This window comes from Lissotriton helveticus, chromosome 12, assembly GCF_964261635.1.
Source record: "Lissotriton helveticus chromosome 12, aLisHel1.1, whole genome shotgun sequence".
Lineage (NCBI taxonomy): Eukaryota > Metazoa > Chordata > Amphibia > Caudata > Salamandridae > Lissotriton > Lissotriton helveticus.
Genome location: NC_136073.1, coordinates 167,105,243 through 167,349,035, shown reverse-complemented (window position 1 = coordinate 167,349,035; position 243,793 = coordinate 167,105,243). Strand labels below are relative to the sequence as shown.

The following is a 243,793-nucleotide window of genomic DNA, read 5'->3' as shown; positions in this document are numbered from 1 at the left end:
ACTGACTCTGCTAAACACAGACCACTGGGATATATGCAATAAATCCAGATCTCACCTCTTAAAATATATGCAACAGGAAAGACAAATCCTCTCAGCTCAGGCACAAATCAGTGAGTCCGAACAAGAGAAAGGGCCCGGTCTGGCCTCCTCCAGGTTCAACGGGCGCAGATGCGCCAGCTCTTGGCCCAATCCCATACCCGGGCACATCCCAGGCGCGTCCTGCACTGTCGGACACACTAATCGCTCAAGAGAGCTAGTTCAACAAGAGTCCCTCCTCCTGGCTGCAAGTTCCTTGGTGGCGGCTGGGGGACGCGGAACCACCCAAGCAGCAACAACACAGCAAAAAACAACACCATGATTAATACGTTTTTAACTGGAAATTGGGATAATCATGGAAACTATTTTTATTTGGAGATCTGTGTTTGAGAAACATGGCAGCTGCATGTTTTCCCATGAACCTCACAACAATTAGGCCCCTAACTCAATGTACTGCCTGTATTAGAATTTATTCCGCATTTGTAATCAGGGTCTAGATGTTTCATTGGGAGAATTGGTAAAGGCAAATCCTCATAAACAAAGCTAAAGATATTTTCTTCCAAACAGTCAATGCTTACAAAGATTGGAAATAAAACAAAAGGTTGGTCTTTGAAACATCATTTTAATTTGTTTCATGGAATGTTTTCAAGCTTTGAGAGTGAATGTGCTCCAATGAAAATGAGGATGAAGCTTGTCCTAAATTTGTTTTTGAAAACCATTGGTAAAATGTTAGAAATCCAGACACATGTGCCAGCATTAAACATTCACACAGCTCCTGCATTCGCCGACTCACCTCTCCTTACAGCGACATAGAACCAACACATACATGCATGCCCATCAATTACCAAGATCTTAATATAAAACTAGAACTATTGGTTTAGGAAAACCTTGTTTCAATTGAACTCCGGGATGTGTATTTTGCTACTTTCGTTGTAAACAGCTGCATGGAGGAACCATAAATAAAAAAGTGAAGCAGGGCTGGAGGTGTGAGCAGGGCTGGATATGTAAGCAGGGCTGGAGATGTAAGCAGGGCTGGAGATGTAAGCATGGCATCAGAATGCGGGCTAATTGAGTAATGTTGGATGTATCCCCTTTTCATTTACTGAAATTCATAACATGGAGGTGTCAGAGCACGCAAACAAAGTCTGCCATGGATTTACCTGGAGAAAATCGAGAATGCAGAAGCCCGCAGGGTGCAGCATTACTGCAATTTGTTATTTCTGCAATTACTCCCATGTTTGCTCGAATCGCGATTTTCAGGGCAAGTGGAACGAGGGCCAAAGTGCCGTGCATGAGGGAGGCTGACGCCGCACACAACCACAGCGCAGCCACAAAAATGTCACACACATGTATACGAAAGCTTGGCAGCCGCCAGTCATTACACGTTGTCTTGGAAACGGGGTAGGGTAAATGTGTACGCAGATCATCTGTCAAAGCAGTTCAACCAGTCCTGCCCTCGTCCTGCCCTGGAGACCTGCTGCACAAAACCTTCTCTGAAGGTATGACCTGGTGCCTTAGGTTTCGATTCTCTGCTTCAGGGACAGGGCGCTGCCACTCACGTGATGAAAGACCGTCTCAACAGTTCCCGACGTAGCGTGTTCGTAAGAGAACCCCTGGTCTCGTCAGCGTCAGACCTCTGTGCCAGGGCAGCCGCAGAAGGCTGACGCAAACCTTACCAAGCACAGAACTCACGCTGCTCTGAAAGAAAGGCTGCTTTTGGAGAGGTAGGTGCAAGTATACTCAATGCGAGTTTCTTGTTTGCCTGACCCCTATCGTAGATTTCTATTGACTTGACATTGTGGTATGGTGATGTGGGAAGTAGCTCCTTACTGCACGTGCACCCAGCGCAGATCCTCAAACAGCTGAAGCAGAGTTACTATTCCTAGCTCCACATGTATGTACCTTGAAGATACATGTACAGCATACATACATATGTATGACGTTAGGTATAGAAAATCAAGACTTATTTAATTGTTACTCTTTTTTTTAAATATATGTTGCCGTCGATTTTGTGTCCCATCGATATTCTGGAGTCGATATTCTGGAGTGCACATCTTCCAATCTGTGTAGCACACCTTCCAGGGCAGCGTTAATGGAACTTGATTATAATGGCACTTCTCTGACCAAGAACACACCACAACAATTACCAATACTGATGAACATTCCGTCAGACGTTCATTCAAAGATCACATGACCTAATCACTATGAACTGAAAAGATATATTTTAGTTCTGTACAGATTTTTCAACCAATCACGTTAACAACCAATACCTCTGGCTACTATCTGACTTGGTTGTGTTTTGATTTTTTTCAGATGTAATGACCAAATGGTGACCCCACTATGCTCACTTTAGTTATTTCAACAGAACAAAGGTGAATGATTTGTGAGCAAAAAGTGGTGTTGTATCAACCTGATCACCTATTTGGCCAATGAAAAAGCTGTTGACATGTTTCAAACCCTCTAAAATGTCTTTGACGTGTTCTCCTTAGGACACAGAACACATGTAGAGCTGAGAATTAAAAAAAGACAAGAAAACTATAATTTAGAAACTAATCTCTGTTCTCATGCATTCTCACTACACTCATACAAAGAACACAAAAGCCACTTCTTTTACCTCTGTCTTTTATGGGAGCTTCATTATCCTTGCTTATAAGTCCACTGTTCACAGTACAGGGACCGTTGCCGCACAGGGCACCACTATAAACCAACAAAATGTCAAGAAAAGCATGTGAGGCTGGTAAGCCATGTCACGTCTAGTGAGAACAAGCATTGGCAATGCCAATTGGTCTCGCAATATTAATGAGTTTAGTTGTGTAGTTGCTATTATAAATATATTAATATACTGTGTTTAGTATGAGATGAATAAGTTAGCAGTGTAGCAATGACTTCAGAAGTAGCAAAATAGTAATGCAGCAGTTTTAGTAGTAAAGCAGTTACAGAAGGAGCAATAGAGTAGTGATAGCAGTTAACATTAGAGCATTGCTAGTAGTGTCAGCAGAACAGCAGTATGAGCAAAGTTAGTATGATAGCAGTGTCAGCAGATTGAGCAGTTTAACAATAACAGTAATATAAGGAGAACAAATACAATTTCACCAGGAGAATAGTAATAGGAGTATGATTACAGAAGTAAAAGTGGAACAGTATTGTGAGCAGCATTATTAGAGTATAACTGCACTAACATGAGAACAATAATAAAAGCGTTAGGAGAGCCAATAGTCCTGGCTTGTTGTAGGTGTAATGTGACTTGTTGTAGCATATATGTGGATTTTATGACAGAAGCAGCAAAATACCAGTAGTGTGGCACACTATGCTAAGCACAGATGTTTAGCTTACGTATTTTAAGCAACGCCCTTTATGAGATTGGCCATGCCCCTTTGAGAGACCTCCCTCCCCCCCCCAGTTTCTTCATCTTACTAGTTAGAAGTGGGCAGAGCATCTGAGCAGGAGGGAAAAGTGCACAACACAAAAACGCAGTAAAAGACAGTGGGTTACCCAGGAGTCGTAGATTATAATTGATGTTAGATTGGACCTGAATTCAGATGGATTGATGGAACAATTGATTTAATTCCTGTTCATTTGAAACGTTCTGTATAAATAATTTTTTTAATATTGAACTGTACCCTTTTTCAAAAAATACATAAAAATAATTAATTTTGCATAAAAACAATTTCCCGTGTAGCATTTTTTCATTTTGATTCATTTCTTTGTCTTCAACTGTGAGACTAAAACAATAGCAAACAGATACCAATTGGGTTGGATAGACTGGGGTGCCGCTCACGGTGTATCACGGTGTGTTTCTTGCCAACTGAGGACTTTGTTTCCCTGAGGACTTCGTGGGACTCTTGCCTGTTGTGTAGCGGATAAGTGTGGGCTGCGAAGGGGGAGAGCAATTTAGACTCTGACAGCCGCCGAGGGACTGCGAGGTCCAGCAGGCTCTGAGTCACGCAGCTGCTGCCTCTTCCCTCGGCGTCCCCGCCCCCCCCCGCCCGGACACTAGAAATACTTTTCGCGGCCCCCGCTCCGCGGGAGCCGCTCACGGTGTATCACGGTGTGTTTCTTGCCAACTGAGGACTTTGTTTCCCTGAGGACTTCGTGGGACTCTTGCCTGTTGTGTAGCGGATAAGTGTGGCCTGCGAAGGGGGAGAGCAATTTAGACTCTGACAGCCGCCGAGGGACTGCGAGGTCCAGCAGGCTCTGAGTCACGCAGCTGCTGCCTCTTCCCTTGGCATCCCCGCCCCCCCGCCTGTAGTGCTAAAATCGTGCTCCCAGTCCCGCGCCGCGGAACGCGCCGCGGGACACAGCCCGGGGCTAAGCCCGGGCAAAGGGCGGGCCCTCTGAGGCCCTCGTAGGCCAGTGTAGGCTGGGCTGGGCCTACTCTCTTTCGCCTGCTTTGTACTGGATCTGTGGTCATTGACACAGGCGATGGACATGACATCGCCGGCTGTGGAGGGAATCACTGGGAAGGTGGTGGGAGCCAGAAATGGAACTTTGGACAACTATTTCTCTAGGGCATTGGGTGATGGGGATAAGGAAACCTCCCTGGCTGAGCGTAGGGCTGAGCGTCGTCGCTCTATCGAGAACATGAAAAATAGGCCCCTTACTGACACCACTCATCATCTTGTCGCCCAGGAGGGAGGTTCATCAAACATTAGTGAGGACTTATTATCTCAGGATGGCGTCCCTCTTTTATTGCGGGATTGTATTCCCAACGCCTGTTTGCCTCCCAGCCAGGACTCGAGTGCCCCCCCCTCCCCAGTCTCAGTTGTACGGCTGTTGATCTAACCACCCAGACCCCAACTGCAGTAAAGCTAAGGAAAACGAAGCCGAAGCAAGTAGTAGTGGTAGAGATGCATGGCCCACCTCCAAATAAGAGAAGAAGGAAGTTGAGGGGAGGGCTGGGTAAAACCAAAATCCCCCACTCCGATTTCGGGAAAGCTTCAAAGCCCCCTCCCTTCCCTGATAGGGCAATAGTGGAGGTGCCAGAAGTTCCATCTGTCAGGGGTACCAACATCACAGACCATGACAATGTTCCGGGGGATACACAACCGATTGCATTATCCCCCATTACTTCGTTAGGGAACCTGGAATTTTTACTTAGGTCATTGCTCCTGCCCATCAGTGAGAGCATAAAGAAAGTGGAGGTTAGACTCACCAACTTGGAGACTGCCATAAGTAGTATTATCCTAGGTAGACTCTCTGAGCCTAATTCTCCCTCTAATCCTCTTCCTAACTCTCAAACCCTTGCAACTAACCTAGGACCTCCCTTAGTGATTACTACTGCCCCCCCCACACAACCTCTTATGGTCAACCCTGCCCCGATACAAAATAGTAAACCTATTATTCCACCGTTGCAACCAGTAGGTCCAGTTCACCCTACGACCGCTTCCAATGGGGCTAGATCCAATGACTATATAGCTCCCCCACACCCTGAAAAGCCTGCCCTTAGACCACGTAGACCCGACCTGCCCCCCGAGGCCAATCGCTTCATGGTAGTTATGGCTGGGGTTCCCGCCCTTGAGGTGGGCGAAGGTGAGAACTTTCACTCACTTAAAAGTAAAGTCATTAAGTGGCTGAATTGGAATAGACCTCTCCCGGCCCATCTTAATAATGAAATTATCATGGTGAGAAGGGTACCTTGGCTGGGTAAAACCAGAAAATCTATAACTGGGGATTGTATCACGGTGAGCTTTCGAGACCCTAGGACAGTTCTACACATATGTGCCGGGTTTAATAGATCTCTTGATTCCACCATTCAGACATTGCCAGTGTCTTTCTTCTTCCCCCCTTCCCATATGCACCATGACCAAGTCCTAGGTAATTGGACGAGGGTTGAGCGGAGGGGTAAATTTTGTGGGTATGAAGCAAGACTGTTTTTTCTGCCCCCGGAGACCCCCTTCTGTGATTATAACCGATTCAACTGTCTTAACGGGCTGGATGGTGTTGATTGACTGCCTCCAGCCCTAGTTCCCACCCCCCCCCCCATTAGTGGTAATGGTCTAGATGTAACACCGGGTACCAGCTCTTCTTCCATTCCCCCACCTGTAATGCCTCCTACCGTTGTCCCGGTGTACTTACCTTCCCAGGGAATAGAAACCAACGATAATAATGTAGTTGCAGATATGGGCCAATGTCTAGTAGCCGTAACCCCTTCCATCTCTACACTGGTGCACATACACTCTCATGGAGCTCATTCACCCGTCCCTGCCCATTTTCCTGCTACGATGGTTCCCCCAGTTGCTAACAAGCCCCCAATCTCCAATGTACCTGAGACCATTGAACCATCCCCCTGTTTCCCTGGTTTTAAATTTGCCAGCTGGAATATTGCAGGTTGGAGTCGGCAAATGTCGTCCTTGGGCTGGAGCGAAATCCTTTCTGATTTTGATGTTTTATGTCTACAAGAGACCTGGGTAACCACTGATATCAATCTCGATGGATTTGTGTCATATAACAACCCGGCACAAAGGTCCAATATGGGCAGGGCCAAAGGGGGGCTAGTAATTCTACTTTCAGTGAATCTTCCTGTTTGTATGAAATTACACCAGCCTGTGGGTCACCATTCACAAATTTTAATTCTGGAACATGTAAGGGGCCATGTAACTATGTTGATTAACCACTACAACAATTTGTTTGATGCTTCTAATACTACTGTGGTGGATGAGTTGGGTTTAGTCGTGAGTAACATTCGTAAGGGCATTCATAAATCTTTCGATATCATCTGGGGAGGGGATTTTAATATTCGTACCTGTCCCCATTCATTTACCAGAATCTGCGGATATGATGGGGATAACGGGGAAAACGAGGCACATTTTATTCACTCACCCTATGGTGATTCTCTTAATTCTTTTATGTTAAATATGGACCTTATGATTCACCCTCCGGCTGCAGATGCTGATGGTAACCCTGTCCCAACCTTTGTCGGTTCGAATTCGGCCTCCGTTATCGATCATTTATTGGTTTCTACACATTTTGTCCCTTTTTGTACGGTTCCCATTGTTGCCGACCTTGGAAGTAGTGATCATAATGCTATTACTTTGTCGATCTCTGTTTGGGGGCTACCAGTTAACACTCAACGCTTGATAATTGAAGATGTAACCCCCTATAGGTAGAATGGTATCCGTATTAAGTGGTGTATGGGTAACTCCGAGAAGCTGCAGCTTAAAATCATAGAAGCAGGGTTTGCTGCAATATATAAATGTTTGGACCCAGAGGCATCCCCTGAGTGCATTATAGTTGATTTTGTGGAGTTAGGCACAATTATAAAAAGATGTCTTACCATTACCAAAGGCCAAATTAAGAAGGAAAATGTTGGTTGGTTTGATAGTATGTGCACTAAATCTCTCCGGGAACTCAAGCAGGCACTCACTAAACAACCTAGAGACAGAGAGGCTATTATATCCCTTAGAATGACATACAAAACTCATCTTAAACGCAGGAAACAGGAGCTAAGGGAACAAGCCTGGGATGCTCTTAACAAAGCAGCTATATTGCACGATAGTAGGCTCTTCTGGACCACGGTTAATAGTCCCTTTCTTGTAAAAGAAGACTTCCCTATATTGTCAGCCCAGGTTAGTGAAGCGAACTGGGTTGCACACTTTTCAGAAATTTTTAACCCGACTAGGGAGGATTGCGCCAGTTTTCCCCCCCCCATGTTCGAAACGAAGTTATCCCTGGACATTACTCTACAAGAAGTGGAAACTGCTATTAGTCAGAGTAAAGGAGGAAAGGCACCGGGACCTGATGGGGTCCCGGTTGACCTGTATAAATCCAACCCAACACTTTGGAGCCCACTCCTAACACAGGTGTTTAATGCCTCAGTCATGGAGAGTACACCACCTACCTGGAGTGATTCCATAATCCTACCCATCTACAAGAAGGGAGATAGAGGAGAGGCCAAGAACTACCGCCCTATCTCCCTTCTGGATTCCTCCCTTAAAATTATGAGTAGGGTTCTCCTGATGCGTTTAGAGGAATGGGCGGAGGAAAATAAAATTCTGGCCGAGTCCCAATACGGTTTCCGTAAAGGCCTTGGGACAACAGAGCAGTGTATCAATCTCGATCTCCTCATCAGAAAGTACACGAAAGCGAAACAGGGCTCTCTATTTCTCTGTTTCGCTGATCTCTCGAGTGCCTTTGATTTAGTGGACCATACTTTGTTATGGCCCACTTTATTGGATATGGGAGCCCCCCCAGCAATTATATACTTCCTGGCCAGACTCTACAATAACTTATCGGCTCAGATCCGTTATGGCCAGGAAGGTGAATGCACTGGAAAAATTAGGGTTAACACAGGCATAAGACAAGGCTGTGTGCTGGCCCCTCTGCTTTTTTTCCTTTTTATAAATTCTATGGGGTCGAATTGAAGAGGGTACAGGCTGACTCACCGCAGGTTGGTGGTTATCCTGTGCCAGTCCTGCTATATGCCGACGATACGGTTTTACTCTCGCGTACTCCAAACGGGCTCCAAAATTTAATGAACTATTTTTATGACTTCATTAAGGGGAGAACACTGAAAATTAACAATTCCAAGACTTACATTATGGCCTGTGGCAAACGGATGAAACTTTCCAAGCCGTTTCATTTTAATAATCACAAAATTGAGGTGGTGGACAGATTCTGTTACCTTGGAGTAACATTCAATAACAGAGGGACTTGGGCACCTGAGATTTTAAACGTGAATGCTAGAATGGGCAAAAGCTCCTCTGGAGTATTCCGCTTTGCATCTAAGCTAGGTAGTCGCCGCATACCAGACATGTTAAATATCTATAGGCATAGATGTGTATCCATTGCTCTATATGGTTCTGGTATATGGGGCTATTGTAACCACAGGGAACTGCAAGTCACTGAGAACCGGTTCCTCAAAAGACTCCTTTGTTTACCCTCCTCGGCATCTAATGAACTCTGCCATAGCGAGGTGGGCATGAACCATCTTACAGACCTAATGGGAATGAGACCTTTAATGGTCTGGAGGTCAATCTGGGTTAAAGATGAGACTGATTTTACCAGGCGGATTATTTTAGATTGTCTCCTTTTGGACAACGCCCACAAGATTCCCTGGTTAAATTATGTTTCATCTTCCTTTAGTAAAATCTTTAACCTCGACATTGTTAATGACCCCCATAGTGCTGTTACTGTACCAAAAAAGGAACTTAAAAATGTCTTTATAGAGACCAAATCTAACTCCCGCAGGGCTAAATGCAGCCTCATGTTCACTCATGTATTTTATTATTCTAATATGTTGGAAGACAGGGGCATGCCTATGTACCTTAAATCTATTACCAAGCAATCGCACCAGTTTGTTCTCACGAGGCAGAGACTTGGTATTGTACATAACCTAGTGGCTTTTCCAGTGATGAAAATTCATAGCCAATCTCCCTGCCCCTGTGATGGCCTAACTAGGCAAAGCACTTTGCACTTTATGCTTATTTGCCCTCTTTATATGCACCTTTGTCGTTACTATCTCAGACCTGTTTTTAAGAAATATTCTGTGTATACTAGAGCCCAAGCATTGAAACTGTTATTTGCACTTGATGCCATGGATATCTGCTTTTTTACTGCTACTTTTTTACTTAAAGCTGTTTCACATAGGAAAAGCCTGGTGTTTTAATCCCTTTAATCCCATTATTGATGAGTTGTTTTTTCTTTTTCTACTGAAATGTCTGTAGCCTGTGTTTTATATATTGTATGCTTTTGTGATTGTTTTTAATAATCGAATAAAGCCTATTGACTGACTGACTATTAGAGGTGAATAATACATATGTCTATAATCTGTGATTAATTCTTATAAAACAAAATCCCTTGCTGGCACACTTTTCATTATCAACACAAAAACGCAGCACAGAAGTGGGCAGAACGGGGCACCACAGAACAATGCAAAATAGAGCAGGGCAGCACAGAACAGTGTACAATAGAACAGGGCAGCACATAACTGAACAGAACATTGCAAAATAGAACAGGGAAGAACATAACAGTGTACATCAGAACAGGGCAGAACGGAACTGGGCAAAATGGAACAGGGCAGAACGGAACAGGGAAGCACAGTCAAGACCAGCAGAGAGCAGAGGGGAATAGAACAATGAACAAACGGCAAAGCTAGCATTGGGAACAGAAAGGAGGAGACGCGGTGCTCGAAGAAAGAAATGAAAATTGAAAAGGGAAAAGTGAAGGACAGAGACGGGACAACAAAAAAGAGAGAGGAAGTGAAGGGGCATGGGGGAAGGCATTGTATGCCATAGAAAGGCAGAAGAGACTGGGTGGTGAAAGGGAAGGGCACGTTCTAAAGAGAGGGGCACAAAGGGGGCTCTGGAAGAGAATGGAAGAGGAGGGAAGTGAGCGTGGCTCTGTGGCCTTAGGGAGCCCTGGTCTGATAAGGCCATGTACGTTTTTGTGGCCCATTGTGTACATGCCCCCAGGTGGCTCCTGATCTCTGGAAGCAATGGCAGTCAACGGTGGCCTCCGGTTGTGTGGCCTTCGTGTGTTTTTTTCTCACAAGAACAGAACAGTCTCTGAGCCCCATGGCTACGTGTGGGAGGGGGCCCCAGTCCTCACAATGACACGGCAAAGTTGGTGGTTGCAGAGAGAGTGCACACCCAATGCCATCTTCGCCTGGCAGAGCAGGACCACAGCTCACTTGCTCATGATATTAAGACACGCCGAGGCTTCTGAGAAGAAGGTCACACATTACAAAATCCTTGACAGACATCAGAAAGCGGCGAAATGGCAAAGACATTACAGAATGACTTACGAAATAATTCCTGCTGAAATGAGACACTCTTCCATAAAATAACAGAAAAGTACTGTATCCCAGTAATACAAGCATTGGCATAGCCAATAGGTCTCGCTTTTGGGAACTTATAAGTATTTAGTTATGCAGCACAATATCCTTGGTGCAACAACATCAACTGTTGCATGGCTAAACAGTTATAAGGTCCCAAAGGCAAGACCTATTGGGTATGGGAGCAAATATAGGGGTACCCCTGAAATATGTTCCTAAATCAGGGGAAATTACACTAGTGTAAATAAGAGCATTTAGGAACAGGATAAATACAGTGGACCTAAACAAATTATTAACTCACGAATACCCAAGGTACATGTGATCAGCAACAAATGAAGACGATGGTTTCATAGGGATATCATAGGGTTATCTTTTTTATTAGAAATTTATTTTTAAATATATATCAAATATAATAAATACACAATAATACAAAAAGTGAATTCACAACATTTTTGTAATGTAACATATCAATGAATCTCAGATCAGACAATCGCTGGTCACAGTACAGTACAAAGATGATGGAGCATAATAAATCAAGGCATGGCTGGGGAATATGTTCCTACATGCTTTTCGGCTGTGTGCCTTCATCAGGAAGCCATGTTTTCAAAAACAGAGATGTGACCTAAAAAGTGAAATGAAATATAATCAAATGCATGTACTGGCACTTCGTGTCACACATTTTGATACTTTGCGGTCCTACACATTATACACAGAAATATATTGAAATGCTAACTGAGAATAAAAACATTTGTCGCAAGTCTTTTTGGTAGACATCTAAAAAAGAAGGCAAATGTTGCCATGGAATAAATGTGGAGCCATCACCTTATAGTATGTTAAGCTAAAACCAAGCAGAGTAGAAATCACACCCTTGAGAATGGACAAAGAAGGTATGGATATTAACAGAACTCAAGAGGAGAGGGGAAAGAAAGAGGTATAAACGATCCCAAATCACATTCAGAGATGAAACCCAAGGTAGTATGGAATGTCTCTAATACCTCGAATAATGTCCCATAGAATGAAGCAGACGTAGACCTGGTCGGTGTTTGATTGAATAATAAAAAAAGAGTTCTAAAAAATGAAGAAAAAAAAAGAGGGTAGAAGGATGTCACAAAGATGGAAATGAAAAGGTACGTGTAAGATTTGACCAGGGTATTGACTGGGTAGGAAATATACAAACTATATTTAAATAAGTACATAGTCCGCGCCTATGTGGACCACTATGATAAGGATTAAACGACATATGGGGGAGAAAGGGGGAGATAGATGGAGCCTCTCAATACCTATATGTATAGGCGGTGAGTCAGGGCGAGATATACAAAGTCCAGTGACAGGGTCCCGGAGTTCTCTAAATGTAGGGAGATAAACGGGACCACATGTCAAACCCTAAAGTCGGGCCTTCCATGTAATGGAAAATAGTGAAGTATACAATATAGGACTCTCCAAGATAAGTTCTTACCGCCAAGTCTGCCAAAGTATCTGCGAAGGTAGTTAAAAACGGTTTGAAGGGTCCAGGCTCTTTATACGATGTGGCTGCTCTGGGGTGTCTGCAACAAGATGTTTATACGAGTGATGCAGCTCGGAGACTAAGATACCATAAAGATAATTCAGTAAGGGAGAGCTTTAAATCTTCACTCCTAAGGGATGCCATTTACCTGAGTGACTCGTGTAAAGGATGGAGTCGTATCTAGCCAAGATAGGTACTGCGGGGCAGTCACTTGATCTGGTAGTCAGAGATACGGGCTGGAAAGTTAAAAAATAATGGAGGTTGTGAAAGGTACAGCGGTCGGAATAGGAGTATGAAAAAGTATAAACATGGGTCGTGGCCAGCCGTGGCGAGGGAAGTCTTACCTTAGGGTTTACTCATTGTATCGAAAATGTCACATCGGGGCCAGGATATGGTGTCCAAACGGTCATCTACTCGGCAACCCTCTGCTCAATTGCAGGAAAGCTTCCGGTGGGCAGGTACTAGGGTGGGGTGTTTATGTAGATCTAAAAGTTACCGCCCACTAGTTTGGCGCCTTCCCAGGTGCATAGAGTCTCTGGTGCTCATGCCGAGTGGAAGTGCAGCAGAAGCATAAAGATGGAAAGAGGACTAGGTGTGAATTCGCGAAGGGTGCCATGTTGGAGTATTAAAATGTGGGAATGGAATCTAGTATGGTAAAATAGAAATAGAGACAGGATGGTGTGTCCTACTGGAAAGTGCTAAAGCTTACTGAATGCGTCCGATGCATGATAAACATGGAACCATATGCATGTATTAGGGAATTCTACTACAGGGCAAGGGGAGCTATGAAAGTGACAAATATAAATAAAAATAATAACGGGAAATTAAAATAAAGCCTAAAGTGGTAGGTGGATGGACTACAGAACAGAGCTGAACAGATCATGTCCTATCCACCAATTATGTGGAGAAGAATCTAGAAACACTAAAACAGTTTAGCCTGGATTATGCTTGATAACCTAGTCCCAGGGTATCTCACTGTTCATACCGTCAAGGTATGTATTGAGAGTGAATATCCAAAAAACTTCTCTGCATTTCCTTATGTTGCAACTCTGTGGACTAGTGTTAATACAGATTTTTTCTATAATGAGCCAACGTATCTCGTCTGAGGTATGATGTTGGTCCATATAGTGCTGTACCAGGGGTGCCTGAGTCTTACCTGTCCGGATCGCTGATCTGTGTTCTGATAATCTGGTAGCCATGGTACGGAAAGTTTCTCCCACGTACCCTTGATTACACGGGCATAAGAGAAGATATACAATATTTGTGGTTTTAAAATTCATCAAACTTGATAACGGAATTTTGATGTTGTTGAAACAAAATTCTTGTGTTTCAATGGCAAATTGGCATGCTGTGCAGGATAGGCATTTGAAATTACCCGTAGGGAATTTCGAGCCTGTAATAGATGTTTGACCTGTGGTTGAGGTTTGGGTGTATGGACTGATCACATTTGTCATGCGGGATTGCATGACTAAGGGCCATATGTATCAAGGCCAAATGGGTTCGCAAATGCCGAAATACGCAGAATTTCGGCGTTTGCGAACTCATTTTCACAAAAATGGTATGTATGAAAGAATTTGGGTGCAAAATAAGGAATCGCAAAATTTGCCATTCCTTACTCTGCGATTGCATTTAAGGAAACGCAGATTTTGCGATTCCTTAAATGCAATGTATTAAGCAAAAAAAAAATTCCAAAATGCCCTTAAGGAATCGCAAATTACCACCAACTTCTAGTTGGTGGTAAGTTGCGATTTCCTTGAAAAATGCACATTTCACCATTTTTCAAAGTGCCATGTGACGCACATACATGCCCGTAGGGCATGTATGGGCACCACATGTGCACCCATACTTATTTCAGGGGTGCAACAGGGTGTCCTTTGGACACCCCTGCACCCTTGAAATTATTCTCAATTTGCGATTAGCAAATTGAGAATCGCAAATTGTGAATAAATTCCCATTCCTTCCTATGGGCCAGGAGGCCCATAGAAATGAATGGGAACGTATTCCTTAATTGAATTTGCAATTAGGGAATATCAAGAAATCGCTAAATAATTGCATTTTTCTTGATACATACCATTTTGCGATTCTGAAATAGCGATTTCTTAAAAATCGCTATTACAGAATCGCAAAATGGTTCCTTAATACATATAGCCCTAGATCTTCTGGATTTTTGCTCTTCCTGTAAGCAAAAAGTGGCTTAGGGAGATGGGTTTCTTTGGTTTTCACAGCTTTCAATATATGCCAATTCGTGTTGAAGGCATGATGAATCTTCTCATTGAGAGTGGAATGTCTGGTGACAAACACTAACCTAGAATTGGGTTCCTTTATGCGGGGAGTGAGAAGGTGTTGTCTGTCAAAATAGCGTGCTCGTTTATAGGAGTCACGTACCAATCTCTTGCGGTAGCCACGTACTAGAAATGTAATCTTCATTTCAGTGGCCCTGATGTCATAGTCTGCAACATTGGTGCAGTTCCTGCGAAGTCGCAGAAGGGGGTCCCCTGTGGACTCCTTACCATTTGCGAGTGGTTTACCATGGTAAACTGAGAGTGTTTCATGGCCGCAAATGCGCTCGTAAAACAATAGTACATTGCATTGAGACTGGCTATTAGAAAGGGATGTCCCTTCCTAATTGTGAGAGTTGCAAACGCTATTTCACAAGTCAGTGACTCGCAAAATAGCATTTGTACATGCCAGGACCTTTTCTTGCAGTTATAAACGGCCCGATCTCCCATTTGTGACCGCAAAGACGTTTGTACATCTGGCCCTTAGAAACAGCATTTTGAGTCACCAAAATTTGCATTCTGCTAAAAGAAAGTTTAATGCTGTAGTAATTACAGTTTAGGTGTTATACTTATTATAAATAATACATGTGCTTCTTAATCTAGATGTTCTACACCACAACACGGTCCAGCAGTAAGCCATGACTGTTCAACCTCACTAATCCCTGAAAGTCAGGGCCTTGTAGTAACCTCTTTCATCAATAAGTCGACATCCAAGACGTTGTGTTGAGGATTTATTTATCTCGTAGTACAGAAGATAAAAGTGCATGCAGCAGATCAAGCAGGTAACAGTGTAATGAATACATGACATTCCTACAAAGTTCAGAACACTACACGAGATTCTATTACATAGTACAATTCTAATAAACATTAAAGAAACATACCATCACCACACATCCCCCTTCTTTATAACACATAAGAAAACAATTAATTAAATATTTACAAACGCACAAAATCATCAAATTTACTAGGAGTGCGAATAGGTCTTCCAAACAGCTTGACTTAGTAAGTCCAGTATTGCGTATCACTTCTGCAGAAGGAACATTGGAAACTTCATCTGCAGGAATTTCATGAACAAGTGTGGAGTCAAATGAAGAGCTAACTGGAACAGAACTAGAATCACCAATTGTGTTCGTATCAAGACTCACAGCTTCTGAAGAACTAATCCCAGGCAAGGCTGCACACCTAGAGGACTCTGCAACATCCTGCACATCCCCTTCCTTAAAATCTGAAAAAACATTTAACCACCAATAATCTCTACAACTATCCTCAAAGTCTTTTGAAATAAAACCAGTCTTAGCTAGAGCAATACGACCCATGTGGTGTATGCTACCATCCTCAAATTGAACAGTATTCTTCATAACTTTAGTGATAAGCTTGGGATCCGAAAATCTAGGTTCCAATTTCCCTGATTTCTTCCCGAACTTAACTCTGGCCCACTGTCCAACTCTTACAGAAACTTCTCTAGTACCATGTTTGCTATCAAAGAACTCCTTATTTTTCCTTTGAGAGATACTAATGGAATGCCTAACTTGATCCACGTCCCAATCATACCTCTTGCTTCTGCCCATCCAGCCTGGATTAATTTTGCAGTGGGGAAATCTTCCACGCATTAAACCAAAAGGACTCTCACCAACAGTATCATGAATAGTTATCCTGTAAGACCAGATAAGTTTAAGTTCAGCCTCAAAATTCTTATTAGCTCTCTTTGCCAATTGCAACATTCCTTTAATAACTCTGTTCACCCTTTCAACAACAGAATTACCCCTAGGATGGTACAGTGCTGTAAATTCCTGTTCAATTCCGATATTGCCCAGAAATATTCTCATAAGCTCAGACTTGAATTGAACACCATTATCCGTTAGGATTGGAGCTGGAAAACCTTCCCTTAAGAAACACCTTTCCAGAAAACCAATTACTGCTTTAGTGTCCACTGTACGAACTATTTCAACTTCTAACCATCTTGAAAAAAGATCAACCAATACCAAAATGTACTTAAAAGAACCATCCTGCCAACAGACAGGTCCAAGAATATCCAACGCAACACACTCCCAAGGTAAATTCGGACATCCTAGAGAAGACAAAGGAGGATTTAGAGTCTTTTGGGTTTTGTCTGCATTTTCACAACTAAAACATTCACAAACTTTCCTTTCTATATCTACATCAATCTTTGGCCACCAGTACAAGACTTTTATATTCCTTTTTGTACGAGTGATTCCTGGATGCCCCTCATGGCCTATATCAATGATCTTGTTTCTTATGCCCGAAGGAGGTACAATTCTTCCTCCCCTGCAAACAAAATCCATCTCTACACTCAATTCATCTCGCGCCTCCCAAAATGGCCTCAATTTTGGATCAACCTTTGCTTCGTTTGACCACCCATTAGCCATTTTGTCCTTGACTGCATGCAAAATTGTATCATCTTGGTATTCCTTCTGCCAAACTTGTTTAGAAAGGCCAGGAACGTCATCAAACACACCAGCTACACAGTAATCTTTCCATGGATCATTGTCTATTTCTTTAAGCGGTAAAGAAAATCTGCTTAGAAAATCCGCTATGACATTTTTTGCACCAGGAACATATTGTACATCATACACATAATCCTGTAACCTCATTGACAATCTAGCTATTCTAGCAGAAGCTCAGGAAAGACCTTCAGTGGTGAGAAGTTTTGTCAATGGTTTATGATCGGACCTTAGTAAGAATTTCTTTCCCCACACAAATTTTCTATAGTGCTCCATGGCCCATACACATGCTAATGCCTCTCGTTCTATGACCAAATACTTTTCTTTAGCAGGAGATAATGAACGAGAGGCAAAAGCTATAATTACTTCATTGCCGGCACTGGACACTTGTGTAAGGACACCTCCAATACCAGTGGCACTTGCATCAGTGGTTATGATGGATGAAGCGTGAGGATAAAAACCCTGTAACGTTGGTGCTTGTGCAATATCCCTTTTTATGTTTTCAAACGCTCGTTGACAAGCATCACTCCATTCAAACGTTACCTTATTTTTCATCAAAAGGCGCATTTCATACGTCTTTTGGGAAAAATTATTAAGAAATTTTGCATAAAATTCTGCTAAGCCCAAAAAGGATCGCAGATCATCCTTCAATTTGGGTGCAGCTGCCTTGAGAATGGCCTCGACCAACTCCGTCTTGGGTTTAATACCAAAAGTACCAATCTCATGTCCCAAATATGTGAGAGACCTCTCTGAGAACTTACACTTAGTTCTTTCTGCCACTAACCCCTTGCTTCTGAGAATTTCTAAAACTTCTCTAAGGATAGTGTCATGATGTGTCTTGTCTCTCCCCATGATCAAAATATCGTCCTGAAAAAAAACGACTTCAGGAATATGACTGAATAAATTAGACATCATCCGCTGAAACACCGCAGCAGCTGATGCTAACCCAAAAGGCATTCGCTTAAACCTATAACAGCCAAAAGGTGTACAGAAAGATGTAAGATGCCTACTGTTCTTATCCAGAACCACCTGATGATAAGCGGCTGATAAGTCAAGCACGGAGAACCATTTTGCGTTCCGTGTTAAGGAGAGCATTTCATCAATCCTAGGGAGAGGAAACTGGTCTACCAAAATGTTATTATTCAAATACCTCAAATCAACACACAAGCGGGCCTTGCCATTGGATTTTCGGGCTACGACCAATGGAGAAACCCACTCAGCCGCTTCAACAGGTTCAGTAACTTTATTAGCTAACATTTTATCCAATTCTCCCTTTACCTCATCTCGTATTATAAAAGGTATATTCCTAGCTTTATGAATTTTCGGAATTGCTCCTTCTTTTAAATGAATCTGATGAGTAAAACCTTTCAGTTTTCCCATATGATTTGAAAATACTTCAGGAAATTCTTTAAGTACCCACTTCTTTGTATCCTCCGATTCGCAGGAAATTAAAACCTGCTCCTTACTGTTGGGATTAAGAATGATATCTAAAAGTTTCTGGTCCTTCCACCCTAAGACAGATGGACCAACTCTTGCCACATACAGTTTTCCAATTGCTTTTCTCTCTTTAAAACGAAAGATCAAAGTTCTAAAACCCTAGAAATCAATGTCATTCCCAGTGTAGCTTTCAGCGGAAACGTCATTGGTCTCTAACCAAGGTCCAATTTTGTCAACAAACTGATCCCTTCAAACATCTTGTGAGATAATTGTGTACGGGGACCCAGAATCCGCAGCCATTTGGATGACAATACCTCCCACTGAGATCAAACACAACGGTTTAGAAGAGGAAGAACCTGTAATGTTCACTACTAAATCCTTCCTTTTTATAAGGTTAACATGTGACTCATTCTCCGATGAAGATGAATTGTTATCGCTATCTTCTTGCACACAAGCTATCTTGCTTTTTGGTTTTTGTTTAGTCTTGCGATTACAAACTCTTGAAAAATGACCTACCAAACCGCATTCCAAACACTTTGCAGCTTTGGCAGGACATCTCTCATAAGTGGCAGAATGTGCATAACTGCCACACCTGTAACACACAACATTACTAAACGTTTTCTGTTCCCTGCCTTCATACTTTTTCTTTTCAAAATTATTAGGTTTGTTTTTTTCAAATTTTTTCTGATTGGTGTAAAAGTTTTTCTTTTCCACAATTTTCCCAACCATCTCCTCCGAAACCTTTTTATCCTGTGAAAGAGTAACTTTGGCACAACGTTCTGAAAGTTCAGCCTTTTTCACCAAAGCAATAATATCTTTTAGACAACTTTCACCCTCCACCCATAATTTCTCTTGGAGAGTTCTATTTTTAGAATACATCACTATTTGGTCTCGAATTAAATCATCATGCAACTGTGCAAATTTACATTTTGCAGCTAATTTCTTCAAACTAGAGACATATTCTTCTATAGACCCATGTTTCTGTTGCTTCCTATGGAAAAAAGAATGTCTGGTAACAGCAATACAAACTACAGGAGAGAAATGATCATCGAGATCTACAATCGCTGCCTTAAAAATATCTAAATCTCCCTCAGCGCTCTGATGTTTATGCATTTCATTAAAAATACGTAGGCCTTCAGGTCCTAAAGAGTACAACAACATTCTTTTTTTTCTTTCAGGAGTGAAAACGCCATTGACATCTTCCAAATTCGCTATATAATTTAAAAAATACTCCTTCCAGTCTAACCATGACACAACTGGTTCTCCAGGGATTGATAAAAACTCTTTTGGAGAATTAATCTGTAAATAAGACAGATGAGTGTCTCTATTTGGATTGGCGTCTCCTGTTGGATTGGATCTTGAGGGAGTAGACTCAATTGACATGTTGAGGATAGAGAATGTCAAGAAATATATGCTGAAATGCTGAAAATAATAATAACTGTCTTCAAGAACACAAAAAGAAAATAAAAGAATGAGCTTCAAGAACAGATCTCTCGCTGCATGCACTTGAAAACACTACACTTCATGTAAAATGCGCCATAAATATGCTTCCTGTCCAATGCGCATGAAATTTAAGTCAAAATAAGCGATAAATACCGAAAAGCTGACCGCTGAAAACGCTCTTCGTTTCTGTGATCGCGTTGTCAAAGCAACCACAAGATGGCGATAGAGAGCATGGTGACGTTTACAAACGTCGATGAGAGGTTGTCAGAGTCACGTAGGCGCGCCTTTCGTTCAGTTTCCTGTGGCGCCGCTGCTGCGTGATTCGAAAATGGTGACAGCGAGGCACTCGTGCATTCGGTGAGCGTTGAATTGCTATTTGAAACCAAACACGCTGATAAAATGAAATGCCCGGTGTAGATTTGAAAGGAAACCTCAGCCGTTCGTCTCTCTCTGCCGTTCGTCTTTCTCTGCCCTTCGTCTCTCAAAATCCTTTCAGCATGCGGTCGTATTTAAGTTGAACAACAGCCACATCCATAAAAATGTACACGCGAGGGTAACAGTCTTCAGTTGAGTCTTCAAACTACAACATTCATTTACGCTGAATGTTGGAGTCACAACGTTGCCATTTTTCCACATACGAGCTTGCAGAGCACCAAACACTGTCCAGACACAATCCTTAGTGTGAGGTACTTACGATTTTCAGTAGAATCGAAGAGAGTTTAAAAATGAAATTCGTAAAATCGTAGTGGTACTGGGAGTTAACGTTGTGTGCCCATCTCGTTGCCAAATCTGTAGTGACCTCTTTCATCAATAAGTCGACATCCAAGAAGTTGTGTTGAGGATTTATTTATCTCGTAGTACAGAAGATAAAAGTGCATGCAGCAGATCAAGCAGGTAACAGTGTAATGAATACATGACATTCCTACAAAGTTCAGAACACTACACGAGATTCTATTACATAGTACAATTCTAATAAATATTAAAGAAACATACCATCACCACAGGCCTAGAAAAAAAGAGGCACCTGGTAATTTAGTCAACTCGCAATAGTACCCAGTCCCTGTGTTTGAAAGAACAATGTCAATGTTTGTCACAAGGATTATTTGAGTTCCCATGTGTATCATAGGCCCTGGAAAGTAGGTCAGGTGGATTTTTTGTTTTGAGTTACATTCGACAAGGTGCGCTTTACAAAATACATGTTATGTTACTTTCAAACTGAATAGCAAAGCCAACTCACAAACCTTTTTGCAGGATAAGGTCCATGTTATACTTTCAACTGCCTTTGACCTGAAAGTTATCCGATTTTGGCATGGCTCCCCAGTCTCACCAACTTTAATTGTGAACAGGCCCTAAATTCAATTGAATTTCATCTGTATTTCGGTCATCCTCCAGCCAATTCATCAATTATCCCACTGAAAAATCCTTTTGCACAAACAGTTTCTTTTCAACTAGAGTCTGGGGGAATATTCGTCCTCCATGAGGTAAAAAGACCTCAAATGTAACTGGCCGATTTGCTACCCTGAATGAATCCATATGCTCAAAGGCTTGAGGATTCCTGCTGTATTTGGGGAAGGAGAGTGTAAATCTTTCTTCGACCTCCCTAGGTATGTTATATTATATCTTTTAGGCCACATAAAGTTAGCAAGAATGCAGCTGCCATAGTCATAGTTGTTGCCTATTTATCTTATGCAACTAACAACCATTGGCAAAGCCAATAGTCCTGGTTTGTTGAAGGTGTAATGGTACTTATTGTATTAGATATCTGGATGCAATGACAGACGCATCAAAATACTAGTCGGGCGGAACACTATGCTATGCCAAGATTTCTAGCTTGGGTGTTTATAAGCCACGCCCTTAATTACATTGGCCACGCCCCTTTGGGAGACCCCCCTCCCCATCCCACTTAAAGCCCTGGCTGCAGGGACCTGCATTACAGACCTGTTTTATCCCAGTACTACACGTCCCAGCATGCTTTTCGTTGTCAGGTATCAAGCCATGGCTGGGTAATAGCGCTCTCAATAACGCGACCCCCATCTGGCAGTTGCCAAATCCATATAATTTAATTGAGCATACATGAGGGTACAGCAAGCTTATTAAAAGTTGAGTGGTATTGTCTTAATTAAAAAAAATATAGAAAAAATCTTAAGGCTATCTGTACAGAGAAATAAGAAAAGATAAACCAGATGTCACAGACAGAACCATATGTATGTAGTATAATTTGTAGAGCTTCTAGTAGCTGATATGTCAGACAGCAAACGCAGAGGAAGGGTTATGAAAATGGAATAGAAAGTTAGGAGAGAGCAGAGAGCGTTATTCCTAAAGATTGACTTCTAATTAAATAAAATGTTACCACAACAGAAGGATTAGAAGATCATAAGAAAGCAAATGGCCTTGGAGGAGGGAGCAAGTCGGATTTGTAGGACTGCTGACATCCACCAAAATACACCTAGTTGTCTGCCTACGAGGCTGTCCAGATGAGTCCCTGGTCAAAGACGACACGTCCTACTGACAGATGTGGGCGAAGGTTTATGGTGTGCAATAGTTCACAGTTTGTTCTTCATTTTTCTATTATTTTTATGTTGTCTATTAAACATTACCTTAGAAATATGTTGCTGCTAAATACCTATACAGTGACTGAATAACGCTCAGACATTCTGTCTCACTGTGTAAAGTAATGTGGATACTAAACTCTTACTATAGGACCAAAAATATAAAAAAAAATCTACTACCAGATACTACACTTCATCAAGACCATGAGACCAATGGAAGCTGCAAATTAAAAGAGGACTCGCAGACCAGAAATTCAGCTGAGTGTACAGGCTATAAAGTAAAGTACGAGTACAAACCAGTTTCCCTACAGATAAAAAAACATAGAACACGATTAACTGGCTTTGTCAATGTTGACAGGCATTTTGTACAGCAGCGTAACTGCACTGCACCTGGCTAAAAGTTTTTTAAAAAACATAAGTGCTGCGACATGGTCAATGTTGTCCTCTTTTTTTATAGTGCTTTTTTTCTTACTTTCAAAAATGCTTCACAGCAGCCACACATTTCTACAACGTGGCAAAGAAAAGATTGACAAAGCCAAATAGTCCTATTATTTGGTTTTACAATGTTTTTTAAGCCACGTTGTACGGTTGTGTGCAGTATGGTTGAAAGTAATACAAAATGGCTTCTGTGCGGCCTTCGTTGAAGGTATCATAGCACTTTTATTATTTTATACTTTCAGCCTTGCTGCACTATGTATGATTTTGTACAGCATGCCTAAAAACATTGGAGCTGAGAAACCAGGTTCGGGGGTCCGCTCAACATCCTGTGATTCTGGGCAAATCACATAGGGCCATATGTATCAAGCACTAATGCGTTTGCATACTTGCCAACGCATTAGTGCAAAATGGTATGTATCAAAGAAATCTGCGTGCAAAATAAGGAATCGCAAAATTTGGGATTGCTTATTATGCGATTGCATTTAAGGAATCGCAAATTTTGCGATTCCTTACATGCAATGTATGAAGCATAAAAAAATGCAAGTTGGCCTTAAGGAATCGCAAATTACCACCAACTTCAAGTTGGTGGTAATATGCAAATTCTTTGAAAAATTCACTTTTTTGCATTTTTCAAAGTGCAAGTGAGGCACATACATGCCCTTAGGACATGTATGTGCGCCACATGTGCACCCATGCTGATTTCAGGGGTGCAACGGGGTGTCCTTTGGACACCCCTGCACCCTTGAAATTATTCTCAATTTGCGATTCTCAAATTGCGAATCGCAAATAGAGAATAACTTCCCATTCATTCCTATGGGCCTCCTGGCCCATAGAAATGAATTGGAAAGTATTTCTTAATTGCGATTCACAATTTGCTAATCGCAATTAAGGAATACTAAGAATTCACCCAAAAATTGCGATTTTGTACATACATCCCTATTTGTGATTCTCAAATAGCGATTTCTAAAAAATGGCTATCTGAGAATCGCAAATCAGGTTGATGATACATATGACCCTAAATCTCCCCTTGCCTACCAAAAAACGAATGTGACAGAGTGTAACGTAACTGGTGCTCGTGTGAAGCGCTACAATACCCTCAGGTAGATATATAGCTGCTAAAAAAAGTGTCTAGTAATGATTGAAAGATAACAGGAGTGCATAGGCTTGCTTCTGATTTTATCCAAAGTGAAAGTGTCATTAAGGTTGATGGGCTATATTCTGTGACAAAATGTGAAAGTTCTGTTTTTTTAATGTGTGCATTTTTTTTAAATACAGACCCCTTTAAGTTTCTCACGATTTTGAGCACTTGCTCTTCTGTTAAACGATTTAATGCCTATCGCCCGGCTCGTGCTGCCTAAGTATGCTGACTTATAATAAAAAAATACAACGAAGATCTCTACATTAACTTGGGTGAAGATTAAATCCCACTGCCGTCAGGCCCCCAGAGGCCATCTCTCACTCACCCTGCTACGTGCACAACGATGCAGCTCTTCCCCTTGGCATGAACCCGCTTCACGGTGGCAGCTGCTCTCTGGAGGGCGTCCGGTCGCGCAGTTTCCAGCTGCCTTTTGTGTGTCGGAGCGTTGCCTCCAAGCTTCACTATAAAAAGGGGGCATAACCAAAACAAGAGGTTAAAGCAGACATTTGGCGCGCATTCGTGCGTATGATATATAGCATCGCACGCATGCGAGAATGACAGTTCAGGCAAAATAGAGTTCGCATAAAGCCAGCCAATCAGAGGGAAAAAAAGCATTTACAAATGCAATAGGACTCGTATTTATGCGAGTCCTATTGCATTGTAAATAAAACCATGGGCTCCAAGAAAGCAGGAACAGGAGTGGGTGGACGGGTTGTGGTGGGCAGAGAAGTGAGGGACTGCAGGAGGGAAGGGGGGGAGGCAGGGGAACAAAACAGATTTAAAAGTAAAGGGGCTGATAGCTATGGAAGGAGAACTATGACGACATGGACGTCAGGAGGTGGGATTAAGCTGAGGAAAACGAATCAGATTGCAGCATTTAGGAATTCAGCCAATCAAGAAGATAGGCAGAAAGTGGGTGGAGCTTTCCCCACTATACTGTATACAGCTTCTCTCTGACGAGCAGCGCATGCGCTGCGTAGTCCGAGACCTAAAAAAGTGTCTTTGATATTGTTAGAAAGCTTACTATTATAGGGAAATTGAGACTCCTGACTCCTCTCTCTTCGCTATGGAAATGATCATCAAATTTTGCTGATCTGTAAAAGGAACCAAAAAGAAAAGGGGCTTTTTGTAATTAATCAGCATGTTGCTTATGTGGGAACTCTGAATAAAACCTTCTTTAGGAGCCAACTATTTATCAATCAAGGCTCGTATCTTAGAACTTCAGATATTTATCGTTCAAGCGAGACTGCTTTGAATAGTGGCGATGGACAGTGCGTGAATGGTGATACTATGTATTTCATTGCCTTACTGGAAACGTGCTGATCCCTGTATATACTTTGTTTCTAGAAACGGTTTCATGTGATGTCCTGCAATGCCTAGGGATTTCCCAATTAAACCAGTGGATACTGGGCACGGAAAGATGCAAAAGCACCACGTAGCTCTGACTTGGTTATTCTTGTAGCATCAAATGATTCAAAGTGCATTGTCTTCCTAGATGACACATGTGACTTGTGCACTTCTTATAGTATGCGCACAAGGTGACATTCCCTCCTCCCAAATTCCGTCACCTTACCGCCCGCTACCCCCAAGAACTCTCAGAATTCAGGGTATGTTGTCCACGGCGTAGCCTTTTATTTACATCAAACCAAGTAATTTACCACAGACCATTACCAAAGAGATGTATCCTTCTTGGATATAAAATATTTATTCACAGCATCACACTTTAGCTGTATCAACATGTCAACGGCAGTAAGGAAATTAGGTATGACATTACACTTTCATTTTAACTCGGCCATTCACTAGAACAATTTGGCCGTCCATTTGAACTTTACACTTTAACTTTTTAACTCGGCCGTACACTAGAACTTGGCTGTACATTTGAACTTGGCCGACTTGATCCCCTGTGGCCAGGCTGTGGTCCGAGAAGACAAAAAGAACAAAAAACCCCAGGGCACAGTCTTAAATACTCACTAAGTTTAGTTTCTGCTAAGTTTCATTTCACCGTGCCTCACGATGACATCACCTCGGCCAGCCAACCCTTTCTTTGTCCAGGTGCCCCAGAGGAGGCTCAGCCCTGTGGTGCTAGTAAGGGCGCCCCTCCCCTAGTCGCGGGGGGTGCCTGTTCATTCTTTAAGTACATTGGTCCTGCGGGCTTATGTACAAGCCCCTTGCGCCTCCAGTGTGTCTGTTTTTCCCACAAAATGTAGTTTTGCACCGGTGACGCAAGGGGCTTGTAAATAAGCCCCTGAGTGTTTAGCAGAGTGGGAGATCTGACATATAGTAGCTGAGTTTTTGCTCCACCAAATGCAGATCCTCCACTGCAGCAAGTGTCACAGGTCTGTCCTAGTTAGGACGGCACTTCACCACTGATTGCTTCTGTCTGGACTGACATGCACTGTATTCCAGACCCAGGGAAATGCTCGGAAAGCACAAGGAACATTTGTTTACTTTTTCACATAGAGGGAAACCCCTGCTTAAGGTTTTTTTTAGTGTAGAACATAAAAGTATGATGAGCAGGCTGCCTTGCTATGGTGACCCACCTGGTTGCTTTTGATGCTAAAACTGCTAAACTGATGTTGATGGGAGCACTTTCAGCAAAAATGCTACTTAAAACTGGCAGAACACTAAAAATAGGGTGTATATAATACTTCCTCTATTGATCTGCTCGTTGTATATCACCCCCTATATTTAACATAGGACTCAACTGATAAACTAGGCGACCTCACCTCTCATTCCTTGATCAACTGCATTTATTTAACTTTTTTATGTAGATATGCTATAGTTGTGTTTCTAGTAGCAAGAGACCTCAAGCTGTGGTATAAAGACTCAAAAATGACATTGATTATCAATGCCATGCAATGTTTTCCAGCAATAGAACTTTCATAATTAATTTAAAATCCTAGTCATACCAAAGAACACATATTAGGTGTAAAATATCATTGGTTGAGGAGCTTCCCATTTTTAACCCTCTGATTTTCCCGTGTTCCCAATATTTGGTCCCTTGTTTTAAAGCACCATTGATACCAAAAACACACATATTTATTGAAATTAGATCTTGGCAGAATATTGATGTTGAATAGGTATTCCTGGGACCGCATTACACAAAGTTCCCTTAGGGTGCAATGGGCGTGTGTGCACGCTTTGTGCGCCCCCAGAACACACATCTTTGGTATTACAGAAGGGGCTGCAGATGCTTGTGTGGTTCTTTCTGAAATATTGATAGCGCTGGTGGTCATGTAGCGCCATAGCTATCTCAAGAGGGTATTCCCTCATTTGGGGAGGGAACCTCTGTGCCTCTGTTCTCGCGCCATATTATAGATGCAGGTACAATGGCAAAGAAGCTGTCAGGAGGTGCACTGAAGATGCATCACAAAAAGGTGTTGCACTGTTAGTGAGCCCCTTATTTTAGCTCTCTAGAGGGGAGTAGTGGGTCCCATGGTTCCCTCAGACATCCCCTTGCAGGCTGGTGCAGTCACTCACTGCACTTGCCTGCAAGGTCATCTATCTCCTCTCTTGAACCTGCAGGTTGGTTGCAGCCTGCCCTGAGAAACATGGAGCAGCTTTTAAGCAGCTGCTGCAACTTTATCTTGCATGCACTGCCCCCATGGCAGGCGCGCATTCATGGCATTTATGGCATTCACGAGGTCAGTACATTCTGCATAATATGGCACATTTTCCGTGGTTGCGCATAGTACACCTTTTTGTAAAGGTGCGCAGTGGTGCAAACAGGAAAAGTGTGCCCTGTGCATAACATGTCCTGTAGTATTTAATTAAACAGTAGAGAAGGGCCTAAGAAGAAATATAAACCCACCAGAGGCGTAAACATATTTATAACTTCCTAAAAAAGCTTTGGGGTTATATTCCCCTCTCAGGAGATTGGAAACAAGCCCATACATACCTCTTGTTGTCCTCTAAAAAGTATGAAACTATAAAATTAAAATGTTCCAGTTGCAGAATTGTAGCTTGAAAGCAAAAGCAAACTGGCAAAGGCAGGCCAGATAGTGTATGATAGTACTCAACATTGCAATATTTGCATATTTTACAAAAAGATGTTAAGTGCTCCCAATCTGTAATAAACGTCTTCAACTACAATCAATATTACAGCATTTCCATAAATGTTATGCTTCCTAAGGAATTTTGCGAACTCTTGACACTGGATTTACAGATTGGAATCTATCAGTCAATCAATCAGGTTTCTTATGAAGAGCGACTACTTACAATTAAGGGTGTCAAGGTGCTGAGTGAGGGGGGGGGGGTTTGGAATTTGCAGTTCAGTCAAAGAGCCAGGTCTTGAGGTCCTTCCTGAATTGGGGCAGCAATGGTGATTACCTGTGGTGCAGATGCAAGGAGCTTCAGGTCTTCGCTGCAAGGTAGGAGAAGGATCTTCCTCCAGCCTTGGTCTTGCGGATCCATGGATGGAGGTGAAGCCATATAGGCAGAGTGGAGATGTCTGGTTGGAGTGTAGAAGGAGAGGTGGTGGTTGAGGTATGAAGATCCGACATTGTGGAGGGCTTTGTAGGCGTGAGTGAGGAGCTTGTAGGTAATTCTGTTGTTGATAGGTAGCCAGTGAAGGTCTCTCAGGTGGCCAGTCATGTGGATGCGGCGTGGGATGTTCAGGATGAGTCCGGCTGATGCGTTCCGGATGTTCTGCAGTTTCTTTAGGAGTTTCTGGGTGGTGCCGGTGAAGAGTGCGTTGTCATAGTCGAGTCTGCTGCTAATGAGCGTATGGGTGACCGTTTTGCTGCACACAGTGGGAATCCACTTGAAGATCTTATGAAGCAGGCAGAGTGTGTGGAAGCAGGAGGATGAAACTACGTTGATTTGGCGGTTCATTGAGAGCAAGGAGTCCAGGATGATCTTGAGGTATCGTGGCGGCGTCATGAAGCGAGGCGTTGAGCAGTGCAGCACCCACAGATCATGGTGCAAGCAGCGGCTCTGTGGCAGCGTCAGCAGGCATTGTCAGTGAGACCAGGATTGTGGTGCAGCATTGTGGCGGTGCCCTCTGTTGTGCCTTCAGGTCACGAGGTTGGCAGCGGCATCGTAGACGGCGTCGGGTTGCTTTTTCTTCTGTTTCAGCACAAAACACATGGTCCCCAGCGCTGATGGCAGAAGAACTTCAAGTCTTTGCTTTTCCTGAGACTTCTTGAACAGGGGGCAAGCTCTACTTCAAGCCCTTGGAGATACTCAAAGAAAGAAATTGCAGAAAGTACAGTCCCGTACTTTCACTGCTCAAGAAAGAAGCAGCCACTGCAGACCAACACAGCAAGACACTCAGCAAGGTGGTAGTTCCTCCTCACAGCTTCTCCAGCTCTTCTTCGTGGCAGTCTTCTTGGTCCAAAAGAGTTCTAAAGTTCTGGGGTCTGGGCCCCAATATTTATACCACCAAATCCTTTGTTCTCCGAAGGCAAAGAGTGTCTGTACCTAGCCCAAACCAGTTCTGTCCTCACTGGTGCAGCTTCCTGGCAGGGGGTGGAGACGGCATTGTGCAAGGCAGACAGGGCCTATCCAGGTGCAAGGGAAATCTCCTCCCACCACTCTAAATGCAGACCGGGCTTATTCAGGTGCTAGTGACAACTCAGCCCTGACTCATCAAACTTTCTGGAGCCACTGCTCCTCCCCAGCCCCTGTCATTCCAAATAGAGACAGTCAATCCACAACCCCAGCAGAGGCACACAGGATGGCTAAGCAAGAAAATACCTACTTTCTAAAAGTGGCATTTTCAAACACAGAATTTAAAGATCACCTTTACTAAAAAATACATCTTTAGATTCTGAGTTCAGGCATACTAAACTTTATTTTCTTATCTGGTCCCAATGGTAAGTTATATTTATAAGATGTTATAAATTAACTCCCAGATGGACTTTCAATAGTGTAAAACGGAATGCACTGTAATTCACTACCAGGACAAGTCACACACATTAGTGCATGTCCTACCTTTCACATACACTGCACCCTGCCCACATGGGTACCGTGGCCTACCTTACGGGTGACTCACATGTAATAAAAGGGAAGGTTAGGGATTGGCAAATGGGTGCACTTGCCAAGTTAATATGGCAGTTACAAACTGCATGCAGACTCTGCAGTGGCAGGTCTGAGTTATCTTTTCAGGGCTGTTCATGTGGGTGGCACAATCAGTGTTGCAGGCCCATTAGTAGCATTTGATTTACAGGCCCGGGTGCACTTAGTGCACTTTACTAGGCACTGATTAGTAAATCAAATATGTCAGACATGTAAACACCAATCCACAGCACAACGTACCCAGAGAGCATATGCACTTTAGCACTGATCAGCAGTGGTAAATTGTCCATAGTCCTAAAACCAACAACAGCAGGTCAGGAAAAAGTTGAAGGAAGAAGCAAAACGTTTAGGGATAAGCCTGCAAAAATGGCCATTTCCAACAGTGGGTTAATGGATAATTAGGAGGATACCCTGGTGCACTTTGAACACAATCAGAATTGTAATGCTCTTAATAGTCTTTTGGTGAAATTTAACCTTGTAATGATGAATCATGTGTTGGATCCATAAGGTTGCCTTGCCTCGACCTCTAGGGGAGTTGATGGGGAATCTATAATTGACTATATTATAGTATCAGTGGCATTAGGTATTTGGACAGATGACATTGACGTTCTATTTACGGGCTTTCGTGATCATTCCACACTGTCCTGAAGCCTGAAGTTGTAGGGGGTAATTAAATCTTGGACGAGGGTCAGATTCAAACTGGTATCAGCAAGGAAAAATGGTTTTACCATCAGATGGGGCAAGTTGGACCAAGTGAACTTTCTTCCAGGTATTCTTAATCGTAACCAGTTAGATGTTTTTGTATGCCTGGACCTGAAAGTAGTCCCATTGCAGGTTATCCCGGCCTCCCTTGGTATTAAGACTAACATAAAGCAAACTCTGTCACATGAATTCCATCCCACAAAGTCACATTCCCGGGGATGGTTTCATTCATCTTGTACAAAAGCCCAGGCTGCCTTAAATCTATCCTTGCGCACTGACCCGAAAGACAGGGAACTTGTTAGAAAATCACGTGTACTATATAAAGAGGCTCAAGCAATCAGGAAAATGGAGCTGAAGGAGAGGGCTTGGGAGACTCGTCGGACAGCTAGCATAGCTAAGGATAGCTCTGGTTTTGGAAGGGGCTAAACGCTGCCTATTTCAGGGAACCTATTGACCCCTTTTAACTCTGCCAAAGCGCATTGGATCGCGCCTAACTTGCCTGGATCTTGCGTGGTCTCTTCAAACTTCCCTGACATCTCACAGCACCCGCTCCGCGGGTGCCGCTGCACCAGACCAACGCGAAGAGGAACAGCCCGGGAGACCTGGGAGACACTTTTTCGGCGTCGGCGGAGGGCTGCAGGGCTGCGAGCGTGACAGGGACTCCAATTCCCAGGAGTCCCTGACAGACCGTGGTCAACTTCCGGTCCGCTCTCCCTGCCGGCTCGCCCCCCGCCCTCTAAACCTTCTTATATCTAGGGCTACTTCTCCCGCAGCGCGGGACGCAGCCCGGGACAAGACCGGGCTAAGAGCGGGCCGTTTGAGGCCGTTCGAGGACATTGAGGACTGGCCTGGCCCACCCCCCTGGTCCGTGTCATCTAACTTGTCCTTCTTTTAGTAGTAAGTACATTGTGGGTATTGAAATCTAAATATATCATGAATACACGGGGGAGTCGCAGTAAAACTGCAATGGGGCTGAGTAAGCCAAGTGGGACATTGGATGATTTCCTCGTAAAGACTAACCTAGCGATTGATGCTGAAATTACCAAACTGCAGAACAGGGTGTCACTTGAGCTCGATGCAGCACGTAGGCTTTCTCAGACCTTTGCTAATTCCAAAAAATCTTCCCTAGGGAAAATGGCGTCTGCTGTATCCCCACAACATGCTCCTTGCCCTCACCCACTGATAATTCACGCCGATGTTCACTCTGTTCCCCTACCTCTCTCCCTTCCGTTAGAGCCCGCATCCACTTTTTCCACTGTATCCCCTAAAACCCTTGAGGGAATAGTGCCCACTGGACCAGGAACGGCTACGATTCTGCTGGACAGTCCTAACCCCGTCGACCTTTTTGCCCCTGTAGTAACATTTAAAACCAAAGGTGGCCCAATTCTAACAAAGAAAAACAGTGCTAGATCTGCCTATGCCCGTAAAAGATCTGCCTATGCCCGCAAAAAAGCAAAAATTGCAAGGCTCCAGTTCTTTAACAATAGGCGAACACTACCAGTTACGGGGGAGACCATACAAGCGTCAAATTTGGATAATAATCCAAAAGGGGGGGACAGGGTACATAGCGACCTCAACGTGGTCCTTGACCTCACTCAAGGGTCTTCCCCCACCCATGGTGAGAAATCCATAGAGGGAGGGCAAAGTGAGATAGGGAAGGGCAGTAATAAGGGGGATGATGAGGAAGGTTTCCTTAAGATAGTCTGGGCCACACTAAAACAATTATTGTCACCTCTGGAACTCAGACTGTCACGCATCGAGAACAATCTACTCGAGATGGATAAGACCCTAGTCTCCCTGGCCACCCTTAGCCTAAAACAACTGGAATCAAGTTATCCTGATATTGCTGAAGGTTCTGCCCAGGATGATGACGATGGTATCCAACCGGCCCCAGTATCTAATGTTAGTTCCCTTGACCCTCAAACAATGCCCCCGGTCTTGCCCCTACCCTTACCCCCACCAAAACCGACCCCAATACCTAAACCCCGGTCTAAGTCAAACGTTCCCTTTCCACTAATACCAAAGCTCCCAATACCAGTGCTAAAAGGCCCCGATAATCAGACCTTATCCAAACCTATCACTAAGGCTGCTCATAAGCCTAATAAGACTAACATCCCCCCTACTGAGCTCATAGCCAACCAGTACCATTGTCGCCAGAACTTTCGCGGGGGTTATATTGATCTCCCTCCTGATGCCGGCCCTTACGTTGCCATATTGGCTGGTGTACCACCACTCGATCCGCATTCTGTGGAGACCCACTGGTCCCTAAAGAATAAGGTGATTCACTGGCTCAACACCAATAGACAGCTCCCCAATCCTGGCAAGACAGGGGTTTTAATGGTTAGGAGAGTGCCATGGGTGGGTCGTACCCATAAATCTATCCCCGGAGACTGCATAGTGGTTTCATTTGCAGACCCCCACACAGCCCAATACATCACTAGATGGGAATCTCAGGTTTCTAACCATTCTATTGTCACCAGACCCCTAACCTTCTTCTATCCTCCAAAACAGATTGTTGAGCCATCTGGGGCCTGGTCAACAGTCCACAACCCTAGATGGAAAGGATATGGGGACGGTTGGCAACCCACTAATAACTGGTGGGAAGGAGTCCCCACTAGGAACAGGTTTGAGTGCCTTGACCAGGTGGATTGACTGGGAATTGGTGCCGCTCCAACCCTCACCAACGCCCAAAACCCCTCAACAGAGAGTGTTTCGAGCGAAAACCTAAAGCACACACCCCAAGTTTCAAGCGATATGGGGATAGATTTAAATCCACCTAAACAGCACGTTCCCCCTGCACAGGCCAGACGACAGGTAGACCTTACATGTTCGCAAAACCTAAAAGGCACAATGGGGAATGGAGGGCATCAGCCACATCCACAGGAAACTGGAAACCCAACGCACTCTCTCCTTTCCTGGAATGTAGCAGGCCTAGGTAGTAAGATCACCCACAAACCTTGGCTGGAGATTATGCAGAAGTATGGCATTATATGCCTACAAGAAACATGGCTTATAGAGGAAGCACACATGCTGGGCTACCGAACCTTTCATTCTCCAGCGGTGCCATCAGCCCAGGGGCGCAATAAGGGGGGCTTGTGCACCTACATCTCGAACACAGGGGATGTTAAAGTTTGTAATTTCAAATCCAATCAGTACTTCCAAATTACACTATTTAAATGGGGCACTTCGCAAAAGGTGATTCTTGTGAATTTCTACAATAATTTGCCAATTAACGAAGTGGAATCAAATTTGAACATTATGATCCACCACATTCATAAATTGAGAGATCAAGGTTCGGGGGATCACATTATACTGTGGGTGGGTGATTTTAATTGTACCGTCTGTCCGTCTTCTGAGTTAGGTTTGTGCGGCCTATCAGATTTAGGGGAGGACGGTCCCTTACACTTCTCCCACTCCAATATGGGGTCTTTTCTTAACAATGTTATATTCACCTTTGACCTCAACTTTATCAACCAGGTATGTTCCCCCCCGGTTCCCTTTGCCCCAACGTATAATGGAAGAGGCTGTGGATCTACAATTGACTTTGCACTTATATCATCTACTCACCCTGACTTCATAACCTATTGGGAAATGGGGGAGGAGCCTATGAGTGACCATTATCCCATTACTTTTGGGGTAAATCTCATGGAAAGGAAGGAAAAGGAACCTAGTGGGGCCCCAAACCCATTTGAGATTACTTTAACTAAGACCAATGGGTATGTAATTAAATGGGAGAAAATGAATCCAACATCCTTCTTTCAAAATCTTATATGCTCTTGTTCCACGGACATATTTGCCTGCTTACAGGAAGACACCAACCCAGAGAGCATTATGGCCGCTTTCTCCAACATCCAGCGCCACATAAAAAGCGCCCTGACTAGGAACTGTAAACCCAATGGGAGGCACACCCGAGGGTGGTTTGATTCCAGATGCACTTCCGCGCTGAAAAATTTAAAGAAAGCTTTGTCCGCTGACCCGAAAGATAGGGTTCAAATTCGCCAAGCGAGACATGATTATAAGCTGGCAATTAATCAACGGAGGGCGACCTTGAAGCAGGAGGCCTGGGAAGCTCTGGGGGATGCCGCCAGGGCTAAGGATAGCAATGCCTTCTGGAAAGTCATAAGATCTGTTTATAACTCAAAAGACAGAGATAACTCTGTAGAGGTGGCCATATCGGCTGAGCTCTGGGTAGAACATTATGGTAACCTTTATTCAAACAGTATACAGAGTAATCCCCCGAAACCTTGGAAGGTGACCTCCCTCATAGACAGTATAAACCAGGATAACCAGCTCACTGTCTTCCCAGCATCTTCTTATCCGATTGAACTAGTATTCACCACATTAGAAGTGGAAGATGCCCTCAGAGAAAGTCCATTAGGCAAAGCCCCGGGCCCTGATCACACCCCAGTGGATGTCTATAAATCAGAACTGGACTTCTGGGTTCCCTTGTTAACCAACGTATTAAATATGGGAAATAAATGTGGCTTTATTACCACTTGGTCGGACGCGATCGTAGTTCCCATATTTAAAAAAGGGAATAGGGACGACCCGGCTTGTTACCGTCCCATATCTTTATTGGACGGGCTCATGAAAGTAGCTGGAAGGATAGTCCTTAAGAGGATTCAACATTGGGAAGAAGAGAAGAAGGTTATCTCGGAGTTCCAATATGGGTTCCGAAAGGGGCTAGGGACACTGGAGCAATGTCTAAACTTGTCCCTGTTAGTCTCCAAATATACGCAGGCCAAAAAAGGGGACCTTTTTGTTACCTTTGTCGACCTCAGCTCCGCATTTGATTGTGTGGATCACGCGCTGCTTTGGTCGACACTGGAAGACATTGGGGTGGACCCAACTATCCTCACATTCATCAAAGAACTATATAGAGATGCAGGGGCCAGAGTAAGATTTGGGACCCAGGGGCAATGCTCACAAAAATTTGCCATAAACAGAGGGGTAAGGCAAGGCTGCATACTTGCGCCCTTGCTTTTCACATTGTACATAAATTCTATCGCTGAGAGCTTAATAACCCTATCAAGCGATTTCCCGGCTGTAAATGGTAGGCCTGTACCCATCCTTTTATATGCCGATGACGCGGCTATCATGTCCAGGACCAAAGTAGGTCTGCAGAAAGCAGTAAATGAATTTTCATCCTACATGGGTAAAAGAAGTTTAAAGGTGAACATATCTAAAACTTTCTCCATGTCCTGCTCCCAAAAGATCAACAGACCACCATGCTCAATATACTTAGATCAGCAAAAGATTGCCATTACAGACTCTTTTTGCTATTTGGGCATCGTGTTTGACAGGAGGGGAAGGTGGAAACACGCAGTGTCAGCTAGGAAACTCGCCTTTTCCCGTGCCATAGGTGCATTAAAAACCTTCGCTGCCAACATCGGGGGTAAACCCACACGAGAAATGCTACAGATCTATCTGGCAAAGTGTATAGCAACAGCCACATATGGTGCAGGTATCTGGGGTTTCGAGAATGTGTCCTCACTGCAAACATGTGAGAACCTTTTTATTTGCTACTTATTAGGTGTGTCCAAAACCACGTCGACTTTTATGACTCATATTGAGTCCGGCGTTAAATACCTCAGTGACATCGTAAAAATATCACCCTGTTTGCTTTGGCATAAGATCTGGACCACAGAAGAATGCAAATTGAACAGAAAACTCATTAAAGACTGTATGGCTCTGGACGGGGCAGCAAAAGTCAAGTGGTTGCGATACGTCCAAATGATGTTTTCTAACATTGGACACCCTGAATTCTACGACGAACCAGAGTCTACACGAACCTTGACCAGATCTGCCCTTAAAAAATTATTATTCATACACTTAGAGAGCGCAAGATGGGACATCGAGAAACTCAAAGGTACTATCTTGAGCTATCAGCAAATTACTCCCACTGAGGGTCTGCAACTCTACCTAGGGATCGAAAAAGCACCCTATGCTCGCATGCTTTTAACTAGGCTGCGTCTAGGGATCTTTTTCCGCTTGGTTACCTTGCCAAAACTGAATGATTGGGCCTTATTGAAATTAATATGTCCATGTGATGACCACTCAACACAGAGTAATATACACATCATGTTCTTTTGCAAACTGTATACCACCCCGAGGAAATCATTCCTTTTACCCTTACTTAAACGTTGGGGGATAAGAACATGTAAACCCGCATATTCAAAACTATTGCTCCTAGAAGAGGTCGACGTTATTTTTGCTGTTTCTCGCTTTTTAATGGTAGTGATGAAACTTAGAAATACAATGGGTTAACTAACAAGTCTCAACACTGACCGACTAGAGTAAAATGAGGTCGCTTGTTAACTTTACTGAAGTAGATTGTAACCCTCAAAGAAATGTTTTATCTATCTCTGAAACTTTGTACATGTGAATATTCTGCTTACTTTGTTTGCATAAATTGTATTTGCACGCTTTTATGATCTCTTGAAAACCTATTTCTGTCACTTTGTTCACGTGAATATTCATTTAAATTGTCTGTATAAATTGTACTTGTACGCTTTTATGATTTCTTGAAATCGAATAAAGTTATTTGATTTGATTTGATTTGACCCCTTTGCAGATGTACAGATTTAAGGTGGATAGAACACTTTTTGATTATATACTCAATTGGCACTGCGTCATTTGAAGCTGGTGACACCAATGATCAAGGTGCACTTGCTAACCCTTTGGTTTTTGATTTAGCAGAGTTGCAGAGGGCCTTGGATGAATGTAATAACGATAAGGCTTCTGGCCCTGATGGGGTAACAGTTGATGTTTTGTTGACTGTTAGACTTGGCATCTTTTGGCGTGTTTCCCCTGAGTTTTTGCTTTCTGACCTTCCGGTTTTTACTCTGTTTTTGCTAGCATAGCGTTTCTGCGCACTTTTCGCCCTGCTGATCAGTGGTAAAGTGCAAGTGCTCCTGTAGCAAAGTGTGTTATGGATTGGTGTTTTCATAATTGGACATTTGATTTATGTGTCAGTCCCTAGTAAAGTGCACAGTGGGTGCCGGGGCCTGTGACTCAATGCTACCCGTGGGCCCGCAGCACTGATTGTGCCACCCATGTACGTAGCCCGGAAATAGGTACCTCAGACCTGCCATTGCCGAGTCTGCGCACAGTTGTAACTGCCATGCCGATTTGGCCCGTGCACACTTGGGCCAGTCACAAAACCTTCCCTTTTCTTACATGTCAGGCGCCCCTATGGTAGGCCCAAGGGTACCTCTGTAGGCAAGGGGCAGTGTATGTGAAAGGCAGGACATGCCCTGGTGTGTGCGGCATGTCCTGATAGGGAATTACAGCCAATTTCGTTCTTCACTATTGCAAGGCTACCTATTCCCCGTAGGATGGGTCGGGCAGTTTGTTTATAACATCTTATAAACACAATCAGCCCGGGAAAGGAGGTTAGGAAATGAAGTTTAGTATGGCTGAACTCAGAATCTAAAGATGCAGGTTTTAGTAAATGTGATTTTTACATTCTGATTTTGAAAATACCACTTTTAAAAAATTGGTATTTTCTTGCTCAGTCATTCTGTGTGCCTCTGCTGGAATGTGGATTGCCTGTCTGGGTTTTGGATGACCGAAGGCTGGGGAGCGGGAGTGGCTCCAGATAATCTAGGTAGGTCAGGAAAGGGCGGAATAGATCTGGGCTGCGATGGGGGAGTGCCTCTGACAATGCCATCGCCACCTCCTGCAAGGAAATCACACCAGCGAAGGCAGAACTGTCTCTGGCCAGGCACAGACACCCTCTGCCTGGAAGATCAAAGGATTTTTGTATACAAATACTGGAGCCCAGACCCCTGAACTTTAGGACTCATCTGGATCAAGAATACTGGAACGACTGCTTTACTGGGTGGTTTGCTGGGCTGACCTACAGTGGCTGCTTTTGTCTGGAGCAGTGAAAGGCCTGGACTGGACTTTCTGTGTCTTAACTTGTGAGTCTCTCCTAGGGCTTGAGTTAGAGCTTGGCCTTGTTCATGAAGTCTCAGGAACAGCGAAGACTTCAAGCTCTTCTACCTGTAGCGCTGGGGACTGTGTGTTCTGTGCTGCAAACAGAAGGAAATCAACTTGACTACGTCTACGACGACCCTGCTGACTCCGTGTCCTGACGGCACCGCAGAGGGCACTGCCACAATGTCACACGGTGACCCTGGTCTCACCGACAATGCCTGCTGATGCTGCCACCTAGCCGCTGCTCGCACCGCGACCTGTGGGCACCACACTCCGCACTGGCTCGCTTCACGCGGAAGCCTTGGCACTGCCAAGAGCACCGCTACAATACCACACCCCGACTCTGGTCTCACCAACCATGCCTGCTGATGCCATCAGCGAGCCGCTGCTCGCACCGCGACATGTGGGCACCGCACTCCTCACCACCTTGCTTCACCACGACGCCGTGCCCTTCCTGAAGATGCCACTTCCCGCTGAAATTAAAGCCCCGGCTTACACCGTGGTTCGAGGGCCCTGCTCGTAATGTTACATGACACACAGTCCTCAGCCCACACCACAACCTTGGCCTGCCGGTGCCGGTACCATTGACTCACGCTCGTTAGCCGACGACAGCACTTCAGCGTCAACGATGCTGCTTGCACTGTGTTCTGCCGGCACCGTGACGAGCACCACCTTCATCTAGCACCGCGGCCCTGGTCTCATGACGACGCCCTCTGATGCCGCCACCGAGCCGCTGCTCGCACCGCGACCTGGGGGCACCGCACTTCGCACCGCAGCTCCAGACGCCTGCCGACGTCAGCGCTCCAACAGAAAGGAGCCCGACCTGTAGCGCGAGTGACTTCAGGGTCCCCTGTGCCCTATATTTCTGACAGGTATAGTTTGCGGGTCTTTTCGATACTGTAGCTGTCCCGCAACCCCGCGACCAGCCAGAACTGTGTGGATTTGTTGTTCACTATGCCAAGATAGCCCCAGAAGGAGCTATCAATCTCAAGGAACTATTTCTAAAGCTATTTTGACAACTGTTGAATGTTGTTGAATTTGTTGAATTTGTTGAATTAGTGTTTTTGTCTTGTCTTAAAGTATATACAAATATTGGTTATTTTTCTAAAACTGGTGTGGTGTCCTTTTGTAGTGTTAGGCTATATTACTGTCAGTTATGTGCAAATGCTTTACAGACTGCCTCTATGATAAGCCTGACTGCTCGTGCCAAGCTACCAAGGGGGTTAGCAAGGTTTATTTTAGGAGTGTAACTCCCTTACCCTGACTAGGAAGAAGGGTGCCTACTTGAACAAAGGTGCAAGCCCTTGCCAACTTGAGACCTCAATTTCTAACATTGACTGTCAGGCTTTATGGACTCCAATGCTTGTCAATATATATAATGCTGTCCCTAGGGTTGGTCTATTGACTACGTGGCAAAAATCTATCATTGTTTCCAATTTATAAAAGGGGAGATGAGTCACCCCCAAAAAATTACGGACCCATTTCACTACTTGACTCCAGGTAATGGGTTGTATTTTGCTGCACAAACTTGAGGGCTGGGCTGGGCTGTGGCTAACAATATTCTGACAGTCATTCACTACGGCTTTACGAAGAGGTTGGGCACCATTGACCATGTGATCTAAATATAAGGCAAATATGCCATTTCCAAGAAAGGCTCTATCTTCTTGGCATATATGGACCTAACTGCTTCGCTTGATTGTGTTTCACATTCAAAGCTCTGGGCTTTTATATCTGAGATGGGAAGAGAGGACGCCATTATTATTTTTATCACACAGTTGTATTTGGAGGCGAGTGTCTGTGTGCGCTATGGCTGGGAGGGTGAATGCACAAACCTGTTTAAGATCAAATAGGGGTTAGGCAAGGAGTATTCTTACCCCCTTCATCTTCCCCCTGTATACTAACAGAGTTGAAGCAGCCCTTGTGGGGAGAGCTAGAGATATCCCATACACAGGTATGCATCCCCTCTCAATACTCCTCGATGGCGTGCTCGTGGCGAGGACAGAACAAGCACTGCGTGGCCTAATAGAGGATTATACCATCTTTATGAAGGAGCAAAACTTACAGGTCTATGAAAATAAAACCTTTACCCTGACCTGAGGTAGAAGACCAAAGAAGCAAACGGTCTTTAGTACCAACTAGCGCATGGTGGGTGTCACTAAGAGCTTCTCTTACCTGAGCATTATCTTAGATGTCAAATATTCCTGGAAGCCAATGGTGTCTAACAGAGTGGCTATGTTAGTAAAGACAATCTTGGCTCTGCTAAGTTTCAGTAAAAAACGAAGCCTAAAACTAGTGCATGAGCTGTTGACCATTAATGCAGGAAAATCTGTGGCAATAGCTACTTATGGGGCAGCTATATGGGGCTTGGTGGGCACTCATGAGACACAGTGCGTTGAGGATGCATTCATAAACAAGCATCTGCAATGCAAAAGGTCCCGCATTTAAGCGAGTTTAAGCTATTGGCATTGTAAATGAAAATGCATTTGATATATATTTAAAAAATCAGAACATAAATGAAAGGCAGCCGCGGCCGGTAGTAGGTGTAACTGCAGGGCGGTGACGTGGGGAGGGAGAGGGGCAGGGTGGGGGGTAGTAATGTATGGATTATGGACTTTAACAGGTAAGTAAACATATAAATAAATAAAACAAATTTTGTTGTGTGCACTGCATCACCAAATGTGATGCAGTGCGCGCAACGAAATTTGTTTTATTTATTTATATGTTTACTTACCTGTTAAAGTCCGTTATCCATACAATACTACCCCCCACCCTGCCCCTCCCCTTCCCCACATCACTGCCCTGCAGTTACACCTACTACAGGCCGTGGCTGATGAAAGGCATTGTCATTTACAATGCCAATAGCTCAAACTCGCGTAAATGCGAGACCTATTCCATTGCAAATGCTTGCTGTTTTTGTGTTCCGACATAAACAGCCTGCTGAAATACCCAGTAAGTACTAGTCCCACTTTTACGACAATACAATGAAAGCATCTGAGGGGCATAATCACGAGGAGCTATTGCGGAATTAATGGCACTTTTTCGCAGCCAAAGTCGTGATAAATGTACCTCCCCATTCACAAGCTGGTGTAAACAGCCCACAGCACCAGTTTACCCGCGATAGCAGCCGCAAAAAACATCGCCACAGACGACCCCCGCAACTATCGCTAATGAGATGCAGAGTATGCGTTCCCGTGCAAAAAGCTGCTATAACCTCACATCACAACATTCACAACGACCAGACTGTACCGCAAAAAGAACACAAAACTGCCGATAAGGCACATTAGCAGCAGCAAATTTACACCTGCTCTGACCTGGTGTAAAGTCAGACCACAGCCTGCACCACAAAAGAGAGCACAGCCCGGAGCCACACCTGAAGACAAACAGATGCCATGGAGCAACTGAACATGCAGCACAGACATCCAAGAGGTTCACAACACCCACCGATACTACACCCAGGACCTCCCCTCCCTGGCACCCCCAACCAAAGACATGCCACATCAGCTACATCTAAACATGTATGAAATATTACGCCTGATGTTGCACAATCACAACTGGTGACATGCATGTGTCGTCCCATATATTAACCGGGGACTTGGACTAGCTTTCTGGTCCTACCTCTCTCTCTTGATTACGCATCGTCCCAGAAATGAGCATCACACATTCACTTTCGAAGCAACCAATGAAACTTTATTGAAATTAAAACTGAAATGAAATGAAGACAAATGGCGGCTCTCCTCGGAACAATCCGTAGATCTCAGCCTGCAAGACAAAAAACATGATGAATAGGGGTGTCCTGCACACATCAAAGGACAGAGAGAGCGAAGGAGAGAAAAAGAAGTAGAGAGGAGGAGAGAGAGAGAGAGAAGAAGAGAGGGGAAGAGATAGAGAAGAAGCGAGGGAGAGAGAGAGAGAGTGCCACCCCTGCGCACCCCGGCCACACTGCTCACCTGCTGCCACCGGTGTGTCTCCAACCACTTGCCGGTATGTATAGCAGTACACCAGGTCACACATCAGAGTCAGAGCCATCATCTGAAACAGAGTTCCAGATACATGACTGGCACAGCACACAAACTTGCACAAGACAACATCGCCTGCCTATGCACACCCAGGCAGAGGCACCCCAGCCCCTCCAGCCACCCATCGGAGCATTCCTGCTCATGCACACCCAGGCCTCACTGCTAACCTTCCGCTACCGGCGTGTTGACAGGATGTCCCACCACGTGCCGCTGCAAGCCACAAGCCATGGCCCCGCGGACATGGCACACTCCACACCATGCAGCCACGATGCGCAGTCCACCAGGTCTCAAATCTGGAGCTGGGTCTTGATTACTTTATGGCACAGGACATACCAGAGCACCCAGCACCATTGCAGGCTGCACACCCCTGGCCCAATGGGTGCCATTAACTCTGTGATCCCGGAAGCGAGGCCACCTGGCGGTAGGCCCGCGCTGCCCGCTGGCTCGGACTACACTAAAGTACAGCAGGGCACACAAATCCTGAGCAGTCCTGACCGCCGAGACGGGGCATCATCGCAGGCTGCACACCCGCTCAGCAGCATAAGGTGCTAATGACTCATTGCACCCAAAGTCACTGTCCCGTGGCAGGGAGCCTGTGCTGGCCGCAATGCACCGCGTGCCACAAACACTGTTCAACCCCAATCAGCGTACCGTGGCGTGGTGCTTGTGCAGTCCGCAATGCACTGTGTACCACAAACCCTGTTCAACCCCAGTCAGCGCCACGTGGTGCTAGGCTGGTGCCGGCCTCAAGGCCTCAGGTCCGTCATCCAGTCACCTCCGGCAGAGAGGTATGTGACGTTGTCTGCCCCTTATAATTGTGGGGTCACATGGCCTGTGATGCCTGTGCTGGACGGGTGTGGTGTGCGTGCAAACCTGCCCTCAGGGAGTGGCTGTGACATGCTGACAACTAGACTAGTGACCTTAACGCCACCAGCGAGAAAGCCTGCGACGGGTAGCAATGAGGCCCCCCCTCGGAGAGTTAGCGGAGTGGTCTGGCCTGCTGTATGCCGGAACAGCGCAGGGCTTGCAAAAATGACTTGTGGGCACTGGGCGTGGTTCAGTTCATGTCCGTACGGGAAAGTGGCTGATGCGTGTCCCTGTTGTGGTGTCCATGGGACCCATTACACAAATTGCTATGTAGCACCCTCTGACTGGCATCCCACAGGATCAGCATCATTGATGCAAGGGGAATCACTGTCCCTACATTCACCCACACATATATACATGAATGATGAAAGACATGACACAGCAGTGCGTCACTGGATGTTTATTGCACATCCAGAGCAGTTCTACAGCTGAAGCGGTATAGGGCAATGCTGAGCACACTACACAATATGGGCCCATGGAGAGCCAGCCAGAGTCCATCCGGGGATGACAAGTACTGCGGAAAAGGAAGGATACAGTCCTCTGTCTGGTCGCTGTGTCATTGGTCATAAAACATGATGTGGCAGTCCATGTTGTTGTCCAAGGTGATTGCATCGGAGTGTATCTGGGGTCAGTGGAAGATCATGAGGCCATGTGCGGGACCATGCAGAAACAGGCCAGGTGACGGAAATGAATGCTACTGAGTCCTTCTGATCACATGCCCATCCACGTCCTCGTCCTCGGATGAGTGCTCTGCCCCACCTGTGGGTGCTGCTGTACCGGCTGAGGCACTGTGTGCCACTGACACATCAGGGGCCGGAGAAGGATTGTCGGCTGCACTGTGTCCCAATGACACATCAGGTGCCGGAGTGGATGGGCCTGCCGCACTGGGAGGCACTGACACACCAGGGGGCAGAGATGTGGATGGTGTGGGGCCAGCAGCATTCTTCATCGCCATGCCTTGTGGCAGCAATGCCATGATGAGGATCTGCTGGGCATGGTAGATCCCAGCTACATTGCGCTGATGTGCAGCGGTGGCTGCCATCCTTTCCGCCTCCATCCGCATCATGTCCTCCATGGCTCATTGGAGACTGTGGAGCGGGCTGTGGGTGTCCATTAGGGACTGGAGCTGGTTCCTGATGGGACCTAGACACCCTTGGATGGCGTCCAGTTTGGTTGCCATGAGGCCGAACCCCACCGCACCTGCTCAGGTGTCTCCCTCTGGCCCGCCAGCACACGGCATTGGAAGGCCATGTGTTGTTCCGAGGGGTCTTGGAAGAGTGCCAGTGCTGTGGGTGCCTCCTGCTGGGTTCTTTGGGTAGTGGGAGGGGTCTCCTCGATGCAGCTGAGTTGCCCTGATCCTGGAGGTGAGTGGCGGTTGAGGTCAATGATGTCTTAGAGGGCTTGGATGTCAATGCTGGGGTTGTCCTCCTCGTCATCAGTGAAGAGTGGCTGGGACTGCTCTGCAGGAGGTGTTAACGGTGCCCCTGCAATGTGAAGGTGAGATGGTATATTACAATGTGTCCACATGTATGTAGCCGCATGGTACATGTTGACATTCAGACAGCATGGCATTGGACATTGTGACAGTCTGTAGATTTGGGCGAAGACCCAGAATCATTGTGGGTGTGCACTGTGCTCTGTTTGATTGTGCATGTGTGCCATTGTGCCCATCTCCACCCGTCCCCCCTGTACCTGGTGGTGACTCACCCTGTTGCGGTTGTGTTGTGTCCTGTCGAGCTGTGTTCGATCCCCGGACTCCGGCCACAGTCTCCACACTGATGACTATCGACACCCGCTCCTATATGACATCTAGCACGAGCTGTCGCGCTGGGCCCCCACCACCAGTCTGCGTTGCTGCCTTCTGGTTGGCAGAGAGTTTCTCCTTGGTCCTCTGCTTAATGTCATTCCATCGCCTCTTGACCTCGTCCATTGTCCTCTTGTGCTCTTGTGCTCTCCGACGGCATTCACCTTTTCCACGATGTCCCGCCATATTCCATTTTTGGTGCCCAATGACATGTTGGAAGTGATGAACAGTTGTTGATGGTGTTCCATCACCTCTGTTACTATGATCCTGTTTGCCTGCGGACTGAACTTTGTCTTCCTCTTCTTCTTGTCCTTGCTCTTCCCTGTCCCTGAGGTCCCAGGCTGGTCGTCCGGGGTGCTTTTGGGGTTTCGCTCGTCCTCTGCGCCTGCTCCGGCTGCCTCCATGGTGCTTGAGTGTTAGTCAGTTTGTGTTTTTCTTCTTTTTTTACTTTTATGGTTTCCCGCCTGCCAGGTGTGTGTTGCAGGCCTGGCGCTGCTTATCGCTGATTTCCTCATCGCGCTTTGACCCATTGCAGGTTTTTTTGGTGTTGTGGTGTGTGTTTTTATCTCCATCGAGGTGGTTGTATCGCGGACATTGTCCACTGACTATCGCATGCTATTGCCTTGTTGTGAATTCCACTTTGTCACGGGTTATTTTCCCGCGATAGGCTGTGATGTTAAACGTTGCGTTACATTACTCTTGCAATAGTTATCACAGGTTCTTGTGAATATACCCCTGAGTTTGTTATGGCAAACACGCCATTCATCAGTCCCATCCTCTCAATACCATCAGGACATGAAGTTTTAAAATATATATATATATATATATATATATATATATATATATATATATATATATATATATATATATATATATATATAATATATGTTGATTTGAAATCAGACAACAGACATGTTTAGCAGGCAAGTATACGCTCAATGAACCTGGCGGCACTGCAGGTTAATAATGCTACTGTATGTGTGGTTGTTGAAAAAAGAGGCTTAACAGCACGAGGCTGCACAATGGGCTGTTTACCAGTGTAACAAATCAAGCTGCCACGGGTCAGACCCCACCCTGGCACCGACCCCTTCAGCTGAGGGTACTTAGGGGGGCTGAGGACGCGGGACCGGTATCTGGAGTGATAGCACTTCTGTTTATTGAAGTTCCACTAAACCCTGAATGGATTTCACTGCTGTCTATGGTGATAGCCTGTAACACCTGTAGGAATAGCTTTGTTAACCACGGTGGGTGCTTGTAACAGTAGAATGGGTAGCTCTGTTAGCTAGGCTGAGAGCCTTTAACATCTCGATGGATATCTGTGTTACCTGTGGTGAAAGTCTGTAAAAAGAGAAAGGATAACTCTGCTAGCTGTGGTGAAAGTGTGTAACATCCGGAGCGATAGCTCTGTTATCTGTGGTAAAAGTTTAAGCAGAGAAAGGATAGCTCTGCTAGGTATGTCGAGAGACTGTGACGTCCAGAGGAATACCTCTGTTATCTATGGTGAGAGCCTGTAAGAGCAGAAAGCATTGCCCTGCTAACGACACAGAGCCTGTAGGAGCTGGCAGGATTTTACTGTCCTAAGATCTGGAGAGCTAGCACTGTTGCCTACGGTGAGATAGCCTGTAAGAGCAGAAAGGATAGCGCTGTTAGTGATGGTGAAAGCCTGTAAGAGTCAGTGCGCCATGACTGCTGCATGATCTGGCGGGATAGCATTTGTTCTCAAAGCGAGCAAGTCTGTAAGAGCAAAAACGCTAGCTATGCTGTATGTAGTGAGATCCTGGAAGGACTGGAGGTAATTCACAGTTATTTCAAGAGCCTGTAAGATCAGGATGGATAGCACGGTTTTATTTAGGTATAGCCTGTAAGAGCAGAAAAGAGGGATCTACTAATGTAAAGAGCCTGTAAGCCCCGATGGGTTGAGGTTGTTGGCTGTGATGAGACCCTGGGAACTCTGGGGGCACACCAATGCTATTAACTGCGAGAGCCCATGAGATCTAGAGAGATGAAGTGCTAAGTAGGATCTGAAGGGACATCACTGCTGTTCACGGAGAGAGCCTGTAAGATCTGCAGTTATGGGGCTGCTATATGTGATCAGAGCCTGTTGATCTGGATGGATAGCAGTGTTATTTTTGAGAGCTTGTACGACCCGGGGAGGTTTCCCAGGCCAAAACCTGTGTGACCGGAAGTGACAGCCTTGATGTCTGTAGGGAGCCTGTCCAATGATGCGGGATAGCTATGCTGTCCAAGGGCGGGCCCCACAGCAGTCTGTTGCCGAGTGGAGGAGGTACTGGGGTGTTACAGCAAGCCTTTCAGCTCTTCCTTCACCCCAGCGCCATGAGGCCAGCCTGCGTTGGCTCAGCTGGTGTGTGCAGCACCAGGGAGGGCGCTGTGGGCTCGGGCATGTCTGTGCCCGTGCTGGCAGGATCCCCAGGGTGGTACGGCCAACATATTAACTGTGGTGTAACAGTGTGCAGGATAAGTGTTAGCATGGAAAATACACCGGGGGCGTTCTGTGCTGTGTGCCATGAACGATCTGGCTGAGCCCCCAGGTGCTTTACATTTGAGAGGAGTGGAAATCACAGTCCAGGCCTTCAAAAGGTATTTAGACGTAATTCAGCAGTGTCTGGAGATGAACAGAGACAAGAGGGTCAGAGACTGTGTTATTGTGATCCTACTCCATCAAACGATGTGCTCCGAATTGAAGTATAAATAAATAAATAAATAAACAAACAAAGAGCGCGGTGTCCCTGAAGCAGGTGCTGAGCTCTGAATTAAAGTAAAAATAAATAAATAAATAAAGGGAGCGCGGTGTCCAGGCTCAGCATGAACATACAAATAAAAAAAGCAGCCACCATAGTCAATAAACTAAATAGTGCTTGCCACTAAGACCTGGCCCAGAGGAGTCGGAAGAGAGGAGGCATTTATTACTCGACACAGATGTAGTGGGAACTGCCTCTGGGCACACGCCACTGTCCGGTTTCAACGCTGGATGTGGTTTCCTGCTGTTAATGAAATGGTAGGAACTCGAGCAACGGGCGGGTGAGGAAAGGGACAAAGAAAGACACATTACGGCACAATCCTATGAAAAAATGAAGAGTGCATCTCTGGGAAGTTTGGTTTGGGAAGGGGGAAGGGAAGGGAGGAGCGGGTAGGCTTTGCATTGAGGAGCCAGTAAACAAGTTACCGGCACACCCTCCTACATCATGGCAAACAAAGATGGCGTTGGCCTGTCCAGATGGGCCGTCGGCCTGTCCAGATGGGCCGTCCGAAACATGGACTGGGTGGTAACAAAGAAGCCCAATTCCCAATCAAATGCCAGCGTTTACCTTAAATGAAGACGCCAGCCAATGGAAAAGAGGGGCGGGGCTTCAAGTCCCCTTCTGAAATTGTATCGATTACAAGAAGCCCTCGCATAGCGTGCAGCGCTTTGCCCTGCAACGTCAGGCGAGACCTAAAACGCTTTTAGCAGTCCCACTCAGCTGCTCTAATGCTGTGTGCCATGATGAGTTAGGAACCCCCTACATCATTGACAAAATTAGGTTAGTCCTGCTGTTGCTAGGGCATTCAATTTGGACAAGGGAAGCTGCAACGCTAAATAAATAGGTACTTGAGGATTGCCTAAAACTACATTCAGCTCTCAATATATCTTGGATTTCATATGAAAAACTGATTTTGGAGGAGATATGGCTCCCAAATCTATTTACCTCACCCAAGTTGTGCTTGTCATGTTGTTTGTCCGCCAGTGAAGAGCGGAGGTGGACTGAATTGCACCACGCTCTTCAACACAAATTGCCTACATTGAGGACATTTGGTGTAGGTGAAGTTGTTGACACCCTTGAAACATGCACAGGCTGAGTAACACATTCTATGTGGATGTGTCAATTATAGTGAATTTTCCATGAAGAAATTCGGCCTGATATATAATTTCTAATGAAATATTGCGGTTTTCATCACATTTTATGAGGATGGGCATTTTCAGATTTGGTATCTCAAACTGTGGTACAGGTTCAAATGAAGTCCTTTAGTGAACAGTGTGATTTTATGCTATTTTATGGGGTCTCGATTGTATTGTAACATTTGCTTTCGCCTTTGCCTGTAGTTTTATGCTGTAAAAGCATAGCAAAATAACGTTTAATGACTGACTGACTCATCCTTCCATTCACCCACTCACCCATCCACAATATCACAAAAACTAACCAGCAATGAATCTTTAGCCATAAGGCAGTGCTATTGGCTTTGCTACTGCTTGATGCTAAATGAGGCGCGCTCATACTACCATCATGCTGTTTGGAATTTTTTGTCCTGTTTACCGATTATTGCAGAATAGAAAAAAGCAAACAAGATAGACAGGCCTTTCACTGAGTCCCTCTCCACTGCTTTAGTCCATTTGACCTCTGCACAGTTTAGCTGCTTTATTTCACATGTTGCAATGCTATATGCACATGTCATTTTGTCTTGAAATATTTGTAACCACTGATTATAATGTGTGTCCTTTGTATCTATTCCAAATGTATTCACACACTGGAGCACTGCGTCCCCCTTATGTTTAGTGTTGTCACAGTATCTGCATATAAATTTAGGACTATTACTAAAAATAATTTCTAAAACCCTTTTGAGCTATTTGTGATCATTAATGTATGCTTTTTACAAATATTAGTATTCTTTTTTTGTGTGTAAAATACTATCACAGTTGGTACTTACCATTTGGAATTTTTAAATATCACATTGAGTGTTGGCTAACCCAGACATGTGAAGATAGGGGTCACTTTTTCAGAAAAGAGTCCCACGCTGGAGTTTGTTGTTCATATAATAATAACAGACCCTGGCCCCAGTGAGCATAGAAAGGGTTGTTCTTGTGATAAGATATATCTATGCCATGGGACATGACAGACGCCGTGCTGCGCTGCTCATTGTACTCTTGCCTTTGTTCCCAGACAGTTTCCAATGCACCCTACCCTTTGAGCCTGAAGCTATCTACACTTTGAATTGCTCATGTATTCCCAGAATCCCACCAAGGATTCTCCGAAGACGGCCGAAGTGAAGGGGATACACGATCCCAAGGGGATACCAGATATTACACAACAACGGCACGGACCGAGTATCTGTGTAGACATTCCCTCTGAGTGCTCTGCTATCGCACGCTGGCCTGAGCCCCCCCCCCCCCTTACAGATAATAGAAACCTGCATTCTTAAAATGTTTGTGTTTACTGTGAACCAACGCAGTACGTATGTTTACTCAAAAATTAAACTACCGGTAACTGACCAGTGACGATACTGGAACTCACAAGAAGAAGGGTCGGCGAGCACAGTAAGTAATGGAGGGGGTACAACTGATATACCTGCGCAGCCTGGCTGAATGTGGGCTGCGAAGCACGAAATACCAGTGAGTACAAATAATGTAGAAGTAGATAGCTGTGCCGTCAGCCACGTGCGCTGACTTCACCCTTTATTAAATACTCCCTGGTCCGCGCCCGGCCCAGGGAGGTGCATGCAAACATTGTATTGTAGAGGCTGGGTGGCTCACCACAGAAATTTAGTGGAATATTGTTTTTTGACTGCAGAGTGCACAAGACAGCGGATCGGCCTAGTGTAGTCATATTTCACTGCAGGTACTGTTGTTAAACTTGCTGCCTCTCCTGTGCTTATAGTCAAGCTTTCTTTTCGGGGAATTACTCTGGATGTCAAGTTGCGCTTGTGAAAAAGCAGACCACGGTGACTACTTTATTTATTTTATTTTAATATTTTTAGGACACACATTATTTATGCTGTGTTTTTAATCTGCGATGCCTTATTTCTGTCTGCTTCATATGTGCTGTTTCTCTTACATGCTGTTGATTCTTTTCTTGGGAACCTTTCCTTACATGATTTGTATTTCTGCACATTCCATTTTATTCCTCTATTGCTTCTATGCTCTATTTTCAGAAAGGATTTTCTCCTATGATGTTATGCAAGGGGATATGTACTGCACTCATTATTACTCCTCCTTTTTACTGCACCTTAGCAGGGTATCCTTATGCTTTGTGCCGTGTGCTCTGCTACACCAGTTCCACTCAGCTAGTCCTGGGGAAGGGCCACAATTTCTGCATTTTACATTGTGCTGCATGCTTTATTTCACAGGTTCCACCGCAGCTAGTGCTGGGGGAAGTACTACATTTCTTAAGTATATTTGTTTCACATTGTGCCGTGTGATTTATTTCACATGTTCCACCCCAGCTAGTGCTGGGGGAAGTACTGCATTTTTTTGAGTATATGTGCTGTGCGGTCTTCCTCTACACATTTCACTCCAATTTTGGGACTAGTCTACTTTTTCTGCATTTTCTATGTGTACGTTGTGCTGTGTGGGTCTCTCCTACACCTTCCACCCCAGCTCCTGTTTGGGGTAGTTATGCAGTTATTGTATTGTACCGTGTGGTTTTCTTCCACACTTTCCACCCTTACCTGTCTTGGGGGAAGTTTTCTGGTGTAGCTTGTCTCTCATTTTCCTTTCTTTTCCTATTTCTGTGAGCTCTACACCACGTTATTTGCTGTGTTTCTGAAGACCTTTTCCCCATGCTTCTTTTCCTGTGTAGGGCAGCCATTCTTTCCACGTTCCTTCTAAGGCTGTCTTCCACTTTTTCTCTTTTCTCTTTACTTCTTTGGTTGTTTCACTTCTTCAATTTCTTACTAGCACCCGGTACTTTCCTCGTGTTTGCCTGGCTGGCTTACATGATCCTAGTACTTGGTTTCTATTTGGTCTGTGGTATGGGTGTATATGTGTTTTGCTTCTGGTGGAAAGGAAGATGGTCAATTAGTTGCTTGTACTTGTCTTTCCTGTCTCTTCCTGTCCATTTTACTTCTTCTGCTTGCTTTTTCCATCTTTAATTACCATGCCATTTTACAGTTTTCTATCCTTTCATTTTCTTGCTGCCTTTTTAATCTTCCATCCTTTCAGTTGTAAAGGAGGGAGATATGTAGTATCCTGCTTCTCAGCCAGAATGAATGCTTGATAGACTATTGGTGTTTAGAATGTTTGCGTGCGTGAATCAGTTGGTGGATGGGCTGAGCAGCAGGGAGATTGCTCCTGGTGGGGGTCATGCTTTCCCTCTTACTTAAGGATTACTCATTCTACTATGTATCCTGCTACTCAATAAAGCTACATAGAAAATCCACCTGGCTTTGAGCGTCCTTCAAGATACTACACTCATCCTTCCATTCACCCATTCAACCATCCACAATATCACAAAAACTAACCAGCAATGACCCTTCAGCCATAAGGCAGCGCTATTGGCTTTGCTACTGCTTGATGTTAAATGTGGCGAGCCCAAACTACCATCATGGTGTCTGGAATTTTTTGTGCTGCTTACCGATGATTTCAGAATAGAAAAAAGCAAACAAGATAGACATGCCTTTCAGTGAGGCCCTCTCCACTGCTTTTTTCCATTTCACCTCTGCTCAGTTTAGCTGCTTTTCCAGTGTTTCCGCATCAGGCAGTTTGAAAAGAATTCAGAACATTCAACTGATTGAACGACAGCGGAGCCGGTCTTCTTTTCAAATGTTGAATAATTTATTTCAAATTTTCAAACAAGCAATGGTAAAGCCAATAGGTCTGGAGTTGGTCACCAGATTTTTGCCTTTGGCAATTCTTGTTTTTATTTGTCATGGTTTTTACAAACCTTTATTGCTGGGGTAGCTACTGAGCCCTCATCAATCTATTAAAAAAAACCTTGGTTATAGACGAAAGTATTTCTTTGGTCTCAAATAAGCTCACATTAATTTAGTAGTCCTTATATTGAAGGGAACTACTGTGTGTACGAATGTGGTCCTTGTCAAAGGACAGCATGTTGTAACTCGCAGTAAAGTGAGCCAATCCTTTCTAAAGGATGTATGCTTTAGTGGGTAGAATGACATAACAGATAAATGGATGGATAGATGCATAGATAGATAGATAGATAGATAGAAAGATTGATAGATAAAGAGACAGACAGACAGACAGACAGACAGATAGATAGATAGATAGATAGATAGATAGATAGATAGATAGATAGATAGATAGATAGATAGATAGATAGATAGATAGATAGATAGATAGATAGATAGATAGATAGATAGATAGATAGATAGAATGATAAGCACCAAATACAAGAGCACTGAAGGCAAACTAGAGCACCACACAAGAAGGACATAGTGGTTAAGTTTTACAAGCATAACTGTAGTACTCAATTAAAATGCATATGAGCATGACATATATTAGTGCAGTTATAAATGCACTTAATTGTGTGCATTCTAAAAAGAGAATAACTTAAAGAAATTGTTTCAAATGCACAGATGGTATACTGCGAAAATAGCAGCTGTCTAATAAACAAAGGTCAATCATAGATACATGTTCAATTGCAACAGCAGGATACAGGAACTGATTAAGCTGGAATGTGTCCTTTGCTCTCATTAAAACCAATATAAAGAGTTGGGTAGAGAGTGTTCCCCATCACATTAAACTCTAAACACAATTGCAACACTAAAGTAATAGTAAAGTAAAAAGAAAACACTGGATCTGAAGGGAACTACCTTGCGTACATATATGCGTCTTGTGAAAGAGAAAAATGCATTAAATCAAAGTTAAGTTAACCAGTGCCTGAAGTGGGTTGCCTCCGCCCACTATGCTGTAGTGTGCAGAAGCAAACTGCAAATGACAGACCAACAGATGAAGAGAGATAGCTGAAAGCCCCTTTAAGTAAGTATATTATACATATAAATATAGTAAAATCAAAAGGTATTGGCCAATGCTGGACCTAAAAACAGCCCCGAAAAGTTGTTGAATATAACATGACATTAGTTGCAGCACCAATGTGGTTATTCACTGGTTTATGAATTTGCAAAGTCTTAGTACTAGCAATTTTTTTAAATGTGTTTCATCCTCACATTCTTCACACAGTGAATTGAAGAAGGCTGCTGTTACAGCTGAAACACGTCTCTCTGTGTTGCCGGGTCGTGTTTGGATATATATATATATATATATATATATATATATATATATATATATATATATATATATATATATAAACAGTTTCAGCAGCCTTCTGATGCCTGCTGCTGAACACAGAGCAACGGGCAGACAACCATTGCTTGGTACCAGCCCCTCATCCACGGTTCCTGAAACAGTGCAGGCAGAGTATCACCCCGCACTCCTCTCAACTACCTTATCCCATGGAAAATGGTCCAATTCCCTACTTCTCGGTCCACATACCTGGATCTGTTTCCCAAGTCTAATGGCATTACAAAACTTTAATTTCATGGGGCCCACCTGCAAGGTATGCAGATGGGCTCCCTGAGTAACAGTTATCCCTTTCTTATAGTGTCATCTAGGCAGAAAATGTTTTAGCCCCTCATTGTGAGTGGCCTTAGAATTCCAATTTGTCTGCAGACTTGAGGTTGCACTCAAATTGGTACTACATGTACCATATATGTGTAGGATTACCACATGTGTAATTACCTTGGATTTTCTGGTCACTCATTTTGTAGCTCAGAAATGGAGCAATTAATCCCTAAAAAATATTCTAGACTTATAGAGGTCTGTGTCGAAAAATGTATGGAGTGAGGTCTGGGTTTCCCATTCCACAATGGCCACCACAGAATACTAAAGTAATTCTGCATTCCAACAATAAAGGTACCCATGGTATTGGTAATGCCAGCATGTGCACCGTGGGTATTAGTGCTCATTGAGGTGAATAATGTTTATGGTATTAATCTGGGATTTCAGCCTGTATGGTACACTGATCTCTACAACAGATGTGTTGACCCACTGAGCAACATTATTAGAATGAAAGATTCACTTTTGCATCATGATAAAATGCTTAGGATTCATTAGGTCGAGCACTTGCCATGTCAGGTGATCTGTTGTATGTACTTTGTTGGGTTTGACTCCTCCTACCACTTTGGATTGGCTGTTGTCTGTGTCATTCAAAAATGATAGCCTGTAAATGGCTAATGGCTGGTGCATGTCCCAACTTTTTTCACAATTTAGCTCCCATTGAGTATTGCCTCGGGAACGAGCAGGCATGTGCACGCTGCTTGTTCAATTAACATTACACTTGTCTCCCTGTGCCGTATCTGCCTGCCCCCACCACTCCTCCATGTCTCCCTGTGCAGTCTTTGCCCGCCCCACCACTCCTCTGAGATCGCTGCTTTTTTTTGGTCTAATTTAAGTTAGTAAAATTTAGCTGGGCAGGGGGAGATTAAATGATTTGCCCAGATTCACCAAATGCTGGGCTAACACGGACCCCCCGCTCCCGAGCCAGCCATTCTGATTGCTTTTAACCAACACGACCAACGCATATAATCGCCAGCAAAAACTAGCAGGATGGGGCGGTACGCTGGTTTAAAGGATAGTGGCACGTGCCCCTGCTTGTGAGTACATCTTTAAAAAATATATATTTATGTGATTTTACGATAGAAATGTGGGAATAAATGTTTTTTCTTCCATAGTGTGGTCACTGTGTACATTTGCCTACTGTTGCAAAGTCATCCTGTGCCCTGGGCACCCCCCAACTTTTTGATGACTAATGATGGTGGTAACTGATTTTGACTGACCCTGGGCTTTGCCTAACCAGGCACAAGGCCAGTGCTAAGCTGAAAGGAACACATTAGAATTCAGTTAAAACACCCAACATACACTAGGGTACACTATGGTATGGTGGGGTACCCATGTAATTGGTATGACATACCCCATCAGCCCCTAATATATAATAGGGCAGGGGATTGAAACTTCCTAGAAGTCCCAAGTACCCTGGGGCATGGCAGTTTGGAGGCCAGCAGCTGTTTCTGCGCTTGCATGTGTGCACTGCTGTAGCCTGAGGTCAGTTTAAAAACAGCCCTGGGTGCCTTTGGTAGGGGCATCTAAAGAAGGAGAACCCACAATGTTTTGGCATATTAGGGACCTCCAGGGTCTCTTCTAGCTATCCCAAGGGTGGGGGGTCAGTTATCTGTAAGGTACACCCTTATAAAATGAGTTTTTATATGCCTGGGTAAAGTGGAATTTCACATTTTACTCCCCACATTGTGGTAAAGTGCTGCTCAAATTCGACTTTGATGCTAGGAGCACTGGGTAAGGAGGATCTGCAATATTTCTGCAGATTTAGAACCCCTAAAGTCTCCCCTAGTTGTACAGGCGGTGGGAGTCCTGTGAAATTAGATAAAGACTTATAAAATATGTTTTTATACGCCCTTGTGCTAGAAAACTGGCTCAAGTCATTTTCCCCATTGCAAATCCCTTGGCCCATAGGTTAACATGGTAGGAAGTTATTGATTAATAACTATTGATAGGAGAGGACTAGCCTGGCCATTCAAAGACTTCCCGGAATGGTAGCAGTAAATCCAACAATATCATATTGTTGAATTTCTCCTAAAGTGTACATACAAGAAGTTATAAGACTTTCTTGTTTGTAAGTCCAAATTCAGCCTTCCAGTGGTCTGACCTGATTGGTCAGAGTTAAGTGGATTAGCCAGGCTGCTTTGAAGAGGTGATAAAGAGCCCCTGGAGTTACCAACTCTGCTGGGAGGGCAGTGTGCTGGTCCATAGGAATGCCAGGCCAGGGGGTGGAGTTGTAAACCATGCTCTTCAAAGGCAGAGGTGAGGCCCGCGTGTCAGTTACACTTGTGCACTCTTGACCCAGAGTCAGGGCTAGGCTTAAGGAACCTTCAATATGCAGATGGTAGGGGGATAGTCTATGGAAATAAGCCATCCCAGGGAGTGTGTTTAGCCAGCTCTTACCTCCTTGCTGGAAACTCAGCTATTATGGATTTGGAAGATATGATGCCCTCTGGGACAAAATAATGCCACACTCTACAGGATGCAGTCATAACTAGGAGGAGTTACCCTGCTCTTATTGGTCAGAAGTGACCTGCTGCTAGACCCAGAGAATTTTGAATAATTATCTGAGAGGGTGCAGAGCCTTCCAGATCTGGTGCTTGAAACTTACTGAAGCAAGAAGTGCCCTGCTGAGAAGATTTTGCTGTGCAAGGAACTCTAAGACCTGACCTCTGAAGACTGCACCCTCTGAAACTACAGCCCTTTGGATTCTCTTGTTAGAAAAGAACGAAAGAGTGGTCTCCCTGAAAGCTACAGGTTAACAGAGCTCAACTGGAACATCACCAACTAAATCTACACCTTGCAGACCGATCAGTGGATCGAAGGGGTTAGAAGGGTTTTGTACCAGTGGTTTGTGGGAGCTGAAGTCCTCAATTTTCAAGAACCATCTTGGAGCTTCCAGACCCTTGGAGTGAGCAAACTTAAAATATTTTCTAAGTCCGCTCCAGGGAAGTTTACCTGGACCTCATCACAAGTCAAGCCGGCGAACGCTCACCGAATCCGGACTGGCTTGGAGCTTCAAGGTGCCTCAAGAGAAAAAGCTCCAAAAAAGTTTCTAAGTGTGAAGGTAGAAACTGAGACCGGACCTGCTGGGGGCTGTAGCCGCTCAGGGCTCCATTGCGCCCGGCCTGAAACTTTGACTTTGCCCCGGTCTATCGCGAGCAGGTATCACAATATGGTGCTATAATTTTCTAAGTGCTATATTTGATTAAATCTTTAAAAATTCGTATCTCCGGTTCCCTACATTGGATTTTTGTCGCATTGGTGTCATTTTAAAGATAAAAATATTTCCTATTTTAATAAATTGGTGTTGGATTTTTATTATGTGTTGTGTCTTAATTATTTACTGAAAATGTGTTTTTAAATGCTTTACATACCTGTCTTTGAAGTTAAGCCTGTCTGTGTGCATCCACATTATGAAGGGTTGAGCATAGGAATAATTTTCTAAGACCTATGTTGAGTCCTACCATGTGATAGTGACCTTATTTCCAGTGGCAGACCTACATTTGCCCCTACCAATAACCCACTTTCCAACACCTACTTTTGGACGTTTTTCCATGGTTTGTTGCCCTTCTTTTTGTGTAGAGGATTAGATGCTCAGACTCAATATGCTGCGCCTGTTGCCGCCTGTGCATGGTCTGCCGGCGGGGTTGCTCCACAGTTCCTGCATGCACACTGATAGAGACCCTGGCTGCCCTGTGGCTACAGAGCGAACACTGCAGGGTGTCAGCAAAAGTATAGGACCATTCTAAGAGATCCACTCGAGAACTGCTTGTTTTACAAGTGTTTACTGTTTGATGTTTGGTCTGAGTATCCAGGGAAAATAAAAACCTCTTATCAGTGTGAGGTAGTTATGATGTGTGACCCCTTATGTGCAGAACAAAAAACTGCAAGGTCGAAAGCTTCACTCTGCCCTAAATAGGGCCGGCCTGACTGAACATTCAGGGACACCTGCTGATGTTGCAGATGGGTGAAAACAGTGATTGTAGATTCCGTGAGACGTAAGCCCACATTTTATCAGAAATAATAACGAAAGGTGATCCTTCAAGGAGGTATTTTGGGAGCTGGAGGGTTTACGACAACGTGGCAGAGGGGCCGAAATTCGCTTCCCACTGTTTTTGAAAAGCAGCAGTCTTGTCCCAAAATGCAAGGGGTTTTATTTTACCCTAAAAAATATTGGCGGGTGATTGGCAGCAGGAGATAACATGGCCACGGGTCAGAACAGGTTACAGCTGCTAACGTAACCCGTCCCAGTATCTAAAGCTGAGTAAGATGGTGAAGGGCGACTTTATTTACATGAAGCCTAAAATAAGAGCAAATATTCATGTAATGACGTTAACCGTGTGGGAAGTTGCAGGGTCGGTGGGCTCACAACCTGGAATTTGTGTTTTTTCCAAGTTCGGGAGCTTCGTAAAGTGGGAAGCAAACAAAGTTTTTAACACAAAAATTAGGAGCAGCTTTGGTGTGGCGTAGCAGCAAGAAACGAGCCACTCAAAAGCACTAGGGGAAGGGCACTGTTGGCTGCCATATGCCTTGCCTCTTGCTCTGAGCACCCGAGCACCCACAAAGATTTTCTCTTGCCTCAACATCCATCAAGGGGAGAGGTGTGGCGCCGCGGCGACTGACGCTGGAATCTGGGGATCAGGGTTCGATCCCCGTCGCTGGCGGCAGATTAGCCCAGCACCATGTGACTCTGGGCAATAGCTTGCTTAATCTTCCCGACGGCCCCCAGCACCTAGAGACCCTTATGGGTGATTGTTCTTGCTTTACAAATGTGGATTATTATTATCATTGCCCGCAATACTCTTCCCCACACCCAACATTTAGTTCAAGCACCCTGTATCCCCGGCCACATTCTCCCCTCTGCCAGCCTCCCTGGCACTTCTCATTAGTGATAGCAGGCGAGTGAAAGTTGAATCCCCTTATTTTTTGCTCCTGGATATCCTGCTCAACCTTACCATATTAAATTCTTAATATTGAAGGTCTTGGCTAACAAAGATGGCCCCTATGAGTAAACACATTATACATTAAAAGGTCTTGGCTAATGCCAGACCTAATTATAACTATAGCATAAACATAATTTTACTAACGTCAAAAGATCTTTGCTAATGCCGTACCTGAAAACGAATTGCCTGCGTCTTCATGACCAATAGTTACAGACTTTCACCCAGTCCTTTGCTCCATTGGTCTTTTGATGTGTCATTCATATTTTAATTACACCCACTAAAACATAGGGCCAACTTCAGCCATTGGCTAAATTCATTGCAAGTGACGGCTCATTCACAAGGAGCATATTCTTTTTTTGTTATGAAATTGGGTGTGGGTTCAAGCAATTAATAAATGCCATCTATAACCATTGAAAAAAATCAGTCAAAAGAACACTTGGCAGCATACAGGGTTAGGCCAGTGGTTCCCAAACTTTTGATTCCTGAGGACCCCCATGAGGACCCCCATTGAGTCACCACTGGAAGCCGGGGACCTCCAAGCAATTTGTATGATTTAAATTTCAAACATTAAAACAGTAATTCGAAAATAAATAAACACACATGTGCACAAAAACAAATATTCAAATTACTAAGGATTTTAGGGGCATTTTTACAAGCCCCTATCGCCATGGCAATGTCAATTCTTGTGACGATTCCGTTGCGATATGGGCTTTGCCTAATTTACAAGGCATAGTTAAGCCACTTAAAGTGGCTTAAGACTGCCTTGTAAATTCGGGCCCTTTTCACGCAATGCTTAGTGTGAAAGTGGTGGGCAGTGGGTGTTGCGGTGGGCTTTCCACAGCAACACCCATTGATTTTGATGCTGCCCCCTATTTACAAGAGCAGCGTAAATAGGAGGCAGCGCCAAAATTAAGACCATGGAAAACCAGGTCTTAACATGGCTAAACAAGGAGAAATGCTTTATTTCTCCTCATTTTTGCTTTTTCCATGTGTACCGCCTTGTGCAGCACACATGGAAAAAGCAAAACGCGTTGGATTGTTTATGTTCAGGAAGGTGACCCTTCCTGTACATAAACAATCTTTTTTAAAAAATTGCATTTTGTAACTTCAATGTGTGCTGCTTTAAGCAGCAAACATAGAAGTGACAAAACTGCATTTCAAGATTGTTTATGTGCATCCTGTACATAAACAATGTTCCCCTGTATGCAGAAAAAACATAAGATTCTCACTTGTACCATGCAGTTTGCAAGCAGCTCTTTGATGAAAGTTTACAGGTCACTGTGCTAGATTACAGTTGTCACTTATGAACTGCACAGTAACAAAATAATTTCTTTCTGTGACAAAAGCAGTAACCCACTCACCTATGTACATAAAATACAGTTTTTTTAAAATGCATGGTACACGTTCTTTGCAGTGGGAATATTAACCCTCTGTGCTACATTAGATAACTCAAAGCTTTCACTGGACAAAACTCTCATCTCTCTCCAGCAGGTACAATAATCACTGGTATTATCTTGACACGTTTACTGTTGCTTGAAAACTGCTAATTATAGAAGGAACTTTGCAGTGCTTTTAAAACAGCTGCCTCTGGACCCCTTGGGAATGTGTCATGGACCCCTTGGGGTCCGCGGACCACAGTTTGGGAAACACTGCTCTAGACAGTACTTCTAGCTGCTGTTCTGGTTCCAGTGGTGATTCCTCATTACTAGTCCTCTAGTCAGTGCTGCTAGCTGCTTCTCATGTTCTGTTGGTAATTCCTTATTCTAAGTCCTCTACACAGTGCTGCTACCTGCTTCTCGGGTCAGAGTAGTAATTCCTAATTCTATGACCTCTAGGCAGTGCTGTTGTTTCTCTGTACATCCACTACACTTCAAAACAAAAAAACACATAGGTAAAATACATTATCATTTACAACTCCAAAAGCTCTAACTCTAAAAAATGTGGGACCTATTGCATTGTAAATGCATCTACATGCTTTAAGTCAGAAAAGAGGTAGTTTGCAGGAGCTCATTGATAGTGTGTCAGAACGGAGACAGCAGAATGAAGATCTCAGTGCATACCTCCATCCAGACTACAGATTCATGATGCATTCTGGGAGATATGTGTGTGTTGCATTGCTAGTGATTGAAGCAAGTCGGGATAGAGGGGTGTTGTAGGAGTTTTGTTAGGTGGGTGAAATAGGACTGGAAATCTCTGAAGAAAACATTGTAAGAGATTTGTGGTAGACTCAATAATGAGCTACAATTGCATGAATGACAGTGCCACAATGCCACACATATGACAGAAAGTGAGCTATATATAAGCCCCAAACATAACATTCTGCAAGCCAAGAAATAGCTGCTTTGTGAAAGGTCTTATGTTTGTCATTACTGGCATGCAATATAAAACTTACAATATGCTTGGTAAGGGGACATTTGTAGAAGATGACTGATTGTCAGGACAGAGATGCAGAATGAGAGCAGTCTGGCATGTCTCTGAGCTGGAATAATTTGCTTGACACGAGCTAAATCGTAGGGCGATTGCCAGAGCTGTGGGAGTGGTGGAGGGGGGGGGGGGGGGGGGCTACTGGGATAGATGTGCAAAGTCCAAATCAGGACTCAGATACTTTGTGGCGGCAGCTAACTGGATCTCTCAGTTTTGAGACAGAGATCAAAATAGCGATGCATTGTGAGAACTCTGTTGATCACTGGGTGTTTGGATAGTTGGCAGTAGTGGCAGTAGTCAGAGATCTGCAGATGTCTCAGTATTCGGATATTAGTGCAGAAGTGGAACAGTTCAGGCTAGACTGTTCCTACAGGAGCAGTATCAAGACAGATTTGCATATGGCTGGGTTTGAACAGAAGTGGCATGGTGGTTAAAAGAACAAAGGGTTGGAATGCTGCCCAAACGATTTCCAGTGGTTGGAGTGATTGCAAGCATTCCTCCCATCAGCCGTGACTAGCATAACTCGCGGGTGGGGTGGCGGTGGGGATGTGGCTGCACCTGCAGCATGCACTTGTCTGCCCCGCAAGTGCATGTACGCCCATGCAGTGCGCAGTGCCTGCATTACTGTGGGTAAGTGCATGTCCAGTGAGGCAAGTGCCTTTAGCTGGCACATTTGTAGCAAGAGCAGGGCACAGTGGCAACGTGTGGCTCATCAGTGTCTCTGCATCCATCCCGGGGTCTGCCCGTGCCTCAATGCCCACAGAGGTAGGCATGGGTTGGGCCTGGGTTGTGACAGTGGTTAGACAGAAAAGCAGGTGCTTCATCAGCTTAAGGCATGCATCGCACTGTAGAATTAATATTTTTATCACTAGTGAAAGAATAATGGTTGTTTTACAACCACTGAGCTGTTTCTAGGACCTACAGTTGTTATTCCTCAACTCAAACTGTATTTGGTCTAAAACACACATGAAGGATGCAACAAATTATTTCCCTTCCCAGGATGACATAAAAATGCTCTATTTCCTAAAGAACATACTGAAGGTTGAAATGTTTAGAACTACTACTTCAAATGAGCGATTTAGTCATAATTTAGCACCTTTGGAATTTATCGAATCGCTACATCACTCTGGAGCAGTGGGTGACACTCAGGGGCATTGCTGTCGCTAATGCAGCAGGCGCAGTGGTACCCAGAGCCTTTAAGGGGCACATTGAACCCCGATAATTCCTGTGTTTACTACCCCATCATCGTACAAATAGGCCATTTTCTAGGTCTCGGCTTGGCAGGGCATGCGCTGCATGCACTGTCTCTGTGAGACCTGAAGTAATCTCTATGTGTTGGCAAGAGGCCGGTAGTTTCTCCTGCCGCTTGCCATTTGCTGAATGTTGCTATAGCTTTTGTTAGCTTACTTTTGACTGGCTGTTGGTGTCAAACTGACTTCTGTGTAGTCCGGAAGCAGCGGCCACCAACTACAGTTTGAGTCCGCACTGTTCGCACTCCTTCTTTGTCTTGCGCATATCTGCCTGATGTAAATATGCCAGCGGTGCATGCGCAAGGAGCTGGTGTGCGCGAGTGACGATTTCAAGAAACAGCTGCATTCCTTGTCTAATCCACATCACCGCCCAATCTTCATTACAGACACCAGCTACTTCTGTCACGGGTCTTCCTCCTTCTCCCATTAGGCGGCTGCACCCTCCAGGCAGCAACAACAGCCTGCCACCGGCACTGATGTGTTCCCAGTTTCTCCACATTGGGTGAATGTATGTAATAATGCTCATGCTGCTTTCCCCTTCCGCCTGTCACAGTTTGTCATTTGGCCGGGTATAGCTTGCTTAAACTTGCCCATCCCACCCGCTGCTTTTCATTACTGTTTTATTTTTTGTAACTTGTTCTATTTCTGGCGCTCCGTTTCGCACTCAGTTAGCCAACAGCATTCGTCCCTCCCACCTCCTCACATGTCACTGGATGTCCCCCCCCATACACCCCTTCATGTTTTCTAAATTCCTTGAGCAGACGTTCCTTCTTTTACTAGGAGTATTTGCAGTCAAAAGTTACTGTTCCGGTTTGCACTTCCCTTTCAGGGTAGAATAGTTGGTATGCCCCTCCCACACTACATCCAGGTGCCCTGCCCGCACTCCGCTTGTCTTCACTGTGTTTACAGTGGCGGAGGGGGCAGCGGCACATGCCAAGGAGCGATAGTAGAAGCAGCAGCAGCATTGACTCCTGCAGGTACTCCTTTGTGCTTTTTAGCGCTTCCCCTCCCCTGGAGTCCCCAGGCACGAGGGATCCCCCAGCCAGTAAAAGCATCACACAAAACAGCGCATTTGATGGTGGCCTTCATACCCCTTATAACAACAAAGAATAGCGGTGGGTCAAAAGAACATAAAATGACTAACTATGCAACTGACAACATGTGCAACTCGGCAACATTTAGTGACATGACTTCACTAAAGTCAGTAGGGTACTTCATTTGTGTTTGAAGAAAATACCCATTAGTAGTCGACCTGTACCGCCCTTTTCATCATGTGGGTTCCTTCATACCACGAAGGAAGGTTGTTTGCACCAATACTTAAAGTATTAGACTGGAGAGGAGCCCAATGATATGTAACCGATTTGTATAGGCGGTAGGAGACAACTGTTAAGCAGTGCATGAGAGATATGTGATAGGTGAAAAAAGTAAACAAGTGCTATTTAAGATTAAAATTAGATAGACAGGAGGAAAAGGTATTTTTAATCAAGACCTCGCTGCTTCTAAATCAATAAAAAAGTAGTGCGATTCTAGTAGTTTTAACTAATAGCTACTATTAAATTCTAAACTGGTCGACATGTTTCTGCAGATTTAAAGGACCCCAGTGGTATCCCCGAAACGGCCCAGAGGGACGCCCGGAGTACCGACGGTGAGAGCAGTGCTTCAACTACCTGCGCCGTAGCCAGGTGAGGTGGGGCTTTTCTCTCCTGCTCAAATTGCTGGGAGAATGATTCTTTCAAAATACCCAGGTGATAAATTTTCATTATAATTTCTACACCCCTTTACTTTGTTTTTAAGCAGTAGCGTCACCGGTCCTGAAGAAAGCAGTGGATACCACTGGGGTCCTTTAAATCTGCAGAAACATGTCGACCAGTTTAGAATTTAATGGTAGCTATTAGTTAAAACTACTAGAATCGCACTACTTTTTTTTTGATTTAGAAGCAGCGAGGTCTTGATTAAAAATACCTTTTCCTCCTGTCTATCTAATTTTAATCTTAAATAGCACTTGTTCACTTTTTTCACCTATCACATATCTCTCATGCACTGCTTAACAGTTGTCTCCTACCGCCTATACAAATCGGTTACATATCATTGGGCTCCTCTCCAGTCTAATACTTTAAGCATTGGTGCAAACAACCTTCCTTCGTGGTATGAAGGAACCCACATGATGAAAAGGGCGGTACAGGTCGACTACTGATGGGTATTTTCTTCAAACACAAATGAAGTACCCTACTGACTTTAGTGAAGTCATGTCACTAAATGTTGCCGAGTTGCACATGTTGTCAGTTGCATAGTTAGTCATTTTCTGTTCTTTTGACCCACCGCTATTCTTTGTTGTTAAAAAGTGTATTATTAGGGGGCTATAGCTGTGTGTGGGCGGTAAATATTCCCTTGGACCCTCCAATCCCTGTTGTGTTCATGGCCTTCAGACCCCTTCCTCCATGGTAGCAACTGCTGTGTGGCGCAGCCCCCAGCAGGCAGACGGCCCTTTTCCCATCCTCTGACAGAAACTTCTCTCCACCCATGTCTAAGTTTGCAAAGGCCAGTTGCGGTGCAGGGTGCCTTCACCTCCTCCTCATTCATCAGACTGGTTATTTTTTCATGTTAATGGTGGCAGGGAGCCCATTACAGTTCCTGATATGCACAAAAAGATGAACAAGCATTTGCAATGCAATAGGTCTAGCCTTACTGAAAGTTTGAGCTGTTGGTGTTGCATTATTCTTTGCAACAGCAAATAGCACAAGCTCAGCCCTCTACTGGAACATCAGACGTGAACAGCAGAAATATGCTCTTCCCCCTCCAGGCCACAAGGCATTATGTACAGATGAGAACTGGTCAGCCGCTCGGTCGAATTAGTCCTGAGTCAGATGTCTATTAAGCAGGTGTAATTCACGTAATTTCAGGAATCTTATACACTTGTTACGGGAAATTATGACATATTGCACAATTTCGCCATGGAGGCAACACAAATATAGCACAGGAGCAACATCAATGGCCAGAATGCAAGTGGCAGTCATTCACACTATTTGTGTTTCTAGCACACATTTTGTGTTTCTCGGAAAAATTAGTCCTCGTAATTGCAGGATATTTTCAGAAAATTCTGCATAATTTCACACACCTCTACTTCTGATTCTAATGCACCGTGAATCTAGCACTGTTTGCATCGCGCCTCCTAATTGCCCCCCCTACCACCACTCGCTCTCCTATTAATCATTACATTTGCTGTAGAAACCATGGGTGCCTTTCAAACAACAGAAATAAACTTGCGTTAAAAAGCTCTTAGCATCGGGAGGGAATGAAGGGACCCGTGAGCCATCCCCCATTTCTAATCTTCTGCCGACCCCTGAGCACATCACACTAAACCAGCTATTTCCGCAACGAGGGGGGATTTATTCCATAGAAGGACAAACTCCAGCGTTAATCTATGCAGTGCTTGGGCTGGAGAGCAGCCAGCAGACAAACATGGGTTGCCCACTACAACCAGTGGCGGCAAAGAAGACAAGTGAGCCCAACCCTCCCTAAACCAGTGGTGCGCACCACAGAGGAGCGGGGGTGAGGGAGCCTGTTGTTTGTGCCACGCGCTGATGCCAATGCCAGACGGGAAAAGCAAAACCACACGCACAAGCGTGTGGGTAGCTTTCTGAAGCCCGTACAAGAGGTGTCGCGCTGCGCAACAGTGCTGCGGACTGCAACGCAGGTGCGAGACCTAAAAATGCATGCATTTTAAAGTCTTATACGCATTTAAGTAACATGCTGTGTAGTGTTGGATGGCCTCTAGCTCTAAGAAATAACAAAGGGGCGCCTCCCGCCTCTACCTCAGCCACGATACCTCGAATTCCTTTTAATGTGCATTTGGTCACAATCCTGCCTCCCAGCCAAGGGAGACAGATGCGCTGTGTGCTCTGCCTGCTGGGCCAGGGCTCACCCATGGCTCCCAAGCAGGAATTTAAGATATCATGGGTGAAAACAAAGTGCCAAGTATCCTCAGCGCTTCACAATGGGGGCTCTGATTGTGCCATTTCTTTAAAATCAGAGCGCTCCCTGCTCAGCAGCTGTTGCTATTCATTTAACATGACCTCGGGAGAGAAGACCACAGTTAAGGTAGATCTTGTGAAAAGTCACCTTTTTTGTCTACGTTTCTGCACCCGCTAAAAGGTCCACAAAGAGATATAGGTAAACTATTTTTATAAAGTATCCAATATGGTTTTGCTCTTACATTAAATGTGAGGTAGGTAGGAATGTAGAGAATTATTCTGAAACATGTTAAGGGTACTTCCAGATGTGCGTTTGTCACTGACGGCTTTAGTGATTCTTTGTTTATCAGTATAATATGCAGTACATTTAACCTCATCGCTGCTGCCGACGGCCAACGGCCGACGCGTGCACTACCTTTGGAGTGCTGCGCATGTCTGTTGGCCGTTGCGGCCCCGCCCGCGCAATAGAACGTTCCGCACTAGCGCGGAACGTTCGGCGCAGTTAAGGAGTTAATTGCTAGTTCTTATTGTCATCTAGCGCATCTAGCCCCTGCTGAAGTGCTTATCAAGAGCGCATGCATCTCTGCCCGTTGTTCTGGGTGTGTTAATCTAAAACATGCTCTAATTGTAATCCATGGGCTCTCCGCTAGTAGATCGTCAGAAGTGGGACTTGTCACTGTGTGAGAGTAAATGTGTAAAAAATATTTGTGGTAACATCAGGCAGACAGGCTGTGCGGTGCACGGATGACACATATTTTTCTGGTTCTTGCAGTAATCGCTCTGGTTTAGACAAGACTTTATATGAGCCAGTGGCTACAGATGGGACCTGATGGTTAATTTGAGCCGGTGGCTGCTGGGGTCCACCAGCTCTCGATTTTTTAGACCGGCTCTTATTTTCATTCAACAGATGCTGGAGAGGGAAAACATGGCGGAAAGAGTTCGAGAAAGACGAAAAACCGTCACAAAAATGGACAGGTTTTATGGAGCGCGCTTCAGCAGCATAGCTCTGTATATCTGGGGCTTTCTGCTAAGAATTGTAAACCTATTTCTGTCAGGGTGCAGACTGCCTTTCAGTATGAGGTTGCTGTGATTTTTTAAAATAACTAACTTATTTTTGTGTGTTGTGTGGATCCGTGTTAACACACCCCTCCCTGCTTCAGTACCAAGTCTGCAGAGCAACTTTGATGTCAGTGTGCTTGCCATCGACCAATTCCATGTCTTGATGACTATATCCAGGCATGGGTTTTCATGTAACACTAAGCATTCTGGTATTTGTAGTGCCCTAATGAAACTGCTCCCAAAGGTGCTTGATGCCGGAACACCAGAACGGTATCAGACAGCATCATACCATGGCAGGTGTTCAACTTTACAATTGTTTTCCCTTTAGTTTACAATTTAATTGACCACCTACTTAAGGATTTCAACAAGTGTTTACCTGACCTTGCCAAACTGTTATTGTTGCCTTAATAGTAGCCAAGTTGATCAGAAAATCAAGGCCTAAAAATAGCAAATTAAGACTCCCTCCCCCCACCTTTGATGTAGATGTGATCCGCAAAATTCCATCCCAGATAGGTCAGCAGTGGCAATGGTAATGCCTGTGATGTATGTTGTGAGCAGAGGCACAATGTAAGTGAGACACTTAACAACTGTCAGGCCAGACCTATAACTACAGAATCCATGGTCTATGCCAGTGGTGCTCCTAGGAGGGTAGTAGGGTTCCTGAGCCCCCATTCGGACAGTCGTGCATGGGTGACTTTAGGAATAATTGCAGTGCTTAACCTCGAAGTGCATGCGCTCAGACGTTAGTTTAGGTGCCCACCTGGTGCTGTCGAATGGCAGGGAGGATTAATACCAGGGCTGCCTAGTCTACATTCCACTTATACCTCTTTCTTCTACCCCCACATACTACATGTCTCCTTATCTCACCCTTGCGATCCTTGCTTTCTTATTCACATTTTTTTAATACCTTTTTCCTTCAAATTGGGTCAGACTTTGATTAAAAAAAACTAGTACAGCCAAAACCAGTAGGCCTTGCCTTTATGAAAAGTGCCAAGCAATTGCATTTGCCCTGGTGTTTTTTTTAAGTAGAAACCTTTCAAGATACTGGAGGAAGAGTATATCTAAATGTATTTCATAATAGTACATTGAATTCCTAGCTTTATAAATTAGATGGCTTAAGTTTCCAGATAGTTTCAATCTGAAAACTGGCAGGATTTAAATAATTCTTTTCAGTTATAAGGAAAACACTTGCCAAGGCATGATTATTTTACACAGGGCTTGGCATTTGGTCCACTGCAGTAGATTACAGCAGAGGCTCTTACACTGACTTTCATGGAGCCCCGATTATTTATTAGTAAAATCCAGGGGCCAACACTGACTCATTGCAGGAAGCAGGGGACCCTGGCTTAAGCATTTTCAATGATTATAAACTCCAAACAAATAGATCCTGGTGGACCTGTTCTGAGATTGGGGAATCTCTGCTTCGTAATGCAAAACATAAAGCTGTGTTTGAGTTGGTAAAATGTGGCGCTCTCTAGTACATTAATGTGCTCTGAAAGTGGCTACGACTTGCTTCATCTATACAGGTTGTTGTAACAACCCATTTGTGGTAGTCCTGGTCCAGGAGGGCTGACTTGGGTTCATGCCATCACTTTACAGTCCATAAATCCTCATGAGGGTGACCTCTCACCAATAGACTTGCCTCAGATTTGGTAGATGGAGATTGAGTATTTGTGGAGGTTGTGATAAAGTATTGCGGAAATAGATTTTTAGGACAGATGTCTAAACAAGGATTGATTACACCGTGTTGAAGGCCACAATAACAAGCATTTGCAATGAAATTGGTCTCGCATGTGCGAGAGTTTGAGCTATTGGCATTATAAATGTCAATACCTTTTATTTATGTGTTTTGAAAACCTGCTAACGGTGTATAAACATGCATTTTGTACTTGCTTACAAGATTCAAAGCTGGCAGTAACTGCGCCTCTTTTACTGCCAGTCTTGAGAATGGACTATAAGTACAAAGTGTGTGTTTACGCTCCACTTGCAGGTTTTCAAAACACATAAATAAAAGGCATTGTCATTTATAATGCCAATAGCTCAACATCTTGCAAATGTGAGACCTATTGCATTGCAAATGTTTATCTTACTTGTACCAGAGCCCCTGGCATCCTTGCTGTGCTACTGGTGGCACTATAGCACAGGCTCTGGTTTGAATGGACTCCAGTTTGCTGTGGTACTCCATCAGCAAATGTTATTTAAAAATAAAAGACAGAAGCCTCATGTACTTGATACCTCCATCTAGACAACTATGCAAGTCACCTCAAGACATAGAGGGTATTGAGCCCCTTTAATTTTCGGGCCCCTGTCCATATTTTTAAGGTGAAGTGAAGGTGTGTGGTGAATGAAAATGATTGCCTTTCAAACTCAAACTTTGTGTGTGCCATTTTAATGTTTTATTGTGCTTATGCGTGCCATTCTGGTGCCGTTTTTGTGCACCAAGGCCCAGAGGCCTGAGGGGCCCACTGGCCCCTGATAAATGTTGTATTTTATAATGCAAACAGCATCCAAAGTGCCCATTTCCTTTGTTAGGGCACACTGGCAATGGTACTTATTTGTGACACTTTGTGTGAATCTGTATCACCAGTAAAACCAAGAAGTGAAACCCATATATAGAGATAAATATAAGAAAGTATCCCCTTTTTAGAATTCCTTGAGAAATATCCTTAAAACAGCTGCCTCGCTTCCTAAGTGTTTATGGAAGGCCACAAACCTATTTCTCCTTTCTTACATGATCTTACTAGAAACAACTTTGACATCATGATATTAAACAGGCATTTCCAAACAATTCTAAATCGGGGCTATCATTTTATCATGGGAGTGGCACCCACATTTACTTACATTATGTACATTCACTTTAATTTTCTACATTTTGATAGCATGCATATTTAAGGAATGTTATAAATGTTGACAAGGAAGCAGCAGACTGGAGGTCCTCCAGGCCCTGATCTTGGAATTGATCCCCTACCTCACATTTACACACTCTTTTTTTAGGTTTCACCCTGGCCGTTGCAACTGCGTAGCAGTTGCTCCGCCCAGGGCGAAATCTTATGTCCTAGATATGGGGCTTTGGTCCCGCCTCTGTCTCCCATTGGCTAGCTCCATAAATGGAGGCTAGCCATTGGGAGACAGAGGCTGTCAATCATGCTTTACCCGTGAATACGCGATTTGGGGGCGTTTCTGGGTCTTTTTTTAAGCCCCGACCCTTGTTGCCGTGTGTCCCGGGCCACGCTGTGATTGGCTGCCAGCCCGGGACACCCCCGTGACGTCATTCCCCGGGCCGCGCTGTGATTGGCTGCCGGCCCGGGACCTGACTTGTTTTCTTAAATGTGTTGTTAGAGCTTTATTTAAAAAGCAGAAGTGATAACAAATTAAAGTTGAGACTTTGAAAGGTGCCATGATGCGCCTGAACAACAAATAAACCTATTCATTTTCTCTGAAAGACCTGAAAAATGCGGGGCCTGATCCTAAGATGGACGCAAACTGTGCACATTATTTGTTTGAACTACGCCTGCTGTAGATTGTCCTCCTTCCGTTTCCACAAAGTTGAAAGGTCAACACAACGTAGGTGCATCAACACCCGGCACGAGAGGAGTCTCCACTTCAACGCTATCATGGGCTCCTCCAAGAAGCACCGCAAGGATGGCGAAGAACGACACCGTGAACACAAGAAACATAAACACCGGGACAAGGAGCGCGGGGACCGTAAGCGTTCCCGGGAGCGAGGTGGCCGCGACCGAAAGACTAGCCGAGGGGCTTCTGCTGCCGTTGAGGGGGGCCCGCCAGTGTCCGCTGTCACTGCCCTCGTGAGCGCCAGTCGGAGGTTAAAGAAGGAAAAGCCTGACCCCGGATACGAGCAGCAACAGCAGGGTGAGAATGATTAGGTGTCTCAGCCTTAATGGGTGTGGAATGTATCTTCCTTACACGTATTTAGCGAGGTCGTTTTGGCTGATGTTCGCCCTGGGAGAAGGTTGCAGGAGCAGCACTAGAGCCATTCGAAACGACCGAAATTCCATGTGTGTATGAATAGCTGGCACTGAATCCTTTATAAGTTGCTTTACAGTTGGTGTTAAGCGGTACCGGTTATGTGTATTCGAAGCGACGTTCAGCTAGTTGCTAATAAGTCATTGCGAGTTTAAATACCACGTACACTTTCTCATTGAACTTGTAGCATGCGAGATGATAATAAGCATGTAATGAGGTGTGTATCGCGTCCAGTCTGCATCTGAGCTTTCAAGTGAATGCGTCTGTTTTCGTGATTGTATATCAGGTGCGCTTGACGAACACTGAAGTGAATCTTTGAGGGTCTGTACAATATGTTACTGACTTACGAGTGTGTTGAGGTGTACGGCAACCATATACAAAGCCTCTGAAATGGTATAGTCTGCGAAAGGTTGGCACATTCCCTGCGTGAGTACGGACGATATCCAGCTCTTTATGTAATCAGTGTTTGTAGAGCGCACATCTCACCCAAGAGGGTATCCAGACGGTAGAAAGAAGGGACTGTGTCGGGTTTAACAGGTGCCTAATGGAAATCATATTCTGTACACCTTAAAACTCCTCCGCCCCTTGTGCCTGTCATCCTGCCCCTACCCACAACTGTATTCATCCTCATGCCTCTTAATAGTGTCATTCGTTTTTCTAGCCTGCGTTGTTGATTTATTATTTTTGCACATGTATTCCTTTGCTGTTCCATTTATACTAGCTGATTCTTGAAAAGCGCGATAATACCCTATGGTTCACTAGAGGTACATAGACATTATAAGTAAATAAACCTGATATACATTGCATCTCGCCTTCAGCGTGGTGGAGGTCAGCCGCTGAGGGCTTTATTACTACATTCAGCAAGATATTTTTGAAGTCTGAGTAGGTGTATAATACCAGTTAATTGAATCTGAACGTGTGAAGGCGTTGTAGCCCGTGTACAGCCTTGTACTTACAGGTCTTTTCAGTATGTAATTTGTACTTGTGGTATTTGTCCTTCTAAAGATCTCATTTGTTATTGATAAGCCTGGCCCTGAACCGTTGTGGTTTACACAAATCAAATAATTAGTAACAAGCCTTCATTTTGTTCCTTTAACCATGGGCATCTCTATATTGAAACTGCTAGCATTAGTGCATGCATACTGCGGAAATGCTAACTAAATCGTCAAGTTTTAATTTTGTATTTCACAAACAGTCAGCTAGTTGTTTCTGAGCACATAATGAAAGGGTGGGCATTGTCCGCCATTGATTGAAATGGTTGTTATCCTTCAGTGGCAGTAGTGTAGCATATTCACAATATCTTTAGGCAGTTTAGGTCACAAAGCGGCGAGTGGCCTTCATGGAGGGTGTTTGACCTTATTAGAGAGGAGATTGTATGTGAATGCTTTTTTTGGAAGAGAATGGGTTTGAGTTTATTATTTTGCACCTATTCAGTCTTGGTCAGTGGAAGGTGGATTGAGAAGAAGGGGACCCCTACTTAGCACAGTAAACCTGCTAGCTAGTAGGGAGAATTACACTGTGTGTGGCATTTACGAGAGATTAAGCTATTGGCATTGTAAATGACAATGCAATTTATTTATCCGTTTTCAAAACCAACACATAAATGACAATTTTGTCATTTACAATGCCAATAGCTCTAACTTTCGCAAAGGCGAAACCGTTGCATTGTAAATGCTTGTTTAAGTTTGAGTTTATTGAAAACCAGAGAAAAAAAGAAATACAATATAATGGTAACATAATAAAAATCAATTGATATAATATCAAAGAGTAGAAAAAGGATCCAATGGAGATACTAGTGACAATAAACAAATTATGAGTATAGGAAAGGTATAGGGAGAAAGGGGGGTAGGGGAGGGGAGAAGGGATACCTAAGTTATGGTAGGAAAATTGAAATAAGAAAATATTGCACTTAAACACTGTATGCAGAATAAATATGCAATACATAAACAGTACAATGACATTAGATCATCAAAAACTGTAAAAGACAACAAGGTGTAATCATGGTGGCTTCCGAACATCGTCGGATGTATTGACAACATTCGCAGAGGAAACATGCTGAGAAGCAAAACAAGAGATGTATGTGGTAAGGGGAAGCCATTAAAAATCTCCTTTAATTGCAAGTGAGATGGGGGTAACATAGTTAGTATCAAGTCCGTGATGGAAACACACAGCATTCTACCAAGCTTTAACTGTTACTTTATCGGCTTGTTTCCAATTTGAAGTGATTAAGTGGAAGGCGATAGCTATGAAAAGATCTATCAATTGAAAAGAGGATGGTGACTGAGGCCAATGAGGAGAAAGGGAACCCAAGAAAAGGTTATATAAGGAAAAGGGTATATTGACTTTAAAAACCTTATTTATTTGTGACCAGACAGAGTGCCAGAATTGAGAAATAGGAGGGCAATCGAATAAAAGTGTTTCAAATTAGCGGAGGGGGACGGACAGGACCAGCAGGTAGATGGGGTAGTAGAGGAAAAGGAAGCCAATTTCGCAGGAGAGAGCAGGAGACGCTGATAAATAAAATAAAGGGTTTGAGTGGTGCTAGTGGGTCGTAATGTTTTGTGCATTTTAAGCCATAACCTGTCCCAGAAGGAGGTCGACCAGCATTGTAGAAGATCCTGTTCCCATGCCAATTCGGTCTTTGTTTTCTGCCGTTCAATATTGGATGGTAAACACTTTCAGATAGAAGATGCTGAACGGGAGGAATCGAATAGGGGGAAAAGTGTAGAACAAGATGAAGGAAGATTCGAAATAGGAGGGAGAAGAAGGAGATATTGGCTAAGAGAGGGAAGTAAATGATTATATTGAGTTTTAAAGGCATTAGGGAGATAGAATTGGGATTGGAGTGCGGCAAAGGTTAAAGGGGATTGATTCTCCAGGAGTTGGTAATTCCAGACCAGACCTTTGGAACACCAAGATTTCCAATAAAGGGGAAGATTGCTAATTCGTAAAGATTTATTATGCCAGATGGGATGTTGAGATAACGAAATTATAGAAGGATAGGAAGATGGTAAGAGAGGAGATAAGAGTTTACAAGTATGAGCAATGACAGAAGGTCGTGAAGAAGAAAAACTTTGGGTAAAAGCAAGGATTTGGGAAAAGTCAAAAGGAGATACGAGAAGTTTTTTTATGGTTAGCCACACCGGAGCATATGTAGATGAAGTGGGGGAAAGCCAGCGAGAAGCTTGTTTAAGGGAAAAAGCATAATGACGTAATGATAAGATTGAAAATTAGGGAAATTAAGACCACCATGAAGTTAATCCTTCTTTAGCATGCGCTACGTTTATTATTCCAAAGAAATTTCACTAAGAGTGAGTCAAGTTTCTTAAGATAAAATCCAGGAATATGCACAGGAATCATAGAGAGGGAATAAATAACTAAAGGAGTGTGCATCATCTTATTTGAGTCTAGTGTACCCCACGAAGAAAGGAAAAGGGGATGCCACCCGTTAATGGAGTTATTGAAAGTTTTAGTGATAGAAGTAAAATTCAGTTTTAAAGTTTCCAAAATACTTGAGGAAAACCATAGGCCTAAATATTTTATCTACAAGGTATGAGTTTCTTTCCCCTGCTGCTATTCCGCTCACACTGACTCGCTTACCTGCACCTTAAAATTTTTAACAGGGGCGTGCTTTGCTCCTTTTTCATGCCACACATTTGAGCTCTTTAATTTTAAAGAAAATATATTTTATGTAAATACCAGTTGTCTGGTGTGTTTCACTCCTGCTTTGTGCCCCACGTTCCGCTACCGGTGCATTCTTTGCTCTGGGGCGGTAGCCTAGTGGCCTCAGGGGATTACTGTTTAGTGGCGCTGACACTAGGAGGACGACATTTTGGAAGTCAGCGCTTTAGTGGTCAGGCACACGGGGGCATTTAAATGGACGCTGCACGGACGCGCAACGGGCATGCCTAAGGCAAGCCCGTCTGCGCCCGTCAGCGTCCGAAGGCGCCCAGCGCCAGCCATGCTGGCCGCCCCAATGGGGGCACTTTGTTAAAGAGGTGCTACTCGGGGGAAACGCTCCGCGACCTGATGGCTACTGTGAACTGCCTGCCCCATAGTTGGGATGTTGCACAGGTGCCGCTTTCGCCCTGTACAGTGTGTGGCTATGTGCTGAACCCTTCCATGTCGCCTACTGCGGCTAGCCGGCCTGCACGTCAGGCAAAAGATCTTTCCAACCGGGCTGCTCTGATTAATGTAAGGTCTCTCAAAAAACATCATGTGGACATTTTTGATCTTCTTACAGACCATGCCTTGGACTTGCTGTTCCTGACTGAGACCTGGCTTGATGTCTCTTCTGACCCGATTGTTTCCCTAGCCATTCCTGCGGGCTATACGATTTTTAGAGTAGACCGCTTGGAAGGGAGAGGGGGTGGGGTTGCTGTGGTTTTCAGGAACACTTGGGATCTCCGTGTGGGAGAATCCACAGCCTGGAATAGCTGCGAAGTTCTTGATTTTAATATCTGTTTCTCATCCCACTATACCTTGGGAGTCTCCCTTATCTATAGACCCCCGGGCCCAGCAGGCTCTCTCCTTCAGAGTTGTGGGGATGCCATCGCTACAAGAGCCGTTAGATTCTCCCACTATATGGTTTTGGGCGACCTTAACATCCACTTGGATCAAGTTGATATCAAGGAGGCTATCAACTTCCTGGACATCTTAGATCTTGCACAACCTGTGCAGCATGTTAAGGGACCCACACATCAGGCTGGTCACTTATTGGACCCTATTTGCACTAATTTTTCGATTTCTCTTCACGTTCCTAGCCCGGTGTCGTGGTCGGACCACTTTATCTCTTACTTTTCCTGGTTGGTTGTGAAGGAAGAAATGCCGACACTGCCCCCTCATAGGGCAGCCTTTGGTAACATTGACCCTCAGGATTTCATTCAGGCCCTTGATCAGTTTAGGCCCATTCTATCTGGAGATCTTGAGGAGAGCCTGCTTGGATTTTCGAATTGGGTGTCTCGGGCAGTGGTATCTGTGTCCTCTTCGCGGACATGCAGGCCAAGCAGAGATTCTCCCTCCAAGCCCTGGTTTAACGCCAACTTGAAAAGTCTTAAGCATGATTGCAAGGTACTGGAAAGGACCTGGCGTAGATGCAACTATTGCCCCATGGCCAAACTAAACCTAAGAGCCATGCAAAAAACATACTACAAAGCAATAGTTGCTGCCAAAGGACAATTCTATGCGGCACGCATCGAGTCTGCGGGGAGTAATTCCAAAGAGATTTTTTCTATTGCTCAGAGCTCTACCTCTCCATCTGCACAATCCAGAGTGCTGGCTCCTTCATCAGCCTGGTGTAATATCCTTGCTGGTGCTTTCAGGAACAAAATTCAGTCAATCCTGGCGTCCTTCTCTTCTGGAATAATCTCTAAAGCTGCCTCTTGTATCGATCCCCTGGTTGTCTCCTCCTGCAAGCTGTCTGATTTTCGACCAGTTGCGCCGTTGGAAACTTTGAAACTTCTTACTAGTCTCAAGTCTGGTTCACTGTTAGACCCTTGTCCGGCTAGGCTTCTGGCGGCAGCTGCATCTGGTGTCTATGTTGAGGTGAACGCAATTGTTAATAGATCCTTCCAGACAGCTGCTGTCCCACCGCCCTGGAAGCAGGCTAAAATTCTGCCCTTATTGAAAAAACTCTCTCTGGACCATAGTAACCCCGTAAACTACCGTCCCATCTCTCTTCTCCCAGCCATCGCCAAAGTCTGTGAGAAAATTATTAATAAACAATTATCAGACTTTGTAGAGATTGAGGCATTATTACACCCTGCACGGTCTGGATTTCGATCCTCTCATAGCACTGAAACTGTACTAGTCGAGGTGTCAGAAACCAATTCGGAGATGCCTGGACGCTGGCGGAAGAGCAGCTCTTGTTCTATTAGATCTCTCCGCAGCGTTCGACACTGTGCCGCATGACCTTCTCCTGGCTCGGCTTGCGGGGATTGGAGTCTCCGGCACAGTGTGGGCATGGATTAGGTCCTTCTTGGAAAGCCGTATCGAGCAGATTTGGCTTCCACCGTGTTCCTCCCCTCCTCAACCAGTCACAACTGGGGTTCCACAGGGCTCCGTTCTTAGCCCTCTCCTCTTCAATATCTATATCACACCTCTGATATATTTGGCTGAGGAGTTAGGGGCTAAGGATATGGCCTATGCCGATGACACTCAGTTGCTTTTTACCTGGGATAAGATCTCGCTCTCTGTCTCAACGGCTCAGCACTGTCTAGCTGCAGTTTTCAGCTGGCTGGTGGATGCTCAGCTGAAATGCAACGAACAAAAGTCAGAGGTTCTGCTCTTTGGCAAATTTCCATTCAATTTTTGCCAACTCCTGTGGCCTCCAGACTCATTGCCGCCATCCTCCACGGGTCAGCCTGCTAAAGATTTGGGGGTGTGGTTCGATGAGTCCCTTTCTTTCTCAACACACATTAACAAACTGACTGGTTGCTGCTTTGGTCTTTTAAAACCCTTAGGAGTTTCTTCCAACTGCTCCCGCAAGCAGCGAAAGAGACGGTAGTCTGCGCCTTGATTTTGTCTTGTCTGGATTATGCGAACGCTCTTTACATTGGCATCCCGGCCTATTTGTTAATGCGACTCCAGGTCGTGCAGAATACAGCAGCTAGACTGCTGTTAGGCATCTCGTCTAGGATCAGTGTCCAACATTATTTGCATTCTCTTCACTGGCTCCCTGTGGCGAACAGAGTCAAGTTTAAAGTTCTGGTTTTGGCCCACCACGCCCTCCATAAGCTTGGCCCTTTATACTTGCAGAGACGCTTCTCCTTTCACCATCCCGCACGTGCTCTCAGTCCCTTCGCCTGGCCCGAGTTCCTCATTTCAAGCTTCAGCGGCTTGGAGGTAGCTCCTTTACTGTGAAGGCCAGCTCGGCCTGGAACGCACTCCCCCTTGAACTTCGTTCCATCCAGGACACAGCACTGTTCAAACGGAAACTGAAGACCCACCTGTTTGTTTAATTTGGCCTCTCTGTCTTTCCTCCTTTTTGGTCCCTTCTTTCTTCTCTCACCTGTAGCTCTGCGGCCGGACACTCATGAGTAGCTGTGCGCGTTATAAATTTTAATAACATAACATAACATAACATAGAAGGTTGCCAGGAGAAGCCTGTATGAAGGAAAGAGTTTTTAAGACATAAAACATTAAGAGGTAAGACTTCACATTTATCTCGATTAAGGCGGTAACCAGATAAATGAGAGAAAATATCAACCTGGTGTAAGAAAGGAGGGAGAGAGATATCCGGGTTAGAACAGTATAAAAGAATGTCATCTGCCTAGACAGACACTTTAATTTGTTGAGGACCAAGTTGAAAACCAGAGACTTGAGTGTCCTGCCTAATTTTTGTGAGAAAAGCCTCCAGTGCTACTATAAACAATAAGGGTGAAAGAGGATATCCCTGTCGGACCCCTCTAAAAAGAGGGAACTATGGCGAGATCTTACTGTTTACAAAGATAGAGGCTTTAGGGCCAGAGTACAATAGGGAGACCAAAGAAATCAGTTTGGGGAAGAAACCAATCCATTTTAATGCAAAAAACATAAAGTCCCAACCACTACTATCAAATGCCTTCTCGGCATCCAGAGCTATAGCAGCAAGGGTTAGTCTAGAGAAGAAACCTTACTGAAGACGTTGAAAAAGGCTCATGAGTTATCGGAGGAGAGCTGTCCTTTAACAAAGCCTGATTGTTCTGGTCCAATAAGGTCCGGGAGGATGGGGTCAATTTGTAATGCTAAGAGTTTCGCAAAAATCTTATAATCTGTATTAACTAAGGAGAAGGTGCGGTAATTTTTGCACTGGGACGGATCTTTGTTTTATTTTAGGATTAAGCAGATCAAAGCTTCTTGAAAAGTACCTTGCGAAGAACCAAGAAAGATAAAGAAATTAAACAAAAGGAGAAGATGTGGAAGGAGAAGTTTAGAGAAATGTGCGTAAAATTCAACCGTGAACCCATCAGGTCCAGGGGCTAATACCTCAGCATAATACGGAAATAGCATGGGTAATTTCAGGTAAAGAAATATCAGTTTCCAAGGAAGCAAAGTCAATGTCTTGAGAAGGCGGAGGGGTAAGAGATTGAAAATAGGAAGATAAATCTGCGTGGGTAGGTGAAGATTCAGGAGAATATTAATGTTTATAAAAAGAAATTAATTTAAAATGTCCTCATCCTTAAAAAGTGGAGAACCATTAGAGCATTGTATCAATTAGATTTTAGTTTTATCTCGCCTTATTTTTAAATAATTAGCTAAGAGCTTTCCCATCTTTATTTTTACCCCCGTAGTAGGGAGAGCTGCTTTTCAAAAGGAAGGAGGGGGCAGCTTCTGTAGATAAGCGATTAAAGGTAAGTTTGGCCATAAGAAGGTTATGTAGGGAAGACTCATTAGATGAGTGGTAATAAGCATATTCTAATTGTTTAATTTTCGTGAGGAGGTGGGTACTTTGTTTCTGAAGATCCTTTTTCTTTCTGGAAACATAATTGATTATAAAACCCCCCACTGTGGCCTTAAAGGAATCCCAAAACAGTGCAGGAGAGGAGTCTGGAGTCGTATTAAGAACAAAACATTCAGAGACAAAAGAACTGAATTGGCTGGAAAAATCAGGGTCTGCAAGTAGAGAATTATTAAAACGCCATCGACCAGCACCTGGGACAAAGGGCAGTAAGTCAAAATCAACCCAAATTGGATCGTGATCTGATATTAGAATGGAACCTATCTCAGATTGGATAACGTGTTGGGTTAAAGATTTACTTAAAAATAAATAATCTATACAAGACTGGGAATGATGTGAGGGTGAGCAAGAACTGTATTCTCTAAGGTCAGGATTGCATAATCTCCAAATATCGACTAAAGATTTGCAGCGTATGGTGGAAGTAAATTGTGAATGCATTTTCGTGTTGACATACTTAACTGAGGAGTGTCTATCTAATAAAGGTTTCAGTCACCACCAAAAATAATATAATCATCATTTAATGTAAGCAATTTATCAGAAATTGAGGTCCAAAATGATTTACCCACAGAGACTGGACCATAAACATTAAAAATAACCAACAGTACCTTATCAATAAATAATCTAATAATGACCCAACGACCCTTGGAATCTGATTCTTGGTTTGCAACATTAACATGACATTTTTGTGACAGAGAATCAATATACCATTTTTCTTACCGAGGGCCGGGGAAGAAAAAACATTGCCTACCCAATATTTTTTAAGCTTAGAAGCTTCAGCATCAGACAAATGGGTTTCTTGAAGAAGAGCAATGTCAGTTTGTAACCTAGCTAAATGGGTTAACACCCATTGTCTCCTAATCGGGGTACCTAACCCTTTAGCATTCCAAGTTGTAACTCTGAATGTAACCAAAAAGGAAAACGGAGATTAACAAGAAGCAAACAGTGTCTAATTCAATCTCAAATTTGAAAAGTAAGGGGGAGAGGAAAGCAGCAAGGAGTAGGAAAGAAAGAAAAGGAAGAAATAGGATACAGGTGTAGGGAATCAGAGAGGAAATGAGGAGAAAGCAAAGATCAAAGAGACAGTACAAGTCATACAATAATGCATAAAGAGAGAAATAATAAAACAAGTGATGACTAAAACACAAACCTATAACACAGAACGATAAAGGGGGGTGGTGACAGCGGGAAGGTAGCGACAGAACGAGCAGGACTCCAACAAGCTCCAGATGAATTAGGGGAATAACAACACAAGGGAGAGACTACATAGGAGTATGTGACAAAAATAAAGACAAATTGTACCTGCAAAGGAAGAAAAAATATTAAGGCAAAATGAAAAGGAGATAGAGCAACAACAAGAAAAAATAGTACAGGAAACAGTAAATGAGAGAGATGAGAATCAAACAAATAGGATACAATCAAATAGAATCATCAAGGAAAACAAATCAAGTGAAACGAGAAGTGTCCATGGCCATAGCTCCCTATTGATGAAAACATTCTTGCAAGGCATTCGGGTAGTCGAAAGACATAGTCTTATCTTAATAAGTGACCTTGAAAATACAGGGATAAATTAAACCAAATCAGGCATTCGGGAATGCAGTTGAGGTTGAAGGTCTAGAAATTGTTTACGAAGATCGGCTGTACTTTTAGCCACATCTTGAGAAAAATAAAGTCTGCGACCCTCCCCCAAAATTTGTTTTTTTAGATTTGACGACAGATAAAACTTGCGTAAGATCAGTGTATTGTAAGTAGAACATAATAACCCCACAGTGCTTTGTTGAAACTTTCGGACCTAGTCTGTGAGCTCTCTAGATATTAAGAGAAGAAATAGGAGACATATCCAAACTTTTTGGCACAAAAGTCTGTTAAAAAGTAGTAGGGTTAGAGCCTTCTATATTTTCAGGAAGTCCGTAAATCCTTAAGTTGTTTCGGTGATTTCGGTTTTCCAACTTCTCGGGTTGTTTCTTGAGCATAGAGATTACAGCTTCCAGCGCAGATATACAAGACCAAGAGGTTTGGAACGAGTCAGTCTTTTGTTCAATCACGAGCATACGTGACTCCAATGAAGACCATTTTTCATCCACATGTTGTAGAGTTTTTTGTGTGTCCTCGATGAAAGGTTTCAAAGCACGGATTTCCTCGAGAATAAGATTCATTGCGGGGGAGTAAGAACTCACAGGAGAAGGAGGATCCTTTTTCGTCCGCTTAGTGGAGACCGCAGGAAGTTTACTGGCAATATGTGACTTTGGAATAGCTCCTGTTGGAAGATCAGGTTTATGAGGAGAGGAGTTTTCCATATCGTTGAGGGCGGAGTCAGAGTCTGAGCGCATAAAGGCTTTCAAAGATTTTGAGGAGGCGCTCAGTTTAAGGTTTTTCAATCTTCCCATGGGATAGCTTTGCAAAAGTCAGAGAAGGACAGTACAGAACTTCAAATATCCTCAGTGGAATGTTATATGACAGAGGAAGAAAAACCAAAGCGTAGAGAAAAAAAATATGCCACAGTGCGGCACGTAACTTCCACAACACTGAGTGACTAACGGAAATTCGGAAGGATACGTGCCAGTTATAGGATGAGTGATGAAAAGTTTAATGCAGTGGAGTTCCAAGAAACAATAAGTGGGAGTAAAGTTTATGAGAGAGCCATGACAACTCAGGAAGAGTACACGATGATAGGCCATTCAAGGCTAGTCAGATAAAGGAGAGCCACCCAAAAGCTTTAAAATTGAAAAGAGTGGTAGAAAAGCCCATAAAAGAAGGAGAAACATGTTAAAAATGTGTAAATTATTTAAGGACTGGGAGGGTCACAAAATGATGTCCAGATACATTGATGAGACCGCAAGGATGTAATGGCAGTCAAAGGAATGTGAAGAGTTAAGTTAAACACAGGTGAGGTGTAAAAATTGCAGGCTCAGGGAAAGCGCAGCATAAAAAATTGAAAATAAGGAATACCGGGTGCTTGCAGAGCGAACACAGCTTAGGACCGCAGGGTGAATGAAATGGCGGCCGTTGTGAGAAAAACGGCTGCAGTAGAATTAAGCGCCCAAATGAATGTTATACGTTGAGAAAAATGGGCGAAAGTGTGGGGCGGTAGTTGCAGGGCGCTCACAGACCTATATTAGAGGTGAAATGAAGGTCTCTGCCTGTCTGAATACCGTAGTTCCTGAAGGTCAGAAGCGAGGCCTCAGGATCACGCCGCCATCTTGGGTGGCACCGAAACCACGCCCCCCACATTTACACACTCTTAATCACCCTTTGTTGTGCAGAGCACTCCTTTGCTAGTTAGCCAGCTACGGTTGTGCTTGAGAAATATGCAAATCAGAAATACATATAAATATAAATACTGTGCTGTAGATTATCAATAATGTTTGAATGTTATCTCTTCCCTTTAGCTCAGGCTGCAGCTGTACGTCTCCCATTGCAGTCTTATTACTGCACATCATGAAGACACAACTATGAAAGTACTAGACTTTGCATTTACACATATTTCCAAGTATGAGGGTTTTATTAGATTAATTGACCTATGTCAGGAATACAGGTCGCATGCTGCATGCTACAGAGGGATCATCATGGAAAGTGTATACCCTGTATTAGATTTTACAACCTGTATTAGATCCCCACCTGTGCCATAAAGAAAAGTACAACATTTTGTCAACTATTACTTGCATGCTTGGAGCCGTAACAAACCCAGGTGAGCAACTAGCAGGTACCACACAACCAATTTTAAGACTCTTCTAGAGATGCCCTAGGTATTTTGGGGCAGACTTGTCCCAGCAGGGGAAAGACATAGGGACCTTGTGCCCACTGGTGAACCAAGGATGCACTTTGACTGCTTCTACTTAGAAATCTGACGTGGAGCTCCTCTGATTCTTGAAGCCTGGTGGCCTTTTTAAACTTTGCCATGTATGTCCCTCTTGTTACCCTATCTTTTTCTGAGATTGATATTTATGAGCAGTCTGTCACTCCAATGGGACTGTGATCTGGTACCCCAAAGCAGAAATAACTCGGGTATTACAAGTCATGTAGAAAAATCAAGACCTTCTCTGGGCAGAGGCTGTGGTTTGTGTATACCTTTACACAGGCACATTATTCTAAGGTAACTAGCTATGTACCAATAACTACAATTAATGAATGCAACTTGATAATGTGATCTACCATTTCTCTGGTCTTTCACATAGGTAGCAGATGTTAAATATTATTACTCAATGTAATCTTACTCATTGTAACGATCCCATAAGAATGAAAGTCTGAGAGGAGCCACTAATATTCAAAACTGTGACTTTCAACTTGCTTGACACCGATCTCTACAATAGATGCATTTTTCCCCAGATCTATCATATCCAGCCCTGATTATGTGTATGCATGTGTATTCTAACAGTTGGTGTTTTCCCTAATCATGCTACCATAGACATGTGATACAAATATACCACCTTGGAGTGGGTAGTGTGTTGTTGTTATTTTATTAACTCTTTTTCTTTATTTGAATGTTAACACGTCATGACAAGCGCATTATACAAAAATATAAACAGAAGAAAAAAAAACACAGAAAGAGCGATAATACAGAGACTTATCCATAATAAACAAACAAGATATGTACTTATAAATTAGTTGTAAGGTCTGAAGGGCAAAACAGCAACAGCAAAACAGAAATGATGGGACAAAAATCTATACCGCCACACAGACTACATTTAGTCCAGCACCTTTATATCCTTCATCCCTTAGACCACTCCTTGAACGGGGCCCATGTTCTAGTGGCAATCTCCCACCTCATTTTCCCCGTTAAAAGATAAACAGAAGACTCCAAATTATACATTGCCAACATCATGGCTCTCCAATAAAAGAATGTATGGGCTTCCGGACTTAACCATTGAGACATGATGCACAATCGAATCATTGCCATCGCTGCAAACAGGAAGGCGGCAGTGTGCCTAGATCTTTCACCGATCCCAATATCACCAGCTCTGGGGAAATTACAACCAGAATTTTCAGCACTGTATTTATAAAATACTCCACTTCCAGGAGGAATTCTCCCAGATTTGGACACAGATAAAACATATGTATAGCATCAGCCGCTCGAAGCCCACAGCTACTGAGGTTCCGTGACGATTTGAACCCGTGTTTTTAACATTGTCGCAAATACATAATTTTGGTATCAGTGAACCGCAAATGATCCATCTAGTATATCCTGGTGTTTTCGCTATGCTACGAGCAAGAGCACTCCTGTTACAAACACATTTCTGTTCTACCCCTGGCATCCATCTTAGAACACGGAAGCCATTTTGTATTCTTTGCCCTCACATAGTCAATGAACACACAATAACCTCTTTCAATTAAGGACACGTAGGCTTTAGCAGGCAATTCACCTTGCTAGTGACACGTGCACCTTAGGCAAGCAACGCTGTGGCAGCATGACTCAGCAAGAGCTGCCTCCCCAGCCTGAGGCCAGTCCTGCTATACTGGTTCTCGTGTCCGTTGGCCTGATCATGATTAGGCGGCCGAAGCTGGTAGCCTTGCCCATTTACGACCCACAAACATCTCTTATCCTACTGTTCTATCTTCTGCACCTGGCTCTGCTCCTTTCCTTCTGGGCCTTTATTAGGGGAGGTAACGAAATTTACGATGAGGCGGTCCGGGTCTTGAATGAGAAATTGACATGGGATTATGATGGAATAGTGGGAACCCCTCGTTCGTAATGTTTTGACATCAGATATTGTTGACGATTCCTGTGCAACGCCAAATATTTATTGTTTAAGATACAAAGGTTTTTGAATGTGCTAACATGTAAAGAATTTGCCTGAAGCCCAATATTCAGTATATAAGGAGCAACCCTCTTTGTACAAATTGAACAGGCTCCTAGATACTGCCCATGTGTAGTTTCTGTGACTTCTGTGTCCCTGCAGTAATAAACCTTTGGTCTTTGACGCCACCATCGAGAAGCCCGTGTTTCTGTTTGTTTGTGCACCGAGGCAGGTAGAACTCCGGGGTCTTCGGGTGTTATCCCTGACACCTCTGGACGGAACCAAAAAGTCCAGAACTCCAATTGGCGCCCAACGTGGGGCGACGTCATTCGGTACCGGTCCAAAAGCCTGAAGAGTTCGAGAAGCTTCGTGTGAAGATTCCAGAGGGAGGCGCCCCACTTCATCGATCCCGGCATATCGCAAAAGTGGCCCGACGTTCTCTTCCACGAGGGTTCCCGTTCGGATGGCTACAGTGGTCCGTTGCTTTGACCGTCGCCCTGTCTTGGACCCGAGGTGCAGTCCTTAGTACGGCGAGACGTGACGGGTTTCTCCTTGGTGACGTCTTCAGTGCCTCAGTTAAGTATTAAGTGGTTGCTAGTTGGTTACTTCGTAAGGGTTGCTCCTGTTTGGATAATCCTTTTAGTTTTTGGTTTGGTTTGGTTTCGTAAGATTATCACTGGTTGTTCTGGTTAAGATAATCATTTGGTTTAGTTTGGGTATCGATACATTTGTTCGCTTTGGTAGGCCTAAGTTCTTGGTTCGAGTGCGCACCTTTTGTTTGTGGTTTGTCTGTTCTGTGTTCCGGATTATAAAATGGTAAGTCGGAAAAATTGTATGTTGTCTTGTTTTAGTTGCAACAGTGATTCCCAGTTGGAGGACTCGTGTTCGGTTCCTCCGATTGGAACTCCCCTTTATGATCTATATTGCAAATTTGGTGTGGGCCCTATCTCTTATAACGAGGTATGGATCCACTATACAGAGAAAGATGGTGTCCTTAGTTGGCCACTGCATGGTAGTTTTGAACCCCAAGTTCTTGATAATTTAGAAACGAAATTGTTCAAGAAGAAAGCCCGGCCGGCAATGTTTGATTCTTTCCGTTATTGGCGAAAAGAATCTAAACAGAGAGAAATTAAAAAGTTGAAGAAAGAACAGAAAGAGCAAGAGTTGACTTTAGAACAGTCTGCTAAGCAGCTGCAACTCAACGAATCTGAGAAAGCGATGGAGGTGGCCAATAGAGAGCGTAATTTAGCGATAGACAAGTGCTATCCTGTTTTGCCATCGAGTACAGCTAAGATAGTAGAGGACCCTGAAAAGGATCCCCTGTTGTCTTACTTGTTACGATCACCCCCACCGTATGCACAGGGTGCTACGGCTCCACCTATACCAAATGTTCAATTACCGGTTGCTGGACAACCTGGTGTTCCAGCTCCTCTGAATCAAGTTCCTGTACCTCCTGTGGTCAATATTAATGTTCCTTCGACACCCCCTCTTCCAGGGTTGCCGGCTTCTTTACCTATACCTGTATCGCTCACACCTGCTAGTTCACAGGCTATTTTGCCCGCTACTCCTACTGTTCCTGTTCTATCTGTTCCAACTGCTACTCTATTTACTGCTTCTGCTAATATTATGACTCCACTTTCTGTTCGTCGGAGAATCACTGATTCTGTCTCTAATATTCTATCTCCCTTCTATAAAACTCTGATTAAGACTCCTACCTCTGACTCTGTGCAGAGACGTAGTCAGCTTCCCAGTACTGAAGAGCGAGGAATATTAGATTCCACTGCTCTTAGATGGGTTTCGAAAGTTGGAAGATATAATGTACAAGATGTATTAGATACATTTATGCAATGGAACGAACCGACACAACGATATGTGTTCGATGAAATGTGCTTCCTTCTACGTGAGGAATTGGAAGAGGATGACTCTGAATCAAATAGGGAAGAATTAATTAATGTTCAGAAAGAGTTTGCTGCAGGTATGATAGTTGGTCAAAATATAAAAGAAGCGATGGAACTGATTTTAAGTTATAGGAATGACCCATCCCTTCGTTCACCGAGGGAGTTAGAGAAACGTAGTACGAAACAAAATCGTCAATACCCAATGAGGGAGGTTCCACCAGTTTGGCGTGAAGCTGTGCAAGCTAATGTAAACCTTGGTATTGCAGCCGCTCCAGCCCAATTCCAGAGAGTATGGATACATATTCCATGGAAGCGAGCTGAAGTATTAGCAGTGAAACAGGCCTTGCCAGATCCGCGTAAAAATCCTGCAGGATACTACAAAGAGTTGGCTCAGACAGTTGACGCTTGTGTATTGAATCTAGCTGACATAGATCTGCTATTTGGTAATGTAGTACCGCAACCAATTTGGGCTAAGATTCGTAAAGAGAATCATCCAGTTGCCCTAGGTGGTGATTGGGCAGCTATAATTGCAGCGGATGGTCAACAAATAGGTGGTTCTAAACCTGAACCCTTAATTGCTAATTTGCCTGGTAGAATAATCGATTTAATGAAAACCCTAATGCCTGCATTACGCGTTGACTGGGACAAATTGTCCGCATGCAAACAGAAGAAAGACGAAAGCGTCTCCGACTTTTTCACAAGATTCGAGGAGACTTTCGTGGATCAAAGTGGTCAGGATATGAGCACAGAAGGAGGCCAGAGATTATTTGTTGATAAATTTGTGCACAATCTGTTGCCAGAACTTAGTGGTAAATTAAAGAATTCTGAAAGTGCGTGGGCTGTCTCTACGACTGCGCAAATACTTGCGACTGCCCAGTACTATGAAAATAGGGATAAAGAGGAGAAAGAAAAATCAGATAAAAAGACGAAAGATTTAAAAACTAAAGTTCTTTTACAGCAAGCATATCCGCCTCGCACGAATCAGACTCATACACAGCAAGGGTCATATCAAAGGACGGAGTATAATTCTCAGAGGCCACAGTACCAATGGAATCAGTGTGCTTATTGCAAAATGGAAGGCTATTATAAGACTGAGTGTCCAGTCTTAGCGCAAAATAATGCTGCGACAGCTCAGAGAGGTCGTGGTAGCTCTATACAAAACTCTAGAGGTCGAGGACGAGGTGCTATGCCTCCACAGACAAGTGATCGCCCTTCTAATCATTTCGATCAGCGAAATGGACAATCTGCCCAACAAAATAGGTCTCAACAGTATCATGTTGAAGACTACTATGAAGCTAGTGAGGAAGTTCAGCCAAGAGAGTACTAGGACAGCCATGGACAAAGAGAGGGAGTAGTATCAGTTCCAGTAGATCAGAGTGGGCCTTATGTCGCAGTAGCAACATCAGGTATAGTCGAACCGTTTCTGTTGGATACTGGTGCAGCAAAAAGTTCTATCATACATGCGAAACTCCCTGGCGCACCTTTGTCTGGCTCAACAAACGTTTCAGTAGGTTTTTCAGGCGCCCCTGTTCACAACCCTGTTTCTGGTCCTTTGTCTATTTCTGTTGGACCCCGCCACTTGAAAGCACCCCTGATTTTGACGACAGGTTGTAATGAAAATCTGCTTGGTTTAGACTTGTTAAAACGCCTATATGCGACATTGTACTGTTCTCCAGAAGGAGTACAGCTTACGTTGGGTAAAAGAATCACCTCTCCAATGTACTTGTCGATGGATGCGCTTCCACCAGAGCTGCGTTCTCTCCCTGATACTCTTTGGGCGACTGGTCCTAATGATGTAGGTCTTTTAGAAATTCCACCATATGTAGTAACTTTGAAAGCGAATGTAAAACTTCCACGAATTCCACAATACAGAATCTCTAGTGAAGGTGAACGCGCACTTTTATTAATTGTGCAAGATCTGATTGAGAAAGACGTTGTAGAAGAAACTAGAGGTAATGTCTGTAATAGTCCTGTACTGCCTATTTTGAAACGAACTGACCCAACAAAACCTCCAGTATATAGGTTTGTAATTGATCTTAGAGAGGTTAATAAAATTGTGATTCCACAGTTTCCTGTGGTTCCAGACATTACTGCATTGTTAACGTTGATTCCTGCTACAGCAACATGGTTTTCGGTTATCGACTTGAAAAATGCCTTTTTCAGCATTCCGATAGCCGAGGAAAGCAGAGATATCTTCGGTTTCTCTCTAGGAGGACGAAGCTTCAGGTTTAAACGTGCTCCACAAGGTTATTGTGAAAGCCCGTCCATTTATAGTCAGGCATTAAAAAGCCAGTTAGACTCCTTTGTACTTCCTCCTGGTTCTGCTTTAGTACAATATGTCGATGATCTTCTAGTGGCTGCCGATGACAAGGAAACTTGCAAAACAGCTACAATTTCTTTATTGCATCATTTGTCAAATTTGAATCACAAGGTGTCACCTTCAAAAATGCAATACTGTTGCCAAGAAGTGACCTACCTAGGTCATCTCTTGTCAAAGGAGGGAAGGAAGTTGACCCCAGAGAGAATAAAAGCAATTACACAGATGAATGTTCTTAGCACGCAGAGAGAAGTACGTGCCTTTTTAGGTATTACCTCATATTGTAGGCAATGGATCCCAAATTTTTCTCTTTTGGCAAAACCGTTGGTAGCTTTGACTGGGAAAAATGTTCCGAGTCCAGTGCCATGGTCTGCCGAATGTCAGGAGAGTTTTTCTGAGTTACGAAATGCACTGTGTTCAGCTCCTGTATTGGGTACACCCGATTACAGTAAGCCATTTATGCTCTATGTCCATGAGAGAGAAGGTTGTGCGTTGAGTGTTTTGACACAGAAATTTGGTGATAAACAACGCCCTTGTGCGTATTTTTCATCAACATTAGATCCGGTAGCTAGAGCGTTGCCTAGTTGCTTGAGAGCTACAGCCGCAGCTGCAGCCTCCATTCGACAATCTGCTGGTTTGGTAATGAACAACATGCTAGTGGTTATGGTTCCTCATGCTGTGGATACACTCATGAACCGAACCAAGACGCAGCACCTTACCAGTGCTAGATTATCAGGTTACGAACTGACATTGCTAGCGAGTCATATTCAGATCAAAAGATGCAATGTATTGAATCCAGCAACATTGTTGCCGACTAGTCAAGAGTCGAGTGATTCCGAACCACACGACTGTTGTTTCAGAACTGAGGAAGAAACAAAAGGACGAATTGATTTAAAAGACACTCCGTTACCAGATCCAGATGGCACGTTGTATGTTGATGGGTCTTGCTTCAAATTGGAGAATGGTGATGTGACTGCTGCCTATGCAGTAACGACTTTGAGTACGATTGTGGAGACTGCAAGAGTGAGTCAGAATTCTGCCCAGGCTGCAGAATTGATCGCGCTAACAAGAACGTGCGTTTTAGCTAAGGGAAAGAGAGTGAATGTGTTCACAGATAGCCAGTACGCGTTCGGCGTAGCCCATAGTTTTGGCCGTTTGTGGAAAGAGAGAGGTTTCATTACGTCCCATGGGACTAAGATTCAACATGGTCAGCTAGTTAATGACTTGTTGGAATCTCTAACCTTGCCGACTGAAGTTGCGATTGTGAAATGCAGTGCTCATAAAGCAATCACGGATGATGTTGGTCGTGGGAATGCTTTTGCTGATGAGACTGCAAAACAGACAGCTAGAAATATGATGAGTAGAATGTATGTTGCAACGTCTGCAAGATGGATTTCTGAGTCTGGAATGTGTGAGGACACAGTGGAAAGCGTGAAAGAAATTCAGAAAGAGGCGACTGAGGAGGAAAAGCTTGCATGGAAAGAGAGCACGGGTAAATTGGACCCGAGTGGGTGTTGGATTGACTTGTCGGAACAACAGCGTTGGATGTTGCCTGATGCGTATGTGCTTGCAGTAGTAACGATGGCACATGGAGCAGCGCACATCAGTTCTAAAGGGATTTGTAAGATGTTGGCTCCAGTTTGGAAGAATGATGGGATTAGTAAGTGTGCAGAGAGAGTGGTGAGAAATTGTATGGTATGCTTGATGCATAATCCTGGCAAGGGAATCCCCACACCTGCAGGTCACTTCGCTCCTCCTTCCTGCCCCTTTGAAGTGATTCAGTTAGACTTCATTCATATGGATCGTTGCAACAATCTAAAGTACGTCCTAGTGGTAGTTTGCGCGTTCTCCAGATGGATCGAAGCATACCCACTGAAGGACAATACTGCTTTGTCCACTGCCAAAATCCTTCTTAAAGAATACTTCCCCAGATTCGGAATGCCACGGATTGTATGGTCAGATAATGGAAGTGAGTTCGTAGGGAAAGTTATGCAGAGTGTGTGTGCCGGCCTAGGGATTAGACAAAAGTTTCACAGTGCGAATCATCCCCAGTCCGCGGGTTTAGTTGAGGGTTACAATGGCACCCTTAAACTGAAACTTTCTAAGATACAAGCGTCCACGGGTTTGCCCTGGCCAGATGCACTGCCTTTGGCTTTGTTATCAACAAGAGCAACTGTACATTCTAGAGTAGGGCTTAGTCCATATGAAATAATTTTTGGTCTTCCTGCAAATGTTTGGGGGGTACCTAGACCGAAAGAATTTAAGCAGCTGGAATACCCAATGTTAATTGATTACCTTTTCGACTTGACTGCTAAATTGAGCCTTATTCACCAACAGGTTTTCGATGCATTGCCAAAGCCACCGGAGAGTCCAGGTCATCAGCTGAAACCTGGGGATCAAGTAGTCATTAGAAATTTTGCAAGAACGAAAAATCTTCAGCCCAGATTCGTTGGCCCCTTCCAAGTCTTATTGGCGACGAGAACTGCTATTTGTGTGGCCGGACGGAAGAATTGGATCCACACGACACACGTCAAACGTGTGCCTCTGCCACTTCCTTACGACAACTGGGTAAAGAAAGGAATCAGTGCCTCTGAAGCAGAACAAATACCCAGTTTCATCCCTTTCAGTGATGCAGAACTGATCACTGATACATCAAACTCTGGCTCTCCTCCTGAAACTGCTCTTTTGAACCCTGAACATTTGCCATCTGCACCAAAAGAACATTTGCCATCTGCAAACGTGAACATTGCAACGTCGGCTGAAAATACATTGTTTCCAGATCAGACAGCTCCTGCAAAACTGAGATACAACTTGCGATCTCGCAATATGGACAAATAAAGCAGGAAACTGCCTATTTTCACATTTGAATTTTTGATACATTGCCTCCAGCCAGGAAGTTTGCTATTATTTTGTTGTTTTAAATTTTGCCTTGCCGTCTGGGTAGCCGTAGGGTCGTGGCTGTGTGCTTAGTTGAATCTGCGGGGGTCAGACACAAGGTCGATCTTTCTGTTAGTTCTGGGAACTCCCAGGGCTGATAGAGGCATTTTCATCTACGTACACATCATCAGTGGTCACGAACGGATTGTAGAAGATGGAGCTTCCTGAGCTGCAACGAAAAAATGTAATTTATGTTCGCAGAAATAGACTGTACCGAATACTTCACAGCAAATGCTTTCTAATGCAATGTGCAGTTACGTTTTTAATTGTTTTAATAACGTTGGCGGGTGGAATCATCTTTGGTGTGCATTTAATTTTTATGCCGGTAACTACAGTACCTCCCCTTGATCCTACTACTTCTACGGTTTCTTCTATGCATTCTTTTCACTCGTTTCCTGAACACGAACAAGCTCGACGCTCAGAATTTATTAACAACACATTTGTACAGCTCTTGCATCAACACCAACTGGTAGTTAATACTACAGACTGCTGGGTGTGTGGCTTGATACCTCACACTATGGATAAAGGCATTCCCTATCTAGTCTTGCCTTTTAGCTATAATGGATCATTTCAGGCCTTTCAGACCATTTTTTCCTATGCCCTTGAGACCTATCCTTCGCGTCCACCACGGTCCACTAAATACAACTCAGCCAACAAAGCTTTAGTCCAGGGAATTATTGACATGATTAGAGACGTCAATAATACTCCATCTTACCCTAGAGATGAATTACGGGTGTATTTGAGTTGGAACTCTACAGAGTATCGCCTTAGTTTGGGAGAAAGCAAGCGTAAAAGCTCCACTTCAGTCTGGGTCGTGCCTCACCGAGGTCAGGTCTGTGTGCAAGGAAATGGGAGAAATCTAAGAGCTCAGCTAGGGAGGAGTGAGTGCGTTGAGACTTACGTATTTCCGTCTAACTCCTCCCCTGCCTTCCTTACTGCTAGGGGTACTTACTTCATCTGTCAAGACAGAGCGTATACATGGCTGCCTGCTGACTTCTCAGGTTCATGTTATATTGCTCGATTGTTACCTCCGACATACACTGCTTCTTCAGATTATCACAAGACCAGAGTAGCAAGAGGTGTCTTCAGCAAGGAAGATACCGCTGGTCAGGAAGCTGGAGACTTCTTCAAAGGTTTCCTTCCGTTTTGGGGGCCTATGGCCAATAGTAGAAATCTACGTCAACTAACACGGGTAGTTGAATCTACTATTACAGAAACTGCTGGTGCCCTTAGTAACTTAACAGCTGAGCTTTAGGCGGATCGTCTCATGACGTTGCAGAACCGTATGGTTCTAGACGTAATACTTGCAGATCGAGGTGGGGTATGCAGAATGATCCAATCGAGCTGCTGTGTTTTTATTCCCAATAATGCTCCAACCGTCTATGAAGCGATCTCTAAGCTACACAAGATTTCCGACTCTATACACGTAGACAAGGGAAACTGGTCCTTCATGGAGTGGTTTTGGACTCTGGTATCAGCGTGGGGATGGAAGGTTCTGATGGTCATTGGTGTCATCCTAGTATTTCTGTTCTCGTGCTGCCTTATTATCCAATGTGGTCCCGCTTTGTGTAGTCTCTGTGCTGCAACCTGTTTCAGAAAACCACCTACATTTAGGGAGAAGGTACGAGACAAGATGATGATGCAACAACATGTCACTGACCTAATGAGCATAGAGTTAGATTCTGACATAGACTGAGTAATTGCCTATGTAAGGGCAAAAGGAGGGTCTGAGGTTCCGTGACGATTTGAACCCGTGTTTTTAACATTGTCGCAAATACATAATTTTGGTATCAGTGAACCGCAAATGATCCATCTAGTATATCCTGGTGTTTTCGCTATGCTACGAGCAAGAGCACTCCTGTTACAAACACATTTCTGTTCTACCCCTGGCATCCATCTTAGAACACGGAAGCCATTTTGTATTCTTTGCCCTCACATAGTCAATGAACACGCAATAACCTCTTTCAATTAAGGACACGTAGGCTTTAGCAGGCAATTCACCTTGCTAGTGACACGTGCACCTTAGGCAAGCAACGCTGTGGCAGCATGACTCAGCAAGAGCTGCCTCCCCAGCCTGAGGCCAGTCCTGCTATACTGGTTCTCGTGTCCGTTGGCCTGATCATGATTAGGCGGCCGAAGCTGGTAGCCTTGCCCATTTACGACCCACAAACATCTCTTATCCTACTGTTCTATCTTCTGCACCTGGCTCTGCTCCTTTCCTTCTGGGCCTTTATTAGGGGGAGGTAACGAAATTTACGATGAGGCGGTCCGGGTCTTGAATGAGAAATTGACATGGGATTATGATGGAATAGTGGGAACCCCTCGTTCGTAATGTTTTGACATCAGATATTGTTGACGATTCCTGTGCAACGCCAAATATTTATTGTTTAAGATACAAAGGTTTTTGAATGTGCTAACATGTAAAGAATTTGCCTGAAGCCCAATATTCAGTATATAAGGAGCAACCCTCTTTGTACAAATTGAACAGGCTCCTAGATACTGCCCATGTGTAGTTTCTGTGACTTCTGTGTCCCTGCAGTAATAAACCTTTGGTCTTTGACGCCACCATCGAGAAGCCCGTGTTTCTGTTTGTTTGTGCACCGAGGCAGGTAGAACTCCGGGGTCTTCGGGTGTTATCCCTGACACCTCTGGACGGAACCAAAAAGTCCAGAACTCCAATACCACAGCTTTCACCCTTCCACCCCCCACCCACTTTGCGATCTTTCCCGGTGTATAGTATAAATCAAACATTGCCATATAGATTTGAGTCCATAGGCTGCCAGAAACTAAGACATGACTTGCCAATTCTAATGCAGACCTAATATCACCGCCCGTCTTACCAAATTTTCCCTCCCACTTAGTATTCTGCATGTTGATATCATCCGGGAAGTCGAATATGAGAGGTTGATACACTATACCTATTCTTGCTCTCCTTCGAGCTAATTCAACTATGATAACTTTTTGAAACATTGTGGGAGTCTCATTTTGATATTTAACGATGAAACTTCTGATCTGAAGATATTTTTAAAAATCATGAGTATTTAAATGGAACTTCTCCCTTAAAAAAGAAAAGGAAGCCATTTGCCCATCGGAGCCCAGGTCACCAATATCCTTCAGGCCCAGCAGCTGCCATCTAAAAATGACCTGATCTTGAAAAATAGATGGCAAGATTCTAGCAGCCGTGAAGAGCGTGTAAGTATTAATATTTGAAATTGCCCATTTTTTGGCGAATTTTCCGCCAGATCGAGAACACAGCCCTAATTACTTTACACCTTGTTTTTTTTAAGTAGCTTGGTACATGTATGCGCATTAGGATACCCTTAGCAGCCTCTCCCAAACCTATTTCATAAATAGTCAGTCTATTAGCTAACGGAACCTCAGCCCTATCTCCTACCAGCAGTACTCCAAAATGTTGCAGCATTGCTGACCAATAATTCAATAGAATATTGGGACCGCCCAACCCCCACGGTCTCTAGGGAGAGACATCCATTTAGCCACCCTAGGAGATCGACGATATCCCCAGAGAAATCTAAAACAAATCCTCTCATACCTACCCAAACACACTTGCGAAAACTCTAATGGAATTGTTCTAAACAAATACAAAAATGTTGGGAGGACCAGCATTTTAGGTACGTTGCAGCGGCCATACAGCGAAAGATGCAGATGATCTCATCTTTCTAGCTTGGTATTTATAGATTCAACCACTGGCAGAATGTTCAAATCAGGGAAATTGGCAACTGAGGCGGTGATTTTAACCCCCAAATATATTGCTTCCGTGGCGACAGGAACATCAGTGGGACACATAAAAGCTGAGTGTAAGATCTGAGTTTTATCAACATTCAGCTTATAGCCTGATGGTAAGCCAAATTGCTCTGCAAGAGTCTTTAAAGCTGCAAAGGCCAGAACAACATCCCTGGTTAAAACCACAATGTCGTCCGCATAGGCCAGCGTCTTATACTCTGTACCATTGACCCTAATCTGCAGGATATTTTGATCCCCTTCAATTTTGCTAAGAAAAGGGTCACTGTACAGAGCAAGGAGCAAAGGCGAACATGGACAGGCTTGCCTGGTACCCCTGCCGATATTAAAAGACCCTGTCTCCTGCCCTGAAATGCGGATTGTTGCAGCTGGAGAGATATACAATGCTTGTAATGCCTGTATAAATTCAGTACTAAATCCCTTCCAGCGAAGCACTGCCCACAGAAACCCCCAGGAGACTCTGTCGAATGCCTTCTTGGCGTCCAACAGGATCACCCAAGGGCCGACCCCGTGGCCTGCGCCCATACCAACAGGGCATTGACCCGCCTAACATGGTCGGCCGTATCCCTTCCGGGAATAAACTCATGCTGCTGTATGGACACTAGTGGGGTAATGACTTCCACAAGTCTGGAGGCTAAAATTTTGGAGTATATTTTGCTATCTGTATTGATTAATGAAATAGGCTGATAAGATGAGGGGTTTAACTGAGGGGGTTAATTTCTTAAAAAGAACTATCGTAGTTTGTTTCCAAGATTCAGGTATAACACCCCTCTCTGCCGCCCTAAAGACTGATAGAACATCCTGTCGGAATTCTTGAGAAAAAGCCATATAAAACTCTAACGGGACAGCATCCGGGCCGGCGGCCTTTCCTTTAGCCAAGGATTTTATGTCCAACTCAAACTCCTCCCAAGTGATTGGAGCAGAAAGAGCCTAATTCTGATCTATTGTAATTTTAGGAGTATCAATATCCTGCAAAAAACCCTCCGCCAAAGACTCACTATATAGTCTAGTCCTCTCTTCCTTATACAGCAGAGTATAAAACTTTCCGAAAACATCCATGACCCCCTCCTGCATGTCCTGAATATGACCTTGCTGATCTTGAACTAAAGCAATTCTATTTGCCATATTTCTGTGCTGCAGCCATTTAGCGAGGACTCTGCCCAAGTTTTCCCCAAGTTCATACATCCTCATACGATATTGAACATATTTTGCAGCCAAGTCTTCCCCAAAACATTCTAATAATTTAGACTTAATTATAGCCACCACCTGTTGACTCTGATCAGTATTGTGGCAATCTTTGATATCTTGCGTTAGCTCCATCTCTGCTACCCGTAATTCCTTAACGCGCCCCTTGATCTGCTCCTCTACAATCTTCCAACGATAGGCTTCAAAACTCTTAGTCTCCCCCACACTGCGACTTTGAATGTGTCCCACACTATACAATCAGAAGTGGTCTTTCTATTAATACTTAAAAATTCCGCTATCCATTTAGTCATGTGATCTCGATAGGATTGGTCCAACAATAATTTTCTTTTGAATGTCCACAATCTAGGAACTCTATCCAGGCGCCCCCAAGGAAATTCCACTAACAGTGAATTATGGTCAGATATAATTCTTGGGGGAACTTCGACAGAGGCCTCCCCTACCAACTGATCAGACATAAAAAGATAGTCCAAACTGACCATTTTTTTATGGGGGGCAGAGTAGTGCGTACAACCATTGTCATCTTTTTAATGCCTGTACCAGACGTCGACAAGTCTGTGCTCAGAGACTAAAGTCTGAAGAGCCTTAAATACTCTAGTTTTCCTACCCAAAAACTTTTAATCACTTAAAAGATTGAAGTTACCTGCCAAATGGATATTCAAGTCCCCACACACAACCATTGGATGCGGCCACACTGCTAATTCAACTTTTAGACATTTCATAACTTCTGGATCATCCACGTTTGAGCCATATATCATACAAATAGAAATAGGTCTATCTGCCTACTCTATCCTCTATCCTCTATCCTCTTTCACTCTTTTACAGCTCCCGACTCCACGCCTTAGCAATATGGCCACACCTCTAATCGTAGACGTCTGTCTTGTACAGGCTACTAAATCAAAACCAGGGAATGTCAAACCCTCCCGCTTCCCCCATGGTATATGTGTTTTTTGTAAACACAGAAGATCCACTTGCATGGTTTGCACAATTTTGGATAGCAACACCAGCTTTTTCCCATCATTTAGGCCACAAATATTCCATGTACTTATACGCAGCCTACCCCGCCCCATTTAAACAAAACATAGAACCTGATCTCAACTCAACAAGAAATACTACTAAAAAAAATGCCATTTTTACTCACACACTCTGGCATACCACAACTACTATTATTGCAATTGCCATGACTCCATTTGAAATCCAAAACCTTGCTAACCCCCACACCTCCCCTTCAGCCCAAACCTACCCCCTCCGCTGACCCTACCCCAACCCCTGACCCCTCCCACACTCCACCCCCCTTGTGAGGCAACAGGACCTGGGTCCTTGTGATGGGTTAAGCTGGCTTCCCCCGCTCTCCCCTGATTCCTTCCACCCATTTTTACAATCAAAAGGGGATCTGAGCCAATACAATACCAAAAACCCTTTTAATTAGCTCGACCCCCACCTTAATACCTGAAAAAAGTCTGATAACAACTGTAAAGGTGAGACACAAATGCTGGAATTCATCTAAATAGAATTCAAAAAACTACTTAGCCTGTGTTTCGGATAGAAAAAATCTTGTCTGGCCCTGAAAAATTATTTTCAGCTTTGAGGGGTACAGCAAAAAGGCTCGCGCCCCTTAGCTTGGAATGCAACTATTAGCTGGCGGAGCTGCCACCTCCGTTCATCTGTTGCCGGACAAAACTCTGGTCTAACAAAAAAATCACAATCTTTCCCTACTCTCTTCTTGTCTGGTCTTGCTAGATCATAAACTCCCTCCCTAGCCAAAAAATTATTTAAACAAATTAATATTGCCCAAGGCTTATCCTGAGCTGAGCCAGACTTCTGCCTTTGCTTAAAAGGAAAACGATGTGCTCGTTGGACCTCCGACTGCCAGTCCCACTGATTTAAGTCTGGAAATGCTTCCGAAAAGAGTTCCACAATGAACTGTCTAGTGTCCGAACCTTCTCTACATTCCGGAATTCCTAGGAATTCTTACATTTTTCCTCCTGGCCCTGTTTTCGAGACCTGTCAATTTCCAGGGCATGTCCTCCCTTTATGCTTTAATTGAATCCGTAAGGCCTTTCTGAATGGCCAAATCATCCTACAACGTAGAGATCCTTTCTTCAGGCTCTACGATTATAGCAGTGATATCCGAGCATGTTTTTGCCACTATTCGAATTGAATTCTGCATCATACGACATGCACCCTGTGTACGAGCACTCTCCTGATGTGTCTCTTCACGGTGCGCCATGATAATCTGATAGATAGTTGAGAGCGTTATTTCTGCAGGAGGTCCCTGAGCAGCATGTGTAGCACTAGCTCCGTCAGCAGCAGTGCTCACAAATGATCCAGGCTGTGTAGAAATGGAGTAATCTCATATAATCGATCCCATTAACCCTGAGGTCTTGTTTGACAAGAGACCCCCCTGGTCTTTTTGTTTCAAAGATTTGCGAACAGTACCCGCTCCGCGGGGTGAAACTTCATCTTGTTGTGCTTCACTAGACCGCCAGTCGGCGAGGTCACTGTGGTCATCTGTCCATTCCTTGTCCGGGCCTTCATCCTCTGATGACCCTGTATGGTCTGATATAGAATAGAATTTGTCTGCTCCTTCGGGCTCCTTTCCACAGTCATTACCGTCAACGAGATCCTTTGAGCTGCTGTTCTTACGGCTCAGAGTTTTTACTAAGCGATTCAAGATTTTGTTGAACACAGGTGGCATGGCTGCAGAGCGCAGGACTACAGTTCCCATAATTCCATTGCCCGGGAGATGTACCATAGGTTGGAGTTCTCTTTTGCCTTCAGGATCAGCTTCAATAGCGCTTCCACTGCCCCCAACAAACATCGTACTACTGTTAGAACAATGCACCGGTAAGCTAGCCTCAGCCTGCTTGAGAAGCAGCGACCCATTTCGCTCGGGGACGGAAACAGACAGACTCTCATTATGTGCACCAGGAGTAGAAACTATGCCGGCCACTTTCGAGTCCGCGCAACTTGACGTTTTACAAGCAGCACCCTGCTCCCGCGTACTCACGCCCCCTCTCACGGGGGTTTCCACTTTCTTTATACTCCCCGCTTGTACCTTAAAAAGTGAGGGCAGCGTCTGCTTCCCTTTGCCTGTTCCAGCGACGACCTATTGAGTGTTCCCAGCAGCTCCTGCCACCATCTTATCTGCTCCACGGGTTACTTGCATCTCCTTTACCCCGTTGGTACTTTTAACGGGACTAACTGTTTAAATCGCTTTTCCTTCCAGCTTCAGCTCACTCTATCACAGCGGCAACCTTGAATGGGAGGAATTGTCCAGGAGAGCTCACAATGCCAGCTCACACAGCCGAGTGACCGGCCGCCATCTTGCCTCAGCTCACACAGCCGCAGTGGGTAGTGTGTTGAATATGAATTTGTGAAAGTCTAATAGATGTTGTAAAATTACATGAGGCAGTAACTTTAGAGAATGGTACAATGTATTATTGCCAGTATCACTGTAAACTTTCCATAAATAGGAAATTGCAACTGATGAGGAGTTCCATGATTAGATAGGGGCGTGTACCTCAGAAAGACTAGCAATAGCTTCAATATGTACTTTTTCTCTTTGCACAGCATTCTATTGTATAAAATACTCTTACACTGCAAGGTAACTCCATGCAGCTGAGGTAGCACTTGTGGTTTTTGCTCCCAACTCGATGGTTCTGATCTTCTCAACCTCTGAAGGATGTGAGGCAGAGGGATTCACTGGAATTCAAACCTGTAACTGCTGGTGGGGCACAGATTTTTTCGCAGGCTCCTAAACTTGATGAGCTATCTTGTTAACAATGCATAGGCTTCAGGTCCTCACCCTCCTCTTATTCACTTTGTCATGCAGACTGTGCCTCAAAACTCTATGAAGGCCCAAGCTTTATTTTCTATGATGACACCTACATATAAGCAACCAATGTCATACTCTGCACCAAAATAATAGTCACCATGCCTTACAGTCCCTGGTATTCACTCCCACTATATTATATCTGTATCCACATGTTGCACTTCCTTGGTCCCAGGGTCATTTTGGCTTCATTTGCATTTTCTATGTATTGCTTTACTTTCTCACTGCTGTAAGAGTTAAATATCTATATTTTCCCCCTGACATGGAACTCTTGGATATCTGACCAGCTTTCACTCCAGCTACGAGAATTAAGCTTCATTTCCTGAAATGTCAAAAGGAATTGATGTTTCTTAGTCTATGCTTTAAGATGCTCAAATTAAAGTTTGAACTGCCTGCAAAAAATACCTTCTAATAACAAATCCACTTTTTGTTTTCATGAAATCTGCCAGTTTTTGCTTCTTTCATGTATCACTTCCACCTTGCAGTATGGTGTGACCCAGACCTCTTCCCAGGCCTGCTTACCTGGAGCCATTTCCGAACTTTTCTCAGGTTCTCTAGACACTCATGAAGTCAAGATGGTCTCTGGAGGCCACTGGGACACATTCAGGCAGTGAATGGCAGCATATACAGAACTGGTGGAGTAGAAAGTGTCTCAATGTAAAAACTGAGAAGAGTGATATCATGATCATGGGAGATATGGTTTATGTGAGCTCACATTCTATCCATCCTTTATGTGCAAATGCCAATGCCATGGACTTCGACTAGAAGGCAGGTGACCCATTGTGACCCCTACCCCTTTGCTCATGACCCCTGGATCCCAGCCTTTCACATTTGTCAGGCCAAGCATGAAACAGGTTCAGGTTAGAATTATCTTGTCTTAAAAGTACATTAAGATGGCTTTAAAAGGGTTGTGATGGGCTCACTTCCGTATGAAGTACACTTACATCCAGATTTGGAACAGGGCACAACATCAGCTTCACATCCTGGGTTCTGCTTCAATGCAACTGGGTGCCTGCAAATGAAGTGGCAAGGCCTCATGCCGAGCTCCACTTTCCTCTTATTGGATGGGCTTATTCTGATCTAGCAGCTAGTTTGCTGCTAAGTTTCATGCAGTCTAGATGATTATTTAATAGAAGTTCAAATACCTTTCACCGCTAACAGGAAACAAAACTCTGCGGGGCATATTTACAAGCCCCTTGCGCCACTTTTGTGTCACTTTTCCGCAATGTTAAAAGTGACGCAAAAGTGGCGCAAGGGGCTTGTAAATCTGCCCCTGCATATTAGCAGAACCGAAATAGCTGCTACTCGCGGCCGCGGCTATTATTTCCTCTCAGGACATGTGAACTGTTGGCCTCTTTATCCTGCTAGTTAAGCAACTATTTACTGCACAGTCAGTGCATTCTTCTTTTTAGGAAGCTAAGTAGTGGCCTCATAATAATAGCCATGTCTGTCAGCCTCTTAAATTCCAGCCATCAAAGTTCTACATAACCATCCAGTCTCTTCTCATAAGACATTCTGTGTCGGCAAGAGAGGCAGTACCTTCAAAATCCTGAGTAACATATGCCCTCTTTCTCTTGACACACTAAACATGCCAATGGGGATACTAATGAGCAACACAAATGCACTACTGGTGATGTGCACTTTTTCCATAGAAGAAATTAACTATAGAAAACCTGGGAGGGTGTGATAGCTCTACAGCTAGGGAAGTATTTATATTATGTCATGGAAAGGAAGGTTGCATTGAGTAGCACTGTGTCCTATATTTTAAGACTGAGAATTACTTACATGGTTATCTCAGTTTCTAAAACAATGACAAAGTGAAAGTGTGCTGAATATTATAGGCCCATCATTATGGGCCTATAATCTCATCATTATGGGCCAATGATCTGCTCCTTATATAAGTTATTTGATATTGATTTTGGCTGATTTCAACTTGGTCAGCATGTTTTCCATTGTTATATTCATAGGTTCTCAATCCTGTAACTGAAGCTGTTGATAAAATTAGGTATGTAGCAGCTCATTTAATAGGATTTGAAAAGAGTATGTTTGTTTATAGAGTACTTCTTGTGTTTCTGTACAGGTTTTCCAGCCCGTCTGTGTGATGTAAATAACCAAAGGTCAGACATATCACTTCCTGTGATGACACCAAGCCAAAGGCTAAGAAGTGTCACTTCCTGTGATGTCACATGATCCAAAGGTCACATGTTGTCACTTCCTGTGATATCACAAGATTCAAGGTCTTATGATGTTGATAGAGATCGCAAGTCACCCGGCCAACAATTTTCACCATACACGTACCAGGCCCATAATTTTTCCAATTTATCATATACATTAATCGGGTGACCTAACAACTCTACTACCAGCAACCCTGGTTCCTTCTTACTTATTTCTATTGTACCCGACTTACCAATCCACCGTTACGGGTACCTATGATCCACAATGGATCAGGGAGCTAGCTGTGAAAGAAAGGCAGGCAAAATACAAAACCCAACTTATTTCTATTTTGCATTAAATGATCACAGACAACTGGGAAGTTTTAAAAGTTTATCTAGGAATCAGATTCGGAAATCATCAAGTTTACAGTTAAAAGGCAGTCAATAATTAAAATAACGAAAAGAACATAACCATAGAGGAACAGTGTCAGGGCAACCATCTATAAGAAAGTTATAACAATGCGATCTACTAAATGGATTTTAGAAATTTGGATCACGAACTAGACATTTACTGTTTGGGAAAAATACTGCAAGGTATGGATTGGAAAACCTATACATCTATAGGAGGGGAAATATGGAACACGCTATAGTTCTAGCATCATTACGTAAAATGAGAATTCAGGAAAATTTATATACCACAGTTATGTTTCATAAACAGTATGGAGAGAATGTGTTCTAAAAGGTAGGGAAACATAGGAACATGCTAAGGAAAATATATTGTACGACTTTTTTATAGTAGGTTGCGGAAAGCATGGAAAATTTACATATGCAAAGAAATGTCTTTATTAAAGCAAAGACAGAAAAATAGAAGATGCAGTGAAGAGTTTTCGCACTATATTTACCTAGAAAGGTGTGCAGACCAACCCTGGCCACGGATCAGTCAAGGACAGGAAATACCCCAAGGAAGGACAGTCATCTATGGGACAGCAGGTGCAGATTGGACACCCCAGGACAGGACAGGAAAACCAGATTAGGATCAGGACAGGACCACCAAGGCACGACCAGCACCCGCAGTTTGGAAGCAACGCCTGCGCTCCACCCTCTCTGCAGCTATCAGTCAGAACCCCGATTGGGTTAGCGAACTTCCCAGCAAAGTGCTCCGCCAGCACTTAAGTAAAACCTTAGAGTCTATGGTCAAATTCGGACAGAGTGCTCCACAGCGCTCTGTATTCAGTCACCTATTGAGTGCGTTGGGTCAGTGACAGGTCAGCTATTCAGACAAGTCGGACAAATTCTCTAGCTAAACCTAGGCTAGTTATACTGTTTTCGGGTCAGTGTACCACCCCCCAAATGTTGCAAGTGTCAGAATCCCCAATTTTGATTGGTCCCCAAGTAGGAAAGGTCAACACACCAATCAGAACAAACTTCTACCAGCTCGTATTTGCATTTATGGAACCGCCTAGCAGATTTGGGGTTCCCATGACCTATTCTACAGAATACAATAGCAGAGTATACAATTGTTGCAAATGCAGTACAAATTCTGTTTCTCCGGCTGGGTGAAGGTGCATCTTCCCAGGCACGTCTTGGCAGGGACCTTCAGTTGGCATCTTGTCAATGCCACAGCTAGAGTTTTGGGCATGCGCAGACTATCCTCTTAATATGGAGTCTTGAGCCGTGCATCAGACCCTCAATACCGCGGTACATGAAAAGTAAGCGAAAACAAATTAAAACATAGAAATAAATGATTTTACTACATATCATGAGTAGCCACCTTATATTTCTTACCATAAAAAATCTATGCTATTATGAATTAGTGCAACAAACAATAACACGAGAGCCTCTGCGCAAGCTTCACCATGTGAGTTTTCAGACAGCCATTTTAGAGGCTAATACGCATGCGCACATTTTCCCACCAGAACTGCAACTACGTCACGTCAAGTGATTGTGACTAACGCATGCGCAGTAGAGAATTCCCAAGCGGTGGCCATATTAAGACAAGGGTTATTCGTATTAGTAAACACATAGGCCAGCATCACTAAGATACATGCATATCCAAAATAAAGGAAATTAGTAAAACATACAGTTGTATTACAGGATTATAAGTTATTCGAGGTTCATGATTTAAGCAAGTCGCGTAATATGCGAAAACTTGCTTCATCAATCCCCTCTTTGATGATATTTACTATCATCACAAACTAATGGAACCAGATGCCAACTTTTCTCACACTTTGTGCATTTCTATTTCTTCCAACATCCTATTCAATTTCTCTTTCACATCTTTGTTAGGGTGAGAATTTTTCACCCTTTTGTAAATCTGATTATTCAAGTCTTCTAATTCAAGTTCATCCACACTCCGTTTCACACCTCTTTTATTCACAGCGTATTTCTTTGTGTGTTTGCGGCATTTGCAACAGACAAATATGAAAAAGATGATGAAACCTATCACTCCAATTGGCATCAGTACCTTAAACAATAAACCTTTACCTAAATTAGCAAACCAATGACCTATAGCGGAGAGACCATCAGTAAGTCTCTTCCAGGCACTATCAACCTCCAGTGGTTTGAGTTCCTTTTCCAAATTAGTAATGTTCTTTACGTACTTTTTGATTTGTACACTTTTGTCCGGTATGTAAGTGCAACAATGTTGCGCTTTCAACATCCGGCAGACTCCGCCCTCTTTTGCTAATAAGGTATCAAGCGCAAGTCTGTTCTGCAAAACCATTGATCTGATCGCAACCATTTCAGTATTGACCAGCAGGAATCCATGAGCTGTGTCAGTAGACAACACATCCACTATTGTGAATAATTTGCAAATTCTGTGTGTGTTCAGAACCACTCCCACTCCAGGTATCAGTGCACTGAAAATACTACCCATTATTTCACCTACGCTTTCTCTTTTACTACGCACTAAGCCATTAGTGTTTTCATTGCTTCCAGCAATTTCCTTCACATGGTATATTTTCGGGAAGACAATGCCAAAGTAGCAACTTCCATACCAGTGATCCGGCAATTTGAAATAAGCCTTGTTTCCACATATATAATACATTCCGGGAAACACAGGTTCTGACCCATTTTTGAAACCCCATCCTCCAATTACCTTGTAATTGTGCTCACATTGACTGGAACCAATGAAAATGTTATTATAATAACTAGTCTTCTCGCGGTGAAGACAGAGTTTCCCTTTCCTTTCGAAATCCAGCAACAAAGCAGGACCACTCCCACCATTTGAGGTGCTTTCCATGTTTTCAGCCCATTTAGGAGTTTTCTGTCTTTTATCATTTGCCTTTCTTTGGAAACTCTCTCTTCTTTTCTCTGTCATATTTAAAAACATTTTTTCTTGTTCATGTAATGAACAGGTCAAGTTATCTCTGTGTGCTTCATTTAAGTCTATGGTACCTATAGTCAGAAAGTATTCTCCCAAATAACGTGTAACGTCACTTTTAGTATGTACAGAATTCAGATTTCCACGTATGGGAAGTTCAGAAAATATCACGTCTGAGTTAGAGTAATAGTACTGTAACGGTCCTCTTTTGTAAAATAAACTAGCTAAAATGCTACAGGAAATTCCATAGGTCAAAGGTAGGTGATGATAAGTCACGCCTTCAGCTACAGAAGTAAGTAGCTTCATGCAGACATAGCAGTCTTCTATTTCCATAGTTTCTACATAGTGCACTAAAAGATTAGCGAAAACATTTAACTGTGTCTGGTTTTTAACTCCATGATAATGTAGTCCTTCCTCATCTGATGCTTCTAAGTCTCGTTTTGTTTGTCTGAGTGCTTTTTCACGTCTTTCTACACTTCGTGTTGTCAGTTCTTTAGTGTCAGTGGTCACAGTCTGAGTAGGGTCAATTTTAGTATTTTTGCTCACCATATAAGGAATGAAAACTGTTAGTCCTACCCAAATTATCAATACTATAGCTATGCTACATATACATACTCTGCAGCATGTTTTGCAACAACTGCGTCTAGGCCTTCCATTCACATTTGAATCAGACATTTTCGTTCAGAAGAAGATTTCTCAACCCCTCTTTGTAACTTTGCACAGGTAGCTTACCCTGCACAACTTCAGGTTAGTTCGTCTTCCTCGGCAGAATAATCAGCTGTCTGTTCCTCGTCACTTTCGTCAGTAATATCAAGATCTTCAAATTCTTCCAACACTAAATATGTCCATTCAGGATCTTGGTATTTTTCGTTCAGTCTTTTTATTCGATCACTCCTTCTTTGTGAACTTTCTCCAACTTGCTCTGCAATACGAGGACTTTTCCTTCTTTCTGCAAGTTTTTCCTCTACTGTTTTTATTCTCAGTCTCAGTCTCTTAATATATCTTGGTTCAATATGTTTCTTTTTCTTGAGTCTTTTAGTTGGCACTGTGATTTGGCTTTCTTCTAATGCTCTTTTATTTTCGTTTGTTTGTGGCACTTCTGATTCTTCCCTTCCTGTCTGACTAGTTCCAGGTCTAGTCTCTATTTCTTCTGCCTGGTTACTATGCTGGCCTTGTTCAGGTGTATCCTGATTTTGACTTTCACGCGTCTCTGTCTCTGTGTCCTGAACACGTTCTTCTAGATCTATCTGATCTTGTTCAAGCACTTCGATCCCTTGATTTTCTTCTGCTTGAACCTTTTCACTAATTCTTGTCTGTCCCTTTTCAATTACAGGAGTCTGTGGAGGTGTGTCGATCACTTGTTCTGTCCCTGTCTGACCTTCCTCCTCCTCAGACTTGACGTGAATCTCAATAATCTGAGGATCTTCGCCTGTGCCTATCTCTTCCTCTCTATCCCACTCTCTATCTGCATAGGTTTGACTTCTTGTTCTGATTGGGTCATTAGTCAGGTCGATTATGGGTATCCAATCATCTTGACTGGTGCTCGGTTGCTCATCATCAGCTACTTCAGGACCAACTTCTGCAGACCCCTCAGCTGGACAACCTTCAGCGTCAGTTTTCTCGTCTGGAATCACCTTCTGTGTATGGCTGGCATGGATCCACTTTGGAACGCCGGCACACTTCACCGCTGTCGTGGTCACCAGTATTATTTGGCGCTGTTTTCCCCACCTCGGTGCAAGGCAACTCGAACGAGTATGTTTCTTGAGTCTAACCCAGTCGCCAGGAACCAATTTGTGGACTGGAATCAAGTACCAAATCATCAGAAATGTTTAGCAGTTTATGTCCTGGTACCCATGCTTGTCTCATCACTCTTCCCATCAGGATCTCATGAGGGCTCAGGCCTGTTTTCCGATCTGGAATACTTCTAAGTCCCATCAGAGCAAGAGGTAAAGCATTTATCCAGTTCATGCCCGTAGAGTCACACATTTTCCCTAACCTTGATTTTATAGTGCCATTTATTTGCTCCACTACTCCAGAAGCCTCTGGACGATATGCACAGTGTAGCACCTGTGTGAGCTTGAATGCTTTACAGAGTTGCTCAATTATCTCATTCTGAAAATGTCCGCCTATATCTGATTCAATAGTGACTGGAACCCCTAACCTAGGTATTAATTCTCGTAGTAACAATTTAGCTACAGTTATGGCATCACTCTTTTTAGCAGGGTAGGCCTCCACCCATTTTGAAAACAGGCAGACAATGACAAGGACATATCTCATTCCCTCACAGCGAGGCATGGTGATGAAATCAATCTGTATTCTTACAAAGGGACCTCCTGATTTTCCAATTTTTCCCAATTCGACTACAGTCCTTTTCCCAGCGTTAAACTCCTGACATGTTAAGCACCTCTGGCAGAGTGACTCTGCTACCTTCCTGAACTTCGGATTATACCATGTTTGTTGGAAAACCAGAACCATGGCATCCCTACCAGTGTGTGAATTTCCATGTATCAGTCTGGCCATAGAAGCAAGCAGATGTCTAGGCAACACAGGCATACCATTTGGGCCCACAATGACACCATCCTCACTTCTCGGTCGACAACCAAGTTTCTTCCATTTTTCTTTCTCTTTTTCTGGCACCGCATGCTGCCAATCTCTCAACTCTTCCCAGGTAGGCACCTCTTCAAACACCATAAGTTGGCAGCTGTTTCCAGGTCCCCCCAGTCTAACATTTACAGACATGCGATTTCTGGCACAATGTTTGGCCACTTCATCAGCAAAGTTATTTCCCAAAGTTACATGGTCAATGCCAGATTTATGAGCAGCGCATTTGACCACTGCCAATTCTTTTGGTAATTGGATTGCTTACAGTAAATCTTGTACAACTTTCCCATTTCCGATGGGAGTACCTGAAGAAGTCAGAAACTCCCTCTGTACCCACAATTGGCCGAAGTCATGCACAACTCCGTAACAGTACTGACTGTCAGTATATACTGTTATTCTTTTGTTTTTCCCAATTTTACAGGCTCTTATCAATGCAATCAATTCGGCTACTTGTGCAGACTTTACTCCATATAAACAGGAAGCTTCTTTAATGGCGTCTATAGTGACTACAGCATAAGCAGCGCTTAGGCCTACAAGTTCGTGTCTCATACATGAGCCATCCACGAACAGCTCCTCATCTTCTACAGGCAAAGGTACTTCTTTAATGTCTGGGCGAGGTTTAGTACTGAATTCTGTCAGATCTATGCAGTCATGTTCATCCTCTCCCTCGGCTTCCATAATCATTGAGTCAGGGAGAAGGGTAGCTGGGTTCAGGATATTACACCGAGTAATAACCACATTTGCAGCACCCACGAGAATCCTCTCGTATTTAGTCTGCCGACTAGGGGTGAGATACTGGGTCTTAGTTCGGGTCAGTAAAATTACAACTGCATGTGGAACATACACAGTTACAGGATGTCCCATGACAATAGATTCACTCTGTTCTAGACTCGTGCAAGTTGCAGCTACTGCTTTCAGACATCCGGGTAATCCAGCAGCCACTGGATCCAAAGTGGCAGAAAAATAGGCCACTGGACGTCTAGTCAGACCATGCTCCTGTGTTAAGACTGACAGTGCACAATTATCTCGTGTGTCACAAAATAGTGCAAATTCTTTAGAATAGTCAGGCATCCCTAAAGCAGGTGCTGTACACAGACATTCTCGTAATTTAGTGAAGGCTGTCATGCCCTCATCATCCCATTCCACTGGGTCCTTTACTCCTTTCTTTGTCATTTTTATCAAAGGTTTTGCCAGGACTGCAAATCCCACAATCCATTGCCTGCAGTAACCTACCACTCCAAGGAACATTCTGATTTCTTTCTGAGTACGTGGTAACTGCATGTTCCGAATTATTCTGACTCTCTCAGAAGTGACTTTTCTGATGCCTTTTTCTATCTGGTGCCCCAGATATTTTACGGATTTTGTACAAAACTGCAATTTGTCAGGGGACACTTTATGTCCTTTTTCACCTAGGTGATTCAGTAAAGCAATGGTGTCAACAACACAATCTCTATGACTTTTAGATGCCACCAAAAGGTCATCTTTATATTGCACCAAAACAGAATTTCCAGGTAACACTAAAGATTCAAGGCACTTTTTCAAAATCTGATTAAAAATAGAGGGACTCTCGGTGTACCCTTGGGGGACCCTATTCCAAACGTACACGTGACTGTCGAAAGCAAATGAGAAAAGAAATTTGCTATCTGGATGCAATGGGATCGAAAAGAATGCATGACATAGGTCTATCACGGTAAACCACTCAGCATCCCAGGGAATCTGGTATAGGATCACTGCTGGGTTTGGAACAATAGGACAACAAGGAACCACTATCTTGTTTACCTTTCTCAGGTCCTGCACTACCCTGTACTTGCCACTAGGTTTCTTGATTCCAATTATGGGTGAGTTACATGGGCTACTCCTCACTTCTTGTATGATGTTCGCTTCTAGCAGTCTTTAACTCCTGCTCTCACTTCTGCACTCATTTTGTATGGCTTGGTATTAGGATAAACTGCATTTTCTTTCATGGCTATTTGTATTGGGTCTACATTTGCCATTAATCCTACATCCTTTCCTGTAAAGTCCCATACTTCTGGTTTCACTGTCTTTTGGAGTTCTTCAGGTAAGTCCTGTATAGTCATTTGTTTAATTTCTGAGTCTGGTCTAATTAACATTAATTTGTATATGCCATCCTCGTCTGGGGTTTGAATTTCAACGCCTTTTGGTGTGCAAAAGATGGTGCAGTTCATTTTGCACAACAAATCACGTCCCAGTAAATTTACTGGACTGGTATCACAAACTACAAATCTATGCATTTCTTTGAAATTCCCTATTGTGATCTCCATGGGCTCGGTAACTGGGGTACTAATCAATTGATTAGATACACCCACTACTTGGATTGCTTCTCCCGAGAGGGGTAGGTTCGGAACGTCCGCTGTTCTCACAGTAGAACGGTTGGCACCAGTGTCCAATAGAAAGGTGACATCATTTCCATCAACCTTTCCTTCAATGTATGGCCCTGACTGGTCTACCGGCAAGGAGGTGCCAAGAACACACTCCTTGTCCTCCCCTCTCAGGTTTCCGTCAGTATTGGTCGTCACAGAAAAAGGTATCATTCAACAAAAACTGCGAAGTTGCTGCATTTCTATTCTCATCGCCTCCCCAGATCTCTATGTCATCACCCTGTGGTGATTTTCCCTTATAATTTGGTTTTGGCGCTCGGGGCAATTGACTTGCCTTTACCTGATGCTGAGTCTTTCTTGCTTTTTCATTCTGCGTCTGTGGAGTTAAATCAGGGGTTTGGGTATTATCATGCTGTAAATATGGACACTCGTCTCTCCAGTGCCCGATTTCTCCGCACTGGTGGCAGGGAAATTTCCTTTTAGCTTCTTCTCTGCTCATTTTTACCTTGGGCTTCCCTCCACCCCCAGAGCCTTGATTTTGGGTATTCTTATTCATCTTATTCAACTGCTTTTCCTGTTGTTCTGCTAGCTTCACTTGTGCCCACATGACCTTTTTCCTGAGTGCCTTTTTCTTATCTGCCATCTCGTCCTCACAGTACTTTGCATACCGTAGGACCTCATCCATTTTCTTAGACTGCCAACAAATCTTATTGTCTTTGATCCACTGGCAAATTTCGGGTCTTAAACCGTTTACAAACCTGTAAATGAAGTGGGTCATGTCCTTCATCTCGATGTTATCTATTCCACTGTAAGTTTTGAACACCTGCAACAGTCTCTCATAAAAGGAGTGCACAGACTCATCCCTTTCCTGCGTGGTTCTATCTATTTTGGTCCAATCAGTTTCCTTTGCAGGCACCTTCATTTTCAGATGTAACATGACCTGGTCATATTTTTTCATTACCTCATCAGAGGGAGCACCTGTTACAGGGTCCCTATCATACTCCTTGTTGGGCCAACCAATGGCAACCTTGCATTCGGTCCATAAATCCACAGGAACCACAATGTCGAAAAACCCATCCAGGTCTTTCCACAAGCACTTTTGCACCTTTACAAACCTTTCTACCTGCCTGTACCAGTCCACAGGCTTTTCTCGTAATTTTGGAAAGTCATTGGTAAAGGACACAATATCCTGTCTGGACCATGGAACGTGCACGTATTTTCCACCTGGCACTTCACGCATAGGGTATAACTGCTCAGGTTTGTCAGCTTCTTTTAGAACGAACTCGGAAGTCGTCTGTTTAGATCTGGCCTCATCTTTCTTCTTTGCCCATCTGGCTTTCCACTTTTCTACGTCTCCCCATTTTTGCAATACTGTCAATAATTCTTTAACCTGTGCCTTTTTCCCTGACACATTCATATTTTCCAGATCTTTGTCTGAAAAATCAGCTCTATAGGGTTTCTGCAGAGGCTTTGATTTTGAAATATCGATTCCCATACTAGCTGCAGTGTCTGTTAATTTTTCATGGAGCACTCTGGTGTTTCGGGTAAAACTCTTGCCGATAAACAGCAACTCTTCTTCAGAATAGGTATTTAATCCGTCTAAACCTACATTTCCTGCCATTAGCTCTTCCATTTCTATTCTAAGCTTGAAAATATCTAAAGTTTCGACTGAGGAGTTTGTTTCTCTAACTCTCTTTCAATTTCTTCAGGAGTCACCAATGTGACACTCTTGGTACCCGAAGTCGATTCCATTTGAATCTCCCTCGTGTTAAAAGGATTATGTCTTTTCTGTAACCTTTTCCCTGCACCCCTAATGGGCAGATCCATTAGCGAGACCTCGGACTCGTATTCACTGGTCTGGTCATCCACAATTAAGGGTAAGTCCAAGGGGTCGCTCACTACTTATCCTACCAGCGTGTAGCCCCAAAGCGTTGTGGTCCTTGAAGTCAGCATCAGCGAGTGCGCCTCTGCCTGGGTCTTGAGGAAAAAATCAGTCGCGTTGGCCATCCCTGGACACGTGTTTCGAGGTTGTTGCCTCTCGTCAGCAGGGAGTAGGAATGTATATAGGGGTGCTGCGTAGGCTGCCAAAAATATCTTCAGGTCTGGTACCGCTCGTGGCACGTAGGAGCGTAACCCGGGCTCGTCAGCCCCACCGGCTCAAGGGAGCCTGAATGTAAAAGTAAGTCCAAGGGGTCGCTCACTACTTATCCTACCAGCGTGTAGCCCCAAAGCGTTGTGGTCCTTGAAGTCAGCATCAGCGAGTGCGCCTCTGCCTGGGTCTTGAGGAAAAAATCAGTCGCGTTGGCCATCCCTGGACACGTGTTTCGAGGTTGTTGCCTCTCGTCAGCAGGGAGTAGGAATGTATATAGGGGTGCTGCGTAGGCTGCCAAAAATATCTTCAGGTCTGGTACCGCTCGTGGCACGTAGGAGCGTAACCCGGGCTCGTCAGCCCCACCGGCTCAAGGGAGCCTGAATGTAAAAGTAAGTCCAAGGGGTCGCTCACTACTTATCCTACCAGCGTGTAGCCCCAAAGCGTTGTGGTCCTTGAAGTCAGCATCAGCGAGTGCGCCTCTGCCTGGGTCTTGAGGAAAAAATCAGTCGCGTTGGCCATCCCTGGACACGTGTTTCGAGGTTGTTGCCTCTCGTCAGCAGGGAGTAGGAATGTATATAGGGGTGCTGCGTAGGCTGCCAAAAATATCTTCAGGTCTGGTACCGCTCGTGGCACGTAGGAGCGTAACCCGGGCTCGTCAGCCCCACCGGCTCAAGGGAGCCTGAATGTAAAAGTAAGTCCAAGGGGTCGCTCACTACTTATCCTAACAGCGTGTAGCCCCAAAGCGTTGTGGTCCTTGAAGTCAGCATCAGCGAGTGCGCCTCTGCCTGGGTCTTTAGGAAAAAATCAGTTGCGTTGGCCATCCCTGGACACGTGTTTCGAGGTTGTTACCTCTCTGATGCTGACTTCAAGGACCACAACGCTTTGGGGCTACACGCTGGTAGGATAAGTAGTGAGCGACCCCTTGGACTTACTTTTAAATTCAGGCTCCCTTGAGCCGGTGGGGCTGACGAGCCCGGGTTACGCTCCTACGTGCCACGAGCGGTACCAGACCTGAAGATATTTTTGGCAGCCTACGCAGCACCCCTATATACATTCCTACTCCCTGCTGACGAGAGGCAACAACCTCGAAACACGTATCCAGGGATGGCCAACGCGACTGATTTTTTCCTCAAGACCCAGGCAGAGGCGCACTCGCTGATGCTGACTTCAAGGACCACAACGCTTTGGGGCTACACGCTGGTAGGATAAGTAGTGAGCGACCCCTTGGACTTACTTTTACATTCAGGCTCCCTTGAGCCGGTGGGGCTGACGAGCCCGGGTTACGCTCCTACGTGCCACGAGCGGTACCAGACCTGAAGATATTTTTGGCAGCCTACGCAGCACCCCTATATACATTCCTACTCCCTGCTGACGAGAGGCAACAACCTCGAAACACGTGTCCAGGGATGGCCAACGCGACTGATTTTTTCCTCAAGACCCAGGCAGAGGTGCACTCGCTGATGCTGACTTCAAGGACTACAACGCTTTGGGGCTACACGCTGGTAGGATAAGTAGTAAGCGACCCCTTGGACTTACATCCACAATTAGGGCTCCGGTCTTGGCTGTGCTACAACTGGAGTAATAACTGGAGTCTTCGGACTTCCCTGTCTCTCCCCATACAGCGGAACCACTGGTCCAATAGTTACCGGGATTGTCAAGGCTTCAGGACTTGTATTTAACTGGGAAATCTTCTGAATTATCTCGGCTCTCTGTTTAGCTAGAGCCTCTCGTTCCCTGTCCTCCAGTATCCTGTCTAATGAATTGTCATGTAATACATGCGGGGTCAAAGTTGGGGCATAACTCAGGGTAGTGGGATGTGTCTCACTTGGTCCTTCACCGTAATTAGGTTTTGGGAACAGACTTCCTGTGCCTAGGGATCTTGGTACTTCCTCAGACGGGGGTCTTGAGAACGGAATTCCTGACGTGGAAGGCCTTGCCTCACCCTCGAAGGGAGGACTAGAGCAGAAGTCTCTTTCTCTTGAATATCTTGACTCCCCACAAAATGGTGCTCTTTGACAGCTATCTCTAGCACCTAGAGGTCCCAAACCCTCATTATACGGAGGTATTTGATGACTCTCTCCTACACTTACTGATCTGGCCTCTTCCTGGGGAGGAGGTCTCCATGAATTATCCCCTTCACTAGAGGGTCGGTGTCCTTCATTATAAGGAGGCGGACTTCTCATAAACATGTCATCTAATAATTCATCATCCGACTCCCCCATGGGCACCCAATGTTTGCATTTTTCTGTTCTCTTCTCTCCTGCAGGAGGACCACCCATTGGCATCATGGGAAATAGCCCTTCTACAATCATATTCTGTCTCCATTGTTTCATCTTTTTATCACAGGTCTCTTGTTTTAACTTTGGATAACATTTTGTTAACCCTTTATCCATTCTGTGCTTGTCTCGCTCAAAAGCTTCGATCTCCCATTCCTCTAAAGCTTCGTACTGCGTTAATCTAGGTCTGGGATGTAAGTCATTCATTCGGGTTCTCAAATTAAATAGAATTCTGCCATTGAATGTACCCTCTAACGGAAAAGCGAAAATTCCGTCATCCTTGGTGTATTCCGCCCAGTTTTCCAACCATACACACGAGTGGTACCCTTTATCAAACATCATGAAAGATGCGGGAGTATTAGGTGGCGGAATGACAACACCTTCTCTGGTTTTAATCGGCTTGTCCTTTTTGAAATAATTCTTCACCTTATTTACAAGGGATATTTTTCTCTTATTTCGTACATAATGTCGGTTTTATGCCCTTTCCACTGATCGTTCTCAAACCCTAAATATCGTGGATCAGGTCTAGTGTGTGGTCTATACGAGTGCCACATACGATTTCTGCTAGTGACTCTGTTTACAAATTACTTCCAATCCAAGTGCGTTTTTTATTTTCGTGCAACCAATGAAGTGCACGGTTTCAAATAATCTCGACCAATGGGTGCGCGGCCTTTCGCGAGACAGATTCTCACGCTTCGGCACTCTCCCCTCCTTTACAATTCCAGCTCCGCTACACACCCGCTGCGTCTACCAATCCCAGTGCGGCACAAAGTGACGTCAGAGCAGCTCCGCAACTGACTCCCTCCCTCACAAGGTAGCGGAAACTTAATTTCTCTCTAAAAGTGCAAGTGCTTTGTTATTTTACAAACGAATACACATTCGCCACAGTACCCAAGTGTCTAGACAGCAAAGCTTTGTTTCACTGCAAGTAAACTACTTCCATTTTACTTTTCACTCACTACGGATAGATCTCTTCCGCTTACCCTTCACGCAAGCATTAGGGAACCTGTTACTTCTTTTGACTTATCCACTTCTTTCCGGGATATATACTAAGTCTAAAGTTTCACTAGCGAACCCTTTTGCTATCACCCAAGCTCCGACAAACCTGCTGCTCCTTCCGGTGTGATCCTTACTAGGTTATCTCACAATAGAAGTTTTGCCAGCGTTCTCGTCGCTATCATTTATTCAAACATACATTCAGAAAACCCTAGTTAGTGCTTCCAGTTCTGCCTAACCTGCACTAACCTTCCTTGGGCCAGTGACCTCAACTGCGAAGTGGATTCTCTTCACCACTCGCTATTCAATTCCCCGGGGATTCCCAACAAACATATAAACACTTTACTAACGAGTGGGTTAATACATGTATCAGTATAATAATAAGAAAAACAATTTAAAACATTTCATAATTTTTCAAAGCAAACATTTCACGTGAGTGATCAATTCACACAATCTGATTACCCTCGTAGTAGCAAAAAAACTATTATCATAAAATGTTAGCAGCATCCAACTTATCTAGCTAAACTAGTCCTACCTAACTTTAACTAGTCCCTAACCATACCTCTGCTACCAGAAAATTACTGATAGAGATCGCAGGTCACCCGGCCAACAATTTTCACTATACACGTACCAGGCCCATAATTTTTCCAATTTATCATATACATTAATCGGGTGACCTAACAACTCTACTACCAGCAACCCTGGTTCCTTCTTACTTATTTCTATTGTACCCGACTTACCAATCCACCGTTACGGGTACCTATGATCCACAATGGATCAGGGAGCTAGCTGTGAAAGAAAGGCAGGCAAAATACAAAAGCCAACTTATTTCTATTTTGCATTAAATGATCACAGACAACTGGGAAGTTTTAAAAGTTTATCTAGGAATCAGATTCGGAAATCATCAAGTTTACAGTTAAAAGGCAGTCAATAATTAAAATAACGAAAAGAACATAACCATAGAGGAACAGTGTCAGGGCAACCATTTATGAGTCTATAAGAAAGTTATAACAATGCGATCTACTAAATGGATTTTAGAAATTTGGATCACGAACTAGACATTTACTGTTTGGGAAAAATACTGCAAGGTATGGATTGGAAAACCTATACATCTATAGGAGGGGAAATATGGAACACGCTATAGTTCTAGCATCATTACGTAAAATGAGATTTCAGGAAAATGTATATACCACAGTTATGTTTCATAAACAGTATGGAGAGAATGTGTTCTAAAAGGTAGGGAAACATAGGAACATGCTAAGGAAAATATATTGTACGACTTTTTTATAATAGGTTGCGGGAAGCATGGAAAATTTACATATGCAAAGAAATGTCTTTATTAAAGCAAAGACAGAAAAATAGAAGATGCAGTGATGAGTTTTCGCTATATATTTACCTAGAAAGGTGTGCAGACCAACCCTGGCCACGGATCAGTCAAGGACAGGAAATACCCCAAGGAAGGACAGTTATCTATGGGACAGCAGGTACAGATTGGACACCCCAGGACAGGACAGGAAAACCAGATTAGGATCAGGACAGGACCACCAAGGCACGACCAGCACCCGCAGTTTGGAAGCAACACCTGCGCTCCACCCTCTCTGCAGCTATCAGTCAGAACCCCGATTGGGTTAGCGAACTCCCCAACAAAGTGCTCTGCCAGCACTTAAGGTTTAGTAAAACCTTAGAGTCTATGGTCAAATTCGGACAGAGTGCTCCGCAGCGCTCTGTATTCAGTCACCTATTGAGTGCGTTGGGTCAGTGACAGGTCAGCTATTCAGACAAGTCGGAAAAATTCTCTAGCTAAACCTAGGCTAGTTATACTGTTTTCGGGTCAGTGTACCACCCCCCAAATGTTGCAAGTGTCAGAATCCCCAATTTCGATTGGTCCCCAAGTAGGAAAGGTCAACACACCAATCAGAACAAACTTCTACCAGCTCGTATTTGCATTTATGGAACCGCCTAGCAGATTTGGGGTTCCCATGACCTATTCTACAGAATACAATAGCAGAGTATACAATTGTTGCAAATGCAGTACAAATTCTGTTTCTCCGGCTGGGTGAAGGTGCATCTTCCCAGGCACGTCTTGGCAGGGACCTTCAGTTGGCATCTTGTCAATGCCACAGCTAGAGTTTTGGGCATGCGCAGACTATCCTCTTAATATGGAGTCTTGAGCCGTGCATCAGACCCTCAATACCGCGGTACATGAAAAGTAAGCGAAAACAAATTAAAACATAGAAATAAATGATTTTACTACATATCATGAGTAGCCACCTTATATTTCTTACCATAAAAATATTCTATGCTATTATGAATTAGTGCAACAAACAATAACACAAGAGCATCTGCGCAAGCTTCACCATGTGAGTTTTCAGACAGCCATTTTAGAGGCTAATACGCATGCGCACAATTTCCCACCAGAACTGCAACTACGTCACGTCACGTGAGTGTGACTAACGCATGCGCAGTAGAGAATTCCCAAGCGGCGGCCATATTAAGACAAGGGTTATTCGTATTAGTAAACACATAGGCAAGCATCACTAAGATACATGCATATCCAAAATAAAGGAAATTAGTAAAACATACAGTTGTATTACAGGATTATAAGTTATTCGAGATTCATGATTTAAGCAAGTCGCGTAATATGCGAAAACTTGCTTCATCAATGTCACTTCCTGTGACTTTGTTGGGGGTTAAAAGCGCATTTAATGTCACTTCTGTTACCCCAGGCATTTTGGTGAATCGACGTTCATGGCTACCAGGTTGATCCTGGATGGTACACTGAAACTCTGAATGGCTCATTAACCCATTAATGGTTCCTTTGATCCCAGAATCTGTCAGTTTAATAACTGGTAATTCTATAGCTAGTACATGCCGATAAGTGCTGACCTCCTAGTCTGTGTGCATTTTTCCAATAACGTACAATCCGGGCTCACTTGGTAGCTTTAGTGACTAAATAATCTTGAACTGATTGCATGTTCAATAGACTGAACAATCAGATGTCTGTCCTACCAATGTTAAAGGTACTTTTTTGTGCCTATCATAGTGAGCACAGGTAGCAGGGAATCAGGATTCCATTCCAGAGAGTGGGCCTGAGAAATGACTATTGTGTCCTGCAATGGCTTAATGCACTCAAATTAGGCACCCTCATACTGGTGATATTTTGCAAATCTCATGTAGCTGATTGGAGGCAGATATGCCTAGCGATTAGAGCTGCCTTAATTTATACTGGGAACCAGGTTCAATGTCTGCCCTTGGCTCCACATGCTATTATCCTGAGCAAATTTAATTTCCCTGTGCCTTAATATCAATGTGTGAGATGTGAATCTCTTATATATAAGGTTTGCAAACATCACTCTGAGCAGTACATGTTTTAGAAGGCCACATTCACTATTGCAAAATGTGGCAAATAAGATACATGGTTATGTACTAGTAGCCACCTGCTATGTAGGTGATATGTTGTGATTGCTGTTCATGGACATTACAGCCTGTTTGATTTTTGGAGATGCTTGGATCCAGGTGTACACCACCTCTATTGTTTCTATTCAGGTGTACTTCACTTGGTTTGTGTCTCTATGTAGGTAGGTATAGAGATGCTCATATTTGAAGTAGTGCATAATTATTTACATTTGAGAATCTCATATTCCATGTGTTGCCAAGTAGCAATGTCAGCATGGTGTGGTTTTTGCCCACGCTGGAATCTCCTTGGTATACAGACCTGGCACTATCTCCATTCAGGTGTACGGTGTCTTGTTTGTAATGAAGTGCCTTGTACTCGATATTGGCAAACATCATATTCCATGTAGCACAAACATATAGCATTGGTTGCACATGGGATTCATCAATGATTGGCTCAGAGTATGGTTACAGAATCTGATGTTTGTCTCCATGTATAGTTTGGGCTCCTGTGTAATGAATTCCCTTGCAGATATATGTTCACAAACATTATACTTCATTTTGCACATCTTTGTAACATTGACAGTGCACTGGTTTTCCTACTCCACGCTCCATGTAGATATATAATGCATAGTGTGTGTCTCATTGTGTGTGATGTTGTGATCTAAGCTCAATTTTAGAGACTCTTCGATTTAATGTAGTGCTAATATTTAATGCTATTGGTGTGTTGTCTTTGCCATTACTGACATTGGGTGAGTTTTAGTTTACCTGTTAGCCACCACTAAAGTCTGAAATCATTAAGAACATCACTATTTGCATATGGAAGAACTAGGCAAAAGCTTTATTTTTTTACATAGTATTACCCATTTTTCAGAAACTTTTATGGATATCTGTAACACCGGTGCATAAGCATGGACATGGTCACTTGGGGGTCGATTCCGATTCGGGAAAAACCGCTCAGAAAAGACGTTCGGAGCGTTTTTCCCGTACGAATCGTACCCTGCAACGTCCCGAGTACGTATGTCGAAGTACGATTCGTACCAGGAGCCGGACTCCGTACAAATCGTACAGAGACCGTACGACTCGAAAACCCGTACGAGTCTCCGTCTGAACCCGCTGTACGCGACATCCGTATGGTTCGTGGCTGGTTTTTCCAAGCCAGCAAGTACGATTCGTGTCGGGTACGCACCGTACGACCCTTTTTCTACGGGAGCTGAAAACAGCCGTAAAAGCAGAGTTTGCCTCGAAACAGGTACGGAGCGGCCCCCCCGGGTACGGTGCGTATACCCCATGATCGCAGGGGTACGGTGCGTACTCCCCATGATCGCAGGGGTCAGGTGCGTACACCCCATGATCGCAGGGGTATGCACCGTACCCCGCGATCATGGGGTGTACGCACCATACCCCATGTTCGCTGGGTGTACAGTGCGTATACCCTGTGATTGCAGGGGTACACACCGTACCCCGCGATCATGGGGTTTACACACCATACCCCATGTTCGCTGGGTGCACGGTGCGTACACCCTGCGATTGCAGGGGTACACACCGTACACCCAGCATACATGGGGTACGGTGCGTACCCCCCATGATCGCATTGGTACGCACCGTACCCCATGTACACTGGGTGTACGGTGCGTACCCCTGCGATCATGGGGGGTACGCTCCGTACCCCATGTATGCTCGGTGTACGGTGCATACTCCTGCGATCATGGGGGGTACGCACCGTATGGTGTGTATGTGATTGTGCGCTTTTCCGTATGAATCGCCCTTACCTGACGTGGACAGTACGGATCGCGTCCTGATACCCCGATCCAGATCGTACTCGTCGGGTCATACGGCATGTGTACGAGTCATACGGAGGGGGCTCCGGATACGAATCGTACGGACGTTTTTTTTACCGGATCGGAATCGACCTCTAGGTGTGGCTAACAGGCGAACTAAAACCCACCCTAGAAATTCAGCCTACCTCCTTTCACCTCTAAACCTAAGTACATTATCTGCAGCATTACCCAAGGAACATCCCTCTCTCCCACCCTCTGCAACATGTACTTGGTCCCCCTGGCCAGCAATATCAGATCGCACAGACTCAACATCATCGCCTTCTCTGATGTCACCCAGCTCATCCTCTCGATGTCACAAGACCCCTCCATCATCAGAGAATACTTCTACCATTCCACCAACTGGATGAAGCACAACTGTCTCAAGCTTAACACAGACAATCCCACAATCCTCATCTTCAGGACTAACAATTTTCCATGGAATGACGCATGGTGGCCCACTGAGCTTGGCCCATCCCCTGCCCCAACAGACCAGGCCCTCAACCTTAGAATCATTGTGGACAGCAAGCCTTCCATTAAAAAAATTGGTAAACGCAGTCTCATCCGCCTGCTTAGACTCATATGCATGCTCCACAAGATCTTCAGGTGAACCCAGTCAACAACAGAAAGACCATCATGCAGTCCCTTGTGACCAGCAGGCTGGAGATTACAGACGAAAAACTCTGCAGCCAGACTCATCCTTGTCCTCCTCAGACAAACCTACATTTATTTATTTATTTATTTATTTATTATTTATTAATACAATTTGTAGAGCGCATACGTATGCCCATAGGCGTCTTGGCGCTGAATTACAACATAGGATCACTGAGTGGTAGCAGCATAAGGCAAAGGGTCCTTACTGGTTAAACAACCATGTCTTCACCTGTTTCCTAAACTGGAGAAGAGATTGGACCGATCTGATTGTCGGCGGAAGAGAGTTCCAGAGTCTGGCTGCAGACACCGTGAAACGCCGGTCGCCCCAGGTAACCGTTCTGGTGCGAGGTACTGCCAATTGATGTAGTTGCATTGATCTCAATAGTCTTGAAGGACAATAGATTGAGAGCTGCTCTTGCAGAAACTTTGGACCTTGATTGTGAATCGCTTTGAAAGTTAAACACAGTGCCTTAAATTTAATACGGTTTCTAAATGTTAGCCAGTGATAGCTCTTAATTGTGTGACTGACTGATTTAAATTTAGGGGTCCTGGATAGTAGTCTAGCAGCGGCGTTTTGGATCATTTGAAGCTTGGAGATCACTCGGGATTGTGCATTGGTAAATAGGCCGTTACAGTAGTCCAGGGAGGACAGCACAAGTGTGCTCACCACAGTTTTTCCGGCGCTATCAGAAAGAAATGGGATTATTTTCTTTATCAGTCTGAGTTTATGATGCGCATTTGCTACTGTCTGATTGGCATGTGCTTCGAAGTTAAGCTTCTCATCGAAGATTATACCCAGGTTTCTGACGTTCGCTGATGGAATTGGTAAAGCTCCCAAGGACGAAGGCCACCACGCTGGAGACCATTGTGGGGTGATTTTGCCAAAAATGACCACCTCCGTCTTTTTGGAGTTCAACCGCAAGCAGTTAGCGTGCATCCAGTCTTTGATTGCCGTCATACCTTCTTGAAACAGTGCCGCTACCTGTTCCCCATCATTATTGATAGCGAGCACCAGCTGGGTGTCATCAGCATAGGAGGTAAGGCTCATGTGGTAGGATTTAATCACTCTCGCCAAGTCCAACACGTAGATATTAAACAGTGTTGGACTTAGCGAGGATCCCTGGGGGACTCCACAAGGTAAGGCAAGTTCCTGTGATTTGAAAGATCCCAACGTAACTGCCTGAGTTCTACTGGAGAGAAACGAGGTAAGCAGGTCCCTAGCGCTGGATCGGATGCCCAGATTTCCGACACGGTCAATCAGGATGGAATGATTGACCGTGTCGAAGGCCGCCGATAGGTCCAGCATTATAAGGACAGCTGTCCCTCCATGGTCTCTGATGGTTCTGATATCATCTGCCGCTTTGATGAGAGCTGTCTCCGTACCATGGAGCTTTCGAAACCCGAATTGCGTGTCATCCAGTAGTTTGTTTTGCTCCAGACATCACACAACACCTTAAGAAGCTCTACTGGCTCCCTTTCTAGAAGAAATGCTAGTTCAAGATGTTGACTCACAGATGCCAAGCAGTGCATTAGTAAAGGACCAGCTTACATCATCAAATGCTTAACCTTCCACCATCCAACCAGTCACCTACAACCCACCTCCCTCTTCCTCATAGACACCGCCTGGACCCACCGAAGCAACAGCAGCAGTCGTATCTCACACCTGGTGGCCAAAGCTTGGAATGACCTTCCTGACCTGGCTGTTTGAATGAACAGATCACTACAAAGCTAGCAGCAAAGCCAGAGCCCTGAGACCATCACAGGCGATTTGCCACTCTTTGCAAATATTTGATTGCTTAAGAAGATTTGAGATTCCCTCCCTTACACCAGTGTTGCCTTTCACCAACCAGAACCAAACTGAACATGCGTAAAGGAAGGTTGTACTGTGTAGGCCAGTTCCAATGAGTGTGTTGCAATTGGTCATGAGGTGGTAAAGGTATGCAAGGTGAAAAAATGGGATTTACTATGGAGTAAGGTGTCTGCTCTAAATTCACAGATGTAACTGAGCCGCTGCAGTTTATATGGAGAGAAAGAACACATTTTGTTTGGGGTTTTGAATTTTCGGGGTTATGTAGAGGAAATTTCATGCAGAAGTGCAAGGATGGTCACAGAGAAATACAAAGAAGATGTGTGCTATGAGGTATATTGGAGAACAGTGCATTTGAGCAATGTTCTAGGATAAGATAAGGTAGAGGCATTACATTTGAGAATACGTGCAGGCTGGAGTAAAGGCAGTGAGAAATGATAAAGGACGATCAATGTGATAATAATTTACAGTAGTTGTGGACACAGGTAGGTTGGGATAAGAAAAAGGTTATAGAAGTTGTAAATGTGATCAAATATGTCAGGTGGCCCTAAAGGCTGACAGAGGATTTGAACAGGGATATTATTGGATGAAATAAGAGATTTCAGTAAATTTGGGCAGATGTTTAGGTAAGGCTACAGGGATGATTAGAAATTTGAGCAGGATTATAATATGAGAGACAAGATGATGGGGAATTTGACGTAAGAAGTACAGTGGAACGACGGGAACTACACCAAACCCACACATTCCTGATCAGTAAATTAATTCATAATCCTCCCTCCTTCTCTGTCCCCCAGAATTGTATATTTCAACAGTTGATAGTGACAACAGTGTTGGGAACAATTTGTACCAATGGAGCTGTGTAAGGCATGAATTGTGCATCATTGATGTGTATGATGATATCTATCTAGTTGCAGATTGCATTTTTTGTTGATTATATTTCAATAGAGATCATTAATACATCTTTGCCTTTATTTTAGATGGCCGAAAGAGAATTTTCTTTGTCTGATGCCCTCACACAGGACTTCCTGACTTGCAAAATCTGTTTGCAGAAGTTCCAGAAGCCTAAAATCTTACCCTGCTTACACACTTACTGTGAATCATGCTTAGAAAAAATGATTGTGGATAACCGCCTGAGATGTCCTGAGTGCCGAGAAGAAACCGAGGTATGTCAAGGGTCTGGAAGTCTCAAGACAAATTTTTTCATCAATGGCCTACTGGATCTGGTCCATTCTAGTTCAGAGAGTGATCTGACATGTATATTGTGCCCCCTCATCAAGAGCAATATAAACCAAAATGCTACCTCCCGTTGCTTGGACTGCTCAGATAATATGTGCCACACTTGTGCTAGTGGGCATAGGTGCTCCAGACTGACCCATGACCATCAAATTGTTGATATCCACGATTACTTGGCTGGCAAGTATGATGTTGAGATCAGAAAGCGTCATGCAGTGAAATGCCAAATTCACAAGGGTGAACACTTACGCTTCCAGTGCAAATCCTGTTGTAGTGTCATCTGCAGAGAATGTCGACTTGATGAGCACTTCAACCATGAGTGCCTGTCCCTCTCAGAAGCTGTAGAAATCCACAAGCCTGTCATCCAGGAACTTCTGAAAGGAGTGGAAGGAAACTTGCAGCTCATTTCCAAAGTAAAGACAGCTATGGAGGAGAATTTACAGAAACTCAAGGCACAGGATACCTCTATTAGGCAAATAGTTCAAGAAACTACTTCCAAGGTGATCACACATTTGCTTTGCCATCAACAAGATATTCAGAAGAAGCTTGATGACTTTGTGAAGGAACATGAAAAGGTCTCAGATCATCTGAGGTCAGATCTAGATTTGCAAGATATGGTGGCTAGGAGCACCATGACATTTGCTGAGAAGGTTTTCAGTCTAGGGAATGAGATAGAGATTCTGTCATTAGAGAAGATGATCACAGAAAGGCTTCAACAGCTGCAGAACTTCAGATGGAGAGCAGTGCAAGAGGCATCTGCCGGACTGGTCATCTCTGGAGACCTGCACAGCTCAGGCAAATTGTTCCAGCTTTCACTTATCAGCAGTCAGCAATCTACACATGAAATGGGCATGGTTCCTTGCAGCCAACCTGCAACTCAAAGAGGACAAATAGATTCCATTAGCATTTCACCAACACCCAGTTGTCTTATGCCAAAGCCACGATTTTTATCCAGCTTTAGAGCTAAGGTATATAGTGATAAGAAAAGACCCAGGGTAACAGGAATATGCTTCTCTGGTCCACAAGAAATTCTTGTGGCAGATGAAGAAAATAAAAACTTGAAGAGGTTTTCTCTGCAGGGGGAGTTGAAGGGCAAGCTCTCATTGTCAAACAACAAGGCTCCTTGCGGAATCGCTACCTTAGGGAAATATGTAGTCTACTCTGCAGCCTCTAACCTTTGCCTGGTAAATGATGATGGTGGGATAGTCTGGCAAAAAGTTCTACCAGACACCCAAGCCACCCATGCCATTACGGCAGTGGGCACAAAGCAAGTGGCTGTCAGCATTTCAGGATATGTAGAAGTGTACAATCTAGATGGAGAGCATGTGAATAGGATTGTGCCTCAAGATGAGTATGATAGGAAATTTGTGTTTCTCACATGCAACCGGAAGGGACACTTTGTTGCCTCTGATTGGTTTAGAAGAAATGTAATAGTGTTCAATGAAAGTGGCAAGATTATAAGCACTTGTGATGAGAAGGGGTTAGAGGGTCGCCAACCAGGTGCTGTCTCTGTGGATGAGGATGGAAACATCTATGTTACGATTCACGAGACAAGTAAAGTCATTATGTACTCCCCAAATGGCAAATTTCAGGGAGAGTTCCTCAGCACTGTTAATGGAATAGAGAGACCTCGGGTCACTGCTATTCTTGACAAAACATATTTTGCTGTTGCTTTAAATAGTGGTACCATTCACATCTTCAGATTCTAGCATCTATTTTTGGTGTAAATAGGAACTGCTTATGATATAATACAGATGTTTTGTTTCCTTAATTCTGGGTGAAATCTTGATTGGATTTTTGTACTATCACTATCGTTAACCTTACAGACTTGCAGGCGATGAACAGTGTAATGATGAATATAATTGCACAAGGCCCAATAATTCACTCAGGGACAAATCACAACATAGTGCCGTGTTGTCTATTGTGACTGTGCATTAAGTGAGCTGGGCTGTGTCTGGAGAAAATGTCAGATGTCCTTTGAGATGCAACTCTTTGGTCCTTTATTCCCATTATATATTGAGCATCTTGCACTTACACAGTGTTCCTCTCATATTGAAGTATGTTTATATGAATTCATGTTTCATGGTGTAAGAATAGTAGCATCAGAATTTGAGGCCGAGGTGTACTCATTCATACAGCGTACTGACAATACTTTTGTCTCATATTTTATATTAAGGTAGGAGAGCTATATATAATAAGTAAATATCAATGTAATACCAATCCAATCCAAAAATTCTTTATTTCGGCCATATAGACCATAAAAGATACAGTACAAAACAACACATACACTAAAATACACATTTTTTTAAAATACATATTATAAAAATCCACTAGCCCGGCGGGGAAATAGTTAAAACACTACAAGTTCAAGAGGCTTCAACAGTTTTTTTCTTTCTGATCAACCATATAGCCATAAGAAATTTGGAAACAGCGAACACAATGTGGCCCAGAGTACTGGTTTTCAGGATCCTGTATGCCTGTGCATACTCTCTGAACCCTAGGTTCTTGCATAGTGGCGCTATCCAACGTTTCCTAGGCCTTTGGTAAACGGGGCACACAAACAAAATGTGAAGATCGTCTTCCAAGTGGATGTTACAGCAAGGACAAGTTTTATCGTCCGCATTGGACCACTTGCATGTAAAAGAGTTGATGGGTAGTGTGCCAAGCCTCCATTGGACAAACAGTTTCCTCGCCAGGATAGGGAAGATAAAATCCATAAAAGGTTCAAAAGCATATGAATTTTTGATTTCTAAAAATCGCAAAGTAAGGGTGCCACTGTTTTGAGCGTCCATCAAATGTGCAAGGGACCTATCCTTAAAAATTTTTGACAGGGCTTTGCGCGAGATTGCTTGGCATCCTCGCGCTGGGTCCTCCCAAAGGTCACGGAGATTCATGGCAATCAGTTCGTTTTTCACAGAGGCAAGCCAGGGGATTTTGCCACTGCAGTTGAAGCTCATGACATGGGTAAGATCCTCCCTATAATGATGAAGTTCGTTCGTAGACCAGAGCCTGTGCCAGAACTTCACTGGCTTTGACACAAGCTCCTCTGCAATAGGGGGGAGGCCCAGGTTCATTCTCAAGGGCAGAAGTGGTGTTGCACGTGGGAGAGCCAATAGGCGCCTTAGAAAACTGTTTTCAACTGTTGATAAGTCCTTCACCGCTTTGTGCCCCCACAGTTCACTGCCATAGATGGCCGCTGCCTTGGCCTGGGACCTGTAAGTTTCAAGGGCCGGACTTATAGGCTTGAAGGAAGAAGTATTGGCCACCTTCAAAATTGCACCCGACAGTTGGGACAGTTTAACCCTTGATCGTACTATCTGGCGGTCCCAAGATAAGTTTTCCTGCAATGTTACCCCCAGATATATGAAGGTAGACACCCTCTCGAGGCTAACAGTCCCCAGGGTGGGATTAGGCCTGGTTTTAATGGGTGGATTAAAAATCATAAACTTAGTCTTCTCTGTGTTCACCTCCAACCCGTGCTGACAACAGAAAAGTCAAAATCCATCCAGGATCCTCTGAATCCCCATGGGAGATTTGGAAAGGAGGAGGGTGTCATCGGCAAACATAATTGCCGGTACCCTCCTTCCTGCCAAACATGGGGCGTCGTTGTTCTTGACATTTTCCAGGTGGGAGATGACATGATTGATGTATAAACAGAACAGGGTTGGTGCCAAGACACAACCCTGCCTCACCCCTCGACGGACGGGGAACCTGGATGATAAATTGCCATCTTTCCCACACCTGACCTGCGCATAGTTGTTCTCATGCAGCCTGACTAAGATGTTAAGTAGCTGGGAAGGAACTCCTAGCTTTTCCAGCACCTCCCACAGTTTCCTGCGCGGGACTAGGTCAAAGGCTGACCTCAGATCCACGAAGACCATGTACAATCTTCCCCCCTCGATCTTCACCGTCTTCCAATAAAGGAGGACGAGGCGGAAGATCTGGTCCATGGTCGACGTGTTCTTCCTGAAGCCAGCCTGCAAGGGACTCAAGATGTCATTATCCTCTACCCAGTCTAATAGATGGTTCAAAATAAGACGCGCAAAAAGCTTTTGGGGGACATCTATAAGGCTAATTGGCCTATAGTTTGCCGGATTCAGAGGGGACCCTTTCTTGTGGATCGGCACTATTTCGGCCCCTGACCAGGAGGGAGGAACCGCCATACCTCCTAATATAGCATTAAAAAGAATAAGAAGGTACGGGCCCCAGATGTCGGGATAGTGTCTAAACAAATCACCGGGTAGCTTGTCCAGCCCCGGTGCCTTCCCCAGCGCCAGGCGCTCCAGTGCTGTCTTCACCTCACCTAAGGAAAATTCCAGGGCCGTATCTGGAGGACAAGGGAACTCCGCCGCCATCCCTTCGGGCCATAGAGTGGTTTCATGGTACAATGCTCCGAAGTGAGCCTCCCAGATAGAGGGGGCGATATTGGATTCTACTGCGGATGTAACCTCCCCTGTTCCGTTGTTGACCAAGGCCCAGAATTTCCTAGAGTCTTTGCATTTCAGGGCTTCAATCAGTTCATGCCAGTGGTTCCAGTCCCACTCTGCCCTAGCGCTAGCTAATGCTGACTTATACTCCCTCCTAAGGGTTGCAACCCTCTCCTTATCACTACCTTCTTTAATGGCGGAAAGTAGGTCAGATTTAATTTTCCTACAAGTAGAGGTGTACCAAGTCGCAGTACGAGTGACTTTCCTTCTTAAGGGCACCACCGGGTTAAAAACATCTGCAAGGTCCCTGACCAAAGCCTGATGGATGCCAGAAAGTCTCTCATTATAATCAGAAGGTCTGGGTTGGCTGATGAGAGCGTCCACCTCCTGAAACATGGGGAGTGCTATACCATATAGCTTGTTGATAGCGTTTTCATTATTAACCAACTTCCCCCATTTCACCCGACGCCTACTTGTAGTGAGGAGTATATCCCCCTGGTCACCTCCGGCGTCAGTAGTTGGCGGCCCTGCTGCAGGGGCTGGGTGCTGAATCTCCAGCAAGAGGGAATTGTGGTCACTGTCTGTTCTCGGTACCACTTTAAAGTCTTGAACTTTAGACCACAGGGATATATCAATGAAAATATAGTCCAACCTAGACTCATGCCCCTTTCTATTGAATGTACACACCGATGGAGTATCGGAGGGGGTGCGCCCATTGCACGCCCTCAGTGCAAAGTTCAGAGTGAGGGAGGTAAGTTGTATTGCCAACGGAGACCAAGCTTTGGGGTGAGGTGAGGAGGAGGGTGGAACTCCCCAATGATCATCCTCGGCTGTGAAGGGACCCTCCATTAGACCCTCCAATGGTTCAAAGTGGCAATTGAAGTCCCCTCCCATCACTATTTTCAGGTCAGCTGGTAGTTGACCTAGAAAGGATGAGAGTTCGACTAGGGTAGAAGATTCATTGCCCACAGCAACTGGTCGTGAATAAACATTTACAATGGCCCAGGTCCTTTTACCGGGCCAACTAAGGAGCACACACTGAATGTCCTGAGAGAGAGTGTCCATACTTTCCACCTGACACCCAATGTGGCTCGCCACCCAGATTGCTAGGCCGCCCGAAGGTCTCCCCCTACCATTCCACTTTGCCGGGATTTCAGAAATATCATACCCCCTCATAGACTGCGGTTCCCTTGCCCACGTCTCCTGAAGGAGGAGGATATCACTTTTGTTGACCAGGGTTTCCCACTCCGGAGTGCCCACCTTATTCATAATGCCTGCCACATTCCACGAAAGAATACTCAACCCTGAGCCTTGGGGTTGCAAGTCTACTTCACTTGGTGCGGGCAAGATGTCGTGTATATGCTTTGCCGGAGCACCCAACCCGGCTATGGTGGGCGACGGGGTGGGTAGTACAGCAAGCTCCTCCAATTGCAGTGTAAGAGCAGTGCATGTGTCTGATGGTTCCTCAACTTGCGCTTGGATACCTCCCTGAAAGGTCCCCCCCTCATTGAAAGAAACCTGGATCTTTGTGTCAATTGCGGGATGAGGTATACCTTCCCCCCTGACTGGGACCCCAAGGGGAGATTTTGCAGAGTGTTTTGGTATGTCTCCCTGTTGTGGTCAATCTACTTGGTCCAGGCAGGAAAATCTGTTCTGATGAACGAAGTTGCCAAGAGCGGGAATTGTGTTGTGCTTGGGTCTGTACCGTGAACCATCAATTGCAAAGCCCACTCTAGTCCAGCTCTGTTCCCTCCCCATAGCTAAGTTAGACACATTTGGATAAAAATCTGAGAGGGACACTAGATCTATATTGGACTTATCCGGCCTTACCAGCCAGTTGCAGATGTAAGGGGCAACCAGTGGGCTTTTAAAACTGATTATAATACAGTCCCCAGCCCTATTCTTGGGGGTGACTCCAATCCATGGGATCCTTCTGACCATCAGGACATCTCCTTTGATGTTAGGGGGGAGGGGCCTGTTAATATTGAGCCAGCTAATTACCTTATTGCGAAGTGAGTCCTGTGGCTCTCTAGTATCACCGGTGAGCTCAGGAACTCCCACCATAATCGCTGTATAGGGCACTGCCTCAGGGGGCAGGTTGACCGCCCTGCGCCTGGTATTAGGACTAGTAGAGTGACCAGTGTGTACATTAGTGTCACACCCCACACTCCTTGGTTGGGGTGGTGCCGGTTGCTTAGATCTTCTAGGTGCAGGGACAGGGGGCCTGCGGGTTTGTGAAGGGGGGAGTAGGGGGACATGACTGTCTGTAGTACTGTGTTGTGCCCCAGTCTGGGCCTGTGTACATGTTTCAACAGTGGGAGGTCCGTTCCCCACAGGTTCTCGGGGAGCCAGCTGTACGCTTGGGCCCAACCCCCCAGTAGAAGTGTTTTGCATGTGTGCATTTTCTATAGCTATAAGTCTCGCGTCTATAGAGTCCAATTTTACAGATAGCGGTTCCAATAAGTTCTTAAGGATGACCGTAAGTGAACTAATTAGAGCATCTGTGAGGTTAGGTGGGGGTCCGCCAAATATAAATGGCCCTGTGCACCCTGGTACAGCTGTAACATAAGGTGAACCTAATTGACCAGACCCGATACCCAGGGCAATGCTATCAGGAGATTCCGAAATATCCGTGCTGGCATCCAGTGTTGGAGTGGTTATGTCCACTTTAGCCCTTTTTGCCCCTATTATCTCTCTTGACCTTTTCCTTTTCGGCGGGTGAGCCATTCCATTACCTACAGGATCCGTTAACACTATGGCTTGACCCCCCTCCAATGACTCGGTCATTTCCACACAATTCGCATAAGGAGTGGTTTCCACTACCCCGGAGGGACGCAAGGACTGACTGTCCCTTGATAGGGTTGTCGGGGTCCTAAGTTGTTGGAGCACTGACTCAATTGTCTCATCAATGCTGTTCAAGAGTGATAAATGGGTATTATGGAGGGGTATTGGAGTACTGACATCAATTGAAGAAGAATCCGAAAGGCCCAGAGACACATTTTCAGTGTTCACCTCAGGCAGAGTGTCTGGCACTGTGTGACCTTTCTTGGCCGCAGCACTGGCCTTGGGAAAGAAATTTTCAAGTGTATTAGAGAACTGCTGGGCAGACTTACTCCTGGATCCTCTGGAAGCCATAGGGAAGGTGCGATCAGGAAGAGCAGGCTTAATAAGGCAAGGGCAAAGATTTGGGACAGGCCAGACGTCAGAGGGGGGGGCCCGGTCCGGTCTCTCCCGGCCTCTAACGGCCTACAACGGCCCGCTCTTTGCCCGGTCTTCGCCCCGGGGATCGCCCCGCGCGCGTCCCGCGATGCGCGTAACCAAGGGCTCTAATGAATGGCAGGGGGGCGTGGCACTGGGAGGGGGCGCGGCGCGGGCGGGAAGAGGAACCAGCTGGCGGTGTTCAGCAGGAATGCTGGTCCTCGCAGTCCCGCTCGCCGTGCCTCTCACCTCCACTGCGGCCAGCCTCCGGTATCGCTGTCTGTCCGCCCAGGGCTCCACGAAGGTAGGGGCTGAGGGAGCTACTCCTGTAGCGTGCAAGGCTTTCCCACAAAAAAACTGTCTCGAGCGGCTCCCGCGGAGCGGGGGCCGCGAGAGGTGAAGTGCAATCAGGCGGGGGGCGGGGCACTGGGAGGGGGCGCGGCGCGGGCGGGAAGAGGAACCAGCTGGCGGTGTTCAGCAGGAATGCTGGTCCTCGCAGTCCCGCTCGCCGTGCCTCTCACCTCCACTGCGGCCAGCCTCCGGTATCGCTGTCTGTCCGCCCAGGGCTCCACGAAGGTAGGGGCTGCGGGAGCTACTCCTGTAGCGTGCAAGGCTTTCCCACAAAGAAACTGTCTCGAGCGGCTCCCGCGGAGCGGGGGCCGCGAGAGGTGAAGTGCAATCAGGCGGGGGGCGTGGCACTGGGAGGGGGCGCGGCGCGGGCGGGAAGAGGAACCAGCTGGCGGTGTTCAGCAGGAATGCTGGTCCTCGCAGTCCCGCTCGCCGTGCCTCTCACCTCCACTGCGGCCAGCCTCCGGTATCGCTGTCTGTCCGCCCAGGGCTCCACGAAGGTAGGGGCTGAGGGAGCTACTCCTGTAGCGTGCAAGGCTTTCCCACAAAGAAACTGTCTTGAGCTATATATAATAAGTAAATATCAATGTAATACCTATGCAGTGTATACACAAAACATAGAAACAATGTTTAAAAAAAGTACGGGTTAATCAGGAAATCTAAACATATCATTATTATATTATAAATTGCAATTATGTGAAAAAGCACATGTTTCATGATAAAGGTCAGGGTTATAGGTCATGCGTTAAAGGTCATTCAGACCTGAAACAATAAAAAATATTAGTCAGCACATGACAAGTTCCAATAAGGGCTGTAAAGGCCCATATGATGTGTGTCACTGTAAAGGTGGCCAATGGCAACATGACCATTGGTCTAAGTCCAATGTCCAACTTTCCCTGGTTGATGTTTCATGGAGGTAAAGAACTTCACATACTGAGATACAAAACAGCACAGCAGAATATATGATTTGTATTGTTCGGGAAACATGACCCTCGGTCAAAAACATCACTGTTATTCACACTACCCATCTATAATTCTTTACACTTAATGAATGTATTCAAGATCTTTCATCTGTTCGATCGTTGTCAGAGCTTTGTGCCACTGACAACATCTATTGTGTAAGAACAGTATTAAATCAACTTTAAACACTGTGAGTCTTATTGCATTAAAAATTGTGATAGTGGAAAAGAAAGTACACTGATAAAAGAAGGGTTTCTTTAGAAAGTTTTGTCATATTCCACTGATGTGCGGGGTTCTTAAAATGTGGGGATTTTAATCTGAGGGGTTGGAGAGCAGTGATGGTAAGCTAGTTGAGGTGTTAACTTGAACTTAAATAAAGACTTCTTCAAATAGCCTTTGTAAGATTTAAAGTGTACTTTCTTACACTGGCGACGAGCGGAAGAATCTTTTGACCTCAACAGCTATGAGCATTCCTCCTAATTTCTTTTTTTTTTATGTCAATATGTTTTCTTAATGGAGCAGACATTGGAGCGGACATTTGCAATGCGACTTATTGTTCATACTTACAGGTCAGTTCAACCAAGGGCTGAATTGGTGTTTTTGGGTGGTGTCTGTAGCAGGAAGTTTAGGAAGGGGCTTGCCAAGCTCCAGAATCTCCATGCACACGGGAGCCCCACTACCTGCTGGCAGACATGAGGGGCTTGTTCACTTGACTAAATAGTGGCCCAACAAGCATTGCCTCATGCACCTGCCATTACTCACCAAGAGCCACACAGTCACTCGCCTTTCTTCCCCAGTGCGAGCAGCACATACACATGATTTTCTTACTCAGCACGAGCTGCTGAATCCTAAAAGGATGTCACTTGCCTGGTGTCATTAAATTATGCTACCATGACGGCTCCCATCTATGGGGCACATCACGATCGCGGTTTTCCCGCATCCTCCGGGCCGGCGGAAGCCACCGCCGGCCCGGAGGATGCGGGAAAACCGCTGGGGAGGCACAAAAGACCCACCGCCAAATTAGGATGGCGGTGGGTCTCAAAATAGGTCCGCAGCTTTTCTACCGCGGTCGCCTTCCGACCACGGCGGAAAAGCTCTAACATGGCTGGCGGTGTCTATCAGACACCGCCAGCCATATTAGGATGGCGGAAAACAGATGCCTTTCCGCGGCGGATTCTCCGCTGTGGAAAGGCATACGGTGATTTCTTTGGGGGCCCCCGGGGTGATTGGGGGGGTGCACATGGGGGGTACCTATGGTGCTCCCTTGCATTTGCGCGCACGAAGCGGCAGGCACCGCACGGTGCCTGCCGCTTTGTGCGTGCAAATGCTAAGCATGCATATTTAACCATGCGGCGGGTGCTGCTTCAAGCAGCACTCGCCGCAATGTTAAATATTGAGGATGTGACCGCCAGGCTGGCGGTCACATCCTAATTTCACTGGAGGGACCGCCGCTGCCCCTACGGACAGTCCCTCCTCCTCTAGGGTGGCGGACGGACGCAGGTCCGTCCGCCATCCTAATGAGCCCCTTTGTTTGGATTTGTAATTACAAGGAGTGTGTGCATCTTGGGGTGGGCACACTTGTTCTATTTTTGGAACCGCTGTCTTTCTCTTGGATTCAGCATTGGGTACATCAGGCAGAACTTGGCGGCCATCTCTTACTCTAACACTTTTGCATCTAACTTTCACTACACTAATCATTTTGTCTGCCTTGTTAGTGAAGCCTTGTAATTTGACTAGCAAACAGCCAACGTTAAATGGGAAGTTTAACAATTTTCTTTATTGTTTTCTGAGCTTTGCTTATTTTCTATTTTGATTCAGATATTGAATCAAATACCAGCATAAGTATTTGGAGTCAAGTATCACATCTGTTACCAGGGACAAGTTTAAATTTTTTTTTATTTTTGTTTCTTTTTAAATGTATTCATTTAAGTGCTTTAATCCCTGCTTATTGATTCTTGTGTGTAGGTTATCATGTTTAGTATTAAGAAGCATAATGTCAATGTTCCTCCTTTTTTTTCTTCTCCTGATGAACTAGTACTTAACTGGTCAAAATGGGAAAAAAAGATTCAACCATTATGCCAGAGTATGGGACATGTCATTAAGGGCAGAGCGCAAGACCTCTCTTCTAATGCATTACTTAGGGACTGATGGACAAGAAGTATATGAACACCTACTGGATGTAGGTGTTTCTGAAGTTGAAGTTTCAGGCTTAAATTAATTTGCGAAATATGCATTAACAAATTAGATTTGCATTAACCTCCTAAGATTGGAACTGTGTGAGAGAGGTATAATTTAGGTAACAGAATGCAAATACTTAACAAGTCAGTTCAGGAGTACATAACTTCTTTGCAAAAGTTAGCATCAACATGTAATTTTTCTGATCAATTGTAGAACGTTTAAGAGATCAATGTATGTTAGGCTGTGTTATTAAGAAAGGCAGAGAGGCTTTGTGGCAAAAAGAGAGTTCCTCACTGAATGAAGTTTTAATCATCACTGAAACTCTTGCACATTCTATGGCATGTGTTGACACAATAAACAAGCATTAGAAATGCAATCGGGCTCGGATTTATTTGAGTTTGAGCTAATGGCATTGTAAATGGTAATGTATTTTCGCTAAGTGTTATGGAGTGTGTTAATGTGGTGTGTAGTGGAATTATGTGTGTTAGATTGTAATTGTAGCAATAATGGCATGCTGTGTTTTTACATGAATATGTTTAAAACTAAAGTGTACCATACTGAGATTGCTACAATACTTAATTGTGGATGTGTAACAATCGATGCATGTACTGATGGCCGTGACTACCTGTAGAAATTGTGCACTGATGGCTGGTGGTGTGTGTGCTTGGTAAAGTACTGCACTGCCAGCTGGAGGTGTGTGTGCCTTGTGGAAGGGTGCACTGACGGCTGGTTGGTGTGTAGTTAGTAAAAGCGTGCACAGATGGCTGATGGTGTGTGTGTTTGGTGAAAGGGTGCACTGTTGGTTGCTGGTGAGTGCGCCTTGTTAAAGGATGCACTGACGGCTGGTGTTGTACACCTGGTGGTGTTTGTTGTTTGTGAAACTGTGCATTGATGGCTGATGGTGTTTGGCCCTGGTGATAGCGTGCACTGACGGCTGGTGGTGTGTTGTTGTGTATGTGGTTGTGTGTGTAGTGGTGAGTGTGTGATGGTGAGTCTGTGGGGGTGAGTGTGTGGTAGTGAGTGTGTTACACCAATGAGACGCACTGGTGCCACTGCACCTGCTGCACAATGGTAGGTACGCCACACTGGTGGTACTACACCTGCTGCACAATCATAGCTAAGTAACACTGATAACACCTCACCTGCTCCACGAATGGTAACTACGCCACACACTGGTGCCACTGCACCTGCTGCACAATCATAGCTAAGCAAAACTACCAGTGCACCAGCTCCACCAATGGTAGCTACCACTCACCGGTACCACTGCACATGCTGCACCAATGACACCTACGCCAAACTGGTGCCACTGCACCTGCTGCACAAGCATAGATAAGTAACACTGATAACACTACACCTGCTACGCAACGCCATCTACCACACACTGGTGCCACTGCACCTGCTGCACAATTATAGCTAAGGAACACTACCACTGCAACTCCTCCACCTATGGTAGCTACTACACACTGGTACAACTGCACCTGATGCAGCAATGGTACGTACGCCACACTGGTGCTACTGCACCTACTGCAGCAATGGTACCTACACCACGCTGGTGCCACTGCACCTGCTGAACAATGGTACCTACACCACACTGTTGCACCTGCTACACCACGCTGGTGCCACTGCACCTGCTGAACAATGGTATCTACACCACACTGTTGCACCTGCTACGCCACACTGGTGCCACTGCACCTGCTGCACTAATGATAGGTATAGCACACTGGTGCCACTGCACCTGCTCCACTAATAATAACTATACCACACTAGTGCCACTGCACCTGATGCACAATGGTAGCTACGCTACACTGGTGCCACTGCACCTGCTCCAGTAATGATAGCTATACCACACTGGTGGCAGTGCTGGTACTACTCTACCTGCTCCACCAAAAATACTTACACCACACTGGTGCCACTGCACCTGCAGCACAATGGTAGCTATGCCACAGTGGTGCCACTGCACCTCCTGCACAAGGGTAGCTATACCACACTGGTGCAATAGCACCTGCTGCACAATTGTAGCTATGCCACACTGGTGCCACTGCACGTGCTGCACAATGATAGCTACGTTACACTGGTATGGTACTCTTGCTCTGTTGCTGCTGCTGCCTTGGCACAGTACCTGCTGTGAGTGTGTGAGGGAAGCTTGCACCACTGCTGCTTGTGATTTCCTTCTTGTGAGTGTGATAACCTTGCATCTCTGCTGCCTGTGGTCTCCTTGTGAGTGTAAGAAGCTTGCACAGCTGCTGCCTGTGATGTCCTTCTTGTGAGTGTGAGAAGCTTGCAGAGCTGCTGCCTGTGAGTATGAGAAGATTGCATTGTGCATCTCTGTGCTGTGCCTGTTCTTTGTAAGGGACTCTTGCTCTGTTGCTGCTGCTGCCTTGCCACAGTACCTGCTGTGAGTATGTAAGGGAAGCTTGCACCACTGCTGCTTGTGATGTCCTTCTTGCGAGTGTGAGAAGCTTGCACCTCTGCAGCCTGTGGTCTCCTTGTGAGTGTAAGAAGCTTGCACAGCTGCTGCCTGTGATGTCCTTCTTGTGAGGTCTCGCAGTTGTGAGAGTTTGAGCTATTGGCATTTCAAATGCCAGTGACTGGTGGTGGTGGTAGTGGTAGTACTGGTGCCTGTAGTACTGGTAGTACTGGTGGTGGTGGTGGTGGTACTGGTAGTGGTAGTACTGGTGGTGGTGGTGGTACTGGTAGTACTGGTGGTGGTAGTACTGGTGATGGTGGTACTGGTGGTGGTGGTAGTGGTACTGGTAGTACTGGTAGTGGTAGTACTGGTAGTGGTGGTGCTGGTGCTGGTGGTACTGGTAGTACTGGTGGTGGTGGTGGTGGTGGTAGTGGTAGTCCTGGTGGCTGTAGTAGTGGTAGTACTGGTGGCTGTAGTAGTGATAGTACTGCTGGTTGTAGTACTGGTAGTACTGACGGTGCTAGTACTGGTAGTACTGGTGGTGGTGGTACTGGTAGTGGTAGTACTGGTGGTGGTGGTACTGGTAGTGGTAGTACTGGTGGTGGTGTTACTGGTAGTACTGGTGGTGGTGGTACTGGTAGTGGTAGTAGTGGTAGTACTGGAGGTGGTGGTACTGGTAATGGTAGTACTGGTGGTGGTAGTACTGGTGGTGGTAGTACTGGTAGTGGTGGTACTGGTAGTGGTAGTACTGGTGGTGGTGGTACTGGTAGTGGTAGTACTGGTGGTGGTACCGGTAGTGGTAGTGCTAGTGGGGGTGGTACTGCTGGCCGAAGTACTGGTAGTGGTAGTACTGGTGGTGGTGGTACTGGTGGTGGTAGTACTGGTGGTGGTAGTGGTAATGGTAGTGGTAGTACTGGTAGTGGTAGTACTGGTGGTCGTGGTACTGGTAGTACTGGTGGTGGTGGTAGTGGTAGTATTGGTGGCTGTAGTACTGGTAGTACTGGTGGTGGTGGTGGTACTGGTAGTGGTAGTACTGGTGGTGGTGGTGGTACTGGTAGTACTGGTGGTGGTAGTACTGGTGGTGGTGGTACTGGTGGTGGTGGTAGTGGTAGTGGTAGTACTGGTGGTGGTGGTACTGGTAGTGGTAGTACTGGAGGTGGTGGTACTGGTAGTGGTAGTACTGGTGGTGGTAGTACTGGTGGTGGTAGTACTGGTAGTGGAGGTACTGGTGGTGGTACTGGTAGTGGTAATACTGGTGGTGGTGGTACTGGTAGTGGTAGTACTGGTGGTGGTACCAGTAGTGGTAGTGCTAGTGGTGGTGGTACTGCTGGCCGTAGTACTGGTAGTGGTAGTACTGGTGGTGGGGGTACTGGTGGTGGTAGTACTGGTGGTGGTAGTGGTACTGGTAGTGGTAGTACTGGTGGTCATGGTACTGGTAGTACTGGTGGTGTTTGTATTGGTAGTACTAGTGGTGGTGGTACTGGTAGTACTGGTGGTGGTATTAGTACTGTTGGTGGTGGTAGTGGTAGTACTGGTGGCTGTAGTAGTGGTAGTACTGGTGGCTGTAGTAGTGGTAGTACTGGTGGTGGTAGTACTGGTAGTACTGATGGTGGTAGTGCTGGTAGTACTGGTGGTGGTGGTGGTACTGGTAGTGGTAGTACTGGTGGTGGTGGTACTGGTAGTACTGGTGGTGGTGGTGGTGGTGGTAGTGGTAGTCCTGGTGGCTGTAGTAGTGGTAGTACTGGTGGCTGTAGTAGTGGTAGTACTGCTGGTTGTAGTACTGGTAGTACTGATGGTGCTAGTACTGGTAGTACTGGTGGTGGTGGTACTGGTAGTGATAGCACTGGTGGTGGTGGTACTGGTAGTGGTAGTACTAGTGGTGGTGTAACTGGTAGTACTGGTGGTGGTGGTACTGGTAGTGGTAGTAGTGGTAGTACTGGAGGTGATGGTACTGGTAGTGGTAGTACTGGTAGTGGTAGTACTGGTGGTGGTGGTACTGGTAGTGGTAGTACTGGTGGTGGTACCGGTAGTGGTAGTTCTACTGGTGGTGGTACTGCTGCCCGAAGTACTGGTAGTGGTAGTACTGGTGGTGGTAGTACTGGTAGCGGTGGTGCTGGTGGTGGTGGTACTGGAAGTACTGGTGGTGGTGGTGGTGGTGGTAGTGGTAGTACTGGTGGCTGTAGTAGTGGTAGTACTGGTGGCTGTAGTAGTGGTAGTACTGCTGGTTGTAGTACTGGTAGTACTGATGGTGCTAGTACTGGTAGTACTGGTGGTGGTGGTACTGGTAGTGGTAGTACTGGTGGAGGTGGTACTGGTAGTGGTAGTACTGGTGGTGGTGTTACTGGTAGTACTGGTGGTGGTGGTACTGGTAGTGGTAGTAGTGGTAGTACTGGAGGTGGTGGTACTGGTAGTGGTAGTACTGGTGGTGGTGGTACTGGTAGTGGTAGTACTGGTGATGGTGGTACTGGTAGTGGTAGTACTGGTGGTGGTACCGGTAGTGGTAGTGCTAGTGGTGGTGGTACTGCTGGCCGAAGTACTGGTAGTGGTAGTACTGGTGGTGGTGGTACTGGTGGTGGTAGTACTGGTGGTGGTAGTGGTAATGGTAGTGGTAGTACTGGTAGTGGTGGTACTGGTGGTGATGGTACTGGTAGCGGGAGTACTGGTGGTGGTGGTACTGGTAGCAGTAGCATTGGTGGTGGTGGTACTGCTGGCCGTAATACTGGTAGTGGTAGTACTGGTGGTGGTGGTACTGGTGGTGGTAGTAGTGGTGGTGGTAGTGGTACTGGTTGTGGTAGTACTGGTAGTGGTAGTACTGGTGGTCGTGGTACTGGTAGTACTGGTGGTGGTGGTAGTGGTAGTACTGGTGTCTGTAGTACTGGTAGTACTGGTGGTGGTGGTGGTACTGAAAAGAAAACGCTCTTAGGAACTGCTGGATCTTTAGGACCCTATCCCTCTCCCACATTACCAAATGCCATCAGTTTAATTAAGCCAATCATACGATGCCACCCAATAGAAAAGAGCAACAGCAAAGCAATTAAAAAATGTAGCATAACAGACAGAACTGTCGCCATTAAAAATGCTCGATTTACGGTAGCATCTTACCAGCATATGCTTCTAAGCATCAATTAAACTCCCCGTGCCTAATAAATGTAGCTTGGTTTAATTTAATATCATCTACTACCTTCAGATCGACTTCACGCTACATAAAACTGCAAACACCAAATATAGTCGGAAAAAAATGATTTTGACACTAAGACAGACTACGCACGCACCTACCCTTCCCTGCTTCACAAATGACCTGGTTGTGCAATGACTCCAAAAAATGACACACCAAACGGGAAGCTGTGAAAAACACTCGCACTCGGCACAAGGCACGGAGCAAGGAACGTTCCCGTCTTAAGAATCTTCTTGTCTGCACCAGGCTGTGATGCACACCACACAAATGTTGTGCTTTGCATGGCGCGCGCCCACCAAACGCACTGCAGAATGGTGAATGCGCCCACAGCATCTGGATTCCATTACAGCACCTCCCTGACAGCTCCTAATTGATATTTATGGACGGCCGTGTGCATAACCGCACAGAATATGCCAACAATGGCGACCGGAAATTACATGTAGCCTATCGCGTCAAGGCTACTAAAAAGACAGCACCGCGAAGACGAATCACTATGCAGATGCCAAACAAAATGACTGAAAAAGCTCGCGCTCTGAGGAATTTATCTGGCACAAAACAGAATACCCTTTACAATACGGCTAGCAGCTCCGCCCCACTTCTGACGAAGTGGTGACGTCGCCGAGCCCGTAAAAAGGAATCTGTTTTACAGGACATGGGTAATGATGACAGGCTCAGAGGTGTGAAAACTAAAACATTCAGGAAGGCAACATTTGGAGAGCCTAAGAAAACACAACTTAGATGCTTTCGTTGTAAAAATACCTATAATTTAGCTAATTATGAAGATTGCCCAAGTTGGAAATCTCTTTGCAAGAAATGTGGGCAAAGGGTCATTTTGCAAGTAATTGTAGATCTGGGGTGACAAAGGCAAGGTGAGAGAGGTGGAATGTACGTTCGAAGATGATTGCACTGAAATCATTATGCAAGTGAAAAATCACAGTGATGATGAGTCTGTTGAAGAGATACACATTGAAGGTGCACCTGTGAATAATATTAACACCAAAAATGTTTTATGCCAGAATTGAAAGAAAAAGTGAAACTTTTTGAACCCGAAATAAGACCAAGAGGTTACAGGGTGGAGCCTGTCAAGCTATTAGGTTAGTTCAATGGAGACACTGAATTTGGTAGAAGAATATCTGCTGAAAGAAATATATGTTTCCATGAAAGATAATTCTCTTGCTAGCTGGTTACCCTCGAGGGTATAAGGTTTTATGTTGGCCCAAATGGTTCACCTTACATGAGATTAAGAGAACAAGTGACTATTGTAAAAAACCCTCCTTTATTAGTGCTTGTTATGAAAATGCTTTCTCCTTTGTGTTTAAGGAGGAGTTGGCTTCTTTGAACAACTAGCTGTATTTTATTAATATCAGGCCTGGCTCTATACCAAATATTAGTATAGTCAGGAATGTACTGTTGTAACTAATGGAAGACGGGGCACCTAAATTAGAAAGAATGGAGAAGAATGGAAAAATTGAAAATATTGAAGATGCTGAACGGTTATTATCTGTGGTTTGGGCACAAAAAGCTCATGAGGAGATGAGATTGTGTGTCGATTTGCAAGAACCGAACCGATGTGTTATTGGAGATTATTATCCTTTGCCAAACATAACTGAAAGGCTGAGTTCCTTGTGCAATACAAAATACTTTTTTTCACTGGATCTGACGTCCGCTTACCATCCGATTAGGCTGAATCCCTTGTCTCAAAAATGAACATCCAATGTCATTCCATATTGCATGTTTAAGCATGTTAGAATGCCTTTCGGTGAGTGATGGAGGAAGCACTGAAAGGTTTTCCAGGTGTTAAAGTATATCAGGACAATGTGTTGGTGGTTGGCAGTTCCCCCAGTAATATAATGAGCGTTTACATGAAGTTCTTGCAAGATTGGATTTAAATGGACTCAAACTGAAGTTAGAAAATGCAAATTCAATGTGGAGAGCATAGAATATTTGGGCAATCACATTTCTTCTGATGTAAATAATTACAATGATGACCTAGTGAATGCTATTAAGGAGAAGCCAGTCCCAAATAATGAGGTGCTTTTAAAAATTGTCAGCATGGCTGAGTGTTATAGCAAATGTATACCAAACTTTGCTGAGAAAAGCAAAATTGTGAGATCGTTGTTGATGGGGGTGTGGTGTTCATGTGAAACTGTGGCTCTAGAAGGGAGTATGAGTGCTTGAAGTCTGAATTGAGTAATGCACCTTTTTTAGGCAGTTTGGAGCAAGGCCAAGATACTATATTAATGACAAATGCCAGTTCAAAGGGTTTAGGAGCTGTTCCTATGCAAGTGGTTGATGGCCAAGAAAAAAACATCTTGTTCATTTCTAGAAGTTTGCGGGGTGCTGAGATGAACTACAAAGTCATCGAGAAAGAAGCTTTAGCGTGTATTGGGCAGTGAGGAATATAAGGATATTTTTATGGGGTAGTGTCTTTAAGTTCAAAACGGATGACAAACCATTAAGAGAACTTTCCCTGTGCATGGGAATTGATGCAGTTTCGAGTAGAATTCACAAGTGGGGGATAGCTTTGCAAGAAATTGAATTTAAAATGGTTTATGTCCCTGGTGCAAAAAATGCTCTGTATGGCACATTTATACATGTCAGAATGCCTGCCCTTCGGTGAGTGATGGAGGAAGTACTGAAGGGAATTCCAGGTGTTAAAGTATATCAGGACAATGTATTGGTGGTTGGCAGTTCCCCCGGGGAACATTATGAGTGTTTGCAGGAAGTTACTGCAAGATTGGATTTCAGTGGACTCAAACTGAAGTCAGAAAATGCAAATTCAAAGTGTAGAGCATATCACATTTCTTCTGATCACATTTCTTCTCATGGAATTAATTCCAAGGAGGACCTAGTGAATAATATTAACGAGATGCCAGTCCCAAATAACAACGAGGAACCATTGAAGTCGCTCAGGATGACTGAGTGTTATAGCACATGTATACCAAACTTTGCTAAGAAAAGCATAAATGTGAGAACCTTGTTGAAGAAGGGTATGAAATTTGCCTGATACTGTGAATCTGAAAGGGAGTACAAGTTCTTGAAGTCAGAATTGAGGAATGCAACTTTCTTAGGCAGTTTGGTGCGAGGTCAATAAACTATATTAATAACAAATACCAGTTCAAAGGCTTTAGGGGCTGCTCTTTTACAATTTGTTCATGGCCAAGAAAAAAACATCTTGTTAATTTCTAGAAGTTTGAGAGGTGCAGAGATGAACTACTTAGTCATTCAGAAAGAAGCTTTAGTCTTTATTATGCAGTGTGGAAGCTCAGAAAATGTTTATGTGGGAGCATCTTTGACATCAAAACGGACTCCAAACCATTGAAATTGTCATGTGCAATAGAATTAATGCAGTTTCTGGCAGAATTCACAAGTGGGTGATAGCTTTGCAAGAACTTGAATTTAAAGTGGATCATGTTCCCAGTGCAAAAAATGCTCTAGCAGATTGTATGTACCACTTGTGTTGTGAAAACATGTTAGAAAAGTTGTGCATGTTTTTGGTAGTGAAGCCCATGGCAAAAAATGTAAAGTGTGTGAAGTGACTTGTGGTGCGATACTTGAGTTTGAAAGGCTGAGCAAGTAAAAAAATTATCAAGTATTACAGTAGGTTATAGCCTTATTGAGCTCTGGGTGGTCTAGAAAACATGTGTGCAAAAGATATAAAAGAGTTCTGGGATGTGAAGGAGGAATGTACGCTAAATAATGGGCTTCTGTTGAGGGAAAGTAGATTCATCCCTCCTGCAAGTTTGAGGGATCGCATCATTTTCTCGGTACATGAGAATCATCTCAGGATTTCTAAAAACTCAAAAGAGGGTTCAGAGTGACAACTGGTGGCATGGGATGGACACGATGGTAGAAGGAAAGGTAAGGGGAAGTGAAGGATTAAATTCATGTGCATTTGTTACCTTCCGCTCTATGGGAGGAGATAATTATGGACTACACCTGGATGCAAAATTCCACTCAGCTCACTGAGTTTGCAGGATTCAGGCACTCTGCGGAAGAATGCAGAGTTCTTGAATACCGCCTTTTGGGCACGAAGCAGAGTTTTTTTGTTCTGTTTATGCGCTCGAGTTTTGTTTTGCTATCACTCGCAAGCACCAAGATACTTTTGTGCCACTTGGGAGCGTTGATGGAGCGAGATAGAAAACAAAATTTTGTTTAAACTCGCAAAGTCACATTTCCATAACATGAATAATAATATTAATGATTTGTGATATGTCGTGCTAATACAACTTAGATTAAACTTTACACGTGGGGGGACTAACATATGTGCTCATAAACGTGCATAAATGTTGCATCTTTTTGTTTGTGCAAAATAATAAAATAATTTATTGTTTTCGTTTTTGTCATTACTAACTGCTGCAAACTTAAAAGAGGCATGTGCTTGTTTTGCTTTTCCTTGTCTGTGTGATGTCATTTCTACTATTCTAGGTGCATATGGGTCTCATGAAAAAACGGAGACTGGTAAATATAAACGCTGCTTTATTTGTTTGCAATGGCTAGGTAACATTTGATTAATCGGGTGGGTTAATTAATTAGTAAACCATGGGGTGGATACAGAATCTACATTATTTCTTACATTAATACTTTTCTTGTGTTTGTTTTATATTAGAAATCATAAGTTGCCTGCTTTTGGGCCTAGTCATTTGAACCGCAGAAAAAGAGCTGACATTTAATTCTGCAGAAAGTCACGAGACGCCCATTCTGAATTAAAGCGTTTATTGAAGCTGCATTCACAAAGCAAAAACTGATGAGCTGACATCATTCTGTCGGACATGGCCAAGGTCGAAAGTGAACATTTTGTCAATCCTTAACTTGGCATCCGCGGAAGTATAATGAAAGTCAATGGACGCTGCGAGAATGACTTAATACATTTGTTGCAACATGAGGAAGCTTCTGGCTTCACGTGGAAGGAACAATGGTCTCTATGAAATATGATTTTATGGAACTTTCTGAGAATTGGGTGACATGTCACTTGTCACTCTCAACCAATGGGACGTCGAGGATTTCTGAAAACTTTCCTTTGCTAGTTTAGTTAGCGTAGAAAGGTATAAAAAGTCATGCCCTTAGGGTTGGGCTGGCTGCTGCTTTCTGACTTTCCGATGAGGGTGATGTGCTGCTGGACTTTGCGTGGAGCACGTAAGAATCCTCAAAGAACTTTACCTTAATTTCTATCTATTTAGCTTATTTAGGGACTTAGGTTTTAGAAATGCTAAACTTTAAATATTCACTTTGATTTTTGATTCATTTGCTTAAATTGTATTTTCTCTTAATCCTTTACTATCATGCTTGCTTTATTGCTAATAAAATTCATTTATAAAACCTCCAAATTATATACCATAATTTAGTAAATAAAATCTTACTTTTGACAAACAAGCTGGTCTTGGTTATTCAGAAGTGTAGGTTACTATTAGCTAGATCACGTCGCCTATGGTGGTCGTTTAAATGGTTGGGTTTTATTCTAATGACAATATTCTTTCAGCAAATGTATAAATATGTATATAGTTTGTAGATAATGTGTATAAAGATTTATTCTGACCACCTGATTCAGTAGGCCCAAAATATATCAGGTTCATAAATGGGTCCATATTTAGTATAGAATTTTGTTTATAGGTTATGAAGTTGGGTAGCGTTGTTTATGATATATTTTCTATAGCCCGCTGGATCAATTCTCTGGTAGCAGAAATTGATGGTTGCTAAGAGGTAACCAAGGTAATATGTTGGTTGCTAAGGGTTGCGTTATGGTATGGAAATAGGATCGATGTTCTAACACATGTTAAGTTCGTTTTTCGTGCCTATCTGTAAGCTATACCGGTATAGATTGTGTGGCGAGAAATTAGTCACGCAAGCCATCTGTTCTGTTTGTAGTGATATCGCCGAGTATCACAAGAGGTATCGCCGAGTACCATAGTGTTGTCGCCGAGCAGCACAGTTTTAGGGCTAGGTCTGAATCTTGTATAGTGAGGGTTTTCTAAGAAATCAAAGCAGCATGAGAATAGGGACAAAGCGCCTTCCATAAAACTCACTGTGATGAGAGTATTAGTTATATTCGAGCTTGAGTGAAGGGTAAATTAACGTCGGTGCATGATTATCTATAAACAGGTTAGAGTCCTGTACGGGTACATGTTTCATATCTATAAACAGGTGAGAGCCCTGTACGGATAACGTCGTTATTTTGCTAACGGTGCATGATTTCTATAAACAGGTGAGAGTCCTGTACGGATTTCATGTGTGTTTGAAATTAGGGAATTTTCCGTGTAAAAGTGCGAGTTTGAATTGTATTTTATGTTCAAGTGGAACTCTTAGAACTTTCACTTCGCGGTGGGTTCAGAGCAAAGCGAGTTCATAATTATACGTGTTAGAAGGGTGGGGTAAGGTTACTCTACTGACAACTGAATATTATCCTTAGTGTGAATAGCGCCGTCTATTCCGAAGTGTGGATACTTGAATGTATGTAAACTATCCTAAATAGTGAAACGAACAGATGTTGTCTTTATAGTCATTGTTAAGAATTAATTTACACTGAAAAGTGTCCTTAAAATGGCGCTGTGGAAAGATTTTGTGAAGGAGGGGTAAGCGCCAGGAGTGAGAAACGAGAAACCGCAGCTGCTGTGTACGTCACAGAGCCGCGCTGGGATTGGGTGACCTACGTCACAAGCTGTATTCTGATTGGCTCTTGAGTCTCTGACGACCTGTGAGCTGATTGGTAGTTCGGAAAAACTCCAAATTTATTGGTTGAGCAGAAAAGTGACGTAGCTCAACTGTCATTGGCTTGTTGGTGTGTTTCGCGCACGGATTGGTTGTTTTACGGAACATCCCGGAAATATTTTACGAACGATTTTGTGAATTAGATTTAACTTTAAAAATGAGTTATCATTTTAAACATGTTGAGAAAAAGTCAACATTATTTCAGAAATTCAAGAATTTATTTTCACCTGACAAGAAAATCGAAACGCGAGGTGGTAAACTACTTCATAAGTATAAAACACCTGCAGCGTATATGGAAGGTGAATATGGATATCATACTGTCTTATGGTTCGATAATTGGAAACGTTATACTAAAAATGACGGTGTTTTAACTTGGCCTGATGAAGGTTCATTTAATGTAAGAGTCTTAAGAAATTTACGAGAGAAAATGAATGCTCTTGTTCCTAAACCGAGACCAACTCAATTTGAAGCTTTAGTTGAGTGGGAAGATGAGATGTGTCAGTTACAAAGAGAAGCTAGTGGAATTAAAAGACCTTCTAAAAATCCATCTTGGAAAAGAGAAACTCATGAAGATAGATTGCGAATGTGGAGACAGGGAAATATGAGTGAAGGATTGTATTTAATTCATGAAATGGTAATGGGTACTCCTACAGGGAAATCTATGGAAAGTGAATCTGAGGATGCAGTTATGGAAGAAATATATACAACTGCTAGAAAGAATCAGCCTAATCAGCCTTTGAGACCTCCTAGATCATGGTCTACTCCGGTGGTTTCTACTGAAACTTCACCGAGTGCACCTCCAATTAGTGAAGCTCCTAAACTTTATCCAAATAATTGTGAAATCACCGAAACTCCTAGAAGATCAGAATTTGAGAATGTTCGAAATGAAGGTAGACATTTTACAATGACTCCAAGAGCAAGGGAACCTCCAAAAGATTATGCAAGAGAGGCAAGAAATGTTGAAGATGTTGATTATAATGAATATATAAGATCAAAGGAAGAATTAATAAAAAGAATGACAAAAGGCATGGAAGCTGTCACAGTTCCAGTAACGATTGGTCCTGTTCAACCCGTATTTGAGCAAAGAGAAACAAACAAAACTGGATTAACTATTCCTTTAAATACAGAAATTCAAAAGGCTGCTGAAAGATTTTATTCAGATTTATCTGAAATAAACACTTCTAAATCGAGAATGCCTGATTTAACCTTTAATGAGGATTTATCTCCAAAAACACCAATGGGTGCTGTATCAGATATAGGGAGTCCTGAAGTCAGGGTAACCACACCAAAACTTGACGTGGCCAAATTAAAAGCGAATATTGAAGAATTAATAATTGGAACAATTGGTCCAGATAGTTTAAATTACTATCGAGATGATGAACTACTGTTCATTTGCAAAAGCATTCAGTGGAAAACGAAAAACAAATATGATCAACTAGAGGATCTAGCAGCAGAACTTGAAATCGATGTGAGTAAACAAAAGAATTTTGCAAAACATTACAGATTAGACTTTTCAGAAAGTGACATTGAGAGTTTAAACTCAATGGGAAGAATAGTTCATATTAAAGATTTGATTGTCTATATCAAAAAGTTAGGAGAACTGAATAAATGGAGAGTAAAATGGACGAAAAAGAAGGAAGATGAAAGATTGGATAAATTGTCAAAACAATTTCCAATGAGAGAAGTTGCAGGTGGAGGATATGTTCATATCCCGTGGTCGAGACAAGATATTCTGTTATTTACAAATGATTTTCCAAAATTGAGGGAAAAACCAGTTGAGTGGTACAGGCAAGTTGATAGATTTATCAAAGTGTCAAAAGTTCTGTGGATTGATTTAGATGGATTTTTTGACATTGTTGTTCCATCTGATCTTTGGACAGAATGCAAAATATCGATTAGTTGGCCAAAAGCAGAACCTGAGCGAATTAAAGAAACAGGTGCCCCAAATCCAATTGTAATGGACTTCTATGAAAAAGTAATTGTTTGGATGAAAAACAAAATTCCACCCAAAGAAGTTGATTGGGTTAAAATAGAAAGAACAGAGCAGGAAACAAAAGAATCAGTTCATTCCTTTTATGAAAGGCTACTGTTAATTTTTAAACAATACAGTGGTTATGAAAAGTTAGATGAAAAAGACATGAGTCATTTTGTCTATAGATTTGTTTATGGACTAAAACCTGAAATTGGAGAAATGATCAGAACTAGTATTGTCGGATGGCAATCACTATCTGTAGATGATATTCTAAGAAAAGCAAAGTATTGCAGTGATGAAATAGAAGTAAAACAGAAGAAGCTGAAGGAGAAAGCCATGTGGGCTCAGGTAAAGGTGGCTGAGCAACAGATTGCCAGCATGGGTAATAAGAACACTAATTTTGTTCAAACTGGAAATACAAATCAGATACAAGGAAAGTTTAAAAGTAATAATTTCCCAAAGAAATTTAGCCCAAAGATTGAGGAGTTAAAGCAAAGATTACCTTGTTTTAATTGTGGCGAAATTGGACATTGGAGGGACGAGTGTCCTCATCCTCCTAAAAACTTAAAGAATCCCTTATTGAATCCACAGATGCAGAATGGTGTTGACCTGCAGCGACAGCTACAGATGCAACAGGGGTTAAACGAATTTAATATTCAGCGACAGTTACAGCAACAGCAACAACAACAGGTGAATAATCGTCAAGATCAATTACCACAACCACCTTTTCCGAATTGTGGGGGAGTTCAAAAATATAATCCAAACGTGGGATTTCAGGGAAGTGAACAGGTAATAAAACCACAGAAACAGCAAAAGCAGCAAAGGGTTCAAATGCAAAATGCTTCACAACAATTCTTATTAACAGAAAGTCAAGACAGCGATTCTGATGATTATTGCTGACGGTGCCCGAGAGAGGAGGAAGAGTGTGTTGTTGGAGCCACTCTTGAGGTTGACCAGTCTGGTCCTTATGTAAACGGGAAAGTTAATGATGTAGACATCACTTTTCTAGTGGACACTGGTGCTACCCGTTCTACTGTTAGATCAGTGGAAATTGAAAACCTACCTCTCTCAGGGGATACCATCCAAGTTGTCGGAGTAAGTAATCAACAAATTAAAACTGACTTAACTGATCCAGTACCAGTTGAAATTGGAAACTACAAAGATAAACACAGATTTGTGGTTTGTAATAGTAGTCCAGTAAATCTATTAGGCAGAGACATCCTATGTAAAATGAATTGTAGAATATATTGTTCTCCTGATGGAGTTGAGTTACAAACAATGGAGGAAGATGGTTTATACAGAATGACAATGATGATGATAGAAGCAGAAGAAACAAAATTGTTTCCTGCATTTGAAGAAAAGGATCTACCTGAAGAACTCAAAGGAACAGTGAAATCTGAAATATGGGATTTTACTGGAAATGAAATGGGTCTGATGAAAAATGTAGATCCAGTAAAAATTGCATTGAAACAAGGAATAGAATTTCCAAACACTCCACAGTATAAAATGAAAACAGAAACAATTGAAGGTATTACACCTATAATTGAAAAATTAATCAAGCAAGGTGTATTAAAGGAAATGAAAAGTAGCTCTTGTAATTCACCAATTATGGGAGTTAAAAAGTCTAATGGAACATTTAGAATCGTACAGGATTTGAGAAAGGTTAATCAAATTGTCGTTCCATGTTGTCCTGTGGTTCCAAATCCAGCAGTAATTCTATTTCAGATTCCACATGATGCTGAATGGTATACAGTCATTGACCTTTGCAATGCATTCTTTACTGTTCCCTTACATCCAGACAGTTATGAAATATTTGCTTTCAGATTCCAAGGTAAGACCCTTGGATGGACAAGAATCCCTCAGGGCTATACAGAAAGTCCTTCAATCTTTAACGAACTGTTAAAAAGATCATTAGAAGATTTAGATTTACCAGGTAGGTCTACGCTAGTGCAGTATATTGATGATTTGCTGATAGCTGCAAAGACAAGAGAAAATTGTGTAACAGACACAATAATTCTGTTAAATCGCCTTGCAGAAGAAGGACATAAAGTGTCCCCAGCAAAACTACAGTTTTGCAAACAAGAAGTAAAATATCTTGGTCACAGAATTGCAAAGGGAAAAAGACAAGTAACAATAGAGAGAATAAAAATGATTCAGGCAATGTTACCACCTAGAACACAAAGACAGGTCAGAATGTTCTTGGGAATGGTAGGTTACTGTCGACAATGGATAAGTGGATTTTCAGTAATTGCAAAACCACTACAAAGACTGACCAAATCAGATGTAAAAGATCCAATTATTCTCAATGATGCTGAGATGGAATCTTTTGAAAACCTGAAAAAGAGCTTATGCCAAGCTCCTGCTTTAGGCATGCCAAATTATGAGAAAGACTTTGAACTGTATTGCAGTGAAAGAGAAGGATGTGCATTATCTGTGTTAATTCAGAGACATGGAAATTTAAAGAAACCTATTGCATACTTCTCTGCAGTTCTTGATCCAATTGCAAAAGCATTACCGGGATGTTTGAAAGCAGTTGCAGCTACAAGTATCAGCCTTGAACAGAGTGAAGGAATCATTATGGGATTTCCTGTGAAAGTTTTTGTGCCTCATTCAGTTGAAATATTATTGACAAGAGGTAAAACTCAACATTTAACAAGTAGCAGATTGACAAAGTATGAGAAAATCATACTGGGAGCAGATAATGTTTCGATTTCAAGATGTTTGAATCTGAATCCTTCTACATTACTGCCTGATTCTGAAATTATTGATGACATTGAAACAGAACATGAATGTTTAGATGTCATGGAATTCTGCACTAAACCAAGAAAAGACATCAAAGACAGACCTTTGTCTGAATCGGATTTTGTCTACTTTGTAGATGGCTCATGCTTAAGATCCGAAGGAGGTGTCTTGAAAGCTTCATACTCAGTTTGTACAGTTGTAGATGTTGAAGAAGCATCATGTCTTGAAGGAGTTCGTTCAGCACAAGTGGCTGAATTGATTGCTTTAATTCGTGCATGTGAAATATCAAAAGATATAAGAGTTACCATCATTACTGATAGTCAGTATGGGTACGGAGTTGTGCATGATTATGGACAACTCTGGTCACAGAGAGGATACATGACATCAACAGGATCACCAATTAAAAATGCAGTTTTCATTAGGAGATTAATTGAAGCAATACAATTACCAAAAGAAATTGCCATTGTCAAATGTGCAGCGCACACTAGAGGAACTGATTATATTTCCAAGGGAAATGCCTTCGCAGACGAAACAGCAAAGTACTGCGCAAGGAAAAATTATTCTTACAATCGGGAGAGGAGTAAAGAAACTGATTCAAATTCATTAATGCTAACAACTGTTGTAGAGACATGGCATGAGATTAGAGATTTACAAAACGAAGCAGAAGATGATGAAAAAGACTTGTGGTTAAGATCAGATTGTAGACCACGTGAAGAAGATGGAGTGTGGGTTTACAAAGATGGCAGAGTAGTTTTACCAAATTGTTTGATTGCTGATATGGCCAGATTATATCATGGTCCAGCACATCTAGGAAGAGATTCTATGGTCAGACTATTCAGAGAAACATGGTTCAATACCAAATTTAGAACTATTGCTGAATCTTTTTGTCAAAGGTGTTTGTCATGCCAACAAATGAATCCAAACAGAAAATCAGTGGTGGGGACAGGAATAATTGGTCGAGAAGGTGGTCCCTTTACCAGGTTACAAATGGATTTCATTGAAATGCCCTTACACAATTGTTTGAAATATGTACTTGTAATTGTTTGCTTATTCTCAAGATGGGTAGAGGCTTTCCCTACACGACATTGTGATTCAATTACAGTAGCAAAACTAATGCTAAGAGAAATCATCCCAAGGTACGGTTTTCCAGTCACTATAGAGAGTGATGGAGGAAGCCATTTTGATAACAAACTGATGAAATTAATTTGCGAAGCTTTGAGCATTGAGCAGAAAATACACTGTGCATACAGACCAGAGGCATCAGGTGTAGTTGAACAAATAAATGGAACAATCAAAAACAGAATTGGAAAAATGTGTCTTGAAACAGGAATTAAGTGGACAGATGCTCTTCCACTTGTTTTGATGTCAATAAGAAGTACACCAGATAAAAAGACAGGTTTGAGTCCTCATGAAATTTTAATGGGAAGAGTTATGAGGCAAGCTTTTGTACCTGTAGGTAAACTGTTGAGCATAAATGACAGTGCAATTTTGGATTACTGTAAAAGGTTATCTGATATGGTAACTTCTGTGTCTAATCAGGTGGGAACTGAAGCACAATCAAATGAAAAGGTTTTGACTCATGATCTGAGACCTGGCGATTGGGTCAGAACGAAAGTACATCGGAGGAGGAATTGTCTAGCTCCTAGATGGCAAAAACCTAGGCAGATAATCTTGATCACTACTAATGCTGTAAAGTGCAGAGGATTGAAACGCTGGATTCATCCTAGTCATACTATTCCAGTACCAACTCCTGAGAGTTCTGATGTTGAAAGTGACACCACAGATGATTCTGATTCTGAGGCAGAAGACAAAACAGAAGGTGAAATAATTCCAGATTCTGAAGATCGACAAGAAAGTCGACATCTGGAAACTGTGCCTGTGAATGGAAATGTAACAAGAAAAGACTTAGAAATCATTGAAATAGATTCTGAAGGTGAAGAGAATCTGTTAAAAGGAAAGATAACTGAAGATTCGGTTGTCTCCATTGAAGACAGAGAAGCTGAACAAAAGAAAGTTTCAGACCAGGAGAGTATCGAAAGGCAGAGAACAAGCTCTGAAGTAAGGAACAAAAATCCGAAATCTGGGAAGTTAGAGGTAATTGAAGAAGAGGAAGAGAACGAATTACCGAGTACCAGTGATGGAAGACAAAGTGAAGTTCCTGAAGGAGTGAAATTGCCGAATAGAGAAGTTCCTGAGTCAATTGAAATTTCAGACTACGAAACTGAAGAAAGTGACGTGGAAAGTGAAAGTGAAAAAAAAAGAAAGAAAAGGACTTGGAAGTCAGAATCAAATAATTCTGAACCAAAGAAGAAGTACGTGAGAAAAGCAGACTACTGGCCTGGTGGAAGATTGAGAGTCAGATTGATCAAAAAGCCAATAGAACAAGTTGAAGAAATCAGTAGTCAAAAGAGTCCTGGAAAAGAAGTTGGAGTTGGAAGAAAAATTGAAGTGATATCAAGAAAAGGGAAGAGGATAATAAGACCAAATCAAAAATACAAGTCTCCTGAGTGGACTTACTTAGTAATTCCACCTGTTATTGACATATATGATAGTAGTGAAGAAGAAAACGAAATCCAAGAAATTAGTGATAATGATTGAAGTACAGAAATATTAAATTGGCAAAAGGCTGAAGAAATCTTGTTAGTTGACACAAGGTCGAAGAAAAACTGTTTTTAGTTAAAAGAAACTTATGTATGACATAAGGTCGAAGAAATCTTGTTTAGGGTTTTAAGAGAAAGAAAAATATATTTTAAAAGGGGGGTGTAAATATAAATTTAGAAATTTTAAAATTTATTTTTATTTCTGAGGCTAAATTTAACCAAAAATGCCTTATGTTAAGGAGAACACTTCAAAATGTTCTGTTTTTAAAAGATGCTGTAAGATGATTCTGGTATGTCTGCTCATTTTAGTTCTGCTCTGGTTGGTTCTAGCTGTGATTATCCCTTTAGAAATGAATAGAGAATTACACAAAGTTAATTTAACAAGCAAAGCTCTGGTTAGCCAAACTAAACATAGTACATCTGCAAAAGTTATTGATCATCAGCCTAACATTCATCAAGATAAATCAATAGGTGATTTTTCAAGTAATACATTCACAAAGCTTTTGAGTGAATATGTCAAGGTAATGGATGCAAAAGACTGTTATGTCTGTGTTAAGTTACCTGCTTCTGTTTCTGAGGGAGTAACATATAATATGCTTCCTCTCACTTATGCTGTAACATGTAGTGTATTAACTAGTTTATTTTATCAAACTGGACGTTTAGAATATTACTATTCAAATTATGATGAGATTTTTGCTAATGTTAAGATTGATAATGCTTTAAATAAGCATAAGAAAGCAAAACAAATGAGAGAATATTTCCTTGTTACTAACGAACTCACATATGAGTATGCTTACAAGAATAATCTAACATGTAAATTAAGTGCTGAAGGAAAGAAATTTTTGAATATGGTTGAAGAGAGAAGAGCAATTTATAAGAGGAATGAATTAGTCAAGCAGACTAAAACTGCTTTCTGGCAGAAAGAGGATGAGAAGTTAAATGGTAAAATGCTTGAAAATATTGCAATTCACATAGACAAACCTGTTAGTGGAAAACTTTGCATTAGAAGAGATAACACACTTTTTGATAATTATTTTGTAGGTGCAAGTAACTGTGAAGATACTTATCAGATTATGGGAGGTTGGGGATTTAAAGGTGGAAAAGATCCTATCTTTCCTGGGATTTATTTTGTTTGTGGTGACAAAGCCTACTACAACCTTCCAGACCATTGGTATGGAACTTGTTATGTGGGAATTGTTTTTCCTAAAGTGTTTCATGTTGACAGAGATTCAGAAGGATTGTTTAAAATTCATAATTATGTAAATAGAGCTAAAAGAGAAACTTTTACTGAAGTTCTGGGAGATATTTTTCAAGCTGTAATTCCTTTTGTTGGTATAACCCTAAATGCAGGGAGAATCAGAAAATTGTCCACTATAGTTGATAGATTATCAACTGACACTGCTGATGGATTTCAATTAGTGAATGTTCAAGTTATTGCAATTAGATCTATGGTAATTCAAGACCGTCTTGCTTTAGACATACTCCTAGCAAAAGAGGGAGGAGTCTGTGGCATTTTACATGTTCAACATTGCTGTACATATATACCTGACGAAAGTAAAAATATTGAAATGTATATTAAGAATATTACACAAATGCATTCAGAGATAATTCCTTTAGAAGAAGAAGATTTTACAGGGAAACTTTCAAAAAGGTTTCAAGCAATTAAAAACTGGTTTCATAATATCGGAAGTTCAATTCTTGGCAAGATACTGGCACCTTTGATTGTAATAGTATTCATTTTTATTTTGACCAAATTAGGTTGTTTGTTACATAAAAGAAAGAAACAGTTGAAAGAAAAGAAAAGAATCTATAAACTCAGAAAAGAAGAAGAAAGAGAGATCGAATTACAGGAATTACATAGAGAGCGTCATGTTAATTGCAAAGATTATGCAGAAACAGACTTTTAGGTTTACTGATACAAATGAATTTGAATCGATTTCTTATAAATTTAATTTACCAAAATTTTGAGTGCTGGTGTGGTGATTTGTTAATCACCAGATGAGGGAGTTGATGGAGCGAGATAGAAAACAAAATTTTGTTTAAACTCGCAAAGTCACATTTCCATAACATGAATAATAATATTAATGATTTGTGATATGTCGTGCTAATACAACTTAGATTAAACTTTACACGTGGGGGGACTAACATATGTGCTCATAAACGTGCATAAATGTTGCATCTTTTTGTTTGTGCAAAATAATAAAATAATTTATTGTTTTCGTTTTTGTCATTACTAACTGCTGCAAACTTAAAAGAGGCATGTGCTTGTTTTGCTTTTCCTTGTCTGTGTGATGTCATTTCTACTATTCTAGGTGCATATGGGTCTCATGAAAAAACGGAGACTGGTAAATATAAACGCTGCTTTATTTGTTTGCAATGGCTAGGTAACATTTGATTAATCGGGTGGGTTAATTAATTAGTAAACCATGGGGTGGATACAGAATCTACATTATTTCTTACATTAATACTTTTCTTGTGTTTGTTTTATATTAGAAATCATAAGTTGCCTGCTTTTGGGCCTAGTCATTTGAACCGCAGAAAAAGAGCTGACATTTAATTCTGCAGAAAGTCACGAGACGCCCATTCTGAATTAAAGCGTTTATTGAAGCTGCATTCACAAAGCAAAAACTGATGAGCTGACATCATTCTGTCGGACATGGCCAAGGTCGAAAGTGAACATTTTGTCAATCCTTAACTTGGCATCCGCGGAAGTATAATGAAAGTCAATGGACGCTGCGAGAATGACTTAATACATTTGTTGCAACATGAGGAAGCTTCTGGCTTCACGTGGAAGGAACAATGGTCTCTATGAAATATGATTTTATGGAACTTTTTGAGAATTGGGTGACATGTCACTTGTCACTCTCAACCAATGGGACGTCGAGGATTTCTGAAAACTTTCCTTTGCTAGTTTAGTTAGCGTAGAAAGGTATAAAAAGTCATGCCCTTAGGGTTGGGCTGGCTGCTGCTTTCTGACTTTCCGATGAGGGTGATGTGCTGCTGGACTTTGCGTGGAGCACGTAAGAATCCTCAAAGAACTTTACCTTAATTTCTATCTATTTAGCTTATTTAGGGACTTAGGTTTTAGAAATGCTAAACTTTAAATATTCACTTTGATTTTTGATTCATTTGCTTAAATTGTATTTTCTCTTAATCCTTTACTATCATGCTTGCTTTATTGCTAATAAAATTCATTTATAAAACCTCCAAATTATATACCATAATTTAGTAAATAAAATCTTACTTTTGACAAACAAGCTGGTCTTGGTTATTCAGAAGTGTAGGTTACTATTAGCTAGATCACGTCGCCTATGGTGGTCGTTTAAATGGTTGGGTTTTATTCTAATGACAATATTCTTTCAGCAAATGTATAAATATGTATATAGTTTGTAGATAATGTGTATAAAGATTTATTCTGACCACCTGATTCAGTAGGCCCAAAATATATCAGGTTCATAAATGGGTCCATATTTAGTATAGAATTTTGTTTATAGGTTATGAAGTTGGGTAGCGTTGTTTATGATATATTTTCTATAGCCCGCTGGATCAGCGTGCACAAGACTTCCTTCACCGCTAGCGAGCTCATGCAAGACTTTGCACTCACACGCATGGCTTCCGGCCGAGACAGCAATGTTGCAGTGCCGACCGCAAACAGGACACTCGAGCAGCTTTTGTGCTCAAGATACAGTTGAAGGGATTTTCAAGTGGATTTTCTTCTTTAACTGACCGTTGGAGTTGTTTGTGCGAGAAGCCTTTTTTTTACACTTCTTTCAAACAGGAAGGAAATGCCCCAGACACTCCAACTTCCTGTTACTATTCAGTATGCTCCTCCCAGTGCTTCGTCCATCTCCAGGTCACTTTTCATTTGGATATGGAGACAGAAGGTATACGATTGGATTTAAGTTTTTTGTATTTGAGATTTCACAAGTAAATTCAAAAACTGGTGTATAACGGTGTTGTTTGTTTGGGGGCAGGCACCAGGATTTATTTGTATTTTTATTCGACTTAAAAAAAATTGTGGTGGGTGGCCTGCAGTTTCAGTAGGGGCCTAATTATTTTTGTAAAGGAAATATGTTGCACAATTTACTACATGTTCTCCTATGTTTTTGTAACACATTAGCAATATTCATTTAATTTACTAAGTGGCCTAGTCTGCCAATGGGCCTTCTATCCAGTAGGCACAGTACTAGTCATGGGTGAATGAAACAATGGTTTATGTGGTGTACTTTGAATTGAAACATTATTTAGGCCATGGATGGCATTATATTAAATTACAAAACTTGGTTTTTTTGGGGTATTTCATGTTGTTTTCTTCAAACAGTGTACAGGTGGGTTTATATATCTGATGCCTTTGGAGGATGTGTGTTGTAAACATGTTTAGCCCAGTACATTTTCGTTTTTGGCATTGCTGAAATAATGGTGTTTTCTACTGTGTTCCCATGTCTCCTTTATCTGGCCAGTGTGTTAATGTGTTTGCCATAGGCCAAATTTGTCTTTGTTCCCCTGTGCTATGTGGCCAGGGGCTATTTTGTATAGTCAGTGCCCATAGGCCTGCAAGTGTTATTTGTTTGTGGCCATGCCTCATGCTTGCTGTTTGAGCATGTGGTTGGTGGACATTTTGTGTATGTAGCTAGTGTGCTATTTATCTAGGCGTGTATGTCTTTTTTCTTGTTGCCATGTCACCTTGTTTGCTGTTTGACCAAGTGGCTGGTGGCCATTGTGTGCTTTTATCATAGATCTGCATGTGTTATTTGTTCCCTATATCTTCTTTCTTGTTGTTGTGACCCTGTTGCTGCTGACCATTTTGTGTAGGCAGCCAGTGTGCTTTTGCCGGAGGCCTGCATGTCTTCTTTGCTGTTGCCAGGCTTCATTGCTTGATGTTTGACTATGTGGTCAGTGGCCATTTTGTGTAGCCAGCCAGTCTGCTTTTGGCATAGGCCTCCATGTGTTCTTTGCTCTCCATGCCCTCTTGCTTGTTGTTGTGACCATGTGGCTGGCGGCCACTTTGCCTAGGCAGCCAGTGTGCTTTTGCCATAGGCCTGCATGTCTTCTTTGTTGTGGCCATGCTTTCCTGCTTGCTGTTTAGCCATGTGGGTGGCAATCATTTTGTGTAGCCAGCCAGTGTTCTTTTGTCATAGGCTTGCATGAGTTCTTTGTTGTGGCCATGCCCCCTTGCTGGTTATTGTTGTTGTTCACCATGGGGCTGGTGGCCATTTGTGTAGGCAGCCAGTGTGATTTTGCCATGGGCCTCCATGACTTCTTTGTTCCCCATGCCTTCTTTCTCAGTGTTGTTGTTGACCATGTGGCTCCATTGTGTACCTTTGCCATAGGCTTGCATAGATGGATAAGATACCAGTTTAATAAATTATGTGCTTGAGGATAATTTCAGTTATTTATAAAAAAATAATAATAATTAATTTGAGGTTTATAAAATAATTTTATTTTACTATTGTAATTGAAATTTGTTTTCTTTTTATTGGAATTTTTAAATTTTAGTTTTTTTATCAATTTGTATTTTTTAATTTTATTTTCCCATTTTCCTAACATCAACCCCATGTTTGGTGTAGGTGCACAACCAAATCTATTGTCTAAGGATTATTCCATTGTCACCTGCACCTCCCAACGTGATGCACGTAAAGCAAACAGTTGCATATGTATGTTGTTGTTACTCTTTATTATCCTTCCTGAGTGCACACATGAAAGTTCATGGTAGTGCGGTTTTATGAATGGATACACTGTATTATTAATTTTAAGTAACTACACTAAATTACATTGTTTGTTTGTACTACTAATTTAACTGCAACAATGCTGAGTTTCACTGATGTTCTTCTTTCTTGTTTGCTGTTATGTGCTGAAGAGGAGAGACATCATCCACAGTAGTGCTAGACAGACGGTCTGTGCACATTGTGATGCGTGACTGACTACTTAATATAGACATCTCCTCAGCATGGGATGCTAAGTGCCACTGCCAACTGACAGCTTCAAGATGGCCGCAAAGAAAGTTGCTGACAAAAAAGTGGCCAGTAGGGAGGACAAGAAGCCAATTTCCACCACTGGTGTTTCGACCAGAACCTTTTACGGCAAACTTGTGCCTGCGTACCAGCCACCGGGAGCAAGCTGAGAGCAGCACTCCTGCATCAACAGGACCACCCTAACCTAAGCACAGGACCATATCTGTCAGTGAGGCAGCCACTGCTATCATGTCGATGAAGATGAGTAGTGACATTGAATTGGATTTGTTCCTTTTGCAAAGTATTACACAATGATTTCAGGAAACAGGGCAAAGTGAATGTCAGCTGCAGCCAGCAATGGTACATTTACCAGGTGTTGGGGAAGAACTGGAGGTTCAGCTTCCTTTGAGCAAGAATCTCCTCTTTTAGAATCATTGGCTCCCAGATCTCCAGCAAAGAAAAGGAAGGGTACTACTACACCACCTTCTACAAGCACCACTTCTGATGATGAAGATAGGGACATGAAGTGGACCCTCAGAGAGTCCAGGAGACAACAGGAGAGGCCAGGGAAAAGAAAAGTTCCTTAAAGACTTAGATGTATGGAAGGGGGTGATGAGGAGGATGATGACGATGATGCAGTCATTGTGTAAGGTGACACAGAGTGGAAAGACATTGCTTTTCAACTTGCTCCGGGAGATGTGGCACAGGTAGCACTGCCACTAGCTCTCATCTGAGACCTGCGCCAACCCTTACCTCAGGAGTAGTAGAGAGGGAATTGACGACACGCCCACCTACCTCCAGTTCTTCTTCAGGCATTGGCAGTGGCACAAAAAAGTACTCCTCTCCAGTTTGGGACTTTTGTACAGTTAGCAAAGAGGGGGAGTACAATGCAGTATGCAGCATTTCTATCATCTTTGATTAGCAAGTTCTCAGATTAATATCCATATCCGGTAATGTAAACTTCTTATCATGATTTTTGGAGACGCCCACAGTCGCTTAGTTCACAACATCTGTGACAGTCGGACATGGAGGGGGTGAAAGAGCAGGATTAGAATTTGGCCCAAGTGCTGTGACAGCAGGGAATACCTCTAATTTAGAGTTAGAGTCATTGTTGCATGGTGGAATATTATGTGGTATGGCTGGGGGCATTTCCATGCAATATTCTCACAATACACAGTGGATGATCCCTGGATTCAACAACAATAATCCTTTGCTCAATCCTGGTAGTGTGCCAAGGAGCAGTCCAACATTCCATTTGTTAAGCATTTTACAGTACCATTATGGTGCAAAGTGACTGAGACAACTCAAAGGAAATCCAACACCACTTCATAAAAATTGTGTGTATTTTTATATAAATGCAGACACCAAAATGAACTGTGCATCCTACATACAACCGGAGCACTGGATTTTTAAAGTGTTCAGAAATAGATGCACTTTATCTGTCAAACTGGTCCCATTGAAATGAATGGGGAAAAAGACAAGTTACACTCGGTCACTTGCAGGTGAGTTCAAATGAACCCTCTTGTAGATAAGGTACTGTGGGTTCCTAGATTAAGTACCAACACTCGTTACTTTGTTACGTTGCCCATGGAGTTCAGGTGCAGAGATGACCTGGCTGTCCTTGGTACTGAACAGGATTCGCTGGAGCAGTTAAACTTGCAGCACTTGTCAAAACCAAACTTGGAGATGGAGTTCCACTTTACCCAGGGAGAGTAGAGGCCTTTGGGGTCCTATGTCCTAGGACCCGGAACCAACAGCAGGATTTCTTCTACCTTGCTCAGCGGCTCTGGGTGCAGAGGTAGTTGACAATCACCGGGGTAGGTTGAGCCGAAGATGCTTTACTACATACTCAATGACTCCACCTTCAGGATGCAGGAGCACAGCAGTGGGATCATTGATAAAGTCAGCTGCTGTCGCTGTGAGGTACTCTTGAGCTGGAGATATCATTTAAGGGGTCGATCACCCGACTGGTGATCACCGTTACTTTGCTGCGGCAAATGTAATCCACAGCTGGAGAGCGACACGAGTGGAGTAGAGGCTTCAAACTTGATGAAAGCTTAGCTACCACTCCAGGCTCACAGGACACCACTTCTCTTTGGGTTCAGGCTTGACAGACCCAGCGGGGTGAAATTCATGTTACACAACATGTTGATTTTGATGCAGCTTGCAGGGGACTGGGCTGACAAATGCTTGGGAGCCTGCTTCAGTTTCTAGTGTCCACTGTAGTCCCTCTTGCTGGGATCAATAAGCCTTTGCCACAGGCACATATTGAATACATGGTTCCAGTATATAGTTTCTTCAGAGCACATAAGTTTGCTATCTTTGCGCTGCGGCAGAGTCCAAGGTCCTGTTTTTGGCGACAGTGTCTTCTATGTGCCTCTTCTTGGAGTCAAAGTCAGAACTGAGGTTCTGGTGTCCAAGGAGCTTCTAAAATCCTAGTTTAAGGGGTGTTAAGAGTGTGAGGGGCAGTGGTCAATGGGTCACCTGCCCCTGTGGTGACAACATGCTGTGGGTGTACATCACCTTTCTACTCAGAGTCCTCTAATTTAGGGTCTTCCAACATGGCAGAACCCTTTCATGGCTGTACAGACCTCCTAGCCCACCCTAAAGGTATGGCTAGCCTTTTGGAGGTGTACACCTCCTGAATAACTTATTTTCCCACCTGTTGGGCTGGACAAGCTGGGAAGAGTTTTGCCTTAGAGAGGGGGGACAAGTACTCTTGCATACCAAGGACAGTGAAGCTTTTGAGGCTCACTGCCTTGATTGCTGTAAATGCTAGCCTTACGGGGAGAGAGGAACTGTGACCTCCTTCTTGCCCAGAGCTTTTGTCTCTGTCCTGGGGAAGTGCTAGCACATCCCACCAGGAGTACAGACTCTTGTCTTGGTGGCATACACCTTAGAGAAGGCGCCAAGGCATTGGAGCTTAGCATCTTAGGAGGCATCCACGAAGGGTCACATCCCAGTCCATGCCAGCTCACCCTCGACACAAGAATCATGTTGGGGTGAAAAAGCATAATGTTTGACACCAATCACTACACAATTTGGTTATTCTATAATGGAGCTGGCTATCTTGTGTTTTCTCAGTAGCCTGCCCATGTTACTCTATGGACCATCAGTCACTTACAGTAAAATATTGCTGGTACCATATACTAGGTACTTGTTGGAGTGAAAGTACCTTGTCAATTGGGTGTACTAATTCACATCACTTTTAGGGGAAAGAGCATGGGGACTAGGTTCTGGTTAGCAGGTCACAGTGCCCATTCAGCGTCAACAACCAGCATCTAGCAATTCTAATGGGGTCAAAAAGTGAGGGTGTGCATCAGCATAGACGTCCAGGGGCAGATTTACAAGGAACTGACGCATCTGCATAGATGCATCAGTTTCTTTGCATCAGCGCCGAATGTCCTTGCGCCACTATGAATGCGCTGTATTTACAATACAGTGCTCCATGGCACAAGGATTAGAGCAAAAGTGACACATTGCTGGAGTTGCTCATGAAAATGGTGCAACTCCAGCAATGCACCACAATAGATGAATGAGTCCCATTCAAAAAGCCCAGCGTCATTCCTTACGCCCGGTCTGAGCAGGCATAGGGATTTTGACACAGTGAAGGCATAGAGTGGCGCAGTGAAATCTTGTAGCTTTCACTTCGTCAGTTCTACATGGCTTTTTGCGTGGGAGCGCCCACCCTGCATACATTATACCTGACACGGGTATAATGTGATGCAGGCTTTACAACGTGATGCATCTCCCTAGAGAGCTACTTAGATCTGGATTTGGCAGTGAATTCACAGTGTTTTCAGGGCCCCACAGCACAGTATCAAGTGTGCTATGTGTCCCACCAGCGGACGCCATTTACATCCGGCTGTCAGTGCCATCGCCATTGCTGCTAGCACCTCTCTGGAACCAGCCACTGATTCCAATGCCCAGCACTGGGCTCGCAGCATCCAGGCTCATTCGGAGGCATGTGTCTTCCATCTGACCAGGAGGCTCTTTTACTTTTTAGCCACCACTGCCACCCATCTATAAATGGCAAGGTCTACCACTGTCACCCTGCCACTTGATCCTCTGATGGCTCACAGCCCTGCCCCAGCACACGGAGCAGCGATGGACAATACACAGGCCACTCAGAATCCCCACAGGGGATTGTGTGTTTAACAACTGCAACCTTCTTGTGAGATTGTAAAAATACTATTGCTTCATATATTCAATGGAAAAAAAAATTCTACTATAATCGACCTCTGTAATCTGTTACTTTATTCAGAATTACAGAAAAATATTGTTCTTAATTTAATCCCATATGTACAATGTCATGAGAGGGTCATAAGAGCTGACCAGGAAGGACATCCAAATCGGAGTCCACGCAGAGATTGCGGGTTCCACACCTGCGAGCCGTTTGCGAGAGTAACAATCTTTTTTTTTAAATGATAATAATATTACAACCATATTTAAATTATTCTCTTTTTATAGATTTACATTAAATAATTACTAAGCACATGAGAACAAACTCTAAAAAGGAGTCTAAAACAAAATATAGAACTCCAGTGAGTAATCACACACTTAAAAAATAGATTTATCTAATGAAACTTAATACTATACAATATTTAAAAACTGGTCACCCTCTTTCTGAATTATAATTATGACATTAATATAAAAACACAGACAAATTCTATAAAAAGTATGCTATTACAATATTAATAAACTTTCTGGAAAAATGTCTCAATATCAGAGGCAGAAGAACTGAGGAGATAGACAATCGCAACACAAATATGGTTGTTTTACTCTGTTTTATATTCAAGCATCATTTTTAACCCCGTCGCCATGAGAGTAATTCCCCCACGGTGCGGGGGGTGAGGTTGGAGCACAGCGACGCGGTGCTTGTGACGGGCCCAGCTCCTCATGAGTCACAGTGGAGCTGTGCTCATGACGAGCTGGGCTCGTCACAACCCCGCCCACTGATTGGTTCTCCCGCACAGGCGGGGTATCAATCGAACATGGGCGGGCCGCGGACGGTATGTCGAGCCCAGCTCATCATGAGCACAGCTCCACTGTGCCTCATGATGAGCCCAGCTCGTTATGAGCATGGAAGTGGTTAATAACATTTTGCAAAGATTGTGTCCTTTTCTGTTAAGTTACAATACAAAAGCAATTCCCTTTCAGAATAATGTCCTTACCCAGGATATATTAATCAGTTATTCTACCACACAAACACTTATATATCACCTTTTTTTAGAACTATAAATTTACTGAATATAATGCTAAATTAATGTCACAGTTAGGTGTAGTTAAAAGATCTGTTTTAATTTTTAAAAAAACCTTTAATAAAATGACGTCATAGAACATGTCATGAGTGATGTCACATTGAGGTCATAAGCAGTGCACAGTGGGGATACAAGTTATATTTAACGTTGCTAACTCTAACTGGTATTTTTTTTATTATTTTTAGTTAAAAATGTTAATGTCACTGAGAAATTCACCTAACTTTAACATTACTGTAACCTTTGTTTTTAGTGAAAATATGCATACATATATATGTTTACCTCCCACAGTTCTGGTCAATCTCTTCTACCTTATGACTCCAGTGCCATACGTGGGTTGTGGAACCCATAACATCTGCAAAACAAGTAATTCAATTAAACACTCCTCTGCACTGAAAACTGATGTTCATTTTACGATGCCAACGACAACGCGTTTTGGCATTTCAGCCTTTCTCAAGTGTATGCCAATCCTCCATGAAGAATAAATAGTCCAAACCAACCACCATATACAAACAAGCATTGGAAATGCAATAGGTCTCACATTTGTTTGAGTTAGAACTATTGGCACTGTAAATGTCAATGCCTTTTACCAATGTGTTATGAAGTGTCTGTGTGTGGTCTGTAGTGGAAATATTTGGTTTGGATTGGAATTTTTTGTTGTGGAAGTGTGGAGTAAATTTGTGGAGCGGAATTACATGTCATAGAGTGCAGTGGAATTATGTGTATAGTAATTTTGTGGTTTTGAGTGTACTGGAATTATGTGGCATGGGAGTGTAATTATGTGGAATGTTATTTTGTGTCATGGCATAGGACGGAATATTTACTTTCATAACCCTCCCACTTCCCTGGGTGATTAGCACGCTTTACAAATTACTAATTGTTTGCATTTAATATGTTTTCTTCCAAACTCAAATCCACTGATGAACAGTAAAATCTGGACCTCAACAGATAATCTGCCCTTCAGTGTGATTAAACACGGTGCACTAGTGTTAAAATGTGATAGGTAGCAAGTCTCGGGCTGACTAGAAATGCACAGTTTAATCCCTTATTGAAGAACAGTGTTTAAGGCTGCATGGAAAGCAATCAAAACAAGGTATTGCAGTAGTTATCCCCTCTTTTGCACTCTTCAATAAAAGTTACTCATAACCAAAATTTTAATCAATGTCTTGACTGATTAAAGGTAATGAAAAACCATTGAATAGCAACATGCATTGCCGACGCGTGATAATGTTCCCCATCATACAGCTTGCTGTATGTCTAGTGAGGCCGGTGGATTATGCATGGCAGCAAATAACACAAACAAAATCAGTTAACTTGTCAGCTTCTACCTTGTATGTCTCGAGGCATTGGAAACATTAACTAAAAGATTTTTTAAATTATCTTTAATGTTTCCAGCTGTCGCTGGACACAGGGCAAGCATGAGGGAGGGGCAGGTACAGGCACCAAGAGCAAAAGGGGTGAGGCGGGGGATGTGAGAGAATGAAGAAAGACAACAACAAAACAAGCATACCTCCACTTTCAGCTGAGTTGGGATCATAATTTGAGTAAATACACAGAACTGTTCAATTTAAAAAAAAAAGTCAATACACCACATTCCATACAAACATCAAAAGGAAATTTGAAATCACAAAAAATTGGTGACAAAATTAGTAAATGCCATTGCGTTAAATTTCTGCATTAACATTGTTTTCTTCTTTTATTTCTTGATTGAGCAAATGTTTTGGAATTTGGGTTACTGCTTGGGGGGGGCAAAACCCTACTTAAGCAGCAGCCACAATTTCTGTCAGGCTTAACTTAGTGGTAATGTGTAAAGTATTTATGCAGCACTACAAGCAGCAATAAAGTGAAAACACAATACAAGAAAAATACCACACCAATTTAGAAAAATGAGTAATTTTAACAATTTATTTGAGATCAAAACAACAAAAATCAAATCAATTGAACCAGAGATATTTAATTTAAAAGATGTAAGTGAAAGTAGTGCCTAGAAGCACAAAGACCCAATTGTTGTTATCTCATTGCACCAGACAGGACAAGGTCACAAGTTCAGGTGAACCACAATAGAGCGCAGGCTAGATACATGAACCAAATTAGGTCGGCTGAACAAAGTATCTTAAATACTGATTTGCAGTACGCTGCAAGATCCCGCATTTAGGATGCATCACACAGCAGCGGCTCCAAAGAGTGGCGACGCTGTTATGAGGAGTTCTGTCTCATCATCCAGGATGCTGTCAAAGAGGGGCCTGCAATGTGAAATACGGCAATGAGGGTGTTTCGTGCAGCAGCAATTCCATATGAAGCTGTGGGGCTGTGAAGCAAAATCCTACGTCGTTGTTGAGGATTTCATCAACAAGGGGGTTGCGATGTGAAGACCTCCGGCACGGATGCATCAAGCAGCAGAGGTTCTGAGTAAGCTGCAGGCTGGAATTTGAGGTGGCATCAGAGATGTCTCATGTTGCGGCTGTTCTGAAGTGGCTGTAAGGAGATGCATCGTGCTGCATCAGTTCTGTTCAGAGGATGACAGCTGGACTGGCAGAGCACCTTCAGTCCCACTTCCAAGGGTCCAGAACTGGGGTGGCACCAATTGGGGGGTAGACCTCACAGCGGGCGGAGTTCAGGTGCTGGGTTCAAGGTAATTGGTATGCCGAAACGTGGGTCTCGTGCTCTCCATGCCACTCGAGTCAAGCTATCCTGGCTGATGAGGGGTGAAACCCCGATACCGGTCCTAGGATGCTTGGTTCCAGTCCAGGGAGGACCTAGCCTGGGAGTTTTGGCTGGACTGTTCCTATAGAGCACAGGGTCAAGACTGATTGCATATGGCTCAGTTCACACTGGAAAGGCATGTGGAGCAAAAATGATGGATTTAGGCCCAGATAGATCTCTGTACTAAGGTGAATGTATAACATTGTTCTGCATTCTGTCCATAAATTGTTCTTTTTGCATTTGTTACCCCGAGTGGGACGGGTACGCCCACACTTGGGTCCCATGAGCTCCATGTCACTGGAGTTGAGCTATCCTGGCTGATGAGGGGTGAAACCCCGAAAATGGTCCTAGGATGCTTGGTTCCAGTCCAGGGAGGGCCTGGCCTGGCAGTTCGGGCTGGACTGTTCCCAAAGGGCACAGGGTCAAGACTGATTTGCATGTGACTGGGTTCAAACTGGAATGGCATGGTGAGCAAAAAAAAGATGGATTTAGGCACAGATCTCTGTACTGGGGTGGATGTATGACATTGTTCTGCATTCTGCAAGAACAATTTTATTTTTGCAACCAGCACTTACTTTGCCACAAAATACTTTAATCCAGAGCAAGAGAGAAAGGGAAAACAAAATGGCTAGAAGAAGAAGAGAAATACTGAAACAATGGCAAACGGAGGAAGCAGGGATGAAATAGAGCTGCAAGTAAGTGATAAAGAGATAAGGAGGGTCTGACGGTGGATTAAGGAGGCATTAGGTTTTATCAAGACTAGGCTTCTGAGCAAAGCTTGGGCCCTGGCTCATACCCTTTTACAAATCAAGCACTCAAACTCACCCTTGGCATGGCTTTGGGGCTCAGCTCTTCAGATACATTTGTTGGCTTGCCCATCTCTAATTTCCCTAATTGTATTATAGACAGTTGCGGCTCCTCCACTATGGCAGAGGAGCATTGCCCCTCACCCCCCGCCAGCAGCCCAAAAAATGAAAAATAAAATTATAATAAACCTGTGTTTATTATTGCTTTATTTTTCTCCATAGCTTCGTTTCTAGGTTGCCTGCCATATGGATGACAGGCAGAGAGGGAGTGGTAGGTGCACTGTTGTCAATTCGCATGATGGTTTGGCCGGCCATCTCAGGATGGCTAAACCGTCATGCACACTGAAGCTGTCTCTGACTCAAACTGCATTGCAGGGTTGGAGACAGCAGGCACAGTCTCCCTGCCTACTTGGAAATGCAAATTCAGAGCTCCCTGGCCAATCCTGATACGACTGTCAGCGTGAGAGCAGCGTTAGGATTGGCCTGCAATGCACGGAGCCATAGAGGAGCATCAGAGGGTCAGGTAAGTTCTTTTTATTTATTTTTTGTTCGGTTGTCTGTCGTCCCTGTTCCCTCCTCACCCTGCCCCAACACCATGCAAGGACACTGGCCACTACGGAATATGGAATTATCAGTCAAGATTCAACAAGGTCTTAAAGAATTGGATTTATTTTGCACTTTCCAATAGACCCACAAGACAACAGGCAATTACAATGAAGTTATCCTCTCCTACAGCAAGGTCATAATAAACGGAACATTCTACCACTTACCCGCCAATACCACCTTGAAATTCCAACGTTTTATGACATCACACATTCTATCACTGTTCCTGTTCCATAATCAAGCTCATACTCACCAATGCAACAATCATTCAGACCATGTCGAGGTTCAGTGAAGGGGGATGTCGCGAACAGCTGTGAGTCTCCAGGGGCCCTATTGCACTTAGGAAGCACTTTCTCTGTATGCACCAACAGTTAAAAACAGATGCACTAGGTGCAAACCTAGAAAGTGTTCCCTAGTAGATTGAATGCACTGCCTCCAGGGCAGCCGCAAAGTCTTCCTGCCATGGGGCAGGGCATTCAAGTGTAAAACACAGCAGCTTTGAAGCCGCCACTCCGTGTTTCACTTTGCAGGCTGAAACATGCCTGCACTTTAAGAGAGGAGAGAGATCCCCTTGCAGTGGCCTACAAGATGTCTGGGGGGACATGGGACACCCTTACTCCGCTCCAGAGGGGCTGCCATCAGGGCCGCACTAACAGCTTCTTTGCCTCTGCTCCTGCATCTATAAAACTGTGCAGGTGCAGAGGCAAAGGGATTCCTTCCTTTGCATGGGGCCACACCCTCATGCAAATGAGGGAACATCCTCTGGTGACAGCTCTGGCTCTATATGTGCGCCAGCACTACCTGTGTTACAGAAATGGCCGCACAAGCGTCTGTGGCCCTTTCTGTAATACCAAAGTGCCACTGGGGCGCGCAAAGCGGGCGCACATGCCCGTTGCACCTCCGAGGCACTTTTTGTAACACGGCCCCAGGTGTCTTGTTATCAGCCACGGCCTGTGCCGGTTACAGCGGTGAGGCCGGGTAAGGGAGGATTTCGAGGGACGATGCAGAGGGAAAATGAAATAAATAATTAATTTTCCCACGGCATCATCCCTCGAAATCGCCCCCTTACCCGGCCCCAGCGCCTCACCATTATTACCTGCACGTACCGCAGCTGCTTTTCATCGCTAAACGATAACCGTGTTCATGTGAGGCGAATGGAGACCTGCATTTTAGCTCAAGTGGAAAGAGTGAAATTAAGACGTTGGCCACTAGATGTCAGCCTTGCATAATCTTGCACATCACTAAGAGCGGCAGTTGTTTTCCATCCTTGCAGGTGCACGTGCGTCAGCCTTGTCAGCATCACTAGGCTGCTAGACTATCAGCTGTGAACCAACAAGGGGATGCTTCTAAATCTAGTCACACACAAGTATTTATATCTAGAACTACACGGCTGCTACTGCCACTTGCATCCTGTGCGCGCACTGTATTTCTATAAACATTGCTCGTGCGAGCAATGGCTGTAGATGAGTTGACAAGTTTAGTTAGAACATAATCTATTTATTTACTTGAGGTTTTATATCGCGCGGGCCATATTACGTCGACCATAGAAAGTCTTGCACAGTTGAAAAAAAAAAAATGTATACAAATAAAAGAGAATCAACCGCAGAGAAAAACCCCTTATACTAAACAGCATCAGCCTAGTCCTCAGTGTTTCCTAAATCTCATGCACGCATTCATTTTCAATAAAAGATGGGTCGGTTTCTGAAATCCTTTTGTTACATTTTAATATTGTTGTTTTTGTGAAGGTACAACTTGTGCTTGATCTCAGGAGATATAACTTGCAGAATCCTGAGGTCTGTTTTTTAGGGGTTTGTGCAGTCCTTTGCTGAAGGCAATGTGTGACCTTGTGCTGAGTGTTGGACGAGTGTTGCCGAATACAGAGAGATTAGTTGAGAAGTTTTTTTGTGATTGAATTTCAGGATTCATACAGTAACTTTTTCTTTATTCCGTGAATTTCTGTTTTTCCTTTTGACATTTAATTTCTGTAAATATATGTCAGAGTGCTGCTGTTCGTCTTTCTAAATGGTGCGTGAAGCCATAAGAATGCCTCCTCTGTCTCACGAAAGATAGTTGAGAGTTTTTAGGATCTGTCAGATGTGAGCTGTCTTTTTATGTAAGAGTCTAGCCTGGATGCTGAGCTCTAGACTGCTTTTAGGGGTGAAAGGCTGGATTAGAGGGACCTGTAAGAAGAGCTGCCCTCTGGTCTAACCTGGGTCAATATTGTTTTTTGGGCCATATGTATGTATGCTAAGGTTTGTGATGACTTAATAGCAGATTTTGGCAAATCGGTATTGGGTAAACGCAAACAGTGATGTACAAATGTGAGTTCAACATATTTGGCGATTCCCACTTGGTCATAAATAGATCTACCTCATTAATGAGGTAGGTTTCAGTTTGGACCTAGAAGGATTCGCAAAAATCAAAGGATGGGTGGCCTGCTGGGGTCAGCAGACCACCATGTCTGTGATTGCTTTTAAATAAATCAATTATCTTTTCGAAATGAAGCCCGTTTTCTGGCTGCCTTAAAAAATGTAAAATTAAAAGTTTTATTTTAGCTTTTAAGAGTAAGCAATGGTCTGTAGGACCACTGCATGCGCTGAAAAAACGTTTTCCCCCTTTGCGATTAGGTTACCACCAACTCGGAGTTGGCGTTAAAATGTGAACGGTCTGCGCCCGCATTTCATTGCAAAACATTCCCTTATACCGCTGAGAGTCACCATTTGGAAGGGACGCTGTAAACACGCCCCTTCCTATTACTAAATCACAAACCCAATTTGTCATTCGGTTATAGGTTACCAAATTGCAAATTGGGCATTTGTACATATAAAAAAGCTTTTTTTTTTGGTCTCAAAAGTGGGCCGTTAGTGATAAAAAAAAAGCATGTGTACTAAGACAGATCTGGGTATCCCTGGTGGGTTTTGCTTCAACTAAGCCGGTGGTTTCCAGTGCTCGGTCGGCACAGGCGCTTTATTGTCAACACCAGCTTTTATGACAGCCAGCTACATGGTGGTGCAGTTTGCCTAATTTTGTGATAAAGACAACAACAGTTATTTATTATTCTATATACATTAAAAATGACTTATACCTGCCACCCAAAGCATAAAAGAATAGCTTGGGTGGCAGGTATTAGTCATTTTTAATATATAAAAAGTCTGAATTGTCATTGGTAGCACTGACATTGACAATTGGTGGTGCGAACTGCAGTGGTCTCCTTAAAAGGGCCCTGGCACTTCTTGTTTTTTTTACAACTTAAGTACTGTAAAGCCTTCTTAGGGCGTGACAGTTTTATTCTTGGGTATGTTCTGGCTGGTGAGAGGAAGGGCCACTGCAAGTTCAGGCAGAGTCCTGGGGGCCTGTGTTGGGTACCGGTGGATGTAACGTATCAGGTGATTCATTCACTGGGATCTACGGGAACACAGTCACATACACGTTCACTAGTCTGCTACTGAGAGATGGTATTGGTCAGTCTTTGTGAGTTGCATTCTAAAGAGACAGCAGAAGCTGCCTCTCATGGTGCCCTGCTCCTGGAGCACCCGGGTCATTGATCTGCCATATTTCTGGAAACACTGCTCTTTAGAAGCAGTGTTTGCAGGTGCCCCGCTCCTGAAGCTCCCGGGTCACTGAAGCTCCCCCGTTTCTGGCTCTCCGCTCTTTAGAGGCAGTGTTTACAGAAGCTGCCTCTGGTGGTCCCCGCTCCTGGAGCTTCCAGGTCACTGAAGCTCCCATGCTTGTGACTCTCTGCTCTTAAGAAGCAGTGTTTGTGGGAGCTGCCTCTCGCAGTCCCCGCTCCTGGAGCTCCCGGGTCACCAAAGCTCCCCTGTTTCTGTCTCTCTGCTCCTTAGAAGCAGTGTTTACAGAAGCGGCCTCTTGTGATGTCCCACTTCTGGAGCTCCTGGGTCACTGAAGCTCCCATGTTTGCGACTCCCTGCTCTTAAGAAGCAGTGTTAACAGAAGCTGCCTCTCACGGTGCCCTGCTCCTGGAGCTCCCGGGTCCCCGAAGCTCCTGTTTGTGTCTCTCTGCTCTTCAGAAGCAGTGTTTACAGCAGCTGCCGCTCATAGTGCCCTGCTCCTGCAGGTCCTGGGTCACCAAAGATCCCATGTTTGCAGCTCTCTGCTCTTTAGAGGCAGTGTCTGCCGGTGCACTGCCCCTGGAGCTGCCGGTCACTGAATCTCCCATGTTTGTGGCTCTCTTCTCTTTAGGGGCAGTGTCTGCAGGTGCACTGCTCCTGGAGCTCCCGGGTCGCCGAAGCTCCCATGTTTGTGGCTCTCTGCTCTTTAGAGGCAGTGTCTGCCGGTGCACTGCCCCTGGAGCTGCCGGTCACTGAATCTCCCATGTTTGTGGCTCTCTTCTCTTTAGGGGCAGTGTCTGCAGGTGCACTGCTCCTGGAGCTCCCGGGTCGCCGAAGCTCCCATGTTTGTGGCGCTCTGCTCTTTAGAGGCAGTGTCTGCCGGTGCACTGCTCCTTGAGCTCCCGGGTCGCTGAAGCTCCCATGTTTGTGGCTCTCTGCTCTTTAGGGGCAGTGTTTGCAGGTGCACTGCTCCTGTAGCTCCTGGGTCGCCAAAGCTCCCATGTTTGTGGCTCTCCGCTCTTTAGAGGCAGTGTCTGCAGGTGCACTGCTCCTTGAGCTCCCGGGTCGCTGAAGCTCCCATGTTTGTGGCTCTCTGCTCTTTAGAGGCAGTGTCTGCCGGTGCACTGCTCCTTGAGCTCCCGGGTCGCTGAAGCTCCCATGTTTGTGGCTCTCTGCTCTTTAGGGGCAGTGTCTGCAGGTGCACTGCTCCTGGAGCTGCCCGGTCACTGAATCTCCCATGTTTGTGGCTCTCTGCTCTTTAGGGGCAGTGTCTGCAGGTGCACTGCTCCTGTAGCTCCCGGGTCGCCAAAGCTCCCATGTTTGTGGCTCTCCGCTCTTTAGAGGCAGTGTCTGCAGGTGCACTGCTCCTGGAGCTCGCGGTTCGCCGGAGCTCCCATGTTTGTGGCTCTCTGCTCTTTAGAGGCAGTGTCTGCCGGTGCACTGCTCCTTGAGCTCCCGGGTCGCTGAAGCTCCCATGTTTGTGGCTCTCTGCTCTTTAGGGGCAGTGTTTGCAGGTGCACTGCTCCTGGAGCTCCTGGGTCGCCGAAGCTCCCATGTTTGTGGTTCTCTGCTCTTTAGGGGCAGTGTCTGCAAGTGCACTGCTCCTGGAGCTCCCGGGTCCCTGAAGCTCCTGTTTGTGTCTCTCTGCTCTTCAGAAGCAGTGTTTACAGAAGCTGCCACTCATAGTGCCCTGCTCCTGCAGATCCTGGGTCACCAAAGATCCCATGTTTGCAGCTCTCTGCTCTTTAGAGGCAGTGTCTGCCGGTGCACTGCTCCTTGAGCTCCCGGGTCGCTGAAGCTCCCATGTTTGTGGCTCTCTGCTCTTTAGGGGCAGTGTCTGCAGGTGCACTGCTCCTGGAGCTGCCCGGTCACTGAATCTCCCATGTTTGTGGCTCTCTGCTATTTAGGGGCAGTGTCTGCAGGTGCACTGCTCCTGTAGCTCCTGGGTCGCCAAAGCTCCCATGTTTGTGGCTCTCCGCTCTTTAGAGGCAGTGTCTGCAGGTGCACTGCTCCTGGAGCTCCTGGGTCGCCGAAGCTCCCATGTTTGTGGCTCTCTGCTCTTTAGAGGCAGTGTCTGCCGGTGCACTGCTCCTTGAGCTCCCGGGTCGCTGAAGCTCCCATGTTTGTGGCTCTTTGCTCTTTAGGGGCAGTGTTTGCAGGTGCACTGCTCCTGGAGCTCCTGGGTCGCCGAAGCTCCCATGTTTGTGGTTCTCTGCTCTTTAGGGGCAGTGTCTGCAAGTGCACTGCTCCTGGAGCTGCCCGGTCACTGAAGCTCCCATGTTTGTGGCTCTCTGCTCTTTAGGGGCAGTGTCTGCAGGTGCACTGCTCCTGGAGCTCCAGAGTCGCCGAAGCTCCCATGTTTGTGGCTCTCTGCTCTTTAGAGGCAGTGTCTGCAGGTGCACTGCTCCTGGAGCTTGTGGGTCGCCGAAGCTCCAATGTTTGTGGCTTTCTGCTCTTTAGGGGCAGTGTTTGCAGGTGCACTGTTCCTGGAGCTCGTGGGTCGCCGAAGCTCCCATGTTTGTGGCTCTCTGCTCTTTAGAGGCAGTGTCTGCCGGTGCACTGCTCCTTGAGCTCCCGGGTCGCTGAAGCTCCCATGTTTGTGGCTCTCTTCTCTTTAGGGGCAGTGTTTGCAGGTGCACTGCTCCTGCAGATCCTGGGTCACCAAAGATCCCATGTTTGCAGCTCTCTGCTCTTTAGAGGCAGTGTCTGCCGGTGCACTGCTCCTTGAGCTCCCGGGTCGCTGAAGCTCCCATGTTTGTGGCTCTCTGCTCTTTAGGGGCAGTGTCTGCAGGTGCACTGCTCCTGGAGCTGCCCGGTCACTGAATCTCCCATGTTTGTGGCTCTCTGCTCTTTAGGGGCAGTGTCTGCAGGTGCACTGCTCCTGTAGCTCCCGGGTCGCCAAAGCTCCCATGTTTGTGGCTCTCCGCTCTTTAGAGGCAGTGTCTGCAGGTGCACTGCTCCTGGAGCTCGCGGGTCGCCGAAGCTCCCATGTTTGTGGCTCTCTGCTCTTTAGAGGCAGTGTCTGCCGGTGCACTGCTCCTTGAGCTCCCGGGTCGCTGAAGCTCCCATGTTTGTGGCTCTCTGCTCTTTAGGGGCAGTGTTTGCAGGTGCACTGCTCCTGGAGCTCCTGGGTCGCCGAAGCTCCCATGTTTGTGGTTCTCTGCTCTTTAGGGGCAGTGTCTGCAAGTGCACTGCTCCTGGAGCTGCCCGGTCACTGACGCTCCCATGTTTGTGGCTCTCTGCTCTTTAGGGGCAGTGTCTGCAGGTGCACTGCTCCTGGAGCTCCAGAGTCGCCGAAGCTCCCATGTTTGTGGCGCTCTGCTCTTTAGAGGCAGTGTCTGCAGGTGCACTGCTCCTGGAGCTCGTGGGTCGCCGAAGCTCCAATGTTTGTGGCTCTCTGCTCTTTAGGGGCAGTGTTTGCAGGTGCACTGCTCCTGGAGCTCGTGGGTCACCGAAGCTCCCATATTTGTGGCTCTCTGCTCTTTAGAAGCAGTGTCTGCAGGCGCACTGCTCCTGGAGCTCCCGGGTCGCCGAAGCTCCCATGTTTGTGGCTCTCTGCTCTTTTGAGGCAGTGTTTGCAGGTGCACTGCTCCTTGAGCTCCCGGGTCGCCGAAGCTCCCATGTTTGTGGCTCTCTGCTCTTTAGAGACAGTGTTTGCAGGTGCACTGCTCCTGGAGCTCCCCGGTCACTGAAGCTCCCTTGTTTGTGGCTCTCTGCTCTTTAGGGGCAGTGTTGGCAGGTGCACTGCTCCTAGATCTCCCAGGTCGCCAAAGCTTCCATGTTTGTGGCTCTCTGCTCTTTAGAGGCAGTGTTTGCAAGTGCACTGCTCCTTGAGCTCCTGGGTCACTGAACCTCCCATGTTTGTGACTCTCTGCTCTTTAGTGGCATTGTTTGCAGGTGCACTGCTTCTGGGGCTCCTGGGTCACTGAAGCTCCCATGTTTTCAGCTCTCTGGTCTTTAGAGGCAGTGTTTGCATGTGCACTGCTCCTTGAGCTCCTGGGTCACCGAAGATTCCATGTCTGTGTCTCTCTGCTCTTTAGGGGCAGTGTTGGCAGGTGCCCCGCTCCTGGATCTCCGGATCACTGAAGCTCCCTTGTTTGTGGCAACCTGCTCTTTAGAAGTAGTGTTTGCAGAAGCTGCCTCATTGCTAACTTTCATTTTGTATCGGTTAATTTGAGGTATTTAGAAATATGTGGCACAGGGTCAAACTGATTTGCATATGGCTTGGTTCAAACTGGAATGGCGAGCAGGAAAACGATGGATTTAGGCCCAGATATCTGTACTGGGGTGAATGTATGACATTGTTTTGCATTCTGTCCATCAACTGTTGTTTTTGCATTTGTCTCCCTGAGTGGGACGGGTATGCTCAGACGTCAGTCCCATGCTCTCCATGCCACTGGAATCAAGCTATCCTGGCTGATGAGGGCTGAAAGCCTGAAACCGTTCCTAGGATGCTTGTTTCCAGTCCAGGGAGGACCTGGCTTGGCAGTTCGGGCTGGACTGTTCCCATGGGGCACAGCGTCAAGACTGATTTGCATATGGCTGGGTTCAAACTGGAATGGCATGGTGAGCAAAAAAACGATGGATTTAGGCCCAGATCTCTGTACTGGGGTGAATGTATGACATTGTTCTGCATTCTGTCCATTAACTGTTGTTTTTGCTTGAAACATATGGTAGCATTTGTTTTACTTGTTTGAGTATTTATCAAAAGAAGAGAGGGGGGGACCAAGGAGCTAATGAAGGTCCAGTGTCCGTGCTCCTAATCCCAAACTTATGAGAGGGAAAGAAACTGTGTTTCCTCTGTTGCCCTCACACATCCAGAAGAGTGTCATGCTTCATCATCGGGCGTTTGCTCCTCGTAGGGCCGGCGCTGCAATTCCCTACGGGTCCCACCGAAGGGTCACTTTATCGGAGATCTTTTAGAGGAATGCCGGATGTTGCATGCGGGTGTGCGGGTTATGGGTCAAGAGAAGGGTAATGAAAATACGTGCCAGTGTGATAGATTAAAATTAAAGCAAGGGTAAACATGCAGCGATAGGTTTAAAAGTATACCCTTGGCAGTCAATACTGCTGAAAAATATTGACCCACGAGGCATATTTTGCCTAGGTGTCAATTATCAAGGACTATCACACTGGCACGTATGATGCCCGATGATGAAGCATGACACTCTTCGGGGTGTGTGAGGGCAACAGAGGAAACACAGTTTCTTTCCTTCTCATAAGTTTGGGTCCTTCACACCTAGGAATCCCCTTTTCTCCTTTCCTTTCCTTCCATTTTTTTAAGTATGGGTGACTTTTTGCACCACAATGCATGGGTGACTTTTTGCACCCTGGCACAGGAACTTTGTCCTCCTTGTTGGTTAAACAAAAACATTACTTGTTTGAGTCCCAGTCACAAAATCACACCTTTATGTTTACATACAGCTGTGATGCTATTTCTGAGGGCAGTGCTGGTAGTGGAAGGGATGGGTGTGGACTCCAGTGCCAGCTTTAGCTCTGGTGGCTCCCGGTGCAACAATGTTTGTTGGCTCCTCCCCATCCATGGAGGAGGTGGTAACGACCTCCTCGGAATCCCTGACCACCACCTTTTTCCCCGTGCTTCTCAGATCTCCATAACCACTCTCTTTCAGATACATTTAATTAGTTATATAGTGCGACTCATACCAGTGTAGGGTGTCAGAACAATTCACACACACACACAGTACAAACAATCAATCATACATGTGTAAGTCAGTGTATAGGAAATGTTACATAATGTTAACTGTTACATAAGCCAGGGGACTACAAGGTGTAGGAGTGACATGCTGGTAGGCAGTGCAGTTTGAGAGTGCATGGTGTGGAGAAGCACAAACACAGAATTGAACACAGAACACCGTACTTGGGGTTCTCTTTAATAATAAAAATCGACTACTACCCAAATTAACCCTTTTTTCAAAATGAATCTATGCTCTAATCTACACTTTGCAGAATACATACAGTTCTTTGATGTTTGTTAATTATTCACTGTTCTATTTTAGGATTTTAACGTATAAACTGCAAGTAACAGAAAGATGTCTTTTAGAAAAGCAGTAACACACTGGCCTATTTACATTATATTCACTTTGTGATTTGCGTGGTTCACGTTCTTTGCAGCAGGCATTTTGATCTTCTGTGCTACCTTACATTGACTCAAAACCTCAACTACACAAAACTCCGATCTCTTTCCAGGAAGAATATTTATCACAGGAATTATCTTGACATTTTTATTGTTGCCTGGAAATTGCAGGAAGCAAGGAATGTGGCAGCAGGTGCTTTTAAAACCAGAACAAACGTACCAACACGGTTCCCCCTGTAGTCAGCAACCGGCACGGTGGTACCAGACGCACCGCCCTAGAGCCGGCCCTGGTGGACTCAAACAGCCAAGTGAGGTATTAGGAAAAGTGTAAGGTCTTCCTGAAGGGCAGAGAAGTGGAACTCACTCTCAAATGAATAGCAGCTTGTTTTAGATGATGGCACATAGCAGGAGATGGCATGTTTACTAGTTAATTGTTCTCTACCTTGGTATCTAAGGGGACATTAGACTAGTGCAGTGGTGATAACGTTCTACCATAGAAGGAGACTTTTCATCTAGGTAGTTTGGGTTACTGGTAAGGACGGGCTTGTAAATTATGCAAAGGGATCTGAACTGGAGTCCTGCAGTGTACTGGGCGCAGCGCGGCAGTGAGGATGCGTATGAAAGGGGGCCATGTTGTTTTACTTGCACTGGCTAATGATGAGTTGGATTATTACCAGACTCAAGATGGGGTTTGCCCATCTCAACCCATGAAACCTGGGCGGTGAAATACTCAAAATATAAGGTTGGTATTCCGTAGGTATAAATTCATAAAAAAGCACTCATGAGCCAATCTGTGCATCCATTAACATTCCAAAATATTTGGAGATCTCTGGTAGGAAGAGTAAAACAACAAGCAAATTACGACATACAAAGACAAGACATCAACATTCTACAATAATACACATGCCTGGACAATACAGAACAGATCATTGTCCATTTTCTATCTCTTTGCTTCCGTGTTATTATAGGCACCATTTTTGCATATTCCGTCCAATTTGCATTCCACTAGAAGGTAGTCACTGGGTCAAGCGAGTTCTATAGCAACTGTCCACTTGCTTTCTCCTTGTCACTGTTCTAGTCAAACTATATTATGCCTTTTTGGACTCCTCCATTTCTAGGGTCGACGCGTTTCAGTCAAACGTATTAACAGCCTTCTCAGGACTAGGAAAACCGGCCAACCTAAACCTCGACTGTAGAAAAGCGTTGTTTCCTCACTGAGACGGTCGACTGCAGTCATATGGCATCGTGTTGACAAGTCATTGGGAAAAGTATCCAAAATTTTCACGAAATGTGAGTCCTCTCGATTGGTGACGAAATACCCGTTTAAACTTTTCTTTGCCATGGTCCCCACATCCATCACCTGCATTACTCAATCAGAAAAGGAATGGCCAGTATAAATCATTTATCAAAAGCATTTAGGAAACGAAGACCTAACAGTGGAACCTTCTTCTGAACAGCACCTAACAGATAATAACCCCACATATAGGTTAGAACCCCTAATTTACCAATGGGTCGTTGTGTGCACACTGAGTAGCACACACTGCAACAGTGCTTATTACCTCAGGAACTCAATACTTTGACCACAACAGCAAAGGTGAACCACAACATTTAACATTTAATCTATAGTGTTCAATGAGTCACGAAGGATTATATTCCTCAATTAAATATCTTTTATTTCAAAAACACGGTTGAAGCACCATACAGCCGACGCGTTTCGTCCCAACAGGGGACTTCTTCAGGGCTTCTGTAAAATCAGTGTGTAGTTAGCAAGTCCAATATATCATAAAGACGGAAAAGTACAAATATACATTCGCTGCCACAATCGGTCTGCGATAGGACTGTTCGGCAAATTCCATAAAGGTTCCCCCTGACGACCGCGATGCGATGCATCCTCCTGCAGCGTCTTTATGATATATTGAACTTGCTAACTACACACTGATTTTAGATAGACTCCCTTATTCAATAGCATCAGATGGAATCTTGATTGGACACATTAGAAGCATATTTTGAAGTACATCGGATACACTTACCGGACTATTTGGATTTATTACTCCCTGAGACGAATTTCTCGCCATTTACGGTGCCAGTTTTTTATCAACTTCGTGTTCTTATCATCTCAGAAGTTAACATCATTTACAGAAGCCCTGTAGACGTCCCCTGTTGGGACGAAACGCGTCGGCTGTATGGTGCTTCAACCGTGTTTTTGAAATAAAAGATATTTAATTGAGGAATATCATCCTTCGTGACTCATTGAACAGTATAGATTAAATGTTAAATGTTGTGGTGCACCTTTGCTGTTGTGGTCCATTTATCAAAAGCACTCCTGATCAGAGTGGATCATGGCCTTTGACACCATCGACATTTCGAGGCTGTAGACAGAGTCTGCTATGTCAGGATATTCTTTAACGGCCCCAGCTGGGTTGATTCATTTCTATCTGACAGACCTCAGGCAGTGCCTCTCCCACCTTCTACTTCCGGATGAACTTGTGATTCCCACCGGGACTCAGCTCCCATGCTTTCAATCAGTATATGCCAGGGACACTCATCTTCTGGTACACCTTGACATCAATCAGGCAAATGCACCCATCAATCTCCAGTCCAGTCTCCTCCAGGTGGGTGAATGGATATCCTCTACGTCCTTATAATCAATTCTGCATTAAAGAGATGCTATGTGCCCCTCTGTACGAACTGTTGCGTGGTGACCGTCGACTCTATGCCTGCTCCTTACTCTTGCTTTGAAAGTATGCAGTTTGGATGGGATTTACCACACCATAGTAATATTCATGTCATAAATGAATATAGTTGCCTTAACATATATATATTTTTTTATTCCGGGGCCGGTACAAGAGGGAGGGTGTGAGAGTGGGGTTGGAGGCAAGGGGGCCCCATGCTTGGCAAGGCCCGCTCTCCCTCTGCAAGATGTATTTATACATTTGTAAAATGAAAGTAAATCTGCTGGCTTCATAAATGATAATGCAGCTTGCATAGCCATACCTTTAGGTGGCGCCATAGTCATATTTTCTTTTTCTTTGAACTACATGTAATACTTACCGCACTTGGCACAAATGAAACAAACGCCAAGGGGGACCCGCATAGGTGACTCAATACCCTCCCACGTTCCCACCTGACCACAGTACATTGACTCCCCATTCAGAAAAGAGTTGTTTCGAAAGCTCTTTGTATGGTCCGTCCAATTTATGTGCAAAGCTCTTTCTATCTTTGCAGCAGTCATGATGCAGATGGATGGATGGATGGATGGATTGATAGGTTTTTATATAGCCCAATATCACCGCCAGGTCTCAAAGCGCTTTGCATTGGGAACCCGTCCTGGTTTTTCCCTGTGAGATAGCCCCTACTGGGTATCCCCAAGGTGAAAGCCAGGCATCCCGCCGCGGGGGGCCGTATTGGAGATTAAGTCAATCGTGCTTCTCTGGTTCACTCCAGATCAGCAGCAGGTTACAAAGGCTCCCAAGCAGAGGCTGTCTTAAGACTCTTCCATGCATGTTTCAGACATCTGGGCCTTGGGTTGGTTCTCTCAGGTAGGGGATTCACCTTCTGGCAGTGCAGCTAATCTTATTCCAAGCAGACCATAGAAGCAGAACCTTTTATTGTAGATCAGGGACTCTTTACACAATTTCTTGTTCTGTAAGCCCAGCCCACCAGAGCAGGAGGTGGCTCTGCAGCCATTTTTCCTGGGCTTCATACACTGAAAGGAAGACAGAGCAGCTATGGTCACTAGAGTGTGTACAGTCGAAGAATAGACACCGCAAGTGGTTTTAAGATTGGCAGAGCAGGCAGCCAAATTGGTTTCTCATAGTTTTGCTCCACAACGAGATTCTGGGCTGAGTGTGGATTTCAGCCAAGAAGCCAGACTAAATGGGGGTACAGGCGCTAGATTTATCAAAATGGCCTGAACTCTGTTGATCGAGACCACCATCTATAAGGATTTACATTGAGCCCTGAAAGGGGATTATCCCCCAGATTCATCAATGTCGCGTTTTGCGAGTCCTTAATAGCGATTATTAAGGAATCGCTATTAAAGACTCGCAAAACGGGATTCATGTAGAAATCGCAATATTATTTGCGATTTCTACAGCTTCCTTATTTGCGATTAGCAAATTGCTAATCGCAAATAAGGAATGAATGGGGAGTCATTCCTTATTTGCGATTAGCAATTTGCTAATCGCAAATAAGGAAGCGATTTCAAGGGTGCCAGGGGTGTCCAAAGGACACCCTGTAGCACCCCTGAAATGAAAATGTAGACTGATGTTGTGCACACACATGTCCAAAGGACATGTGTGTGTGTAACATACAACTTAGAAAAATGCACTAAAGTGCATTTTTCTAAGTTTTCGCTATTTACCACGAAGTTACACTTCGCGGTAAATAGTGTCCCCATATTGCGAATTCGCAATTTCAAAAAGGTTCATGAATAGCATTTAAAGAATCTCTAATTGAGATTCCTTAAATGCGATTCTTCGCAATATAGCGATTTCTAGTATAGCGATTTTTGCATTTGGGATGATGAATCCCAAATGCAAAAATTGCGCTCGCAAAGGGCCAGATTCTCAGAATCGGGCCCTCTGCGAGCCGATTTTAGTATGATGAATCTGGCCGAGTATTCCCTCCCCAAATAGTCTCCAAACACACTACAGATAAGCATGGGTCCACACTGTATTTTTTATTTTTTTTGCACTTTTTGATAGCGCGAACTCGACATGAAGGTATTAGTGCGCTTTACATGAGCACTAGTTGTGTTACACAAGGACACATTTATTTTTTGGTAGGCACCGGGCGCTTAAAGGATTTGCCTAGAATCACAGGAAGGTGAGCCAACGCTGAGACTCGAACCTGGTTCCCCAGCTCCAAACAGCTCTGGCCATTAGACCACAACCGCTCCCTCTCTCCTGTACACAGGAGCAGTGGAGGACCTCACTAATCGAAGATTCATGGATTTCCCACGGGTGGGGGTCCATCGGCACCACAAACTACATCTCTCCCCTGAGTCTGGTAATGGGCAGTGCTGTCCCTCTCTATGGGTGAGAAATTAGAGTTGTATTCATAGCTCAGCAGAACTTTGTGCAATGTTTGGGAGCAAATATGAGAATGAGTATCTCCTGTGGACCTACATGGTACGAACATACAATGTTTTATTACAAGTCACACAGCTTTTGGCACTGTGATAAATGTCTACCCTTAATTGACCACTTCAACAAGCATTGGCAAATCCAATACATCTGGCTTTAGTTCAGCAACACATGAAAACACAGGTTTCACAAATGCTATTTGCGATCATTGCATGCACAAGTGCTGTTTTGTATATTAAATATAGCCCTCTTAGCTATGCCAATGATAATAATAATAATAAATAATAAAAACATTTATTAAGCGCCTGAATACACTAAAGACAGTGCGTCTCCGCGCTAGGATGCGTTCCAACACAGTTAAAAATTAAAATCAATCCACGGAGAGGAGAGGGGACAGGGGAAGAGAAACCCTAAATTTATAATAATCTTCAGGAAATAGATAGGTCTTCAGTTTCTGCCGGAACCTGGTTCCATCCGCAGCTCAACAGGAAGTTCATTCCATTGTTTGCTGGCCAGGAACCTGAAAGATCGCCCTCCCATCCGTGCTTTATAAATGCGGGGTATCGAAAACTGCATACTGCCCATGGATCTGAAAAGACGCCTAGGACGGTAAATAGTTAGCATCCTGTGAAGGTAGGCCGGGCCCCTGCCATGTGCAATATGGTGGCTAATGCACATGGTCTTGAACCGAATGCGCTCCTGCATGGGAAGCCAGAGCAGGATCTGTAGCGCACGTTTTCCTGAAGACCTCCTCGGCAACTTTAGAACAAGCCTGGCCGCCGCATTTTGGACACATTGCAGCTGGTTCAGTCCCTTTTTACTGAGGCCACAGAGCAAGGCATTCCCATAATCAAGATGGGACGTAACCAGTGCATGGACCAAAGTTTTCCTATCTCTAATAGGTAAGAGATCCAAGATTTTACGCAGGACCTTCAATATGCCATAGCATTTCCCCGCCATCTTGCCTATGTGTTGGGAGTATGAGAGATTGGAGTCCAAGAGAACACCCAAATTCTTCACAGTATCAGAGGGGGTGGGTGTAGGACCCAAGTCAGTGGGCCACCAGGCTGATGTCCAGATTGAAGGAGAGGAGCCAATCACAAGAAGTTCGGTCTTATTATCGTTTAGGCGAAGGCAGTTACACTTCATCCAATTTGCCAGTGCCACAAGACATGCAGAAAAATTATCTGCCGTCTCAACTGGGTTGTGGGATAGAGTAACCACCAGTTGCTTATCATCCGCATATGATACGATATCCACCCCATAAGATTCCACCATCCTGGCCAGGGGTTCCATATATAGATTAAACAGCACAGGGCTGAGAATGGAACCCTGCGGGACCCCTTGATTTAAAGTTCGAGGGGTGGATCTAAAGGGGGGACAGTGTATTTGAAATGTTCTACCCGCCAGGAATGAGACCATCCATTCATGCGCCGGACCGGCAACTCCCATCTCGCTCAGACGAGCAAGCAGTCTGGAGTGCGATACAGTATCAAATGCCGCACTTAAGTCCAGCAATATCAGGGCAGCAGTCTGTCCTTCATCCACTTTCTGGCGGAGCAGTTCTGTAGAGAAAAGAAGGGCAGTTTCAGTCGAATGCTTCGCCCTGAAACCAGATTGGGAAGGGTGTAGAAGATGGTTATCTTCCACAAATTTAACCAAACTGATTAGTGACCAATTTTTCCACCACTTTGGCACAGAATGGTAAGAGAGAAATGGGCCTAAGATTGTCCAGATGAGAGATACTCAGGTTAGCCTTCTTTTTAATCAGGACTACCTGTGCAAGTTTCCATTCCTTAGGCACTTGTCTTTCTTGGAAGGAAAGAAAAGCCAGATTGCCTATATAGTTCCATAGGAGGTGAACATGGTTCCTAAGAATTTTAGGAGCAGCAACATCCGTAGGGGAACCTGACTGGATGCTCATAATTATCTTTATCAGTTCCTCCCTCGGAGGCACCATGAATTCTTTAAGACATGCATTCATAGTAGGTCCTTGGCCGATGTCCCTACCCAATACTTCTTCAGTTGTCCCCAGCTGAAAAGACATGTATATCCGCTCCACCTTGTTTACAAAGTGATCAGCGATAGATTCGCATATTTCAGTGGAGACGAGGTCTTTGGTCTCTATCCTAGTGAGTGCCGTGAGCTCCTTATAGATGGAAAAGAGCTCCTTAGAGGAGTTTTCAGCAGATTCAATCCTCTCTTTGAAGAATAGTCTTTTCGCCTTATTAATCCACCCATGGTACTCCTTCAGAATGTTCTTATATAACTCTTTCAGAACATCGTCATAGTCTTTGAGCCACAGGCGTTCCAGTTTTTTACATGTGGCTTTAACTGCACACAGTTCCTCATTGTACCAAGGGGCGGACCTAGTCAATCAATCAATCAATGACATTTATATAGCGCGCTACATACCCGTAGGGTCTCAAGGCGCTGGTCCTGCGTACTGGGGCTTTAAGGGTCCATGGGGCCACCTTATCTAAAGCCTTCGATACCCATTCATCATACTCCTTCCGTGCTTCCTTAAAGGTTTTACTGAGTGGAGGTTTCCCCTGCATAAGCATGGATTTAAATGTCTCCTGACTAAAATTGTTCCATTTCTTGCGTTTAGTTAAGATAGGTCGCTTAAGTATATCCCTTCTGCGTCTGCCTATTATTGTAAATGGAATAAGATGATGGTCAGACCACGGAATCCTGATGGGGGGGGAGCACCCTAATTCCGTTCCAGTTAGAAAATATGGGATCCAAAAGATGACCCGCCTAATGCGTTGGCATCTCACACGAAAGAGTGAACATCAGGGATTTCAGAGAAGAAATCATAGATTGGGCCTCTACACATTTCGCATCCTCAAAGTGTAGGTTAAGATCATCTAGTATGAGGAATTTATTGTAGTGTAAGGCCGGTTGGGTCACCGATTCCAATAGGCTATCAGCAAACTGTGTGGAGCCCCCAGGGGGGCGATATATGAGATAGCCCATGATAGTATACTCAGGGGAGATTTTAATGGAAAAAAGGCCAGCTTTACAATTACTAATTGTTACTTGCTCCAATGAGCACTCAAACGTAGTATTGTACACCATTGCCATGCCTCCCCCTCTTTGGACTCCTCTATTGATTCTCAGCAGACTGTATGCTGGTGGGAGGGACACCAAAATCTCAGGTGCCGATGATTTATCTAACCACGTCTCCGTTAAAAACATCAAGTCGGCTTGGTAGTCGGTGAGGACATCGTAGATTTCCAGGCTATGTTTTTTGAGTGAGCGACAATTGACTAAGAACCCCATTAGTTGGTCCCCACTTTTGGCGTTCGTCAGGGCTAGGGCAGGATTAAAATGACACACCCTGCACTTCTGCGCCCCATTTTCCGGTAGAATACTGTGAATACAGGCAACATTAAAAGTAGGGCGGAGACGCATTAGTTGGTCACCCGTGTACTTTATGTTTTTTACCGTTTTCCCGGAGGTGGTAACAGGATTCCTGGCCCCTGCCCGCGTTCGGTCGCGGACGGGCACAGAAGGGCTTGCCTTGTGCGCGCCTTCGGCGCGTCCACGCAGCGGACGCGGACCTGACGTCAATATATGGGGTCCGGAAAAGAAAAACTAGAGCGCTAACCCGAGCGCTGAGTAGGCAGGAAGTGGTGTATTCCTCACCCTCTGCGCAAACGCCCACAATGGACGCGGCGGACCGGGGCGAGACCAAGAACAAAGACACAAATAGGTGAGAAGCTAAATAAGCAGTGAATAACAATATTAAAATATCTCAACAAGTTATAGCAGCATTGTATTTAAAAGCGAGAGTTCAATTCATTAAAAATGCAGGTCCAGTTCACCGCGTGAGCCTCCCCTTCACCCCCCCACACCATGGTAGTCTTTGAGGATCGAGTGGAGGTATCTGTCACTGCCACTGACAGAGTTCGCATACACAGCGAGGGCTCTCCCCTTCCTCCCTAAATCAGATCAGGCTTGTAAAAACAAGAGCGCTAACCCGAGTACTGAGTAGGCAGGAAGTGGTGTATTCCTCACCCTCCGCGCAAACACCCACAATGGACACGGCGCACCGGGGCGGGACCAAGAAGAAAGACACAAATAGGTGAGAAGCTAAATAAGCAGTGAATAACAATATTAAAATATCTCAACAAGTTATAGCAGCATTGTATTTAAAAGTGAGAGTTCAATTCATTAAAAATGCGGGTCCAGTTCACCGCGTGAGACTCCCCTTCCCCCCCCCACACCGTGGTAGTCTTTGAGGATCGAGTGGAGGTATCTGTCACTGCCACTGACAGAGTTTGCATCCACAGCGAGGGCTCTCCCCTTCCTCCCTAAATCAGATCAGCCTTGTAGAAACTAGAGCGCTAACCCGAGCGCTGAGTAGGCAGGAAGTGGTGTATTCCTCACCCTCCGCGCAAATGCCCACAATGGACTCGGCGGACCGGGGCGGGACCAAGAAGAAAGACACAAATAGGTGAGATGCTAAATAAGCAGTGAATAACAATATTAAAATATCTCAACAAGTTATAGCAGCATTGTATTTAAAAGTGAGAGTTCAATTCATTAAAAACGCGGGTCCAGTTCACCGCGTGAGACTCCCCTTCCCCCCCCCCACACCGTGGTAGTCTTTGAGGATCGAGTGGAGGTATCTGTCACTGCCACTGACAGAGTTCCCATCCAATGATCAGAAAATATTTGATAAATTGCTTTCTTTATGGAAAATAAATAGGAGATACATTTTTGAATGTGACCAACAGTGTGATGAATAGCTAATAGCATGAGGTGAAAAAGTAGTACTCCTCTGGGTGGTCCCCCAGCCCACTCTTTAGGGGTTATTCAAAAAAGAAATTTCAGAGTAAGTAAAGTAATAATATCTTGCGTACTCAAATATGAAGTTCACAAACCTCCAGTCAGAGATCTCTGCCTCTCCTATCTTTTTGGTACAGAGATCTCTGACCTGGGTGTATGATTTAGTAGTAAATATATGAGTGGCAAGGTAAGTGTTTGAAAAATGGGGAATACTTACTCCTAAATGGGTGTGGTTAAGAGAAATTGAAGAAGGCGTTTAGAGATTGATATGCTAAGACAATACACACACTCACAAAAGACTAAGGACCCGATTACGACTTTAACGGTCTTCCTGCCGTAGCGCCATGGCGGCGGTATTTCACCCGCTGTATTACAATGAATGGAGTGTGAGTAGCAGTCCGCCACAATGAAATACCCTCCGCCAGCTCGTCACGGGTCCTGAATGCATGTGAATAGTATGCTGACGATGTCCGTCTGGAGGTCTCCTGCCCGCTGAATTACAATGATATAGCAGTACGGTGGTCCCCTAGCAGCGGTTCACTGATGGCGAAAAGCACTTGCGGCTTGCGCTCAGCAAAGCAATAGAACTAGGGCTATTGGAACTGCATAAATACAACTCACCTGGTGTATCCCGGCCAATTGAAGACACCTGCATAGCACACTGTAAAACACACACCATTCCAAACCATGACCCTTTGCCACTCCCCAGCAAGGTCAGAGGAAAAACAGAGGGAGATAAACCTGTTAAGAAAACTATATAGCTCACTTACCATTTACCACAAACGTTCCTTGTTCCATCACTATTTTCTCCTGGGTGTCTGCTCATTTGTTATTGTGATGTTAATCCCTCCACTCTTTCATAATGCCCCAAACAAAAAATTCCATGTTCGGAGCAAGAGCTATCTGTCATGGTGGAAGAAATCCTAAGAGTAGAGTCACAATTGTTCTGGGCAGGAGTCCAACATTCTCCTCACAGGAGGAAAAGGGAAATGTGGAACAGAATCATAGTCAAAGTCAATGCGGTAGGCACACTCCCACACACACAGAGGGGCTATTAGGAAGTGGTGGCATGACCTCAGGACCAGCGTGCATAACCTGGCCTCTAGCCGGCACCTGGAGGCCCTGAGGACTGGTGGTGGCACTTCCAGTACACCAGTAATATCTACTCTGGGAGGAGAAAGCCTTGGCCATACTCCACACTGAAGGCATGCATGGAATAGCTGGATGAGCAGAGTCTGGTAAGTGAAACAACACAAACTCACACAAAACTTCATCTCCCTGTCTGTTCACATACCAGCTCCCAAAAATGTGTGCAGCAAATATGTCCCTACCTAATAATGAGGAAAGTATAAATTTCAAAGTGGTAAATCATAATGTATGAATATTTTGTGTCGCTTTTAGGGTATGTTGCAACAATCTCTTCACCATTCCATGATGCCTGTAAATGTATTACAAAGGACATGACCCCTTGATGCATCGTATCTGCCGCAATGTAAAGCAATGGCCCATACCAAAAGAACAAATGTCTACCGGTATGTGACACTAAGCAGCAAGATATTGTAGGCTATTTGGATTTTTGACATGACTACAACTACCATGATGCACTTTGTCAGTCATCCAAAACAAGATTAAACTGTGATTGTGCACAATCTCACACGTAACACAAATAACAATTGAGGCTTTCAGTCCCATGGAGTTGTCAATCTACATCCAACTTCCTCCTCAAAGACATGTCACCATACTGTCATGTGTGTACTCCTGGTCACATCACCTAAAAGATATCATGCCATGATGATCAACACAACAAGTGTGTTTTTCTAACTACTTATTCCACCGAAACGCGCGTCGACCCAGTGCCGAGTCTCAGATCTTCTAGTTGAGACCCGATTTGTTGGCAGAGAGGAGAATTTCTTCCCCTTTTTTCCTTTCTGTCTGATTTAAACTCTACCATTGACAGATATGGTCTGTTTTCAAGTGTGTGAGAATGAATGACAGTGTATGACTGGAGTGTGGATGTGTTTTCCATATTGAATCAAAAGGACTTTTTTCTTTTCTTTCTTTCTTTTATAGATGTGTTGTATAATTGCATGCTATATTTGTCTAATTTCTTGCAATAATCATGGTTATAAAAGTGATGTGCCAATGATTATATGCATTTAAATTTATTCATGATGAAGTTATAACTCTTTGCATATTTATAAAAATAGATGAAAATCTTTTTTTTTTTAAATGAAGTGAAATGTTTTGATAACATTTAAAAAAACTTTGAAATGACAACTTTCTGTCACTGGCATTTTTTCAATAGATTAGAAGTAAGATATGTTGGTCAACGAGGGAAATTTTGATATGTATATATGTGTTTCCAACTACTTATGACATGAATCCAATGCAGAAATGTGAAGACGCAGGGAACCCTCTTATTCGACACTGATCACATGATCCGTATTGGCCAATGACACAAACAAGTTGTGTCACCTACTTTCTTGGTCTCTGCTGGGCCTTGGAATGTTCCAGTTCACATAACACATCTCAACTGTGTTGGATATAATGGATTTAGATGTGATGTATATCTCTTAACCAAACAGATTACAACTAAGAACATGCTATGAGCTGTGTATCAGAAGTACATGTGTAAGGAATAACAAATTGTCTGTGCAACATGTTTTTTAACGCTGAAATATAGCAACACATAAACCTCTAACTATTGTTTTGCTTTCTAAGTCTTACTAACCGTGTGACAAGATTTGGAGACAGATATCACACTTCTAACAATCACAATGTTCTCCTTTTACCAACAGGTCAGTCGCTCTTCACAGGTAGACACACCCCTGAAACTGAGGAGCCCCCCAGGGCATTCCAGGAACATGCTGACAGTGAGGAGGATAGTGCTGGACATCTTGACGTGGATGACAGTGCTGGTCCATCAGGTCAGACTGGCCAGACCCAGCTGTGAGACTCAATGATATGATATGATAAAAATTATTTATACAGCGCACGTACACCAGCGGTTTCTTGGCGCTACAAGGACAGGCTTGGAGCATGCAACGAGATGTGATCCATTAACTGTAGGCTTGGGAGAAGAGCAAGGTCTTCAAAGCCCTCCTGAATTGAGGATAGGAGGGGATTAGACGGAGAGCAGGAGGGAGTGAATTCCAAAAGAGAGGAGCCTGTGAAGAAAATCGCAGGCCACCATGTTTCCTGCGTCTAAAGGTGCATGTTGACAACAGGTTAGAGCATGAGGATCGAAGGACCCGGGAGGGAACATAACGGTGGATCCGAGAGGCGATGAAGACAGGGCCTTGCAGAGAAAGGGCCTTGTGAATCAAGCAACCCAGTTTGAAACAGCTGCGCTGGGCCACAGGGAGCCAATGGAGGCTCTTAAGGAGAGGTGTGGTGTGACTAGACCTAGGCTGGCCAAAGACGAGTCTAGCTGCTTGATTCTGGATAAGTTGGAGTTGATGCGTTTGGTAGGCAGGTATTCCCACGTACAGTACGTTCGTATAGTCTATCCGGGATATGACCAATCCCAGAATGACTTGAACAAGGGCGTCTTGAGAGAGGAATCTGCTAATTTTCCTGATACGACGTAGGTGGAAAATGCAGACCGATACCACTGATTTAATTTGGGGCCTCATGGACAGATCACTGCTAATAGTGACTCCGAGACTTTTTACAGAGTTGACAGGGGATGGAGGACAACCCAGGGAGCGTGGCCAAAAATTGGTGTTCCAGGGGTTTCCTGGGGGCCCTGTCAAGACCAGCTCGGTCTTATCAGGATTGAGCTTGAGCTGGTTCATGTTCATCCAATTACTAATAAAAGTCATAGTGAATTAAACGTTCTCGATGGAAGAAGAGGAGGAGTCCATATTAAAAATGAGCTGAAGGTCATCAGCATAATTGAAGATGACTACTGACCTTTTCTGAAGCTCAGAGATCAAAGGAAAAATTTACAAATTAAATAATATAGGGAAAAGGGAGGAGCCCTGAGGTACTCCGCAGGTGAGACTTTTTTTTTCAAAAGTAAAAGTGAAAACTGATTGTGGTCCTGGAGGAATGATGTCAACCACCTCAGCGGTGTGCCCCGGATGCCAGCGTTCTCGACCCGGTCGAGAAGGACGGTATGGTCGACGGTATCGAATGCCGCCGACAAATCCAGAAGCACCAGGGCTTGTGAGATGTTCTGGTCGGCCCCTTTTCTGAGTTCATCATGAACCGCCAGGGCAATAGACTCAGTAGAATGTTGAGGCCTGAACCCCGCTTGATGGGGGTCTAGGAAATGAGAGTTTTCCACAAAGGTGCTGAGGCTATTTGTTACAAAAGCCTCCAAGACTTTGCCCAAGAAGGGAAGCAACGAGATAGGACGAAAATTACTCAGTATCTCTGGGTCGGCTCCCGGTTTTTTAAGAATGGGGGACACAACTGCTGATTTAAACGAGAGAGGGACCACCCCAGAGGAGAGGGAATTATTCAGGAGAGAAATTGGAGGATCAGGGAGGCTGAGAAAGATCAGATGAGTAATGTAAGGGGGACAACTGTCCCGTGGGGAACCAGAGCGGACTTTGCTAACAAGAGAAAAGAAGACCTCCTTGGTAATCAGATGAAAATTGGAAAGGAACGAAGGATTTCCAGATGTTTTACCCAGATTGGAGATTGAGACAGTTTTGGGAATGCTGAGTTCGATCTTGGTGATCTTCTCAATAAAAAAGCTATTGAGGGAATGACAAAGGGACTGTGATAAGAGTGGTTTAATGGAGACACGATCCGGTTTAGCTAACTCGTCCACTAAAGAGAAGATTTCTTTGGCTTTCTTTGTAGAATTCAAGATGTTTGCAGAGAAATATTCAGTTTTGGCTGCAAGGATAGCGAGTTTATAATCTTTTAAGGCAGTGAGGAAAATAATTTTCTTTAGGGGGCAGTAATCCAGTCTCCACTTACGCTCGGTCTGACGAAGAGCAAGTTTCCTTTCTTTCAGGTCCTTGGTAAACCATAGCTGGGCATCATGTGGCCATTTATTTTTAAGTGTTTTTAAAGGAGCGAAAGTGTCCCTTGCCTCGGCCAGCCAAGTATTGATTTCTTCAGCCTGACTATGGCCTGAAAGAGGTGGTCCAAAAGGCTGGGGGGGACTAGGTATGGAAGAAGCAAGGGAAAGACAGAGAGAGGGAATGTCAACCCGGCTGCAGTTCCTAATTGTGAAGGGGCAGGGGTGCAAGGTTTGGGGGTCGCAGTTATGGGAAGGGCGAAGGAGATAAAAGAATGATCCGACCAGGCACAAGGGGAAATCTGGAGGTTCGAAATATCCAGATTTGAAGACCAGACCTGGTCCAAAATGTGGCCCTAATGTGAGTGGCTGCATTGATATGCTGCGAAAAGTTGAGACCATTTAGCAGGTCTGTGAAGTCCTTCGAGCAGGAACTTTTATACTGATCAAGGGGCCAATAGTTAAAGTCCCCTATGATGAGGACTTTAGCATGATTTATCTCCAACTCGGCAGCCATACTGCCGCAAAGCTGGAGAAAATTTGGTAGGTGAGCAGGTGGTCTATAAAAAAGAGCAACGGTAAAAGGAAGCCGGTTTGAATCAAGTTTGAATAACAGAGCGTCAACCGAGGGGATAGTGGACATGGTGATAGAAGAAACTTTATGAGTTTGAGAGATAATGGCAGCAACTCCGCCCCCGGCTTTCCCCTGTGGCCTGTTTGCCTGAAGGATATAATAATTATCAGGGATTGCTGCCAATATGTCTCAAAGGGCCAACACCACTAACCCCCCCCCTCCTCTTGCAAGTACCCAGCTACCAATTTCTACCATATACTGTGCCCCTGGCATAGACTCTCAAAACTTAGGCACCACATACCTGGTTCAGAAGGTGCCAGTCAACACCAAAACAAAGGAAGAGCCAGGAACTAGTGGGGCACCCCAATCTGAGCCAAGGGCACAGGCATGTCAGGCTCAGGGTAGTAGAAGGGTATCTTTGGGCCAGGAGAGAGAGGCCACTGGGGACACCATCGACCAGTATGATATTGACCAAATCTTGGGAGCATGCCATCAGCCCTGAGACAAGACAGGCCAAATACTGACTGAGATCAATCAAATGAAGCAGTTGCAGAGGGACCAACACACTGAGTGGGCTTCCCTCAATTACTACATGGTGACTCTCATTGGGGTGATAGTGGACATCAACAACACTCTGGCAAGGGCTTTTCCAACCGATACATATCTTCCTGCGATGCATACTGTTAGGGCCCTCTACATCAGAAGCAGCCACAGGAAGGAAGGGCAAACATCAGCCAATCCCCCAGTCACTGCACCTGAGGATCCCCCCGCACTGCTAAGGTGGTGCCGGGGCGTCCAAGCAAAAATGCAGCCCCTTTAAATGGCCAGGACAATACCACCACAAGCAAGAGAGCCCGTTCCTAATTTTCCCTCATGTCTGCCTACCAATCACTTTGTTGACTATTCCTGGGCCCATTTCCCTTTCTGATGGCTGGAGCATATTGGACTTTGGGCTCCACGCAATGTGCCATCTACAACAAGGATTTTATTCACCATGACTGACTCATTAACTGTTTCTTTGCAAGGATCATTATTTCACCAATTGTATAGATTTCATTGTTCACTAACAATAAATGCCTTTTCAGAAATCCCATGAACTGATGTACTAAATTTCTTTCCTAGCAAACCTTTATTGTACCCCCATCTGAACCTTACAAGTCTACCAACATGTATTTGGATAGGTATGTACATTTATTTTGTACACAATGTTTGCCATAGGTGCACAAACATGTGTCACCAAAACAGCCATACCAATATGCCCTCAAATATTTCCTTCCTCCCATCAAATGAAGGAATTATGGACAAAATATTTGTTTATTTACAAATGTAACATACAGGGAAGTAAGGGACAAGTTTGAAAAAGTTCAGGTGATTAGGCTATTCAGCAATGATCAAATTCAACACCTGTTCTCTGCCTCACAACACAAATCAAACATGTGTTACACCAATAGTCAAACAGATGGCAGCACTGAATTTATTTTCCACTATATCATTCCAGTACACCAGGCCTATATCTGGTGTCATGTCACAAACAATGTTCAGTTGTGTGCCAGGATTACTCTTTGCTTCCTTGAACTCCTAAAGCAACAGTTGCATCCTGTTCCTCAGATGTCAGGAGTTGCCCAATGAGAAGCGGGGATTTCATGTGAATGCTACACTGCCACATGTGATTGGAGTACATGATGCCTCACATATCGTATTAAGACCAACATATAACAGGGAACCTGTCCATAGTTTAACGTTAAAAGCAGAATCCCTAACTGTGCAAGCTGTCTTGCTACTGCATGTGTACACCCAAAGTCTGTGTCTGTCAGTTCCAGGGACAAACCATGTCACCCTTGTACGTCCAAACGACAACATATGCCTGCAGATGTCACAGCTCTGCAATGTCCAAATAAAGATGATGTGGTGAAGGTACCTAGAACGGGAAAATACATATAGATAAGTTCACTAACTATACACATACAACAATTCACATAGCCAGTATTGGTAGAACAGAGTCATGCCCTACAAAACAAGATCAACTATGCAACAGAGACCAAGATACCATGTGCCACAATCTTGAGCCAAATACACATTGGACCTTTTCCCATCCAAGTATGCTCATCCTCACATTTCAACTCAACATACTTATCACATCATCACAAGAAGAACAGCTGGTACCATTCCCAGATATGTCAAGAAACACTTACACTCAGAACAAGAAGTTGTTGATCAGATCCGGACGCAACTACCCCCCTTCTTCTTCACCACTATCCTCTCTGTTTGGCATTTCATGGTCCTCACCGATGGCTCTGCATGGTTGTCATTATCTGCAATAACAGGGATGTTATGTCGCACGGCAATGTTGTGCAGCAGGCTATGGCGATCTGATACACCTTCCCAGGTGAATAGAGGAGGACTCCCCCTGTCTTGTCCAGATATTGGAATCTGGCCTTCAGGAGCCCGAAAGCCCGCTCCTCTGGTCCCGTGTTCTTTCATGGGCTTCATTGAAGTGGACTTCTCCTGGTATTGTTGGGTTCCTCAGTGATGCCAACAACCATGGTCTGTTGGAATATGCTGAGGTGGCTAGATGGAAGTCAGACATATCTGTCATAATTATTTTACTAGTTTGTGACAATACAACTTGAGATTTCCCAAACAGAGTGAGACAGTTCAGTCCAAACAAGCCATGCCCTCTCTGGTTGGAGTTGCAACATCAGCTCATGTACTGATCCTGGGAACAAGGCACAGACATTTGAGATGTACAAATCCACATGACACACAACTTGCATGTTTAGTGCTTGTGGTTTTGGTAGGTATGTTCCTTGTTGTGCAATGGTATCAAGGTTATATGGGTGCCATCAATGGATCCAATCACATGTGGCATGAAAGCTATTCCATAAAACCCTTCCTTCCCATTTGCAAGATCCTGCCTTCTGGGGAACTTGATGTAGCTGTATATGTGTTTCATCAAAGCTGAAAAGACGTCTCATAGCATGTCACTGAACATTGGTTGAGACATACCACCAGAAATTGCCACTGTATACTGGAAGGAACCGGTGCCAAAGAAATGCAGTGCTGCCATCACTTAGACTATTGGTGTCACACAATGGGGATTTGTTTTGTGTGGCAGAAGATCAGGCTACAACAGATGAGATAATTGAAGGATGGTTTGTCTATTCAGGTGAAACTTTCTAATCACATCCCTCTCTTCTATGGTTTGCAGGTCTGGAAATGGGTGGTACACTGGTGCACCGTGATAATAGCGGGGTTATGCCCTGTAGCATGACACATAGATCCCAAAATATCCATGTTTTTAACATGGCTATGTGTCACAACCGAATTAAGCATTTTACCCCTACATAGGGGTGTGAAAGACGCATTTACATTCAAAATACAACATATATCTAAACCGCCATAAAGGCAGCTGCCTGACCTTTCTGTTGTGACAATCAGACTCAGCTCCGCTGGTGGAGGTCGACTGTGCGATGGGTGGTTCTGTCTTTGGCAGACACAGCCATAGGGTAACGCAGTTGATGGGGAAGGCAGAGGGCCAATGGCTGTGTCCATCAGAGTAGAATACAGCATATGCTGTGCACATATATGCCGTACCTTTGAAAATTGCTCACTTGCCTACAGACATTGCTACCATCAACTTCTGCCACTGTTTGCCACCTCTGGAAGCACTCATGCCAAGCCAAAAGGGTGAGAACACCTCTGCCTTCAGTCAAGAAGAACTTAAGATCCTAGTGGATGAGGTTCCCCCAGTATGGCCAGCTCTTTGGCTCACCAGAGGAGCAAGTGAGTTATTGACACCGATTATAATCCCTCACTTTAGGAGGAGGTTCCCTAGCAGTGTTATAGGGCAATTTTTGTGTCACAGCATTTAACTGGACCACAACCAGGGGAGAGGATGTGGCCTAAGGACCAGACCTGACGACTTTGGACCTGGGGAACCAGTTTCTATCCTCGGCGTCGGCTCAGCATCCTGTGATTCTGGTCAAATCACTTCATCTCCCCATACCCACCATAAATGAATGTTTCCTTCTGTAACATAAGTGGTGCTCATTTAAAGCATTACAATACCTTCGGGTCAAGTTGGCCCTATATAAATCTGCTCACAAAAATGAAAACAGAAGACTTTGGATTGGCCATTGGCTTTTGTTTGAGTATTCATTTAGTGGATGAATACAATCCTGTCTTTGGTTTTGTACACTATGGCCCTGCCATTACTTTTCTAACTAGTATATGTTATTGTATACTATAGGAGAAGTGACAGCAGTTCTGAACAAATCAACCTGATTGGTGATCGATTTAAAGGGGTTTGTTTAATCTGACTTTGGAAACAGTGCTGGAATTACACAGGAGAATGGTACCTATTCAATGGATGCATATGCTGGATGCATTCAAATGATGTCTTGGGATTGATATAGGGTGTGATATCATATGGTAAGTATTTCAACTTGTTTTGGATAATCTGTCCATCATTTAGCTTGCCCTTCTCCCTATGATTTAGGTTTGATGTGTGTTTGATGTGTGCCAGGTAGTTATTTGTTACACTCACAAATGGAGGGTGTTGAATGGTCATGTCTTTGTAAATGTTTGGGAGATGTGTCCTTTTTAATGTGAGTAGCTTAAACATACTTGAGGTATATGTGAGACAAATCCTGTTCCTGCTATGTTTTCCTTTCCGACTTGCACTTCCACATTGGCCACATTCGCATGGCACTTGGGATGGTATTGGTCGTCCCTGATATACTCCATGCCCAAGGTTTAGGGCACATATCAGTTTGGAGGCATGTGCAAGGTGTTGTGTGGGCCTTGGCGCCACAGCCTTTCAGGACTCCCCAAGGCAAGTTTATTCAGCAGGGAGTGTTTACATAATGACCTTTGCATTGCTCTCACACAGATTGCTAGCTATCCCATGTAGCTATCATGACCTTTTACTCTGGGTGATATATGGGGTCTATTACAGATATTTTTCAGGGGGGTGTATTTCAGTTTCATGACACATACCTTAGCCTGTCTCTTTGTTGTAACAACAGGACCTTGCAAGTGTGAAATTTGAGGGTCAGACGGAAAATTATATGACGGGTACTGATGGGGTGCTGCTGTTCTGTTACACTAATCAATGCCCACTACATGATACATGATTCTGAGTTTTGTACACACATAAAACATAGTGTGGTGTGCGTGTGCAGTGTCTGTGACCTGGCCATAGGGGGCATGATGGAACAATGCTTGGCACATGCAGTCCTATTCATTGGGGGCAGGGACACCCATAAAATACCTTTACAGGTCCTTGTCAGGCCTTCTATTTGCTGTGGAATCAATGGTGACGGGTAGGCATATGGCTTACCATCGGTTGCAGAGGCAACAGTGTCGGTGAGCATCAAGCAGGATCAGCAGCGGGAAGATATTAAGATGGGACATGTTGAGGTATGTAGTGGTGAGTACAGGTGAGTTTGTGCCTTCCAGCTCAGATGTGGCGGCGTTGCTGCCAGATTCACATTAGAGGTACGCCACATCATGATTGGGCGGGCCGGGAAACTGGCTGACCACCCTTCAACAGAGACATTGGCCTATCGAACTGCCAAATGGCAGACAGGAATTCCTGTCAGTGTGGCGGCGGTCTTTCTTTTGTGGGACAGTATACATTATAATTGGGTGGTTGCACAACCAAGTCGGCGGTGGTACACTGAGGTCCATGGTCAAATAAAGTCGCAATCAGCCTCTAAGACACTTGCAATTTGCGTAATACACATTTAATTCTACAATAATATGGCTGACAAAACAAGCTTAATTGTACTCCAGCCTAGTCTCTGAGTAAGTCTATCACCACACATGCCCATGAAACGCAACAGATGTTTAATCTAATTTTAGTTAAATTATTTTTAACTATTTTAATGAAATATTTTTACATGTACAATTAATTGTAATATGCAAAACACATTGATAAAATATATTGCAAATGCTACCTTTAAAAAAAATTGGATCACAAATAAAATAGTACATAATGTGCATCCAAGGAGGTGACTCATTCAACACAAATAAATAATACTATAAGGGGAGTGAAGGGGAAAATTAACATTTAATTTAATGTAAATCAATTTGTATTTAAAAATCTATTTAGAAATTATAAAAAATAAATTAAGTTAAAATGTATTCATATGGTAAGGGTTTAGTGCAGGTGTGTGGTCTCTTCTTACTGTGTATATCTGAGGTGGATAGGAGTTAGGGAAACGTGTTTTTATATTTCTATTATGTTATGATATTAAAAATAAATGATGTGCTTTTTTATGTTAACATTAATTTTGTTTAAAATTCCCTATTATTTTCCATAGGGAGAATTCATCCCCGGTGGTGAAGATCCCCACAAATAGCTAGAAAGTGACAGATAGTTGAGATAGTAACTTTTTGGTTATATGATTGCTCGTCCCCTTATATGAGCGGGTGGAGACTTGTTAGTCTACATCTAGGCAGAGATCTCCAAATGGATATAGTCAATTTCGTCCATGAGGAGATTTATAATTATTAGAGGTCTAGATCTATACATGTACATTTATCTTTGTGAATAGGCCTATTAGTGTATTTTAAAGAATCGCTTCCAATAAGTCTGCAGACAAATATGATATAAATACATACCTAAAAGAATAGTGAAAACAGGAAGGAATAATAACCCTCCCTTTGGATGTCGGTTATCAGACATATAAATATGTTGAAAACATTATTATATCAGCATTCTTAAATGTGGAGGGCAGAACTCCTTCGTCGTTCTGTACAGCGTCAAAGAAAGACTCCTGTAAAAAAGGAACAATAATAAACACTTACAAAAATACCTAGAAGTAAACGTAATAATTATGGGAAATGCAAAGGTACAAGGAGGAATAATTTGCAGGCCTGGGGATAGTGGCCTCTTTTCTAGAGCTGTGCACGTCGGAAGGCCCGGAGGAAATGCCCAGTGGGTGGACTTAACAAGAAGTAGAAATAAAACATCATTCACATAGTTCAATTAAAATTCTTAGAACTGATTACTGGCTATTCAAGACTGGTCATTGCTTATTGTGAAGACGCAGACACCCAAAAGAGGCACAGAGTTCCTGCACAGTGACTGATGTGGGACTGAAGCAAAAAGCTCCTTCACGGTAGATGATGCAGGACGGAAGCACAAAGCTTCTCCACGGTGGCTGATGGAGAACCGAAGCACAAAGCTTCTCCACGGTGGCTGATGGAAGACCAAAGAACAAAGCTTCTCCATGGTGGATGATGGAGGACCGAAGGTCAAAGCTTCTCCAGGGTGGATGATGGAGGACTGAAGCATAAAGCTTCTCCACGGTGGCTGATGGAGGACCGAAGGACAAAGCTTCTCCATGGTGGATGATGGAGGACCGAAGGTCAAAGCTTCTCCAGGGTGGATGATGGAGGACTGAAGCACAAAGCTTCTCCACGGTGGCTGATGGAGGACCGAAGGACAAAGCTTCTCCACGGTAGCTGATGGAGGACCGAAGCACAAAGCTTCTCCACGGTGGCTGATGAAAGACCAAAGAACAAAGCTTCTCCATGGTGGATGATGGAGGACCGAAGGTCAAAACTTCTCCAGGGTGGATGATGGAGGACTGAAGCATAAAGCTTCTCCACGGTGGCTGATGGAAGACCGAAGAACAAACCTTCTCCATGGTGGATGATGGAGGACCGAAGGTCAAAGCTTCTCCAGGGTGGATGATGGAGGACTGAAGCATAAAGCTTCTCCACGGTGGCTGCTGGAGGACCGAAGGACAAACCTTCTCCATGGTGGATGATGGAGGACCGAAGGTCAAAGCTTCTCCAGGGTGGATGATGGAGGACTGAAGCACAAAGCTTCTCCACGGTGGCTGATGGAGGACCGAAGGACAAAGCTTCTCCACGGTAGCTGATGGAGGACCGAAGCACAAAGCTTCTCCACGGTGGCTGATGAAAGACCAAAGAACAAAGCTTCTCCATGGTGGATGATGGAGGACCGAAGGTCAAAACTTCTCCAGGGTGGATGATGGAGGACTGAAGCATAAAGCTTCTCCACGGTGGCTGATGGAAGACCGAAGAACAAACCTTCTCCATGGTGGATGATGGAGGACCGAAGGTCAAAGCTTCTCCAGGGTGGATGATGGAGGGCTGAAGCACAAAGCTTCTCCACGGTGGCTGATGGAGGACCGAAGGACAAAGCTTCTCCACTGTGGATGATGGAGGACTGAAGCACAAAGCTTCTCCACGGTGGCTGATGGAGGACCGAAGGACAAAGCTTCTCCACTGTGGATGATGGAGGACTGAAGCACAAAGCTTGTCCACGGTGGCTGATGGAGGACCGAAGGACACATTTTCTCCACAGTGGATGATGGCGGACGGAAGGACAAAGCTTCTCCACAATGGATGATGGAGGATCGAAGGACAAAGCTTCTCCACGGTGGATAATGGAGGACTGAAGCACAAAGCTTCTTCTCGGTTGCTGATGTTGGACTGAAGCTCAAAGCCCTTCCACAGAGGCTGAGCAATACTGAGGTACAAATCTGCTCCACAGTGGCTGATGCAGGACTAAAGTACATAGCTTCCCCACTGTGGCTGATGCAGGAGTGAAGCTCAAAGCTCCTCCATGGTGGCTGATGCAGGAATGAAGCAAAAAGCACATCCACTGTGGCTGATGCAGGACTGATGCACAAAGCTCCTTCACTGGTACTAATGCAGGACTGAAGCTCAAAGCTCCTCCACAGTGGGTGATGGAGGACTGAAGCACAAAGCTTTTCCACGGTGGCTGATGGAGGACTGAAGCACAAAGCTTCTCCACGGTGGCTGTGGGAGGACTGAAGCACAAAGCTTCTCCATGGTGGATGATGGAGGACTGAAGCACAAAGCTTCTCCATGGTGGATGATGGAGGACTGAAGCACAAAGCTTCTCCATGGTGGCTGTGGGAGGACTGAAGCACAAAGCATCTCCATGGTGGATGATGGAGGACTGAAGCACAAAGCTCCTTCACTGGTACTAATGCAGGACTGAAGCACAAAGCTCCTCCACAGTGGGTGATGGAGGACTGAAGCACAAAGCTTCTCCACGGTGGCTGATGGAGGACTGAAGCACAAAGCTTCTCCATGGTGGATGATGGAGGACCGAAGGACAAAGCTTCTCCACGGTGGATGATGGAGGACTGAAGCACAAAGCATCTCCATGGTGGATGATGGAGGACTGAAGCACAAAGCTCCTTCACTGGTACTAATGCAGGACTGAAGCACAAAGCTTCTACACGGTGGCTGATGGAGACTGAAGCCCACAGCTTCACCACTGTGGCTGAAGTATTATGGAAGCATAAAGTTCCTCCAAAGTGGCTGATGCAGGACTGAAGCACAAAGCTCCTCCACAGTGGCCAAAGTATTACGGAAGCATAAAGCTCCTCTACAGTGGTTGATGCAGGACTGAAGCATAAAGCTCCTCATGGTAGGTGATGGGAGAGTGGCTGATACAGGACTGAAGCACAAAGTTCCTCCACAGTGGCTGATGATGGACTGGAGCAAAAAGCTCCCATAAAGTAGCAGATGCAGGACAGAAGCATAAAGCTCCTCCATGGTAGGTGATGCAAGACTGAAGCAGAAAGCTCCTCCATGGTGGATTTCGATTCTCAAGTGAGGAGACACACTGGCCAATAAAGACTATTACCTGTAGGGGGCAGAAAATCAAGGATATAGCACCCAGCACTGGCGAGCGACCTGAGATAGACCCTGTGGCAAATGAGAGAACTGGGAGTACAGTATGGCAAGGTGGATGGACTGGATGGCTGCATGGACTCACAGAGGCCTGGTAGATGAACATGGAGCAAGTCAAGAATTGTGAAGTGAGCAGTCTTGGGGTTTCTTGGTAGTTCACTGCAGGAGAAACCTTACAAAAAACTTTTGAGAATTTCTTGATCCAAATCAACATCTGTATTTATATATAAGTGCTACAAAAGAAAATAAAACCAAGTTTTACAGGCACAAATGGTATTTGTTCCATTCATGACGTCACCCATATCATGTGGCCAGTTTATCCCACAGTGGAATAATACTACAGGACCTGATTTGAGACTTTCAGAAAACCACGCATGACAGTGAGCACAAAGCTACTTCCATGGAGAGAACCTTAGAGGCAAAGAAGCCGAAAATGTAGACAATGAAAAACAAGATGCAGGGAGTAGGTGAACAAGCAACTAAAAGGGTCTCATAGGGGTTGGTGTACTATGATGAACTCTGGCAGATCAGCACTTTTAGGAGTTCCCAATCTCTTCACCGGTGCAATGGAAAGCAAAAACACAGGACCTGCACAATGGGGTGAGGGCGACGCAACTCAGGATATTATTGGGGTGAAGATGAGAGAATGGCATTGCAGAAATACATATTAAGGTTCACAAGATGCTCAGAATTCCAATCAATGGTCTGAGAAGGAAGACAGCTTGGACAGAAACACTTACTGCTGATCTAGGATCGGCTAAAGAGAAGTGTTCACCATTGCAGTTAAATGAAGGACCTGATCTTAAGAAATAGCAAAATGAATGTTTCTCCTTCTTTTGGCGAAGACGACCTGCTCTACAGAAAAAAAACATTTAAAAGGAGATGATCACCCTTGGCTTGGAGGTCCCACTTTAGACGTCCGGCTAACGGCAAATTGTATTTGAGAGGACATGTGATTGTCCATCAGACCTGCAGCAGCTTACGCGTCCCTGGCATGCTGAAGGAGATGGAGCCAAACAAACAAGGAGAACATCAGGAGATGCCCGTTTTGATGCTTTGAGTTACCTTGTTATGTGGTCCTTGTGAACCTGACTCTGAAATCCCCCAGGTCCCCTTTTCTTCCCTGTGCCCCACCTTAACTGGAAGTTTTACGTTGAGGATCAATATATGAACATGGGAGAGACTTGAAGAGGAGCAGATGACTTAATGTTCATAGTTTCAACGGATGTGTTACATTTCTATGGTGTACACTGCCAACTCAATTTAACCAAGAAACAGATATATAGGTAAAAGGAAGTGTGACACCGCCAGGACAGTGAGTTTACGAACAGATAGGAAGACCGGTTTGACAAAGCAAACCAGACATACTAAAGGCAATAGAAAGATCACTAAATTGTTCATTAGAAAGTAAAGACAAAACAGTGTGAGGTTATGCAGCCATCAATGAAAAGAAAGACACTGAAATAACAGACACAATCCATAAACGCAAACCTACTATTTCATACTAAAGGCATAAGTTGAAAAGAAAGAAGGAAAGACGATTGAATAGAACTCCAAGCATCTTACACATGAAAAGACAACTAAATGGAAATATAACCGTGTTGCAGACATAAAAGCAGACAGAGACCACTGCTCAACTCATCAATGTAGGAGACGTAACACAGGAAAGGGACACAATTCATCTAAGCACCACCACGACCACTCCAAGGGATGATTCTCCTCAACTGGAATGGCTCCATGGACCTCAAATCCACCCCTTGCAAAGCTTAAGAGCATTCAAGAGACCCCAGGACAACCGCCCCTTGCTGATGCTCCCTAGAAGACCACCAGCTCAGAAGACTCTGGGTCCCATCATGAAAAGCCAAGGTTGTCCAACGCAGGGTTCCGGTTGACTGGATCCACGCCGCATTTTCAGGATAACCATATAAACTAAATGTACACAGAATTAATGTGAGCAGAACTCGTGCACATATCCAGTGGTTATCCCAAAAATCTGGCATGACTCTGGCCTTCATGGACCTAAGTTGGACACCCCAAAATAAACCATGTCTCATCCCAGTCCTCTAGCTGAAAAATGTTCCATGGTCTCCTACCTTCAAATCATTTTTTTTGGGCGTCCTTCATTTAGCCCTTGGGGCACAAAATCACAGTAACTCACACTTAAGGTCCCTTTGATTAAAATGAAGAAGAAAAAAGTAATATATTACATGAAAGGAAAAGACAGGAAATTCTTGCGCAAGAAAAATTGACAGAGGTAAGATGCATTGTACAACTTGGAAATCTCCCGACAGAGGGAAGGGGGTGAGGTCGAGGTGACACGTCATGCTTCGGCCTCGTGGTGTTTTCCACGTTTTCCCTTTCCTCGGAAGTCTTGTTGACTGAGTCGATATTGCTACCAGGTATGCTTTCATTACCAACACATGGGAGTGCTTTGGCAATAGGATGTGGGGCTGGTGGAATTCTTCTTGACGTGACGTCTTCCCGTCTCTCAGAGAGTATCAGTTAAAGCTCGCTTAGTCCCCGGGGGAAGAGCTAACACTGGCGCATATGTTACTAGACACCACTGTATCACTAGGAGGATTTACAGCTAAGCACAAACTGTGCCAGCGCGCATGATTAAACTTAGTCCCGTTTCTTAGCTCCTGGGAGTTGTAATCACAAAATCGGGAATGTGGAGAAATTGTGCAAAACTGTCAGCAATGCCTTCAACTACCACCCTGCTGGTAATAATGTTTTTGCTGATGATTTTATCGAGTTCTTGGCCGACCGATCTACTACTCTGCCCTAATGACAATTTATTTATTCATAGGTAACATGTACAAAAAAATTAAAAGATGGCCACTGGTTAAAGGAAATTTTTTTGGGATGAATTATGTTATGTTTAGCAATCAAATATACTTATCCACAATAAAGGCTTTTGGATTAACCCATTCCTTCGAGGCACGGCCTTGTACAGGAGTTTGACCCTCTAACAGCCAAATGTTGCTCCTGTTTCTTCTTTCTTGTTCTCACTCAAAACGAACATTTGTCCCAAAAAACATAAGGGTGACTTGAAACTATAAAACATTATTCCCAAAGTTTACATGGGCGTTATTGCCTCCCTAAATACCTCTGCGATTGATTCATCCAATATTACATCTGCAACCTCCCCCGGATACTGGGCACCATTTACCCTCGGGTCACTGAATGGGTACTCGTTCCAAATAAACCGGCAAAAGGAAAAGGTAACAACAGGTAAATAGAAATGGATGATGTACACATCTATTGATACTCTCGCACAATTAAAAAACACTCCACACGCCTACAAAAAATCTTGTAACAGCTCAAATGTACCTTTCTAAAGATCAGATTACATGTTGTGTGAGCAACTTCCCCAAAAAGCTTATCAGCACCCTAGAGCAACAATCCTCAACTTGGACTAACACCTTGATGAATCCAGGTACAAGAAATTTGCAAAATATTTTTCAACTTTTCAACTAAAATCATGAACTTAGTAAATGGACTGACAAACCATCGCCTCATGAGACCTTTCAACAAATCGGCACTCATTTGCAGTAGCCATTTTTGCAAAATCTAGAAAAAGTCATCAAAAATCCAAATCATTGCAATGCTCGGATGTTATATGTGTGATAATTAATCAAGGAGGTAGCTGCTGTTTAGTCAACACAGAAAATATGTGACCATACTACTCAAGAACACATCTTTAAAAGCAAATTCATAGGGCCTTTTTCATCAGGATTTAGATCAAGGCTTCTCAGCGTCATAGATGACTCATCCAACGTTAAGGGTACTCTTGCCTCTTGCTGCTATTCAACATTTCCTCTACATTTGACATAATTGATTAAGATGTCACTATTTTCCCATCTTCTTTCTGGGCATTTGGGTTTCGAAATCACAGCTCTGAAAAGGTTAAAATTCTGCATCACAAACACATTTCCACTGGTGAACATTAGCAAGACAACTTCAAAATTCATAGCTGATCCTTACTGTGTGCCATGAGTCTTCAAATTGGCCCACATCCTGTTTGACTTTTAGGTGATACCTAAAAGTGAACACCCCAAAACACAGTGTCCCCTGGTCCAATATCCAGAGGACACCCAGAGTTACTTGAAAGTGGACTGTGCAGACAGCCTCTTGACTAACGACATGGGTGAGATATATATGAAGCTAGACCGTAACCACAGAAAACAGAGTTCCTCGTTGTCTCACCCAAACACACCTATGAGCGTCAAACTGATTGGACAGAATAGCTGAACACAACGAGCATCAGACAAAAGTGTATCCCTTCCGCTAAGTATTGTAGGTGTAATTCTAGACTCAAAAATTAGCCTGGACTCTTGCAAAAAAAGGTTATTGCCAAAGGTAAAAGCCACCATCTAAGTATCATCGAGAATATCAAAAATCTACTGTTGTGAGACCACTTGAGGATCTGAGTTGAAGACATGGTAATTTCCAAAACAACATATTGTAACACCGGATGCGCTGTCCTTCCCAAAACACATCTTGCACCAAAGAAGTTCTCCACCCTGTCACCTGCCTCGTTTCAAGCACAAGGAAATTCGATCACCTCCCTCCTGTCTTGTTATCACTGAACTGGTTGTAGCACATAAAAGACTATCTGTGTCACCTACAAGGCTCTGCATATGGCTCCCCCAAACTACCTGGCAAGAAAACTATCTGAAGGGAGAGGATCAGAGACTTAAGAGGAAAGGTCTCTTTCTGCAAAGACTCTCCAAAATTACAACTAAAAGCAGTGCCATAAAGAGTACTTCGCTGGCAATGTCCCTAAGATCTAGAACAACTTCCCAAATAAGAGCCGCATGGCCTCCATCACATTTGAAAAACAGTTTGAAAACCACCTGCTGATCACTTGTTTGACTCCCTGCTCATCTGTTATGGTAGCTATTCCAAAATCTAATAAATAACATAAACAGATCCATCCGCATGTAACGAAGGAGGACAGCCGCGACTGGATGCAGAAACAAACACGGACGGTTTGTCACACTGATGCTGCACCACAGTGCTGAATCCTAAGCCACCCACATGCATGGCACTACCAGAGACCAACGTTTTGTACCATCTTAGACAACAGTAAGGAACTCCCATGCACCAGCAACTCTGTAACCATCCTGGAATCTGGGCCATAGAGCCTCCAGGCTTGGAGCAGACATTCTGGGACGCTCCAGTACTGACACACCTGAGGCGGGCCAGAAGTGGGCTCAGCACACAACACAGACAGAGCTCGCTGGCCCTTGGGATTCACAGACCTTCTGGCACCTACCTGAGCACAGGGAGGTTGTATAATGAGTCCAAGTTCAGGGGTGTAGCAAAGTCCTCCGCAGCTCCTGCAGTGTGGGGGGCAACCCTTTCCCCCCGGCCTTTCACAGGGCACACATTCAGCCAAAGGTCAATGAATATCTTTACAATATAAGACTCTCAGGGCTTCTCTCTACATTATTTGGGGGGAGGGGTGGTCACCACGTTTTGTGTTACACCACTGCCAATGTTACTGTATGAAATTGTGAGACATGCTATACGGATACATCTGAGCCCGGGGCGGCGGCATAACACAAAATGATGGGGCCGGCCTGCTGAATGTGATGATACCTCCTTAGTCTTCGAAATCTCACAGATATTCATTGGCCTTGGGCTGAATGGAGGCCCTCCGAAGGGTTGAGTGGCCCCTGAAGGTTTTTGGGTCCCCCTGCATCGCAGGGTCTGCAGGGGCCTGAGTTACACCCCTAGTAAGGGACTGCTGCCATCCATGAGACAACAACAGGAATCCTCGAACCATGACGTCATGCCATCTGCCAGCCAGGCCCCATCCTATACATTTGAATGCAGTGACATTTATTCTATTAATAACCATTAAAACAATTACAGATGCAAGTTTGCACATGTGTACTCCGCGAGGGTCCATCTGGTGCATTCTACTACCAGAGAAGCCTCGGGAGGGCTGTGGGAATGTGTCGGTGCATGTATTGCTTTTTTGGGTTCCTTCATGATTACCTTTGAAAGAATTGCAGCTATTTCGAGCAGCGAATAGTGGAAAGTTTCATTCCGTACAGATGTCGTCATGTGTCAGCCTCCGTTACTTCCAGCAGTCACAGCCCTTCTCCAGTCCCGCTGTCTGTCCTCCATGGCTCCCGCTCTGAGTCAGGGATGGGAGCTCTGGACAAGGAGGAAAGCAAAAGTGTTTGAGCAGATGTGTGCCTCCGCCGCGGTGGTCGTTATGGGCCCCCAAATAGCTAAGGCATGAGTGGAACCTCATTAGCCAGGGCCCAGCTGGGAGGAATCAGGGCCTACTCACATAGTGTACAGTGGAATTCTCCCCAGATAGGCCGCAGAGGACTGTGGGTCTCCATGTCAGACCTGGCATGTCTTCACTTGCACGAGTTAGGAAGGCCTCTGAAATGCTGCCAGGCGCCATGCATAGCTCCTGTGAGCTGAGGAACCGGAAGTCATTAGGAATATTTCGCGGTTAGTTCAGAAAGGCCCCCTACCAGGCTGCGATTCCTTACGCCAATTTCTAACTGCGTGCCTACGAAGTGACAGAGACAGTTCTGTGTCACTGCCCTGAGGAGAAAGGTTCAAAGTTTGGACAAATCTGAAATGCATGTGTGCGATTTTAAAATTCCCTTTGATATGCCTCACAGCTTCTAAGCGCAGATGGAAAGGGGGGCTATGACCTGTTTCCAGGGCAAGGCGACCACAAACTCCAGGACGCTTCGATCTGGCATGCCAAGAGCCTGGATGTGCCCATATGTGCCAGTACTTAGGAATGCTAAGAGGAAGATGTAATGAAAGTAATTGTGAGAAATGAATGTACCCACTAACTTGCATTGTAATAGAATACATTTTAAGTGTGAGAAATCTAAAATGACTTCCATGCTAGGTGTGAAAAAACAAGAACCCTACTTGAATTTTCTTCATTCACTCACTTATTTTTTGGCTAAAATAAAATTTGTTGCACCATATAATTTCAAGACACAAGGTGGTGTACCAGATCTTAAATGTGGAAACTGATTAGTCTATACTCAAGCGCATTCACCGTCTTGTGGCTTGGAACTATGTGGGTGGAGAAATCAATTTTATTTTGACCATTAAATAAAAGGAAGATTTTGAGTGCAGAAAATCCAAGTTGGGTCAATTAAAGTTTGTTCAGCAAAATCTCCGTACCATAAAGCAATTAATTTGTGTGACTACCTGTTTTTTAACAGCTAGCATGGAAGTTCATGACTTTGCACTTCGGAACAGAAAGTGTTAGTATGTAGAACACTAAATAAGATGGAGTTATAGTAGTGAATTTTTAATTTTTTATTCAATTTGAGAATGTGCTCATCTAGAACTATTTTCAAACAACTGTGAAAGCTAAAATAATACCATTAGGCATAGATGATGTCATCATCCCCAGTGGGAACCCACATGTGTCGTACATCAACCATTGAACTTGTTGTCCAGCTGCAGCAGTGGCGCACTGCCCCCACTGCGATGCTTTGTTTGTACGCGTTCCAACGGTGTCACAAGATTGAAATTACAGCTGCTCAGAAAAGGTCTTGTGACTTCTGGAACACTTGGGTGCCTGTGAGTTTCCAGAATGTAGTTCAATATAGGTGCACCAATGGCCTGATTTCTGATTGTAAACTCACTTTTGCAGTGCATAAAACATAGATTTGCAATTATAAATTGTTTACTACGACATACTTTTATATCAATGTGGTATTTTGTGGTAGTGATTCTCCTACCACGAAAAAGGAGTGAGCAGGCCGGGGCAGCAATGCCATTGACAATTTGTGACATGGCTATTGAGAAACCTTTCCATACTTAAGTCCTACTTCAAATATAGGTGCAGATATACCCTTAAAGTGTCAAGTATAACTATATCCCTGTCCACACAATGAAGGGGAAGACAGACCCACAAAATCGGAGGGGCTATATGAGCAAAGAGATTTTTCCATAAGGAAAAACAATTCCCCTCATAGAAAAACAAATGAAAAATGAAGCACTCTCGATAAGCAGTCATAAAGAGATTTAGGTAAACGACCTACACATGAGGGTACTCCTCTGATGTTGAGACAGTCCAGTCGAGGTTTCCCAAGAGTTCTCATGGAGTTTTTTAATATTTCTAAAATACACCACAGGGTGTAGTTGTACATCTTTGTTTTATGAACTGGGACAGCTGTTTCTAATATTTCCTTATCTTTAATAAATCACTGTCAGATGTGTTACTTCAGTTGAAACACGCAGAGACGTTGCCAAAACAATGCCTGCACACCTACTGCCATGGTGGAACGACCTGACAATGAGGCAGAGTATAAGCTCTCTAAGCCCAAAATCTCCAAAGAATCACGGTGACGGAGCGCAGCAGCCAAAAATGCTGTGCTGTGCTGCGTGACAGGGAGGAAGCAAGACGGCCTCACAGCTACAGAGATATGGCTCTTTCCTCCCCTGTCCCTAGTGTTGGCGCAGAACTTAGTTGCAGTGCACTAGGCACACACCTTAGCACCATAGTGCTAGGGTGCGTGCCTGAGACTAGCATAGGTTTTATACAGGAAGGGTACCGATCCTGGATAAAATACTATGCTTAGACACACTTTAAAGCATTTCCTACTTTGTACGTGTGTTGTACAGTACAGGACATATGCATAGTCGGAAAAGCAGGGAGAAATGAAAACATTTCACCTTTATGCAGACCCTTCTTTTCAGCAGCATTACATTTTGGTGTTAAATCCTGTCTACTGAGGTTAGTAGATAGGGTTTGCATCAAAAAGCATGGGTGGTTGCACGGGAAAGCCCATGTACCACCCATGTAACGCCCCCTTGACGCAAAGTAATGCAGAGCAGTGTTTTGCGCTGCTTTGTGTTACTTTTCCATTCAAACCAATGCAATCACCAATTTGCGTTGCTTATTTAATCCCCAAAATTGTTTAGTTTCGGTTTAGCGTTAAAAACTTAACACTAACCTGACGTTAAACCTTTGTGAATCTTGGCCAGATTCCACTTGAAATTTGTCATGACCAACATTCGATTTCACCTGATAGTCCTACTGAGTTGACAGCCTCAAATGAGAGACACACATTTGACTTAGATTGCAGTCTGAGCCTGCAGCACAAAGCTGTGTCCCTGTGCTTTGTGCCATCAGGCCACCGGGGTCGGGGGACATCATACAGCTGTGGAGGATGGCACTCACTGTCGCCACATGGTGATGGTATGACCTGGGCAGTTTTACCTCCTGATTCTTAATACCCAGGTTGGGACAGTGTATAACGTGCAGTTTCATGTTCATTGACCAGTAAAACAGTCTGTGATTCCACTCTCTGATCTGTTTTCCCCGTACAAATTCATCCAGAGAATACCATTCACTGGCTAGGGTTCCAAAAACCTGGCACCAAATACAATTTTCACCTCAATCTGAACCCGAATTTGCCAGATTTCAGATTTTCCCAGCGCTAAGAATTAGCCCCCGCCCCCTATGCCTATGCTATGCTGACTGACTATCTCAGAAATCTTAAAACATGAATGATTCTGCCCCAACCCAGCCTGTCTTTTATCCCCATGTGTGTAGGACACTTATGGTGGACACCTTGCGCCACCTCCAGGAAATTGGAAGCTTATCTTGGGGCTGGTGAGTAATTTACAGAGATATTCCCACAAGAGGAAGGTTAAAATTATCCTCTCCTCGTCGCACTAAATTTCCCACCGACGCCTATAAATAAGCTGCGTGGACGGTGTTTCTATCGGCTCGAGCGCGGCCTAAAAATATCGCTGCAGACATAGGCTGTTCGGATCACGAGGTGTCCCGCGCGCCCTCGTTCCCGCTCTCGCGCCACTCCTGGGACGCCATTTTGAGAGTTTAGAGTCGGAGATGATGCTCCAGGTACTTAGCAGAAAAAGGACCGGAGGGAGATGCGGTGCAGACACTAGCAGAGACATAGGCGGGAGCTATTTTCGAATGTGTACATGGCATGCTGCCAGGGGATGTGCGTGCCCAATGCCAGCTGCGGGCTGGCACAGCAGCAGCGTTACCTAAGGAGTTTGACACAGGAGTAAGAGGAAGGAAGGAGCAAGGGAGGGCGGGGAGTAGGCATAAGATCAGAGGAAGACAGACAGATGATGGAGAGCTGCAGAACGGGGGAGGACAGATATTGTAGGTACTTGTGGCACTGGTATGGCCTTGAAGCACCAATCGGTTACTGTACCCAGGAGCCAAAGATTCCATCAGAGACCGGAGTTTTGTACTTTTTTTGGAAGTTGTAACAAGTAGCAGGAGACTGAACATATTATATGTTTTTAATATCGTAGGATAATAGAATATTTTAAATATCGTGTATCAAAAATATTGCAACAAAATATGACAGCCACAATATTGTGGAGGTAAGCAAATATATGCATAGTTATTCTACTGATATAGAAGTTAGTATAAACCTGTTATGCTAAACTCACTCTCTCTCTCAAAGGTTAAAGTGACGATAGAATTAGCTGAATACGTCAGTGCCAACATAACGTTTTGGACAAAAAAAAAAAACCCACAGAAATTCAACAGTTATAGTTAGCAGAGCTAATGATAACTTGAGCCCTCAACATGTATTGCCTATGACCTCGCCACTGTGTAGTTATAGTTACGTCAGAGTTTCCTAAGGAAGAGTAATTTTTGTTTTACTAATAAATTTGTTGCCATTTCACAAATCTTAACGAAACTTTCCAGCTTGTCTGATTAGCTGGCTGGATCTAGAAACAAAATGCTGCGCCCACCCTTACAGGACTCTGGGACTCACATTGACCACAGAGGGCAGGCTGGAGGTGAAGAGGCAGTAAGCTGAGCATGAAGGGCAGGCAGGAGGAGAAGGGTATCTCAACAGATCATGGAGGGCAGGTGGGAGAGGCAGGGGCAGCACACGTACCACATATAGCAGGAGAGAGGGGCAGGCACAGCACAGAGACCATGGAGAACAAGCGGGAGAGGAGGGGGCAACAGTCTGACCAGGGAGGGCATGCAGGAGGTGCAGGGTAGGAGAGGGGACCATGGAGAGCAGGCAGGAGGGGCAGTACACAGGGAAGGGGCAGTACACAGGTTACTGTGAGCAGGCAGGATGGGACAGCAAACTGACCACAGAGGGCATGCAGGAGGGTCAGGGTAGGACAACGGACCATGGAGAGCAGGCGGGAGGAGAAGCACACAGACCATGAAGGGCAGGCTGGAGGGGCAAGGGCAGCAAGCTGATCACAGAGGGCAAGTAGGAGGGGCAGCAAGCTGACCATAGAGGTTAGGTAGGAGGGAGAAAGGGGAGTAAGGGCAGCACATGGACTACCGAGGGAAGGCAGTAGGGGCAGAGGCAGCAAGGTGAACATGGAGAGCAGGCAGAAGGGGCAAGGAAATCAAGCCTAGGCCTCATTTTTCGGATAAGCAGCAGCTATGCAAATTGTTCCAGTCGGATTCATTGCATGCAATACATACATCTGGCATGGACCTAGTGTGCCTAGACCTGTGTTGACACTCCTGGTTAATAGAAATGCCTGTGAAGAATTGTCTTTGGTATTCCTTCATAATGTATCTCTGCGCGCTTGTCTGACCAGACCCACTTGGGGGTTGATCATAACATTTGTAAAGGGTCAGCCTGTGCTTACATGAAATACTGTAAAGTGATTATTTGGTGAGCTGGAAAGGATCCCAGAGAGATAAGGATAGAAATAGCCCAGAAGCATCAAAACATTTACAAAAGAGAAAGCCAGCTTTAAAGAAAACTCTGCCAAATTTGCAAGGGAAAGGAACAGAATGAGCAGGCTTAGATTCTCTGTTGCTTAACATCTTAAAACTATTCAACTGGGCCTTGATCCCAGATTTTGAAATCCTGGCTGTACTCTGCTCTGATGGGCCCAGTGTGTCACTGACAGTGAGAGTTATTTATAAGCTACTCATCCCACTTTCACTGGAACTGCACACAATGTGTGCTGGAGACACTGTGTTAGAGAGCGGGGATGATGCAGCAGATGGCTTGAATTTGTCCCGCATGTACTGGCCTGCGTAATCTGTGCAACACCAGTTAGATTACCCAGTGACACCGGGCCTGGGGCATCCTGAGCGGACACTCATTTACCGATCTAAGTCCGACTGCTAATTCCAAAGTTGGTTGGTGCCCTTGATGTCCCCATGGTCCCTGAGTCATGACGGAATAACTCATAGTGTAGGAATGGACAAATATCTCACAAGATATCTTCTGCCAAGTCTGGAAGTGAGTAGGCTGGGAAAGAAACCTTGAGATGATGTCAGATAAACATGCCTGTAGTAGGGTGACCAGAATTTTAAAGCCAAAAACCGGGACATTTCACAAAAATAGAAGAAGGACTACAATTGTACTTCAAGCTATGAGAGCGCTCCTCAGCAGAGAATTACAGAACAGGCAGTAAGAACATACATAAAATGCTATTTTTAAGCCCAGTAGCATACCTGTTAATTAAATTGCTTTCTAGAAGCAACTGCTAACTATCCCTGCTTTGTAAAACATAAAAAAACACCTCCCACCGTTTTCAGTCAAACCTCTCCAAAAACGGGGACATAAGCTAAATTTCTTGAAATTTGCTGGGACAGCTGGTTAAAAACTGGGACCGTCCTGGCAAAACGGGGACGCCTGGTCACCCTAGCCTGTAGGTTCAACTACACTGGAGAATGCCTTTGATCGGATATTGAAGCAGATCTACTCATACTATGAATTACTGCTTCTCAGTAGCACTTAGGGAGGTTCCTAGATATTGTAGACACTTTGAGAGGAAATTGAGGAATCAGCTGTGTTGGGAAAAGTAGCCAATAGATTTGACCAGCAGGGAGTTGATAAAAGGATACAGAGGAAGGAAACCAGCTTTTATGCTAAGAATACAGAATAGGCCGATACCAATGCAGCCCTTAGTAAACTGCTTAAGAAGTTGACTACCCAGATTGCACAAAGGCACCTTTACCTTCATTGGCCTTGATGCAGACAGTCTTGTTTTATACATTCTGGACACACGAGACAAACGGAATTAGGGAAACCATATCTAAACTTGCTTAAAGAACTCTCAGGGCACACCTTCCTCACCTCTCTGCCAGTCTAGCACAAGGCGACTGAAGTGCATGCACTAGACCCATAAATGCACTTTAACTGTGTTTGTTTAGTGAATTTCTGAGTTTAAAAAAATGTATGTTAAGGTCTTGTAACCCAAGATAAAAGTAAGTTCACCGTAATCATTTTTTAATGTACTTAGATGTATAGGTGCCTGGAAATGCCCCCAGCAGAGGGTATTGTCAAGGAATGAGCATGTGCCACCAATGTTATAGCCAAACTTATTAAGAGGGTTTTAGACCATGGCAGATGAGGAACAGAGTCAACAAAGGAAGGGGGGGACCGGGAGCTCATTATGGTCCAGTGTCCGTGCACCTCAAATGCTAGCTAGATCAAAGGGGACACTGTTCCTGGTTTCGGGTGCGTTATGTCACCCAATCTGAAAGAGGAGGTAAAGACTAGAATAGGGGAGATGTAGAAAAAAGGGGGAGAAGGAAGGGAGAGAGGCAGAGGTTCATCCCCAGTATCAAGGATCCAATCCCGAAGGGGAGGACCAAATCTTGCCTCTTAGTGGCCCTCTCACACCTCGAAGGATGTCATGCTTCATCATTGTTTTTTTTAGCACTTTGTCGGGCCGTCGCTGAAATGCCGACAGGCCCCAAAGGGTCTCTTTTACAGAGATCTTTTAAAGAGAAAAGCCGTTTGGTGAATGCGGGTGTGTGTGTGGGGGGGGGACGCGAGAAGGGATCCATGGAGAAGTGGTGGTGAGGTGCGTGCAGAGATAGGTAAAATTATCTAAGGGTTTCCACTAATGGCTTATTTATTTTTGGAGTACCCCTGGTAGGTTGAAAAACCAAAGGGTTAGTGAGTCACAATAAGGCATAATGTGCCAGTGTAACTAAACACAAGGTTGACATGTTTCAGGCTATGAAAGTCCTAGTGATCAGTAGCCTTTCTTCAGGACCTAAAAGGACAGTGTAAGTGTAAGTGCACGTCAGAAGGAAAAAGGGTTCCGTGGTGGTAACCCCGTTAATGTGTGAGGTCGCTCGTGGTAGACCCTAGGGAGATGTACCTAGAGTGGTCAATAATCTCTGTAAGTAGATGTATCCACCAATGCCCTCTTACTAAACGTAGGGAAGTATCCTTTGGCTTAACTGCGCTGGTTATGCCCGCATCAAAGTGAGGTTCTGTAGGTGCCCGCTCCTATGCACCTACCCTCGCCAACTGCTGCCTGTGTGTGGAGATGAGGAACATACACCAAAAATTGGTAGAGGTTCTAGTCAACATATTTTCAGTGTAAATACAGGTAAGCATTATAAGCCAAGTGGGTGGGACATCCACAATTCTTAATCAATGTCCCTCATCCATCAAACTCTAACTGACACTATTTCAGAAATGCCTGAATTGCCCCCTTAGCCACGATAGGGTATATCTGCTTAATGTCACCACATTCACAACAGTTCTGGCTGAATCTTTGCTGCAACAGTGTGCTATATTTTTTCTGACCTGGTGGAAGACGGGGTAGGTCTTGAGCTGATCAGCGACTGCTGAACTGACGCTAATAATTATAGTGTTTGCCTCCGCCGATGGTTCGAAGGATCCAAGTATTCACCCTATTTAGGTTGGTCTACATACATAAGGTACCTCATTGCTAGGTTATGTTTGCTTGGTTCTCAGAAGATACTAATAGTGAACCAACCATTGTGTAGATCGTATACATAGACTGGTCCTGAAGAATTGCCAGGGGATCTGATTGACACACTAGGCAAGAAACATGTCGACCTTTAACTTATAGCCACTACTGGACATTATTCCTGAAGTGACCTGCACTTTTCGTTTTTAACTGGGACCAGTGGGCTGTCTGATTGAATTGAATATGGAGCACCACTGTACTCTCCCTTTTTTAAAATTCTCCCCACACTACTGTTGCACATCTATTTGCCCACATCTACACCATAAGACACTTAATCCACACTGCACGCGACGGCTTGGGATAAAAAGGTCTCGGATAAAGAGCTCCTCAGAGGGTGCCCTTCAGGCATTGCAGAATAGGCCTGATGAGGAGCATGCCCTATGATAAAGCATGAGACCCAGCCGGGTGTGTGAGGGTGACAGCCTGTCTCCACTATAGGGTCAGGGTATCCCGTTCCTCTGTTTGTCACACCAGGAACTGCATACTCTGTTAACTTACTTGTCTCTGGGGGCACGTATGCTGGACCTTGAATCGCCTTCTGTCCCTCCATTTTGTTGATATACTATTTCAGAAATGCCTGATTTGATCACTTGGCCATGATAGTGTATATCTGCTAAATGTTGCCAAATTCACAATAGTTCTGGCTGTATGTTTTCTGCAACAGCGTGCTATACGGGAAATGTGAGAATTTAGGGAGCTGATGGCGACTACTGATTCAAGCTGGTGATTCCCAGTTAGCACTGTTGATCACACACAGCCCTACCACAATTGTATGACTGATGCATTGGATATGTCACCATGGACATATGGACCAGTGATCAAATCAAACTTCACCTAGTTATCACATGCAACAAGTCACGCTCCCCTTCAGACTACAGTGGAAGCTGTAGCAGGTGAGTGTCGACCAGCAACAAGCCACTTTGCACACGAGCAGATCTGAAGGAAAGAGCCCCAGACTTCCTGACCTCTGGCAGAAGGTGGAGCAGGAAATGAAAAATGGGCTATATCTATATGATATCCCAAACGCTTGTGAAGCGTTGCGTGGAGGCAGATATTGGCATGAAGTCCATTGGTGCCCCACAGCCAGGTAGCACAACCTATACCACGTGCTTTGCCCATGTTCTCCAACACGTTCCACCGATTGCCATTCACCCTGTTACATGCTTCTTGTGGCACAGGAGATATTAAGTCATAGAGCACCCGAAAGGCTTGCATGTGTGACGTGTGAGCCACGGACTACACCACCAGTGCAAAATGTCACTGGCAATGCACTGGAAATCCACTTGCGAGCCGCGCAGTGCTCTTATTGACTGCAGCCACGCTCAATGCCAAGTTTTGAATGCTCAAAAGCATTGGCAGCCCACGTGCGGTGTTTGTAGTCTGTGCAGCCCGTTGAAGCGGTCTCCAGCCATGTGACCCAGACCTCTGTCACTAACGAGGTCACGCTGCCGACCTGGAAATGACCCTGTCCCAGGCGGATGTGGAACATGGTTCCTTTTTTGCACATTTTGTACAGCTGGTGATGCAACTGCTGTCCATCTTTCATGATGATCCACGAATACAAGGCAGGAAAGAAACCACTGAATGCTTCTTGGTGACTTTCTACGACCCCCACGTTCCAGGTTGAGGGCAGGATATTGAGACATGAGGACGCAGTTATGCAATGCAATATTGCACCGGAGTGCCAATTACAAGAGAAGCTCCTTACATTTCAGAGTTAAGAAAGACAGGAAAACCCTGACCTCCCTGTCAGCCTGCAAGAAGCCTCTTTAATCTCCAGGGCATAAGTCGGGGGTACACGAGAGTGGAAAGTGTCCACCCACTATTTTCAAAGGGTGGATGCCGTCCACCCTCCCAAGAAGTTGGACCCCACTGTAAAATGTGCTGAAGTCGTCCCAGTGAAGTTTTTAAACATCAGGACAAATTCAGCAGCACCTGCACGTTGTCTGCATTCACCAGAGCCAGCAACAGTGCAGGCGGCTTAGTTATATTAATTTCCAGCTGGGCCCAAAACAAAGGCCAAACCCAAGGGGCCAAACCCACTTAACTATCTATATAAAATAAAAACCTGATATCAGCATGTTACATCATGTGCTTTGCAGGAGACACATTAACCCTCTATGCTACTTTGAGTCAAAACTGGGACAAGACAAAACACAGCTCTTTCCAGCAAATGTGTTAATCCTCCAGAGTTATTTTACCATTATTATTATTCCCTGAGATTTACTGGGCACACAAAATATCTCTGCAGCAGGTGCTTGACCCAGTAAGATATTGTAAAATTAAAACTTTGCAACCGTCTAAGCAGTATAGCTTTAATGTCAGGTTTCTTAAAAAAAAAAAAAATGTATAAGGTGGGGATCAGATTTTGCATCGGGTTTGCGTAACATTTCTGTCACAAACCTGACACAAAATCTCTTCTGGGAATTACAGTGCCACACAAATCCCAAAAGAGGCTTTGTAAAAAATGTTACGCAAGGCAGCACATTGACCTGCCTTGCGTTACCTTGCATCAGGTAGGCATAACATGGGTAGTGAATATACGTTCCTGTGCATCCACCCATTTATTTTGAAGCAAACTCATATTTACAAAGTTTTCACCAATCTGGTGAGTCTACCTGTGGCTGGCCTAACAAGGAGAAATATCTTCATTTCTCCTGCTTGTTCCCTCTTTGCATGGATGCTGCATCCTGCTAGCCTCATAGGATAATTTTTACCTGGCTTCAGGTAGGCATTACATGGGTAGTGCATGGATGTACATGTACATCCACACAGGTATTTGGTGTACGGAAAATATACACAGTCTTCTGTAGGCAGGTACACAAGCTTCCCATGGGTTAGTTCTCAAGTCCCACTTCCTTGTCAAAGGATTGTGGTTATTCCCCATTTACACAAGGCAACATTTCAGCTAGGCCCCGCTAGTGAGTTCAAGTGTTAGAAGTTCCAGGATGGCTTTTTGAGAAAGTCAAAGTGCCTCCGCACCTGTAGTGTGTTAGTCAGAGCAAGTTGTCTACAACACCTGGCGACACAGTATTCATTATTACCCACTCTTGCTGGTGGAAGGGCGAGATTTTGATCGATACCTTATCACTATTGATCTAAACCCCGATCTGGTCGACTGAACCTTTGTTGCCTGTCATTGAAGGAAGAAAGTGCCTCTGTTACCAAGCTAGTTCACCCAATAAAGGACCCCGCTCCAAAAGATCACAAACAACTTCTAGCTTTCAAAAGTTTATTGTAAGGATAGGATAAGCTGCAAATACAGGCATCTCAGAATGAGATTCACGAGATACACAGGTCCAACTACATACATGTGCTCTCTGAAAGCCCTCAGACGAGCAACGGAAATTACCAACACAAGTTCTAAGAATAATAAAGCTATCAGCATTGACGCATATCTCTCCTTCATTTAAGTTGGAGGAAAACACACAGGTTAGGCTGTCCCTACCCTGCTCTAGATGGTATCCCTACTTAACCAAGTCTCAACCTAACAAAAGGTGTCAGCAGTGAATGACCCCCAAGGGAAGTCACTCACTCTTAGTCTCTTGGTGAAAACCTATAGTTCTCCAGTCATGACCCCTCTCTGCCTACCCATCCGCTCTCTAAAGGGTCCTCAGGCATCTGCTCTAACTCCACCCAGGGGTGCTGTCCCTAATACAAAACAGTCAACAACATTTGAGACGCCCCTCGTGAGACGCCCCTCACGTGGTGTAGCTTCTGGCTTTTTCCATGCTGCTTTGTATTGGGCCTCATACGTTGGAGTTGACCTTGCTTCTCAGACTCTTCTCCGGCCCGCTGATACCCCTTAAAACATTCCGGAACCCTCCTCCATGTCTGGGCCGTCTACTGAACAGACCTCTATTCATATTATTCATAATCGGATCCTCCCTTTCTCTTGCAGACAGACATCTGCAGCCAAGAACCCAACTCTCATAGACTTCCAAAAAGGTTCGCAACATTTCTCGGCCCAGACATGTACGTGTAAATCAATGTTAAAACATTTCAGGCCTACAGCATTTCTCATAATGATTATAGTATTCAACTTCTTCATTAATTAAAGCATATTAATACTCTTATTCTATTATTCAGTAAACACATCTATAAATCATGGCCCATTAATGCAATGACCAAAACATTAGTTCATCTATGTCGTGAAAAGAAACACCTTCCCCTTCCCTTCTAGCTCTGGCCCTGAGGCCTACCACATTCTGCGTTTAACCACATGCCATCTTACATTTTAGCAGCTACACGACATGGATTCAGGAATAATCACATCTAATAAATCATATAGTGTCACACATTTCTGTATTAGTTCCACTTCTACTTAAATCTCTACATTAGCTATACATTCAGAATATAATTGCAGATACTACTAGCACTCATGGCATTTCTCCTCATGATTTGTGCTTACTACAGGTAAGTGTGATGCACTCATACATTTAGGTCAGTTTGCGCTCTCTCAGTTCCCCCCTTTGATGACCTCTCGGGGTCATCACTAACATTTAAACTGCAGTTATTGCTAGCATAACTTGTCTCTGCGCTTCCAGAGCCCTCAGACTCCTGTACTGATTATCTTGTATGGCAGCCAATCTCTGCAGCTGCTCTCTTTGGGCCCTTTCTGACCTTCTTGCTCTGTACCATTTGAATACCCTCACCAATCCCCACAATATGATCCCACAGATCAATATTATGATGATAGGTTTTAGTATATACCACACAAAGCTTTTGCCTAAGGTGGAGATCCACCCTCCAACTTCACTCATTCCGTGGCCCACCTTTTCCCAGACATTTTCTCTACTCAAGTCTTCGATCTCCTTGTGAATATCAGTTATGTTCCTAATAACTTTCTCAAGGGGCTTCGAATTGTCTGGAATGTAAGTACAACATTCCTGGACCTTCAAAGCCTTACAGACTCCGCCCTCTTTTGCTAGTAGGACGTCTAACGCAAGACGGTTCTGAAGAACCATAGCCCTTATCGATTGCATCTCTCCTTCTACCAGCATTAAGGACTGAGCAGTGCTGGCAGACAACCTGTCGACGACTGTTGCCAGTCGTCTAATTTTAACATCATTAAGGATTAGTCCCAAAAGAGGGAACATAGCTCCAAAGACATCTCCAACCATTTCTGCATCTCCTATATCTCTCCTTCCCCTCGATGATGTCTTGCCCTCGATGATCACTAAGTCTTGTGCATGATATATTTTGGGGAAGACAATTGCTAGGTAACATGATCCATACCAGTTGTCAGGTAGTCTCACGTAGGCATTTCTTCCACATACAAAATACACATTTGGAATCACTTGCATTTCCTTCAAGAAATCTTTAGTATAGTACTCTATATTGAAAGCATGTTCACAGTCGACTTCTCCCACGTATATATTTTCATAATACGTTTTGGCTCGGTGAAGACATAGCTTTCCTCTCTGCGTCTTATCTAAAGCTATTGGACCACTACTACCCTTTCTCTTGTGTGCCTTCTCTTCCTCGGTCCAATCTGTTTTCCATTGTCCTGATTTTTTCAAAATCTTTTGTCTCCTGTAACGATCATCCACCTGCCCTATGAACTTCTTCTCGACTTCTGACACTTTGCATGTCAGGTTATTTCTACGGGCATGTGAAGTATCTAAGGTAATCCAAGGAATGAAGAACTTAGCCAATCTGTCTTCACTCTTCCAGTAGTCCCATTTGTTCATCTGCTTATAATTTGGGACTTCTGGCAACACTGAATCATAGTTGGAGAAATAGTATTCAAAACTATCTCTCTCATAAAATATACTAAGCAGTAAGCTACATGTAATGCCATATGTCAGCGGGAGGTGATGATATCTAATGCCTTCATCTACAGACGCCGGCAACTGCATGCAGACGTAACAGTCCTTAACCTCCATGGCATCCACGTATTCATATAAGAGTTTGGCATAAGCATTTGACCTAAAGTCTCCTTGGGACTCATCTACGTGTAACCTGCGGGCTTCTGCAGCTAATAACGCCTTCTCTTGAGTGTTTTCCCTTTTCTCACCAGCAACAGTGGGTGTAAGCGTTTCTACAGATTTCACATCAGTTACCTTCGCCTCTTCCTCATGTCCCTTTACATAAGAAATTGTTACCACTAAAGCTATTAATATTATCACTCCTACTATTAGTGTACCTATTATACATTTAGCTCTGCGGTTCTGGGTGCCGGCTTCCATTTCGTCAGACAATATGGCTCTCTCTTATCTTGGCACAAAGTTCTTTTCTTCTCGTTCCTTTACAGTCTCTTACTCAAGTCTTTTAGAATCCACACAACTGGAAGCTGACAACCTTCTTCGCAAAAGTCCTTTAACAGTTCAATAAAGACAACCCTAGCCCTTCTCCATCAACTCAAGGGAAGTTCCCTAATATTCTCTGCTTCCTGGGCGCTAGGTAATCTTCTTTTTTTTTCTGCTCGCTTTATTTACAAAGTCCTTTAAGCATCTACTATCAAGTTTGTGCCTGCAGCTTCGATAGCAAAGTTCAGTATTTCCAAACGAAGATTGTGCTCTTCATGGGCTGTTATCGTTGTACCAAAGTCGGGGAATTGCAATTCTGAAAGAAACATATGTTTTAACTTGCTGAGGCGGGGAGGTCTGGGGAGCATGAATGTTAGTGACCCTTCTTGTTCGACTCCGGGTACCAACAGTCGTATTTCCACGGTGACGATGGGCTCAGAACTGGACACCACCACCGCTCGAATCCTCCCTGTCTCCTGTTTCAAAGACATTTGTCGCCAGATATGTCCACTCAGGTGTGGAGTATCTTCTGTTAGGCACACGCACTCTTCTTGACCTTCTTCGGTCCGGTGCTTCCGCGCCCTGAGCACCTTCTTCCGGGTCTGAGTCTTCTGATATCGGAGGGAGGGTTATCTCTGGAGTTGACCTCAGGCTAGAGCTCCTTCTTTGCGGCCAATTAGCTTCTCCACGTGCCCTTCTACTCCTTCTCCTTCTTGTCTGTTCTCGCTCTCTGTCAGACCTGTCAGTGTCTGACTCGTACTCCCAGCTACTTTCTCCTTCTGTAGCGTCGTCTGTTTCGCTGTTGTACTGACCGTCCTCAGCTTGGTCAGACTCGTTCCCTGCTTCCGCTGGCACCTCTACAGCTTGGCTAGCCCCCTCTATGGCTTCTCGGTCCTCTGCTGGACGTCTATCCGAGAGAGGAGCTGTTTCTTCCCGAGGTGCTGGAACCCTTCGCGTATGTGACGCGTGGATCCAATTGGGCAGGCCTCCCACCTTCACAGCCGTATTCGCGATCAGGATGATCTGGAAGGGCCCACGCCAACGAACATCCAAGCAGCTTCTTCTCACATGTTTTTTCACCAGGACCCAGTCCCCAGGGTACAGGTCATGGCACGGGCCCTGGCACGATGGAACCTCGGCAGCCTGCACCTGAAGGGACACAGAATGAATGGCGTCAGACAGCCCCTTACAATAGTCCAGGATCATATCATCTGTGATATTTAACAGTGCAGTAGTTGGGACAGATGGCAGCCTCATTGCTCTCCCCATTAACACCTCATGTGGTGACAACCCCGTTCTTCTGTCTGGGGTACTACGAAGGCTCATGAGGACCAATGGCAGGGCGTCAGGCCAACTCAGGGTCGTTGAGGAACACACTTTTGCAATTCTGGCTTTGATCGTGCCATTGATCTGCTCCACAATTCCTGAGGCTTCTGGTCGGTAACTGCAATGCAATTTCTGATCTATGTTCAGAGCCGCACAAATCATCTTCACAAGCTCGCTGTTGAAATGCGTTCCCCTATCTGATTCCAAAGAGGCCGGCACCCCGAAGCGCGGAATGAGTTCCCTAAGCAGTAACTTGGCCACTGTGAGGGTGTCGCACCTACGTGTAGGGTATGCCTCAACCCATCTGGAGAATACACAAACAACCACCAGGACATAGCGGAGGCGGTTGCACCTCGGCATTTCAATGAAATCTATCTGCATTCGATTGAATGGACCTCCAGACCTTCCTATGTGACTCAGTGCAACTGGTGTTCTTTTCCCTACGTTCAGCTGCTGACAGGTCACACAACGCTGGCACACTGCTTCTGCTGCTATTCTAAACTTAGGATTGTACCAAGTCTGTCTAAACACTCTCAGCATAGCGTCTCTCCCTAGGTGTACGGGACCATGTATGTGTCTGGCCATTGGGCTCACCATCTCATTGGGCAACACTGCTCTGCCGTCTGCTGAGACCCAAAAATGGGACTCACCCACTACACATCCTGCCTTTTCCCATGTTTCTTTTTCAAAATCAGGAGCATTTTCTTGCATGTTTGCCAGTTCATCCCAAGTATCAACAGTTTCCAATATCATGGCTAATTCAGTCCTTACATTTATTCCGCCCACTTCCACCTCTGTGAAAGAGTACCCTTGTTCTGCGCAATACCGCGCGACTTCGTCGGCATATCTATTGCCTTTCGAAACGAAGTCCTCATTTCTGGTATGTGCGGTGCACTTTACAACTGCGATACCTGCTGGACATTGCAACGCCTCTAACAACAGGCGCACAAACTCTCCATTGCGAATGGGAGAGCCTGAAGAGGTCATGAACCCTCTTTGAGACCATAACTGCCCGTAATCATGAACCACCCCATAACCATATTGGCTGTCGGTGTATATGGTGACTCGAATTTGATTGCTTGCCAAGCAAGCACGTGTCAAGGCAATAATCTCGGCTACCTGAGCGGAGTGTACTCCTTCCAGGCACCCAGCTTCTACAACTCCAGTAATTGTACAAACAGCGTAAGCTGCTCTCAACTGCCCAACTTCGTCTCTTACACATGAGCCATCGACAAAGAAAATTTCATCTGGGTCGGTCAGTGGCTCATCTACGATGTCGGGTCTGGGTTTGGTGCATAGTTCAGTCACATCGAGGCAGTCATGGTCTGTACATTCATCATCATCCTCGATATCATTTGGGAGTGGCATCAAGGTGGCAGGGTTCAAAACAGAGCATCTCCTGAGGGTCACATTCTCTGCAGCAAGAATAACTTGCTCATAGCGCGTGAGCCTGCTGTTGGTCAGATGCTGTGTTTTGGTCCTGGTCATCAACAGTTCAACAGAATGGGGCACGCACACCTCTAACGGGTGCCCCATGACGATATTTTCACATCTCTCAATGCTGACACCCATTGCAGCAACGGATTTGAGACATCCGGGCAACGCTGCGGCTACTGGGTCTAAAGTAGCCGAGAAATAAGCAACTGGTCTACGGGCATTCCCATGGATTTGGACTAACACAGACAACGCGCAACCTTCTCTCTCACAACAGTAAAGCAAAAATGGTTTATTGTAATCAGGCATTCCCAATGCCGGAGCACGACACAGGTCCTCTCGCAGCTGTAGGAATGCCATCAAACAGTCTTTGTCCCATGGTACCGGATCGCTCACCTCCTTATGCGTCAGTTTTTGCAAGGGCTTTGCTTTCAGTGAAAAGTTCGCGATCCACTGTCGGCAATAACCCACCATCCCTAGGAACATCCTGACCTCTCTCTGTGTCTTAGGCGCATTCATTTTCATGATCGCCTCTATCCTGTCTGGTGACACCTTTCGCTTGCCTTTCTCTATTCTGTGTCCCAAGTACTGCACTTCTGTCAGGCAGTACTGCAACTTTCCCGGGGACACCTTGTGCCCATTGGCAGCTAGGTGATTTAACAAAGCAATGGAGTCCTCCCTGCAAGCTTCTTCTGTTTCTGACGCCACGAGGAGGTCGTCTATGTACTGGACCAGAACTGACTTCTGGGGCAGCACTAGACTTTCAAGATTTTTCTTCAAAAGCTGGTTAAAGATCGATGGGCTCTCTGTATACCCCTGAGGAATACGACACCATGTTAGGACGCGACCTTCCAGCTTAAATGCGAAAAGAAAATGGCTTTCTTCGTCCAGAGGGATCGAAAAGAAAGCCTGACAAAGATCAATCACAGTGAACCACTCAGCTTGGAATGGAATCTGAAACAGTATCACTGATGGATTCGGTACCACTGGACAACACGAAACGACTATGTTATTAATCTTTCGAAGGTCCTGTACTATCCGGAATTTCCCATTTGGTTTCTGCAGACCCATAATCGGGGAGTTGCATGGACTACCCACGATTTCTTTCAGTATTCCCTGTTTAATCATGGACTCGATCACGGGCTTTATGCCTGCAATCGTTTCTGGAGTCAATTTATATTGGGGTGTTCTTGGGAACTCAGCATGCGGTTTCACTACAATTTTCACTGGGTCCACCCCTTTGACCAATCCAATCTCTTCCCCAGTGAAGTCCCATACTTCTGGTGCCACTGTCTCTCTCAAGTCCCAGGGGAGCTCATCTACTGTCAAAGTAGGGTACAGCTCCACGCATATTCTTGAGTTTGCAACTTTGAAGTCTGCGTCATCATCATTGGTCAATACCTCCACTCCCTGAGGTGTACAGTATATTGTACAATTCAATTTACACAACAGGTCTCTGCCTAGCAGACACACAGGACTTGAATCGCAAACCACAAACTGGTGCTCATCGCTGTACTTCCCTATTTTCACCTGTACTGGTTCTGTCAATTGGCTGGTTATTCTCCTGTTTGCGACCCCCACCACTTGTATGGTCTCTCCAGACATGGGCAGGTCTGGAACTGCAGCTGATCTGATCGTGGATCTAGTGGCTCCTGTGTCCACCAGAAATGTCGTGGGGCACCCTGCTACTTCTGCTTCGACATAGGGTCCCCTCTGGTCCACCTCCAAGGCTGCCCCGAGGGTGCAGTCTTCTCTTTCCACTCTCTGTCCGGTTAATGGGTCCACATAATAGCACTCTTCTCCTTCTACAAACAGGGGCATCTGTCTATAGGTCTTACCCATAGTCCCTACTCGGGGAGGTTGCGGGAACTGGGCTCGGGGAGGAGCCCCCCCCCCTTTTAGCACCTTTCCCTGGTATGGCGTCACCCCTCTCGTAGGCGCTCTCTGGACCTCTTCCTCCTCTTCCTCTTGTTCTCCTATCTCTACGTTGTAGGGACACTCGCGTTTCCAATGCCCCACCTCGTTACACTGGTGGCACCTAGTCGTTTTCTTCAAGGCAGCTATGTCTATTCTGGGTCTAAAGGTGGAACTCTCCTCATTGCCCTTGTTCTGACTGTACTGCTTCTTTCCTCCCGTACCTGTTCCTTGCTGCTGTTGCTGCTGTCCCCCCTTCCCTGCTGCCTGCATCTGTACCACCATCAATTTTTCTTTTAGTTTCTTAGCCTTGGAGTCTATCTCATCACAGCAGTACCTGGCATATCTCAGTATTTCGTCTAGGGGTCTATTCTGCCAACAAATCAAGTGTTGCTGAATCATTAAACTAATATCCGGTCTCAGTCCCAGGACGAACTTGGACACAAATTGCCCTATGTCTTTTGGATCCATTACATCCAAGCCGCTATACTGTTTAAACGCCTTCAGCAATCTCTCATAATATTCGTGGACTGTCTCTTTGGGTTCTTGTCTGGTTCGGTCTATTTTGACCCAATCTATGTCTTGCATTGGCACTTTCTCTTTCAGCCAAGTCATCACTCTCTCGAATTTTGCCATCACAATCTCGGACGGCCCATTAGTCTTAGCATCTCTCTCCGGCTCCGTTGTGGGCCACTCAGCGCTAACCTTGCATGCTGTCCACAGATCTCCTGGTACTACAATGTCAAACAGCGTGTTCAGATCTATCCATAGGACCTTTGAGATTTTTACAAATCTCTCAACTTGCTTGTACCACTCCACTGGGCTTTCCCGCAATTTGGGGAAGGAGGTGGTAAAAGCAGCTAAATCTCCCCTACTCCAAGGGACATGTACATAATTCCCATTAGCGACTTCACGCAAAGGGTATGCTTCTATTCCCTGCAGCCTTCCTGGTGTCGTACCAAGCGTGCTTCTCCTGACGGTCCCTTTCTTGGACCACCTCTCTTCCCACTTATCTAGTGCCCTCCATGTCCTTATTCCAGTGATCAGTTCCCTTATGTGCGTTTTCAGCCCGATCGTTCTCCTCTCATCTAGGTCTCGATCTGTATAATGTAGCCTGTGGTTACCCTGTAATGCTTTGGTTCTTGACAGGTCCACCATATATTTGCCTGCTAGTTCGACTAACTTCTCATGGATTGCTCTCGCCTTTCGAGTGATGTCCTTTGCCATATACAGTATTTCATCCTGCTCATACATTTCCATTCTTTCTAAAGGCAGGGTACCATCTACCATGTCATCCAGGTCTGACCTTAAGCTGGCGACATCGAGTCTCTTAGCTTTTATCTCAGCTCGCAATATGTCTTTCGAAGGGGGCTCACTGGTCTCCCTACCATCCCAACTCCGAGCTCTACGTTTGGGCTCGGGAGAGTTAATGAGTGCTCTCCCTTGCTCCCATCTCTCCAGGTCCCATGCTCGGCCATCCGATCTTGGAAGGTGATGGAACACGGGCCTGTTACCCCCACTCTTGCTCTGCCCACTCTCTCCTGCTTCTCTCCTTTCACCATACTCCTCTCTGTTATTTTCCCTCTGGTCGCTACTCTCCCTTTGCCTAGTATCGCTCAGTATCCGATACGATCCTTCCTGGTTCCCCATATTCCCTGGGCTGCGCTCATTTCCGTCATCACAGGGACTATGGTGCGACCTCTCACAACTCCCATTCTGTTCTCTGGTGCCGGGCACACAGTGTGGACACTTAAAGCTGTTTCTGTACTCTTGCGCTCTCCTCTCCCCTTCACTGAGTATTGGGCACGCCACCCCTCCACTCCCGGGGCCCCCGTTTTCCAGGTCTGTTCTATTCCCACTCCGGGCCCAATGGGTGACTCCCCTACTATCTCTCTCTCTCCAGTCCCACTCCGGGCTGCTCTCCCCAGCCCCGCAGTGAGTCCGAGCTCTGCTGTCCTGACTTTCCCTTTCAGCTTCTGCAGCTATGATGCTCTTGTGAGCCTCCACTGCCTCATCCCACTTCTTCATGTACTCATTTAGCTCTTGAAAGGATTTTCGTCCAGATCCCCTCAGATCCACTGGCCATCTAGGGCCCCCAGGATCCCCTCCTGGATCCCCTGCTGTGTGCATCGGGGTGCTCCACTCTCTGGGTATCGGCATCTGACTTGGGGAATTAATCGTATTGTTCCTCCTTGCCGTCCCTGCTCTTTCTCTGTCCTTCCGTACCCGTTCTTCCCCTCTTGCTCTCTCTTGGTCATATATCGATATTATAGGACCTATGGTAACAGGTACCTGTAGTGCATCTGGTAATGCGTAGGATGTGGCGCTCTCCGTTTCCGGCGCTCTTTGTACCACAAACCTCCCGACTACCTGTTGCACCTGACTAGGCTGGGACAGCTCTTTCTTTGCCTCAGGATCCCACTCTGAACTGGGAAGCGGTCCATGCTCTCCTGCATTGCCCCCCTTTTCTCTTTCACTATGCTCGACCTCTCCCCCTGCTCTATTATACGGGGGTGGCCTGTCTGTCAGTAATCTGTTTATCAGGCTGTCCTCTGTTTCGCTCTCATCATCTTCTTCTAGGGGGCTTTTATTACCGGGCACCTCTAACACTGGGTACAGTTTATTTACTTCCATGTTATGCACTCTCCATCTTTTAGCATCCGCATCCCACCTGGCATCCTGCACTGCCCTTACCGATCGTTTCACCCTTTCTTGTCGTCTGTTCATATTTTTTTCATGCGCTGCCCTAATCCATGCATCAAGGGCTTCAAACTGGGTCGGTCTAGGCAAGGGTCTCATTGAGGTCATGACTGATTTTAATCGATGTAACACCTCTAATCTGAACGTCCCGTACTTCGGGAACGTCAGTTCCTCATTTCCTTCCGTAATCTTACTCCACTCTGATATCCAAAGGATCGTATGCAGCCCAACATTCACTGCCATGTAACGAGCCGGCGTACCCTCCGGCGGGGCTTCTTCCCCTTCATACGATCCCCGCTTCTCTTTTTTAAACGCCGCTCTCAGCCATTTAAAACACTTCATAATTATGCGCACAATATCCAGCCTCGCTACTCTGTTTACTTCCTGATGACAATCCACCAATCCTGTCGCGGCTTTGCTAACTTGGCCTATCGCAGCGCGGTCTTTCTCCGGTCGGCCAATCACAGAGCGACACTTTCTGACGTCTTTGCTAGCTGGCCTATCACAGCGCGGTCTTTCTCCGGTCAGCCAATCACTGCGCGACACTTCCTGACGTCACTTTTCTCCGCTTCGCAGCAGCACCCCTCCTTTCTCAACTCGTCTCCCGGTCATGCATGCGTCCCATTCATACACCGAAAAATGACTACTTCCGACCAAGCGGTCACTTCCCTCGACTGTACGTCCACAGTCTATATGTAATTGTCAACACAACTGACGAAATGTCTATCGTCTCTCTGATAGGTTGCTTACACACACAGTAACCTCCGACCAGCGTCCGTTACTCACGCACTCACTCTTACGTTCCCCCTATCTCGGTCTTTCGGGTGATCAATGGTACCTCATGACCCCCTTCACACTATTTGACAATTACTCTGGGTGTCCGATACACCCGAACCACTTAAGCTCTCCTTGAACTTAAGATTTCCACCGGTTGCGCGCGCTCACAACCTGTTCCACAGTCACTCTACAGACATTCAACTCCGCCAGACATTACAACATAGATACAATACAAAAACACCGCAATCTAACACGCATGACCCTTTATACTCACTCTCGACCGATACTGCTGCTTTTTCTGTCTCACGTCATCCGGATCTTCTTCAGCGGGCGGTTCGTCCGATCATCGATTTCTAGGGGCCTTGGGGTAAGCTAACCTGGCCTAGGTCACCGTCCTCAAGAAGGCAACCATCCTCTATAGCTACCAACTGGAAGGGCGAGATTTTGATCGATACCTTATCACTATTGATCTAAACCCCGATCTGGTCGACTGAACCTTTGTTGCCTGTCATTGAAGGAAGAAAGTGCCTCTGTTACCAAGCTAGTTCACCCAATAAAGGACCCCGCTCCAAAAGATCACAAACAACTTCTAGCTTTCAAAAGTTTATTGTAAGGATAGGATAAGCTGCAAATACAGGCATCTCAGAATGAGATTCACGAGATACACAGGTCCAACTACATACATGTGCTCTCTGAAAGCCCTCAGACGAGCAACGGAAATTACCAACACAAGTTCTAAGAATAATAAAGCTATCAGCATTGACGCATATCTCTCCTTCATTTAAGTTGGAGGAAAACACACAGGTTAGGCTGTCCCTACCCTGCTCTAGATGGTATCCCTACTTAACCAAGTCTCAACCTAACAAAAGGTGTCAGCAGTGAATGACCCCCAAGGGAAGTCACTCACTCTTAGTCTCTTGGTGAAAACCTATAGTTCTCCAGTCATGACCCCTCTCTGCCTACCCATCCGCTCTCTAAAGGGTCCTCAGGCATCTGCTCTAACTCCACCCAGGGGTGCTGTCCCTAATACAAAACAGTCAACAACATTTGAGACGCCCCTCGTGAGACGCCCCTCACGTGGTGTAGCTTCTGGCTTTTTCCATGCTGCTTTGTATTGGGCCTCATACGTTGGAGTTGACCTTGCTTCTCAGACTCTTCTCCGGCCCGCTGATACCCCTTAAAACATTCCGGAACCCTCCTCCATGTCTGGGCCGTCTACTGAACAGACCTCTATTCATATTATTCATAATCGGATCCTCCCTTTCTCTTGCAGACAGACATCTGCAGCCAAGAACCCAACTCTCATAGACTTCCAAAAAGGTTCGCAACATTTCTCGGCCCAGACATGTACGTGTAAATCAATGTTAAAACATTTCAGGCCTACAGCATTTCTCATAATGATTATAGTATTCAACTTCTTCATTAATTAAAGCATATTAATACTCTTATTCTATTATTCAGTAAACACATCTATAAATCATGGCCCATTAATGCAATGACCAAAACATTAGTTCATCTATGTCGTGAAAAGAAACACCTTCCCCTTCCCTTCTAGCTCTGGCCCTGAGGCCTACCACATTCTGCGTTTAACCACATGCCATCTTACATTTTAGCAGCTACACGACATGGATTCAGGAATAATCACATCTAATAAATCATATAGTGTCACACATTTCTGTATTAGTTCCACTTCTACTTAAATCTCTACATTAGCTATACATTCAGAATATAATTGCAGATACTACTAGCACTCATGGCATTTCTCCTCATGATTTGTGCTTACTACAGGTAAGTGTGATGCACTCATACATTTAGGTCAGTTTGCGCTCTCTCACTGGAGTGGAGGTTTGGAGCACCTCGGCACTCATCTGCTCTGGAAGCTTCAATAGAGATGGCTGGCATTCACACCCTCCTCTGCCTATGCGGTAAACCTCCCTGCATTCAGGGAGGTCCTGGGTCCTCCTGTATTATTGGACAGTTGAATCGTTGCTCTTTCTCCACAGATAATGGCTTGCTTCTCCTTCACAGCGGCATACTGCTCCAGGACGACAGCCCTTTCACTTCACCATGGCCCCCCTCCTGGCATATGGGGTTGTACAAACACACAGGGAATCAGCTCCTTCAGGTCACAGCATTGCACAGGTCACCGGCTTCTTCTCGGTAGAGCAATGCACTAGGGCAACAGCCCTCAATCATTACAACGGCCCCCACCTGGCATACAGAGTTTAGGGGCAGCACACAGGCTCTTTGCATTCATGTTGTCGAGTTCAGCCACTAAATGGACAACTTTTTATTTTACCAATTTCACATCAAAGGTTAATGTTTTATTTTTTATTCTTGGCACGTGAGGTTAGAGTGTGGCTGGCAAGCAGAAGCCACATGAAAGTGAAGTGCATCCTATATTTGGCCACCGAGATTCTTATTATGCAAGGTCTAGCATTGCAGCCTATTAAATAAAACAGCAAAGAGAGATTTGCCATAGCATCACACAATTTGATGAAGCTGGAAAGCTGGGATTGATCCTAGGTTGTCTGCTTTCAAATTGTTCATTTCAGCCATTAGATGGACATCCCTTTATTTCTCCCATTTTTCCTGTTTTACATAAAAGGTTTATGATTTGTCTTCAATTTTTGGCACATGAGGTCTGAGTGTAAGTGGCAGCAGGCAGATGCCACAACTGTGCATTTTTCACTTCAAATATGGACTGGGACTGCCTTGCATAATCCTGCTTGTTCCTCCATGACCTGAACATTTCAATTTTGTGTAGAAGTATTAACATCCATCACACCTCAGCTAAAATTGATTTCCAGACATTTGAAATTATCTGCTTTACTTACTAATTTCAATGACTAAATGTTGAAGAGCTGTTTTTATTCAAAGAAAGGCAAGTTGCTTTTTTGTAGCTCTGTAAATTAGATTTTGCCAAGTTGTTACCCCCCCTGTGTATGGGTGGTCCTGTTTTCTGGCCTTCTCACACCTACCTACTGCAGCGATGCTGCACATTTTACAATGTAATGCATTATAACAAAACAGGGTAGTTTTGTTATGATGCTGTTAGGCCAGAGAGACTGATGCAATTCAGAGTGTGCTATGTATGAAATGAAAGATCATGTGTGCTTTCTTGGGGCTGGCTCCTTCAGCATGAGGTTGCAATGAATAGGCGAGCCCAATGGTTAGTGAGACTGTAAAGAAGTAGGTCAAGTAGGCCATCTCCAGTGCACCATGTTGGCTGTGTAACATGTTACACTGATAGGCAAAGTTCTTATTAGTGCGCATAGTGTATTGTTGATTCTGTTTTACTGCCCATAGTGTGTTGTGTCTCTCGCTGTTCCTACCTCTCTCCACTTGGGTAGCTTTTCTATGCAAACTAACAGTATTTCCTTCTGAAGGCCAATATTTTCGAGAAAGTGCTAGCTAGGGAATGAAATTGTAAGTGCCTTTTTCTTGTGAGTTACCTTTATCATCATTTCCTTCTCATCATTGGATTCTGGGTGTCTTGCACTTATTTTCATGTGCAGCTGATACCTCTTACTGTGAAATGTATAGTCCATTCTTTGTGTGGGTATTCTGGCTGTGCTGATTTCGGGGTGAGCTGTCAGGCTGTGCTGGTGAATTTGAGGGTGGTTTAGATATAGTTCTACCAATAATGAGACCTAGAAATATGTATGCTGCTTAATGTGGAGGTGATATTTTGGTGGGGCAGTGTGTAATTTTCTAAATCATAATTGCATTGCCCCAATCTTTTTCTTACGATCCTTTTGCTGAATGCCCAAGATTGACAGAACCATTTTCTTTTACTATTCTACACTTGCTTTTTTCATCCCCTTTGCTGCCTTCATCATTTTCCTATCTCTCTTTCTCCTTTCTTCCCTTTCTGTCTTTCAATCTTGCTTTAGGTCATAGTGTGTTGGTGAAAAATGAGCCCCGATCTCCTACAATGCTTGCAGATGCCCATCACAGACACATTAAGTGGGGGTAGGGCTGAGTAAGCATACTTCGCAAGAGGATTGTGGTCTTACCTCTGGAGTGTGCAGGCAGCTAAAGCAATCATATCTATATGGGATATTGGCCTGCCTATGGAATATGACGCCTGACGGAGTAGGCTGGTGGGTGGAGTGAGTTTGTTCAATCCTTAGGTAAAGGAAGCTTTATGATGACAAAAGGAACATTGTTTTTATATGTAGCTGTTTATCTCCTGCCTAAATCAGGAGTGTTTGCATGTATATTCATAATGCACTCACAATGTACTCATGATAAACCAGCTAAACACAGGGGTTTAAGTGGGCAGGCTCACACCTTTGCTGAGCACTGGCCGTTTTTTAAGGGGGGCCTCGAAACAGGTCTCTATCGGGCTCTGATTTGTGTCCTGGCATAGGCGGTCCATTTTTTTCCGGACTGCTGTGACAACTGGCACATTGTTGTGCACGTGCTCACACTGCTCACTTCTCACTAGTGGAAAAGTTACAGCATGACGTCTGCCATGCGAACGTTGCAGGGGAAGGGAAATCCTTTAAAGAGAGTCATTTTCTCTCTGGATTTCCCTTCTCTTATTGAAACTCAGGAGCAGCAACATTGTCGTGGGGTCACCAGGGTTTTAAGTGGAAGCTTTTTCAATATTATATACAAGTCATAGTTGCTGCTTATTTATCTTATGCAACTAATAAATCATTGACAAAGCCAATAGTCCTGACTTGTTGTAGGTATGATGTTACTTGTTGTATCATATATCTGGATGCAATGACAGAAACAGCAAAATACAAGTCGGGTGGCACACTATGCTAAGCACAGATTTATAGCTTACATGCTTGCCACACCCCTAATTACATTGAGAGACCAACCCCCAGTTTTTTCATCCCACTTAAAGCCCTGGCTAAACATATGGTCTGATGTCACTTCCTGTAAAGTCATCGGTTGTGATGCAACTTCCTGTGATGCCACTTCCTGGGATGCCATGTGCAGTCACGCGCTGTGATGTCACGCACTGTGATGTCACTTGCATACTGTCTAACTCAGCTGGTCCCCCATTTCTTATTTTTTTGCTTGTGCCCTGTGGATTTCTAACCTCAACTCCAAACATTACGGGTTCAGCAATGACCTAAGAAGGACAAAGAAGTGCGGACGCAGACATATCTGTTGTACACTCAGGCTAACGTTGTGTGGAGCAGAAGCTCAAGGGTCTATAGCTTCACAGATAATGACTGCTCTTCAGCACAGGGCCCCCAGGAGCTCTGCTGCGCCCCTTTTAACGGGCCATGGAAATAGAAAACGGCTCCCATACTGCAGAACCGGAACTTGTTCCTAATGCGGCTACTCTTGAGTCAGAACACAAGTGCCCTACTTGTGGTATCAGTGGAGCACATACAATTCCACAAATTGAATAGCTCAATCCTGCAGCCTCAGGGGCGTAGCTATCAGTGGTGCAGCCGATGCAGTGGTACCGAAACCCAGACGTGGGAGGGAACCCCTTGGACCTGTTCGGATGCAGTTCTTTTATGGGCCTCCCACGGGAATGTTTTAATAAGCATTGGCATAACCAATAGGTCTCGCATTTGGGACCATATAAGTGTTTAGCCATGCAAAAGTTGGTGTTGTTGCACCAAGGATATTCTGCTGCATAACTAAATACATACATACACTCGCCATGATGTCATTTATGTTGTTTTGTTTCCTAAAACTTGCATATGTCTCTAACATGAGCGTATAACCTTTGAAAAAACACAATGCATGTTCTTAATAACCACGTTTTTTAACAGAAAACTGTTAAAATGCCACCTGTCACCCCCCCTTTTTCCTTTCTAATCCTCTAGGTGACTATTCAGAACCTACATGGGTAAGACTATTATGTTGTATAGACCCACTATTGTCACAAAATAGTGACAATATACTTTTAACTGTGTGTGTTTATTGTTGTCCTGACGAATGCTCTTAGACCCACGGTCCAAGAGAGCAGAAACATGTTGACGTTTTTTCTGTCCTAATGACCTATGCTAAGGATTCCTAATTATCCCCAGAGCATACCCTTATATTTTAATTAGTGGACCAGCGATTTGAATAAAATACAGTATCGCCTGGAAACTATTTTACTCACTTTTTCAGCTTCAGTGGGGTCACTCAAATTTTCTCTGGACACTACCACGATAAAACCAGAGATCGCCTCGGGTGAGGCTGGCAAGATACTGAATGCAAAAACCCAATGACTGTTGCCATAATGTTTGTGTGGGGCGGAGAACAACATATACCGCTTCTCGTAAAACACAACGTTTATGAGGGTTTTTCATCATATTTCAATATATCTCTTGGAGTAAGTGGTTACAAGTGTCCTATCCTTTTTGATGAAATTTACCTAGTTATGGGGAACAGATAGGACACCCATTCCTCTTCCCTCATTTTGATGAAATACTCATATTAAGCAGCGTACAGCTGTGGGAAAATAGTCTCTGACTTTTCCGTCAAGAAAATCAAGACATCCTTCTGGAAAGTCAACATGGAAGATATGAGTGGCTTGAGTTTTACGGGGAGCGACATCAGCGAGATTCTAGCAGCACAATCCTTAATTCAAAACACAGACTTTGTTCAAGTACTAGCCCAGACTGATGATTGGGACACTCTTACAACAAAAAAGCAAGAACAAATAAGGGTCGCCA

General features: G+C 44.3%; 1 protein-coding gene across 1 annotated transcript; it reads left to right on the top strand.

The window, feature by feature from the left end:
• The first annotated feature begins 1,630 nt into the window (after positions 1 to 1,630).
• TRIM56 (tripartite motif containing 56) lies at positions 1,631 to 128,951 on the top strand. The gene is made up of 2 exons (XM_078668457.1): positions 1,631 to 1,760; positions 126,925 to 128,951. The coding sequence occupies exon 2, from the start codon at positions 126,925 to 126,927 to the stop codon at positions 128,887 to 128,889; it is 1,965 nt and encodes a 654-aa protein (XP_078524583.1). The 5' UTR covers positions 1,631 to 1,760; the 3' UTR covers positions 128,890 to 128,951.
• Positions 128,952 to 243,793: the final 114,842 nt, after the last annotated feature.

What these genes read in the sequence shown, in the direction of transcription:
- TRIM56 (XM_078668457.1), top strand. Translation starts at nt 126,925, where the DNA reads ATGGCCGAAAGAGAATTTTCTTTGTCTGATGCCCTCACACAGGACTTC.